The sequence below is a fragment of the Saccopteryx bilineata genome, chromosome 9, assembly GCF_036850765.1.
Source record: "Saccopteryx bilineata isolate mSacBil1 chromosome 9, mSacBil1_pri_phased_curated, whole genome shotgun sequence".
In the NCBI taxonomy this organism is placed as follows: domain Eukaryota; kingdom Metazoa; phylum Chordata; class Mammalia; order Chiroptera; family Emballonuridae; genus Saccopteryx; species Saccopteryx bilineata.
The window spans coordinates 19,855,430-20,098,613 of record NC_089498.1 but is presented as its reverse complement, the minus strand read 5'-3'; the positions used below and the strand labels follow the sequence as shown (position 1 = coordinate 20,098,613).

The 243,184-nt window shown below is 40.2% G+C and overlaps 3 protein-coding genes across 10 annotated transcripts; 2 read left to right on the top strand and 1 right to left on the bottom strand.

The window, feature by feature from the left end:
* Positions 1-3,205: 3,205 nt before the first annotated feature.
* On the top strand, positions 3,206-13,088 carry NOB1 (NIN1 (RPN12) binding protein 1 homolog). The gene is made up of 9 exons (XM_066243727.1): positions 3,206-3,356; positions 3,460-3,592; positions 4,808-4,938; positions 6,817-6,888; positions 7,092-7,226; positions 7,318-7,500; positions 8,439-8,536; positions 9,519-9,663; positions 12,496-13,088. Exons 1-9 carry the CDS (start codon positions 3,294-3,296, stop codon positions 12,763-12,765), a joined length of 1,230 nt encoding a protein of 409 aa, XP_066099824.1. The 5' UTR covers positions 3,206-3,293; the 3' UTR covers positions 12,766-13,088.
* Positions 13,089-35,726: 22,638 nt separating this feature from the next.
* NQO1 (NAD(P)H quinone dehydrogenase 1) lies at positions 35,727-48,104 on the top strand. 2 transcript variants are annotated; one of them, XM_066242234.1, is made up of 6 exons: positions 35,727-35,817; positions 40,292-40,456; positions 40,567-40,697; positions 43,544-43,657; positions 45,933-46,034; positions 46,910-48,104. In XM_066242234.1, exons 1-6 carry the CDS (start codon positions 35,814-35,816, stop codon positions 47,213-47,215), a joined length of 822 nt encoding a protein of 273 aa, XP_066098331.1. In that variant the 5' UTR covers positions 35,727-35,813; the 3' UTR covers positions 47,216-48,104. The 2 variants fall into 2 exon arrangements, with proteins under 2 accessions (XP_066098331.1, XP_066098330.1); XM_066242233.1 differs by lacking the exon at positions 35,727-35,817 and adding an exon at positions 35,897-36,156.
* A 5,104-nt stretch (positions 48,105-53,208) lies between these two features.
* NFAT5 (nuclear factor of activated T cells 5) lies at positions 53,209-178,416 on the bottom strand. Of its 7 annotated transcripts, none has more exons than XM_066243992.1 (16): positions 177,653-178,416; positions 175,892-175,945; positions 122,584-122,709; positions 105,984-106,542; positions 100,538-100,730; positions 98,398-98,588; positions 96,144-96,316; positions 79,019-79,153; positions 78,841-78,893; positions 74,641-74,773; positions 69,467-69,550; positions 66,068-66,216; positions 63,494-65,341; positions 62,842-63,451; positions 61,957-62,200; positions 53,209-61,500 (listed from the first exon to the last, which is right to left on the bottom strand). In XM_066243992.1, exons 1-15 carry the CDS (start codon positions 178,173-178,175, stop codon positions 61,965-61,967), a joined length of 5,067 nt encoding a protein of 1,688 aa, XP_066100089.1. In that variant the 5' UTR covers positions 178,176-178,416; the 3' UTR covers positions 53,209-61,500; positions 61,957-61,964. The 7 variants fall into 7 exon arrangements, with proteins under 7 accessions (XP_066100089.1, XP_066100092.1, XP_066100087.1 ...); XM_066243995.1 differs by lacking the exon at positions 177,653-178,416 and adding exons at positions 106,995-107,056; positions 176,429-176,473 and having other exon boundaries at positions 62,842-65,341; XM_066243990.1 differs by having other exon boundaries at positions 62,842-65,341.
* Between the last annotated feature and the right edge of the window lie 64,768 nt (positions 178,417-243,184).

The window sequence follows — 243,184 nt, the reverse complement described above, 5'->3', positions numbered from 1 at the left end:
CCAGTCACCCTGTGCTACCACAAGCACTACCCTAGATTCCCTGCACACCCCCTTGGACTTTTATACCTTGATGCCTTTGCCCTGGCTCCAAAGTCATAAACTGTGAAGGTGTCCCTAATCACTACACAAAATATCACTTTGTTTAATGCCATTATATCACCCAACCCGTGGTAATATAAATTAGCTGTCAAGACAAACTTGTTTAAAAAATGGAAGTCCTTGTAAGGCTTTAGGGACCTTAAAGACTAATGTTAGAGGGAAACAAAAGAGATTAAAATACTATAAAAATAATAAAATATACAAAGTGTCAAGAATCCTTTTAGGTATACCTCATTTCATTGTACTGCACTTGCTACAAATTGAAGGCAAGACCCTCCACCAGCAAAAAGAATATAACACTTTACTGCCCTGGCTGGTTTGCTCAGCAGTAGAGCATCGGCCTAGTGTGTGCAAGTCCCAGGTTCGATTCCCAGTTAGGGCACACAGGAGAGGCGCCCATCTGCTTCTCCACTCTTACCCTTCTCCTTCCTCTATCTGTCTTCCCCTCCCGCAGCCAAGGCTCCATTGGAGAAAAGTTGACCCGGGTGCTGAGGATGGCTCCATGGCCTCTGCCTTAGGCTCTAGAATGGCTCCAGCCGCAATAGAGCAACACCCCCTGGTGGGCAGAGCATCGCCCCCTGATGGGCATGCCGAGTGGATCCCTGGATCCCGGGCGGGTGCATGCAGGAGTCTGTCTGACTGTCTCCCCGCTTCTAACTTCAAGAAAATACAAAAAAATGGAAGAAAAAAAAAAAAGAATATCACACTTTACTGACCCGCAATATCTCCAAGGTATTAATAAATATTCTTAATGTTTACTAGAAGATAGATGTCTGGGAGCCTCACCATTCTTTTCCTGTTTCCCTAATCAGTGGTTCTGAAGTGTGTCCTCCAGGTCAGCAGGTTAGCAGCATCAGCATCACCTGGAACTTATTAGAAATTCAAAATATAAGGCTCTGCTCAGTCCTACTGAATCAGAAACTGAGGGTGAGCACCATCAGTCGGTGTTTGCAGGTTCTCCAGGTGATTCTGATGCCCACTGAAGCTTGGGAGCCGCTGACCTAGATCACTTTTCTTCACTGTAGGGTTCACAGAATTCTCTGCCAGTTTCAATAAACCTCTCTTGTGATGGAGTCAAGTTCCAGTCTTCCTTATTAGGCAACAGGAGCAATTGAAGGAGAAATTAAAAACAGGAATACTAGCATTGAGTGGATTACACTTTCTAGGCATGAGGTAAGAGTTGATTAGATAATAGAAATGAATGTATGGGGAAACCAGGCACCACAAACATTTCAGAAGAGACATCAATAAGATTTAACAAGAGGAACACCCCAAGGGGGTGTTCAGGAAATCTAGGGTAAAGGTGGAAATAAAGATGTCTCAAAGATTGTGTCCTTGAATGCCTTTGTTGGTAATGCCTTTAGTAAAAATTAAAACTAAAAAAGTGTGGGAAGTTTAAGCTGGAGTGGGAGAGAGAATTACTTCAGTCGAACCTGCCTCCTGAGGGAAAATGCCCACAATTTTCTGATATACGCACCCAGAAGGCTATGCTGGGGAATAAACACTTAACCATTTGGGAGGCATTCCTATGATGGGATAGCTGAAGCCTTAAGGTTAGATAGTATTGCTGAAGAAGAGGACTTAGAGAGACAAAGGGGTCAAGACAGTTCTGTGGAGGGTGTCCTGTTTGCAAGGCATAAAAAGAGAGTCCAGTGAGGAAAGGCGAGAAGCCATTAGGGAGGCAGGGGGCCAGGTGAAGTATTATTAAAGTCAGGGAAGAAGAGAGAGCCCAGAAAAAGGAGCTCATCAGCAGTGGCAAATTCTGCAGAGAAACTGAGAAGACCAGAAATAAAAACAAAAATTTTGATGATGAATTCAAAAATTAGAAAAAGGTTTCAGTCAGGCTATTACAGGCAGGTAGGGCAGGAACCAGCCAGTGGTTCTGGAGGTTGAAGAGCCCAAGGGGTAAGAAAAGTTGAGACAGACTCTGGCAAAAAAAAAAAAAAAGATTTGGGTAATTGCTAAAGGACACTGAAGGGGTTTTGGAAGTAGGATGCATAAATTATAGTCAAAAGGTAAGATTGGAGTGAAGACTTGAAAAACAAGGTTTGGAGCCTGACCAGGTAGGTGGTGGTGCAGTGGTAGAGCGTCGACCTGGGATGCAGAGAGCCCAGGTTCGAAGGTGTGGAATAACCCAACATCACTGAAGACTGGTGACTGAAAACTCAAGTAACATTCAGCCAAAATTCACCAGCATGAATTTGTAGTAGGCCAGATCTCAGAATGATGGAATCGCAGATTTGAAAGGGAATTCGGAAATCAGCTCACACCCCTTCAGTTCAATTCAGCAATAAACTATTTGCTAGTATATAATGTGCCCTGCTTAGGGAAGTGAGGCAAGGATATTAGGTAAATAAGACATAGACCCTTGGCCCCAAGTCAGTTAAAGTGAAGTGGAGAAACGTAAGCAGCAGTCACTATAGCACAGCGATTCTCAACAGGTGTTTAAAACAGGCAATACCTGACTATGTAGTCAGGGGCACTGACCTCTTCTTTCCCCTTAGGTTGTGAAATAAAAGAAATAACAACAACCAACACAACAACAACATTTTGAAAATCAAAATGACACCTATTTTTTTGGCTTCAAGCTTAGTTGGTTAGTGTCCTCCAGATATGCCAGGGTTGCAGTTGGATCCCAGGTCAGGGCATATACAAGAATTAACGAATAAATGGACCAACAAGTTGGTGTTCCTATCTCTCTCTGTGTCTTCCTTTTTTTCTCTCTAAAAATTAATAAATAAAATGTAAAAATGCTAAATTTAAAAAAGTGGTTTGGTTTGACTAGTCATGATAGCTTAGTTGTCTTGAGTAAAATATCACCTTGACAGTAAAATAATATCTATATTATAGACTTGTGATCATTAACTTAGGTTATCTGTATTGATTGACTTTTAACAATGAGAATATACGTAGATTTTACACTTAAAAGTAAAAAAAAAAAAAAAGCTGTAAGTTCTAAACGCTGAAGCACATTTCTTCAGGTAGTCACTCCTCCCAAGGTTTGACTCCGCCCACAGCCCCTGGTTGGCTGCCAGCGCAGCGCGCGTGCGCCCAGGTAGCTCCAGCCGGGAGATGCGGGCGCCGCCGCCAGGAGGTGCCGCTAAATTGCGACTGCTCCTCGGGATTCCCAGGGGCCTGAGGAGGAGTGGGACGTAGGGGCGGGCGCAAGCGCACTGTGGGCTTGCTGGGCCAAAATGGCGCCCGTGGAGCACGTTGTGGCGGATGCCGGGGCTTTCCTGCGAAATGCGGCTCTGCAGGTACGGGGAGCTCGGGTGGCGAGGAGCAGAGTCAGGGTTGGCGGCCCCTGCAGGAGCGCGGGAGTCCGTTTGGATGTGATGAGCTGGGCCGGTCTCTCTGCAGGACATCGGGAGGAACATCTACACCATCCGGGCTGTGGTCAACGAGATTCGAGACAAGGCCACGCGCAGGCGACTCGCCGTCCTGCCCTACGAGCTGCGTTTCAAGGAGCCCTTTCCGGAATACGTGCGGCTGGGTGAGTGCCTCTGCCCGGTGTTGATGGCCTGGCTGGGTCCCAGGGTGCAGATGGGACCTGCTCGGGTACGAATTGGGGTCTGGCAACTTTATCAGCCATTGATGTAGAAGCTTCACATTCTAAGGAGATCGTGGTGGAGAAGAAGCTACTTGAGTCAGGAGTCAGCCGGGCTTTGCCGGTTACTAGCTATATACCCACTCTGACTCTTGAAGCTTGATTGCCTCATCTGTAAAATGGGGAGTAATAACGGCACCTACACCTCAGAGGTTGCTGGGAGCATTGAATGAGAACTTGGTCACTCAGCATGGGGTCTAGCGTTTTGCAGGCATTCAATAAATTTGTTTGGATTAAAAATAGAAGAGCCCAGATTTCCTACTCTGGCCCACTTTTCAGTAGATGAGAGTGATAACTGTTTTCCCCTAATTGTTTTTGGATAATGGAGGCCAGCCTCAAATCAGAAAAAAGAGATGGCTTTCAGCTTTGCCTTAGTCTTGAAAGAAAACTAAACAGTTATCACTTGGCTTGGGAGCCGCATTGGTCTTTTCTTAGGGTAAGGGTGATGATGCTCAGGAAAGGTCCTAGGTGATTGGAAGTATTTTTAGGATTTAGAGGCTGATAGTGGAGATGATGTTCACTACAGTATTAGTTTGTGACTTCTGTAGCTTTTCTTCACCAACTTACAGTGAGATCTTTCACAAGTTACTTAATCTTTCTGAGGAAATTCTAATAGTACTTAATAGGATTTGGTTGAAGGATGAAATGAAAAACCTTTAACAGTGCCTGGTACATAGTAAGTGCCCCCCCAAATTGCTGTTAGTTAATAACTGCTTTTGAGGAAATGTGAGCAGTGAGTCTGGTCACTGTTCCATGTAGCAGCAGTGTAGTGCAAGACCCCTTTCTGTTACTGTGTCGGGATTTTTATTGTACATGTTTATTGTTGCTTTCTCAGGAAAATAACAAGAGTAGCAGCTGGATGTTAATGCTTCCTGCTCCTCCCCCTTTCTCTCTCTATCTCCCTCCCTCTCACTCTTTCTCCCCCTCTGCCCTCTCTAAAATGAATAAATTTTTAAAAAAGAAAAAGATGATGAAATAAATGATAATGTTAAGAGGTTTTTCCTGGCCTATTGATCTTAAGTTCTTTTCACTTTCATTGTGGTTATCTAAGGTCATAAGATTTTTTTACTCTAAATGAAGCTGAGCATCTTTTGTTTACAGTGACTGAGTTTTCAAAGAAAACTGGAGACTACCCCAGCCTCTCTGCCACAGACATCCAAGTACTGGCACTTACCTACCAGCTGGAAGCAGAGTTTGTTGGGGTGTCACACTTAAAACAAGAACCAGAAAAGGTAAATCGGGAGAATTGTTGGTTTCATTTCACTTTTTATTATGGAGAGTATCAGATGTACAAGAATAGAGGGAATGGTATAATGGACTCAGGGTTGTCTTCATTCTGCTTCCACAGTTAACTCATGATCTGTTTTCATCTCTTTTGACCTGTAGCCCTTCTGAACTTAGACATCAGATTTTACTGATGTTTCTTGGTGTGTCTCTCTCTTTTTTTTTTTTTTTTGTATTTTTCTGAAGCTGGAAACAGGGAGGCAGTCAGACAGACTCCTGCATGCACCCAACCGGGATCCACCAGGGGGCGATGCTCTGTTGCAACAAGAGCCATTCTAGCGCCTGAGGCAGAGGCCGTAGAGCCATCCTCAGCACCCGGGCCAACTTTGCTCCAATGGAGCCTTGGCTGCGGGAGGGGAAGAGAGAGACAGAGAGGAAGGAGAGGGGGAGGGGTGGAGAAGCAGATGGCCGCTTCTCCTGTGCGCCCTGGCCAGGAATCGAACCTGGGACTCTCGCACGCCAGGCCGACGCTCTACCACTGAGCTAACCGGCCAGGGCCGGTGTGTCTCTTTTGAAAAGTAATCACAAGACAATTATTATGTGTGTACGATACTAATTCCCTAATATTGTCAACCAGGTAGTTAATGTTCATGTTTACCAGTTTTATAAATTTTAAAAGTAGGTTGTTTGGCTCAGGATCCAAATAAGGGTCATGCATTGCAATCAGCATGTCAATCTTTTGATCTGTAGGTTCTTGGGAAGTTTGGTTTAAATTTGAAAAATTCAGAAAGAATAAAAATCGACATTTTTTTTTAACTAGAATTTTTTCCAGAAGCAGAAACTTGCCTCCCCCCGCCCCACATATCTTAAGAATTCTGGGTTCTTGTTGTGCTTTTAGGGACTTGCCCGTGTTGTCTAGATAAAAGAAACTAATGACTTGTGCCTGGGCCCCAATGGCTGTTTCAAGACCAGAGGATTTTGGAAACCAAATAATTAACCTTATAATAATTAATTTCAAAAGTGTTGACAGAATTGCTTGATCTCCTCTGCTGTAGATCATCAAAACCATGGTGACTCACATTCCTATACATGTTAGAACTGCCCTCAAATTGTTTACAACTAGGTTTAGAGTCCTTCAATCCAGAAAATGTAAAACTGATGCCTAAGATACAGACTTCTGCATGTCACTGGAATGTTTTGGGGGGATGGGGTGAATGAAAGAGTTGTGTTGACTCTGTGACTGGTAGCATCCACCAATTCCTAAATCTTAGACATTGCCTTTTCCTACAGCCTTTTGGGCAGGAGTTAGGTATTTTGTATCAGAAGCTTTAAATTAACCTGTCTTTTCACTAAGAGCGATCCACTCTTAGGCATTTATTCTAAGAATATAACCAAAGCTACTTCCAGGTTTCTAGATGATGTGTTCAATACAGCCTTATGTATAAGGACAGAAAAAGAAATGTCCCAAAGTGTTTATTTGGTAGAGGAATCACTTAATTCTTCATATAGTCATGTACTGCGTAATGGCGTTTCAGTCAATAACAGACCACGTGTGCGACAGTATATGTATATCAGATATATGGCCCAGGTATATATATGGCCCAGGTGTGGAATATGCTAGACTGTCCAGGTTTATGTAAGTGTATTCCATGATGTTACCATAACAATGAAACTGCCTAATGACACATTTTCCAGAACATATCCCTGTCTTTAAAAGGCACATGACTGTAAATATTTATATTTCCCAGTTTTTTAAACATGGAATATCTTTTACTTCAATAAACACAGGAAAATAACTGTTTTCTTTTTAAATTACTCTTCCATGTTGCATTTTCAAACTGTGTTTCTTTGCTTAGAGCCATCACATTTTTCTTTTCTTTTTAAAGGTTGAAGTGAGCTCATCGATCCAGCACCCCGAAACTCCCCTACGCATTTCTGGTTTCCATCTGCCCTCAAAGGTAATTCCTTGGACAAGTCATGGTCATCATACCTTTTCTGCTACGAGTCATAGCTCCACAAATTGACTGTTTACAATGAACCAGATTTACCTGGATTACTAATCTCATAGTTTGTCCAGCCTTGTCTAAACTGACTGGTATGTCATATATATCATTTTGTCTATAACCCTTTTAATGTTCAGGTTTTTAAATTATACTTTTAGCATCAGCCTAAACCCCTACAAGAAATGGTAGAACATGAACACGCAGCCGGCGAGCCTGAGGACTTAGAATTCAGTTCCTTCATGTTCTGGAGAAACCCTTTGCCTAATATTGATCATGACCTGCAGGAGCTACTGGTAAGGCCCTGACTTACTGTCTCCTCCTGGTGACACAATTCCCCCTGCTGTCCCCGTGGGCTGCAAGATCCTGAATTCTATTATGTTGCAGCTGAACGAAGGTGAGGACGTTCAGAGTGAGGAGGAGAAGGAAGAGAACGGATTGGAAGATAGTGATGACGAGGGCGGGTGGATAACCCCCAGCAACATCCAGCAGATCCAGCGGAGTTTTGAGCAGTGCTCCATCCTGAAGGACGTGCGGGTCGGCTGTGTGACCACGGACTTCGCCATGCAGGTGGGTACGGTGGGCATCAGCTAGCCCTGGGCTCCGTGTCATGCCTGTCGTGGGCAGCAGTCCTTCAGAGGTTTGGGGGTGTGTACAGAGCTAGTGCGTAATGGTTCTAGAAAGTTTGCCTGTGCTCCTTGGTTTGCTCGGAGGCCAGAGAATCCTAATATAGGACACACTGTATATTGGATATTAAATTTTTTTTTTTTTTCTTGTTGCATTTTTCTGAAGCTGGAAACAGGGAGAGACAGTCAGACAGACTCCCGCATGCGCCCGACCGGGATCCACCCGGCACACCCACCAGGGGCGATGCTCTGCCCATCCTGGGCGTCGCCATGTTGCAACCAGAGCCACTCTAGCGCCTGGGGCAGAGGCCACAGAGCCATCCCCAGCGCCCGGGCCATCTTTGCTCCAATGGAGCCTTGGCTGCGGGAGGGGAAGAGAGAGACAGAGAGGAAGGCGCGGCGGAGGGATGGAGAAGCAAATGGGCGCTTCTCCTGTGTGCCCTGGCCGGGAATCGAACCCGGGTCCTCCGCACGCTAGGCCGACGCTCTACCGCTGAGCCAACCGGCCAGGGCGGATATTAAATTTTTAATGTGTACTGTTCATAATCTGTTGGTACTTTTCTCAGTGTGTGTGATGTTATTTGCTCAGTTAAGTACTAAGAGAATGTAGAGAGGGCTCTGACAAAATCAATGTCTCTGTCAAGAGAGATTGCTAGGGAGGGGCCATGGCGAAACGAGAGTACAGCCCCCCAGCACTTGAGAGAAATCTGGGTCCTTGTCCTACTTGCGTGTCAGGAGAGGCATCCTGAGCTGACTTTTCCTTCGCAGAAGCCCTGTAGGAGCCCACCCAGGGATTGTAACGGTCCTTTCACTGATTATACAGATGATAAGGAAGGTGGAGCTGAGCTCCGAGTCAGTGCGGCTCTAACTTGTTGGTTGCAGAATGTCCTGCTTCAGCTGGGGCTGCACGTGCTGGCGGTGAACGGCATGCTGATCCGCGAGGCCCGGAGCTACATCCTGCGCTGCCACGGCTGTTTCCGGTACGGAGCTGGGAAGGGCGCCCAGGGCCCCCGCTGCGCTCCTCTCTTCCACCCCCTTGCCAACTTCCTGAAGGGGAGCCTTGCCTTGCATACGTCATCCCATTGGGGCACCAAAACCCCTGGGACAGACGGCCAGTGACCCTGCACACACCTGAGAAATTGAGGGAAGTGCTTTCCATCCTTACCTCAGTGGCAGAGAATGTAGGGTGTGGGTTCTGGAGCAAAGAGCCCTCATTGATGAGAAGGACAGAAGTGTCTATGGAGTGGTGCCTGGGGTTTGCTTTGAAATAATACACAGTGGGAGGTCCACCGTTAGGGCTGCAGTGGACAGGAAAGGGCGAGGCCTTGGGGTACGGTCCGTCCTCGGCACACATGCCTGTTCAACCATAGCAGCTTTTATGGTGTCTCCTCTATAATCCGTTAATATATTCTGGGCAGCTCCAGAACCAGCTCCTGGCCGATGCCCAGGCTTACATTGGGACACAATATTTAGAGCCATAATAATATGCCCCTAGAGAGAGTGCGGTGATAGTGAGAGCATTGGTTCTGGAGCCAGACTCCCTGGGTTTCCATCTGCCCTCAGAACCCGTGTCACCTTGAACATACTACCTTACCTTGCCTCAGTTTCCCCATCTGTAAACTGAAGGTAGTAGCAACCCCATAGGATCGTTCTGATGTGAAACTTGTGAACTAAGGCTGACAGTCAGGTGAGGGTTCGCTGTTAACGTAGCAGTGTGCTGTTTTCATGTTGACATACTCACACCTGTGTTGTTTCCTGTTGGCTTCTGAGAAACACAGCTACGGTTTGTTTATGTCGTCAGCATGAGGCCAGGTGGCCTTGGTCTGTGACGGGTGCAATGTGCTTTAGACTTGCCCCAGTTCTTGTTCCCTCCGTCTCTGAGTCCTGGAGTCACCTTGTGCTCTGGGGACAGGGTTTGCTGCCAGTGGCTCCAGTGCAGCACGTCTCCTTTTCTGTCTCCAGGACAACATCAGATGTGAGCCGACTGTTCTGTCCACACTGTGGAAACAAGACCCTGAAGAAAGTGTCTGTGACCGTGGGCGACGACGGAACCCTGCATATGCACTTTTCCCGCAACCCCAAGGTGCTGAACCCTCGCGGCCTCCGGGTGAGTGGCCGTCTCTCTCCTCTGAGCAGGGCCAACATCGAAATAAACGGAGGACTACAATTCTTGTAGTTTCTACAAGATGCTTAATGAAAGCCTGTGATGTAGGTACCAAGACAGATGGGGGAAGTGCACACCAGAGCCTCCACGTGAGGGTTTTGAGGAGTTTGCAGTTTAATGAGAAACAACCAGTAATTCCAGGCAGTAATGATAAGGAACTAATGCATGTGGGGTCGCAGAGCGAAGTCATTTACAGTGTGGTTAGGTTTATGCAAGTGTTTGAGGGTGGACAGAATTTCCAGAAGCTTCGTGAACCCAGGAGGAAGAGGCGTTTGATGCTCAGCACAAAGGAAGTCCTGGCGGTACAGCCTGGTGGGCTTGTCCTGAGGAGTCGGGGAGAAGGGCTGCGCACCTACTGCGAGAGCGCAGCCCACCCTGCTGAGCTCGCCGAGTGTGGTGACTGCTCATGCGCGAAGAATATTTTTAACTTTCTATTTTGAAATAAGTTTAGCTGTATTCAAAAGTTACAAAAATAGTACAAATAATTCCCATCTACCCTTCCCTTAGATTTCCCCATGTTAATCTTCTACCCTACTTATCATTTTATACAGTGGGCACCCCCTTATCCGCAGTTTTGCTTGCTGCAGATTCTCTTACCCACTGTCCACTGTAGTCTGAAAATAGGACGTGGAAATTCCAGAAATAAACACCGTTCTGAGCAGAATAATGAAATCTCGCACTGTATATGCTCCGCACCCGTTAGTCACTTCGCCAGCTCGCTTATCAGCTCAGCTGTGGTGTTCAGGGAACATACGGGTACCTAACACTGCCCACCTTGCCAGTGTCATTCTGCTCACATGTGCCTTGTTCCGCCTCACGTCGTCACAAGAAGACAGTGTATTGTTGTAGTTGTTCTATATTATTATTGGTTAATGTTAATCTCTAATAACTTAATCTTAGGTGTGTATGTGTTTGTGGGAAAAACAGTATAAATAGGGTTTGGTACTATCGTAGTTTCAGACATCTCGTAGGGGTCTTGGAATGTATCCCCCATGGATAGGAGGGGACTCTGTGTGGGTATGTTTTTCCTAAATCATCTGAGAATAAATTTTGCGTGATGATCCTTTGCCCCTAGATACTTTGGGCAATTTCCTGAAACAAGGACATTGTCTTACATAACCATTGTATAATTATCAAAATCAAGAAAGTTAACATTGCTACAATGCCACCATCTAATTCTCTGGTCTGTATTTAAACTTTATCATAAATTTCCCTTATAGCAAAAGAACGGGGTGGAGGTTGGTCCAGGATCCAATCTAGAATTACACATTGCTTTTATTTGTCATGACCCCTTTAGTCTCTTTTTATTGATTGATTGATTCCTAGTTGATTGATTTTATTGAGAGAGGAAGGGAGAGACAGGAACATCGATCTGTTCCTGTATATGCCCTGACCAGGGATCAAACCAGCAACTTCTCTGCTTTAGAACAAAGCTCTAACCAACTTAGCTATACAGCCAGGGCTCTTTAGTCTCTTAAATTGAAGTGGTTTCTCAAATCTTTGTTCTACACGACCTTGACATTTTTGAAGAGTACAGGCGAGTAATTTTGTAGAATGTCCCTTACCTTGGGTTTGTCTGGTGTTTGTTCCTGGTTAGATTTAGGCCATGACTTTTTGGCAGTAACACCAGAGTGATGTGTCCCTCTCAGTGCATAGAGTGTCAGAAGGTAAATGGCAATCAGTTGTCCAGTTTACTGGTAATAGTAGTTAGCAGGTTTCTTAGGTAACCACAATATAATTTTCAAAACCAAGACATTAACATTGCCGTGATATTCCTGTCTAGTCCATTGGGACTAGATTCAAACCTTGCCACAGATTTCCTGTAAAGTTATTTTTTGTGATAAGTAACTTATGGAAAGATATTCCGATACTGTATAAAAACTGTTTCTCATCAAACTTTAACTCATGGTTCTAGTTACGTGAATCAGGTTTTACAGTGATGGTCGCCAAATGGTGATTTTCTAATTCCATCATTTTTTCTGTATGTGTTACTTGGCATTCTTCTGTAACAAGTATTTTCCTGTTAATGTATTTATTTATAGGAGTGTGGTCTTGTGGATTTTTTAGTCTCTGGTCTGTGATCCCTTACCGTCATTATTTATTTAGATGCTCAGACTGTTCATGGAGGCCCTCAGGCTGACTTCTGCATCCTTTTGATGTGTCCCGATTATTTGAACACTTTCTTTCTGGCCCAGCAAAATGTTCTGACGCTTCTCACACTGCTCCTGCCCCTGCTCTGGAACCAGCCATTTTTCTGAGCGGCTCTGTGTCGTCTTTATGGAGAATGGGTTTTAGAAGCAAAGATCTGGGCATTGTTTGTGCTCACTGTCCTAGAGTGTCACTGATTCTCAGCCCATGGTGGACAGAAGTGGCAAATGTGTACATGTGTATATAAATACACACGTTTTAAAATTGAGCTTATAACAGCAATTTCAGCTCACTACCAGTTCATTCTAGCCCCCTCTCATCATACTCATGATTCCCTTATTAACACCATTTCCCCTAATAATTTGCCCAACACTACAATATGTTAGCACTTCAGAACTGCTTACATACACCACTATGGAAATGGTACTTGCTTACTAGAGTTCTGTGTTTATATATATAATTTTCTCTAGTCAAAAGGCTGTGTTGGGTTTGTCATCTGAGCTGAGGAGAGGATCCATGGGAAGGTGCATGTCATGTGCCCAGCGCAGGGTAGGCGGTTGATGTCATCCGCCTGCACCCAGAGCTGTGAGGTCAGTTTCTAATGGCCTTTCTCCGTCTTATCTGCAGTATTCACTTCCCACTCCCAAAGGGGGCAAATACGCCGTCAACCCTCATCTGACTGAGGACCAGCGCTTCCCCCAGCTGCGGCTCTCCCGCAAGGCCCGGCAGAAGACGGACGTGTTTGCCCCTGACTACATAGCTGGGGTGTCTCCCTTTGCAGAGAATGACATCTCCAGCCGGTCCGCTACCTTGCAGGTCCGAGACAACGCTTTGGGAGCCGGGAGGAGACGGTTAAATCCCAATGCTTCCAGAAAGAAGTTCGTGAAGAAAAGGTGAAGTGCAAGTTCCATAGCCAAGCTGGAAGCTGCTGCAGCTGCCAAGTTCTGGTGTCGCCTTTCCCCAGCTGTGCGGGCTCCAGAACCGTCTGGGTGGAAAGAACGGGCCCGGTTTCCACATGCTCCGTGACTCCTGTGGAGGGCTGGTTGGGTTGCGGTGGAACTTGGTAATGGGCTGGCCGTGAGCACCCAGAGAGTGGGGGCTCCTGCCTTGCTGAGGGGGTTGATGAAAACGAGAACTGTGCCCCAGAGCCATTCTTCAACCCTGTGAGAAGGGAACTTCCAAGTGATAATATTTTTCTAATAAATGTGGTTGCAAGCTTCTGTGCATTTTTCATTAAATAGGCCAGATCTTTTCTTTTTCTTAGGTCGTTTGAAGGCTAACACTTAAGGTATGCACAAGGGTCAAGCATTTAGATTTATGTTTTTTGTGAGGAAATGTACTGTTACAGTAAAACTAAGTGATACTATTTTCTGTCTCAAAACATTCTGGTCATTCAGGAAAGTTCACTTTACTATTCTGAACTCCCATAGAGCCTTTCACCAAGATTCACCCATTGCCTAATCACAGTGGATATAGCGATGACCTGGAACACTGAGGACCCCAGTTTGAAACCCCGAGGTCACCAGCTTGAGTGTGGGGTCACTGGCTTGGCCTGAGCCCATCCTCCCTCCCCATGAAGGCACATGTAAGAAGCAATCAGTGAACAACTAAAGCGACTCAACTACAAGTTGATGCTTCTCATCTCATCCCTCTCCCATTCCTTCCTTTCTCCAAAAAAAAAGATTCTTAACATTTCTCCTCATTTCCTTATATTTCCATGCACACAAGTACTCAAAGTATGTCCTAGGAAACGGACGTTCTTTTATGTAACCACAGTACAATGATCAAATGAAATTTGATACATTATTATCTAATGGATCCCAATACTGTCTTCAATGCATTTCTCCCCAATTCTAAAGTTTCTCTGCCTTTTTGTGAAAAATTCTTAGTCTTTTGTGAAAATGGCATTTTTAAAAGGTACAAGCTAGGTTTTTTAAAATGTCCCACCTTTTGGGTTTGACAGATTGTTTCCTCAATTAGATTGAGGTAGTCACTTTGGGCAGGAATGCTCCATGCGTAATTAGGTCCTCAGCGCAGCACTAATGAGGTTAACTTCAGTTACTGGGTAAACGAACCTCCAGGGTCCCAAGATTGCTCCTTCATGTGGACAAGACGTACACAAAGTACTATCTTCAGAAGTTCCTTAGGTTTTTTTTTCCGTATGGTAATCTTATCTGGTATATAGTTAATTTTTTTAGTTCAAATTCAATTTAAGGTATTTATTTTTTTTTAATCTAAAATAAAAAAGAAAAGCCAGACCTGTGGTGGCACAGTGGCTAAATTAGCCTTGACCTGGAACGCTGAGGTTGCTGGTTTTAAACCCTGGGCTTGCCTGGTCAAGGCACATATGGGAGTTGATGCTTCCAGCTCCTCCCACTCTCTCACTCTTCTCTGTCTTTAAAAATGAAAATTACAGGCCTGACCTGTGGTGGCACAGTGGATAAAGCATCAACCTGGAAATGCTGAGGTCGCTGGTTCGAAACCCTGGGCTTGCCTGGTCAAGGCACATATGGGAGTTGATTCTTCCGGCTCCTCCCCCCCTTCTCTCTCTCTGTCTTTCTCTCTCGGTCTCTCTCTCTCCACTCTAAAAATGAATAAATAAAAAAATGAAAAAAAAATTGTTAAAAATGAATAGTACAAATAAAAAAATGAATAGTACAAATCTTAAAAGTATTTCTTGTCCTTTTTTTTTTTTTTTTTTTTTTATTTTTCTGAAGCTGGAAACGGGGAGAGACAGTCAGACAGACTCCCGCATGCGCCCGACCAGGATCCACCCAGCATGCCCACCAGGGGCGACGCTCTGCCCACCAGGGGGCGATGCTCTGCCCCTCCGGGGCGTCGCTCTGCCGCGACCAGAGCCACTCTAGCGCCTGGGGCAGAGGCCAAGGAGCCATCCCCAGCACCCGGGCCATCTTTGCTCAGTGGAGCCTTGGCTGCAGGAGGGGAAGAGAGAGACAGAGAGGAAGGAGGGGGGGGTGGAGAAGCAAATGGGTGCTTCTCCTATGTGCCCTGACCGGGAATTGAACCTGGGTCCCCCTCACGCCAGGCCGACGCTCTACCACTGAGCCAACCGGCCAGGGCCTCTTGTCCTATTTTTTTTTTCTTTTTTTTTTATTTATTTATTCATTTTAGAGAGGAGAGAGAGAGAGAGGAGAGAGAGAGAGGAGAGAGAGACAGGGGGGAGGAGCTGGAAGCATCAACTCCCATATGTGCCTGACCAGGCAAGCCCAGGGTTTTGAACCTGCAACCTCAGCATTTCCAGGTCGACGCTTTATCCACTGCGCCACCACAGGTCAGGCCTCTTGTCCTATTTTTTAAATATGAAAACATACAGTTCCAAATGTCATGGATAGCCTGTGTGGCAGACTTGAAATGGAGGAGTGGGAGCTACATTTATCAGCACTCATTCACCCAGATGTCTGGTGGTTAACAAGTGGCCACAGGCTGAGACCGCAGCAGCAGCTGTCAGCTGGAACACCACAAGTTAAGGCTCTTCCTATAGTTTGGGCTTCTTCACAACCTGGTTGCTGGATTTCAAGGTCAAACATCCTGAGTGAGATCTAAGCAGACTCCTGTCATTTCCTATGACCAGGGGTTGGAGGTCATGCAGCATCACTTCTGCTGCATTCTGTGGGCAGAAGCAGTTACAAAATCCTGTCCGCATTAAAGGGAAGGGGAATTTGATTACACATTTTAAAAGATTTACTGATTGATTTTAGAGAGGAAGGGAGAGAGACGGGATTGAACCCACAACTTCTGCATATCAGGACAACACTAACCAACTGAGGTATGCAGCTAGGGTTTCATACTTTTTTTTTTTTGACAGGGACAAACAAGAAGGGAGAGAGATAAGAAGCATCAGTTCTTCATTGCGACACCTTAGTTGTTCATTGATTGCTTTCTCATATGTGTCTTGACTGGAGGCTACAGCAGAGTGAGTGACCCTTTGCTCAAGCCAGTGACCTTGGACTTCAAGCCAGCAACCTTTGGGCTCAAGCCAAAGATCATGGGGTCATGTCTATGATCCCACACTCAAGCCAGCGACCCCACGCTCAAGCTGGTGAGCCTGTCTGTGCTCAAGCCGGTGACCTCAGGTTTTTGAACCTGGGTCCTCTACGTCCCAGTCTGATGGTCTATCCACTGCACCACCACCTGGTCAGGCTCCACACTTTTTTTTTTATAATGGAAAGTTTATTTAGAAAGTCGCAAATGTAAAAGAAATGGGCTCAAGAAAAAAGTTATAGAAGCCAAAGAAGGATCCTTGGAGCTTAGGAGAAAGAGAAACATGCCTGGGGGCGGGGGAAGAAGGGAAAAAGGGAAAGGCCCTGGTTTCTCCTGGGACGGAAAAGGCTTGATTCCACATTTTGATGTAAGGTGTATCAAGGTTTTAGAAAAGCAGGTGCAATTGAAAATGCTGCTGTGTCGCCCCCTGGTGGGCATAGCATCGCCCCTGGTGGGCGTGCCGGGTGGATCCCGGTCGGGCGCATGCGGGAGTCTGTCTGACTGTCTCTCCCTGTTTCCAGCTTCAGAAAAAAAAAAATACAAAAAAAAACTAAAAAAAAAAAAAGAAAAAAGAAAAGAAAATGCTGCTGTGGCAATTTTTGGAAAAGACAATAAGCTACGCAGCCCACCTTTCACTATTAGAATGTCAGCATCTTGGGGACAGGGCTCTATTTTGTTCACTGATCTATCTTCACCATATAGAACAGTGCCTGGAACATGAGAGGTGCTCAATAAATATTTGTTGTTGCATCTATTTGGCATTTAATCTTAACTTTTAAAAAGGTAATATGTATAGCCTGACCAGGCAGTGGCACAGTGGATAGAGCGTCAGACTGGGACGTGGAGGACCCAGGTTTGAGACCCTAAGGCCGCCAGCTTGAGCGCAGGCTCATCTGGTTTGGGCAAAGCTCACCAGCTTGAGCCCAAGGTCACTGGCTCGAGCAAGGGGTTGCTCAGTCTGCTGTAGCCCACTGGTCAAGGCACATATGAGAAAGCAATCAATGAACAACTAAGGAACCGCAACAAAAGATTGATGCTTCTCATCTCTCTCCCTTCCTGTCTGTCTGTCCCTATCCCTTTCTCTGACTATAAGAAAGAAAAAAATAAAAAGGTAATATGTATTGATAGATATATGAAATTCCAACTGTCCTTTTGTGGTTCCACCTGGCTGCCTGAACTCACCCTTACTTACTGGATAATCGCCCCTGAGGCAGAAAAGCTCCAGAAAGCTGATCAACCGCCCAAGGAAGAGCATTCCAGAAAGCTGAACCCTAAAACCGTAAAAGGAAACATACCAGAACTTTTGATTCAGTACCCCCTCAGGCTCTCCCAAACGCTATAAAATTTGCCCCTAGTCTGTAACCAGTGCCCTTCTCCCTGGAGAAGTGCCCAGCAGGGTTCCTTTCTTCCTTTCAATAAAGCCTGTTACTCTGGTCTTTTCAGACTCCCATGGATTCCAACATTTGGTGCCAAAACCCAGGACAGGGTACTAACTGCCTGAACGATCCCTCTTTGCCATCCAAACGTACAACCAGGGAAGAAATAGGCAGCAGCAGCTCGTCCCGGGCTTACTCCCTGATTCTGTTTGGACGTGTAATTGTAGGTTGATTGGCCAGCAGTCTAACCCTGTCCTGAACCCCTGCTGATCGGAAGGTAAGGAGTTTCTCCCTTCCCTCTCTTGGTTGGCTTTAATTCGACCCATAAGTCCCTAATCCATCATCGGATGGCTTTCTCTGGTCAGCCTCACATTTTGAGGGGTTTGCCATTTTTCTGTCTCAGGGACAGCACATTCCAAAAGTCTAAGCACTTAGCCAAATTCCTCCACATTCTCTTTGAGCTCCTTCTTAGGTGACAACCCCTAAGCAGGACGATTCCACATTCCCAGGAGAGCTTTCTCCTTTGAGATTGTGATTGGAGGTGGGGACGCCCTCTCTAGATCACTAATCTCCACACTGGGCTCTTCGGAGTCAAAGCCGTCTGACCAAACCCTGTTGGGCTGTCTTCTACTCATGTTCTTTTGCCATGCTGCCTGGCCACAATATAAACTAGACAATGACTGCCATTGGCCTGAAAACGGGACATTTGATTACAATATTCTCAGAGACCTTGACAACTTTTGCCACCAGACTGGGAAAGCTTCTGAAATTCCTTACGTGCAGGCTTTCTTCTCCCATCGCTCCTGTCCTTAATCTCTATGCCACTTGTTCTATACACAGGCCATTTTTTTGGCCAAAGAAACCTTACCTAAAACCTCCGCTCCCAATCTCTCCTCCACAGATGCCCAACTCTCTTCCCCTCCTGCCTGACCTCGGGGGGTACCCCTCTCTCAGGACCCCTCTCTGGTCCCTCTGCAAATCTCTTCCACTTGAGTTTCCTCCCTCTAGAAAGCCCCTCCCCTCTCTTCACTGAATCCTCTTTTTCATTCGCCTGCAAATACCATTCTCTCTTTCTCCTCCCCTGCTGAAAAAAGGGACAGCTATGCCCTTCTCCCCCTCGTCCTTTCCTCTCTCTTCAGAGCTCCAAATCTTTTTGACTCCTTTGACCACGTGGCACCACCACTAGCATCTCAACCTCCTCCTCCTCCTGCAGATTCTGACCCTCCTTCTTTCCATCCAGCTGTTCACAGTGTCCATCCGTCTGCTTTCTCTCTTCCTCCCCTCTCTTCCTCCCTGCCAGCTCGAAAAGCTTAAAAAAGCAGAGTGAGCTATGTGAGTGAATAATTTGTTTTGTCTCTTTGTTTGTCAGAAAATACCTCTAGTATAATTTTAATTGAAACAAGTAAAGCGCGCTCATTTAAATTTCTTAATTTATAGTTTATATGTAAAATCTTTGTTTAATTAGTAACTGTCTGTTTTTAAGGCCTTAAACCAATCATTTCCGCCTCTTAAATCAAGGCTTACTCATCCCCACAGACTCTCCCTGCAATATCCCCACCCTTCCTGTTCAAAAACCTTCAGAGGCTTATCATCTTGTACAAGACTTACACCTAATCAATGAGGCAGTAATTCCCCTCCATCCAGTAGTCTCTAATCTCTACAAGTTACTGTCACACATTCCCTCAAACACCACTCATTTCAGGGTCCTAGACCTCAAGAATGCCTTCTTTATCATTCCTCCCAGGGGTCCCCAAAATTTTTACCCAGGGGGCCAGTTCACTGTCCCTCAGACCATTGGAGGGCTGCCACATACAGTGCTCCTCTCACTGACCACCAATGAAAGAGGTGCCCCTTCCGGAAGTGCGGCAGGGGTCGGATAAATGGCTTCAAGGGGCCGCATGCAGCCCGCAGGCTGTAGTTTGGGGACACCTGCTCTACACCCTGACTTTTACTTTCTGTTTGCCTTTACCCAGACACTAATGCAGCCCAGCAACTTATGTGGACTGTCTTACCCCAGGGGATCAAAAACAGCCCACACCTGTTTGGGCAGGCACTAGCTCAGGATTTAGCGGCATGCAATCTCAAAACTAGTACTCTCTTACAATATGTAGATAACCTACTCCTCTGCAGCCCCTCTCTGCCTGCCTCAAGGAGACACACCACCACCCTTCTTAACTTCCTCACCATGAAGAGATATCGTGTCTTCTCTGCTAAGGCTCAACTTCACTCTTAGTCCATAGTCTATCTGGGCATCACCTTAATCCCCACCACCTGAAGTCTCACCCTAAATTGATCTCAGACCCTCCACAGTCTCCAACCACCTACCACCGCAGATCAAATCTTTTCTTTCCTCAGTCTAATAGGCTTCTTTAAATGCTGGATTCCACCTGACCTGTGGTGACGCAGTGGCTAAAGCGTCGACCTGGAAATGCTGAAGTCGCCGGTTCGAAACCCTGGGCTTGCCTGGTCAAGGCACATATGGGAGTTAATGCTTCCAGCTCCTCCCCCCTTCTCTCTCTCTCTCTCTCTCTCTCTGTCTCTCCCTCTCCTTTCTCAAATGAATAAATAAAAATAAATAAATAAATAAACACTGGATTCCTAATTTTGCTCTCTTAGTCAAAACCCCTCAGTGAGATCTTTTGAGCATGGAGGTGTTTCTGCAGCTAAATCCCCCTCCTTCCGCTCATTGTCAAATCAGTGACCAAGGCCACAAACCAGGATATGCTGCTATTCTGAGTGTGTCCAGGTGTACACAACCCCATGCTAGCAAATACCTGCAGCAACCCCTATATCTAACACTCCCTCCTGCAGCTCGGGGCTGACCCACTTGGCTGGTCTCAACCCGCTTGCACCCAGGCACTTTTAAAATCAATTTTCCTTTTGGAACACACAAACCGCATGTTTTCAGTTTTGGCCTGCAGTTTCTGCCTTTCGGTTCCAAGAAGCATATCACATAAAGAGCTTCCAGAGGCTTGGGGAAAAAATAACCCCAAAAGTGAAGAAAAAAATTCTCCAAGTTCAACACAAGGCCAGAATAGTTCATATGCCCACTGAGCAGAGTAAAAAACTTAATTCATAGTGTTGGGCAGATAAAATATATTATGCTCACTTTGTAAAGATGGCGCTGCCCACGTGGAAGCCCATCGCCCAGGTGATATTAATGTGTGTTGGGGGCGGGCTGTGGGCAGGCAGGATCCTTGTAGTCTGGGGCTTAGTTTTAGGACTAAGCCTTTCCCACCCTTTTTGATGTGGGGTGGTACAATCCCATCATGCCTCAGATAAGTGACTTTGTATTAGCGACTTCCCTATTTTGTATATTGGATTAGAGGTTTTAATTTCTGCACTATAAAGTGGGGCACACCAGTAGCTTGCTCTCTCAGTTCCTGAGAATAGCATTAGAGGAGAGAGCAGAGAGAGGCCACGTGGAGGAGGCCAGGAGAAGCAGCCAAGATGGCCGAGTGTTGAGTGAGAAGCCAGTTTGTGTAGAGAGAAGGAAGGACATGGGGAACAGAGGTGAATAAGTCTGGCGAGCTAGAAACCTTTGATTCTAGGAAATTCGGATAAGTCAGTAGCTTTGTGAGCACTGAATGAGTGGGTTTTGGAGCCCAGTGTGTTTTACCTGTCCTCCAGGTACAAGCTAGGGTTAAAGATAATGGCCCACCTGCCTGACCTGTGGTGGCACAGTGGATAAAGCGTCGACCTGGAATGCTGAAATTGCCATTTTGAAACCCTGGGCTTGCCTGGTCAAGGCACATATGGAAGTTGATGCTTCCTGCTCCCCTCCTTCTCTCTCTCTCTCTCTCTCTCTCTCTCTCTCTCTCACTCTCTCTCTCTCTTCTCTAAAATGAATAAATAAAATCTTTAAAAAAAAAAAAAATGATGGCCCACCAGTTTTTGGCTCTGTTGTTTCTTTACTGACTGTCCGAATCCAATGCGAACCTGCATGGGCCAGGCGGCTGTGATGGTGGCTATGGATACTGGCTTTACACACAGGCATATGGCAAATACTCAGGAATGGGAAACAATTATCTCTAGACAAACGATTGCTCTAGTCCTGCCCAACAAAGCAAACTTCAAAGGTATCCTGCTCAAAGTTCAATGGCCAGAACTAATCTTGTGGCCCCACCCAACCACATGGGACCAAGATATGCAATGCCAATGTTTGCAAGATGGGGTGCTAGAAATACTTGGCAATCAGCATCAGTGACAACCACAACCTTCAAGATGCAAACGTGTGGCTTTGAAACAGACTTGTGAGCAGAAAACATTATGATAAAGGGGGCTATAAACACATACATACAAACAGTTAATTCAGCTCTTTCAGTCATGAGGATGAGAAGTATTAAAAGCTTAAGAACTTCCGAAAGATTGCTTTCTTTCACCTGTTTATAGTTTCTACTGTGCAGAAGGGAAGGGGGCTGTCTCCTTGTCCCCTAAAGGGCTCCTTTGTACTGATTAGGAATGAACTAAGGCAAACATCATTCAGATCTAATGCTGGAAGGATAAGAGCCCTCAAAGTAAAGAGAATCAAAAGAAAACCTCATTAAGAGCCTGACCAGGCAGTAGCGCAGTGGATAGAGTGTCGGACTGGGATGCAGAGGACCCAGGTTTGAGACCCCGAGGTCGCCAGCTTGAGCACAGGCTCATCTGGTTTGAGCAAAAGCTTACCAGCTTGGACCCAAGGTCACTGGCTCAAGCAAGGGGTTACTCGGTCTGCTGAAGGCCAACAGTCAAGGCACATATGAGAAAGCAATCAATGAACAACTAAGGTGTCGCAATGCACAACAAAAAACTAATGATTGATGCTTCTCATCTCTCCATTTCTGTCTGTCTGTCCCTGTCTATCCCTCTCTCTGTCTCTGTAAAAAAATAAACAAACAAACAACAAACCTCATTAAGAAAATTAGAAGAGGCTCTGGCCGGTTGACTCAGTGGTAGAGCATCAGCCTGGTGTGCGGATGTCCTGGGTTCAATTCCTGGTCAGGGAACACAGGAGAAGTGCCCATCTGCTTCTCCACCCCTCCCCCTCTTCCTCCTCTCTCTCTTTCTTTCTCTCTCTTCCTCTCCCACAGCCGTGGCTGGTTTAGTTTGAGCTCATCGGCCTGGGGCGGGGTGGGGGGGCGCTGAGGATGGCTCTGTGGAGCCTCTGCCTCAGCTGCTAAAAATAGCTCAGATGCGAGCATGGCCCCAGAAGGGCAGAGCATCGTCCCCAAATGGGGGTTGCCAGGTGGATCCTGGTTGGGTGCATGCAGGAGTCTGTCTCTCAATTTCCCTTCTTCTCACTTGGAAAATAAAATAATAATAATAATAATAATAAGAAGAAGAAGAAGATGAGAAGGATAAAGTGGCCTCTAGAGCTGATCCCAGAAACAAGAAATCAGAAACTCCCTGATTGTGGCCACATCAGCCAGGTGACAGCCACACACGAGACCAATAAACCCACACATTCCCAAGTCCATTCACTTAATTGTATTCTTCCAGACGATCCATCTATTTCGTTTACATGCAAAGGTAATAGTGCAATATTATTGACATTTTCAAAACACTCCCATGGAAGCCATACCACAGTAATTCACAGCCAAGCAGCATATGCAGTACATATGGACAGAAAGAAATCTTGAAAAGTGGAAATGTTGAACTTTTGTCTATATCACTGTGTGTTCATGTATTTGGAGGTAAATACTCATAAACGAAACCCCTTTGTATAATTAATACAAAGAGGTGACTATAATTCTGTGACCCACTATCGAGGAAGGGTGGTGCATATTTACTAACAGCTGATTAGATCTCTTCATCAGATTGTTTAATGGCTGATTAGATTAATTATCTTCAAATGAGAACTGGGTGTTGTTTACCTTTTCACACCTTTTGTGAAGCTCAGGACCTGGATATTCAAAGGTGTTTAAGAAACACAGGCCCTGCCCTGGCCAGTTGGCTCAGCAGTAGAGCGTTGGCCTGGCGTGCAGAGGTCCCGGTTCGATTCCCGGCCAGGGCACACAGGAGAAGTGCCCATCTGCTTCTCCACCCCTCCCCCTCTCCTTCCTCTCTGTCTCTCTCTTCCCCTCCCACAGCCAAGGCTCCATTGGAGCAAAGATGGCCCGGGCGCTGGGGATGGCTCCTTGGCCTCTGCCCAGGCGCTAGAGTGGCTCTGGTCGCTACAGAGCGACGCCCTGGAGGGGCAAAGCATCGCCCCCTGGTGGGCAGAGCGTCGCCCCCTGGTGGGAGTGCCAGGTAGATCCCGGTCGGGCACATGCAGGAGTCTGTCTGACTGTCTCTCCCTGTTTCCAGCTTCAGGAAAAAAAAAATTAAAAAAAATATATATATATAGAACATTGTCCTGATGCCCAGAGGTTACAGGTTCGATCCCAGGTCAGGACACATGCAGAAACTGTTTCTTTCTCTGTCTCTCTCCTTTCCTTTCTCTCAAAAAGTCAATAACAAATTTTTAAAAAGAAATAAATGTTTGAGGAATTGAATGCATGACTCAGACCAGTTTGGAGAAAACAATCAAGAGGCAGGAAATGCTTTTTCCCTACTTTTCTTATAGCTTGCTCTAGGAAGTTACAAACTGAGTTCTCCTCCCTGAAGGTGTTCGTGCAAAAGCTGAAGAATTACTAGTGGGATGAAGAGGCTCAGGCATTGAAAGTGCGGCTCTCTAATTCTTTAAATTCTGTGCTCTGACACCAAAACTCAAGTTGGCAATATCAGATAAAATGTCTTCTCAACAAATGCATGCCATTTTTTTTTTTAATTTTTTTTTTTATTATTTTTTTATTTTTAGAGAGGATAGAGAGACAGAGAGAAGGGGGAGGAGCTGGAAGCATCAACTCCCATATGTGCCTTGACCAGGCAGGGCTTTGAACCAGCAACCTCAGCGTTTCCAGGTTGACGCTTTACCCACTGCGCCACCACAGGTCAGGCTATTTTAAGAGAAATTGCAGTTTAACTGCATTGGTTTAAGCCCAATAAAGGATAAGCTACTTAACACATGACGTAACAGGACAAACTTCCAGAACACAGAGGAAGGCAGGAAGGCAGGAAGTCCAACGCGACGGCATGTGCTCTGTGCAGTGGTGATTGTGGTAGTGGGACAAGAGGGCAGCACAGGAGAGGAATCATTTCTCCCCTAATCCCATGGACCTGTTCTCTCCAAGGACATGTGACTGGTTGCCACGGGACCCAAAGAGGACAACAGATGCCCAGGTCCACAGACAGGCCTGAGTGTGGCTCTGAGTTCTGGTAGTAAGTCTGTCATCCACAGCTCGGAGAAAAGCAAGAGTGCTCTGGGGATTTTGTGTGCAGAAAGCCACCACCCACGTGGACACAGTTCCTTAGCAGGTGACTAATGAGGCTGTTTGTGTTCTTTCGTCAGGAGTCGGGGGACTCCTGAGGATTCTCCTACCCTTGCTTTTTGTTTCTCGATAATAAATGCTACCAACAGAGCTTCCTACAGCTCCATGGTGCTGGCCTGTTCCCTGGGGACTAGAAGGAGGCTTTGAGGACATTGTTTTCAGTTGACACATGTTGGGCAAACCAGTGTGTTAGGTTTGCTCGCGCATGAGCACGGGGTAGCACCATGTGTTCATAGTCTATGGAAGGCTGTGTGCAGGTGCTTGCCCTCAGAGTAGCAGATTATGGATTGCCAGCTTTCGCTGGGAGGGGCCATTGTTTGCTATTGTTTGACGGAGAAGGGTTTTTTCCCCCCAGTCTGTTTTGACTTGTGAGTCCAGAGAGAGAGGGGGAAGCAGTTTTGCCCTGCCTGCTTGCTCCTCCCGTCTGCTGTTGTGAGACTCTAATAAATAGAATGGCCCACCATCCCCGCCTCCACAGTTCCTTTGCTGTCTGCCCAAATTCAATGTGAATCTACATAGCCCAGGCTACTGGCCTGACAACACACAATGCCTGGGACATATTTACTCCAGAGACAGAGACCTGCTCAGATAAGACCCTGGGAATTGGAACATCTTAAACTGATAGCAAATTAAACCCTGGAGGGACCTTTAAGACAACACTGCCCAAACCCAGATTCCCCCCCCCCAAAAGCTGGAAATGGGGAGGCAGTCAGACAGATTCCTGCATGCACCCAACCAGGATCCACCTGGCATGCCCACCAGGGGGCGTCACTCTGTTGCATCCAGAGCCATTCTAGCACCTGAGGCAGAGGCCACAGAGCCATCCTCAGCGCCCAGGCCATCTTTGCTCCAATGGAGCCTCGGCTGCGAGAGGGGAAGAGAGAGACAGAGAGGAAGGAGAGGGGGAGGGGTGGAGAAGCAGATGGGCACTTCTCCTGTGTGCCCTGGCCGGGAATCAAACTCGGGACTCCTGCATGCCAGGCCAATGCTCTATCACTGAGCCAACCAGCCAGGGCCCAAACCCAGATGATTTTTTAAAATTTATTTATTCATTTTAGAGAGGAGAGAGAGAGACAGAGAGGGAGAGAGAGGAGAGAGAGACAGAGAGAGAGAAGGGGGGAGGAGCTGGAAGCATCAACTCCCATATGTTCCTTGACCAGGCAAGCCCAGGGTTTTGAACCGGCGACCTCAGCATTTCCAGGTCGACACTTTATCCACTGCGCCACCACAGGTCAGGCCCCAAACCCAGATTTTTAAAGATGAGGCAACTGCCTGACCAGGCGGTGGTGCAGTGGATAAAGCATTGGACTGGGAAACTGGGAGACTGGGGCAAGGAGGACCCAGGTTCGAGACCCCGAGGTCGCCAGCTTGAGCACGGGTTCATCTGGTTTGAGCAAAAAGCTCACCAGCTTGTACCCAAGGTTGCTGGCTTGAGCAAGGGGTCACTCAGTCTGCTGTAGCCCCATGGTCAAGGCACATATGAGAAATCAATCAATGAACAACTAAGGAACTGCAACAAACAATTGATGTTTCTTATCTCTCTCCCTTCCTGTCTGTCTGTCCCTATCTGTCACCAATAAATAAATAAATTAATTAATTAGTTAATAAATATGAGACAACCAAGGCTCAGAAAGAAGGTCATAAGCAGCTGAACTGGAGCTAGACTCAAGAATTCTGAGATCAAGTGATGTCTGCAAACTGGCTCCGGGGTTCAAGGGCCCGAGTTCGAATTCTGGACTACACCATAGACTAGCTACACAGCCACAGACAAGTCGAATCACCACTTGTTGCGTCAGTTCCCTTCTCTGTAAAATGGTAATTTTATTCCTTACCTCACATTGTACTCAAAAACTACTTCAAAATGGATCAAAAACCAAAATATAAGAGCTAAAACTATGAAACTCTTAGGAAAAATCATAGGTATAAATCTTCATGACCTTGGATTAGGCAATGATTGCTTAGCTATGACACCAAAGCACAAGCAATGAAAAAAAGTTTGACAAGTTAGACTTACTAAAAAATGTAAATCTACATGATTCCAAAGGCACCATTAAGAAAGTAAAAAGACAATCCAAAAAAAAAGATAAAAAGAAAAAAAAAGACAATCCAAAGAATGGGAGAAGATATTTGTAAATCATATATATAGTAGTAACTTCTATGAAGAATTCTTCTGCCCTGGCTGGATAGCTCGGTTGGTTAGTGTCATCCCGAAGCACAGAGGTTACTGGTTCAATCCCCGGTCAGGGCAGATACAAGAACAGGTCAATGTTCCTGTCTTTCTCTCTCACCCCTTTCCTCTCTCTCTAAAATCAATAAATATAACAAATAAATAAGTAAAGAACTCTTACAACTCAATGATAAAAAGACAACCCAATTTTAAAATGTTCAAAGTATTTAAATAAACATTTCTCCAAAGAAATATATAAATAGCTAACAATGACATGAAGAGATGTTCAGTATCACTAGTCATTAGGAAATGCAACTCAAAACCACAATGAAATACCACTTTGTACACATAGAAAAAGGCCGTAATAAAGAAGGCAGACAATAAAAAGTGTTGGTGAGGAGAAATTAAAAGCTTTGCCCTAAACCCTGGCTAGTTGGCTCAGTGGTAGATCATTGGCCCAGCATGTGGAAGTTCTAGGTTTGATTCCCAACCTAGGCACACAGGAGAAGTACCCATCTGCTTTCTCCACCCTTCCCCCTCTCCTTTCTCTCTAGCTCTCTTTTCCCCATGCAGCCAAGGCTCCATGGGAGCAAAGTTGGCCCCAGCGGTGAGGATGGCTCCATGGCCTCAGGCGCTAGAATTGCTCCAACCGCAACAGAGCAACGGGAGCAATGGCCCAGATGGGCAAAGCATTACCCCCTAGTGGGCATGCCAGGTGGATCCTGATTGGGCGCATGCAGGAGTCTGTCTCTGTCTCCCTGCTTCTCACTTCAGAAAATACAAAGTAAAAAAAAATAAAGCTTTGCCCTGGTCAGATAGCTCAGTTGGTTAGAGTGTCGTCCCAATACACAAAGGTTGGGGCTCAATCCTGGTAGGGCACATATAATAACAAATAGATGTCCCTCCCTTCCTCTCTCTCCCTAAATCAATAAGTAAAAATCAAAATATATGTGTGTGTGTGTGTGTGTGTATAAAATACTGAATTATCTATTTAACCAAAGTGATAGTAGAAGATGTTAAAGGCAAATACAGAAAGTTACATAGTTGTGAAGAAAACTTAGGTCTTTTAGTATTGAGAAGACTGGGTTTTCTTAGGTAATCAAAGTCCAGATAAAGACAAAGTGCACAGTAAATTATTTTGGTAAGACAAAATATTTGCTGTCCAGGCAGATTACTTAAAAAGTTAGGTGATAGGGCTCTGGCCAGTTAGTGCAGTCAGTTAGAGCACTGTCCCGTAATACCAAGGTTGTGGGTTCGGTCCCTGGTCAGAGCACAAATGGGAAGTGAACAGGGAATGCACAACTAAGTGGAACAACAATGAATGCTTCTCTCTCTCTCTCTCTCTCTCTCTCTCTTTCTCCCTCTCTCCTTCCTTCCTCTTTCTGTCTCTTTACAATCAATCAATAACAGAAAAACATGGGGGGAAAAAGGTTAGGCGATAGACAACCACATCATAGTTACAACTAAACTACAGAACCACCATCATTCAGAACCGCCTGAAATCCAGCCGAATGGAATACCTACAAGTAGGGGTTTGAAGAAGCCACACTGAGGCTGGTAGAAGGGCTGGAAATGTGGAATGGGCCCATCCCATACCATGCACAGCAAATAAAAATCAGGAGGGATCTGCTACAGAGGTTGCCCCTGAAGAATGAGGGGTGTCAGCTCTACACCAGGTCCCACGACCCAGTATCCCAGTGCCAGGTAGAAAAGTCCCCATAACTTCTGGCTGTGCAGCCCAGCGGGGACTGTAGCTAAGTGAGACAGCAGGCTGCTGGCGTCCCAGGCAGTTCGTCCTGAAGGGCCTGTGCACAGACTGACTCAGACTCACCCCCACTGAGCTTCAGCACTGGGGCAGCAGCTCCAAAAGCACCAGGGACATACGGGGAGGCAATGAGTTCTCTGGCATCAGAGTGAGAGTTGGAGGGGCAGCTTTCTCCCAGCAGACATGCTGGCAGAGGCCATTGTTCCTTTGCTGAGCATGCGCCCCATAGAACCAGCAGGTAGGCACCGCATCAACCTGGCTACCACTGTTTACCTCACCTTGGTGATTCCCTGAGATCCAGCCACACCCAACTTGTGGGCCCATCTAAGCTTTTTTCAGTGGCTTTTCCATACAAATGGCCTGTTCCAGCCTATGCTTCAGACTTGCCTAAAATCTCTCAAACAAGCAGCACTGGCCTCAGCATGCCCTGTAATGCTCTCTAAAAGGCCCCAAGCCCAGCACAAGAGCAGCAGGCCTTGGTCTGCAGCTTGGCCTTGCCTTGGCACCCAGCCCAGCACAAGTAGCAGCCATCTGCAGATTGCTCTGTAGCTCATGCCAGGTGGCCCTGTGCAGAACACAGATGGCAGCTGACCTTGGCCTGCACCTCCTGGGAGGTCCCAGAGCCAGCACATCCAGTGGACAGCTTCAGACTGCATCGAAGCACCACCCAACCACCTCCGCAAGTGACAGACTCAAGGGGAAGACTCAGTGGGCACCAGAGCTCCGGGCAGGCCCCCGCTCAGCTGATCCTCCATGGTGGTTGGCGGTCACAGCCAGTCCTTGCAGCTGATCAGCCTCAGGGTAAACCCCTCCCACTAAAGTACCAACAGCAATCAGGGCTCAACTATAATAGGAGGGTACACACAGGCCAAACAGGGGGCACACCTTTAGTGTCCGGCTTGGGTGCCTGGGGAAGCCGTGCCTCTGGACCCTACAGAATACCATAAGGCCCTCGTATCTTTAACCGTGGGAATTTTAAGTTTGTGTTATTCACAGACAGATTGTTCTTACTCTGACGCTTTTACAAAAGTGAGATTCATGCAGGCCCTGGTGGGATAGCTCAGTTGGTTAGGGAGTGGTCCCAACATGCCAAGGCTGCAGGGCTGAACCCCCATCAGGGCACGAACAAGAATCTACAAATGCCAGCATCAATGAGTGCAGCAATGAATCAGTGCCTCTCTCTCTCAAAACTCATACATAAATTCTAATAAAAAAATAAAATAAAAAAGTGAGATCCACGGAAAGGACCCTATCAGGTACTCTTGACCACAAACACCTCTGTCAAATTACAAGGTGTCGGACCTTGGCTACATATTTACAACTGAAGATGGCCCCACCTGGCATCCGGTCCTGTACAAACACTGGAGACCTCAAAACCTGGTCGACTAGGAAGAGAAGTAGCCAATATCAAAGTAGGCTGCTTCTTCCTAAGATGACAATCGAGAGCATATCTTTCCATTCCTCCTTCCCTATTTTCCTAATTCTTTAATCACGAAGGTCTTTATGATGTTTTTATTTGTTTGTTTTTCGGTCCAATGCTTTGCCTTGCTCTGGCCCAGAAAGATAGTGCCATTGTTCATAAGTCTTAGGCCATTGGAAAGTGTGGCAATCCAGTCCCCATGCAACTGTTGGATCCATACCCCAGTGTTGATGATCCTATAGGCCATCACAAACTTCTCCCTGATTTTCACTGCCTCAGTTTCTCTGAAAAAGACTCAGCCCCCTCTGTCAGACCCCTTGACGGTGGGAGTCCGTTTCTGACTCTGGAAGACAACCCTAAACCTGGGAACCTTGTGCCCAGGCTCTGTACAAAGAAAGGGACACATGCAAGGGTAACCATAATAAAACTGTGCATGGTCTACAGATCCTTAAACTACACTGGCTGTCACCTTTCCAGTTGTGAGTCACAGACTCGGATGGGAATGACCAGGATCCCTGGCTAAGAGTAAGTGCAGATGAAGCTGTGATCAGGAACATGTCCTTAATACCTGAAAATACTGCAGAATCTGATGCAAAGCAATGGCTGCCCCACAAAATCCCCAGATTCCCTGGCCAAAGTTGTTCTTTATTTAAAAGAATTTTTTTATTGATTAATTTTAGAGAGGAAGAGGGAAGAGAGAGAGAGAGACATTGACTTGCTGTTCCACCCATCCATACATTCACTGGATAATTCTTGCACATACCCTGACTGGTGAATCGGACCCGCAACCTTGGTGCATCAGGATGACCAACTAAGGTCCCTATCCAGGGCCCAAAGCTTTTTTTTTCTTTTTTCTTTTTTTTACAGAGACAGAGTCAGAGAGAGGGATAGACAGGGACAGACAGACAGGAATGAAGAGATGAGAAGCATCAATCATTACTTTCTCGTTGCGCATTGCGACACCTTAGTTGTTCTTTGATTGCTTTCTCATATGTGCCTTGACCGCGGGCCTTCAGCAGATCGAGTAACCCAGGGGTCTCAAACTCAACTCAGCATGTGGGCTGCAGAGCAAGATCACAGCCTTTAGGTGGGCGCACTAGGTCTACAAAAGGCAACTGTTACGCAACACTTTTCAGTGTCACAAAACGACCAGAAATTGTAGTTCGCATCACAACTGCTGTTAACTAAGCTAATATCTAGCTAGGATGCTAGAGAAATGAAAAATACAAGTAGGCCCCTAGGCTTACTTAATTTTATCCAAAATATTTTGAACTTCGTGGATTAGTCTGCGGGCCGCACAAAATTGTTCGGCCGGCCGCATGCGGCCCACGGGCCGCGAGTTTGAGACCCCTGGTAACCCCTTGCTGGAGCCAGTGACCTTGGGTCCAAGTTGGTGGGCTTTTGCTCAAACCAGATGAGCCCGCGCTCAAGCTGGCAACCTCAGGGTCTCGAACCTGGGTCCTTCCATATGCCAGTCTGAGGCTCTATCCACCACACCACCGCCTGGTCAGGCCTAAAGTTGTTCTTGATACTAGGAGAGCACTTAATTATCTTTTAGCTAGGCAAAGAGGTGTTTGTGCTATGGCCAACATCACCTGCTGCACTTGGACGGACTCTTCAGGGGAGGTTGCCTCCCAACTACAGATCACTGATGAAGCCAGCTGGTGTTAAAACAGTGACACCTTTTTATTTTTATTTTATTTTTTTATTTATTCATTTTGTGCTATGGCCAACATCACCTGCTGCACTTGGACGGACTCTTCTGGGGAGGTTGCCTCCCAACTACAGATCACTGATGAAGCCAGCTGGTGTTAAAACAGTGATACCTTTTTATTTTTATTTTATTTTTTTTATTTATTCATTTTAGAGAGGAGAGGGAGGGAGGGGGAGAGAGAGAGAGAGAGAGAGAGGAGAGACAGAGAGAGAGAAGGGGGGGAGGAGCTGGAAGCATCAACTCCCATATGTGTTTTGACCAGGCAAGCCCAGGGTTTCGAATCGGCAACCTCAGCATTTCCAGGTCGACGCTTTATCCACTGTGCCACCACAGGTCAGGTTAACAGTGACACCTTTGATGGAGCCTTTGAGTTATTTGATTTTGATTACTTTGGGGTCTTGAGGACCATAGCTCCAAAATGCATTCCAGACATTAGAATTAATTACCCTGCTTTTAATAATCATAGTAGTTTCCCTGGTGTGCTGTATTCTCTCAAAAGTCTTCTTTTTTTCTTTTTTTTTTCTTTTTTTTTTGTATTTTTCCAAAGTGAGAAGCAGGGAGTGGCAGACAGACAGACTCCCACATGCGCTGGACCGGGATCCACCTGGCATGCTCACCAGGGGGTGATGTTGAGCCCATCTGGGTCATTGCTCCATTGCAACCGGAGCCATTCTAGTGCCTGAGGCAGAGGCCATGGAGCCATCCTCAGCACCGTGGCCAACTTTGCTCCCATTGAGCCTGGGCTGTGGGAGGGGAAGAGAGAGACAGAGAGGAAGGAGAGGGGGAGGGGTGGAGAAGCAGATGGGCGCTTCTCCTGTGTGCTCTGGCTGGGAATCAAACCTGGGACTTCCACACACCGGGCCAACGCTCTACCGTTGAGCCAACTGGCCAGGGCCTCTCAAAAGTTTTAAATGTGTGTTTGTAACTATTATCCACCAAGCAGATAGATGATCTCCCCAAGACTAGAATATCGGAATAGAGCAAGGAGAATGACTTAAAGCATGTGAACCCAATGTTGTGACTTGTATAAATACCACAGAGAGATTCAGCAAAAACTGAGAATTATAGAACTTAGCTAGAAGTAGTGTTAAAGCTTTCAATAATAAAAAAAAAAGGTTTTAAAATCAAATTTATTGAGGTGACACTGGTTAATAAAATTATATAGGTTTCAGGTGTACAATTCTATAATACATCATCTGTATACTGCATTGTGTGTTCACCACCCCAAGTCAAGTCTCCTTCCGTCACCATCTGTCTCCCCTCTACCCTCCTCTACGTTGATCACAGCTCTCAGGCTGAGTCTGATCAAAAGGGGGGAATTGTTAAAAACAAAACAACACTCCCAAACTAGAGTGCTTGTGCTAAGTTCCACATTACCAAAGAATTAATGACAGTTTAGGCTTTCTTGAATCAGTGAATCAAGTTTTGCCTGGCTCTAACTGGGTAGCTCAGTTGCATAGCGTACCATCCTGATACACCAAGGGCACACATAACAGTCAACCAAGGAATGCATAAATAAATAGAAAACAAATTGATGTTTCTCCCCTCCACCCTCTTGAGGAAGGGTGGGAGGGAGAAATTTTGTTTGTTTGTTTTTAGAGAGAGAGAAGGGGGGGGAGCAGGAAGCATCAACTCCAATGTGTGCCTTAACCAGGCAAGCCTAGGACCCCCAACCAGCGACCTCAGCATTCCAGGTCGATGTCCCATCCACTGCGCCACCACAGGTCAGGCGGGGAGGGAGAATTACTTGGCTAGCACTAGTTATGCTACCAGAAAGGGGGACTGGCCCTTTGAGTCGGCCTAGGCCCAGTCAGTACCATGTGGGTTCTTGACTTTGTGCAGGAAAAATGTCACAAGTCCAGGTGATTTTTTTTTTTTTTTGGTATTTTTCAAAAGTGAGAAGGGGTGGGGGGCAGAGGCAGACAGACAGACTCCCGCATGCACCTGACCAGGATCCACCTGGCGGCGATGCTTGGCCCCTCTGGGGCGTTGTTCTACCCCTCTGGGGCAATGCTCCATTGCGGCTAGAGCCATTCTAGCACTCGAGCCAACTTTGCTCCAATGGAGCCTTGGCTGCAGGAGGGGAAGAGAGAGGCAGAGAGGAAGGAGAGGGGGAGGGGTGGAGAAGCAGATGGGTGCTTCTCCTGTGTGCCCCGGCTGGGAATCAAACCCAGGACTTCCACACGTTGGGCCAATGTTCTACCACTGAGCCAACTGGCCAGGGCTACAAGTCCAGGTGATTTTGCGAGTATGTTTACTAAAGCTGGGGACAGTGAAACGAGTAAGGAGTTAGGGTAGAAGCAACAGGAGAGCCTAGGCAATGCTCTGCTTTGGCTCCCTAGAAATGTTATAGGAAAGCAGTGAACCAAGGCACAGCTGCTTTGGCTCATTGGGAAGTCAGAGAAAAGGGGGCCTGGGAGACAGGTTTGGGGGTCAGCCTGGGACAAGCTGTCACTGCCCACTGCTCCCTGGTTGTAAGAGGGGACCCTTAGAGTTTAGCAAGTAAAAAGTTCATGCTTGAGGAGGGGCATGGATGTGCTCTAGAGTCAATTCCTCTCTGGTCAGGAAGGAAAGGTATAAACCACTTGTTCTCAATTGTCCTTGGTTGGGGAGGATAAGGTCTTGTCATCTAGTAGCTGGCTGTAAACTGGTCAGATTGTTTGGCCTTGTTTCATCATCTTGTCTCTCTCCTCATTCCACTCACCCAGGAATTTGCGTAGCTTCTCACTGTTCTGCCTCAGTTATGTAACCTGCCTGGTAGACCCCCGCTATCCCCTAAAGGACAACAACTTTGCAATTACCAGCTGGCCTATTTTCTTTTCTTTTCTTTTAACAGAGACAGAGAGAGAGTCAGAGAGAGGGATAGACAGGAACGGAGAGATGAGAAGCATCAATCATTAGTTTTTCGTTGCGCATTGCAACACCTTAGTTGTTCATTGATTGCTTTCTCATATGTGCCTTGACCGCAGGTCTTCAGCAGACTGAGTAACCCCTTGCTCAAGCCAGCGACATTGGGTCCAAGCTGGTGAGCTTTTGCTCAAACCAGATGAGCCCGTACTCAAGCTGGCGACCTCGGGGTCTCGAACCTAGGTCCTCGGCATCCCAGTCTGATGCTCTATCCACTGCGCCAACGCCTGGTCAGGCACCAGCTGGCTTTTTTGTGGTGTAGAACATCCTTGTTCCCGCTCCCTTCCGCCTATAAAAGTCTCTTTGTACAGCTCCTGTGAACTTCTTTCTGTCCACCAGCCTGGATGCTGCCTGATTCATGAATTGTTGTGTAAAGCCAAGATCTTTAAAAGGTACTCAGTTGAATTTTGTTTTGTTTTAACAAAATAAAGAATCTGTATTAACTAATTTCTTCTTTTGCTTTAGATTCACCATAGCTTGACTTGGCACTGTTAACCAATCCTGTCTTTTTAACTTTTGCTGGAAAAAGTAATGATGTACAAAATACACAGATTGATTTTTAAAAACACTGTATTAAAGAGTTATTTTTATCTTGACCACTTAAGTCTTCTCACACTTCCTTAAATTGTGACCCCAAAGTACCTCACCCTAAGGACACTGTGCACCTCTCGCCTGTCTTCTCTCTGAAATTTAGCTACTATTGGTAGCTTTTCTGGTGCCTACACTGTGACGTTCTATTTCTTTTTTCCTTTACATTTACAGTATCTCTCCTCTCTTCCACAGGGTGAAGATTTTACAGTGATTTTTACTTTGTTGAGATCTTTTTACTCTCTTCTTTTCGGTTGCCCTAAGTAGGACTTTGTGTAAAGCCACTGAACTTCTACGTCTTGGCCATCCTGTAAATGCTCCTCTCTTACAGCTAGTCTTGGTGGGGGGTAAAACCAATTCTCGCCTCTTTTCACCCCCTCCGCCGCCTCCCTCTCAAGAATCTAAACCTCACAAAGGAAGAAAAAACTCTTTTACCGGGAGCAAGTATCCCAGCCCGGCTCAGGCTTACACGCCTTAGCACTCAATACCTAAATTCCGAATCACAGTGACTCAGCGAGTCTAAAACTAAAAGGAACGCAATCTTCTGCACCTCCCTTTTCTGTCCCCGTGCCCAGAGTGCGCAGAGGCAATTTCCCCGAGCCCAAGACACGCAGAGGCAATTTCCCCGGCCTGAAGGACAAAGACCATAGCTAGATGGGCATGCCTCCCACCCCCACCCAACCCATGAGGTCCCTCTCACCGCCTCCCACACCCCAGCACCCTTCTCCTACGTCCCAGGGTCCCTACTCCATGCCCCAGACCCCCACCCTTAATTCCGGGACCGCAGCCACGCAAGCTCCGCCCCACGCCCCAGGGCCCGGGTGGCCTGCCCCGCCTTTGCTGGATCCCGGGCTCCAGTCGGCGGGGGCTGGGCTAGGTCTGATATAAAGTAGCCTTAGCTCCGGGAGTAGCACCCGCAAGCCTGCCAAAATCTTACCCCCGCATCGGCCGGCAACCACCAGCTCAGCCAATTACCGCAACGCCAGAGCCATGGCTGGTGAGTGCCCATGAAGGACGCAGACCCCATCCCTCCTTCCTCTGCAGGAGACGCAGGGGCTCGGCCCTGAGTTTTCTTTCTTGACTTAAAACTGGGAGAGTGAAGGCGTTAGGATTCCGGGTTGAGCCCTGACCAGGCGCCGGAAGAGGGGAGCTCCTGTTTCTATCCTTCCCCCATAAATTCGGGTGGGCTGTGAGAAGAGACGACCTTTTTAGTGAGGTCTAAAAGTGAACCAGTGCAGGGAGAGAGACGCGTTAACAAAGATGGACTCAGCTGTGTTAGGTATGGTCCCTTCTGTTGGACAGGAGAATGGCGTGCAAGACTAGCAGAAATGCATCCCTAAACTACAGATGCTGATAATAATTCCATTTGCCCTTCAAGACTCGGCTCTAACAGCAGCTTCTGAAGGCCCTTCCTAATCCGTAGACAGTTTAACTCTGTGCAACTGTGTCACTTGCCTCCCCTGTCAGGTTAATTCCATTGGTTATTTGTCTATGTATCACCTCTCTTTGGGTAAATTATGAGAACATCTAACTTGTCACATACCGTATTTCCCCATGTATAAGACGAACCTTTAAAAAAAATTGGGGTCTAAAAACTGAGTGCGGCTTATACAGTGGTTGTAGATTTTTTTTACTTGCATTTCCCGCTTTTTCACGCTTGTTTTTGCACTCTTTGTTTAAGACGGTGATTCGTCATCAGACACAGATGAGGACAAGCTAATGGACGGGAGTTTTGACAGTGATGAGGAGTTGTATGAATTTTACAATGAATAAAACTTGAGTTTAATAACTTTATGTAATACTTTTTTTTTTTCAAATTTCGGGCCCCAAAATTAAGGCGCGTCTTTTTCATGAGAGCGTCTTATACATGGGGAAATACGGAAGGTAAGTGGCAGACAGGGAAACTGAACCCTCCAAGTCCCAAAACTCAGGTTTATCTAGGAAAAACGGCCCAGAAACAGATACTTGGAGTATTTAGTTGGGCTACAAATCTGATTGACTCTTTACCTCTGGTATATAAGCATAACTGTCAGCTCATTATAAATGAATGCTCTGCTAATTGCCGCCCTACTCATAACCTTTGACCATTTTTATATTGGGTTGTTTTTAGGACTCTACCTATTTCCAGGTACTAAATTTTATTGGTTATATTTCTTGCACATATGTTCTTCCTGTTTGTGTGTCGTCTTTTGTTGTTGTTGAAGGTAATAATCATGCCTATAGCTAATAGTGAGCTCCTTGAAAGCAAGGCGTATACCCTGACTTTCCTATTTTCTGAGAAGCAACTTTATGTTTTACTACTTAGAAAACGCTTGTTACTATGGATAAGAAGTAAATAACGTATACATTAACAAGTAAGCCAAGAAAATAAAAATCGATAAAGCATATTCAGTCAACATTGACATGACTCAGGTCGAGGTAGATAAAGAAATGCGTGTCAGAGCGTAATGTACTCACTCTTCTAGTGCTGTTCAGTCCCTGAGTTGAAAGAAAGGGGGTGGAAATTTGTCAAGGCAGCTTCAGGGGTTCCTTTCCATTATCCCAGGACGTCCGGAAACAGATAAATCACTTGCATAGCATTTAAATCCTTATCAAATTTATGGCATTATAGAGTCAGAAATGCCAGGGCCACGCTTGGAGATCTTTTTTGGTGTGGTACACCTGGCTGAATTTAACCTAATAGGGACTGCCTATGACAGGTGTGGTTCATAATAAAAGCCGGCAGAGAACTGAAGGCTTACCTGTGCCTTTCTAGTTAACATTTTCTTCCAACAAGACAAAAAAGTGGCAGGTGCTTTCTCTCCCAGCCCCACCCACAGTTGCCCCTGTTAAGCATTAGCGAGGTATGAAAAAGTGGCACCAGTGACAGAGAAATGGTGGTGAGCTTCCTGTTCCTGGTACTCCTCCCCACTCGACATTCATTGTTGCATGGATTTATCTGTCTCTATCTACACTCTGAAATTATTCTAGCTTCTCCACTTACTATGTAAATTCAGGTAGGAACTTGCTTAATTTTCCTGTGCCTGCTTTCTCATCCATAATATTGGGATACTATTTGTATCCACCTTGTAGGTTTACCATGACAATGGAAAAAGAATGCAAAGCACTGAGAGCAGTGCCTAGCACAGAACAAGCTGCTGTTAATTGCTGTTATTGCAAAAGTAAAGTATGCTTATTCTAACAATTTCATTAATACAGAGACTGGCCAAGGAAAAGTTCATCTTTGCCCTCGGCCCCTACCCCCTTGCCATCTCTTACTTATCTAAGAAAACGGTTAATACAATAGTTACATATTATCACTCCACATCTTTTGTCCCTCATACCAATATAACTGCAAATCTACCTACCTACATGTAGCTTCCTTCTTTGTTTTCTATAAAAAATGGATTCACATTCACTTCATTTTATCAGTTAATATGTCATGGATCGCTTTCTGGGTCACTGGATATAGTTAACTCATTCTTGTTAACAACATAATATAGTATGTGTATACGATAATTTATTCAAATGCCCCCCAAAATAGACAATTGGGTTATTTCTGATTTTTGCTAATGAAAAGAAGAGTACAGTACATATTCTTGCCCCTCTGTCCTCAGGGTGTCAGTTTGTAAAACAGATTCTCTGAGATTGGACAGCTAGATCAAAGATTTATATGCCTTTAAAATTTTAAGAGATTCAGCCTGATTTACTTTCCCTAAAGGCTGAGGCAATTTATATTCCCACTGGCAATGTGCCGGTTTCCTGCAATCTTTTATAGCCCTCAGTGGTGCTTCTCCTAAATTGTTTTGCAAATCCTGTAGGTAAATGATATCTCATTTTACTTTGCTTTTCCTGGACACCTTTGCATTTATTTATTGTCATTTGTATTTCCTCCTTTGTGAAGAGTGTATTCATATGCTTGCCTTATTTTTCTTTCTTTTTCTTAAAATTTAAAACATTTTCTTTTCGATTGATTTTAGAGAGAGAGAGAGAGAAAGAGAACCATAGATTTGTTGTTACGCTTATTTGTGCATTCACTAGTTGACTCTTGTATGTGCCCTGAGCAGGGATTGAACCCACAACCTTGGCGTATCAGGATGATGCTCTAACCAATTGAGCAACCTGTCCAGGGCAACTTATATATCTATTGCATCATCTGTCTTCTAATTATTTGTAGGCATTATTTCGGATTTTAACTTTGTGATTAAGAGTTGAGGATATTTTCTTCTAGTTGATTGTCTTTCGACTCTGTTGATGGTACCTTTCAGTAAACACAATTGTTTTTATTTTTATGTAACTTTATCCTGAGGTTATACAAATTCTCCCTTTCCTCCTAGACTATTCTTATGGTTTTATTTTTTAAAAACTTAGATCTTTAATCTGCCAATAAGTTACTTCTATACGTGATGTTAGAAGGACAGTTTGAAACAAAAACTTTTATTGAGTAAACAGACGTACTGAAAAGTGCACAAGTTCTAATTAAATTTTCACAAATGGAACACACACGTGTGTGATCATAAGAAGTAGAACATTGGCAGCACCCCAAAAGCCCCTTCTGTGTCCTTCCAGTCATTACATCTGGCAAGGGTAATCGCTACACTGACTTCTAACACCTTTTACAGTATTAGTTTTCTAAGGGGATAATTCTATTTTCATATAGAATGGGAAGAAAACAGCACCAGAAAGAGAAAATGGTTCTCTTTCTCTCTCTCTCTCTCTCTCTCTAAAATCAATCAATAAAGAAAACGTTTTAAATTTTAAGAAAAAGAAAGAAAAATAAGGCAAGCATATGAATACACTCTTCACAAAGGAGGAAATACAAATGACAATAAATAAATGCAAAGGTGCCCAGGAAAAGCAAAGTAAAATGAGATATCATTTTCCTACAGGATTTGGTAAATGGTAAGTAAGTATGCCTACTACACCATTGATTACAATAGCTGCTGTTTTCTCACCGAGTTAAAATGTCTCTTTTAATTGTTGGTATTTTCAAGGAGGAAATCTATTTCTGATGCAGTGGATGGACTGGCTGCATAACCTAATGTCTAACAAAGTCGCCTCTTCCCTTAGGGATCCGGGCTCAGCTCCCTGGAGCTCAGGCTTTGCTGGTTGGTAACTGCTGTTTTCCATATGCCTTGTGTGTATCTAAATAGGCAAAAAAGCCCTGATCGTACTGGCTCACTCTGAGAGGACGTCCTTCAACTATGCCATGAAGGAGGCTGCTGTAGAGGCTTTGAAGAAGAAAGGATGGGAGGTCACTGTGTCGGACCTGTATGCCATGAACTTCAATCCTGTCATCTCTAGAAAGGACATCACAGGTAGGAGCGGCTCCCCCCTTTGATAAAGGTCTTTGTGGAACTTCTCGCCTGGGGGTTCTCTGGTCCTGCCTTGGCCCCAGGGCCTCTGCCTCTCCTTTTCCTCTCTGCAGGTAAACTGAAGGACCCTGAGAACTTTCAGTATCCTGCTGAGTCTGTTCTAGCTTATAAAGAAGGCCGTCTGAGCCCAGATATTGTGGCTGAACAAAAGAAGCTGGAAGCTGCAGACCTTGTGATTTTTCAGGTGTGGTAGGACATCAGAAGGGGAGTTGGATGGGACACTTGAATTCTTATTGTCCTAGACCTGCCACCTAATTAGCCATGTGGTCTTAAAGTCACTTACCCCCTTTACTGCATTCTCTGTAAAGGTAATTACTTCAAACGCAGCACTATTGGTGAATGGGGCTGTATTACTCTTTGAAAATATGAATGTAACTGCAAAGGTGACATGTTAGTCTTTTTTTTGACATGTTAGTCTTAAGCTCCCCCCCCAGTATGTTTAATCTTTTTTTCAATTAGTGATTCTTTTTTATTTTTTAATTTTTCAATTACAGTTGACATTTAATATTATATTAGTTTCAGGTGTACAGCATAGTGGTTAGACAAATTTATATAACTTAACAAAGTAATTCTCCTTAATAAGTCTAGTACCCACCTGGCACCATACATGTTATTACAATGTGATTGACTGTATTCCCTATGCTGTACTTTATATCCCTGTGACTATTCTGTAACTGCCAGTTGTTATACTTCTTTAATCCCTTTTTCACTCAGCTCCCCAACCCCCTGCCCCTCCGACAATCATCCATCTGTTCTATTTATGAGTCTGTTTCTATTTTGTTCTTTAGAGTCCACATATAAGTAAAACCATTTGACATGTCTTTCTCTGATTTATTTCACTTAGCATAATACCCTCTAGGTCCATCCATGTCACAGATTTTATTTTATTTTTTATGGCCAAGCAATATTCCATTGTATAATGTGTACCGTATCTTCTTTCTCCATTCGTCTGTTGATGGACACTTAGGTTCCTTTCACTTTTTAGCTATTGTAAATAATGCTGCAATGACTCACCTGTGGTGGCACAGTGGATAAAGCATCGACCTGGAATGCTGAGGTTGCTGGTTTGAAACCCTGGGCTTGCCTGGTCAAGGCACATATGGGAGTTGATGCTTCCTGCTCCCCCCTTTCTTTCTCTCTCTCCTCTCTAAAAAATGAATAAATACAATGAAAAATAATAATGCTGCAATGAACCAATCAGTGATTCTTCATAGAATCTCTCAACAAAGCCTGCAATTCTCTCCTTCTCTTTGTAAGAATCCTGACTAATTTGTGGATTCATGAGATCGACTTCTCTGCTATTGGAGCTTCCCAGTTCATACGCATTGTCCTGTTTAATGTGTTTCAGCAGCAAGGCGTAGCCCTTCTTCTGGAAGCCACCTCACTATTTAGCAGTCAGTACTGGCAGTGTATGCTTCTTATGAATTATCTTTTCTTGAAAATGCCTGAATGCACTCCATGATTTTGCTTCTACCAATTCCAACTCTTTTTGATCTTCAACATGGAACATAGATGACATTGGAAATGTCACAAGAAGGGTGATACTGGTTATGGTGTTTGCAATCTTTCAGTCATCTACAAAGAACCCAACCTTTGAAGTCTTATTCTAGCCCAGGTCTGTTGCTATGAATCAAAGACACACACCATCAGCCACAAAGGATGCCTTCTTGGTCCAGGCTGTCCGCCTCTTATCCGGGTGCAGCCAAAGCAGCAACATCAAGTCTGCATCTCAGAATCAGCATATTTTAGAATTGGAAAGGACATGAATGGCCTTTAAATTTAGCTTCTTTACTAGCAGTACAACTTGTATGGGTTATCACTGCAAAATATCAACATACTGAAGGGCACTGTAAACATGGGAGCTTTGTATATTAATTACAAGTTTCCCAACAGATGACAGGAAACGTCTTGTTCTAGAAAAAAATCGGTGTACTATGTATGACAGTCTTTCCACATGGAAATAAAGTATCCTGGGAAGGAGTGCTTTAATTCATACCAAGGTGCCACATGGGCTGGCCCCTGCTCTGGTTACTTACTTCTCCAAAAACAACTTGAGAAAGAGAGAGTAATCTCTTAATATTTTGTAAGCCAACCAATTCTGTTCTCAACTCTGACTGTAGAACATTTACAAGGAAGCACATCTGCTAAACACCTGACCAATTCTTCCAAAACACTGCAGATCTCACCCCTCACAATGGGAGAGTCATAAATGTGAGAATGGGAGGAGCCACTCGAGACCACTCAAGCCCCTCTTTTTACGGATGAAGCAAATGAAACAAGGTCTGGGGCTTGGATGGCAAAGGTCAGGCATCAAGTTAGTGACAGATCCAGGGCAGGAACACAACTCTCTTTCGGTCTGTGTTCTTTCTGTTCTAAAACCCTACTTCCTTAGCCCTGTTTCTGTTGGTTGGCAACCCTTCAACGGGAGAGCTGTTGAGTCCTACAAAGTCCTCTGTGTCCTAGTTTTTTTCTTCTGGGCTTGTTCCAGTTGCCGTTGCCTTTAAATCATGAGTCAAGAAGAGACACTGGTCTAGTTCTTGTCCTGCTTTTATCAGGATGAAAGGCCGGCCCAGCAACTTTCTCATGAGAATGCCCTGATAAACCTTGGTCGCTTGTTCGCATACTGGAGTGGTTCTGTTTATTCTGATAGAATTTTATGTCCATGGGCACAAACTACATGTTTCATAGTTTTGACTCCACGCCTACGTTAAAGCAAGCTCTTGAGAAAATATTGATTTAGGCATCACACAGCAAAGCAAACTTTGTCTGCAGTCCTTGCTGTCTAAACCTCATTGTCAAATGTATTTCATAGACACAAACCTTATTTGTATGTGGCCTTCAGACCCACCCAATATTTGTAACTGTAGGTAGAAACAGGAGTGTCAAGTTGACTGACCAAGGATGATAAATGACAAGGACCTGAAGAAAGGTTCGCCCCTCAGTGAGGTCATGGGTGGCAGCCAGGGATCCTGAGCCTTCTTCTGTGTAGGGGGTGCTTGCAACCTGACCTCTTTATTGTTCGTCTCACAGTTCCCACTGCAGTGGTTTGGAGTCCCTGCCATCCTGAAAGGCTGGTTTGAGCGCGTGCTTGTGGGGGAGTTTGCTTACACGTATGCTGCCATGTATGACAAGGGACCTTTCAAGGTAGGTGAATGGTTCTATTTTTTCTAACAGCTGGATGCTGGGTAATTTGATCCTGAGGCAGAGTTTTGAGCACAATTACATACTTAGATCAGGCTCCAGGTGTCTTTGGAAGAGATGCATATTCAAGTTGTAATATTAGATATTTTGCCATGATGTTTAGGACTTTTTAAAAATACCCCAGGAAAAAAGAGGTAAGGGATTAGATAGAACAGAATGGCAAACCACTGAGAGTTGAAGCTGGGTGGTAGCTGCAGTTGACGCTTGAACTGCATGGGTCCACTTACCTGCAGATCTTTTTTACTAAAGACTATAAATGTATTTTCTCTTCCTTATGTTTTCTTAATAACATTTTATTTTCTCTGGCTTACTTTACTGCAAGAATACAGTATTAATACATATAACATACAAAATGTGTGTTAATTGACTGCATTTGTTGGTAAGGCTTCCGGTCAACAGTGGGCTATTTTGGGGAGTCAAAATAGTATGTAGATTTTTTTTTTCTTTCTGAAGCTGGAAACGGGGAGAGACAGTCAAGACAGACTCCTGCATGCGCCTGACCGGGATCCACCCGGCACACCCACCAGGGGGCGACGCTCTGCCCCTCCGGGGCATCGCTCTGTTGCTGACCAGAGCCACTCTAGCGCCTGGGGCAGAGGCCAAGGAGCCATCCCCAGCACCCGGGACATCTTTGATCCAATGGAGCCTTGGCTGTGGGAGGGGAAGAGAGACAGAGAGGAAGGAGAGGGGGAGGGGTGGAGAAGCAGATGGGCGCTTCTCCTCTGTGCTCTGGCTGGGAATCGAACCTGGGACTTCTGCACGCCAGGCTGACGCTCTACCACTGAGCCAACCGGCCAGGGCCAGTATGTAGATTTTTGACTGTGTGTGGGGTGGCAACCCCTAACCTCTGCATTGTCCATGGGTCAAATGTACTATGTTCTTTATGTCTGTAATTTTCCATAGTAAAAATAGTCTGTCTTCATTTTTCAGAAACCCACATACTACACAAGAATCATTTTGAAACCTTCTAGATCACATGCCTAGACACATGCTTAACACTGTGGGGGACAATAAAACAATAAACCAATAACTCCTAGGCACCAGCAGTCAACGATGATTTTGTGTTTCCATGACAACCTTCACATATTTGCCACACCCAGGAGTGTGGAATCCTCAGCTGGCCCCTGCTCCCTCTGTGGTACCATCTTCCAGGCTGGTCCTTTCAGAGTCATACCATGTGGCTCAGAGGAACCAGCGTGTGTAACATCCGCAGCAGATGGGTGGACTTGTGCGTTCTTTCCCCTGAGCTTGTTTCATCGACTCCCTGCCACCAAGATGTCAGGGCAGTGACTTTTCTTTCTCTCTCTTCCTTGATTTTAATTTATTGTGTTTACATAGATTCAAGTTTCCTACCAAGTACATCCCCCTACCCCTGTGTTCCCTTCAACCTCTCCCTTGTCCCCCTCCCCCCACACACTCCCTCCTTCCCTCTAATATTGGCTTTCCTGTTCTCTATCTATAATGCTGTTATGTATATATAATTTCACCAATCTCTTTCCCTTCTCTGATCTCAACCTCTCATCCTCTTTCCCTTTATCCACTTTCCCTCTGGTCCCTTTGATCCCGCCTCTGTCTCTATTCCATTTCTCAGTTCCCATTGTTCATTGGATTCCTCAAATGAGCGAGGTCATATGATACTTTTTCTTCTCTGCTTGGCTTATTTCATTAGCATAATAGTTTCCAGGTCCATCCATGTTTTCACAAAAGGTAAGATTTCCTTCTTTTTCATGGCTGCATAGTATTCCATTGTGTATATGCACCACAGCTTTTTAATCCACTCGTCCACTGACAGACACTTGGGCTGTTTCTAGATCTTGGCTATTGTAAACAATGCTGCCATAAACATGGGGGTGCATTTCTTCTTTTGAATCAGTGATTTGGTATTCTTAGGATATATTCCTAAAAGTAGGATGGCTGGGTCAAAAGCTTGTTCCATTTTTAATTTTTTGAGGAATCTCCATACTGTTTTCTACCATGGCTGCACCAGTCTGCATTCCCACCAGCAGTGCAGAAGGGTTCCCTTTTCTCCACATCCTTGCCAGCACTTACTCTGTGTTGTTTTGTTAATGAGCACTATTCTGACTGGTGTGAGGTGATATCTCATTGTGGTTTTAACTTGCATTTCTTTAATGATTAGTGATGTTGAACATTTTTTCATTTGCCTATTGGCCATCTGTATGCCCTCTTTGGAGAAGTGGCAGTGACTTTTCTTTTACAGAATAAGAAGACTTTGCTTTCCATCACCACGGGTGGCAGCGATTCCATGTACTCTCTAAAGGGTATCCACGGGGATATGAACATCCTTCTCTGGCCAATTCAGGTACCTAATTTCCAGTGAACCTTCAGGGGGATTAATTAATCAAGCTTTCTGTGGGGTCCATATCCTCAAGATAACTGAAAACAGACCTGAGGTGAAAGCACAGTAATGATAGAGAACTACAGGAGCTTCCTTTGAAGACTCACCTGCTTTCCTAGGCCCCTGTGCTTACAGGGTAACCTGTGTGTGTGTCCACACACCACTTTCCTAACCAAGGACTAGTGCAGATCACCCCTAGGAGTGTACAGCCATGTGGTCTGATTCTCTCCAGATGACTGGCATCTCCTTTCTCCAAGTTGCTGCTACAGTCTATTAGAGCCCCCCCCCACATTTAAGAAATGCTTTGGTTCAGCTAATAAAACTGAAGTCTGAAGTATGCTTTTTGGTGGTCACTGGACTCTCAAGATAATCTCTTGTAGGGAAGAGGGTGAGAGAAGAGCAAATGAGGTGGCCACCTATCAGACTGGAGAATTAATATTACTATTGGAGACTGTGTGGTGAGGACCCTTTATAAAGTCTTGTCCACTTCTGTGGAGAGGCAGGGAAGAACACAGCTACACACCTTGGCGAGTGTTAGCTGCTAAGCAGCTGTAACTCTCCCTTATGGAAAAGAGCTCCTGGCTTTTTGGCAGAGGATCCTGGGCTGGCAATTTCAAGGTTTTATTCATATAAAGAGCACAGCTGAACAGGCTAACATCCGTAACAGGTCGGAAGAGAGATCAGGTGAGAGTACAGCTCTGAACTGATTCTCCAGGGTGCCTCAGGCCTCCACGTGAGAGTGTTATTGGGAAGTCCAGATTCACCTTTGTGGTTTGTACACGGTACGGGCTGTTGGTGGTTTGTATTGTGACTCACCTTTGTGCTTTGTGTGTCCCCAGAGCGGCACTCTGCATTTCTGCGGCTTCCAGGTCTTAGAACCTCAACTGACATATAGCATTGGTCACACTCCCGCGGATGTCAGAATTCAGATCCTGGAAGGATGGAAGAAACGCCTGGAGAATATCTGGGATGAGACTCCACTGTACTTTGCTCCAAGTATTTTCTTTGACCTAAACTTCCAGGCAGGATTCTTAATGAAAAAGGAAGTCCAGGAAGAGCAGAAAAACAAGAAATGTGGCCTTTCTGTGGGCCATCACTTGGGCAAGTCTATTCCGACTGATAACCAGATCAAAGCCAGAAAATAAGAGTCACAAGGTTTGACTTCCTTCTACCACATAGCCAAATATAGGTTTCTTTTTCAAGCTTCCTTGACTTTAGTTTTTAAGATTTGCGTTTTTTTTTTTTTTTTTCCATGAGGAATGAGTATGAGAGAGAATAGACAATTGATTTTTTTGGATTGTTTTATGAAACATAACAGATTCTTCCAGTTGCTATCATGGCAAAATCTGATTAGGCTCAGGAGGCTATTGAAGATTTAAAGCAGAGCAAGAGCCTGACCAGGCGGTGGTGCAGTGGATAGAGTATCGGACTGGTATGCAGAGGACCCAGGTTCGAAACCCCAAGCTTGCTGGCTTGAGCGCAGGGTCACTAACTGGAGCATGGAATCATAGCCATGACCCATGGTCGCTGGCTTGAGCAAGGGGTCACTTGCTCTGCTGTAGCCCCCAGACAAGGCACATATGAGAAAGTAATCAATGTAACAGCTAAGGTGCTGCAATGAAGAATTGATGCTTCTTGTCTCTCTACCTTCCTGCCTGCTTGTCCCTGTCTGTCTCTGTCCTTGCTAAAAAAAAAAAAAAAATGCAGAGCAAGGAAAGATGCCAGACAATATAAGGTCCTGTATACAAGTGAATCCCCTTTAAGGGATAAATTTTTAGGGCCAAATCTGGCTAGAAAGCATCCAACTCTTCAATGATCTATTTTTCTTTTAATTCCCTCTCTGTGGTTTACAGCCAAAAGGAATTGCCCAGAGAAAGCAATGACTGAAGCTTGTTTGTGATATATATTGGTTTTAACTACTACGTAGTGATTGATATACCTAATATGAGTGTTTCTCTTCTTTAAATTTTGTTGTTTGTATACAGTACACAGATACCCTTGAAATGAAAAACTAATAAATCTTCTTTACCTAAATGTTCTAGTTTAGTGTCTGCAGAAATAAAACATATCTATATACTACAATTTGCTACAGTGAATGAATTCAAGAAAGGAAACAGTACCCTCGTTTTTAAAAACAGCCTTCTAAATCACTGCTTTATTTTATATATCTGGAAGGGTTTTTCCTGTATCATTGCTAAATTGATGACTTTCCTTTTAAAGATGTATTTTGGTCCCATGACTTTTGGGATATAGTTGTAAGCCCCGAGTTTCATTTACTTTGGTGAACAATTTTGGCACATATTCTAACTTCACATTTAAGTTGTTTAGAGCAGCGCTACACAGTTGGTATAATACAAGTAGACTATGATGAAAGACTGCCCTCTTGTGGTGCACTGGAAGAAAGAAAATGCAACAAATGATGCAAAACAAGGTTGCCTGAAACTGGGACTAGCTTTGTACCTGCCAAGGAAATGATGGCGTCAGGCCTGAGAACCTCATTTACCACATGCCTTGAGGCACTGGTTGTTTTTTCCTTTTATAACATCCACAATGACAGATGTTTCAGTTTGAAAATATCTTCTTTTGCCTTCATCCTCACTGCAATTTTATATAAATTTCTAAAAGTTCTAAATAAAATAAAATCCATTTCTACAAAACAAACCCACACTCTTTAGTTTCAGTGGACCTAGAGATCAAGGCATTCAGGCAAAAGTGGAATGTACTGGGGAAGAGGGGGTGAGAGGACTCAGTAATAAATTATGGCCAGAAGCCTATAAAGTAAGGTGCCTTGAGAGTTTGCCCAACAGGGCTGCTTCATACTGGACGATAATGAAACCGATTAAGATCCTTTCAGGGAATTTAAAGGACATTTAAAGAGATCCAGGAAAAAGTGATGTAGAAATCAAGAAAAACAATTCAGTAAACAAATGCCAAGAGGCAGTATTCTGATTTTCCCAATGGAGTTTGCATTCTAGTGAAGAACAACAGGTGAACTAATATGTCAAGTGGTGATAAATGCTAGGAAGAAAGAAGAGACGGTTTAGCAATGGGATACTGGATGATCAAGGAAGACCTCTCCATCTGCACAAAGACCTGATTAAGTAAGAGCGTGAGACATGTGATCACTGAAGCAAAAGCACTGCACGCAGGAGGGAGTGCAGACCCCGAGGCAGGAGCATGCTTAGTCTGTTTGAGGAGGAGAAGGGAAGTTACTAAAGTGGGGAGAGGAGGAGAAGGCTAGGTCGACACACAGCTGGGGTCAGGCCACAGAGTGCCTTGCTAGCATTGTAAGAAGATAGCAAGTCAGTGAAGGGTTTTGAGCTGAGGTGTAACATCTGATTTAGCTTGAATTTTGGCTCTTCTGTGTGGAATCAAGTACTGTGTAAGGTGTAATGATGGAAGCGGGGAGATTGTTGGAAAGCTGTTGTCAGTTTACTTATGTTTTGGGACCTATTTGGGATCTATTGCTGATAGCAATAGATGTGTTGGGAAGTGGTTGGATTCTGGATATAGTTCAAATTGGGAGTAACATGATTTAATGACGGATTGGATCTAGGTCAGATAAAAAAACAAACCTTAAAGATTTTTTAGCTAAAGCAATGAATGGAAAGGATGGAGAGTTCACCTGCTAACTTGAGGAAGAAGCTGGAAAGAGTATTGGGGGCAGGAAAGCAGGGTGGGAAGGGTAGAATCAAAACCTGACTTCAGGCATGTGATATTTGAGATATCTATCAAGACAGCCAAGTGAAGCCCTGGCTGTATAGCTTGGTTGGTTAGAGCACTGAGCTGAAGTGCAGAGGTTGCCAGTTTGATTCTGTCTGAGCAAATGTCTCCCCCCCCCTTCTCTCTCTCTCTAAAATCCATAAAATAAACATAAAAAAAAGACAGTCAAGTGAAGCTATCATGTAGGCAGTTGGATAATAGGAACCTAGAGTTAAGGGAGAAAGTATGGCTAAGGATATACATTTGGGAATCTTCAACATCTGGGTAATACAGAAAGCAATGAGACTGGATGAGATCACCTAGGAACTGAGTTATGATAGAGAAGCTGATGATTGACATCTAGGGCTCACCAATGTTTGGAGGTCAAGATGAGAATGAAAAGGAGTGGCTCATGAAGCAGGAGAACTGAGTATGGTGTCCTGAAAGCCAAGGGAAGAACGAGTTTCCAGAAGGGAGTGATCAAGTGTGTCAAATACTGCTGCTAAGCCAAGTGAGACAGGCTTGAGAAACTGACCTTTGGATATGGCCATGTGGCGGCCATCGGTGGTTTTGACAAGAATCAGTTCAGTAGAGGGTTGTGATGAAAGCCTGACTGGGATGGGTTCCAGAATACAAGGAGAGGAAGTGGAAAATGTGTAGGGGGATGTATGGTTAAAGGAAGTTATTTGATTTTTTAAGAGATGAGGGACATTTATATGCCACTGGGAATGACTGAGAGAAAAGGTTTTGATGTTGGAGAAAGGGGACAATTAAAGGAACATATCTTTGAACAAGCAAAAGGATATAAGATTCAGTGCACAAGAGACAGAAGAGCAGAGTAATAACAGGATGAGTACACTAGGCATTTATGTGGGCTAGGAACACTAAGTAATTTTACATAGATTAATTTATTCTTGCAACAACTCTTAAGAGAAGGGTCCTTTTTTTTGTGTGTGGCAGAGGCAGAGAGAGCCAGAGAGGGACAGACAGACAGGGAGAGTGATGAGAAACATCAATTCTTCATTGCAGCACCTTAGTTGTTCATTGATTGCTTTCTCATATGTGCCTTGACCAGGGAGCTAAAGCAGACCAAGTGATCCCTTGCTCAAGCCAGTGACCCTGGGCTCAAGCTGGTGAGCCTTGCTCAAACCTGATGAGCCCACGCTCAAGCTGGTGACCTTGGGGTCTCGAACCTGGGTCCTCCGCGTCCCAGTCCGACGCTCTATCCACTGCGCCACCGCCTGGTCAGGCAGAAGGGTCCTATTTTTGTTTCCATTTTATAGATAAGGAAATTGAGGAATGGAGAGGTTAAAAAGCATGTGTTAGAGCCAAAACTCCACCCAGAAGCCAAATTCAAGAGCCTATGCTTTTAAATACTGTATGTGCCCCAGTAGAAGCAGGGACAATAACACCATAAAAGAGAGCACAGGGTAGCAATTGATAGCTCTTCCTGAGAGCAAGACCATTAAGTATTACTGTTGAGAAGCTGTAGCTACTTTTATACTCTAAGAGTGCCTGTTGTGTCCTGAGTAGGGACAAATGATGTTACAGTTCTTAGAGGTCTGAATATATAGCTGCTGAGAATTGGCTCCTTACAAGAGCAGTACTCTTACCAGCCTGGAGTAAAGCGGGACAATTAGTTCCCTTGCTGTGGACTCTATAACATGAGTTACATAACCCAGGATTGCATCTGCTTCTCTGTGGCCATTTGTAGTCTCATCTTCAGATCAGTCCTCTGCCTACATTTGCTGTTTTATTGGATCAAAGTATTTTGAATATTTATAGTTATTAAATTTCACTTGGTTATCACTCCTTTCCAGTGCTGTTAAGTCAATAAATGCTAAAAGACTTTTAAACTTACTTTAAACAATCGCAGCATTGAACTATATATATAATTAGATATTAACATATTTAATTAATTTAATCCTACTAAAGTGACAACTCATTTAGATCCATCTGGATATGTTAAAAAGTCAGTCACTTTCACAGAATCAACAGATGTCGTCTATATTTGATAAGAATATGTCTAAAGCAGTACTTCTAAAACATCAGTGTTTTACAAATCGTGTTCATGATATCCATGTATTATCTGTATTAGTATAGGTTTAATATTTTTCTTTAATTTGACTCACATCTCCCCATAATCTAGTAGGTGGACACATTATATTTTTCCTTTCTTTTCTTTTTTGAGAGGTAGGCAGGGAGAGACAGGAACATTGAGCTGCTCCTCTGTGTGCCCTGACTGGGAATCGAAATGACAACCTCTGTGCTTTGGGATGATGCTTCAACCAACTGAGCTATCTGGCCAGGGCACATATTTTTTCTAATGCACATTAAAACACATATATTATGTTTAAGAATAATGTTTCCAGGCCCTGGCTGGTTAGCTCAGTGGTAGAGCATCGGCCTGGCGTGCAGAAGTCCCGGGTTCGATTCCTGGCCAGGGCACATAGGAGAAGCGCCCATTTGCTTCTTCCCCCCTCCCCCCCTCCTTCCTCTGTCTCTCTCTTCCTCTCCTGCAGCCGAGGCTCCATTGGAGCAAAGATGGCCCGGGCGCTGGGGATGGCTGCTTGGCCTCTGGCCCAGGCGCTAGAGTGGCTCTGGTCCCAACAGAGCCACGCCCTGGAGGGGCAGAGCATCGCCCCCTGGTGGGCGTGCCGGGTGGATCCCAGTCAGGCGCATGCGGGAGTCTGTCTGACTGTCTCCCGGTTTCCAACTTCAGAAAAATAATAAAAAAAAAAGAATAATGTTTCCCACCTGTCACCTGAAATCATTTTGAGTACCACTAGTGATACATTGTTACATGTTACACTCTGGTAAACACTAACCTACATATGTAGGAAATAACTGCGGAAAGAATAAAAGGAGATTGCTTCTGGATATGGGACTGAGGGCTAGGCAGCTTTGGTGTTCATCGAGAGCACCTCCATGCTACTCGATTTACCACCATGTATATGTATTATTTTACTAGCATGGAACATTTAAACTAAGTAAAACTACCTGACCTGTGGTGGCACAGTGGGATAAAGCATAGATTTGGAACACTGAGGTTGCCGGTTCGAAACCCCAGGCTTACCTGGTCAAGACACATATGGGAGTTGATCCTTCCTGCTCCTCCCCCTTCTCTTTCTCTCTCTCTCTCTCTCTCTCCCTCTTTCCCTCTCTGAAAACTGAATAAAGTCATTAAAAAAATAAAAAAATAAAAATAAATAAACTAAGTAAAACTAACAAAAATTCCATGACACTAAGCACTTGTACACTGGCACAAATAATAATAATAGTAGGCACAAAGTAACTACTTGAAAATATTTATTTCATACCTTTTCCTAAAGATTTTATCATTTCAGCCACATAATCATGATGCTCAAAACTGACATTCATGGATATGAATTTGTCCACCAAGTTTGAGGAAAAAAGACAGTTATCCACTGCAAAATGAAAACTTTCAATGTTTTATTTTTTACTGCAGCTGTTTACAGAAATATAGTTGCGAGTATACAAATGTTCCAATAGAAGCAAAATATCTTTTTAATATTTAACAAGTTATCACAGATAGCTAAAAACATAGATGCAAATGAAAACTCCCCCAGAGAACAAACGGAAAATATCTGGTGTCAGTGCTCTGCAACCCCAACTATGAAAGCCATATACACAAAAATATAACCCTTAGTCTTGTGGGACAATGAAAGAAGGCAGGTCAGTGGTTGATCAGTGTGCTCAAAGCAATTAAAATAAAATTTAAATGGCAGAATGGTAGGTAAACCACTTGAGAACAGGTTAATGAAATACTTGTAATATATTTATTTAAAAGGCTAAGAAAAAGTTGTCAAAAAATTAGCAACTACTTGGAGCTTATCAATTAGAAGTAAGGGAACAAGGTGAGAAGATACATTCAATAGATGCAAAGAAATTGGCTGAATGTCATTGGAATCAGTTTGTAGCCCCTAAAGTCATAAAAGTCATAAACACTTCAGTGCAGGACACCTTAGTCTGATTCCAAACCCACTCTCAAATATCTGAGATGGGGTGTGTGTGCGCATGTGTGTTGTCCTGAGGTTCATTAGCTAAAATAATAAGTGATCCCTAGGAATTATTCACACTAGGCAAATTACTTCTGGGAGGTGATTTGGGGCTTAAACATGGGGTTTTTATAGGAGACCTTACAAGTTGAAGTCAAATACACTGTGGTAGAAAGCTTTGGGTACAGGAATATATTAAGCATCAGGTGGGGGAGAGATGAAAGGGAACAAGGAAGGAGGAATGTAGCTAGAGCATCTCCCAACAGTCTGCCTATGGTTTTGCCAGCACCATAATTTGTAGAGTAAGCCACTTACATTTCCACTGCTGGTATTAGGCAGTGGTGATTTTTATGGAGTATATAATAATTTTTACTTTGAAATGTGCATCTTTCTTTCATGAATTAATTAACTGGTGATTTGTAAACAGTGGGAGAAATATTAGAACAATTATGATGGCATTAAATTAGGGAGATTAAAATGAATGGATAAATCTACTTGTCTTGTGGTTAGTTTATATATATTTACCATGATGCATATACATTGACAAGGGAGAAATGCCCAAATTATACAATGCATTATCTTAATATTTATTTTAGTAAATAACTCTTGTCTAAAGCATAAGTTCCAAGGATAGTTATATCTATATTGCAGCAGTTCTCCTACAAAGCAAGGTACTTTTAAAGAAGTTTCATGTATTAAAAAAAGAAATTAAATAAGGTGCTTTGTTGATCTGGCCAGCCATCTGGTTTAGTATCTCAGATATAAATATAAATAGAGGAATGCCAATTTTGTTTCTGAGTGTTGGCCTAGCCAGACCAAACTGCAGTCTGCTGGTAAAGTTAAGAGGCAATGAAAAAAGTTTGTATTATCACTGCCCACAGTGTACCCATTTTATGAATAAACAGGAGAATTTAGCACCTGTCAATTATATTAGCTACTTAAATGTCATAACAAAAGAAATACAGGACATTGCACCTATATCTTTAAATCAAACACTTAATGTAAACTTTTTAGTAAGTGGTAGGAATATGCCAAACTAAGTTAACTAAATTATCAATAACTAGAGTAACAGTATATATACATAAATATAGGCAGTACTGAGAATAAATTATCATTGCCGATAAAGAATTATGAATAACCAGGTTAAGCTGGATTTACAAAAGAACAATGATAATATATGAGTGCATAAAAACCCCAGCTTTCTATATCTTACTGTAAATAGTCTGTAACGGGTTCTCAAACCACACATGCATCAGTCACCTGGAAGGCGATAAAACAGACTGCTGAGCCCTACTCCAGAATTTCTGATTCAGTGCATCTGGGATAGGCCCCAAGAATTTGCATTTCTAACTAGTTCCCAGGTGATACTGATTTGGCGGTAAGCTAAGAACCACTGGTTTACATATACTGTATATGTAGAAAACTATATATTATACTGTTATTATGTACATGACACAAAATATATAGGAAGAGGGCAGATTTTAACGAACTCTCATACATATAGATGAGCAAACTGAACACTTTAATATTTCTAAAATGATTTCCTGAAGTATAAGCATTTCCCCATATAGTATATTACACTTCAAAGTACATCCTAAATCCTACTATAGTCATTTTAGAAAATATTCACATAACACTTGTACCAAGCTGCTATCCAAAATAAAAAGGGACATAAAGCCCTGGCCGGTTGGCTCAGCGGTAGAGCGTCGGCCTAGCGTGCGGAGGACCCGGGTTCGATTCCCGGCCAGGGCACACAGGAGAAGCGCCCATTTGCTTCTCCACCCCTCCGCCGCGCTTTCCTCTCTGTCTCTCTCTTCCCCTCCCGCAGCTAAGGCTCCATTGGAGCAAAGATGGCCCGGGCGCTGGGGGTGGCTCTGTGGCCTCTGCCTCAGGCGCTAGAGTGGCTCTGGTCGCAATATGGCGACGCCCAGGATGGGCAGAGCATCGCCCCCTGGTGGGCAGAGCATCGCCCCTGGTGGGCGTGCCGGGTGGATCCCGGTCGGGCGCATGCGGGAGTCTGTCTGACTGTCTCTCCCTGTTTCCAGCTTCAGAAAAATGGAAGAAAAAAAAAAAAAAAAAAAAAGGGGACATAAATATTCTGAAGAGTTAAGATGTATTCATTAAGAAGGAATCATGACTACACAGTATTTTTTTACTTCTCTGGAATGATGAAAGTGCATAATATCAACAGGGTATTAGAATAATGCATAAATGTTTGCAGTCTTCGGTGTTACCAACAACCACAGAGATATTCACAAGTGGGAAAGCAGCTCACCCTAAAGCTACTACTATTCTGACCTGCTCCTAATGGCTCCTTCTTTGAGCACCACAACTGTGTTAAGGAGTGGGAACACAGGCAAAATTAACAAAACTCAGAGGGACACTCCATTCAACTGTATCTACTTGAAAGGAATTCTCTTAGTTCTGGAGGGACTCAGATTAACTTAATTTCCTTTAACACTATTTTTCATAGGTAGATTACTGAGGTTCTGATGGGCAAGAAGTGCACTATAATTCATTGGCTCCGTCTAGTTAGAAAAACTGACATTATCAGGTTTTACTTAAAACTCTGTGTTAGTGATTCATTTTCATTCATCTAATTAAGATCATGGAAGATGCTTTAAACACTTCCTTCCAGAAATTTAACTACACACATTTGTGTGCATGGAGTCACAGGTAGTAAAATTTTCACTAGCATTCAGGAAAGACCTATCATTAGTTGGTTGAGATGAAGACAAATTTAGTTAATAAGTATAATTCTGTAATCTTTACTTACCTTCCCTCAAAGGAACAATTCTGGTTATGTATCTTTTCTGTTACTCTTTTGCCAAAAAGAGTTAGGTAGTTAGTTGTTTCTTGTGATGATTAAGAAATGGAGCTATAAAACCTTCCACTTTGTACAACCCCTTGGAGTGCCCATCTAGTTGCTAGATGGGGTGCTGCCTGATTCATGAATTGCTTAATAAAGTCAATTAGATATTCAAAAATAAAAGAAATGGAGAAATGAATGACTAAATGGAAAAGTTGAAAGTTGGGACCTATTAAAATAATTTGTGTTTTTTTGGCAATAGCAAAAATGGAAGTTACAAAATAAAGGGCACTATCATGGTAAAAGGCACTTTTCCATTTAATCTAGATATAAAATATTAATTTAAAATTTTTGCTAAAAGAGAAATTAGAGTAAAAATAGAATTAATAAGTGAGGCTACAATGGCATGAAAATCAATGGGAATTAAAGAAGTAATCAGAGGACTCAGAAAATTCACAAATGACATTATATGTAATAGTTTTGCATTTAACACATTATGAATTATCTCCACAATTCAGCTCTAGTGATACAAATAAGCAAAGGAGAAAACCTCTTTTTATACGTGTTATGAGACTTTACTAAACCATGTACTAGGGCATATACTCTGAGTTATTCTAATAAAGCTGCTGAACTATTTTCAGTCTCTCTCATTAAGTCCTTCCATGTAACCAAAGGCACACTGACACACACGGTTGTCTTGGTTAGGGATGAAGTCTGTGGTCAGAAAGCTGAGAGTGAAGTTAACAGGTCTTACATAATTTTCAATTAATTTCAAAACTCAACTAAGAAACAGTTATCTCAACAGAAAATTTTACCAGAAAGATGAAAAATTCTCAAGTTACTCCTACTCAATATTTATAAACCATGTTGAATTTGAAACTTTGATTATTAATGCATTTAATTCTGTTCTTTAATTACTCATGCATCTAAACAAATTTTACTTTTCTAAAACAAGCATCTATCATAGATTAAATACTCAAAAGGAATTACATATTCTCTTAATCCTAGAGAGACTCAGACATCATTTCTTTCTCATTTTCCTGGGCACTATTTCCCCTAGGCAAATTAAATGCACTATAATGAAATTCCCAACTATAGCACATAGTATTACACAAAAAGGGAGGAAGGGAGAGAAAAAGACAGAGAAAGGGAGGAAGGGAGAGAGGGAGGGAGAGAAGGAGGGAGGAAGGGAAAGGAAGGAAAGGAACGAAGGTCGCTCATTAATAATGCTTCTATAATAAATAAAGCCTCTAAAAACCTGTTCTAGGGAGGCTGCTGACAACAGATATGCACTGACCAAATAACAACATGATATTCTAATTACAAAGGTAACATGATAAAGCTCAGAAGCAAAATATTACTTCTAATTATATTCTCCCATGTTGGTGTGGATATTTAATGGAATGACAATAGGAATAAAACACACACAAACACTCACACAGACACAGAGATAAGCTCCAAGCATTAATGTGAGTTGCTAAAAGCAAGAACAATTGAATGTAACAATATAAAGGAATAACATGTAGTTCATAACTTATTTAGGTCCTTCTGCCATAAATTAATAAATTGTTCCCGAGGCCTTTGCTGGCTCACGGAATCTCTCCTATATGTAACTGTAACTTGTAACAGTAATCTGGAAACTGCATTATTAGCACAAGTATCAACCACTGACCACTAAACTAGCTCTTTAATAAGAAGGCAAATATTTTTTGTAACCAAATTGTATATTCAGAATGCTGTATTTAACATTAGCCTTTAGGGGTGAGGAACATTTAACAATGTTAAAAAAAATAACAGTATCATTATTGAATAAGAATATGGTAGCATAGCACAGCCCTTGTATAAATAACCACAAAATTTATGAAAATAAAAATTGGGTTTTCTGCCTCCATCCAATCAAACCATTACAGTTCAGGTATATGTTCTGTTCTAAACTTAGATATTATAAAACAGAAAATTGGTCCCTGGTGACTTGGCATTGGCAATCAGCATTTCACAATGATAAACCTCTTGCTAAATGACAGAAGTCAGCACATGGCCAGTCTTCTGGCCACCACGTTATTCAGAGAGCGATGCTAACATTCTGATTAGAACCTGGTGAACAAGCAGACTTCCCGAGTTTCCTGGATAATCTTTTAGAAAAAATTTCAGAAAACTCAGGAATAAACTTATAGTATTTTATTTCTGCTACTTTTGTTTATACCTGCCAAGTAAGCTTTCTGCCATGTGTCAACCCTCTGTAGTTTGAGTTTTACATTTTAAAACTGAAGCACTGGATTGTGTGGCTGGTCTTTCTCATAACCTGAACTATACTGGGTAATTTTTCCTGATAGGGGTCGGGAGAGAAGAGATATAGTGAGGAAAATGCTTTCAGCTCAGAGAATTTATAAAGTAGCTCTGGATATTACAAGAAGGGGAAAATGTTATTAAAATTACAAACTTTTTTAGTGTCTTTATAAATAAAAGGTATAGAACACAGAAAGCCAATTAATAATAACAATAAAATATTAAATATAGTGAGCAAAGACTGAATGGCTCATTCTCGTGAAACACCACTGACACAACTGCCTACATGGGTTTCCTTGCATTAACATTTTGCTGAGTGAAAGGTCCAGCAAACACACAGTAAGCTGCCTTTAGCCCACTAAGCACATCAAGGAACTGCCTGATGGAATGGCCACAATGAACAGGTCATTTGTTTCAAAAGATACTTAAATACTCAATAAAGACATAACAAACCCCCCCTCACTGTTATCAGATGCCACGTTGTGGTAGAACATCAGACAAACTCACAAATTTACCACAAAAATGTGTGGCAAAAAAAAGAATAGTTTATATATATGTATATATATAAATTTCTATATTTATGCCAATGTACTCACTCAGTACAAATAGCAAAATAGTATACCATTTCCTAAATACAAAATATAGCTTTCCAAAAAAATGAAACACACATTAGATATAAACCATCCAAAACTTGAACGATTGAAACTGTATTCAAAATTAAATGACCCAGAGTAGGTCTCTTTCTGAAAAGTTCCCTTCATATCGGCAAGAAGCCTGTACTACTGAAAACGTAATTCAATGCCTCTCAATCAGAGAGAGAATGAAAGAAAGGTTGGGGGTGGAGGGTAGAATATATGAGGAGAAAGAAAAAACAAATTAGAAGAAGAGCACATTCAAAGAACCAAAGATCATCACAAAAAGGGGGGAGGGGGAACCTGGCTGTATAAACAAAAACAAGACCACGATTCTACTAAGTTCAATTACATGTATAGGGTAGAAAAAATAAAAAACAAACAGAAAAGTAGCCTTTAACAAACAATTAGCAGGCTATTTTTTGTATACTTAAAAAAAAAAAAAAGAAATAGACAAGAATACCAAAACATCTTATCTACATATAGAAGCCACAGACAATTTGGCCTTAAACTGTATTAATAGCTTTCTACATGCCAAAAGAAAATAAGGTACAGCACATGTCCAGACAACAGGTTGTAGTGAGAAGCAGGCATCCCATGGGTGGTGAGAACACCCAAAACTGTATAACTAAAGCTACAACTGCAAGTTCTGGAGTGTGTTATTTTGCTCTCTATAGATATAACACATAATTCTTCATTTTAAGTCAATGACATGACCCTGTAAAGCCTAAGGCTTGTGGGAACCATCAGAGAAGCGACCACTTCAAACTGTAAAGCACTGAGGTGACAAGTGAATTTCACTCACTGCAGCTCAGGGAGAAGTGATGTATTCAAGAAATTTTACTTTGCCTGTTTTCAAATTAAAATTTACACTGGTTTTGATTAGGGAAGAAAATTTTGAAGACTTCAGAACAGCACCGTTCATGGGGAAAATGCATTGATTCTAGCTTCTTAGGAATCAGCTCTCCTCATTCCTGAAAAGGTACCCCCACCTGTGCTGCAGGAGTTGCTGGGTTACCCCAGATTAAAGTGGCCTTTTCCTTTAAGTTGCTACAGGGTTACAAAGCTAGGAATATATTACCAACTGTCTAAAATAAAGTGAGAAAGAGGGGAATAATATAGATGAATATAAAGAGGGAACAAGCAGCACAAGACTGGGTTAAGAAGACTCAAACTGCTGTGTCAGTTTAAACTACTGCAGGAGGAGATCTGGACATAATTTACCATATTACTCCCTCATTTTTAATAGAGCAAGATAATTATTTTTCTATGCAGTTATGGCTGAAGCCCTTACCAGAAACACAGAGATCTAACAATAATCTGAAAGATAAAAGCAATAGCATTCCAGCTGTTCCCAGTTGTGTGTTGTCTGCCTTTGTGATGAAGAAGCCTCCTAGCTGTGTAGAGCTCTTAATACAGCTTATTTGTAGAATGTCACCTCTCCAACTTTTCTATAGAAACGGAAAAAGAATTCCTTCACTTTGGCCAATAGCTGTGCTTTTTAAATTGAAAATAAAAATCACAGCCTTAAGTTATTATCTGAATTTTCCTTTTTCAAAAGCTCTTACTTGACTAAAACAATGCAGGAAAGAAAATAATGAAAAAGTAAAGTAAACATGACAATATGAATTATTTTCTAATAGCAATAATAACTGAGCAATCCAGCTTTCAAATTTAAACTGTACTTTTAAAGAAAAAGTGCCTAGTAAAATAGCAACGATTAATTCTGTCAGCTGGAACCTCAGATGAGTCTCAGTCATCACTGTTATTAGGAATATTAAAAATGAAGACATTAACAATGGTGGCTAATCACTGCAATAGGCAGCATAGGTGTGCTCTTTTGCAGCCAGAGTAAAATCTATCCATTTACTCAATCACAGTTTTTCATATTTCATTTTGTTTTTAAAGTAACAGTTCAACAATCCGCATGGAATCACAAGATCTCAGGACATCTTGGAATCAGGATTTTCTTCATGGAATTTCTAAAAAAAGAAGACGTTTAATATAATTCACTCGGTAGAGAAAGCATTTATAAATTCCTGTTACCCTGAGTGATCCCAAAGTATTTACAGTACTATAAATGATACTTGATCATTATTTTTATACTTCCACAGAGTATTCTGACTCAATATTTCTTTCTTGAGGAAGGGAGAAATGAGACATAATTATTTTCAATATATAATACACACATTGGATTTCCTGTCATTCCAAAGCAAAGAAGTTTAGAGCCAGAAGGAATGCCCAGTATTAACATGACCATAAGCTATTACTCATCAAGTAACTTATTCAGAGTAATAAAAGTACCATCTTGTGAGAACACTACATTTTGAAAGAAAGATTAGAGTCTGAGCAGTGCTATTACTTAACCCAGATCTGCTAAGAATAATAAAATTAATAGATGCTTTTCAATAAGAAGGAAGCCAAAATGCAATACTTACATATCCAGTTAAAAGGAGCCAGTCAAGTTGTTCCCTTGGTTTTGCAACGAAACAAGCAAATCAATCTTCTCAATGTTCTGATTGGTGTTTATAGAGGATGCCAGTGGAGAATTCTCTGGCATTTGCTGAGAAAGAAGTGTTGTCACAGGTGGCTGGCCCTCGTTTTGTGGTTGGCCTGGCTGACTTATGGCCATCAACTGTTCTGGCAATGCAGCTGGTCCAGAAGTTAAAAGCTGATTACAGTCTGCAGAGACATTTAAAATAGAGAAGCTACCTGATTAGTTACTTTCTGTTAAAATTCATAAGAAGATAAGTATTAGTTGCTGAAGGTAAGTCATTATTATTTTCACCTACCACAGAACTAAAAGTGAGGCACCCGACAGTCCCCCAAAAAGGTTTTCACCAAAAAGTACTGGTTGGTATTCATTTTTGGTTTGCTCTAGGCAGTATATAAATACAGTTTTGTCTAATTATCATCTTGAATCCTATATAATTTCCTTGGTATGTAAACATTAAAGATGGGTTTCTATCTTCTTGGAAATTACTTAATTTAATTGGCTGAGATTTTCTGTCACTCTGCATTTTCCTTTCAGGTTCATAGCTCAAAGTAGCAAACATATATACATTTACATACACTACCACACTTAATCTTCCCAATAGCCTTGTCAGGTATGTAATATTACCACCACTTTAGATGTGAAAACTTAGATTCATGCCAGTCAAATAACTTGTCTAAGATCTCACAGCCTATATGTGGTATAGCTGGAACTTGAACTCAGTCCCAACCACAGTCTATTTTCTTGAAACCACTGTGCTTTCTAATCATCATCTAGCCATTTAAACCATTAGCATTTAAGAAATGAGAAATTAGAAAGAATGTCTTACTATTTTGAATGCCAAATAAGAACATTCCTGAAGTCTGCTGAGACGAGCCAGGGGAATTCTGTAGTTGGTTCATTGTGCCTCCTGTAGTGTTGTGAAATAAAGTAGCCTGTGGCTGAGGTGAAGAGGTGGCTCCTTGGATTCCAGGCATGCTGTTCTGAGGGGAGTAAAGGGGAGACTGTTGCATGTCTTGTTGGCTTATACTGGTCTGCAACGCAGACATGGATGCTGGAGAGAGGAAGAGAGTTACTTGCTGCTCTTGAGAACTGGGTGACCCCTGGACCAACTGAATCTGAGGAGAGCTATGGAACAAGGAGGTCTGTGGTGATTCGGACTGGGTAGGACCTGGGTTCTGAAGTGAAGAAACTGTGGCCTGGTTCTGAAATTGCATGGGCTGCTGCTCTTGATTCATTGGGGTCATGTTATTTTGTTGGTGAAAAATGGACTGGTTCTGTTGCTCTTGATTAGCCATTGGATTTTGACTTGGGTTGAATATCATGTTTGGTGGAGGCTGCTTTGGAGATGCCATTGTAGCCATGGTATTCTGATTACTGAATAAAATGCTCTGCTGTTGTTGCTGCTGCTGCTGCTGCTGCTGTTGTTGCTGCTGCTGCTGTTGCTGCTCCTGGGATGGAGAGTTACTCTGGATGGCAACTATTGAATGCTGCGACTGGAAGATTGTCCCTTGTTGGTTTTGAGGCATTGGATTAGGAGGAAGGGAGCCCAGGGACACCTGAGGCTGAAATAAACCTTGCTGGGAGGGTTGTGGCTGCTCTTGGGAAAGCATAGAGGTCTGAATGTGTGACATTGGAGGTTGCTGTTGGAAAGCAGCTTGCTGTTCAGTGTTTGATGTTGACTGAAGTGGAGAAATTGAGTTCTGAGCTGCAAAAAATGAAATCTGTTCTTCTTGGGCTACTGAGTTAGTTTGCAGATTATTCATTGGACTCTGGGAAAGAAATATGTTGGCTGACTGCTGGTCCTGAGGAACTGAAGAGCCCTGCAGCACAGCCATGGTACTCTGAGAGTGAAACATGGGAGGCTGCATCTGTTCATTGGAGGCTGTAGAAGTCTGACTGTGGACAATAGGACTTGGACTGTGAAAAATAGAACCTTGAGTTTCCTGGGAAAGGTTCTGAGCATCAGCAATAGGATTTTGATGAAAGAGTTGAGCCTGTGAATGAGAAGGCTGCTGCAAAAAATTCCCAGACTGGAGTGACATCATCTCACTACCTTGCTGGAATAAACCATTACCTTGTGGCTGGGTACCACTATTTTGAACACTCATCATACTTTTCGTAGATGAAAAAAGGTTAACCTGAGGTTGATTGTCCCCACTATGTTGCATTTGGACCATGGTCTGAAAGACACTGTTCTGAATCTGTTTTGCTTGTGCGCCTGTTTCTTCTCCATCTCCTGAACTTGATGTCTGAAACATGGTAGTGCCAGGGGTTGCAACCTGCTGGGTGGTGGTTGTAGTAGTTTCATTTCCAGAAACTGCAGGAGGAGAAGAAAACAATTCACATTGCATCTGCATGTCCTCGTTGGTAGATAATGTACTCATCATGTGAGATGTCTGCTGATAAACTGGAGACTGCTGAAGGTTTCCATTTGCTGTAGCGGTTGAAGGAAACAGCTCTGACTGAATCTGGGCAGCCGCCTGGCAGATACTCTGTTGCATCTCCATCACCATTGCAGCAGATGATTCCATCACCTGCTGTTGCTGTTGCTGCTGTTGTTGATTAGATAATGTATTTTCAGTCTGTGGATGAACACTTTCAGCTCTTCCAGGTATTAAATTATCTGGTCTGGTATGGACTGATGGCTCTGTTGAGGAAAACATTCCAGGGCTTACACTATTTTGAATCTGACTCACTTGTTGAAAAATGTCTGCACTAAGCTGTTCTTGAACGTTTTCACTACCATCTGGAGTAGAAAATAAAACTGAAGATAACTGTTGCTGTGCCTCTAAAACTTGTTGGACCAAGTCAACATTCCCACTGCTGCCACTAGCAGTAGAGCCAGCGAAACTTCCTGCTTGCAACTGCTGAATCGTGCTCTGCAGCTGACTCACACTGCTGGCTGATGGGAAAATATTTGATGACATCTGCTGCTGTAAAGTCTGTGCTTGTTCCTGTAGTGGTGACTGCTGCTGCTGCTGTGATGCCTCAGTCAGGTGTGACAAACTCACCACAGTGCCGTCTGACTGCAACATCTCTCTAGACGGAGTGTCCCTTGTCTGGAACGGTGCAGCCTGCTGCAGCAGTGCATCACTGCTAGGCAGCTGACTGGAAGCAGAAACTGCTGGAAAGGTGCCAGGCTGTGAAATGTCCTGTGTTTGGATAGTTGTTAGGGTCTCTGGGTTGTATGCCTTGGGCTGAATCTGCTGCTGCTTTTCATTTTCAGAGGGTAAGTGGGAAGATGATGATGATGCAAAAGATCCATTTCCTGCTATGTTAGAGATATTTTCTAATGTTTGTTGAGTTGATCCAACTGTCTTTGTAGTCTAAAAAAGAAAAATCCCCAAATAATATGTATTTTAAAATATTAAACGAGCTCATGAGATACTTCAAAAATTAATACTATTCAAAAAACATGCATATGCATGCTTTTCATTTCCTACTCTATATTATTATTATTTGGAAAACAGGTTTAAGACTATGATTCTCGGTGATAACATGTCTGATTGTCAAAAGAATATTTTTAAAATACATATTAAAGGCAAAGATAGTCAACCAAGGAAGTAAAAGAATAGTCAGCTATTGATATGCTTAGGACAGTATGACTATTAATTCTATGGTTCATGAATTAATAGCAAGTTAAAAAAATCTCCATTCTGTGATTTATGGTAACATTATAGGGGAAAACAAGTGAAAAAGGGAAAGGAAGTTATAGGAAAAGAGTCAGAAAGAAAAGGAAATAAAAATGTTTCTAATTTTGAAAATGCTAAACCAGTACTATCTATACCCTCCATCCTATAGGTCAAGCTAACGTATTAATTCCTCCCTTGTCAAAAATTACTGGAAGTCACTCTGCAGGCTATTTTATTGGACTATAACAGCATTTACTCTGAAAAGCAAAATTCATTAAGTGCATCCAAAGAGAAACAAACGTGAAAGAAACAGAAAAAGTGAAAAGCATAAACAGGAGAAAAATATCAAGCCACTTAAAATATAAAAGGCAATTTTCATATTTGAGGTTAAGACATGGGACACTAATCAATGTGGCTTACCTTAAAAATAGGGGAAGGTCTTTTTTCTGCGGTTACCTCCATTGGTGTAACATCTTCACTCTTAATCATACTACTTGATATGAGTGGAGGGATCAGAGCGTTAGGAAGGATATTTACCTTATCTAAGTTACATCCAGTAGTTTTCATTGCTGCACACATACAAGAAAAAAGAAGTTCAAAATCATTAAAGTCGTCAACTATTACATTCTACAGTGTGATGACTATTAGCCCTGATGTAAATGTCTATTTTTTGTTGTTGTTTTTTTTACAGGGACAGAGAGAGAGTCAGAGAGAGGGATAGATAGGGACAGACAGGAACAAAGAGAGATGAGAAGCATCAATTCTTCATTGAGGCACCTTAGTTATTCACTGATTGCTTCCTCATATGGGCCTTCAGCAGACTGAGGAACTCCTTGCTCGAGCCAGTGACCTTGGGTCCAAGCTGGTGAGCTTTGCTCAAACCAGATGAGCCCGCGCTCAAGTTGGTGACCTTGGGGTCTTGAACCTGGGTCTTCTGCATCCCAGTCCAACGCTCTATCCACTGCGCCACCACCTGGTCAGGCTAAATGTCTATTTTTTGATGTTATGTAGCATAAGATACAAAACTGGTATATCAAAATGTGCCCTCCCTTTTTGAAGCAGCATTGGCTTGAGGACTCCTGGTATGAGCCTGAGACTGTGGGTTAAATATCAATGAGCCTAAGCAATTCTGTTATCAAGCTATACCTCCCAGGACACTTCTAAGGGGCCTTGAATTTCACTCCTCAACATAATCAAGATATACTATAGGATACAATTTGGAAATCTCCATGAGCTTAAAGCTACTCAATTACAATTCATTTTAGCATATGGCTGCCTGACAGTATAAAATCAAAACACTTTAAAGATCACAGGACTAATATCATATTTATAAAAATAAATGAAGCTCTGGCCGGATAGCTCAGTTGGTTAGAGCATCATCCTGAAGCACAGAGATTGCCGGTTTGATCCCGGCACATACAGGAATAGTTCAATGTTTCTCTCTCTCTTTCTTTTCCTCTCTTGCTAAAATAATTTTTTAAAAAAGTTAAAAAAATAAAACTTTTAAATTGATAAGATAGCTGAATACTCAATTTTATATCTTCATAATATTTTTATCATAATTTCAGTTGTTTTGTTACTAAAAATTAAACATAGTATTTAAAACCATTCAATCTTCAATTCATAATCTTGTATGAAAAAGTTTACATTGAATTAGTGTTCTAAATCAGCCAATACTTTATGAAGGGAGCATCAATGAATTTAATAAAAAATATAAAAGAATAAAGTTGAAAAAGAAAGACCAAAATTTTCTGGACTATCTTTAATGATTAATTAATTATGGTATTATTTATCTAATGAACATGGCTTAAATTATTTTTGCTTAGAGGTGTTACTTTATACACCGAAGCTTACCTTATACTTTTTTTTTATAGAGACAGAGAGAGAGACAGAGAGAGGGATAGATAGAAACAGACAGACAGACAGGAATGAGGAGATGAGAAGCATCAATCATCAGTTTTTCGTTGTGACACCTTAGTTGTTTATTGATTGCTTTCTCATATGTGCCTTGACTGCAGGCCTTCAGCAGACCGAGTGAACCCTTGCTCAAGCCAGCGACCTTGGGTCCAAGCTGGTGAGCTTTGCTCAAACCAGGTGAGCCCGCACTCAAGCTGGCAACCTCGGGGTCTCGAACCTGGTCCTCCATATCCCAGTCCGACGCTCTATCCACTGTGCCACCACCTGGTCAGGCTACCCTATACTTTTTAATCCTAGCTATGACTTTGGACAAATTATTTAACCTCTCTGGAAAATTGGTTTTCTCATATGAAATGAGATTAAATTACCTACCTCATAGTTTGGAAGATTAAATAAAATAATGCCAATAAGAGTGTGGCATATTGCCTAGCACTTCTTATTATGTCCAACATACATCAGCTATGGTTATCCATAGCACAGATTTATAAATTTTCTTGTAGCTGAATCAGATAATCTTGTCAGTTTACTAACCAGTATGTAATTTCTCACTAATCTGCTCTGGAAAGTGTTCATGGTCAGAAATTATAATGGCAAGCTATTAATATATTGAACACATTATGCATGTGAATGCTAAATTTTACTACTGACAGTAGAAAAAAAGTCACTGTATTTGATAAAACATATTATTCCCCTTAAAAATGTATTTTTAATTGATTTTGAAAGAGAGACAAAGAGAGGGAGAGAAAGAGAGCAACATCAATTTGTTGTTCCACTTACTTATGTATTCATTGGTTGACTCTTGTACGTGCCCTGACTGGGGATCAAACCTGCAATGTTGGTGTATTGAGATGACACCAACTGAACTACCCAGTCAGGGCCAAAAATGTAAGGCTTTTTAAGTTTTTTTTATTTTTCCAGAGTTAGAAGCCGGGAAGCAGTCAGACAGACTCCCGCATGAGGCTGACTGGGATCCACCCAGCATGTCCACCAGGGGGCGTTGCTTTCTTGTAGCCAGAGCCATTCTAGCGCCTGAGGCAGAGGCCATGGAGCCATCCTCAGCACCTGGGTCAACTTTGCTCCAATGGAGCCTTGGCTGTGGGAGGGGAAGAAAGAGATAGCGAGGAAGGAGAGGGGGAAGGGTGGAGAAGCAGATGAGCACTTCTACTGTGTGCTCTGGCGGGGAATCAAACCCGGGACTTCCAAACGCCGGGCCGATGCTCAACTGCTGAGCCAACTAGCCAGGGCCAAAATGTAAGTATTTTTAATTTTATAATTTAATTTGATTTAACTCATGAATTTCATGTTCGAATATTAATGTAAAAGCTAGAATTATAGGACTAAATCAATGGCCATTATGTAATTGGCACAAAAGTATCATTGAGTATCATAGTTGATTAGAAATCTGCTAAGAAAAGAAATCTACTACATTATAACATCCTGATCTTCATTGCCTCCTGGGATTGGCAGAGGAGTAAGATAAAGATGTCAGAAGAAAGAACCTAAAGCAACTTTTTCAAATGCTGGTAATTCATAATTTGTTCTCTTCAGTCTTAATGTCAAGTACTAATCATATCAGAAGCAAAAAGCTTTATAGACTATTTTTGATGTATATTACTGTGCTTTATATATAGTTTTAAGATTTTTAATATTAGAGAATTGAAAAAAAAAACAAAAACTCCTTCACTCCAACATGTTAAAAAAAGTTTATACAGGGAATGAAGGGAAATATCAAGTTGGGAAACAAGTCTCTGCATTCAGTAAAGCTAAACAAATGTTTACTTTACATTATGGAAGACACCCGGTTAAGTGTTCCAAATATTAAGAGAAAACAAACAGTAAAATTTGATAGAGAAAAATACAGGATCACCCATTCATAATTTTTTAGAAGAATCAAATTGGTACCTTTCATGGCTTCTTCAAAAGAGCAAGGTCTTGCTGGACTAGATATTTCCTTCTTCACATTAACATTCAAAGTACCAGCTGCTGCTATTAAAAAAAAAAAGTATTTAAACTTTTTCATCTTAGCAAAATGTGTATTTTTAAATTTCTTAATTTGAGTAGTGAGATTTTTTCATGCTCGCTGACCCCCGGGAGTAATTTTTTTTTTCCAAAAATGAAATTAGTTCCAGTTACAGTATTTTTTTTTTGTTTTTATTTTTTGTGACAGAGAGACGGAGAGAGGGGCAGGTAGGGACAGACAGGAAGGGAGAGAGATGAGAAGCATCAATTCTTTGTTGTGGCATCTTAGTTGTTCATTGATTGCTTTCTAATATGTGCCTTGACCTGAGGGGAGGGGGCTACAGCAGAGCAAGTGACCCCTTGCTCAAGCCAGCAACCTTGGGCTCAAGCTGGTGAGCCTTGCTCAAACCAGATGAGCCTGCACACAAGCTGGTGACCTCTGGGTTTTGAACCTGGGTCCTCCGTGTCCCAGTCCAATGCTCTATCCACTGCGCCACCGCCTGGTCAGGCCCAGTTACAGTTTTATTAACTTAAAATCATGTTTGTTTGATAACCAATTTATGAAAACAAGAAGATCATACATTTGCCTGTTTTTAATGTTGCCTTACACATTTAAAAAATAAATTGACTGTACTCTGGATAGTCAGGAGGCACAAAGATGTACATGAATGTTTGTACTACTCGAAGGGTTAATGGACTGTTTTCTCACAAAAAAATATCATTAAATTATTTGTCTAGCAGGAATTCTAAGTTGGGTTGAGTTTTTGTAATTACCAGTCTATGCTCTAAAATTCACCAATCTCCAATTGGGCAGAAGCATATGCTTATTTATCAAAACAAAAACAACAGCAACTTAAAACAATCCTTCTTCTTGTGGAGATTACAGGAGGGAGATGGGTACGGGAGGTGAAAGAGGGTAAAAGGGGAACAGATGGTGAAGCCTTGGCTTGGGGAGATGAACATACAATGCAATATACAGATACATTTCCACTTTTTAAAATATTTTATTTTTTTAAGACTTTATCCATTTTAGAGGAGAAAGAAAGAAAAAGAAGTGGGGGGAGGAGCAGGAAGCATCAACTCTCATATATGTCTTGAGCAACTCCAGGGTTTCAAACTGGCTACCTCAGCATTCCAGGTCAACACTTTATCCACTGCACCACCATAGGTCAGGCCATTTTTACTTTAAAAAAAATTGTTATTTATCAATTTTAGCAAGAGAAAGAGAGAGACAGAAACATAGATCTGTTCCTGTATGTATCCTGACCAGGGATAGAGCCAGCAACCTCTGCACTTTGGGACAATGCTCTAACCCAGTGGTCCCCAACCTCTTTTGGGCCATGGACCGGTTTAATGTCAGAAAATATTTTCATGGACCGGCCTTTAGGGTGGGACGGATAAATGTATCACGTGACTGAGACAAGCATCAAGAGTGAGTCTTAGATGGATGTAACAGAGGGAATCTGGTCATTTAAAAAAAATAAAATATCGTTCAGACTTAAATATAAATAAAATAGAAATAATGTAAGTTATTTATTCTTTCTCTGCGGACCAGTACCAAATGGCCCACGGACCTGTATGGGTCCACGGCCCAGGGGTTGGGGACCACTGCTCTAACCAACTGAGCTATTCAGTGAGGGTGATAAATTTCTACTTTTATATGAGGTTTTAGTCATTTTACTTTAGAGCAACAGAAAAATTGGGTTTTATATCCCACATTTCTTAAAAGAAATCACTGCTGGAGAGTCACTGCAAAAAATACCTAATATGATTTCTGTGTCTTAATAGGTTAAAGAAAAAAAATAAAATAAAGGTGCTCTAATGATAAGCTAAGCTTCAATGACTGGCAATGAAACAAAGGTTTTATGACTGCAAAGTATCTAAATGCCTGAGAGTAGGCACATGCGATGTATTTTTGGCAGTAAAGAGCCAGAGGACTTGCCTGACCAGGCGGTGGCACAGTGGATAGTGTGTCAGAGTGGGACATCAGAGGACCCAGGTTTGAAACCCCGAGGTCGCCGGCTTGAGTGTGGGCTCATTCGATTTGAGCATGGGCTCACCAGCTTGAGCATAGGGTTGCTGGCTTGAACATGGGATTATAGACATGACCCAAAGGTTGCTGACTTGAAGCCCAAGGTCGCCGGCTTGAGCAAGAGGTCACTCGCTCTGCTGTAGCCACCTGGTCAAGGCATATATGAGAAAGCAATCAATGAACAACTAAGGTGCTGCAACAAAGATTTGATCCTTCTCATCTCTCTCCTTTCCTGTCTGTCCCTCTCTCTTTCACACACACACACACAAAAAGAGCTGTAGAGGGGCTTGTGACTGCCAGACTGTACAGACTCAGTTTATGTTCACCTGAGCCCTTGCCCCAATTCTACTTTTAGATCATATACCTGTGATTCCAAAATTCTCTGCACAACTACTCTATGTGTGCAGTCTAGATTTACAGCATGGACAGAGCTTGGAAGCACTGGTCAGTGTACCAAGGCCCTCCAGGTATACGATAGAGCCCAGAGTGGGAAAAGGAGCAGGGCAGGAGAGGGGCCCTCTTTCTTCATGCTGCCATGCTCCAGGCTGGAACTCTAAACAGTCTGGAGATCTAAATTCATATCTGGTCTCCCAGGCTGTTATGAAGTTATCTTTATCAAATTAAGAGGACAGGATATATTTTATTTAATTATTTGTTAGTTTTATGTATAACTTTTAAATATTTAGACAAATGGTATAAAGGTTGCCATTTCTACTCTGACTTGCAAATATTGCTGTTACCAATGTTCATCATTGAATATTTAAATGCTTAACATTTAGATGAATCACAATAACAACTAGTTTATTATCATAATGAGACAGTACAAATTTCTATAACCAAGTTTTCTCGAAATTAATTATATTCTCTCTCTCATGTACAACTGAAAATGAAATACTAAAAAGTGACAGCATGGGAAGGTAGAAACTGAATATTAGATCTCAATATAAAGTCTGCATGCTATATATTTATTCAATTAAGAGCTTCTGAGAGTGAATGCTATCTATGATAAAATATGAGGAAGGAACACAACAGAATAAACATATATTAATAAAAGCCTAAACGTGATCAAATCTAGCCAATTAGTATAGGCTTTAAAGCAAAAGACTTATAAGCTGTTTTACTTAGCAATTTATCAAAGGAAATTTTCTAATAGTTAACATATCACTAAGAAATAAGGATTTTTAGTGCTGATGCTAAGCACCTCAAAGTCCTGAAGTTCTTTACAATTAATAAACCAACAAAACCTCAGATTTTCAGGATAGCAGAAACTTTAAAAGCTATTCCCTGACATACACATACACTTACTTCCCTGCTCCCGTCCTACACAAAACAGAAACTCCTTAGGAAAAAAGTTTTTTTGTGGTTAATTATGCCATCTTTCTCCCCTCACAAGCAAGCTCCTCCTTGTACAAAATATTCAATGTCAGTATTTAGTAGCTAGCAGTTACTAAATACTTTAACTACCATTAGTTTTATTTATTTATTTATTTTTGTATTTTTTCTGAAGTTGGAAAAGGGGAGGCAGTCAGACTCCCGCATGCGCCTGACCAGGATCCACCCGGCATGCCCACCAGGGGGTGATGCTCTGCCCATCTGGGGCATCGTTGTGTTGCAACCAGAGCCATTCTAGCGCCTGAGGCAGAGGCCACAGAGCCATCCTCAGTGCCCGGGCCAACTTTGCTCCAATGGAGCCTTGGCTGTGGGAGGGGAAGAGAGAGACAGAGAGGAAGGAGAGGGGGAGGGGTGGAGAAGCAGATGGGCTTCTCCTGTGTGCCCTGGCCAGGAATCGAACCTGGGACTCCTGCACGCCAGGCCAATGCTCTACCACTGAGTCAACCGGCCAGGGCCACTACCATTAGTTTTAAATCAAACTTTCTTGGATTTTTGAGGTCTTCCTAGAGAGAAAACAATAAAATATTTGGTCTTTGAATATAAGCCAATTTTCTTGGCCTTATTTTTGTGGATGCCAGTAAATTATTTCTAAACTTGTCCTTTTCTGTCTGAAATGTCTAGCTGTGATCTCTTATTGTGAGACAAATAATTAGAGGATTTCATTAGTTCTGTACTGTGCATACTTTTGTAGCAACATAAAAGAACCAGTGTTGTGAAATTCAGACATGATTTAAAAGAAAAGGAAACGGAAACATTAAGGGATAGAAAGGAATTTATCAAGACTAGTTATAACTGTCCTGACTACTGTTTCCATTCCTTTCTGTTGCCAGAGTATTCTTTCCCTGACACCTTTTTTCACCTTGTACCTCACTGAATTCTGAACTATTTGGAAATAACAGATACAGAATCAATAAATTTACAGATACAGAACTGCTAATCCTGAAAATACCTGAACCTGAAATGAACTGCACCGATGGTAAGCCAGGCGGAAATCAAGTCTAGGTCAATGCAACATGTGAAGAGCTTCCATTTCCAAAATGTTCTCCCTACTTCTGCCAGGAAAAGGCTTCTCTTCTTCAGGTAACTAAACGAATGCAGGCAAACAGCTCATACTTCTTACCCAGAAGATCTAAAGATCTTCTAGACTTTTAACATTTCTGTTGCTCTTATTGCTCTGGTTTCTAAAGCATCTATTTTGCCTAATTTATTAAAATATTTCTTCACCAGCAGTCTTTGATATTTTTAATTACACAGATTAGAAAATGTTACAGGCATAGGACTGTATTTGTGATTTTTGTCTCTCACCTCTCCTAAAATGCATCCTGCAAGCCAGCTAGACTATTAGCAGTTTCCCAAAGTTGTCACTTTCACTTTTCTTCACATTAGAGGTGCTCAATGAATGGAAATTCTTACTAAAGAGTAACCTGTATGATAACTCTGGAGAGTCTGATTTCGGAGCATTCCTAGCTTTTCTTTTATTATTTGAGCATAAGGCTGAAATGGTACCCTTAAACAAAGAGTAAAAGCAGTATTGGTGGCCATCTTCTTAGAAAATAATGCTAGCTCCAAAAAATTCTAGTATCAACTCCTGTTAGTATAGAATTTTTCTTTTTAGTTGGCCGGTCTTCTTCATTTCTTTACAAAGTATTAGAAACTAATTCATTTTAGTTCAGAATTTTTTATTTTGACATACCTGGGTCTGGAGTGTAAGTGAATGGCTGAACATCATGAGATCTTCCAGCATTGGTCACTACATATATTCCCACTGATACTGGCCTAGTTATATGTTGGTCATGATATGGGGGAACTTTCACAATGAGATGATTCTAGTTGAAAGAAAATTGCAAGAGTCAGAAAAGAAGCAATAATTAAATCAAAATTTTGAAATAAAAATTATATTTAAGTACATTTCCTATTAGTTATAAAGTTTAAAAATATGACTAGAAAAAAATGTATTTTAAGTTCAGGTTTACAGGCATCAGGATATTAATTTTAAAACTTCTTTTTAAGATAAAATCCAAATATTTTACCATGGTTTACAAGGTTCCTGCTCTGACAACTTTATCTCACTCCCATTCTCCCCAGATTATTTATACCCTAGCCTTGATGACCGATGAATGTCTCAATCCATTCTTTTAGCACACTGAATTCCTCTTTATCCAGAGCCTTTATAACCTGCTGCTCTCTCCCACTGGAAGAGTCTTCCTTTACCTCTTCAAATGGCTAGTTCCTTACCCATTCTCAGGTCTTATTCAAATGTTATCTCCTCTAAGAAGCCTTCTCTGTCCTTCTAAAAGTAGCACTCCTCCCCATTCTCATCACATAATCTTGTTTTTATTTCTACAACAGCACTTATCACCACCTGAAATTACTATGACTATTTGCTTATTTTCTTGTCTCTCTCCAACCTTAAGAATATAAGTTCAATAGGAAACTGGGATGTTTTGTTCCTCACTCTATCTATCCTGTTAACAAAAATACACATAAATATATTTATTGAATAAAAGAATGAATAAATTTTGAGGGGAAAAAATGTGCCCACCAAGCACAAGTTCTGTACAATATTAATTGAGATGTACGTACTTTACAAGGCAGTTCACTACTTCCTAATCACTTAATTCTCATTTAGCCAAACTGGGTTCAGTTTACCCAAACCAGCACTTATTTAAGGGTACTATATCTTCTTGGAAGATACTGTGAACCACATCAGACTCATTCTCTTCTTCCCTGGTACACTATAGTATTGGGAAGGACCATCAGGGGATGGTAATTATGTTTTTGTCTGAGGATATGACACGCAGGAGGCCAATGATGACAATTGAGGGTAAAATGAATTTGATGACATTTTTTACTTAGACTATAGTTAGCTGACTCAGTTGAATAGAACATGTGACAAACAAGGCCAAGGTCAAGGTTTTAATTTCTGAGCACTTAATTTATATCTAAGATTTTTCTTAAAACACAAAGGAATAAAAATAATACACAAAGGAATTACAAACTTTTTGATAAATTGGATATTGATTCTCAATTTCTTTACTTCTTCTATCTCTGTTTGCTTTCATGTGCTCTTTTCTATTCCTATCAGCATTTTATGCTAAATTTTAGGCTTTGAGTATTTTACACATCAGTATGTTCCTGCTCCTCTGTTCTCTGTGATCTACATCTAAACATACTACTGTTCTAAGACAGGGTTGTCCACTCTCTCCACTCTTATTTAATGTGGTACTAGAGGTTCTAGCCAGAGCAATCAGACAAGACAAAGAAATAAAAGGCATCCATATCGGAAAAGAAGAAGTAAAGGTATCACTTTTTGCAGATGATATGATCCTATACATCGAAAACCCCAAAGAATCCACAAAAAGACTACTAGAAACAATAAGCCAATACAGTAAGGTCGCAGGATACAAAATTAACATACAGAAGTCAATAGCCTTTCTATATGCCAACAATGAAACAATTGAGAACGAACTCAAAAGAATAATCTCCTTCACGACTGCAACAAAAAAAATAAAATACTTAGGAATAAACATAACAAAGAATGTAAAGGACTTATATAATGAAAACTATAAACCATTGTTAAGGGAAATCGAAAAAGATATAATGAGATGGAAGAATATACCTTGTTCTTGGCTAGGAAGAATAAATATAATCAAGATGGCTATATTACCCAAAGCAATATACAAATTTAATGCAATTCCCATCAAACTTCCAATGACGTTTTTTAAAGAAATAGAGCAAAAAATCATCAGATTTATATGGAACTATAAAAAACCCCGAATAGCCAAAGCAATCCTAAAGAAAAAGAATGAAGCTGGGGGCATTACAATACCTGACTTCAAACTATTTTATAGGGCCACGACAATCAAAACAGCATGGTATTGGCAGAAAAATAGACACTCAGACCAATGGAACAGAATAGAAAGTCCAGAAATAAAACCACATATATATAGTCAAATAATTTTTGATAAAGGGGCCAACAACACACAACGGAGAAAAGAAAGCCTCTTCAATAAATGGTCCTGGGAAAACTGGAAAGCCACATGCAAAAGAATGAAACTGGACTATAGTCTCTCCCCCTGTATAAAAATTAACTCAAAATAGATCAAAGATCTAAACATAAGACCTGAAACAATTAAGTACATAGAAGAAGACATAGGTACTCAACTCATGGACCTGGGTTTTAAAGAGCATTTTATGAATTTGACTCCACAGGCAAGAGAAGTGAAGGCAAAAATTAATGAATGGGACTACATCAGACTAAGAAGTTTTTGCTCAGCAAGAGAAACTGATAACAAAATAAACAGAAAGCCAACTAAATGGGAAATGATATTTTCAAACAACAGCTCAGATAAGGGCCTAATATCCAAAATAGACAAAGAATTCATAAAACTCAACAACAAACAAACAAACAATCCAATAAAAAAATGGGAAGAGGATATGAATAGACACTTCTCCCAGGAAGAAATACAAATGGCCAACAGATATATGAAAAGATGCTCATCTTCTTTAGCTATTAGAGAAATGCAAATCAAAACGGCAATGAGATACCACCTCACACCTGTTCGATTAGCTATTATTAGCAAGACAGGTAATAGCAAATGTTGGAGAGGCTGTGGAGAAAAAGGAACCCTCATACACTGTTGGTGGGAATGTAAAGTAGTACAACCATTATGGAAGAAAGTATGGTGGTTCCTCAAAAAACTGAAAATAGAACTACCTTATGACCCAGCAATCCCTCTACTGGGTATATATCCCAAAAACTCAGAAACATTGATACGTAAAGACACATGCAGCCCCATGTTTATTGCAACATTGTTCACAGTGGCCAGGACATGGAAACAACCAAAAAGCCCATCAATAGATGACTGGATAAAGAAGATGTGGCACATATACACTATGGAATACTACTCAGCCATAAGAAATGATGACATCGGAACATTTACAGCAAAATGGTGGGATCTTGATAACATGATTCGAAGCGAAATAAGTAAATCAGAAAAAACCAGGAACTGCATTATTCCATACGTAGGTGGGACATAAAAGTGAAACTAAGAGACATTGATAAGAGTGTGGTGGTTACAGGGGGGAGGGGGAAAGGGAGAGGGAAAGGGGGTGGGGGGGCACAAAGAAAACAAGATAGAAGGTGAGAGAGGACAATCTGACTTTGGGTGGTGGGTATGCAACATAATTGAACGACAAGAAAACCTGGACTTGTTATCTTTGAATATATGTATCCTGATTTATTGATGTCACCCCATTAAAAAAATAAAATTATTAAAAATAAATAAATAAATAAACATACTACTGTTCTGTATATCTTCTATCTGATTTATATATAAATTTGTCCTTTACTTCTGCTAGTCTTAACATCTGAATTTGCTTCTATTTGATCTACATACTAATTCTTAAGTCAGTTTTTTATTCTTGCTTTAAAGCTCTTTTTCTTCGTTATCTAAGAAACAATACCTAGCGAAGGCCTACAAATAAACTCTTTTAATGTAACAAATCATGCTTCTAAATGCAAAAAGGTAACTAACAAACATAAAACAACAAAACAACCGGCACATAGCAGGTAATAAATAAATTTTCCTTTTATTTGACCAATAGTAGGTTAAGGTAATCCAAATCCCTAGCGCAAGTAAGTATTAGGAAAGAAATGTTTCATTAATTAGCAATACCAATTTGCTAGGGCTCTTAAACTTTTAAAAATAGAGGGAACTGTATCACTCCTAGCATTAGTTGAATAGTTCAATTTCAGTTAAAAAAAACTCAAGAAAGAAACTACATAATTTATATCTATCCCACATAAAAAACAATCTGTTGATTCAGGGAAATTCAAGACAAAACTCAATTTCTCAGCAAATAAACAATCAAAATATAAAAAGACGTATACCTGATGAAATAGTTCCATGTCAATTTCAGCTTCTGACTTCCAAGAGTTTTCATCTGATTGAAATAAAAACAGTGACTTATTAAAATTCTGAAAGGTTTTTACTTTGTTGCTATGATTATTATCTTTATAACAAAGCGAAACATGCAATAATCTCTGTACCAGTATTGTGTCTACTTACCAGAAACATTTTCTTGGAAAATCACTTTAGTTCCTTTCAGAAAGTTCTTGCCAATTAAAAATACTTCTTCCTCTCCTTTCACTGAACAGCTATGCAAGCTTTTCTTCAAGATTTCTGGCACTCCTGCCGGCTGAGCTGTGGAATACATAAGCATCCTATAAAAAGAACTACCAACCAACACTTACATCTTATCTAAAACCAAACCTCAATTATCTAGTTCTGTAAGTTGTCTTTGTTGACCTGTAAATTTGACGTCCTTAATTTTACAACTTAACTTTTACCCCAACAGAGAACAGAATAAACAGAAAAGTCCATATTAATTTTTAATAACACTTGTAAGATTTTATAGAAATGGATTGATATCTAAAATGAGGTTTTACTTTATGTCATCTTTTTTTTTCTCATAACAGGAATAAAAAAGGTTTTAAAATATAAACTTGGTCAGCCTCGCCTGTGGTGGCGCAGTGGACAAAGTGCCAACCTGGAATGCGGAAGTCACCAGTTTGAAACCTGGGCTTGCCTGGTCAAGGCATTTATGACAAGCAACCAATGAACAGTTAGAGTGAAGCAACTACTTCTCCACCACCCTATCCCCTCCCACTCTTCTCTTTGAAAAAAATCAATAAAATCTTTTAAAAAAATACACCTGACCAGGCAGTGACGCAGTGGATAGAACATTGGCCTGGAACGATAAGGACCCAGGTTCAAAATCCTGAGGTAGCCAGCTTGAGCATGGGCTCAGAACATAGATTTGACCCATAGATGCTGGCTTGAAGCCCAAGGTCGCTGGCTTGAGCAAGGGTCTGGCTTGGCTGGAGCCCCATGGTCAAGGCACATATGAGAAAGCAATCAATGAACAACTAAGGTGCTGCAACTACAAATTGATGTTTCACCTCTCTCTCCTTTCCTGTCTGTCTCTCCATCTCTCTCTCTCTCAAAAGAAAAAAAAAAAGAACTCAGTCATGTTTTTGTCTTAATAGTATTTTTTACAACTTCAATTTTAAAACATGCTTGTAATATAATATACAAATGATGTATTATATGTAGAATTATACACCTGAAACCAGTATATTTTTATTAACCAATGTCACCCCAATAAATTCTATAAAAAATTAAAAAGAAATAAAAATAAAAACAGACTTGTCTCAGAATTCTAATCTTAAAATATCAGCTATGCTATGCCATTACAATACTTCTGAGGCAATGAGTGCCTCTGGGTGGTACTGGGGCTCCTTTAAGGATCTAGACTCGGAGTCAGAAGAGGATCCATACTAAAAGAGTGCCTGATCAGACTGCATCCAATTCAGAATAATTCTACCAGGAAATTTCCCTGAACTGAGATACCCTGAAGTTAAATAAGAAAATGCACTTGATTTTCTATTACAAACTAACAAACAAAGAGGTTGACAAACACTGAAGAGACAGATCTAATGAACAAATTGCAATAAGCTTACCAACCTACTTATGCCAAAATTTCCTTAAGAAAATTTAGTAGGTATTGCCTGACCAGGCAGTGGCACAGTGGATAGAGCGTCGGACTGGGATGTGGAGGACTCAGGTTCAAGACCCCAAGGTCACCAGCTTGAGCGCAAGCTCATCTGGTTTGAGCAAGGCTCATCAGCTTGAGCCCAAGGTCGCTGGCTCAAGCACAGGGTCACTCGGTCTGCTGTAGCCCCCCCCCCCCCATCAAGGCACATGAGAAATCAATCAATGAACAACTAAGGAACTGTAACGAAGAATTGATGTTTCTCATCTCTCTTCCCTTCCTGTCTGTCTGTCTCTATCTCTGATTCTCTCTGTCTCTGCCACAAAAAAAAGAAAAAAAAAAGAAAATTTAGTAGGTATTGCTTAGCAAATCAGGTTTCGAAGTCAAGGAAATCAGGGAAATACTGGGTAAAAACAGCTAAATGAACAAAAAGATTTCTCTAAGAATTTCATATTTTGATGTTCATTAAATATCCAAGAAGTAGGTATAGTATACAGTGTCCCCAACATATGTGACTCCAGCAACATTCTTCCTTATTGACACCTAAGGACTAGTTTTCTACCAGAATACTTTTGGAAATACTGGCATATGTAAGTAAATACCTTTTAACTTCTCAAATATCTGTTCCCCTTAAGGTTAAAGCACTTTGACATAGCCAGTTACATGATTTTCAATTAAATTTATTGGAGTTAAGGTATAGTGGTTAAAGAAATTAAACTATTTGTTGTTTTAGTAAACCCTTACTACAAGGGTAAATTTATATATGGATTATATAACATATCAACTTCTATTTTATTTAAAAAATTAGGCCCTGGCCAGTGGCTCAGTGGATAGGGCAATGGCTACTGTATGGACATCCAGGTTCAATTCTCAGGGCACATAGGAGAAGCAACCATTTGCTTCTCTCCCCTTCCCGCTCCACCTTCTCTCCCTCTTTACCTTCCACAGCCAGTGGCTCGATCTTTCTGGGCATGGCCCAGGCCCTGAGGATAGGCTGGTTGGTCTGAGCACATCCACCTCAGGCACTAAAAATAGCTCGGTACTCAAGTATCGACCCTAGTCAGGGTTGCCGGGTGGATCCCAGTCGGGGTGCAAGCAGGAGTTTGCCTCACTATCTTCCCTCCTCTCATCTAAAAAAAAATTTATTTTTATATTGATTTTAGAGAGAAAGAGGAAGAAGAAAGAGACAGAAAGAGACACATTGATTTGTTATTCCACTTATGTGTTCTGACCAGGGAATTGAACCCACAACCTTATTATATGGGGATGATGCTCTAACCAAGTGATTTACCCAGCTAGGGCACTCATCAATTTCTAAATTAATGAGACATTAATTTAGTTTAAGTGTTTTCTTCTTACTTACATATTTAATAATTAATTTTATCTTTACAAGAATATAATGTGGGAAGGTTTTACTGTGAAAATATTCACTGCCTCTCTTGCTGAAGTGGAAAGGCTGTAATTCTTGCTCCATTCACATCAGGATTAACCACATGACTTGTCTGAATAACGAAATGAGAATTGAAGTAATGTGCCCATTCCAAACAAAAATTTTAAGAGTTTCACATGGTTCAACCATCTACTTTTCCTCCATTACAAAAACAGCAATATCCCAGATAAGGGCAGCTTCTTCAGCCTAGATCCCAAAGTGAACAGAGTGGACCTGCTTTCAGAATGCAGCAAATGTTATTATAAAGTGAGGGAGAAGTAAAACTGTTGTTTTAAACCACTGAGATTTTTTTGATTGCTTGTTACTACAGCATCATTTAGCTTCACTTATTGATACAAACAAGTAAGTAGCTGATCTGTATTAAATATTTAAGTGGCAAATAACATTTTCAGCAATGTCAGAGTTTAAAAAAATTGTGAATATATATATACATAGGCATTGTCAAGAACCTACAGGGTTAATGTATGAACAGAATGGAAACAATCATTAGTCAGACAATAGCAATTACATAACCTTTCTAAACAAAAAAATTAACTAATTTTTAACTTTTTAGAATAACACTGGAACTAAATATCTGTTTTTAAGGAACACTCAAAATATGGTAAATCTTTTTTTACTAGCAAACAATAAGAGGTGTAAAATTATATGAATATACTATATTAACAAAATGAATGGAAAGTCTATAACCTTTCCCCCATTTTCAAATATTATGTGGAAATTCCACTTCACTGATGATTATCAAAAAATTTTTTCCTATCTCATATTTTCCTTTTCTGTATTAAAGACCTAAGAGAGCAAAATAAGGCCCCTCTGAAGAAACAATGTACATTTATCTCCTATATATTAATATTTACATTATACAAAGAACTAGTCTATTACTACTAAAAACAATTCAGCTCTAAACTTTTGCCCTTAAAAGGTCTTTTCTATTAAAAAAATTAATGGTTATCTAACAGGACAGAATTCATACTAAATAGGACTAAAATCAATATTATTTCAGTATTCACCGTTTAGTTTTATCTTTAAGTAATTAGTAAGCTGACTCTTGAAAGTGATCACACTACTTAAAAAGTTACAACACAAAGACATTAGACACCTTTCTGGTATTATAAAAACAGTGCTAGTTTGTAGGTGTTTTCAAATTGTGGTCTTCAAAACAAAGCTGAAAATATTAACAAATATTTGTACATTGAAAAACAAAGCAAATATTAAACCTGTCAAAAGAATTAGTAAAGCTTTTTAATGTTTGTGAAGAGAAGAAAAGTTTACTCAATGCATTTTTTCCTTCAAGTTGTGAGATAGACATAAAAGAAGTAGAAACATTAAATTCAGTCATATTTACTGCAATAAGCATTAAAAGATAAAATCTAAAAAAAAAAGATAAAATTTAATATTCATCATTGAAGAAAGCTATGGTTAATTTTGCTGTATTAAAAAACTACTACAGGGCCCTGGCTGGTTTGCTCAGTGGTAGAGTGTCAGCCCGGCATATGGATATCCCGGGTTTGATCCCTGGCCAGGGCACACAGGAGAAGTGCCCATCTGCTTCTCCACCCTTCCCCCTCTCCTTTCTCTCCGTCTCTCTCTTCCCTTCCCGCAGCCTAGGTTCCATAGGAGCAAAGTTGTCCCAGGCGCTGAGAACGGCTCCATGGCCTCCGCCTCAGATGCTAGAATGGCTCCAGTTGCAATGGACCAATGCCTAGATGGGCAGAGCATCGCCCCCTGGTGGGCATGCTGGGTGGATCCTGATCAGGTGCACGCAGGAGTCTTTCTGTTTGCCTCCTCGCTTCTCAATTCAGAAAAATACAAAATAAAAAACAACAACAAAAAACAAACTACTACAGTCTTCAAGCAATGGAAACAAAAAGAAATAAACAAATGGGACACTACATCAACCTAAAAAGTTTCTGCACAGTAAAGTAAATCATCAAGAAAATGAAGACAACCTACTAAATAGAAGAATATTTGCCAATGATATATCTAATAAGTTAATATCCAAAGTTTATATAGAATTCATACAAGTCAACATAAAAAAACAACAATCCAATTAAAAAGTGGACAGAGTAGGCCCTGGCCGGTTGGCTCAGCAGTACAGTGTCGGCTCAGCGTGTGGAAAGTACTGGGTTCAATTCCCAGTCAGGACACATAGGAGATGTGCCCATCTGCTTCTCCATCCTTTCCCCCTCCTTCCTCTCTGTCTCTCTCTTCCACTCCCTCAGCCGAGGCTCCATTGGAGCAAAGTTGGCCTGGGCGCTGAGGATGGCTCCATGCCCTCCACCTCAGGCGCTAGAATGGCTCCAGCTGCAACAGAGCAACACCCAGATGGGCAGAGCATCACCCCCTGTTGGGCATGCCGGGTGGCCCGGTCAGACGTATGCAGGAGTCAGTCTGACTGCCTCTCCGCTTCTAGCTTTGGAGAAATAAAAGAATAAAATAAAATAAAAAATAAAGAAAAGTGGGCAGAGGATCTGAACAGACACTTCTTCAAAGAATACATACAGATGGCCAATACACATATGAAAAGATAATCAATGTCACTAATCATTAGAGAAATGCAAATTAAAACTACAATAAGATATCACATCACACCTGTCAGAATGGCTATCATCAATAAATCAAGAAATAACAAGTGCTGGTGAGAATATGGAGAAAAGGGAAGCCTCATGCACTGTTGGTGGGAATGCAGATTGGTGCAGCCACTATGGAAAACAGTATAAAGATTCCTTGAAAAAATTAAAAGTGAAACAACCTTATGATTCAGCAATTCTACTTCTTGGTATATATACAAAGAAACTCAAAACACTAATTAAAAGCACATATGGCCTGACCAGGCAGTGGTGCAGTGTATAGAGCGTCGGACTGGGATGCCGAGGACCCAGGTTCAAGACCCCAAGGTCGCCAGCTTGAGCGCGGGCTCATCTGGTTTGAGCAAAAGCTCATTAGCTTGGACCCAAGGTCACTGGCTCGAGCAAGGGGTTACTGGGTCTGCTGAAGGCCCGTGGTCAAGGCACATACGAGAAAGCAATCAATGAACAACTAAGGTGTTGCAATGAAAAACTGTCTGTCCCTATCTATCCCTTTCTCTGACCCTGTCTCTGTAAAAAAAAAAAAAAAAAGAAAAGAAAAAGAACATATGCAATGCTATGTTCACTGCAGCATTATTTACAATAAGCAAGGTATAGAAGCAACCAAAGTGCACATCAATAGATGAGTAGATAAAAAAGTGGTGGGGCCTGGACTGGTGGCTCAGTGGATAGAGCATCAGTCTGGCCTATGGACATCCCAGGTTCGATTCCCAATCAGGGCACACAAGAGAAGCAACAATCTGCTTCTGTCCTCCACTCTCTCCCCTCTTGCAGCCAGTGGCTCGATTTGTTCAAGCATGGCCCCAGGCACTAAGGAGAGCTCGGCTGGTCTGAGCATGGCAGCCTCAGGTGCTAAAAATTGCTCAGTACTTGCATTGGCCCAGACAAGGTTGCCAGGTGGATCCTGGTTGGGACACATGTGGGAGTCTGCCTATCTCCCCACCTCTAACCTAAAAAAAAAAAAGTGGCGGTACACATACACACACTTACTCAGCCATAAAAAAGAAGTCCGTCAGAGAAAGACAAATACCATGCGATTTTACTCACATGTGAAATCTAAACAACAAAATAAATGAATAAACAAAATTGAAACTGACTTATAGATGCAAAGAACAAACTGATGACTGCCAAAAGGGAGGGAGTTTAGGAAGCTGGGTGAAAAAGGTGAAGGGATTAAGAGGTACAAATTTGTAGTTACAAAATAGTTATAGGCATGTAAAGTATAACGTGGGGAATATAGTCAATAATATTGTAATAACTATGTATGGTGCCAAGAGGCTATTGGCAATATCAGAAGTAGCACTATGTGAATTGTATGACTGTCTCTGACCTGACCACTGCGCTACATACCTGAAACTAATAAAAAAATGATACTGAACATAAACTGTAACAAAAAAAATTACTACAGGAGGGTGAGTACCAAAAAAGTATAAAAATATAAAGATGCCTGTGCTCAAGCCGGTGACCTCGGGGTTTTGAACCTGGGTCCTCCACATCCCAGTCCGATGCTCTACCCACTGCACAATTCCCTGGTCAGGCTGAAGATTCATATTCTTAATTTGATATAGTATAGTAAATAATACAAACAATTATCAAAACAAAATACAGCCTGACCTGTGGTGGCACAGTGGATAAAGCGTTGACCTGGAAATGCTGAGGTCGCTGGTTTGAAACCCTGGGCTTGCCTGGTCAAGGCACATATGGGAGTTGATGCTTCCAGCTCCTCCCCCTGTCTCTCTCTCCTCTCTCTCCTCTCTCTCTCTCTCTCTCTCTCTCTCTCCCCCCCCTCCTCTCTAAAATGAATAAATAAAAAAAAATTTAAAAAAACAAAAAAAAAAAAACCACAAAATACATACATAACTTTATTGTCTGGAGAAACCTAAAGATGTCAAGAACGTAAATAGGGATGATTCTTCCATCCTCTTTAAAATAAACAAAAAAAACAGACAATGACCACTATTAAACCAACAAGCAGAAGCAGGAGGTCACAAGGCACAACGTATATTCTGGCATTAGGTCATTTTTCCATTGAGTGTCTCTAGATGAACTATCAAGTATCTGTTTCCTCCCCTCCCTTCCACCTCTATCACCTTTTGGCCCCTCTTTCTTTTCTACCTCCCTCTCAGCTTCCTGTTTCCTTCTACCTCCCATTCCAATTCTAACCTTTCCTACTAACCTATTTCCTTTTCACTGCTCATTCTACTACAACTGCTCAAACTGGCCAAAATGGTTATATTTATGGAAATAAACACAAATCAGAAACCTAAAATGGAACAGACATTTAAAAAATTTTTCTTGAAATAAAAGTATTTTGGGGGATTCTTTGTTTCACTATGTATTATATACAGTGTGTCTGTAAAGTCATGGTGCATTTTTGACCGGTCACAGGAAAGCAACAAAAGAAGATAGAAATGTGAAATCTGCACCAAATAAAAAGAAAACTCTCCCAGTTTCATACCTATTCAGTGCAGTTCAATGTGGGCTCATGCACAGATTTTTTAGGGCTCCTTAGGTAGCTATCCCGTATAGCCTCTACAGACTCATCACTGACTGATGGCCTACCAGAACAAGGTTTCTCCACCAAACTGTCAGTTTCCTTCAACTGCTTATCCTGAGTGATGTTATTCCTATGTGGTGGCGCTTCATTATAAATGCGCCAATATTCACGTTGCATTTTGGTCACAGATTCGAATTTAGCGAGCCACAGAACACACTGAACTTTCCTCTGTATCATCCGCATCTTGACTGGCATGGCCATGGGCTGCTCCGCTATATACAGTGTTATGTCATCATCTGCACATGCGCACATGCTGCCACATCATCCTACAGAAACTAGGAGGGTTCTCCTTTTATTTCACATTTCTATCATCTTTTGTTGCTTTCCTATGACTGGTCAAAACTGCACCATTACTTTACGAACACACTGTATGTATATGTTTCCCTTTTCTCTTCCCTCACATACTCTACTCCAAAGCCTAAGTTCAAACCTCAGACTCCCTAAAGTGGTCAAGATCAAAATCAAATTCCTTTTTTTCCTATTGAGAGAGAAGCATCAACTTGTTGTTTCACTTACTTGTTCCATTTAGTTGTGTACTTACTGATTGCTTCTTGTATGTGCTCTGACTAGTGGTTGATGTTTTATCCACTGAGCCATTCAACGAGGGCCAAATTCCAATTCTTTAGCCCAACGCACAAGTCTCTTTATGAAAGAGCTCCCGCCTGGCTCTACTAGACTCAAATCTTACCACCTGTTCACTGATATCTTTTTGTTCCAATCACATCAAACTCTTTTTAATTCCCTTAAAAGAGACATATTCTTTCATTGAGTATATTTATATACTGTTTCTTCTACCCAGAATGGCCTTCATCTAAATCCCACCCTGCTGGGGTAACCTCTATTTATCTGTTAGGACATAGGACAAATCTTACCACCTCCAAGCAGTCAGAATTAAATGTTCTTCTTTTCTACATCTCCACTGTACCTTAGCCATGCCTTATTACCATTTTATAATATAGTAGGGAGTTTGTTTTTACCCTAGCCTGCTAGACTTGTATGCTCTGTAAGCTTTCATGTCTTTTCTTTCAGAGTTGGGCACCTTGTAACCATCCATTAAGTTAACTATGGAGCTTTCCCAAAAGATTCTTAAGACTTACTTTTTTTTTTTTTTAAACTTTCTTTTCTTTTCTTTTTTAAATTTTATTTATTTATTTATTTTTTACAGAGACAGAGTGAATCAGAGAGAGGGATAGACAGGGACAGACAGACAGGAATGGAGAGAGATGAGAAGCATCAATCATTAGTTTTTCATTGCGCGTTGCAACACCTAGTTGTTCATTGATTGCTTTCTTATACGTGCCTTGACCTTGGGCCTTCAGCAGACCGAGTAACCCCTTGCTGGAGCCAGCGACCTTGGGTTCAAGCTGGTGGGCTTTTGCTCAAACCAGATGAGCCCGCACTCAAGCTGGCGACCTCGGGGTCTCGAACCTGGGTCTTCTGCATCTCAGTCCGATGCTCTATCCACTGCGCCACCGCCTGGTCAGGCTTAAGACCTACTTTTGGAGATTAAGTGGCATGTCCTTTTTTTTTTTTTTTTTTAACTTTTTTAAAAAAAAGATTTTATTTATTTATTTTAGAGAAGCGGGGAGAGTGGGAGGGGAGGAGCAGGAAGCTTCAACTCCCATATGTGCCTTGACTGGGCAAGCCCAGGGTTTCGAACCGGCGACCTCAGTGTTCCAGGTCAACGCTTTATCCACTGCGCCACCACAGGTCAGGCCTTTTTTTTTTTTTAATGCTATAAGAGGGTCTTTAAAATATAACCAGGATTGAGAAGTATCACATTTATACTGAATAAATAAATGACTGATTGAATGTCAACAAGGCACTATTTTGTTAGAACACTATACTGTTTCTATGAACTAAACCAGGGGTCCCCAAACTTTTTACACAGGGGGCCAGTTCACTGTCCCTCAGACCATTGGAGGACCGGACTATAAAAAAAATTATGAACAAATAAATCCCTATGCACACTGCACATATCTTATTTTAAAGTAAAAAAACAAAACGGGAACAAATACAATATTTAAAATAAATAACCAGTAAATTTAAATCAACAAACTGACCAGTATTTCAATAGGAACTATGGGCCTGCTTTAGGCTAATGAGATGGTCAATGTGCTCCTCTCACTGACCACCAATGAAAGAGGTGCCCCTTCCGGAAGTATGGCGGGGGCTGGATAAATGGCCTCAGCGGGCCGTAGCTTAGGGACCCCTGAACTAAACTGTATCCTCAACAGCACACCTAATTAAAAAGCGGTCACCCGAACAATTTTACTGCCTGCCAAAATTTGCTGACTGATCCCACAAATATGAAATATTTTAGTAATATACCACATTGTTTTTAAAAGTAGGTCAAATAAAATTTTTGAGGAACAGAGACAACATGGTCAAATGAAACTGATCAAAAGAACTCAGTTCCTTTCAATATTTTCTGAAAAGTGATGTTAAGACAGGGAGAGAAGGATAAAAAAATAATGGTTAAAGAAAACTTTTCTATGAATCATAAGATGGATTTCAGAAAAATGTCAAAAAATGAACTACTATATGATCCAGCAATTCTACTCCAAGGGGTATATATCCAAGAGAATTAAAAACATAGGTTCACACAAAAACTTGTACACATATGTTCACAGCAGCATAATAGCCAAAAAGTGGGGAAAAAAATATCAAGCACTTAATGAATAAACAAAATGTGGTAACAAAATGTGGTATACTAAACAATGGAATACCACACAGCTATAAAAATGAAGTACTGATATGTTATACAATGTTGATGGATCTTGAAATATCAGACAAAATGGCCACATATTGTATGATTTCATTTATATGAAATGTTCAGAATAGTCAAAACTATAGAGAGAAATTAGTATAGTGGTTGCCAAGAACTGGGGTGACAGAATGGAGATTGACAGCTAATAGGTACAGGGTTTCTTTTTGAGGTGGTGATAAAAACATTCTAAAATTACTATAGATAATAGTGGTGGTTACACAACTTAGTGAATATAATAAAAACCACATAATTTTATACTTTAAAAGGCTGAATTATATGGCATGTGAATTATAACTCAGTAAACTATTATCAAAGAAAAATGAAATTTCTATGAGACAGCATGAAACTCATTGCATATAAATTTAAAATAATCAATTAAATGTCTATATGCCAATACCCTGCTAATGAATTATAAATTATAAACTATACAATCTAAAAAGTATATCTACTATTATGTTATAGCTGATCAAAATAAAATCCTACGTTCTGTAGAAGATACTACCTTCAAACAATGGGCAAATAAAATCAGATGTCTCTTTCATCTGCCATAACCTATCTTGAACAAACAAGATTTCTTCTTCCCTTTCTTGTTTTATAAAAAGTGAAACTAATGATTTCTATTCTATTAACAATACAAAGTTATTGTCAGGATAAAATGAGATAATGTAGTATAATTATAGTAGGAAACTCCATTAGAGCAATGGCCGCTAGGGAGAAATGATGTAACTACATAGTAAGAAGTTAGAAGCTGGGCTTGGTCATGATTAGCCCAGTCCTCTTTCCTCCTTCTTCTGCATCTGCCTACCTGCAGAAAGCATAGGTTTTAGACTGTTGGCTGCAAATACTGAGGACTGCTCTGACTAGGTGGATGGCTTTATGAAGAAGCCAGTCTTTTTTTCTGTCAGTTTTATCAGTAGTAAAAAGTTGGTCTTTTCCTCTCAATTATACTAACTCCTATGTGTCTAACTCCAATTACAAAGGGAACATTTATTAACTTCTTAAGACCTCAATATACATGAAAGTACTTTACAAAACATAGATACAATACAGAGATTAGGTATTACTGTGGAAATATTAGTTAATATTCTTTCCTGCTCATCTATGTTTAACATTTAAGCACAAATAATTAAAAATAACAAATTTAAATATTTCATTTTGTTGCTAAACTATAAAGAAAGATTGTCTGGGCAACCTACATACCTTTGGGTAGTATATTTAATGAAAACCTCGATTGGTCAAATAAAATTACATTTTGAACACAGAATTATGACATTCATTAAATAGAATGGTAGATTTTTTAAAAATCAAATCAGCCTGACCAGGTGGTGGCACAGTGGATAGAGCATCAGACTGGGATGCGGAGGACCCAGGTTCGAGACCCCGAGGTTGCCAACTTGAGCGCGGGCTTATCTGGTTTGAGCCAAGGTCACTGGCTCAAGCAAGGGGTTACTTGGTCTGCTGAAGGCCTGTGGTCAAGGCACATATGAGAAAGCAGTCAATGAACAACTAAGGTGTTGCAACACGCAATGAAAAACTAATAATTGGTGCTTCTCATCTCTCCGTTCCTGTCTGTCTGTCCCTATTTATCCCTCTCTCTGACTCTCCCTCTGTCTCTGTAAAACAAACAAAAAATCAAATCATTAACCCATTAGGAGGAGTATAAAGATCAAAAGGTTTAGACTTCTGCCTAAACGATTAGATCAATTGATATTCATAGAAATTATATTTTAAGAGTTATACAATGTTTGAAGAAAAAAATCAGTCTTCATGAAATTTCATGAAAATAGAGAAAGCAGGAAATATGACAGCTCTTTATCACGCAAACTTATTTGAAGATTATTATTCTAATACTTCCTCTTCTAAAAGAGACATGGGAAGTATACTGCAAAAGGTACTCCTTTCTATAAAAGAAAATACTGCCCATGTTTACCTAATTCAGTTTCTCTAAGTCAACTAAAGGTACAAAAATATATATCCTACAAAATAAATGACATCTATGAAAGGAAATGGAAGGAATAATGTCAGTATTCAAGTAAAATCCTCTAATATAAATTTACATCTACTTTCAGCCCTGGCTGGGTGCTCAGTTGGTTAGAGTGTCATTCCAAAATGCCAAGGTTGTGGGTTTGATGGATCACCTTGTGAGGGCACATACAAGAATCAACCCACGATGGCAGAAATAGGTGGAACAACATATTGATATTTCTCTGTCTTTCTGTCTCGGTTTCTATCCCTTCCTCTTTTATATAAATAAATATTTTAGATCCACTTTATAAGGTCAAAAAAATCTAAATTACACAACATAAATATCTCAGGTAGAAGAAACAGTTCTCTAAACAGAATTTTATACTATAACTATAGTCCTAACCATCCAGAGGCTCTGACTACAATGAAATTAATTGTTCAAACTTGGTATTTCAGCACTGCAATTTAAGTGATCGTGGTGGCAAAATGTCATAGTGGTTAAAAAAAAAGCACAAGCTTAGAATTCTCATCTTACTATTCACTAAGCATGTGATCTTGAGGAAGTAATTTAATCTAAGTCTCAGCTTCATCACCTGTGGAATGGAATCCATACATCATGTGATGACGAGGGTTAAGTGATATAATGTCTGTAAAGTGGTTCAGAAAATCCCCAGCATATAGTCAAAGTTCAAATCTTGATAATTTTTATTATTAGCTGGATATACCTTCCACTGTATGCTGTTGCTTCTTAATGCTTTCCCATCCACCTCAGACACAACCTCCAAAGGAGATAGAGATACTGTATTTTTCGCTCCATAAGACACATTTTTCCCCCAAAAGTGGAGGGGAAAATGCTGTGTGTCTTATGGAGTGAAAAATACGGTATTTTATTAAATAGTTTAACACACCATTTGGTTCAGAATATTTTTTATTTTTCCTTCTTAAAACTCTAGGTGTGTCTTATGGAGCAAAAAATGTACTTATTTTTGACAATGTGGACATATATTATCTTAATGGTGATAATTAACAAATGATAATAATTAAAGATAAAAATTTTCAGAAAATCATGTTTTCTATTTCTTTCATATTTTCTACCACCTTTAGTTGGATATATTTATACTTAATAACCCCTTAATGAATAGAAAATGAAGAAATCAGCCCTGGCCGGTTGGCTCAGCGGTAGAGCGTCGGCCTGGCGTGCGGGGGACTCGGGTTCGATTCCCGGCCAGGGTACATAGGAGAAGCGCCCATTTGCTTCTCCACCCCCCTCCTCCTTCCTCTCTGTCTCTCTCTTCCCCTCCTGCAGCCAAGGCTCCATTGGAGCAAAGATGGCCCGGGCGCTGGGGATGGCTCCTTGGCCTCTGCCCTCGGCGCTAGAGTGGCTCTGGTCGCTGCAGAGCATTGCCCCCTGGTGGGCAGAGCGTTGCCCCTGGTGGGCGTGCCGGGTGGATCCCGGTCGGGCGCATGCGGGAGTCTGTCTGACTGTCTCTCCCCGTTTCCAGCATCAAAAAATAAAATAAAATAAAAAATAAAAAAAAAATAAAAAAAGAAAATGAAGAAATCAATGAACAAACTAATGAAAAAAGGAATAAACAAATAAAGTTGGCAACCATTTCCTAGTTCCTGCTAAAGCAATATGGTCTGAATTATCCAGCACCTATTGGATCTGCCCTTCAGAGAGTGTAGCTATGGTCATACTCAAATTATTAGATCATGTGAGAATTGTATGTGTCCTGCTAAAATTGGAACTCCATCCTAAGAAAATTCAAGTTGGGACATCTTGTGGATTACAGTAAACTCACAATTAAAGTATCCCAATTAGAAAAACTTTAGAACTCAATAAACCATCTATAGATTATTTATTCTGTCCCTACATGAATGTGGTAGAATGAACATGGAACCTATGATTTTAATTTTTTGTATTTTTTTTGTATTTTTCTGAAGCTGGAAACGGGGAGAGACAGTCAGACAGACTCCCGCATGCGCCCGACCAGGATCCACCCAGCACGCCCACCAGGGGCGACGCTCTGCCCACCAGGGGGCGATGCTCTGCCCCTCCGGGGTGTCGCTCTGCCGAGACCAGAGCCACTCTAGTGCCTGGGGCAGAGGCCAAGGAGCCATCCCCAGCGCCCGGGCCATCTTTGCTCCAATGGAGCCTTGGCTGCGGGAGGGGAAGAGAGAGACAGAGAGGAAGGAGGGGGGGGGGGGTGGAGAAGCAAATGGGCGCTTCTCCTATGTGCCCTGGCCGGGAATCGAACCCGGGGCCCCCACACGCCAGGCCGACGCTCTACCGCTGAGCCAACCCGCCAGGGCCGGAACCTATGATTTTTTAAAAGCAGCCTATTTATAATTGAACATCACCCAAAAATAACGCTATGAAATACTAATATTAAAACAAGTTTTGCTTGAACCCAAGGTCGCTGACTCCAGCAAGGGGTTGCTCGGTCTGCTGAAGGCCCGCGGTCAAGACACATATGAGAAACCAATCAATGAACAACTAAGGTGTTACAACGCGCAACAAAAAACTAATGATTGATGCTTCTTATCTCTCTCCGTCCATGTCTATCCCTCTCTCTGACTCACTGTCTCTAAATAAATAAATAAATAAAAAAAATTAAAAACAAAACAAAACAAAAAAAACAAGTTTTTCATAATAATGAAAAATAGAGAAATCCATTGGAGCTCTCTTAAGGTCAGAAAGATATTTTAGTACTTTCTGTATAAAATTAGGGTGTTTGCTAAGCTAAAGTATGGCTACAATAATTTCTGAGATGAACTGAAAGAAAAAACAAGATTTATAAAGGATAAATAATTCAACAAAACTAAGCTACAATGAAATAACAAAGGCTCTGTAACTGTTCTAAGGGGTAACAGAAAGGTCATAATACCCATAACAACCCAATAGAAAATTCAACTGAATGGAGTAGGTTTCCTCTGTTCTTTTGAATTCAGGTATAAATTACAAAGAAAAAATGCCAAAGAAAATTATACTAGATGAAAATCTTGAGTGTTATGTAAAGAAAAAAATTTCTTATTTTTATTTGTAATACTATTCATTAGAGGGAAACCAGAATATATGGTGAGCTGCATTCAACACGATTGAATTTAAATACACAAACATGATTTGCTTTCTATGCCAAGGATAGTAAAATAAGAATTGTTCTTCCCATTTCCCAACACTATGCTATAATATTCTAATTTTATTTGTGTGTGTGATGAGACAGAGAGAGACAGAGAGAGGGACAGATAGGGAGAGAGATGAGAAGCATCAATTCTTTGTTGTGGCACTTTAGTTGTTCATTGATTGCTTTTTCATATGTGCCTTGACTGGAGGGCTACAGTAGACATAGGGACCCCTTATTCAAGCCGGTGACCTCGGGGTTTTGAAGCTGGGTCCTCCATGCCCTAGTCCGACACTCTATCCACTGCATCATCATCTGGTCAGGCATACAATATTCTAATTTGTAATCAGAACTCCAAGTACTGTATATTTACAAAGTTCTGCTTATCTTACTGTTTCTTTTCTTTCTTTTTGTTTAATTTTTTAAAAATTTATTATTATTATTACTTTGTATTTTTCTGAAGGAAGAAGAGGGGAGGCAGAGAGACTTCTGCATGCTCTGGACCAGGATCCACCGGGCATGCCCACTGGGGGGCGTTGCTCCATTGTAACTGAAATCATTCTAGTGCCTGAGGCAGAGGCCATGGAGCCATCCTCAGCACCCAGGTCAACTTTGCTCCAATGGAGCCTTGGCTGTGGGAAGCATGAATGCATAGTTGCTTTTTGCATGTGCCTTGACCTGGCAAGCCAGGGTTTCAAACCAGCAACTTCAGGGCTCCAGGTGGATGCTTTATCTGTGCCACTACAGGTCAGGCACATATATCTTTTAACTACTGTTTCATCTTTTCCTTCTTTTTCTTTTCTTTTGAAATTAAATTTAATGGGGTGACATTGATCAATATAACTTCTATTTCTTATGTTCACAACACAAAACACAGGATCACAGCAATTTATCACACAATGAAGATGCTGGGAAAATCCTTTGGCTTTGCAATTTACTTCTGGTAAACTATTCAAATGACTTCTTAAATAAGTATAGGATAAGAAAACTACAAAATGGTACACATTTTTTGAATTTTATTCAAAATCACTCAAACTAGAAAAATCTGACTATAGCTTTTAATGTTTTAAATTTTGCATGATCAAATGGTGGATATGTGAAACATCTGAAATTTAGAGATGTCTGAAAGAGTAATAGAAAAAGAAGAAAAATAGTCCACATATTTACTATCTCCATATTTTCTTACTTACTACATAAAATCGGAGAAGAGGGTGTTTGCAGTGTCAAAGTAGAGCCATCTTTCCTTGTGATGTTAACTCGAAAAACCAATCTGGCACGAGTGCTTTTTTTCTTGGAACCAGCAATTCCTATTCTGGCTTCAACGTCAGCATTTCTCAATTTCAATATCCCTACGCAGTCCACCCTAAACACAAAAAAAAATGCATTAAAAGATATTTTTCTGTTGCATATAAACTATAATATTCTTAATAAAACCAGTTTCTTTTTTATAGTTACATCTTTATTAATTTTTGAATATGTAATATAATTATAAGGTTCTAATTTCTAACAGCATAAGGGTAAATTCTGAATATTACTAATTCCTAACTTTGTCAGCTTTTCATTTTTAATGGAAAAAACAGTAGAAAAGTAAAATCACTATTTTAAATTCTGAACATAAGTAATGATTTACAAAAGATATTTTCACTGGGGTTGTTTGTTTTAAAATTTAGCCTCTTTCTTTTGGCAGCTAATTCTGATATAAAAATAGAAGAAATGGTTTTACTTTTAAAAATATTACAAACTGTCTACAAAAGAATGGGACACTATATGTGATATAGGCCTGATCCAGATTCGAAACCCCAAAATTGCTGGCCTGAGCACAGGCTCATCTGGTTTGAGCAAGGCTCACCAGCTTGGGCCCAGGGTCGCTGGTTTGAGCAAGGGGTCACTCGGTCTGCTGTAGTCCCCTGGTCAAGGCACATATGAGAAAGCAATCAATGAACAACTAAAATGACACAACAAAGAATCAATGCTTCTCATCTCTCTCCCTTCCTGTCTGTCCCTATCTGTACCTCTCTCTGTCTCTGTCACACAAAAAAACAACAAAAAACCATGTGATATAGGATAATATTCAATGTTATAGGAAAATGTTAATGATAATTGAAAAGTAGGTTACAAAACAGTAGGTACAATATTATCTCAATTTGATCAGAAAAACGAATGGAAAGATAAATATCAAAATAGTGGTTATTTCTGGGAAGTTGGCTTTTGAGGGGTATGGTTTTAGTCTTTTATGATTATTATTTTTTAATTACAGTACTCTGTATTTTCAACTTATAATAATTAGGTACTATATATTTATAATCAATTATACCTTCCCTTTCTTCTACTATATACATTTTTATAATTTTCAAAAATTTAAAAATAAATCTTTACTATTAAAAACTTTTTCTTTTCCAATTAACCTCTTAATCTATACAAAATGGCTTTCAAAAGGTAACTGAAAACGAACTAGATAAAAATCTTTAGTTATCCAATACAAATAATTACAACACAGGTCTACTCCATATCAAGATATTTGCCGCTATTATGTTTCAACTTTAGGATTAAAGGTTCTTAACAAAAGACTTAAGGAAAAAATTTTTTAATTTAAATCATTAACATTTCTAATATTTTTCAGGCAATTAAAATGCTTAAGATGAAAAATATATAGTCCTAGGACATAATTCTTTCGTAATATAGGAAAGTAAGAACAGAAGGTAAATTTAGACTAGCAATATGCTTTTTCACATCAAGATGGGTCAGGTCACTCTAAATGGTTTCTGTTAAACAGTTTCTAATACAAACACTAAGAAAACAGAATTTAGGAAAGCAAATCAGTTTGTAATTTAAAAAAAAATTAATATATTTGATTTTAGTGAGAGAGGAAGGAAGAGATGAGAGAAAGGGGGTTAGGGGGAAAGGGGAGGGGGGAAGGGCAGGAAGAGGGGGGAGGGGAAGAGGGAAAGGGGAAGAGGAAAAAGGGAGAAAAGAGGGTGAGAGAGAGAAACATGTGCCCTGACCTGAGATCAAAACCACAGACTTCACAATTTGGGACAATGCTAAGAAACCAAACAATGTGGCCAGGGTTGTAATTTTTATTTTTAATGTTAATATTACTAATCCCAACAAATAAGTCTGTATTATTTTTTTAAAAAGGCAGCATTCCACCTGGCTTTTATTTCCCTGCCTTTCACCACAGGATTTATCTAGCACACAGTGAAAGAATTAATTTAACCCATTATCATTCTGCAATAATCTATTTTTTAATTTGTAATATTTAAAACACTGAAAATCTTTTCTACATTAAAAACTAAATAATGTTCCTTCCATATAATATAATATATATAGTAATATATAATATACTGCTCATAAAACTTAGGGGATATTTCAAAATGAATATGAAGCTATAAAATATCTCCTATATATATATATAATATGAAAACATTTTTACTAAGTACTTACGCTAGTGTCATGTTGTTGCTTGGCTCAAGGCCAACTTCTATAACAGTAGTGCCTTCAATGTCTACTTCTTTGCAGGGGGTTGTATTTCGCCCAGTTACCCTGCAGGCCTGATAAAATCCATGTGGTTTCACTCGCCCAGAGTCGTTACCCACAAACACTTGCAACACTACTGGCTCATTATGGCCTTCCAGCTGGAGCAAGATAACATGGAGCATAAAACACTAATTAGTCTTTCAAATAATCTAATTGTAAAATCAAACATTTAATGCCAAGCCTTATATTTAAAAGTAGATTACAATAAAAAATAATTTAAATACTCAAGAAAAACAGAGGTAAAATATTTTTATAAGGGACAGTTGGCTAAATTACTGCAGAAAATCCTAAGTTTAAATTCTGTAATAATCAAATTTTAATACAATTTTAGATTTTTAATGATAAATTATTTTTAATTAATATGTACAAGCAGATGAGAATGAATCAACAGTGCTTTCGGTACTTATAAATTTATGGTCTGCCAAAAAAGCATGTAGATAACTCAGGATTCACCACCACCACTAATGAAAAATTCACTGAACCATGTCAGTGACATCATTATCATCATTAAATGAAAGTACATACACTAAATTTTCACTCTTTTACAGCTCTTTGAATAGAAAAGTGCTATATAAAAAATAAAAAAAATGGAGTTCATTTTCATAGACTAGATGCATACATATATTATGAAATCCTGGACCAAAACAATATGGTCTGAAAAACTGCTAGATTGAACTAGAGTCTATATGGGTCATTATAGGTCTCTAGCAAGCCTTCATAAATTAAATTATAACTTGTATGCTAAAGATTAAATAAATAAATATTTAAAACAGCATTTGGGAACAAATGTTTCCAATGCAGACTCTTGAAGGTATATAGTTAACCACTGAAGCTGCTAATACAGAATGCAGAAAATCACAAAATACCGGTAACTTGTACAATGTATACCAAAGTGCTTGAAAACTCATACATCTTTTCTATCCCAGTATGGGTGTATATCTGTGAAATGATATCATAATAAGGCAAATAAGCAATCTACTCAGCCAGTCAGCAGAACCTAGAACAGTGTCTGGCACACAGAAGTATACAATATTTATTGAATGAAGAAGAAACATTTAAGGTCAGTCAATTCACTCCCTCTCACAGTTAGGTAATACCTAACAATACTTCTGACCAGACAAGTACTTATAAAAAGCAAAACTTAAAGTCAGAGCAATCAGGTTAAAAATCTTGGCCAAACTACTAAAATGTCTAGTTAGACAAATATTTACAAAAAGCATAACTTAAATTTCTTACTTGCCTGTTACTTCTGAGCTTAGGAGACTGAGGATTAGTTGATTTGGTGAACAGTAGAGGGGTAGAATGATATTGTACATATGACTACTAATCACCCTTACAAATGGTCACGAGTAAATTTTCTGATCTTAGGTTTTTACCATTATTTCACTCAAGTATAAAACAAAAGGCAGTCCAACTAAATATTGTTCAACTAACACACTTACACAAACTGTACTTATCGAGAATCTACCACGTGACAAGTCAAAATCCCTCCACTTGGTATTTTGCAAGGGGTTGGAACATTTTGTTAAGTATCTTCCACCCATTTTTTTTAGTTTATCTTCAAAGAGAAATAGTGTTTGTAACAAGGTATACTAGGTGCTAAAGTTTAAGCCCTCCTTTTTTCTTTAGCTAAGTTCTAAAAAGATGATGACTCAGTTGATATCCTAGTTCTTAAACTGAAAATTTATGTTACCTATCAATCCATCCTTTTCTCAGTTGAACAGACCTGATTACATCAGCCATTTCAAAAACCTTATTATCTAAGTCCATAATAATTTCTGAAATATTTCTTTGAATTCACTTTAAAATTTCTTCTTAAATATCAAGTTTGGGAAGACTCCTATATAGTTGCTATTGACATCAAATATGATATAAGGGGAAGATAATTCCTGATTTCCAGATATTTTTCTTATCAGAATACATTCTCAATATATAGCTAGCAAGTCTACCTTTCTATTTCGGGCAGCTTCTCTTGGTTAAAAACAAAATAATGACTAAGTAAAAAACTGGAGAGAATTCTTCTTATATTGCTAATAAAAGGAAGTACCTTTACTGTAGGAAACCCTTGCTGTGTTCTATCCTTCACTGAGCCACGGCTCCCCTCAGTCAGGTAGCGAGCTCTGTGCTGGGTCTCAGGTTGGATAACGATCTTCAGCTCCTTTCCCTCACTTTTAACAGGATACTGTCCACACAACATAGGGCTTTTCTTTATTCCAGTTCCTTTTTGGTTTTCCAATGTCCTGAGAAGTCAAAGCACAACATGGAAAAAGCATTAAAAAGGGGTTTGTTTTTTAATAAAAAGCATCTAAGATAAAGGAGGAAATAGAATAGGAACTAACAGTAAAAACAAAGGATTATCTAACTGACAAAGTGCAGCCTAAGGGAGGATACATTCCTTAACAAAGTTTATTTTAAATTTTTGTAATAAAATTTAATGAATGATGCAAAAATATAAGAAAGTCAGACAGGAAAGACAAAGAATGCATATGTGATAGAAGGAAGAATGCAATACACTGGGAATAACAGGAAAGAATATAGCTAATGGCACTTACAACCTTTCATATTGTACTTCAGTCAAAATAAAAATTTTAAATTACATATATATGTGTTATATAAACCAGAAGATTAACTACCATTATTTTCTAATCAGACTTGCAAAGCAAAAAAATAAAAAAAGTAGGGGTAGCAATAAAGAAATAAAGGGTTTTAAAACAAAACAAAACACAACCAAGGTAAATGTAGAATAATGTTTTGGATATCTTTCTCAGGACACTTTTAAGTGAGAAAATTATGATAAAAAAATCAGTGACTCAATTTTTACAGGGAATTAGTTTTACTCTAAATAATCTTTTTTTCAGAGCATTTTTATTTGTGATTAAATAATTAAAGCTCTTACATATAAAAATTTTATAATCTGGCCTTTATAGATAGGCAATCTAACTTATTTTTAAAAATTGTGTTTCTAACATTTATTTTATCATTAATTTTCTGTATGTAATATAGACAAAAAAATATTTCAGATGGTGGTTAGGACTTCAGGTAAATACAATTAATCTGAAGCATGGAAAATATGTGATAAAAATAAATAGAAAACAATACTGTTAGCTTTAAAATAGGATAAAATTATCCATATACATTATAAAATGGAATCAGGGCCTGTAGACTTTCTATATGACTCTCTCATTCCTAAGTTTACACTCACATTAACAATACAGGAGTCAAGAGCTTGACTGTGGACAAAATTTCCTCCAAAACCAAACAGGCCCAGGAAGGAATATTATGACTTCAAACATAGAAGAGCAGTGGTGGCTAAGCAGCCTTGAAACTGGCTCTAATGTTTACCAATCCACCTCTAACAAAGTTGTTGCCTCAAATGATCAATAACAAAAATAGTCTTTTTTCCACTAAGAGTACAATCCATGGTGAAGAAAGGGACAGAAGAATGGAGGAAAGAAGGGATACAAAGGAATGTAGTAAGACTAACTGGGTAAGAGGAAGAGTTTTGAGGGGGAGTAGTGTTCAGTCATCTTCAAATTTCTGAACCTTGAACAATTCCTTAAAGAGCAGATGCTGAAAAAAAAATGTGTTGATGAAGGCAAATAGGAAGAAGAAAGAAATCAAGAAAGGAAGGCAGAGGAAAAGAGGAGCTTCTATAGTAGTAAGATGAGAAAGACTGGATCATAACTGACTAAAGTATGTCAGTAAGTTTGACATAATTAATTTAAAAATTACCTGAATAAGTCATTTAAAAGGCTCTGGAAGAATAAATTCTATGAACAAAAGTATTAAGGTGAAGCTGGAACAATGGGCAACAGATTCTATTTTTCTTTTCATCATTCTGAGTAGAAATGTAAACATTTGCTCTGAATATAATGTGTAGTCCCTTACACATGAAATTCTATAACAATATTCTGTTTTTTGCTCATTTTAAAATAAAAGCAAGAAATTCACTTAAAAACATCTTCCAAATATGCACTGAAAGGAACTAAAAGGAAATTCACAATATGCTAATAGCAGTTGTACTGAGCGACTAGATTATGGGTTATTTATTTTCTTCTATTTCTGCATTTTTTCAAATATTTGTAATTAATATGTATTAATTTTACAAGAGAAAAGGGAATACTTAAGTTTGAAATATAAGGAAAACATAGCATATCAATTAATTTGTCAAGATAGTTTTTCTTGATAAAAAAATACAGTTTTTAATATTTACTTATGCTAGCGAAGCTAATATTTATGAGATCAGTTGATAATGAGTTTTACTATTTCAGTAAAACAAAATATTTCATTTTGAATGAAAACTGTTGAGTTGACAAAGTATACACATTGTAGCTTAAAAAATAGCACATGTAATTAAACAATTTATGAAATGATACATTAAAAAGACCTTAAAATTATCTTTATTCTCTAGGTTTAAATGTAAAAATGGAATACATATATATATTTAGATCTCTAGACACATAAAACTACTGAAATATCAACTAATTTTTAGTTATTTAAGTTACTAATTTTTAAGGTAATTTAAAACGGGTAGCAAAAAAGAAATAAAGGGTCTTAAAACAAAACATAACATAGGTAAATGTAGAATAATGTTTTGGATATCTTTCTCAGGACACCTTTAAGTAAGAAAATTATAAAAAGATGACAGCTTAAGAAAAACAAGAAGATAGCAGTTTAATTGTATGGATTTTACTTCTAAACAAAATCTAAAAAGAAAATCCACTCTTTTGGCACAGTCTATTCAGAAGTCTTAAAATGCCATTCTAATTCCTTTGTATTGCACATCCTTCTGGTTGTCTATGTAACAAAAAATAATTTTCACTACAAATGCCTAAAATAATTTTCACATCCAGATAACATTTTATCTTAATTTCTAGCACTACCTGGAAGACACATAGGGCTACAGATTCTCAGGACATTTAGTTTAAGAATTTAAGAATGATATGGCTAGGATTGTATAAATACTGAGTAGTTTTTTTAAGAAAATGATATTCTTTTTTAATAAACTCTTTTATATAACATTTACAACAAAAATGCTATTTCCATCTTGAAGATCAATAAATTGTACACAACATATTTGAGAGTACCTTTTCTGAAAGTTAGCATTAGACAGATTGTAAGTTTATGGCACATTAGATTTAAGGCTTCATACCTTATCTCTCAAAACACTTCTAAATATTTTTCATGTTTCTAACATTTCTTGTTGAAGAATTTAGGACTCTAACTTGAGAGCCTCTTAATAATTGTCTTCAAAGGCCTATTTTCCTATATATTTACTTATGGTTTTATCCTTTCCTTGATATAGTTTTAAAAATTCAAAACTTAAACTTTTTCCATCATTTCCATGTGCTAGAGTCAAATATTTTTCATTACCTAAGAAGCTGGACATTTCTTCTCCTGCTTGATGAGTTTCTGTTCCATGAATTATTTCATGAGAGATTTTTTTCTTGACAAATGTTATTATATTTTCCCTGGGTAACCTCAAATCATTTCTAAGATATATCTAGCATACAAAAGCAGAAGCAGAACAGATGTAGGTCAAGATATCTCTTTATTTTTTCAAGATCTAATTGTCTTTATTAAGCATTTCATGAATGGGGCAGCATCCATTCTAGCTACTAGAAGGGATGCTCTAACATACTGCTTTAATTGCAACTACAAACCATGTATGTTGTAATTAATATGTATTAATTTGCTTTTCCTTTGAAATGTAACATTTATTTCAGTATAAAAATAAAAGTCTCAGCCCTGGCCTGTTGTCTCAGTGGATACAGCATCAGCCTGGTGTGTGGGTCCTGGGTTCAATCCCAGTTAGGGCACACATGGGAAGCAACCATCTGCTTCTATTCCCCTCCCTCTCCTTCTTCCCTCTCTCTTCCCCTCTCACAGCTAGTGGCTCAATTGGTTCGAGCGTTGGACCCAGACAGGAGTTGCTGGGTGGATCCCGGGGGGGGGGGCACATGCAGGAGTCTATCTATCTCCACTCCTCTCACTTGAAAATAAAAGGAAAAAATATCTTTTCTGGAACTTAAAAAAATCTTTCTCCATTAAAGCCCAAATTAACACATATCTGTATTTAATGATAAATGTACATGAGCCTTTTAATTCTGTGCTACTATGTTTCAGAGCATTATTGTATATAGGTCACAGCATAAATATGTTCTAGAATGCTTAAATATGTTAATGGCAACATTTAAGAAAGACTATATACCTTGTTTTCTTTTAGAAAATTTTCTAATCTGGACTTTGTAAAATAAAAAGCAGTTAAATGTATATTTTCACTTAACTGTATCACCCTAAAGGAGTTTTAAATAAGAGTGGAGAATAAAGTAACACAGAGTAATTATTAATTAAATGGTTGGTATTACTTTAAAAATATACTGAGAGAATTAAGGATAAGTTTAATATACAATAAAAATACTCTCTATACTACTCAATTAGATTTTTAACTTGAGATATCAATGATGTTGTCAAGTAATAAACCAATCAAAAGCTTCTCTATCAGTTTAGATTTTTAACTTAAAAGATATCAATAATGTCATCAAGTAGTAAACCAATCAAAAGCTTCTCTATCAGTTTTTGTGACAACCTGAAATTGTAGATTCTGGGGCAAATGAAAGATCCCCCAAAATATCTCTTAAATCCAGTGTGTTAAATTTTACCCAATTATGTTGAATATACTATAGGAAACTCTAATTAAAAAGTCTAGCAATTAATAATTACAAGTACTAAAAGAATTAAAAAGTTAAAAAGAAATCAGTATTCTGTACTATATAGCAGTGAATATTATGTAATATAGTTATAGAAATATACTTAGTGAATGTTGTGAACTGGCATAAATGAATAAAAACTCAAACATGTACTATGATCCTGTTCTATCATTCTTCAAATACATAACCCAGGATCACAGAAAATTAATGTTTATGCAGTTTTTCAAAATCCCAAATCAGCACAATGTATCAAAAAAGTTTAAAATAAATACATAAACCTAATAATGAAAATTAAGCCATCACCTTACTTTTTTCCTATTTCTATGAAACGCAAGAAAAATAGTCTAAAATCTTCACAAGAAAAGAAATAGATTGAGCCACATAGAGAGACAATGTGAAAGAAAATACAAACTAGCCCTTCGTGAATGTTTTGAGTTGTTTTAGCTACAGCCATTAATGAGTTTTTTATGAATAAATATATTCTTAAATTCTTTTAAAATATAAATCTATTTGAAATTTAAATTATTTCAAAACAGATTATTTTATTTTATACTACTTAATCATGCCCATAAGATACCTATTGCTAATATCTACTGATATTTTATTTTTTTCTCTAGTGAAACTTGCTAATTTTAAGTTAAAGTTTTCAGGTATTTCAATGACAAAATTAGTATCTCTGCTTTATATGCAAACTGGAGCTGAGGAATTTAGAAAAGTGGGGAATGATTTTTTTGTTTGTTTTGCATAATGGTGATAGAGCTTAAAAAAAATGTGAATACCAACCCATTTCCTGCTTTTGAGTTGCCTTTGTTGTCCGTGGTAAGCTGAGAAAGCACATAGTGAGGTGCTTTGGCACTGTCGGCATCAAATATATCCATATTAGATTCTTCACAATCTCGTCGTTTGACCCCCGGCCTCTGCTTTGGATTTCGTTTTCGTGATTTACGAGGTACCTCAGTGTTATCATTGTAGGAACTGGTGCTCATGTTACTGAAGTTGGAGGGGGAATCCTCCATCCACATACTGCAGCTCTGCTCAGATTCCAATCCACACCCCTCATCCTGGCAGGACATCCGACTGTTATCCAGCAAGTCCTCAGGTGGTGGTGAGATGTACAAGACTGTGTGCCTCTTCGGTGTTGATGGATGCTGCTGAACTGTGTTACTCGTTAACTGCTTTTCACTTACCCCTCTGTTACTTACCCCCAAGGCTGAGGAGCAGCTCTCCACTTGCATAGCCTTGCTGTCGGTGACTGAGGTAGAATAAATGGTAGGGCTGGAAGAGGTGGTAAAGGAGCTGCAAGCACCGCCCATGGAGGAAGAGGAGGGAGCTGAAGAAGCATCTGCAGTGTACAATTTAAGAGTAAATACACTATACATGTTTTCACCTATGCTGGCTAGCAGTCCCATTGAAAATGTGATTTGTAAACTGATTGTTTTTCCCCAAAATGAATAGTTGGAATTTGGTTAAGTTTTGTAATATAAATGCTTCAAGCAATACAAGGCCTAAGAAATGCATTTTTTTAAAATGCCCAAATGGCATTAATATACTTGTGCTATCATTGATAGATTTTTTTAAAAATCTAATTTAATGTTTTAAGCTGTAAAGCAAGAATAAAGCTTTTATTGCCTCAGCTGGATGTTCTGTTGAATTTTAATAATTTAAAATAATAAAGAAAACCCCAATATAAAACATATGCTTGCGGTCCACATTCAATGCCAATTAAGTAATTTATTATAGAATTTGAAAAGTGGGACTGTGCTTAGCCACAAAATATTAAAATAAGTTTCTAACCTATGAAGCAGAGAACTACAGGTCATTTTTAATGCAGACACTCCCTGCTTCAGAGGCAAATCCTGGAATAAAAATATGAGAAAATAAATGAGAAAAGAGCTGCTGATTATTCCAGATACCAATTATAAAATGAGAAATAAAGAGAAAAAAATATATAATCAACTGAATTGGAGGCAAAATGAAACTGGTACCATCACTATGATCTAGAAGAATAAAAGTGCAAAGGGTTTGATTTGGAACATGCTGGGCTGAAGAAGATAAGCTAGTTAACCACTGAGGGTCTCCAGAAGTTGGAAGTGGCAGTCAAGACCATAATTTCTAAAATAAACAAATCCATCCTAAATGGCAGAATGAAAGCAAAATGTGGACTGATTATTGGATGAATTTCTCATACAAAGTACTTGATTACACAGTAAGCAACTGGTTACTACAGTCCATTTCCTCTCTCTTTAAACGGCCTGATTGATTTAAACTATTAAAGTAATTTTCTAATATGAGTAATAGTAAATTTTATTGGCTGGAATCTAACAACAAAGAATTAAGTGAGAAAAATCTCTGGAGATCACCAGAACTGGTTTCTATAAAAAGTTTTTTTATAAAACAATTTATCTATTATGCTTAGCAAAAAAAAGATTTAAGTAGATCTTTATAAAATGTGTGACAACTGGGAGAACAGCTCATTGAAAAATACTACTACTTTAAATTCTTAACAGCATAACTTCAGAGGCATACTTATAATGTTAAAGTTGGACGTTGTCAGTCCTAAAATTTTACAAATACCATTTTATCTTGTAGAAGATATAGAAAAATTTATAATCACACATACAAAAATAGGCAATGTGTCAAACATGTCAAATAAATAAATCTAAAATTAATTTTTAACTACAGCGAATTATGCCACTGTTTTAAAGTGGTATGATTAATCTTAAATTTGTGATATACAGGCCCTGGCCAGTTGGCTCAATGGATAGAGCGTTGGCCTGGCATATGGACATCCCAGGTTCCATTCTCGGTGAGAGCACATATCTGGATGGAGAAAAAGCCTTTTGCTTCTCTCTCCCACTCTCTCCCCACTTCTCCACTTCCTCTTCCCACAGCCAGTGCCTGGTTGGAGCATGTGCCCAGCCACTGAGGTTAAGCTCGGTTGGTCTGAGCATCAGCCTCAGGCACTGAGGATAGCTCCATTGATTTGAGTACCAGCCGCAGGAGGGGGCCTGGTGGATCCCAGCTGGAGCACAAGTGGGAGTCTGTTTCCCTATTTCCCCTCCTCTTACTTAAAAAAAAATTGTGATATACAGCTATTGGAATTGTAACATTCTTATCAATTATGATATAAAGAGTTAAATGTAAGAATGCTAATGTTTAGATAATTGAAAGCCAAGTGCCAAAGATCTATTTTTAAAGTAAAAACATATACCAAAACACTTAAATCAATCGAAAGAACTAAGTTCACACATAATTTTTCATTACTTTTGAAGCTAAAGAGCATAGTAATTAATATTAGCATCAATAATGTGATCTATATAATGCCACATGGAGAGATTATTCCCAACTACCATAAGTCAAAGAACCTAGAGCAATTAGATGATACCAGTTCCATTTTCCAGTTTGTATTCTTGTCAAATTCAGTAGCTGAAATTGGAAAATTCAGTCACTTTAAACTGCATTCCAATTTAAAGAAAAATTTATCAATTTTGTATCATGCATTAATGCAATGTTTTTTTAGTAAATAAATATTTTAAAAGATTTGTAAAAACTATAAAATCTAGATGCTAATGTCAGTGACAGTTTAGGAGCTGATTTGTAGCCACTTTGGGTTTAAATAATTTTTTTCCTTGTTTTTTGAAAAAGACAAAAGAATTCATTTTAGAAAAAATAGAAAAGGTATTATGTTTAACATTCCTCCATCTGTTCCAACTATTGGCAAAAATGAAACTAAATTTGTATGTGTTATGAGCCTGTGTTCTTCATTTTCAGAAAAATACAAGTATGCAGCATGCAATATTTGCAGTGGAACACACAAAGCATGCAGCATGAATGTTGCGAACTTGTATTTCTATAAACAGCTTTCTCCCAACCACGCTTTTTGAATCTAAGTACCATGCACATGAAGATGCAGAATATGAACATCGCAGGGATCCCTGTCCTTGACAGATGGAAAGTACAGGTGAAAAGCAATTATGAACTCAAAAGCAAGTTATGTGGTGTTTATAAATTTAATCTGCAAGATATAACCTAGCATTGCTCTTTTAGGTATGCTATATGAGTTTATCTTGCAAATCTTAACAAAACAATCATGGTTATAAAACCCAATTGATACAATCATACATAAATGTCTGTTCCAGGACAGGTATGCCAAACTGTGATCTCATACCCTACATAAATTAAAATATTCTATATATTTTCCTTGGACACCTAACACACAATTTTTATATTTTACCTGTAGTTTCCTGGATAAAGTTATTAAATAAAAAAGTTCATTAGCACAGAACTATAAAACTGAAAACATAAATTTTGTCAGAAGACAGCAATAGCAAACATCCTCTAACTTAAAAATAGTGTGACTTTCTAAAAAGCCTACCTCAGTTTAACCCTAAATTACAAAGATTCTATGCATGTTAAGACTTCAACAAATAAGACAATTTTTTTTTAATATTTTATTTATTGATCTTTTTTTTTTTTTAGAGAGAGAGGAGTGAGAGAGAGAGAGAAGGGGGAGGAGCAGGAAGCATCAACTCCCATATGTGCCTTGACCAGGCAAGCCCAAGGTTTCGAACCGGCGACCTCAGTGTTTCAGGTCGACGCTTTATCCCACTGCGCTACCACAGGTCAGGCATAAGACAATTTTTAAAACTAGAAAACTCTTTACCACAATATCATTGTTGCTCTGATGATGATTATATTAGTATATAAAATCTTTCACATAAAAATGTTACATTCTGGTTAGCAAGACATCACCTAAGTGCCAGGTGAGGTGGCGGAGGATAAAAACTATGAGCCCCTTGAGAGCATATACAGTCATCTTCCTCATCTTAGACCCTCCTAACACCTGACATAGTGCCTTGTATGTTATTTGTAATTAACTTATGGGAAGCCAATATTTGATATGGGTGCTAAGTTATATTAAATTTAAATTGGCAAATAAATGTACCAATGTGTTCATAATGGACACATTAGGTTTATTTTTTTAAAAAGATTTACTAATCAAATTACTTAGACTATATATTATTATAATAGCATTATCTGGAAATAGGGAAAGGTTTAGGAGTAACTTAGGAGTTTAAAGATAACTGCTATTTCTACAAAAAGTGCTCTAATAAGTTTCTTTCTTGAAACTATAAGTTACATACTTGAGCACTAATCAATAAATTTACCAAGAATAAAATATCTTTATTATTCTCTACAAAAATTAAATGCATAAAATTATATCAAGAACATATTCGATTTTTAAATACTAGTTTGTCGTATCTAAGTATTCCCAGAAAAGTACTAAAAAACATTCCTGGAAATATTATAAATGTATTTAAGGTCACTATATCATTAAATATCAAGAAACAACTTAGCTGACATTCTATATAACAAAAATGCTAATGTGCATTTACATATCCTCACCTACATATGCTTTATTTGTTAAGTTCTTAAACAAAATATGCTAACTACCTCTACTCACTTATTTTGAATTTGAGCCTCCATTTTTATCTATTAGAAATGTAGAGACTATGTTTAATTGCTGCATATTAAAATACAAGAACTACCCCATAAAAATGTTTTAGTAGCTGCTTTTATTTTCTCAATGAGCATAGTTGTAATGTATTTTATAATTTTATAATTTTATTTGTTCTTTAAATTCCTTACCAATCCTTCATAAAGATGGAAGTTTTTCTTAAATATTTTCTTGAACTTATTCTTTCACCTAAGTAATATGTGAACAAATTTTTGATGTTTTAAATGAAATTATTTCCCCAAACTAAAGGGAAAACGAATAGACCATTTCTATAATTTACTAATGTAAATTTATAATCTCAAAAGAATAGACTAATTCTAAAATTCATAAATAAAGGGAAATGTCATATTTATAGTTTTTAATAATTAATTTCATTATTAAGAACAGCCAATTACTAGCTAAAAAGCCAGTAATAATGGTGAACTTAATTTAGATATACGGCTTCTTTTAAGATGGTATTATTATGTTTATTATGAATATTCAAAGTAGTTGGGATAAAAAGAATGACAGATAATATCTACATGGATAAACCAGGATTTGCAAGTACTATTAATTTCATTAGAATAATGAAAATGAATTTTTAAATGGTACCACATATGAAAACCCATATAGATTTTATATTCTCCTTACTTAAACTATAGTATTTTTAAAATGAAGAACTATTAGTTCTAGATTTGTGAACTAGAAGTTATTTTAATTACTCTATCATTTTAGTGTTAAAATACCATAAAAGATCATACTTTATATGGAGCTAACCAAACCTTTTTATAGAAAGCTTTAAAATTAGAAACATTCTTTAAAGTCCTCAGAAGAAGCAAATACCTTTTACTGACTTAAACTATATGACAGAAATTACATTTAACTAAGCTTCCAAGATAAAATGTGTTCCCATTTAAATAAACACATATATTTTATAGCTTTTCAACATTGGTACAAAAATCAGTTGAGTTTCCTGAGAAAGCCATTAAAACAAAAGCCATAAAATTTTGCAATGTGCTAAGTGAACCAATAGTGGAACGGAAAAGGAGCAAACTACAAACTGCTCAGAAAATGATCATAAAAAAACAAATAGGATGTTTACAAACAATTTCTGGTCTAAAACTGTTCAACCGTAGTTATTGTTTTTAAGTATTTCATTTTTCTTATTGGTAACAATAACTTCAAATCTAAATATCTTGTCTGATAAAAGTCACTGGATACAGGATATGTTTTCACATCAAAGAAGAAAGATATTGAGAGAAAAAAATTATAAGGCCAACATTCATGTTGCCAAGGGATTGAAAATCTAGGACACACAAAGTGGCTGCAAACCTGCTTTGACAACACCTTACATGCCAACCTTCATTTTCTACTTTTCTTCTTTTTCTTACAGAATTAATGTAAAGTTTAAAACTTTACCAAAAGTTTTAGTTTCAATCAGTATCAATCCACTATTTTAAAGTAAAAAGTAAATAAATAAATAAGGGAAGGAAAGAAGGAAGAAAGAAGGAAAGAAAGAAAGAAAAAGAAAAAAAGACTTATGAAGAAGTCTGAAAACCGACCCTGGGTGAGATTGGATGGGTTAAGTGTCTCTGGCACTATTTGTCTTCACTATTGACAGACACTGTCACACAACCCACCACACGATGCCTGTCTCTGAATGGCGAAGCTAGAATGCAAGTTAAGTGTATTAATAGAAAAAACAACTAGCATCCCAGCATATAAAATAAGCAATCCAGATTATTTTATTAAAAAAAACAAAACCCCCAAAAAACAAAAATTGCAGGGTTGATCAATTTATTTATATGTTTAAAACAGTTTCAACTTCCCATTTGTACTTTTCCCACCCAACATACTTTTACATGCTACAATAAGCAATGTTTTAAAACAAATGTTAAAAAATTAAACTATTCATACCCAAATAAATGCAAATGGGGAAATTTCTTATCCAAAATATTTGTAACCTCATATTCACCAAACTGTTCTTCTGTTTACTAATGCAATCTAATCCATAAACCAGAATGTTCTCTCACACAGGTGTTTTGAGGCTGTACCCTTATCCAGATTCCCTTAAAGAATGGAAGGAGATACACTCAAACAGTACAAAATATTTATATTTTAGCAGCAAAAGAATCTTTTCATTTCTCAGACCAACATCCACATACCTCCTCATCTCCCCTCAAAAAATTTACCAGTTTACACTTTCAAAATAGATATGCAGTACTGTACATATCTAATTTAAAAGTTTGTTACTGATTTATTGGAGACCATCTTTTTCTTCCCCAGTCCATCAAATTGCCAGTCAGGGTTTTAATACTACCCAATAATTACTCTCCCATTTTTAAGCTAAATTCTCCTAACAAAATTACTTTTAGTTTGTCAATGTGCTATTAAATATATTCACAGAATATATGAAAGAATGTTTCCTGAAAAATGCTTACAAAATTTAGAACAATATTTTAAATATATCATTTGTTCTATTCAACCCTAAGTATAAAAGTACAATGTAAAATATATACTAGGTACACATTACAGAATATGGTTTTTAAATCCCCTCCTACTAGAAAAAGAAGATGCTTTCTATCATCTAGTGATTTAATTGCTACAGGGTAACATCAGTACAGACACCACTGGGTGAAAAGACTAACGCCTAGAAAGACTACTCTACCTCAAATAATTTAAACACAAAAGATCAGTGGAGAATCTGTGAACAGTTTTAAATGCTATTCTATAGAGGCAGATAATATAATAATGTGCTTATTCATTCAGAAACTGAATAAATCACAATATTTATAAATTTATGTAAATAATTATACTAGCTGATAACTAAATTTATTATACTGTTAAAGACCCCAGGAAGTACAAGTTTTATCTATCTATCTATCTATCTATCTATCTATCTATCTATTTATTTTTAATTGTATTTTACCGAAGTTAGAAGCGGGGAGGCAATCAGACTCTCACATGCGCCTGACCAGGATCCACCGGGCATGCCCAACAGGGGGTGATGCTCTTCTCATCTGGCTGGAGCCATTCTAGCACCTGAGGTGGAGGCCATGGAGCCGTCCTCAGCACCCAGGCCAATTTTGCTCCAATGGAGCCTTGGCTGCGGGAGGGGAAGAGAGAGAAAGGAAGGAGAGAGGGAAGGGTGGAGAAGCAGATGGGTGCTTCTCCTGTGTGCCCTGACCGGGAATCGAACCTGGGATTTCCACACGCTGGGCCAATGCTCTACCATTGAGCCAACCAGCCAGGGCCACAAGTTGTTTTTAAAAAGGACAATTTTTGTACCACTTGAAAGGTAATGTTACTTTAAGACAAAACAAAGATTATCACTATATTAATAACTTAAAGAAAAACTGGAGAGAAAAAGTTCTGAGGGATGCTATTTGAAGATCACTTCAATGCTTTATCATATATTTTAAAAGTTTATAAATAATAAAGGTATTCCTGCCAACACTAGTTCTTTTTGTATTTTCCTGTAAGTGAGAATCAGGTCCTGCATGTGCCCCAGCTGGGATCGACCCAGCAATCTCTCTATGGGGTGATGCTCTGCCCATCTGAAGCTTGCTCTGTTGCTCAGCAACCAAGCTACTTTAGTGCCTAAGGTGAGGTCATGGAGCTATCCTCAGTGCCTGGGGCCAACTTGATATACCTGAGTCAGTGGGAGGAGAAGAGAGAGATACGGAGAGAGAAAGGAGAAGGGAAAGAGTGGAGAAACAGATGGTCACTTCTTCTGTGTGCCCTGACCAAGAATCGAACCCGGGACATCCCACACTCCAGGCCAACACTCTACTGTTGAGCCAACCAGCCAGGGCCTTGCCAACACTAGTTCAATGCCTTCACACTTCTTTTTTTAGAGGTGACCAAAAAGGAAAAGAAAATAGTATCTGTATTATTAAAATCTTCTAATTTCATTAACCAATCAAGTTTTACATCTGGGTCTGGATTAGAGTATATGTTAAATACAATTACAGACAAAATAAATTGTCTAGGCAAAAAAATAGAAGTCATAAATTGCTCTACCAGAAGTTCTGATAACTGATCATGCAAATTTATCATTTCATTACAAAAAAAAAAGTGGGAAGAAAATTCTAGGAAGAACTCATAGTCAACTTTATAGAATCATCCCTTTGGGAATTGTCTGTTCTATGAGTCAGCCTCTATCAATGTTCCTTTACATACAAGGGTTCCCATTGAGAGAGTGTCAATGTAAAAGAGTAAGTCACAAAATAAATATCAAGGTCCCTGTGTGTAGCTATATCTTAACTGATATGCAAAACTTCAAAATAAGATAAAAAAAAAAGATTGGGTGAGAATGGTCAGAAAGAAGCAAAATAAGGTTAAAAAACTTATTTTTATAAAAATAAGATCTATTTTTTTAAATGTTATTAACAAATGAAAGGAGAAACATATAGGAGGAAAGCTAATATTTAATGAATAATAGCTAATTGTCAGGTAATATTAAGTATTTTATATATTCATGTTTATAGTAACGTTAAGGAAAAGTTGATATTGTCTAGTTACAGGAGTAGTATTATTAGAAATTTATTTAACTTCTATAAGATTGTCTATGTGATAGAAATGCTATGATAGCAATCAGATTCAAAGTAGGTCTTTATAATTCCAAAGCTCATGCTAATTTTATTATATTTCATCTGTTTAAAAAATAAATAGAAATAAAAATAAATAAATAAATAAATAAATAGAAATAAAACTATAATATATGTGAATGTATGTTTGAGCTACATTGTGGCCATATGGGCCTGGCATGTTGCAGTGGTTCCTCATTCATTTTCTTTTCCTTTTTAAAATTTTCCTGTTGATTTTTGAGAGAAAGAGGAAGGGGGGGGAGCATAAACTCGCCTTTCTACTTAGTTAGGCAATCACCACTCATAGGTGCTCTAAAGATCAACCCACTACCTTGGTGTGCAAGAATGATGCTTTATCAACTGAGCCACCTAGCCAGGGCTCTCATTCATTTTCTAATTTAATTAATTGACAATAGCTTGTTGTAAAGGAGTGAAATGGGAAGAATAAATTTTATGTCAATGAGCTAAATAAATACTGCCAATGAATACATACTTGTATTTATGGGTAAAAAGTTAATGTATCCTTACTTATGCAAAAAAAAAATTCACCTAGTATCTAACATATGCTATATGCCATATCTTTCTTACTGGGCATTTTGACTATTTTAATCAGCTGCCACTTCATATTTATTAAATTATGAAATATTTAAAACTAAACACCAATATACCCTCTGTTCATATTTAACAAATACTAACATTTTACTATGCATGGCTTTATTTTTATGAGAAAAAAATGTCACAGAAATAGGTAAAGTCTTTTGTATCCCACTCTAATGTATTCTCACTCCTGTCCCAGCTCGAGTGTTATTTATACAACTTTATTAGTCTTATTTATACAACTAATTGTTATAAAACAGTTATGGCAGGCAGCGATTTTCAACTAGAGGGCTGCAAGAATTTTTAAAACATGGAATACCTATTTATTCAGGGCAACTGATATCTGTTCCCTTAGATTGTCAAATAAAAAATGACAACAGCCAACACAACAATAGTTCTCTGGTGTAAATGTCCTATCTTGAATTATAAATATATAGGTCATATACTAGAGTTGCATGTTATTGGGCATGCTACATAATAAAATTCCTTGTGATTGGTTAATTCTTGGAACCAGAAATCCTTATATACAAATACAGGCACCTGATTTAAAAATTTTTTGTTGTTATTGAATTTACTAGGGTGAGATCAGTTAACCTGACACCTGATTTTTTAAAAGTCACTTTGGAGCAAAAGGGATAATTATTACTATTATTTTTTTCTGTAAATCAGTTAAAATTATATCTTTTTTTGTCTAATCGGCAAAAATACGTTTTTTGGCTTGCTGTAACTTTTTTTTTTTTTTTTGTATTTTTCTGAAGCTGGAAAGCTGGAAACGGGGAGAGACAGTCAGACAGACTCCCGCATGCGCCCGACCGGGATCCACCCGGCACGCCCACCAGGGGCGACGCTCTGCCCACCAGGGGGCGATGCTCTGCCCCTCCGGGGCTTCGCTCTGCCACGACCAGAGCCACTCCAGCACCTGGGGCAGAGGCCAAGGAGCCATCCCCAGCGCCCAGGCCATCTTTGCTCCAATGGAGCCTTGGCTGCGGGAGGGGAAGAGAGAGACAGAGAGGAAGGAGGGGGGGGGGGGGTGGAGAAGCAAATGGGCGCTTCTCCTATGTGCCCTGGCCGGGAATCGAACCTGGGTCCCCCGCACGCCAGGCCACCGCTCTACCGCTGAGCCAACCGGCCAGGGCTTGCTGTAACATTTTAGTAATCAATTTATGTGTGCCATGAGATGAAAAAGGTTGAAAATCGCTGAGTTATGGCAATACTTTCTTATGATATTATCAATCTTATTGATGATATAAAAAAAGTCCACATGTGTGCATTATGCAAAATTGTACAAAACACATAAAAATATAAATTGTGTCCATTTACATATGTATTTGGCCTATGAATGGTAGAGAATCTGTAAACTTTTAAAATGCTATTCTATAGACTCAGGTAATACAAAAATGTGCTTATTCTATCAGAAACTGAAGAAATCACTATATTTATAAAAGTGATTAAAAATTGAGAATAAAAAGGGAAAATTTAAGGAATAAATCAGTAACAGGCCACATGTACTTTTTGTCAATTAAAATTTATAATATGGATAGCCTTCCAAATTGGTAGTTGTTTCTGAATTAACTATTATGGCCCAAGTTTGCTTATGCTTTTCACTCTAATAAGGAATATGTTAGCATGAATAAGTACCTTCTGTATGTATATACGCATGCTTATGTATGTATTTAGATTTACTATGTAATTTCAGCAAAAGACAGAAGAATGAGGACCCTGGCTGGGTAGCTCAGTTGATTGGAATGTCATTTTGACATGCCCAGGTTGTGGATTCGATTCCCAGTCAGGGTATATACAAGAGACAATCAATGATGACACGAATGACTGGAACAATGAACCATAAAACTTTTAAATCTAATAGCACCATGTTTGTAATTAGGGTCTGCCTCTCTTCTGGAAATGGTCTAGTTTTCTAGGAAAAGTAGAAATAGCCATATAGAATAACCAAGATCAACTTACATTTTAGCTCACAACATCAATACACAGTTTACATAGGTGAATTACCTTTCCTGTCAAAAGGTTTTGGATGTAATCTTAGGAATAGTATACAACATAAATGGGGCAAGATTCTGAAATATGTTAATCTAGTTAACCCAGAAGAAGAATCAAAGGCAAATTTATTCCTCAAATTTAATCAACTCAAGAAAACCTAAATTACATCACTGAAAATACTTTTTCTTTTTTAGATTTTATTGATTCATTTTTAGAGAGAAAGGAGAGAGGAGAGAGAGAGAGGAGGGGGAGAGGAGCAGAAAGCATCAACTCCCATATGTGCCTTGACCTGGCAAGCCCAGGGTTTTGAACTGGCAAACTCAGCATTTCAGGTTGACGCTTTATCCACTGCGCCACCACAGGTCAGGCTTGACAATAATATATACTTACTAACACTAGTGTATTTAAGCTATAATAAATTCAATGGGCTATGTAATTCTGTTGCTGTGACTCACTTCTATTAAAAATTGCTATTCTTCTAGAAATCATATTACCATTTTGTAACTTGCAGAGAAAAAGGAGTATAGCTTCTTCAACTCAATATCCTACACAGTGCCTTTCAGGATCTTGTGTTTCCTTAACTGAAGTGAGAGTACACAATGCTAAATTCCCTAAAGAACAATGGCAAGGAGAAAAGAACTTAGACCCCAGTAAGAAGAAAGAGAGCTATACTATGGTTGGAAGGATTGATATATGATGATATGCAAACTGCCTGGTATAATTCCTATCACACAGTAAGAACTCAAAAATGACAACTTATATTTTCTTCAACTCAATTTTTATACAGTTTTGTTGTTATGGATGGTTTAGAAATTCCTAATGTTTTAATTTAAGTGATTAAGATGTCTGAAATGAATAAAAGCATAGCTGTTCTTTGATTACAGAACATTAATTTAGTTCTTTAGTGTGTTTTCCTACAGTGTAAATAACACTCAATTAAGTTCTTTCGGTATAGAAAATACCTGTTAGGGAGTGGAGATTTATTAATTGCTGTGTCATAGAATTCAAACACTATTTAATAATTTTCTTCTAACACAAAAGTTTGTTATATGATTCACTTCATGTAAAGTTAATTTAAACTAAATGATTAAAAATCTCATTAGTGAAAATAATCAACAGAGATTTGTATTGTACATGCTTTATGATTATATATACCTATCCATGTTAAAAACTGCTACAAAGTATTAGTGCACTGAGAATACATTACTTCTAAAAAAATTACTGAAAGTAAAATGACAACTTTATGGAAATAAAAAAAGAATGACTAGTTATTCTTAAGATTCGCTAGCTGAATTATAAAATGTATGCTTTAATTCACTGTCTACTCAAAACGCAAAATAAAACATTTTAAAGAAACTATCACCTTAGCAAAATCATATTGATATAAAATAATGCTTAGAACAAAAAAACAATTTGATTTCTTGAAATGATCAAAGTTTTTGTCTACTGTTAGACTTCCTATTTTATACAAATTAAATAAATCTAAGAATAAAAATTATAAATACATAAGTAGACTTAAAATACGTTTAATTAGTATGTGTACTATATCTCAATAAAGCTGTTATTTAAGAAAAATAACTGCCATGTCTCTTTTCAAAAACCCCAAATTCTGGTATAACTGTTTTATTTCTCCTAAATACTTACAATTTATTTCTTTATAACATATTATAGAAATCAAACACAAAAAAGAATCCTTTCACAATTTATATTCCTTCTCGATCAACTCCTTATTTTTCCAAGAAACAGCATCAATTAATTTTGATAACTTTTTGTATTAAGAAAATGGCCTCTCCCTTAACTACTGAGAAGCTACAATAATTCTCTCCAGAAAGTCTTTATTTCTAAAACTTTTATTCATTCACATATTGATTTTCAAACTCTTAACTACCTTTTCAGTGGGACAAAAACAGAGGTCTTTAGAAAATGGGTTTGGGGTATAAATTTCAGACTGGTGATTCTCAACTATACCTCACTGATTTTGACCCTTGACCCCATGGAGCAGGGAGAAGTTGTGCAGAAGAATTAAGTCCTCTTTCCCCCACCCTCAACCCTGGGACTTAGCAGATAAAACGATATTACTGCTGGGAGTATGTAAAAGTGAAAATAGTGTAGAGGCAGAAAAAGATTTGAGAGATACTTTTTTAGCCAGTATTCTGGATTGTGGATTAGCAGCACCATGTTTACTCATTCCCTCAGTGATATGTAAAGGGAAAAGATATAGTTTGGTGAATCTGAGAAAACCATTTAAAATAATTAAATAATAAAAATTTACATAAACACCTACATGCCCAGCCTCTAAATTTTAAAATTTAAATTGATTTAGAACTTGTGAAACACAAACCTTTATGGCAGAACTAGAAGTCTGTTCCCACCAGGCCCTCATAACTGATAGCAGCCAATCCGGCTCCTTCAAAACTCTGAAGAATTAACTACATCAAGAGTCATCATTTTTATGCATTTCATACTTAAACAGTAAATGCTATAAATTAAAAAAAAAAAAACCTCACAGAAGTCTAAATTAATGTGCCTTTCCCAAGAAATCTAGCATTCTGGCCAGGAAACACTGAGTAACTGGTAATTTACTTTAAATCTGTCTCTTTGACAGCTATGTCACTAAGGACATGAATAGGTCAAATTTTAAAAAAAGCAATTCTAATGATATATACTAATTGATCTCCCTATAATAATTATTTTGTAATTTAAACTCCCTTACCTACAATGTTATATGACAAAGATACTATTTTACCAATAAGACATTTGAATTCTAGAATAAGACTATGCTGGTTACTAAAACTAAATTTATGTTTAAAAAATTACAAATGACTTGGTTTTAGAGCACAGAAACTTTTTGTGTATGAATATAAGAAAACTGTCAAGGTTATCTCCTTACTCTCTTTACCATCATAACAAAGTCAGTAACTTCTCAATCTAATAATTTATTACTTGAGAATATTTCCTGGATTCTCATATTTTCAAGATTTGTCAACTAATAGCATTTTATCTAATTTATCTGGAGAGGATGTTTTCAAATATATGGAGAGAGGGACAGAGGGAGGAAGAGAGGATCAACATTCCATTAGTGACCCAAATTCAAGAACTTCCAATATTTATATATAAAAAAACTTCTGAAATTCAGTTTGGTATTATGTAAAAGGAAATGTGTTCTTTCCCCAAACTTAGCTAACATTTTTCCAGCTTTTAAAAAGACTGGATCTACTGTCAACAGATGTTAAAAAGCACAGAAGAAACAGACTTTTAGTTCTATACAGATTCAACATGTCTTTAAAAAACAACCTCAAAAGATAAAAAAGAAATCAGTTAGTCAATTTCTACCTGTGGATTTAAAGTGAAATATTTCATTAAAAAGCTTTTTTTCTTATTTCATTGTTTGATATACATTTTAAATGAGATTAAAACTTTAAATTCCATAAAAAATATTCAGGGGCATTTTAGAACCCAGTGGCTATAAAGTAAAACAAGGTCATCTTACTAATTTCATTATAAAAAGTTCACAATTAAATCCACAGGCTCTGTTAGAAAATGTCTGGCAACACATGAACAGTGAGAAGGGCTGATAAGTTCTTTTGCCATGTTTCAAGTTTTCCTGCCCTCAACTAGAAAGGTAGAAAACTGCACTATACAGCTCAGGGGAAAGATTGGTACACAAGGTTAATGGTACGTAGGTTAACACATACAAGAAAATATTTGAAGTTCTACTATAGTACCAATATCCTCATTTAAATCACAACTTTCCACTTCACTGTTCTTTTGAAACTAAAATAATTCACTGAAAACAATATTCTCATGGACTCAGTATCATTTGAAAAAGTGAGAGGAATTATATTAGACAAGAAATCTCTCATTAGTAGGACAAATAAAATTTCAGAGTATATAATTTTTTTCCTTTTTAAAAGCAAACACAAACAGCAATCTATAAACCCAACTAAAAGAAAAACACAGTTGGGCAATCCAATATTTTTGAAAGCATTCTTATTAATTTATCACAAATCAAGACTTTTTTCTGTTAATTTGTCTATCAATCTTTTCTAATTTAATCAAAATTTGAATCAATTTTATAGTTAAAATTATATAAGTATAAAGTGTATGATTTGAGAGTTGAGTAAAAATAAGCTTGACAAATTTTAAACATTAATTTGCATACTGTTAAAATGATATAAAAATGTCTTTATATAAGTATTACATTCAAATCTTCCATTACTTTCAACTGAATTTAAAATAAGTATAAAGTCACATGTTTTTAAATGTAGGGAAAACACGCTACAAACAGAAAAGAGACTTGATTGCTTGAGTCCTTTTTCGGATTATACAAACTAAAATATTTTTTCCTTTTTTTAAAGAAAAATTTAAAAAATTGTTAGATATAATTTTCTATCCATGGCTTGCTTAGTATTTACTCTTCTTACATGCAATCAACAAAAGAGCTTTAAACTGATTCCCATAGTTTAAAATAAGATCTATTCTAAGAGATGGCACTAATAGATGTGCCAATATGAAATTTTAAGAAATAATAATTATATCGATAAAATTATATTAGTTTTTTTTTTTATTTTAAAAATATGTATTTTAAATTCTCCTAAAACAAAATCTCAAATCACACTCTTTTTGATATGAACTTTACCAGCACTGTTCATGTTGGCCAGATAATACCCTAGTTTTCTTTAATAAAGTAAAATGAAATGCATACCAGCAGCAACTACAGCTGGAGGAGGCGAGCCTGCCTCACCACCACTTGTCTGACTCATTGATGCTACAGATGTTTCTCTAGATGGAGGTAACTGTAACTCCTTTGGGAGAAGATCATAGACAGATTCTGTGGGGGGAAAGAGGAAACATTTTAAAAAGAGTGTAAGTCACTAACCTACTACATGAGCACAAATATGTCTTTTTAACTCATGAGAACTATATTATTCATACATAATCACACACATATAAGTCCATAAAATTATTGTTATAAAAGATTAGTAGCAAGTATTTTTCTTTTATTATACAATACTATTGAATAGAAGAATACGTTTTACATTAGTTCTGTCCCTGTTTTCTTCTGGGCTTTATCCCTTATGCTTAACATGGTCTCCAGAAAAAGTTATTGAAATTTAAAACTGGATAAAACTAGACAGAAGAATGTCAAATAACCCAAGATGTTCCAATATCTTCCTGTATAATGAGTATAACTTACCATCCTTCACATATTGAAATAGCAAATTAGATAGTATATCAGCTTAAAACTGCTTTCTCCAATTAGACAATTATTCTATTTCTACTCTTTTACACATCACCTTTTAGCAAATATTTAAATTTGTTATCATAATGCATTTTCCCCTCCTAACAAAGTTAAAAAATAAATGTCATGGCTCAGGCCTGACCTGTGGTGGCGCAGTGGATAAAGCATAGACCTGGAACGCTGAGGTCGCTGGTTCGAAGCCTTGCACTTGCCTGGTCAAGGCATATGGGAGTTGATTCTTCCTGCTCCCCCCCCCCCCACGTTCTCTCTCTCTCCTCTCTAAAATGAATAAATAAAAAGAAGAAAACTAAATGTCATGGCTCAGAGTACTCCTTACCATGACATGGTAAGAGTACTCTGAACCATGAGAAATCACCAACTCTAGAAAGGTACAATTATGGGATACACTTAAATCAGAAAGAATTATTGCCTATATTAGATTATGATTAAATTTATATTCCTGATTAAAGAATACTATTTCTGGCCCAGGCTTGGTAGCTCAGTTGGTTAGAGCGCTGTCCCATACACGAAGGTTGCAGGTTTGATTAAATGTAATTTATAATATTCTAATTATGTATCGATAAAATTAAATTTATATCTAATGTTTAAAAATTATTTTATAGTTATTATTATATGGTTTTGGACAGAAATAGTTCTCAACATATCTTCTAAAGATAGTAGAATCAATGTTGGAGGAACTTCAAAAGACTAATTAGAATCATATGCCCAGTTTCCAAAGAACCAAGGCACAGAGTTTAAGGGACTTGCGTAATATTCCAAGGAAACCCAATATTTCAACAATTAAAGAAGATTATTAATTATTTCTATGAGTGATTAAAATACTGCAGGTAGCCATATAAGATATTTCACATTTGGTAACAAACAAGACTTTTAGTTAACTGATTACTAAATTTATAAATACTTTGGACTGTCCCAGTTAACTATTAAAGTATGTATATTAACTTTGATGTGGATTGGAATAAGAAAAAATGTTGTGAAGGAAAGCTAAAATTAGAAGTTCTATTAAATGATTTTCATTCACAAAAATGAATCAACTTAAAAGTTCCTTCTTAAAAACCCTATTTCAAGTATTTAATACTTGAAATGTATATCCTCAAAGCATTTGGCAAATTCAGTATCTGTCTGACTACAATATGTCCTGACTGAAAGTTTTCATCTGGTAAAAATGTTGCTAAAAGCCTTAAGGTAAATTACTTCCATCTTTCAAATAACATAAGGAGAATCTAATTAAAACAGAAATGCCATGTCATCAAATACTGATTTTAATATAATTATTTTTCCCAATCCATGCTGAAAACAAGAATTTTGATACATAAAAGAGAAACACACTCAAGTCATTTTTCCCTAAATGAATAAAAAGGAAATATGAAAATAAAAATTAGCTGAGATTAAAAGAGAATGAATGCATTTATATCAAGGGAAGAAAAAGTTAACCTAGTAATAGCGCCATCACTAACAGTGTTTCACTGGTTGGAACTATTTCTCTACTTCTCTAATTGTAACAATAAATAAATCAAAATAAAACAAACCCTTGTGGACTGAAACACTTTACCCTTCCCAAAGAAGGGATATGAAGTTGAGTCTAATATTAGAGATATAAAAGCAATGTTAATAAGAATACACTGGAAAGTCACTAAATACAGAACTTATTATATTTCAGCCCTTTCCATAGCCTGCCCCCTAAATAAATGAAGTAACAAGAAAGGTCATGTGGAAGGTGTAGAATACATGAATTCATTTATTCATCAAAGGTATTTTATGATTAACTGACTCAATGTTTGGAAATTAAAGAAATCGTTTTATCATATCGATTCAAAGGAAGCAGCAGTTAATAGAGTCATTACCATCACAGGTTCTCACTTCAGACAAAACTGGGTTCGATCTGCTACTTTAAACAACCTAAGACTTTAAATCCTCATCCTACTCTCCTTTTCCTCCATTATCTCCAAGCTATTCCCCCTAAGCTGTAACTATATAATTCAACCATATACACTAACCTTTCTCTAAATCTGCTTCCCTTAAGATTAAAGGAATATATATACAGTATTACGCTGTTAATACTATTGTCATTTAGTCTTAAATCCAATTCCAATTAAACACTTTCGACGTCTCCATTAGACAATGAAAAGAACTCCTGAACAATAGTCATAAATAGATATAGATTCTATTTGTGAAAAGTTAAATTATGAAGGCCAAGCTACAAATAAATCTAATTCACTTTTTAAGGCTCTTCTACTAGAGGATCAGGAAAATTCTATGGGTATACTTATCCTAAATTTAGTAAAATGTCTGATGAAAAGCTTTTAAAGTTATTAGAACAAGATGAAGAAATGCAGACTCAATAAAATAGAAGACTCTAACTAAACAACAGCACCCAAAATGTACATGTTCAACCTGGAGGGAAGTGGTTACTATATTGACAACTTGAATAAAAGTATGGAATGTGTGAATGACACAGGCTTAGGAAGGATACGTTGTATGTCATAATCATCACAAATCATGAAAGCTTAGAATATTTATTAGTCAAAGAAAGTGATATTTAGCCTGACCAGGTGGTGGCACAGTGGATAGAGCATCGGACTGGGATGCGTAAGACCCAGGTTCGAGACCCCAGGGTCACCAGCTTGAGCACGGGCTCATCTGGTTTGAGCAAAAGCTCACCAGCTTGAGCCCAACATCGCTGGCTCAAGCAAGGGGTTACTTGGTCTGCTGAAGGCCCGAGGTCAAGGCACATTTAAAAAAAAAAAAGTGATATTTAATAAGGGTTAATGTAACAGCTGGTAAAAATTGCTCTTGTGCAAGGTACTTATTAAACACAATCACTCTCTTTTTAAAATTTAGAAATGATTTTACTTTTGTTTTCTAAGAAATTCTGTCATCAATCTGCCAGGATTGAGTAACCATTGTTTTGTTTTGTTTGTTTGTTTTTCAAATAATTTGTGCAATAATGTTTAATCATCTTACCTAATGGTTCATTATGAATTTTAGTTGGCCAAAATACCAATACAACTGCTTAAGTATTCATGTAGTAGAATTAGGGCAAGTGTGTAAAAATAAATAACCCTGTTAACATAAATTATCAACAGAAGTATATGATAAAAGAAAAAAAAGGGGAACAAGTTCAGAAGAGCAAAAATTTGTCTAGTATAGAACCCAGGGCAATTAGAGGAAAGGAAGAAATGAAGGAATGAAATAATTTTCAGATGTTAAAAGCAAACTAATGCTTCCCAATGTTGGGTGGGAAGGTGAATAGTGTAAAAATGGACTGACTGGCTGGCTTATTTGCTTGGTCATCAGTAAACTCTACTTGACCTATTTATGTCAGTGATTACTTCTAGGTCAATTTGGTCCTTTATTCTTCAACACTGGCGATGAGGGGAGGGGGTAAAAATCTCACTATACTGCATCAAACTCAAAATCAAGAGGTATCCTATCCTGAGGGCATAAGGGAATGAATGAGAAGGGAAACACTGGTAATTTATTAGTGCAGATTTCCCCCCCTTTCTGATTTGGGAATGCTGTTCCCTAAATGCTTGTCACCTAAATCTCTACTGCTTCATTCTACATGTTGCTTAGTTCCAGGAAAAGATGAAAAGACTACAAACCCCTATATTCACTCACTTTCTAAGAATCCAGGGAAATAAAACAAAGAACACAGCCTAGAAAAGCATGCTTTTCTTGTTCTCTCAACAAAGTAACAACATTAATAATACAGTAACTACAGCTATCATTTACTGAGCATTAGGGGTGGGGGACAGGCACTATGCCAAGCTCATTATATATATATTCTGACTTAATTTCAAAACAATCCTGTGAGGTAGGTTTTACCAATAAAGAATTTGAGATTCAAGTAATAGTAAAAAATGAAAAACGTGATAAAACAAAAGAAGGGAATGATAAAGTTTAGGGCAGTGGTTTCTTTTAGATGGGGAGACAGAACAAAAGAGGAGTAGAAATAAGTCGGGCTGATAGTGAGCTCATGGATATTCTTTTTACTAAAGTATCTAATATAATCATTAAATTAAATTAAAATTCTGCATAGTGCATAGCCTCACAGAGTTACTATAAGGCTTAAATAATATGATCTATTAAAAAGAATTCTGCAAACTATTTATTTTCTTTTTGGAATTTTTATCCCCACCTCACTATTATTGACCTGATAGTGTTCAATGTTCAATCGCTTTAGGGTCAGAAAGTAAAGACCAAAACTGTCAGAGAATCCACCTACCTTGTGACTTCCCAGAAGACTTTTTATTTACTTTCAGATAAGAAAACAAAAGTTGGATACAACTAATTCTACAAACTTAACTCTATGCAGAGATGAACAACAAAAGGGGGGGAGCTCTTACATAAGATGTTTCTGTTCAATTGTTAATTAAGCATCTAAATGAAAATATTGGTGGTCATGATACTTTGTGTTGACAATGCTTAAAAATTTAACAAAAAGTGAATTAATGCTCAGCAGATATTAGTTATTAAAATAAGGAATGCTTCCTGATATAAGATGCAAACACTATATAATGCTGAAAAACCCATTTATAAATGTTTGTATCTTGTTTTAAAAATGAGATTTCACTTTTCTCCCTTTAAATACAAAACTACTTTACTTTAGCACCTGAAAGAGTTAAAAAAGAAAAAAAAGCAAACTTTCAAAAAGTCATTGCAAAGGGTTTGGGAACTAATTAATTGCCTTACTCTTGCATCTCTCTATTAACCCTCTCTCTCAATACACTGGTGAATCTGAAGGCTGTGGTTTCACATTGGACATTCTAAAACAAAATGTCTGGCACCTCCACTGTGCCAACATAGTTCTGCATTGAAGAGAGACAGTATTCATTCTGTTAAAAACACTTCAGGCTTGACAGTCATCATACTTGGCATCTCCACTGGAAAAATGTACTGGCTGCAGGTCTACTGGATATTTGGTTTCTAAAAGGTTATGAAGTCCAAAAATAACTGGTAGGTGATGCTCTGTTTTAACAAATTTTTGTAAGTTTAAGTCAATTTTCTACTTTGCTGTCACACATTTACTTAATCATATCACTTTTTCCTGAATGTATTTCATTAATGTTTTTCTAAAACAATCTAGTGCTCTAAAGTAATTATAAATAATACAGCAGCATAAATTATATTAACTTGGGGAATAAGAGAACTTGAGCTTCACGATCGTTTTAATATAGCACATCATATATTTTTTTCTAGTAGGTTTTACTTTTCACTTAAAAACCCTGGCCGGTTGGCTCAGTGGTAGAGCGTCGGCCTGGCGTGTGTGGGACCCAGGTTTGATTCCCGGTCAGGGCACAGAGGAGAAGCGCCCATCTGCTTCTCCACCTCTCCCCCTCTCCTTCCTCTCTGTCTCTCTCTTCCCCTCCCGTAGCGAGGCTCCATTGGAGCAAAGATGGCCAGGGCGTTGGGGATGGCTCCTTGGCCTCTGCCCCAGGCGCTAGAGTGACTCTGGTCGCGACAGAGCGACGCCCTGGAGGGGCAGAGCATCACCCCCTGGTGGGCAGAGCGTCGCCCCTTGGTGGGTGTGCCGGGTGGATCCCGGTCGGGCGCATGTGGGAGTCTGTCTGACTGTCTATCCCCGTTTCCAGCTTCAGAAAAATACAAAAAAAACAAAAAACAAAAAACTTCACAATTACTTTATTTTTTTATTTAGAAATTAAATTTAGTGGGGTAACATTGACCAATAAAAGGACATAAGTTTCAGGTGAACATCTCTATAGCATTTGAACTGTTGATTGGTTTGTGTGCCTATCACCCAAAATCAAATCATTTTTCTGTCACCATATATTTGTCCCTCTTTATAGTCCTCCCCCACAATTATTTTCTTTTTATTTATTTTGTTTGTTTGTTTGTTTTAGTGAGGGGAGAAAGAGAATGGAGGAAGGAGCAGGAAACCAAGAAGCATCAACTCCCATATGTGCCTTGACCAGGCAAGGCTAGGGTTTTGAACTGGCTACCTCAGCATTCCAGGTTGACGCTTTATCCACTGTGTCATGCCACAATTATTTTCTAAGTAACTTCTTTCCATTTATGAATTACAGAACTGAGTATACTATTGAACTAACCATTTTGATTATCTACAGTCTTAATTTATTTATATTATCTGAAGAAATTACTTAAGGATGTTCCAAAAGGAGAAAGACGTTCAAAGTCATATCTATGACAAACTACTGAGTAAAATATTTATGGCTTATTTATAATCTTCAAAGATCTTACAATAATACTTTTACAATAGAGCTGTGAGAACTGTAGAGTTCAGAGTCTATGAAGGGTGAAGAAGACCCAGGGCTGAGTGTCAGAAGCCTAGTGGAATGAGGAGGGTATTAAGTGGCATGAAGAATGAGATATTTATATGGTTTCAAAGTATATCTGCACAAATACTTACTAATTACAAAGGAGAAATAGGGAGAAGTATGACAGACACCACCTTCATCAATTGATCAAAGTGAATATCATCAGTAATGACAAAAACTAAAATTGCATGCCACCTAAGAGGATGCAGTAAGAATACATTATTTCTGTGATGTTCTTGTCATAGATGCATAATTTGAATGTAATCAATCATGAGGAAGCAAACAATCCCAAATCAAAAAACATTCCACAAAATATCTGACTTCTAATTTTCAAAAGCACCAGAACCATGAAAGTCCAGGAAAGACCAAGGAACTATTTCAAATGGAAAGAAACTGCCCTGGCCGGTTGGCTCAGCAGTAGAGCGTCGGCCTAGCGTGCGGAGGACCCGGGTTCGATTCCCAGCCAGGGCACACAGGAGAAGCGCCCATTTGCTTCTCCACCCCTCCGCCGTGCTTTCCTCTCTGTCTCTCTCTTCCCCTCCTGCAGCCAAGACTCCATTGGAGCAAAGATGGCCCGGGCGCTGGGGATGGCTCTGTGGCCTCTGCCTCAGGTGCTAGAGTGGCTCTGGTCGCAACATGGCGACCCCCAGGATGGGCAGAGCATCGCTCCCTGGTGGGCAGAGCGTCGCCCCATGGTGGGCGTGCTGGGTGGATCCCGGTCGGGCGCATGCGGGAGTCTGTCTGACTGTCTCTCCCTGTTTCCAGCTTCAGAAAAAATGAAAAAAACCAAAAAACAAAAAACAAAAAAACAAAAAAAAAAGAAAGAAACTAGTAAGACATGACAACTAAATGGACATGTAATTCTAAAACAGATCCTTAATGCTATACTGGATATTAATGGGACAATTGAAGAAAACTAAATGGAACCTGAGGATTAGATTTAAAAAAATTCGTTGATCTTATTTTTTTAATTTTGGTGGTTATATTGTGATTATGTTGGACAATATCCTTGTTTGCTAGAAATACGTACTAAGTATTCAGAGGCAATGGGGCATGATGTCAGTAATTTCCTCTAAAATAATTTAGGAAATCTTTGCACTGTACTTAACAACTATTTTATAAGTTTGAGATTGTTTCAAAAGTACATAGAGGCACATGTGCATATTTCACCAAAAATGTAATAATTACCATATAATACCAAAATTCATCTCTGTAACTAGCAGTTTTACTTCTTTAAATCACAATTTCCAAAGAAATGAACATATCAGGGGAAACAAGTGTATTGCATGTCTTCATATTTGGATATCTGGCCATCCAAAAATGATCTACATTGTCCTCCCTCTCATTTTTGCTACTATCTCTGTCTAAAATCAATGAAATAAACAAAACCAGATATTCTGGGAGTGCAGTGAGAATAGTAAATAAAATATGAATTTAAACATGTTTAGGAAACTGATGGAGAGAGGCCTAGCAACTGATGATGCTGGGCATGCAGGCTGCTTTATTATTGTGTTGCATACAAAAATCTGCCCTGGAACTGGGAATGTAATTAATTTATTTCAAGTATTGCTTGCTTTTAAACACAGAAATGGAAAAAATAAAACTATTTCTCCTCATGACCTCACCATCCAAAAATAAATATTAAAACACTTGTATATTTGTCTCCATTCTATATTTTTCTAGGCATATTTGTTTGTTTTTTTAATTTTTTAGCGGGAGGAGGGGAGGCAGAGAGACAGACTCCCACATGTGCCAGGAGGGTGATCTACCCAGCAAGAACACTAGAGGGCGATGCTCTGCCCATCTGGGGCGGTTGCTTTGTTGCTCAGCAACAGAGCCTTTTTTTTCCTTCTTTTTTAAGTGGCTGAGGTGGAGGCCATAGAGACATTCTCAGCACCCTAGGCCAACTCACTCAAACCAATTGAGCCATGGTTGTGGGAGGAGGAGAGAGAGAGAGAGAGAGAGAGAGAGAGAGAGAGAAAAAGGGGGGGGAGGGGTAAAGAAGCAGATGGTCACTTCTCCTATGTGCCCAGACCAAGAATCAAACCCGAGACATCCACACACAGGGCAACATTCTACCACTGAGCCAACTGGCCAGGGCCTTCTTATGTAGATTTTAAAACTTGAATGAATAGTAATGCACATAAACAATATCAAAATTTTCATTGAAAGGATTAATAACATTAACTTTTCATATGTACTGCATCTTTGACATCCTCATATTGCTGTGTCACCTTTATGACTATTTTCTGTCATTCCAATTAGTTGAAAATTCTTCAAGGGCAGAAACTATGTCATGTCTTCTTTGAATGATTAAAGTTTAGCAATACCTTACCCTTACAACAGGCACTCAATGTTTGCTAATTGAGATTATCAAATACTAAGGAAAGCTACTGGGTAATAGTTCTAAGCTGTGAATTAAGCTTCAGGAAATTTTCTAATTTTCGTATTATTTCAGAAACACTAGGAAGTAATAAATAATATCAGTGATAAGGAGACAACATTGTACCTGCTATAAAATGAAGCACAGTTCAATAACTATCCTCATTCATTTATTCATGTATTTATTCACTTAATATATACTGACCATCTGATGTATGCCAAGCATTGTGCTAGGTCATGGGAATATATCAGCAACAAAGCAGACAAAAGTCTGAGTAATGCCCTCCCATTTAATGATCTTAAATTATGGTGACTGAGTGCTTACTAAAGAGAGAAGGAGACTCCAGTGTCCTACAATTTTCTACCTTTACTATAAACTCACATTTAATTGTAGTCACTAAAATAAGTTCATTTCTGAAATATAAGCAGTAGAAAATTCTCAACATAAAATTATTTTAAACCTTTACAATACACATTTAATATAATAAATATACACTTGCAATTTAGCTGAATGTTTACAAAACCACTACTGAATAGAGCTGTTCCACTGCTTAACAGTTAACTATATTATATAACCATATACTTAAGTCATTTCTTTTTATAAAATAACTATGAAAAGAAATAGAATACTTTTATGTAAATAGGATATTATTTTATGCATGTTAATTTTTATTTTGAAAAGATAGTTAATAACTAATGATTTGTTCATTCATTCATTAAGCACATATTAACATATCCATTATGTGCCAAGCACAATAATATGGTAAAAAATAAAAAATAGATGAGTTCTTAAATTCAGTGTTATTTCTAATTTTATAGACCACACATACAAGATAGTTCCGGAATTTATTCTCTAAAAGGAGAAAAATCTTTGTCATGACTAATTCATTTTGTGTGCATAGGTGCAGACAATGAAATAACCTGCCTCTCTCTTTCCAAACAGCTTACAGGTTAGTGAGGTTGACTGAAAATACCTAAATAATCACTGGAATCAGCACCAAGATATAATGTGCAAAAAAAGGAGAGAATATAAAAAGGGCAAGATAAAAATTGTGTGAATGGAATGAATGTAGTTTTATGAGATTAGTCTAAAATCCAGGTAAGCAGCACAGAATTTTAGAGGTAGAAGTGGTGAAAGTATTCAGCATGACACTCAGTTTTATAGAGAATAAAATTATACACCTGACCAGGCACTGGCGCAATGGAAAGAGTGTTGGACTGGGATGTAGAAGACCCAGGTTTGAAACCCCGAGGTTGCCAGCTTGAGTGTGGGCTCATCAGCTTGAGGGCGGGGTCACTGGCTTGAGCCTGGGATCATAGACATGACCCCAGAGTCGCAGGCTTGAGCCCAAAGTCACTGGCTTGAGCAAGGGTCACTCACTCTGCTGTAGCCCCCGAGTCAAGGCACATATGAGAAAGCAATCACTGAACAACTAAGGTGCCGCAACAAAGAATTGATGCTTCTCATCTCTCTCCCTTCCTGTCTGTCTGTCCTTATCTGCCCTTCTCTCTCTCTCTCTCTCTCTCTCTCTCTCTGTCTCCATCTGTCTCTGTCACAAAAAAAAGTATTGCTAATTATTATTATTATTTTTTCCTGTATTTTTCTGAAGCTGGAAACCGGGGAGAGACAGTCAGACTCCCGCATGCGCCCGACCGGGATCCACCCGGCACGCCCACCAGGGGCGACGCTCTGCCCACCAGGGGGCGATGCTCTGCCCCTCTGGGGCACCACCGCGACCAGAGCCACTCTAGCGCCTGGGGCAGAGGCCAACCGGCCAGGGCCGCTAATTATTTTTTGATGAACAATAGAAAAATACAGCACCAAAGAGCTAAACTGTCCTCTGCCAATTACCTAATTTTTTAAAACTTGAAGAAAAAGCAATTATATTTACAAACTGAACAGAAGAAATTAATGTTGTTTATCTTTCCTGACTAACAAGACAGGTGTTAGCCTGGCCTGTGGTGATGCAGTGGATAAAACATCGACCTGGAATGCTGAGGTTGCCTGTTCGAAACCCTGGGCTTGCCTAGTCAAGTCACATATGGGAAGCAACCACTATGAGTTGATGTTTCCCTCTCTTCCACCCCTTCTTTCTCTCTCTTTCTCCTCACTCTAAAAATCAATAAAATATAAAAAAATAAAATGGCAATTGCCATTTCACATAGCAGTAGATAATTTTGGCTATGTGACACTTAGACTTGATACATATAGACTTGAATAATATCTAAAATAATGAAACAAATTAGCACAGTTCTTGTTATTTTGAGCCTGAGAGAAATGATCCGGAATTACCTCTTATGGGCAAAACCGATGACTGTCAATGAGTAAAATTCATATCCACTGATGGAATATGGTGGTCCCTCCAGATCACCCTCTGGCTATTCAATTATACAAATAATGTCTGTTATATGAAACTTTAATATTTTGAAAAAAGAGAATATTTGATTGTGATATATTAACAAGGTGTTACTTTAATGATCAATAAGATCACTCTTTTTATTAATTTTGATAATGATTTTCAGCTGTTATCTTACAATAGCAAATGAAAGGGTAGTTTATGCAATTCTTTGTGCCATGATGTGGTCCATAAACAGGTAAATTCAAGAATTATCTCTAGAAAATTTAAAATTGTTCTAAAAATAGGCCCTGGCCGGTTGGCTCAGCGGTAGAGCGTCGGCCTAGCGTGCGGAGGACCCGGGTTCGATTCCTGGCCAGGGCACATAGGAGAAGCGCCCATTTGCTTCTCCACCCCTCCGCCGCGCCTTCCTCTCTGTCTCTCTCTTCCCCTCCCGCAGCCAAGGCTCCATTGGAGCAAAGATGGCCCGGGCGCTGGGGATGGCTCTGTGGCCTCTGCCCAAGGCGCTAGAGTGGTTCTGGTCGCAACATGGCGACACCCAGGAGGGTCGCAACATGGCGACGCCCAGGATGGACAGCGCATCGCCCCCTGGTGGGCAGAGCGTCGCCCCCTGGTGGGCGTGCCGGGTGGATCCCGGTTGGGTGCATGCGGGAGTCTGTCTGACTGTCTCTCCCTGTTTCCAGCTTCAGAAAAAAAAAAAAAAATTGTTCTAAAAATAAATTATATCTGATAATATTATATACAATTTAGGGTTTCTAAAGTACTTTTTAAAAAAATTTTTTTTAATTCATTTTAGAGAGGAGAGGGAGAGAGAGACAGAGAGAGGAGAGACAGAGAGAGGAGAGACAGAGAGAGAGAAGGGGGAGGAACTGGAAGCATCAACTCCCATATGTGCCTTGAGCAGGCAAGCCCAGGATTTTGAACCGGCGACCTCAGCACTCCAGGTCGACACTTTATCCCACTGCGCCACCACAGGGCAGGCTCTAAAGTACTTTAATATTTATAATCATGGTATTGATGAATGTAAAAAGTGCTTTGACTATAAAGTACAAATAGATGAAAATGGGTAGTTATTACTAATCTTATAGGTCATAGTTTCAGAACAGATATATCTTTAGTGTTTAACTTTTATTAAAGCCTAACATATACATAAAGTATACATATCTTAAGTTTGACAAATTTCAAAAGTGAACACACACATCACTACTACCTAGCTGATTAGGCATCTTTCTTCATGCTTCCTCCCAGATGCCACCTTAGCATCACAGCCTGGAAATGTTTTCCAGGGAGTGGACACTTGTAAGGCTCATTTCATTTGTTTCTTTTTTTCTTCAAGGCTCTTTTTCCTTCATTACCTGATGCTAAATGTAAAAGAGAACCATTGTTTCATATATTTTATCTGGCATTTTAGATGTTTTAGGCAGGGGGGTACTCTGTCCTGTTACTCTACTTTGGCTAAAAGCAGAAATTATTCTATTGTAATTTTTAATCTGTATCAATATGATCTTTTTTTAACAGAGACAGAGAGAGAGAGTCAGAGAGAGGGACAGGCAGGAACAAAGAGAGATGAGAAGCATCAATCATCAGTTTTTCGTTGAGATACCTTAGTTGTTCATTGATTGCTTTCTCCTATGTGCCTTGACCATGGGCCTTTAGCAGACCGAGTCCCCTTGCTCAAGCCAGTGACTTTGGGTCCAAGCTGGTGAGCTTTTCTCAAACCAGATGAGCCCATGCTCAAACTGGCTACCTCGAGATCTCGAACCTGGGTCCTCCGCATCCCAGTTTGACGCTCTATCCACTGCACCACCACCCAGTCAGGCTCAATATGATCTTTAATCAGAGAGGATAAAGAACTAATATAACTATGTTCTACTTCACAACCTTCAGTAGATTTGAAGATTTTCAGGTTACCTAAATATTTGATAAATATTGTATGTGCCATATGTAACAAAACACTGAGTTAAGTCTTTTGAAGTTTAAGAAAATGAGTCTTAATCTTGTAAAAGTACAAAAATAATATGTACACAAAGGTACATACAGGCCTGACCTGTGGTGGCGCAGTGGATAAAGCGTCGACCTGGAAATGCTGAGGTCGCCGGTTCGAAACTCTGGGCTTGCCTGGTCAAGGCACATATGGGAGTTGATGCTTCCTGCTCCTCTTCCACTTCTCTCTCTCTCTCTTTCTCTTTCTCTCTCTCTCTCTCTCTCCCCCTCTCTCTCTCCTTTCTAAAATGAATAAATAAAAAATTTAGAAAAAAAAAAAAAGGTACATACAAGTGTACACTTTGTATTCTAGACACAAAGGAAGATGTAAACTAAAGACATAATAGTCTGTACCCTCAAAAAAACTGAAAATCTAGTTAGAATAGGAAAATCTATATTAAACATTTAGAGAATAAGAATAGGTAATGCATTTTATTGACAGTGATTATAATTAAAGATCAGAGACAGGAGGTTAACATCTTAAATAATCAATAAAAGTCTTTGAATCTTTTGAGTCAATTCTAGTAATATAACCAGTATAAATCTATCAAACACCAGTCTGCAGCAATAAGCATTTATCATAGACTCAGATATCTAATAAAATCTAGTTATGACTGTTGCAGCAAGAATGGAAACTAGACTATTAACTGTACAATTGTATCAGTATACCTATAAAATAACGCTAATTAAATATTTGTTCAATGACTATTTACATGAGTGCCTATTTTATGACCCTGCAGGTTTACCCCTCCCAATTATCTTTCCCTCCACACTCTCAAGGATAACAATGACTTTCAATTCTTCAGCCATGTACTTGCTCCCTTACCTTTGTTTCTTTGGAAATGCTATGGTTTCTACCTGAAACACTGACCTCCCCACAGCCCCTTTCAAGTTTTACTTCTTCCCAGGAAACCTTCCCTGACTACTCCAGTCTTAATTATCCCTGCTACGTATTTCCTCTACCAGAGTACTTGTCACACATAGTTCCACAATTGCCAGTTTATTTAGCTGTATTTCCTATTAGACTACATACAGCATGAAGATGGTGGCTGTGTCATCCTCATTCTCTGTATCTCCTCAGTAACAGCACAGTGCCTAGCATAAACAGATATTTGTTTAATGAATACACGAATGAAAAACAAAACAGAACTTGTGGGAATGTGTAAGACGGCTGACAGACTGTATAAAGAATGAAGTGACAGAAGAGTCAGAATGAGTAAAGAAGTCAGGAAAGAAGCTAGAGAAGAGTCAGAAGAGATAGCCTGTTCAGTACAAAAGGAGAAGTCATGAGAGTGGACCACCAAAAATAAAAATGTCTAATTTAGTTCAAATAAGAAAAAACTTGAAAGAATGCATTTATTTGATATGGCAAAAGGTACTTCTTGATGCCTCTGCCAAAGAAGTATCAATGGAGTGATGGGGACAGAGCCAGAGGCACAAAACTGAAAACCAAATAGAAGTGAGAAAGTAAATGCAGTATAAGCAGAAATATAGGCCAGTGTTTTTCAACCAGTGTGCTGCAGCACACTGGTATGCCGTGAGACATGGTCAGGTGTGCCATGGGGAAATTAAACATGGGTCCCCAAACTACGGCCCGCGGAGGCTATTTATCCTGCCCGCCGCCAGCCGCCTCCATCCGAACATAAACATTCCCCTCACAATCCAGCTATCAGCGACAGGAAGAGTGGAGGCACAGGGAATGCTCACTGACCAATCACCTTCTAGGATTCATCCCGACCACTAGCGATGAACCAATAGTAGGCCACCTCTCATCCACACCCAGGAAGATCCCCGCTCGGGCTGCCGCACACTTGTCATTGTGTGGCCGCAGCGAGTAGTTGGAGCTGCTACTCCTCCCCATGGTCCCGATTTCTAATCCTGGTCAGGACTGGAGGTAAATGTTGCCACCAGTAGATGAAGCCTCAGCCTCAGCTGGTTATGTCTATCCTGATGATGTATATAGATATTTGACCCTTTTCTTTTTAAAAGAGGCCCTCCCACAGAGGGTGATATACAATGCATCACAATGCATCACAATGTTATCTATATGGCCTCCTGAAGGGTCATCTTCTTAAAGAGCTCAGTCTATATACACCATCAAAACAGACAGAACCAAGGCCCCTGCACCCAGCTGACCATGGGATTTGAATCCACAACCTCAGGGAGAACTCTAGTATTTATCAGAATCCTTACCTAGAAAGCAAACTTCTCAATCTGACAGTAGAGATGCTCTGAGGACTTATGATGTTACACAAGTACCCAACATTTTCTAAAATTGATTTTGTCCAGTCTCTATATAGAGAGAGTATTTGCCAAATTGATTTGAACCCACAACCTTGATGAAAGCTCCAGTATCTATTAGTGCTCCCGTTTTCAACCACATATCTATGTGAGCTGAGCTTCTCAAGCTTGACTGCGATAAAAACTAAAAACAGAGAGAGACAGAACTGTTGAGGAAGAGCTTCGTGTGTGTCTTTCTACCATTCCTGCCAGGATATCCCTTTTGTGTTCATCGAAACAGGCCCAGGTTTCACACTAAGTGAGTATAAATACATTTAGACACTATATTATTAACTATATGTATAATATGTACTGTGTTAGAGTGTCATTTTGGTAGGTGGTGTGCCCCAGGATTTTGTAAATGTAAAAAATGTGCCGCAGCTCAAAAAAGGTTGAAAATCACTGATGTAGGCTACTATATCACAAAATCCTTCCAAAGAAGAAACAGATACTTAAGAAGATAGGTACAAATACAAATTTTACTTTACTGTGTAGAAGAAGAAATTGTGTATGCTTGACAGAATAAGAAAAATATCCAGTAATGAAAAAAAATTGGAAAATCCAAGAGAGAACATACAGAACAGATTTAATTAAGAAAACACCATCAAATTTGGCAATTGTAAAATCACAACTGAACTTGCTATAGAATGCCTGCATAATAAAGGGTTAAGGAACAATTGGATGGTGAAAAAGTTGGATTAGTATAGCACCAAATGTAATACAGTAGTTTTCTATGGCATTGTTATAGGATTATACCATACCACACCATACCACACACACCATACATACCATACCATACCATACAATAAGGAATTTATTTTCTTTTTAGGTATAATTTCTTTTGAAATGATATCACATGCAAATTTATCTCCATAAAAATTGTAGCTAAACACAGTTTGACAACTGCTGCTATAAGGAAACAAAACTATGAAAAATAATAACGAAAAAGGAGAGTTAGAAAATATTTAAGCAAGGTAAAGTACAATACATCACAGAATCAAGTCCAAGAGGTTGAGGGTGGCTTAGAAAAAGACTGGGCATTTCTGCCACTGACATGAGAGAAATAGAAAATGAGAAGACATAAACAAATTTTTGAGATGAAGAGGTAAAAAACTGAAGCCATTGAGTGAGATGGCTTCAAAGTGCTCTAGATGAAAATTCAATTATTTCTATTTGCCTGTGACTGTGCTCTAGAAGCAGATAATAAGAGGCATGGAAGAAACTCTTCTATACCTACTAATGTTTAAAGGGTAAATTAAATCATACAGAAGAATAAAGAAATTAGGCTAAGATAAAAGTTCTAATATTAGGTGACAATATTATTAATCAGAAGTATCATACTTCAATTCTCATTTGGCTTGATCAGATAATCAAAATAACGAGGTACTATATATATAGCAGATGATTCATTGGTATTTCAAATATTTTTTTTTTAATTTTTATTTTATTCATTTTAGAGAGGAGAGAGAGAGGGAGAGAGAGACAGAGAGAGAGAGAGAGATAGGGGGGAGGAGCTGGAAGCATCATCTCCCATATATGCCTTGACCAGGCAAGCCCAGGGTTTCGAACCGGCGACCTCAGCATTTCCAGGTCGACGCTTTATCCACTGTGCCACCACAGATCAGGCCGGTATTTCAAATATTATTGTGACCTTTTTGGTATAAAAGGGGATAAGGGAGGAAGAAAAGAGCCACAAGGTTCCTTAGAAATATCTACAATCACTGTACAACAGTATGATTCTTTTGTCAGGGTACCAATACTGTTTATAATAAATAAGAGATAGGTAGCATGTCATAATAAAAGAGCAAAGGTAGTGAGAACTGGTCTTTCATTATAATTCTATCATTTATTTTCTATCTGCCTTTGGGCAAGTTACTTAGCACACTAAACTTTCCTTTGTTGTCTCATTTATAACATGGCAGTTATAGCTATCTACTTTGTAGAGTTGTGAGTGCTAGCAATAAAAAAAAATATATATATATATAATACACCTAGAATACACTGTCCAGAATAGTGTAGGTATACACTATGATTATTATGCTGATGAATAAGTCATTCAAAATTAATTTATTGAGAGCCAAGGATACAAAATTAAGTAACACAAAAATGGCTCTGTCCTTAAGAGCATTTCTGTAATGATAAACAGAAAAACAAGAAAATAATTTTTAAAAATTCAAAGTAGGATGAATGCTATGAAAAAATACAGGAATTTGTAATAAAGAATAATGTGGAAACTACTTAAAGAGAAGATAGTTGAGGAAAGCCTCTCTGAGAGGCTCCTAAGGATAAGAAAGAACAGCAACTCAAAGAATAGAGAAAGAAGCAAGACACTGTGAAGCAACAGCATGTGCAAAAGTCCTTAGGCAAAAAAAAGACAGCATATTTGAGTAACAGTGTAGCTAAAATACAATACTCAAGGGGATTCCCCTTGCTAATATGAGATAAGGTTAGGGGGAAGAGAACAGATCATTCAGGGCCTTGGCACCTTTAATAAGGTTAAGATAGTGTTTATTGAATAGATGGACAGATGAATAAATGCATGAAACAGTTCATACAAACGGACTCAGAAAAGGACTATCTAATGATGTGGCCAGCACCTTTAAAAAACAAAAGTAAGGCCCTGGTCGGTTGGCTCAGCGGTAGAGCGTCGGCCTGGCGTGCGGGGGACCCAGGTTCGATTCCCGGCCAGGGCACATAGGAGAAGTGCCCATTTGCTTCTCCACCCCCCCCTCCTTCCTCTGTCTCTCTCTTCCCCTCCCGCAGCCAAGGCTCCATTGGAGCAAAGATGGCCTGGGCGCCGGGGATGGCTCCTTGGCCTCTGCCCCAGGCGCTAGAGTGACTCTGGTTGCAGCAGAGCGACGCCCCGGAGGGGCAGAGCATCGCCCCCTGGTGGGCAGAGCATTGCCCCTGGTGGGCGTGCCGGGTGGATTCCGGTCGGGCGCATGCGGGATTCTGACTGTCTCTCCCCATTTCCAGCTTCAGAAAAATACAAAAAAACAAAACAAAACAAAACAAAAAAACCCCACAAAAGTAATAAGCCCTGGCCAGTTGGTTCAGTGGTAGCGTGTCGGCCTGGTGTGCAGGAGTCCCGGATTCGATTCCTGGCCAGGGCACACAGGAGAAGCGCCCATCTGCTTCTCCACCCCTCCCCCTCTCCTTCCTCTCTGTCTCTCTCTTCCCCTCCTGCAGCCAAGACTCCATTGGAGCAAAGTTGGCCCGGGCGCTGAGGATGGCTCTGTGGCCTCTGCCTCAGGCACTAGAATGGCTCTGGTTGCAACAGAGCAACGCCACAGATGGGTAGAGCATCACCCCCTGGTGGGCATGCCGGGTGGATCCCGGTCGGGCACATGCAGGAGTCTGTCTTACTGCCTCCTTGTTTCCAACTTCAGAAAAATACAAAAAAAAAAAAAAAAAGTAATAAACTCTACTTATTCAAATTAGTTCACTTTTTAAGGAAGAGGAAAAAATACCATAATGTTTATTGTTCTGGGAAGACTAAAAATATAGATGATAGATGTGAAGGTAAACAAGAGCTAAACACATTAACAACACAGGTGTGAAGCTGTTTCCCCAACTTAAAATGTTCCAAAAACTTACATGTAAATTAGTTATAATCTGTGACTGTCTCTACCATAAACCTATAAATTCTGTTACAAATGGAGTCACATCTGCTTAAAACCACATGCATTCACTAAGGGGTTACTAGAATCACTGAATTATAGATATATTAATTGGAGCTACTAATAAAAATAAAAGTCCTAATTGCTGCCCTCAAAAAGAACAAGCAATGAGAAGATGAGATATTCAAGTAATAAGATATTCCATGAGCATTATTTCTTTTACTCCAAAGGCAATCAAGTGACTACCTCATGCCCATTTTAAGATGACTCTCATTTCACTTCAAAATACACAGCTTTTCTTTCTCTAGGTACAGAAGTGTTTTGTTTGAAATAGAAACAGACTTCTAGATAGAGAACAAATTGACAGCTGTCAGAGGAGAGGGGGTTGTGGGACTGGATGAAAAAGGTGAAGGGATTAAGTGAAGAAAAACCCTCATAAACACAGACAACAATATGATTACCAGAAGGGAAGGGGAAGGGGAAGGGAAAAGGGGTGGGGGGAATAGAAGAGGGTAAAGGAGGCATAGATGGTGATAGAAGGAGACTTGACTTGGGGTGGTGAGCACATAACACAATATAGAGATGATATATAAAACTGTACACCTGACACCTATATAAGTAAGTTCATTAACCAATGTCACCCTGATGAATTCAATTAAAAAAAGAATACAAACATTTGTTTTATCCTAATAGCTATTTTCAGGAAACTTGCATCAGGGAACAATCAAACCAATGGCTTACTGTGCAAGGACTGAAAATATTATATGTTTAAGATAAATTTAAGGAAGCAAAAATATTCTTATTTATATCTAATCAGTACAACAAAAAATGACTATGATGTTATAAACTAGACTCAAGACTTGTTAATTTCATTAAGATAAAAAATTTGTATAATAAAGATATTCAAATGAACAGGAAAAGAAAAAAATAGAATTGTTTGCCCTGAGCAGTGTTCTAAAATGTTTTGAATTAAATGTCAACATTTAACAATAGGATTTTACATAAAAATCCAAATTTAAGGCTTCTTTTGATGAATCACAAGATCTGGCAACATTAAGAATATATTCCCACAAGGAAAACTGAAGCTGCCTCTTCTAGTGTGCTTTCTATTGCAATAGTTCCTACAAGTACCATTCAGCCAATTTTCACTGATTTACATTATACTGAATCCTTGTAGGCATCTGAGTTTCCAATTTCTATACTTGGAGTTGCAAGATTGAGCTCTTTTGTTTGAAATGGGAGGGGGGCAAAAGGAAAGATAAGTCTCATAAAAAAAAACTTTGCAACAGCTTAAAGAAAAAGTAGACAGTGGTCTTAATTTTCTTGATGATAAAAGATCATAACTTTCTTGATCCCTCTCCAAAGGCAGAGGAAAAAAACTACACAATAGTCAAGGGCTAGTAAGTACCTAATCTTCCAGAAGGTGAAATATTTAGTACAAAATCACTTCCTATTTTTAAAAAGATATAGATTGGCTCTGGCCAGATAGTTCAGTTGGTTATAGTACCGTCCCAAAACACAAAGGTTGCTGGTTCAATCCCCAGTCAGGGCACATACAGAAACAGATAGATGCTCTTGTCTCACTCTCTCTCACTCTTGCTCTCTCCCTTCCTCTAATATCAATAAATATTTTTAAAAATTAAATTTAAAAGGTATAGACTGGCCTGACCAGGCGGTGGCATAGTGGATAGAGTGTCAGCCTGGGATTCTGAGGACCCAAGTTCAAAACCCTAAGATCGCCAGCTTGAATGGGGGTTCATCTGGCTTGAGCAGGGTTGAGCATGGGGTCACCAGCTTGAGTGTAGTTTTACCAGCTAGAGAGTGAGGTTGCCAGTTTGACTGTGGGATCACAACATGACTCCATGGTCATTGGCTTGAAGCCCAAGGTCAATGTCTTGAGCAAGGGGTTACGTGCTCTTCCAGAGCAGCCTAATCAAGGCACATAAGAGAAAGCAATCAATGAACAACTAAGGTGCCGCAACAAAAAACTGATGCTTCTCGTCTCTCTTTCTGTCTGTCCCTCTCATTCATGCGCTCTCTCTTAAAAAAAAAAAAAAGACTATCACAGACCTTGAAAATCTGACTATTAAAGAGTTTGCTTATTCTATTTCCTTATGTTTTAGATATAGAAACTATCTCTGTGTAAAGGCAGAGATTAAGAATTTGCCCAAAAGAAAAAAGAGAAAAACCAATTGCCTCAAATCAGATATTTGACAGCAAAATCAGAATTGGAAATCAGTTTCTCAAAAACCAATGCTCAGTTTAATATTTACCAAGCATCTAATATGTGTAAGGATCCATGCAAGATGATACAGATACAAATGTATATTCTTTACAATACAGTGCTTTTCCATTTTATTTTTTAAGATTTTTACAGAATTTTAAAGAATACAATAAAGGCACTTTAGAAACTCACTTCTTATACCCAAAAAAACTGAAAGCTGATATTCAGATACATGTACATGCATGTTCATAGCATGTGACTAGCAGCACTCTTCAGAATAGTTAAAAGGTGGAAATAATCCAAATATCCACCAGAAAATAAATGGATAAGCAAATTGTGGCATCCATACAATTGAACAGTATTCACCCATAAGAAGGAATGAAATAATAACATGCTAAAGGTAGATAAATCTTTAAAACATTATGCTAAGTGAAAGAAGCTGGAAACAAAAGATCAAATACTCTATGATATCATTATATAAAATATCCAGAAAAGGTAAATCCATAAAGATAGAACACAGATTAGTGGTTTCCAATGGCTGGAGGGGGGGGGGAGATGGGGAGCAACTTTAATAGGGACAAGGTTTCCTTTTGGAGTGATGTTTTTGAACTCCATAGGGTAGAGGTGGTAGTTACATATAACACTGTGAACTGTTCACTATATAGTCGTTAATTTATGTGAATTTCACCACAATAAGAAAAATTTTAAGAACAATTCCTTGTTTGACTAACAGGTAGATGATGCCACCTAATTCAAAATTATTGTCCTTCCTTTAAAAAAAAAAATTTAACCTGCGGTAGTAGATATTTTATATATAAATTATCCCAGCATATCTCACACAACAATAAGGAGAGAAAAATTTATCATGGGGGGGGGCTAAGGGAGGTGGTCTGGTATCAAATTGAGTAGTATCTGAATCCCAGTTTCACTGCTTGCCACTTACTCCTGGACAAGTTACTTTTAGTCCGTTTTCCTCTATAAAATAGGTGTCATGAAAAAAAAGGAACCCTCATTCACTGTTGGTGGGACTGTAAAGTAGTACAACCATTATGGAGGAAAGTATGGTGGTTCCTCAAAAAACTGCAAATAGAACTACCTTATGACCCAGCAATCCCTCTACTGGGTATATACCCCAAAACCTCAGAAACATTGATACGTGAAGACACATGTAGCCCCATGTTCATTGCAGCACTGTTCACAGTGGCCAAGACATGGAAACAACCAAAAAGCCCTTCAATAGAAGACTGGATAAAGAAGATGTGGCACATATACACTATGGAATACTACTCAGCCATAAGAAATGATGACATCAGATCATTTACAGCAAAATGGTGGGATCTTGATAACATTATAAGGAGTGAAATAAGTAAATCAGAAAAAAACAAGAACTACATGATTCCATACATTGGTGGAACATAAAAATGAGACTAACAGACATGGACAAGAGTGTGGTGGTTACCAAGGGTGGGGGGGGAGGGAGGACATGGGAGGGAGGGAGAGAGAGAGTTAGGGGGAGGGGGAGGGGCACAGAGAACTAGATAGAGGGTGACGGAGGACAATCTGACTTTGGGCGAGGGGTTTGCAACATAATTTGATGACAAAATAACCTAGACATGTTTTCTTTGAATATATGTACCCTGATTTATTAATGTCATCCCATTACCATTAATAAAAATTTATTTAAAAAAAAAATAAACTTCATAGGATTTTTATCAGGATTAACTGTGATAATCCAAGAATCCAACGGCCTATAGGCCTTTAGAAAGAAAAAAAACACAAATTTTAGCTATTGTTAATTATATAATTGTCATTAATATAATATAGCCAATATCATTAATTAATATTAATGCCATTAGAAATTTGTAATTGGTTGGTTTCTTCACCAAGAGCTGGTTGTATACAAGTACATTGTTCAAATCTTAATAAGTTCTTTTATTTACAATATAGAGAAGAAATGAAAATCTAAAAATTACACACATCATAGAATTGTACTTTTAGAGAGAAATACATTCTAAGTTCTGCAATGCATGATATAAATTTTAAAAACCTGAAGAGGACTTAGAGGGTTGCAATAAATATAAACACTGAAAATTAAAATATGTAAGGAAAAATCAAAAGATGGAATCATAAAAGTTTCAAAAGTTAGAATGATCCGTAGAATGTACACCCTTTTAAAATGCACACGGAACATTTGTACTGGAAGTCCTAGCCACAGCAATCATAAAGTGTCTGAGCTTTAAGAAAAAGAAATAAAAGAAATCCAAATTGAAAAGGAAGAAGTAAAAATGTAATTTTTTGCCAGTGGCATGATATTGTATATAGAGAACCCTACAGATTCCATGGAAAAAACTAGGAGAACTGAGAAATGAATTCAGTCAAGTAGCAAGACACAAAATAAATATTCAGAAATTAGCTGCATTTTTGTACACTAGTAATGAACTATCAGAAAGGGAAACTAAAAAAACAACCCATTTATAATTGCATAAAAAAATAAAATACTTAGGAATAAATTTAACCAGGCTGTAAAAGATCTGTACTAAAAAAATTATAAGACATAGAAGAAAAAAACTGAATTAAGATATAAATAAATGGAAGCATATACCATATTCATGAATAGGAAGAATTAACATCATTAAAATGTCCATACTACTCAAAGGAATCTATAGATTTAACACAATTCCTTTCAAGATATCAATGGAATATTTCACAGATCTAAAATATACCAAACATTTACATGAAATCACAAAAGACCCTGAATAGCCATAGCAATCCCGAGAAAGAAAAAACAAAATTCGAGGGCTTACGCTACCTGATATTAAACTATACTACAAGGCCTAATAATCAAAACAGCATGGTACTCACATAAAAACAGAAATAAATCAATGCAACAGAATAGAGAGCCCAGAAATAAACCCATACTTTTATGGTCAATTAATAGTTGACAAAAAAGGTAAGAACTTACAGTGGGGTAAAGACAGTCTATTCAGTAAATGGTGTTGGAAAAATTAGACAGGTATGTGCTAAACAATGAATCTAGACCACCTTCTTACACCATACACAAGAATAAACTTGACATGAATTAAAGACTTAAATTGTCAGACATGAAACCATAAAATTCCTGGAAGAAAACAGGCAGTAAAATCTTAGACATTTTTCACAGCAATATTTTTTTCTGATATATCTCCTTGGCCAACAGAAACAAAAAATAAACACATCAAACTAAAAAGTTTTGCACAGCAAAAGAAACCATCAACAAAATTTTTTAAAAAATACATTGAATGGGAGAACATATTCATTAATGATACATCTAATAAGGGGTTAATATCCACAATTTATAAAACTCAACACCAAAAAAAGAAACAACCCAATTAAAAAATGAACAAAGGTCATTGTGCTATGTGACAACACAGTGAAAAGACAGCCATCAGTGAACCAAAAAGCAAACCCTCATCAGATACGAAATGTGCTGTTGCCTTGATCTTGGCCTTTCCAGCCTCCAGAAATGTGAGAAATAAAAATGTTTGTTATTTATAAGCCAAAGGGGTGGGGTGGGGCAAAGGACCTGAATACACACTTCTTCAAAAAGGACATACAGATGGCCAATACACATATGAAAAGATGCTCAACATCACTAATCATAAGAAAAATGCAAATTAAAACCCCAGTGAGATATCACCTCACACTTGTCAGAATGATTATCATCAATAAATCAACAAACAAAATGTGTTAGCAGACGTGAAAAAAAGGGAACCCTTGTGCACTGTTGGTGAGAATGCAGATTGGTGCAGCCACTGTGGAAAACAGCATGGAGGTACCTCAAAAAATTAAAAATAGAATTGCCTTATGATCCAACAATTCCACTCTGGGTATATATCTGAAGAAACTCAAAATATTAATTCAAAAGAATATACTATGTATCATTATGTTCATGTAGTGTTATTCCTTTTTTTTAAGATTTTATTTATTGATTTTACAAAGAGGGGGGGAGTGAGAAGTGTCAACTCATACTTGCTTCACTTTAGTTGTTCATTGTTTGCTTGTCATATGTGCCTTGACCAGGCAAGCCCAGGGTTTTGAACCAGTGACCTCGGCATCCCAGGTCGATGCTCTATCCACTGCACCAACACAGGCCAGGCACTGTTATTTCAATAACCAAGTTATGGAAGCAACCCAAGTGCCCATCAACGGGCAAGTGGATACAAATGTTGTGATACATATGCACAGTGAAATATTACTTGCCCATAAAAAGGAACAAAATCTTATCATTTACAACAGCATGGATGGACCTAGAGGGTATTATGCTAAGTAAAATAAATCAGTCAGTGAAAGACAAATACCATATGATTTCACTTATATGTAGAATCTAAAGAATAATATAAAGCCAAAACAGATTCACAGATACAGAGAGACTGATGGTTGACAGAGGGGAGGGGCTAGATGAAAAAGGTAAAGGGAGGCCCTGGCCGACTGGCTTAGTGGTAGAGTGATGGCCTGGCATGTGGATGTTCTGGGTTCAATTCCTGGTCAGGGCACACAGGAGAAGTGACCATCTGCTTCTCTACCCCTCACTTGCTTCTTTCTTTCCTCCCCTACTACAGTCATGGCTCGATTGGAGCAGGTTGGTTCCCGGTGCTGAGGATGCCTCCATGTCCTCCGCCTCAGGGGCTATGAGAGCTCAGTTGCTGAGCAGCAGAGCAACGCCCTAGATGGACAGAGCATTGCCTTCTAGTGTGCCTGCCAGGTGGATCCTGGTAGTGGGAGTCTGTCTCTGCCTCCCCTACTCTCACTGAATAATAATTAAAAAAAAGAAATAAAAAGGTAAAGGGATTGAGAGGACTGGTAGTTACAAAACAGTCATGGGAGGCCCTGGCCAGTTGGCACAGTGATAGAGCGTTGGCCTGGCATGCAGGAGTCCCGAGTTCGATTCCCGGCCAGGGCACACAGGAGAAGCGCCCATCTGCTTCTCCACCCCTCCCCCTCTCCTTCCTCTCTGTCTCTCTCTTCCCCTCCTGCAGCCAGGGCTCCACTGGAGCAAAGTTGGCCCGGGCGCTGAGGATGGCTCCATGGCCTCTGCCTCAGGCACTAGAATGGCTCTGGTTGCAGCAGAGCAACGCCCCAGATGGGCAGAGCATCGCCCCCTGGTGGGCATGCAGGGTGGATCCCGGTCGGGCTCATGCGGGAGTCTGTCTGACTGCCTCCCCGTTTCCAGCTTTGGAAAAATACAAAAAAAAACAAAAAACAAAACAGTCATGGGAATATAAAGTACAGCATAGAAAATATAGTCAATAATATGATAACTATGTATGGTGCCAGGTGGGTGCTATAAAGATCAGGGGAAACACTCTGGTAAATGTATGACTGTCTAAGCAATATGCTGTATACCTGAAACTAATACAAAATAATATTAAATGTAAACTATAATTGAAAAAATTTAAAATTAAAAATGTATGTACATGTGTATACACACATAGAAATCTGTCAAAGAATAATCACTAACATATTAAAAATGGTCCTATATAGATATAGCAGGCTTTCTCACATGATTTGTCTGTTTTATACTTTTCCATATTTTTAAAATTCAAGTTATATATATATACACAAGACATATACAGTAAATTTAACATAAGGCAGCATTAGCAGAGAAAAGAAGTATAATATGAAAAAGAAACAGACCAATAGAGGGTAACTTCAAACAAAAAATGAGTTTGTTTCTTTACTGTGCCATTTTTCTATCATATTCACCCTGTTATTCATGCCCAATCTTCAATGACCCTAACCACTCATCTTCCAATTTCCTAAACCAATGCTTCTAAGTTTTGTTAGTTTGTTTGTCTTTTTCTATTACTTTTTTTATTTGGTATTAGTTTCAGGTGTACAGTATAGTGGTTAGACAAACACATACCTTACAAAGTGTTCCCCCCCAATATTTCCAGTACCTACCTCAAATTATACATAGCATTGCTTCTAAATTTTGATGGAGAAAAACACACAGGTAAGTACCACTACAAATTCATGATCTTCCTCAGAGTAGCTCAAGGAATCCCTAACTCCTCACAATGATTCTCTTAAAGACAAAGACACTACCCTATATCTATCCTTCTTGGTAAATGACTGTTTATTTCTCTAAAGAGAACACAGGCTACAGGACATAAATTTCTCATACTTCCTTTCCCAGATACAAATTATCCTTACCTGTCTCTTAAGGCTCAAGAAACAACCCTGTGTATGAGATACCCTTTCCTTCCTTGCTCCTCCAAAACTTTCTTTCCTGTCCTTTATCTTCTACTCCTTCACTTCATAAGACTGCTATTCCTACTGTATCTTTCTAGCTTCCACCTTCCGTTCCCTTCACAACCTCACTTAGAACAGAAGTTGTCTTTGCTAAAAGCCTCCACTTCCTCTATTCCCATTTATTACTCAACCAACGCCTACTTGGCTTCAGTTCTACTAGTGTATTAAATTTCTCTGTTACCAATAAACTCCTAATTGACTTACTTGCAACTTCTGACACTAGTGACTACTGGTTTCTGGAAACTACTTTTTCTGTTTTTTTCTTCCCGCGTTGACTCCTCTTTAGTCTACTCCTTTTTGCATGCCCCTTAAATATTTTGGTTTTTGACCCAGGGAAACTAATTTCTTTCTCATTCTTCTCTTAATTTTTAATTTCAACTTCAACCAGAACTCCAATGACATCCATAAGTTGATGACAATCAATATTTGCTTCTAGTTCCAGATTTATAAATACTTATTCAATATCTCCATTTGGATACTTACATAACATTTCATCCTTAATATATCCAAAACCAGTTTCTTGATTTAATTCCCCCTCACCTACTAACTCATCAGAGTCTTTGCCATCTCATTAAATGAGAACTTCATTCTTCCAGTCACTCAATTTAAAAATTTTGGTATCCTTTTTCACTCAACTTTGTCTCTGACACTCCACATTCAATCCATAAGCAAATCCTGTCTGCTCTTCTCACAACATATCCAGAATTCCACTACTTTTTGCTTTCTCCACTACTACCATCCTGGTCTGTGTCAGCTGAACTAATACAATCCGTCTCTTAACTGATTCACTATTTTATTCTTATGGTTTATTTTCTACGCTATAACCAGAATAATTCATTTTTGTGTGTGGCAGAGACAAAGAGAGTCTGAGAGAGGGACAGATAAGGAACAGACAGACAGGAAGAGAAAGAGATGAGAAACATCAATTCTTTGTTGTGGCTCCTTAGTTGTTCATTGATTGATTTCTCATATGTGACGGGGGGGGGGGGGGGGGAGGGCCTACAGCAGTCCGAGTGACCCCTTGCTCGAGCCAGTGACCTTGGGCTCAAGCTGGTGAGCCTTGCTCAAACCAGATAAGCCTGCGCTCAAGCTGGTGACCTCGGGGTCTCGAACCTGGGTCCTCCACATCCCAGTCCGACATTCTGTCCACTGCGCTACCGCCTGGTCAGGCTGAATAATCCATTTAAAATAAAATTCAGATGCCATCACTCCCGAGCTCCCATCTCAAAGTAAAACCCAAAATCCTAGCATAAGCAACCTAACATTTCTTTCACTTTATCTACTATAATTCTCCTTACCAACCCTGCTCTAGCCACACTGGCCTCTTTGTTGTTTCTTGAACATGCCAAGCACTTTCCCTACTCAGATCCTCTGTACAGTCTTGCCATTACCAAATTCCAGAACATTTTTATAACTGCCCTCCTAAAAAACCCATACCCATTAGGAGTCATTCCCTACTCCCTCATTCCATGAGTCCCTGGCAACTAATTTACTATGTCTCTATGGATTAACTATTTTCACCCTCTGACATTTGATAATTATTTGTTTGTCTGTTTCCAACCATCAAAATATGATATAAACTCGTGAGGGCAAGAACTTTATTTTCTTTACTTCTGTTTCCCTAGGATCTAGATTAGTGCTTGGTACATAGCAGATGCTTACTATGTCACAAGCATCTTCATTTCAATATATCCAAAACTGAACTCATTATCTTCTGCTGCTTATTTTTAGCATGAAATAATTATTTTAAAGTAGCACTTACAAAACTATGTTGAAATCATGTGTCTGTCTGCCCTCTTAACAAGGCTGAGCCTCTTTATACTTTAAGCATTGAGCACAAAATATATTGAATAAATGAATAAATGGTCTTCTTCCCAAGCGTCTTAATATTCATTAGTTTTTTGTTTTGTTTTGTTTTTGTGACCAAGACAGAGAGAGAGAGGAACAGTTAAAGACAGACAGTCACGAAGGGAGAGAGATGAGAAACATCAATACTTCATTGCAGCACTTTAGTTGTTCAGTGATTGATTTATCTTATGTGCCTTGACCGGGGGGGTACAGCAGAGCAAGTGACCCCTTGCTCAAGCCAGAGACCTTGGGCTAAAGCCAGCGACCTTTGGGCTCGAGCTAATGACCATGGGGTCATGTCTATGATCCTACACTCAAGCCAGCGACCCTGCACTCAAGCCTGTGAACCCACAGCTCAAGCCGATGACCTCAGGGTTTCTGGGTTCTTTGTGTCCCAGTCCGACACTCTGTCCACTGCGCCACCACCTGGTCTGGCAATATTCATTGTATTAATGACTTAAATTTATGCTTAAAAATAAAGTTAACAACTAAATACCATTATAGCAACAAATCATAACTTCCACCCCTCCCCATGCCTACTTTCTCCGTAGTTTTTTCCTAACACTTTCTTCACTAGTCAACAGAGGTGAATGTCTAGCAAGGGTAAGCCTCACTTATCTATTCTCTATTAACTTTAGGTTCAAGACCTAGTTTAGAATACCTTGGAAGATTAACCTAGACATATCATAGTAGTTTCCCCACCGCGAGGGCTAGAAATGGTAGCAAAAGAATAAAAATAGCCAAAGCTGATCCCCAAGGTTTATTATGGTGAACAGCACAGTTACCTGTTTTCAACTATTAGCATCATATACCCTTTACTGTATTAAGAAAACAGACATATAATAACTGTATAAAGTACTTGTTAACTATAATATTTCTACCACATTTATTCAGCTTTTTGTAATACCTGATGTTTCTCTTCTTTGCTACTTCTAATTCAGGCTCTTATATCCCTGATGCTACTAATTTGGGCTCCTTTCACATCCAGCCCTGGTATGGTTTACTGCATCTTTCAAAGTTATACCTTTTCCCTCCCTTACCTTCCACATTTTCTAGCTTTATGATCCAGCCACAGTGAATTTTTTTCAATTCTCCAACATACTAATAAGCTCTTGCTCACCTCCAAATCTTCCAACATAGTATTTTCCCCTCTACCTGGAACATTCTTCCTCCAATATAGCCCCTTCATCTTTACTTGACTAATTTTTATGATTTCAGGACTCTGTTTAGATGTCACCTTCCATCAAAAGCCCTCTGATTGATTTCCTGGCACATAGGCACCTTCCCATTCCCACCTCAACAATCGGTACTTCCCTTGTCAGAGCACTTAGCATGATCTTTTTAATTGATTAATTACTAGTCTGTCTCAAGTAGAAGGTAAGCTTAGTCAGGATATGAATCACATTTTTGCCTTTATTCATTTTATCTGTAGTCAGTCAGTAAATAAATGATCTTGGTAAAGGTTTTAAAAAACAAAGAAATGATCAGAAGATAGAATATGTACTCTGAAAAAAAATAAACTAGCTCTTCAACTGATTAACAATGCCAGCTTAGGAAGTCTCTTAACCTTTTAGGGGTTTGATTTTATTATCTATAAGATGGGGATGACAACTATACCTCCTAGGTGTCAAAAAGATTAAATGAAATAATATATATCAAAGTAATCTACAAGATAGTGCAAGTATAACATAACACTATTGTAAGCCACTTGCCCACTCTCCTGTGATATAAATAATCCTATTTGTTGTTTATCATAACATGTAAAGTCAGTCTATTAATGTTATTAAAATTAATTTTCTCAAAACAAAACAAAATTTGGAATACATACCACAAGTAGAATAGTTCTAATTCTACCTCTTGGCAATTTCAGCTAATATGTAGTAGATTTTCCTGAACCTCTGAAAGTAGCCAAGTGCTAACAGGTTAATGAACAACTAGGAAGACAGATAAATTCAGCCCATTAACAACTACAGCTGAAAATAGCATCTGGGGGAAAATGTTAATATGAAAACAAGTTACAATACAAGTTTTTATATTTAAAAAATTCTGATAAGCTTATATTCTTTTTTTTTTCTTTTTTTTGTATTTTTCTGAAGCTGGAAACAGGGAGGCAGTCAGACAGACTCCTGCATGCGCCTGACTGGGATCCACCCGGCACGCCCACCAGGGGGCGATGCTCTGCCCACCAGGGGGCGTCGCTCTGTTGCAACCAGAGCCATTCTAGCGCCTGAGGCAGAGGCCAGTACAAAAATGGCACAGTTTTTATAGTTTTTTTTATAATAATAAACTCAAAAATTCAATTTACCATTTTTGTCCTTTAATTTGCTTCCTTTTCTTCATCTTATTCTATACACCCACCAGTTTTAGAATTACAAACTTTTCATCAGTATTTTTAAAATTACTTTGTTAAAAATGTAACTGTGCTACAATACTAGAGGTGAACTAAAGTTATTCCAATAGCAAATGCCATTTCAACTTCCTTCTTAGATGTTTTACATTAATATCTTCTAGAAAGATACAGGAACTCAGTAAAAGTCACATTTTTTATCTTGACTGGTTAAAATAAAATTATGCTTGCCTGACCAGGCGGTGGATAGAGCGTCGGACTGGGATGCGAAGACCCAGGTTCAAGACCCCGAGGTCGCTAGCTTGAGCGTGGGATCATCTGGTTTGAGCAAAAATTCACCAGCTTGGACCCAAGGTCGCTGGCTCAAGCAAGGGGTTACTCGGTCTGCTGAAGGCCTGAGGTCAAGGCACGTATGAGAAAGCAATCAATGAACAACTAAGCTGTCACAATGCGCAATGAAAAACTAATGATTGGTGCTTCTCATCTCTCCGTTCATGTCTGTCTGTCCCTGTCTATCCCTCACTCTGACTCTCTCTCTGTCTCTGTAAAAAATAAAAATAAAAAATAAAATAAAATTCTGCTTGCCTGACCAGGCAGTAGCACAGTGGATCGAGCGTTGGACTGGGATGCAGAGGACCCAGGTTTGAGACCCCGAGGTCGCCAGCTTGAACACGGGCTCATCTGGTTTGAGCAAAGCTCACCAGCTTGGACCCGAGGTCACTGGCTCGAGCAAGGGGTTACTTGGTCTGCTGTAGCCCCATGGTCAAGGCACATGTGAGAAAGCAATCAATGAACAACTAAGGTGTCACAACAAAAAACTAATGACTGATGCTTCTCATCTCTCTTCGTTCCTATCTGTCCATATCTAACCCTCTTTCTGACTCTCTGTCTCTGTAAAAAAAATAAAATAAAATAAAAAAATAAAAGTATCCAATGGCATTTTAAAATAAAATTCTGCTTAAGATTTTGTTAATTCATTTATTCATATTTAGTAAGAATATATACATATCTAGAATACTAAAGACACATTGGAAACCTAAAACTAGATTATTCATTTTTTTGGTACTAGGAAAAAATACATAGTTAAACCTGGTATTTTCATGAGTCTTCAAAAAAGATAATAGCCCTGGTCAAAAAGCTCAGTTGGTTAAGAGTGGCATCCCAACATGCAGAGGATGCCAGTTCAATCCCAGGATAGAGCACACATGCAGAAACAGATGGATATTTCTGTCTTTTTCTCTCCCTTCCTCTCTCTATAAAATTAACAAGTAAATTTAAAAAAACAAAAGAAAAGCCCTTGCCAGGTAGCTCAGTTGGTTAGACTAGAGCATCATCCTAATAGCCAAGGTTGTGGGCTCAAACCCTGGTCAGGGCACATATAAGAAGCAACCAATGAATGCACAACTAAGTGGAACAAATCAATATTCCTCTCTCTCTCTGCTTCCCCTTCCTTTCTCTCTCTAAAATCAATAAATAAATTTAAAAAGAATAAAAGTAAAGAAAGACAAAGATCTACTTGGATCATAGAAAACAACATATTGTTGAATGAAGAAGGCTATAAACAGTATAAAATTATGTAAAAATAATTCCATTTATGTAGAATGCATAGAAATATAATAACAGTTATCTTTGAGAGATGAGACTTTTTGTGATTTTTATTTTATTCTTTATTTTTAATATCATTTATAGTTTTTATAGTAAAAAATAAAACTAAGTTATGCTTAATTTATTAACCTAAAGTGATATTAAAAATATAATGAGCCTGACCAGGCGGTGGTACAGTGGATAGAGCGCTGAACTGGGATGTGGAGGACCAAGGTTCGAGACCCTGAGGTCGCCAGTTTGAGCGCAGGCTCATCTGGTTTGAGCAAAAGTTCACCAGCTTGGACCCAAGGTTGCTGGCTTGAGCAGGGGTTATTCGGTCTGCTGTAGACCCACGGTCAAGGCACATATGAGAAAGCAATCAATGAACAACTAAGGTGTTGAAGCAAAAAACTAATGATTGATGCTTCTCATCTCTCTCCATTCCTGTCTGTCTGTCCCTATATATCCCTCTCTCTGATGGTCTCTCTGTCTCTGAAAAAAAAAATAATAATAATAAAAAATATATATATAGTATATATATATATAAATGAGAAAAAGCAGGTTACAATATTCACAGTATAATCCTTTTTTAGAAAAAATTAAAAAATATAAAATGTCCATACATACACAGAATAGACAAAGTACAGAATGATATACTGTATGTTAAAATGTGAACATGGCTATCTCTGAGTGGCAGGATTACATATTATTTTCCTCTTCTACTTTATATGCTTTATGTTTTTCACAATGCCACTCTGTGATAAGCTTAAAAGAATAATTTTACTATGCCTGAAAAGAAATAAGCTTTCAATTTTGGAAAAAAATTTATTAAAAATATCTGAGGCTGCCTAACCTGCAGTAGCACAGTGGGTAAAGTGTCGACCTGGAATGCTGAGGTCGCCAGTTTGAAACCATGGGCTTGCCTGGTTAAGGCACATATGAGATTGATGCTTTCTGCTCCTCCCCTCCTTTTCTGTCTCCTCTCTCTAAAATGAATAAAATCTAAAAAAAATTAAAAATAAAATCTACCTTCAACATCAAAGTTTTAAAATAAATAAATAAATAAATAAATAAATAAATAAATAAATAAATAAATAAAATATCTGAGGTTCTGGCTGGTGGCTCAGTGGATAGACCTTTGGCGTGGTGTATGGACATCCCAGGTTTAATTCCACTCAGGGCACAAAGGAGAAGAAACCATCTGCTTCTCCTCCCATTCCTTTCCCCCTTCTCTTCCTCTACTCTACTACAGCCAGTGGTTTGACTGGTTTGAGCATGGCCCTGGGTGCTGAGGATAGCTTTGTGGGTCCAAGCATTAGCCTCAGGCACTAAAATTAGCACTGGGCTGGAACATCAGCCCAAGATGGAGTTTGCCAGGTGGATCCCAGTGAGGGGGACATGCAGGAGTCTGTCTCACTATCTCCCCTCCTCTCACCTAAAAACAAACAAACAAACATATCTGAAACATCCAAAAAGAATGATTTGTCTGAAAAAAATAATTCTTTCCTTCAAAATCACATATTCAATTTTTTTCTAAAATATCAAGAGCAAATTGGCAATTTACATTCAAATGTTTACAATAATGAAAACATTATTTCATATAAACTTCATAATAACCCTGTTAAAAAATAAATCAGAATAAACGGACAAAACAAATACAACTAGCAAAACGTAAAACTTATGTTTAAATATGTTTCCTGACTACAAATTCTGTACTTTCCCCCCCTACCACACAGGTACCTCTAGATGAACTGAACTGCAAATAAGATACAACAGAAAGCAATTTTTTCATGGTGGCCAGCCTGGAATCAACTATCAAAAGCTTTTCCCCGGCCCTGGCCGGTTGGCTCAGCGGTAGAGCGTCGGCCTGGCGTGCGGGGGACCCAGGTTCGATTCCAGGCCAGGGCACATAGGAGAAACACCCATTTGCTTCTCCACCCCCACCCCCTCCTTCCTCTCTGTCTCTCTCTTCCCCTCCTGCAGCCAAGGCTCCATTGGAGCAAAGATGGCCCGGGCGCTGGGGATGGCTCCTTGGCCTCTGCCCCAGGCGCTAGAGTGGCTCTGGTCGCGGCAGAGCAACGCCCCAGAGGGGTAGAGCATCGCCCCCTGGTGGGCAGAGCGTTGCCCCTGGTGGGCGTGCCGGGTCGGGCGCATGCGGGAGTCTGTCTGACTGTCTTTCCCCGTTTCCAGCTTCAGAAAAATACAAAAAAAAAAAAAAAAAAAAAAAAAGAGATGGCAGACAGCATTAGTACATCTTATAGTAGCACAAATTCTTGTTTTTAAACTCAGAGAAACTTTGGGGCTGTTATTATTCCTACAGATAAATCAAGAAACCACTAAAAGTAAAATGACCACACAGAATGCCATAACGACTAATACTGATGTTTATTCTGCTTTATTTAAAATGTGGTTTTCCGCCTGACCTGTGGTGGCGCAGTGGATAAAGCATCGACCTGGAAATGCTGAGGTCTCTGGTTCAAAACCCTGGGCTTGCCTGGTCAAGGCACATATGGGAGTTGATGCTTCCAGCTCTTCCCCCCTTCTTTCTGTCTCTCTCTCTCCTTTCTCTGTCTCTCTCCTCTCTAAAAATGAATAAATAAAATAAAAAATAAAAAAATAAAAAAATTAAAATGTGGTTTTCCCTACTTTTTCTTTGGCACTAGAAGAAAAGTATATTTTTTACAATTAAAAAAAAAATTGTAGAAACTACTGTATTTTCCCATGTATAAGATGCACATTTTTTCAAAAAATTTGGGGTTTAAAAACTGGGTTGCATCTTATACAGTGGTTGCAGATTTTTTAACTTGCATTTCCTACTTCTTCACACTTGTTTTTATGCTCATTGTTGAAGACAGTGATTCGTCATCAGACACAGATGCTAATGAATGGGAGTTGGTTTTTTTTTAAAGATTTTATTTATTTATTCATTTTTAGAGAGGGGGGGGGGAGAGAGAGAGAGAGAGAGAGAGAGAGAGAGAGAGAGAGAGAAAGGAGGAGCAGGAAGCATCAACTCCCGTATGTGCCTTGACCAGGCAAGCCCAGGGTTTTGAACCAGCGACCTCAGCATTCCAGGTCGATGCTTTATCCAACTGCACCACCACAGGTCAGGCATGGATGGGAGTTTTGACAGTGATGAGTTGTTTGAATTTTATGATGAATAAAACTTGAGTTTAATGACTTCATGTAATTTTTTTTTTTTCAAATTTTGGGCCCCAAAATTAAGCTGCATCTTATACATGGGAGTATCTTATACATGGGAGCGTCTTATACATGAGGAAATATGGTAGTTTATGGTAGGCACCATTCTAAGCACTTATATTAATAATTCTCAGAACCCTATTATGTAAAATGTATTACCAACAGCACTTTATAGATGAGGAAACAGAGGTATGGAGAGGTCTATTAACTTTTCCAAGCTGTTACACAGCTAGTGAACAATATAACCAGAACCTGAACCCAGGTAGTCTTGCTACAAGGCCTTATGAAGTGGGACATTATATGTTCTTATACAGTTGAATATTAGACCTTATAATTGGATTCGCTGTAAACAGAGACTAGGGTCCTACAACATAACTTCTTAGTGACCCTATTTCAATAGAGAAATTGAGTGAGGTAATAGCAATTTTAGAAAACAACTTACCTTTCAGACAAGAGATACTTAATGCCTTTTTACCCATGGCCCAAAGTTAGCCATATAAAAAATGTTTAGCAAAACTAAAAAATAATTATGTGGAACAAACTTTCCTATCCTGTCAGGCTAAGGGGGGAAAAAGCCAGAAAAAAATATAATGCACAACCTGAAGTTTATAGAACATTAAAATTAAAATATGATTTTGTCTAAACCACTTTAGAATTTATTTTCTCCTTACAGTCTTTTTTTTAATGTTTATTTTATTGATTTTAGAGAGAGAGGAAGAGAGAGAGGAAGAGGGAGAGGAAGAGGGAGAGGAAGAGGGAAAGGAAGAGGGAGAGAGAAAGTGAAAGAGACAGGAACACTGATCTATTCCTATATGTGCCCTAACTGGGGATCAAACTGGCAACCTCTGAGCTTGGAACGATGCTCTCACCCACCGAGCTATCTGCCAGGGCATCCTTATAATCTTCTAACCTGACACAAAGTGACTGTCAATGACTATTATCCAATATTTACAAATTGAAATTCAACTGAGTTTTATTTTAACGGTATAAAAAGAAAAGTACTGGTTTTGTATTGTGAAACACCCTTCTCTGAAAAATCCTGAACTCTGACTAACAGTTCTGTTAATAAATGCTCAAACCTAAAATTATGAGGAAACCACTGTTGTATACACCATAGCCCAACTGCCTAAAACAATATTTATCAATTTATTGGTTCATTCCAAATACTCGTGTTTGGTTACTTGATACTAAGCATTCATTAAAAACTCTACTGAGAAGTCCTACAAGTGCCAAACCAAAGTAAATAGCTCTTTAGATAACGTGGGGTGACAGTCATCTATGATGTTAGACAATATACAGTGAAGGGATAATGAAATACAAAGGAACAAAATATCATGAAAAATAAGTTCCTGCTCCCGACTTAAAAAAAAAAAAAAAAGACCTGTTTTAATTAATGGGTTTGGAATTCAAAAGCCTTACCCTGAAGGAAGCAAAGGGGTGATCTGAATCATGCTGTCAGACTCTATAATCTAAAGTTTCTATTCAATCTTAAATACCAAAATTATTATTTTACTTTGTCTATTCATAGCTGTTTTAACTAATGAAACCTTTTTTACTCTTATCTTTTATCAATTTTTTTTTTTTTCTGAAGCTAGAAACGGGGATAGACAGACTCCCACATGCGCCCGACCAGGATCCACACGGCACGCCCACCAGGGGGGCAACGCTCTGCCCACCAGGGGGCGATGCTCTGCCCCTCCGGGGCGTCGCTCTGCGGCGACCAGAGCCACTTTAGCGCCTGGGGCAGAGGCCAAGGAGCCATCCCCAGCGCCCGGGCCATCTTTGCTCCAATGGAACCTCGCTGCGGGAGGGGAAGAGAGAGACAGAGAGGAAGGAGAGGGGGAGGGGTGGAGAAGCAGATGGGCACTTCTCCTGTGTGCCCTGGCCGGGAATCGAACCCAGGACTTCTGCACGCCACGCCGACGCTCTATCACTGAGCCAACCGGCCAGGGCTATCAAATTTTATTCTTTGAATTTCTGACTTGAAGTTGAATCTACCTTTAGGGATTTTAGTAATCCAAATGAGTGCTCATCTGTCATATAGCGTAGCACATATCCACATTGGAATTACTAAAATGGTCCTTTACTCACAGGACCCACCAGTTGGTCCCTTTCTGAAGAGCTATGTTTACTACAATCCACACAATGTGCAATTAATAGAGAAGCAGTTGAACAGAATCCCACTATAAAAAGGAAGTAGAAGATAGAGAGGTCCAACACACTAAGACGGACTCTCCAATGCTCTGGTCTATCGTTCCAGAAGTGGAGAGCGGTGAAAATTAAAACAGTTCTTTTTTTTTGTATTTTTCCGAAGCTGGAAACGGGGAGACAGTCAGACAGACTCCCGCATGCGCCCGACCGGGATCCACCCGGCAGACCCACCAGGGGGCGATGCTCTGCCCATCCTGGGCCTCGCTCTGTCGCGACCAGAGCCACTCTAGCGCCTGGGGCAGAGGCCAAGGAGCCATCCCCAGCGCCCGGGCCATCTTTTTGCTCCAATGGAGCCTCGCTGCGGGAGGGGAAGAGAGAGACAGAGAGGAAGGAGAGGGGGAGGGGTGGAGAAGCAGATGGGCGCCTCTCCTGTGTGTCCTGGCCGGGAATCGAACCCGGGACTTCCACACGCCAGGCCGACGCTCTACCACTGAGCCAACAGCCCAGGGCCTAAAATAGTTCTTAATGGAAGAAGTCCTAAAACCTTTTTTCCACCAATCTGGTATTTCCAACTGCATAGGGTTCTCTTTTCTGAGCAATGTAATAGGGTCCAACCTGAAAATGATTTTTTCCAAAAGAATTTCTCGCCTGACCTGTGGTGGCACAGTGGATAAAGCGTCGACCTGAAAATGCTGAGGTCACCATTTCGAAACCCTGGGCTTGCCTGGTCAAGGAACACATGGGAGTTGATGCTTCCAGCTCCTCCCCCACCTCTCTCTCTGTCTCTCCTCTCTCTCTCTCTCTCTCTCTCTCCTAAAATGAATAAATAAAATAAAAAAATTAAAAAAAAATTCTCATAATTCATTTTTCTGTTTCATTTTCCTCATACAATAATTTCACTTCTAAATCTATTTGATCTGGGAGATTCCAAAATATAATTTGCTTCTATGTTTGGTTGACAGTTGATGTTTCTAAACTGGCCTAGCAAATTGAAGAAATATATACGATACTTTCTGGTACAGATGTATAAGAGAACAAAACACAACTAAATTTAAGGGAAAATTCATTTTTGGATTTACACACAAATAAGCTAACAAGTATGGTGAGAACACAATTGCTCAATGGCTATCTTTCAGCTCTAGGTTACCTTTCTATTTTTAGAATTAGCCACCATCTCCCTTCTGAAGCTTGCCACCTCAAACAGTTCATTATAATTTCACCAAATGAGTACAAGCAACCCTGATTACAGACCTAATCTTAAGTATTCTTAGGAGTAAATTGGTTTCTATAATTAGGGGCAATACCAAGCTTATAGACCAGTCAGGGTATCCATCAGGAAATTATAACTTGGTAAAAGCACTAGTTGTTTTACAAAAATTACTGTAAATTACCAGTGTGCTAATTTATAACTAAAACATTATTTATTCATAAAATTTACTTGTGAACAGATTAATATGCACAAGTATTAATATGCAATTGGTAAATTGTTAATTTACCAAAAAATATATGAGATTAATAAAAATAATTGAGATTAATTTTACAAAATTGAATTACATTCATATTCTCTCATTTATTCTCAGATAAACTTAAAACTTGAGATATGGCAGTAATTTAGCAAAACACCCTTTTATATAGAAAGTATTCTAGTAGCTGAAAACCATAATAAACCAAATTAAAGATAAATAAATTAAGTACTTTAATGTTCACATTAAACAAATACTAACCTATCCAACAATGTCTCTTACTCAGGCCTTGTAATGAATACACTTATACCTATATTTAATTTAGTAGTTATCCAGGGTCCTCATTAACCTCTACTAATGTCTAATTAACAATATAAATACAAAGAGAATACTTTTTTGAGACTTAGTAGGTTTATAGTTTCTATAGCTACAGAAGTCTGTTTCACTTCACTAATGCAGCTTTTCTTCCTCCTGGCTCACTGCCACAATTCTGTGACATTTATCAGAAAACTGCAATCCTCTTCCTACTATTAAATACTATAAACATTTGCTTTCCAGAAATCAACAAAATGAATCAAGCATGCATATTAATAGTCAAAAATTTTCCAATCTAAATGAGGTTAATGTGTCTACTTCATGAATTTTTCACACAGTCATCAGTAGCCTAGTCTGGCTCATCGAAAATTTGTTTTGATTGCCTGACCAGGCGGTGGCATAGAGCATCAGACTGGGATGCGGAGGACCCAGGTGGAGACCCCGAGGTCGCCAGCTTGAGCGCAGGCTCATCTGGTGGGGTTACTCAGTCTGCTGTAGCCCCCCACCACCATCAAGGCACATATGAGAAAGCAATCAACGAACAACTAAGGTGTCGCAACAAAAAACTAATGATTGATGCTTCTCATTTCTCTCCGTTCCTGTCTGTCCCTATCTATCCCTCTCTCTGACTCTCTTTGTCTCTGTAAAAAAAAAAATTGTTTTGATTATCCAAGATGTTGCACACTCAGGCTCTGGCCGGTTGGCTCAGTGGTAGAGCGTCAGCCTGGTGTGCAGGAGTCCCGGGTTCGATTCCCGGCCAGGACACACAGGAGAAGCGCCCATCTGATTCTCCACCCCTCCCCCTCTCCTTCTCTGTCTCTCTCTTCCCCTCCCACAGCCAAGGCTCCACTGGAGCAAAGTTTGCCCGGGAGCTGAGGATGGCTCTGTGGCCTCTGTCTCAGGCGCTAGAATGGCTCTGATTGCAACAGAGCGACGCCCCAGATGGGCAGAGCATTGCCCCCTGGTGGGCATGCTGGGTGGATCCCGGTTGGGCCCATGTGGGAGTCTGTTTGACTGCCTCCCGTTTCCAGCTTCGGAAAAATACAAAAAAAAAAAAGATGTTGCACACTCAGTCATGTTTAAAACTAAAGTCATCCCATTTACATTTAAAACTAAAGATTTTGAGTTCTCCCCATAAACGACTAACATAAAACAACTAAAATATACTGTTAAGCAGGAAAACGAAAATAGTCTTTTCATGTGTCAACACACAATTATGTCTCATTAATTTTCCAAAATAGTATATCTTAGACCAGGGGTCCCCAAACGTTTTACACAGGGGGCCAGTTCATTGTCCTTCAGACCGTTGGAGGGCTGGACTATAAAAAAACTATGAACAAATCCCTATGCACACTGCACATATTTTATTTTAAAGTAAAAAAACAAAATGGGAACAAATACAATATTTAAAATAAAGAACAAGTAAGTTTAAATCAACAAACTGACCAGTATTTTAATGGGAACTATGGGCCTGCTTTTGGCTAATGAGATGGTCAATGTCCGGTTCCATATTTGTCACTGGTAGCCGTAACAAGTGATATGATGCGCTTCTGGTGTGTGCCGCGTCACTGAAAGCAGTACTGTACTACCAATGAAAGAGGTGCCCTTCCGGAAGTGCAGTGGGGACCGGATAAATGGCCTCAGGGGGCCACATGAGGCCCGCTGGCTGTAGTTTGGGGACCCCTGTCTTAGACTCTTAAAATGGTTTATTTTCATTCACAATGTTGTGCAACCATCATCACTATCCAGAACTTCATCTAAAACAAACTCTGTACCCATTAAACAAGCACTCCCCATTGCCCTCTCCCCATTTTCCCTGGTGACCAATATTCTACTTTCTGTCTCTATTCTAAATACCTCAAGGAATCAGACTAATACAGTACTTGCTCTTTTGTGTCTGGCTTATTTCATTTAGCATATGTTTTCAAGGTTCATTCATGTTGTAAGATGTATCAAAATTTCATTCATTTTTAAGGGAGAGTAATATTAGTATATACCCCATTTTATTTATACATTCATCCGTTGCTACACACTTAGCTTAAGAATATTCAGAGTTGTGCAACAATCACAATAATGAATTTTACAATCTTTTTATCACTCCCTCAAAAACCCGAAATCTTTTAACTATCATCTTTCTACTCACAACCCTCAACCTACCCCTAGAAACCACTAATCTACTTTCTGCTTCTAAGGATTTGTCTACTTTGTATATTTCATATAAATGGAACCATATAATAAGTGGTATTTTTTGGGTTTTGGGGTTTTTTTTCTATTTTTCTGAAGGGAGGCAGAGAGACGGACTCCCACATGTGCCCGATCAGGATCCACCCAGCATGCCCAGTAGGGTGCAACGCTCTGCACATCTGGGGCATTGCTTCATTGCAACTGGAGCCATTCTAGCACTTGAAACAGAGGCCATGGAGCTGTCCTCAGTGCCCCGGCCAACTTTGCTCTAATGGAGCCTTGGCTGCGGGAGGGGAAGAGAGAGATAGAAAGTTGACAGGGAAGAGGGTAGAAGCAGATAGGCGCTTCTCCTGTGTGCTCTGGCAGGGAATTGAACCTGGGACTTCAACATGCCACACCAAGGCTCTACTGCTGAGCCAACCAGCCAGGCGACAAGATTGGTGGTCTTTTTTGATTGGCTTCTTTCACTTTGCATGTTTTCAAGGTTCATCCATGTTGTAGAATGTATTGGTAATTCATTCCTTTTTATGGCCAAATATTCTTCTATTAAATGAATATATCATATAAGGAATAAGTCAGACAAAAATAAACACTACATGATCCCACTTATGTATGTAATCTAAAACACCAAAAAACAAAGAACTGAACTCATAGATACAAGGAACAAACTGGTGGTTGGCAGAAGCATAGGAAGAGTGAAGGGGCAGGGGCAAGGGAAGGTGGGCAAAATGGATGAAGGTGATCAATGGTACAAACTTCCTATAAATAAGTTCTAGGAATTCAATGTTACAGCATGGTGACTATGGTTATCAATACTGTATTGTATATTTGAAAATTGCTAAGAGAGCATATGTTAAAAGTTCTTACCACAAGAAAAAATATTGTAACTATGTTTGGTGATGAATATTACTCAAGTTATTGAGGTAATCATGCTCAATATATACTTATAGCAAATCATTATGTTATATACCTAAAGCTAATAAAATGTTAATAGGTCAATTATATCTCAAAAATGTTTTAATTAAGAAAAAAGAATGTCCTAGGTAAAATGACCAAAAACCCTTAAACAAACAAACAAAAACCTCAATTCTTCTAAATTTTAAAATGTCATAATTCAAAGACTAATTCCTAGCAGAAAAAAATGTTTAAGTATTTTTAACTCTTAACACAATTACTCCAAAAGTAGTGAAATAGTACAAGCTTTGTAGTCCCAAATTAGTGTTTTAGATGCTCCTAGGATGCTGCAGACATTAAAAGCTGAAAAATGTCCATGCAGTGTTTCTGCACATGAAATAGATACAGATATTTGAAAATCTATCTCCAAATAATATTGCTAAGTCCTACTTCCCACTGACTTATGTTTTGAAAGTAAAGCTTGTTCCTGGAATGACAGTTAAAACTTACAAAATTAATATAATAGTTGTTGTGGGTGGGGGTTTGACAGGAGTGATCCTCACATGTACCCACACATGTACCCTACTTTACTCTCCTAAAGTCTGAGTGAGAAAAAGTATGTCTAGTAAAAGACTTGAGATAATATTGAGTAATTTAAATCTATTTCCAGTTTCACAATCATATTAATTGATTATTCTGTGGGGCACAGACTTTTGAAAACCCTTTTTAAATTAAAAACCAGCCCTGGCCGGTGGCTCAGTGGATAGAGCATCAGCCCAGTTATGGACATCCTGGGTTCGATTCCCAGTCAGGGCACACAGGAGAAGCGACCATCTGTTTCTTCCCCCTTCTCTCCCTTTTACCCTCTCGCAGCCAGTGGCTTGGTTTGTCTGAGCATCAGCCTCAGGCGCTGAGGATAGCTCAGTTGATTACAGCATTGGCACCAGAAGGGGTTGCTGGGTGGATCCTGGTCAGGGTGCATGCGGGAGTCTGCCTCACTATCTTTCCTCCTCTCACCTAAAAAACAAAAATTAAAACCCAACTCCCTTGCCCCTCAAAATTCTTCCAAACATAGAGGGAAGAAAGTCTAGTTGGGAAAAACTATATTTTCTGACAAAGGTACCAGACATTTTTTTAATGCTATAAAATTAAGGTCACATCTCTAGCTTTCTCATTTATCCATGGTGGTCCTATCATTTATTAATTTAACTAATCATCCAAGATTCTTTCGTTTCAGTCTGTAATATGTAAAAGTTCCCTTAAGATAAGAAAGAATAATAAACTGTCATATAATTGAAAATATTTTTGAGCAAGTATTTGTTTCAGCATTTTATAGATATTTTTCACATTAAAATTTCAGAAAAATCCTATGACATAGTATCAGTATTCCTACTCCATAAATGAGCAAACTGAAGTAGAGGGATTCACTAATTTTCCCAAGGTCACGTAACTAGTGAAGGAAGCTGGGATTTGAAACCTGACAATTTTATCCCAGAATTTTGAACTCATCTTCTTTTTTACAGTACAAACATTTTATAATTGGCATATACATTTTGCCCCAATAAGTTTATATCACTGTTCAGATGGTATAAAAGAGTACTTTGTATAGAATTCTTTAGATAAACAACTTCCATAAAGTAATGACAGAAATTCTGTAAGTCACACATAAAAAACAGTAAAGAATATGATCCTTTTGGGGATATTTTAACATTCAAAATGAGCAAATCATTGCCAGGTTTTGATGGATGTCTTAAGATTTAGCTGAAGCACACTGCTAGTTGAACCATCTCTGTCTAGACTGATGATGGTAGTCAAAAGTGAAAAAAAATAGGGCAAGGATAAGCAAGTCTTTACTCAAGGAGAATTATTTTAGAAATGGGGATGTCACAGGGCTCTTGATTTCAACACAAATACTATTTATTTTAAAATGTCTTACAAAAATTGCTGTAAGTAGATTTTTTAAACTAAAGCTCAATTTAATCAACTTAGCTCACTATTAGAAATTATTGTTTCTGTCTCACCTTCAAAAGCAAGTACCAATGTACTAAAAGATTAACCATAATATTTCTGAATGGGAAACACACAATAAATATTCATGGCTTGCCAGCAGTAATAATCACCACCTATTTATCAAGTACATACAGTATTCCTCCCTCATCCAGTGAGGTATGTTTCAAGATCCCCAGTGGATGCCTGAAACCTGAGATAGTATCAAACCCTATATACACTATGTTTTTCCCTACACACTCATACCTATGATTAAGTTCAATTTATGAATTAGGCACAGTTAAAAGATAACAACTAAAAATAAAATATAAAAATTGTAACAATATATTGTAATAAAAATTATGTGGACATAGTCTCCCTCAAAATATCTTTTGTATTGTTTCCTTTTGAAATTTTCCTTTTTTTATTCAATGAGAGGAAGGGGAGGCAGAGACAGACTCCTACACATGCCCCAACCAGGATCCACCCAGCAAGCCCACTAGGGGGCGATGCTCTGCCCCTCTGGGGCGTTGTGCTGTTGCTCAGCAACTGAGCTCTTCTTAGTCTCTGAGGCAGAGGCCAAGGAGCCATCCTCAGCACCCTCAGGATGAACTCACCGCAGTCGAGCAATAGCTGCAGGAGGGGAATAGCGAGAGAGACAGAGACAAACAGAGGTGAGAGGGGGAGAGCAATGGCTGCAGGAGGGGAATAGAGAGAGAGACAGAGACAAACAGAGGTGAGAGGGGGAGGAGTATAGAAGCAGATGATCTTTTCTCCTGTGTGCCCTGACTGAAAGTCGAACCCAGGACATTCACATGCCAGGCCCATGCTCTACCACTGAGCAAATTGGCCAGAGCTGGAATTTTCCATTTAATATTTTCACACTGTGGCTGACTACAGGTAACTAAACCAAAGAAAGTGAAACCGTGGATAAGGGGGAACTACTGTTTTAACAATAAAAAGAAAAAAATCTACTTTTCAATAGTTATGATTAATAAAAGAAACTGAAAAATCACATCTTCAGTTCAAATAATCAAAAATATAGATCCTTTATCACAACATCAGGTTTTATTTCTATTTGGAAACTGAAATCATTATCTGTAGCTAATCCATAAAAAAAAACACTTCTATCTTTTCATTCAAGTATATGTTTATAATTAGTATATTATACCTTGTTATGTCTGTTATAAGCTTGATTTTTATTAAAACAGAAAATAAGGGACAAATTTCTTTTATGTAAACTGAAATAAAATCTTAGCAACAAGAAAAGACAAGTATAATTAGCAACATTTTATTGAAGAATGCCTTTTACCTCTCTAAAGCTAATAGAACTATTCTCTGTCACTATATAATCAGTCCCAACTGGTGTCTCAGATTAATTTGATCTTTTCTTTTTTCTAATTACCTGTCAATTCTTAACAGAAAACAATCTAAGTTAACTTTTTCTAATAAAAGTAGCTTTTTATACAGGGTGAAGCGAAACATGGAGTTTATTCTTTTATTATTATTAACTATTGTATTATTTTCCATATGAACAAATATAAACCTACTTTTTTCCCACCCTGTATATTATATCGATTATAATAATGTTTTTCTGTACTACTATTTTCAAGTTTTAAGACTCCTGGAATAATAACAGTATAGTCAAAGGTCAATTAAGAGCAGGACAAGATTCACCTGATTAAATATGAATTTCTACACCTTTACTGTAATAAACAATAGAATTCTAGGATTGAAAACAAAAATCATGAAAGCAGAGTTTAGGAAGAGAAACAAAACAAATGGTAGAAAATCAGAGAAATGAATCTTAGAAGCAAGAAGTTGGGATGATCTAGTATAACTTTTGTCATATGTTTAAACTTCATTTCCATAATGATATTTTTAGATTATTAGGTATGGATCAATAGAGATTAATAGATACTAATCAACAGATTAATAAATACTAAACTAGAAAATAATTGAACGAATTATTTTTAATGTTAAATATATATTTTCAAAAAATCCTTTCCAATAAGATATCTTCATATATTTCATCATGTTAAGAGTTAATGGCCTAACTACCTTACTAACACAGACCCTAGGAAGAAAACTAAATCAGGCCTAATGACATTTCAAAAATATTCCATTGTCAGTAAGACCCTGCTACTATTAGGATTTCCATTTGTTAACTATAAAGTATAATTATGCATGTAACCATATCAAATAGATTAGCAGTTTAAAAAAAATAGTAGTTTAGTCTGACCAGGCGGTGGCGCAGTGGATAGAGCGTCGGACTGGGATGTGGAGGACCCAGGTTCGAGACCCTGAGGTCACCAGCTTGAGCAAGGGCTTATCTGGTTTGAGCAAAAGCTCATCAGCTTGGACCCAAGGTTGCTGGCTCAAGCAAGGGGTTACTCGGTCTGCTGAAGGCCCGTGGTCAAGGCACAATGGGAAAGCAATCAATGAACAACTAAGGTGTCGCAACGAAAAACTGATTGATGCTTCTCATCTCTCTCCATTCCTGTCTGTCTGTCCCTATCTAGCCCTCTCTCTGTCCCTGTAAAAACAAAAAAAACAAACAAAAAGTAGTTTATTTTCCCCTAACTCAACTGTACTATTTCGTATTTTCTCTTTAAAAGATCCCTATCTTAAGTGTTTCATTCATACCAGAATGCATATTGGTGTTTAGTTAATTAACCAGTTCTTCAATTTGATCCATCATATAATCAAATTCATGCTATCAAAAGCATTAAAAAATTTAATCTATTTCTTATCACTCAATTTTTCCAATTTGCTTTTTTCTTTTTTATCTGATTTTCTACAATCTTATCTTACATCTCTAATCTTATAGAATTACGTCTTAGTTAATCTTTCTCTTTTTTTGTGACAAGACAGAAGGAGAGAGGTACAGACAGACCGGAAGGGAGAGAGATGAAAAACATGAATTCTTCCTTGCAGCACCATAGTTGTTCATTGACTGCTTTCTCATATGTGCCTTGACCCGGGGCTACAGCAGACTGAGTGACCCCTTGATCGAGCCAGAGACTTTGGGCTCAAGCTGGCGACCTCAGGGTCTCGAACCTGGGTCCTACACATCCCAATCCAATGCTCTATCCACTGCGCCACTGCCTGGTCAGGCTGTCTTAGTTAATTTTATTTGCATACTTCCACTTAGTTTAATTTTTAATGTCATTTTTTATATGGCAAACAATATATGCCATAACAAATATTTTTCAATACAAAAGTGTAAGAAATTGTACTCTTTTCTCTGTAGTTAAACTTTGTCTTGAGACTCCTAGCCTTCAAATATGAATACCCTAATTGTAAACTTTTTTTTTTTTTTGTATTTTTCCGAAGCTGGAAACGGGGAGGCAGTCAGACAGACTCCCGCATGCCCACCAGGGGGCGATGCTCTACCCATCTTGGGGCGTCGCTCTGCCACAATCAGAGCCATTCTAGCGCCTGAGGCAGAGGCCACAGAACCATCCTCAGCGACCAGGCAAACTTTGTTCCAGTGGAGCCTCGGCTGCGGGAGGGGAAGAGAGAGACAGAGAGGAAGGAGAGGGGGAGGGATGGAGAAGCAGATGGGTGCTTCTCCTGTGTGTCCTGGCCGGGAATCGAACCCGGGACTCCTGCACACCAGGCCGACGCTCTACCACTGAGCCAACCGGCCAGGGCCCATTTTATTTTTTTTAAATACATACAAACTATCTACTTTAAAGGTAGGGAAAATGCAAAAATAGAATCATAAAGTTAAAAACTTGTGGCATATACTTTTGTCCAAGTTTTTTTTTTGCATGTAACTTTTAAAATAATTGCAACAGTATCTTATTTACTTATTTTATTAAAAGTTTTGTGTAAGTCTGACCTGTGGTGGTACAGTGGATAAAGCATCTACCTGGAAAGCTAGGTAGCTGGTTCAAACCCCTGAGCTTGCCTGGTCAAGGCACATACAGGAAGCGACTACTATGAGTAGATGCTTCCCACTACTCTCCCCCTGCTTTTGCCATTCTCTCCAAAAATCAATAAATAAAATCTTTTTTAAAAAAGCTTTATGGGCCCTGGCCGGTTGGCTCAGCGGTAGAGCGTCGGCCTAGCGTGCGGAGGACCCGGGTTCGATTCCCGGCCAGGGCACACAGGAGAAGCGCCCATTTGCTTCTCCACCCCTCCGCCGCGCTTTCCTCTCTGTCTCTCTCTTCCCCTCCCGCAGCCAAGGCTCCATTGGAGCAAAGATGGCCCGGGCGCTGGGGATGGCTCTGTGGCCTCTGCCTCAGGCGCTAGAGTGGCTCTGGTCACAACATGGCGACGCCCAGGATGGGCAGAGCATCGCCCCCTGGTGGGCGTGCTGGGTGGATCCCGGTTGGGTGCATGCGGGAGTCTGTCTGACTGTCTCTCCCTGTTTCCAGCTTCAAAAAAATGAAAAAAAAAAAAAAAAGCTTTATGTTCAATTATGACCATATATGATTGCATTAAATAGCTAGACCCTTGGCCCTGGCCAGGTAGGCCAGGTACACCAAGGTTGCAGATTCGATGCCTGGTCAGGGCACATACAAGAAGGGGTGGGGAGGCAAAGGAGGGTATAGGGGGAATAAATGGTGATAAAGACTTGACTTGCAGGGGGTGAACACACAGTACAGTGAATAGAAATGTGTTGTAGAATTGGGCACCCAAAACCTGTATAATTATGTTAACCAGTGTCATCCCAATAAATTCAATCAACAAAAGAAATCAACCAATGAATGCATAAATAAGGAAACAGCAAATCGATGTTTCTCTCTTCTCTCCTCCCTCTCTCTCTCTCTCTTTCTCTCTCAAATAAATAAACCTTTCTTTTCCCAATGTCTGGCAATCACCACATTAAATTTTAAAAAGCTGTAGAAGAACTATATATGGTGACCGTATTAACTAGACATTGTGGTGATCATTTCCCAATACATACAAATATCGAATCATTACATTGTACACCTTGACCAAATATAATGTTATATGTCAACTATACCTCAATTTAAAAAAAAACTAATTTCCGCCTGACCCAAGGTGGCGCAGTGGGTAAAGCGTAGACCTGGAATGTTTTTTTATTTTTTTTATTTTTTTATTTATTCATTTTAGAGAGACAGAGGAGAGAGAGACAGGGGGGCGGAGCTAGAAGCATCAACTCCCACATGTGCCTTGACCAGGCAAGCCCAGGGCCTCGAACCGGAGACCTCAGCATTTCCAGGTAGACCTGGAATGTTGAGGTCACAGGTTCAAAACCCTGGGCTTGCCTGGTCAAGGCACATATGGGAATTGATGCTTCCTGCTCCCTCTCCCCCCTTCTCTCTCTCTCTCTCTCCTCTCTAAAATGAACAAATTAAAATTTTTAAAAAAAACAACTAATTTCTTATCTTAAAAAAGGTAGTAGCAGGAAGGACCAGCATTGATATGCAGGATAAATGCAAATTTAATTAAATGGTAAAGAAATTTTAAATCTATTTTTTAAATCTTAACATCCAATTGCAGGTTTTTCAACCTTATTTCCCTAAAGAACTTAAATTTAGAAAAAAAGAATGCACTATATAAATAGTGTTTAAATTTTTTAAGTTAGCTAACATTTATTGAGCACTTATTGTGTGCTGGGTTAAATGTTCTACCTACTTTAAATACTTTCATTACAGAAGCAAACAACTTTCTTATGACAGTTGGCATCAAAGATATAAAAGGACATGACATACTTGATATTTACACATTTCACATATCATCTTATGCATTTTACATATCATTTGTAAAAGAGTAGTCTTATTTTAAATATTTGAGTATCCTTTCGACCAGAATGAAAAATTAATAAAAGTATTTAGGCACAAACACGTAAATATACATAATAAATGGTGGTCTGCACTTACATCAACTGGTTAAAAATATTTGCTTAAATAATTAACACTCAATTTTTTTCATTTTTCTCCTGCCTAATAATCTCTAATTATGGCAGTCTCTGCTTTGTTGCTCACAGATATGGCTTTGTACACACATATATGACAAAGTCACAAATTGAACAATATGAATGAAAAACAGAAATCTGCTTCACTAAGAAACACTTCTAATAATCCCTCATCTGAGATTAAAGTTGATTTTCATACTAATATATATCTATGAGCTTCTTGTAAGTATCAATATAATCACTAATTTGAGAACCTTTTATATGCTCTAAATTACAGCTAAAACAATTCAGCTGATACTAAAAGAAAAAAACATTATCACACACTATAGTAGGCATTTTTACACACATTAGCTCACTAAATTTAAATGACAATATACAACATTATAAAAAGAAAAAGTTTAGAAAGAGAAAATCACTTGCCAAGGTCACAGAGCTAATAAAGTAGCTAAACTGGTATTCAAATTTAAGATCAATTACAAAACCCACTATTCCAGACTATCATATAGAAAGCAAATGCCTACACTCAAGTCAAACTTAAATATTTAGTTTTTAAGTGAACCACAAAATATTTAAGCCCCACCCCACAGGGGGCACTGGTTACTGGTTTTAACAGTGGCGGCTTCGATTTGGAGAAAAGCACCAACTAAAATCACAAAACGCTTTGTTTCTGCTGTGTGACTCCCCCCACCCCAAGTCTCTTAATTTCAGCCTCAGGTTACTCATCTTTACAATGGGGAAATGAATATCCTTGCTATCCAATTCTAAGATTATAAGATTCAAATATAATATATGGGAAATCACTTCAAAAACATAAAAAGCAACATAAATATAGAGCCTTTTTGTCTTCAAATGCTAAAAACAACACAAAGTTTTCTGAAGTGTCAATTTTTTAAATTATTCTACACATTCTATTAATATTTCCAGAACTTTCTAAAACCCTTTTTTCTAAGCACAGTTCAATCATCTCTATTACTTGTCTTTCCTCATCTTTAAAAACAATGCAATAGTGATGAAATCAATGCTTTTGTAATAAATATCATTTTGAAATGCTTAGCATATAAAAGTTGTGAATTTTCAAACTAAATATGTGTTTGATGTCACTCTTTTAGTTATATTCATGCTCTTGTTTGAGCCTTTTCATATTCAGCTTGTTTGTAAAAAGCTATTTATTAAAATCTGGAATTCTAAGGTAGAACACCCAAAACATAATTTTTAATGATGGGGGGGGGTGTCCAGGCTTCTCAAAGTAGATACATTAGCTAACAAGCACATCAAAACACAGCAACAAAATCCACTGAAACATTCAGCTGCTCTAAAAGAAGGATCAGGCTCTTTATGAGACAACTACATTGTATGAGTCTGCAAAGTTTGACACTTTCTCATTTAAACTCCATTTCAGAGAAAGCCTTTGCATACTCACACAATATGCTTTAAAATGGCACTCTGCTGACCTTCCAATAGTCCAGCTCTATGAAAATTCTGTGATGGGTGTAACTTCAGAGAATCTGAAAAACACAAAAAGCATTAAGTACTTTTTATGCTGAATTACTATAAAAAATAGCCAAGGATAGCATACATCTCTTATATAACGGCCATGTATTTTTAAGAGCTAAAGCTCATATTTGTGAATATATTCTCTGTGAAAGACGGCTGAATTGCCTCTGCGATGGTCTCTATGCTAAACACAGATTTTCATAAAGCATTTATTTCATGGAAAATTATCTGATTATTATTGCACAGTGTTAATGTCTTGACTATTTTTAGCACCCAATTGTACCACATTTGCCCTCCTCTAAGACTCTTCTTCTTTTGATAACGTCTTCTGACAAAGCTACAACATTTTCAAACCACTTCAGGTAACGTTGCCCAAAACACATCTTACAGGATGGAGACTGCCAACTCAAGTCATCAGAGCAACAGACAATGGCTACAGTTACTAAGTAGGACTCTGTGTACAAACTCAGTCGTCAGTCTATAAAGTCCAGTACCTTCTGGATTAAAGCATCCCCGATTCACTTAAAAACAATTTCAACGGGAAGCTGAAGTCCCCCTGTCTGGATCGGGTGAAATCAGCGGATGGATATAACAAACCAAAAACTGAAGAAACGCTGACTTTCTCAGGAAGGAGGTTCATAATGGCACACAATTTTTTATAATGTGGTGAAATCAATACTTAATAACCCAGTTCTGTCTTTTGCCCCCTCCCAGTGGTTTAAAAAGTGCTGAAGAGCGCAGAGGGAGCGTTTTGGTTTGATGCCCCTTGCACAGAACCTGTTCTAACACATTCTTGTGGTGTCCAGCATAGGAATTTAACCCCAGTCAAGTATTAATGTTTTAGATTCTGGGAACCCCCTTCAGGCTTTATCCAAAAGAGTTGTTACATGGGAATCTCTGTCCAATGCCCCCCCCCCCTTCCTGCACCGAGCCCTTGAACGGCAACGAAATAGAAAATGCTCAAAGGACAGCGTCGGTGCCTGCGCCGGCCACCCGTGGGACAGGAGGGGAATAAAACTAATACGGAGAGAGCACCCCTATCTTTATAAGAGGCAGGGAGAAGTAAGGAATGAGAATACCACAGAGGGAGAAAGAGAGGAAAGACAGAAAATGCGGGCCCCTTCCAGCAATAAGATGACGAGGAAAGGCAGAACGCGCCAGGTCGAGGGGGGCCGTCCCGACCGGGGGAGGGAGTGGACTAGGCCGGAGGGAGAGGGGGGTAAAACCACGACGCACAAACAACCTGAAAGGGGAGAAAATGGTGACCCGGCGCCCACACCCGGCTCCAGGCCACGCCGCCTGCTCGGGGGCAAGTTTGCTGGGGAGGATGGTCCCGGGGAGAGGAGTGGCGGCCCCGGCGTGGGGCCCAGTCCGGGGCGATCCCCGCGCGGGGGAGGCCGGTGCTGGCCGCTCCAGGAGTGCGGCGGGGCCGGAGGGCAGAGGGACGCTCAGACCGACCGGTGCCGCAGAGACCTGGGCGCCGACGGCAGCATTTGGGCCCCGAGCGCCTGCGGCTCGGCGGGGGAGGGGCCGCCACTCCTCCCCGGCCGCGTCCACCATCACCGAGCCCCATCGGACTCTCCCCGCACCCCCCGCCCGCCCGGGACAGGCCCTCCCGGCTCGGGCTCGGCCGTCCCGCCGGCCGGGAACCCCCCTGGCTCCCCGGGGCCCGGCCTCCTGCCCCCAGGCCCCTGCCCCTGCCCCCCAGCCTGACTCACCTCGCGAGTACAGGGACTTGGGCGATTCTAGGTCTAGGTCCGCGCTGAGCAATGAGATGAAGTCCGAGGGCATCGCAGCTCGACCCAGCCCGGCCCGAGGGCAGCGGGAGGGGGGGAGCGGCGGTGGCGGCGGCACCTCCTCTCCGGGACCGCGGGCACCGAACCGGGGGCGACGACGGAGGGCGGCTGCCGCTGCCGCCTCCTTGAGGGCAGTGACTTCCACCGGGCCGAGACCGAGAAAACAGCGGCGGCGTGAAGGAGAAACTCCACAGGGACTAAATCCCTGCGAGCCAGGAGCGGGGTTCAGGGCAGGGAGAGGGAGGGGAAGAGCCAAAAGGTCCGTTTCGTGCTTCTCCTCAGAGAAAACTGACGGTCTCCGCTGCCGCCGCCGCCGCCACAGCCACTGACAGGAATCTGAGCTCCGCCCCCCACGGGGCACTGCGCAGGCGCGGAGGGGGCGCCCCGAAAAGGGAAGAGCCGCGGCGGCCCCCGGAGGGCGGGAAGATGCGACGTGGAACAGCATCAACAAGGGCTTCGCTTCCTGCCGTCGCAGCCCGGGCTGCTGTTCCCCTGCCGGGAGTAGGTCCCGCCAGCTGGGAGAGAGGGAGGATGGGAGGTATCCACGCCTGGGGTCCCCGAAAAGGGATAGGTATTTGCAATGACCTGGTGGCAGCGAGCCAGAGGCGGCCGGCACAACGCCGAGCAGAGCGTTAGAAACAGTCCTGGGGAGCCTAGGTGTATGCGCTAAGAGGGAAAGGACCCCAGAGCCGGCGCGACGGGGGTGGGGGGGCAGGTGGCTTGGGGTCTCGCAGGGGATTGGAGTTTCGTCGCTTGGACAGTCAACAGCCCTTTGGGGTTTTTCATTGCATTGTCTAAATTGAATTGGCCAAAGGATTGTCAAACTCATTTCTTAATTAGGAAATGGCAGTCCATATTCTAAAAACCTCGAGTTATTGGTTGTTTTTAATTAGAATATCTTCTCCCCTTTCCTTACCCTTCCCCCACCCCACTCAGCCCAACGTCTTGATGAAATAAAAAAAAAAAATCTTTCAGATTGTGCTAGTGTGGCCCTGTTTATTCGGAGTGGGAGATAGAAGACAATTTAAAAATGGGATTATATAAATCCACCTGGCTGTTCTAGAGGAAAAAGAGGGGAAAAAACGAATATAAGCACCACTCTTCCAAGCAGTTTTTCATTTTTTACCTTTGGACTAGGCAAAGATGGACGAAGAGCACATTTAATTGAGTTTTTGCTATTCTGTTCATGGGACCAAAAGTTTCCATTGCAAATACTGAAAATCCTCACCTACACCACAGACCGTTTCCTGAGTCTAATAGACTTCTGAGAAATTTTTAATCACACTATTAAGATACCAACTGGAGAGCAGGGTATGCATTTGGGAAATAATTTTAACTTTGTGTAGAATATTGATGCCAGTAGCCATCTGGGCAAAGTTTTTAAGATATTTGAGTTGATCTTGTTATTTTATCTACAAGTATAGTTACAAATCTTAAAAAATAGTCTGCGTGAGGTGTGTGTGTGTATGTGTATGTGTGTGTGTGTGTAGAGAAAGAGAGACAGAGATGGTGATAGAGAGAGCCTTTTCCCCAGGAGTTCAGGAGGTTCATCTGGACTTGGAGCGCTGGGGATGGGGAAGAAACTCAGCAAAGAAGGTCCCAGTGCAGATGTCTCTGGGGTGAGATCCTTTGTAAAGCTTTACCTACAGACCTAGAATTTAAACTTGTGTCATCACAGTCTACCTATCTTTCTATCTGAACATCTGATTCAAGTTGCCCAATTCTCTTTACTGCATTCTGTGTTGTCATTAACCAACCCTGTCAACATTTTCTTTCTGTCAGAGGTAAGAAAGCTTTTCAGAGCCACCCCAAGATGGCAAAACAGAACGGGAAGCTACCTTCAAATATCCATCCCCAGGGTATATATATGCTGTTGTAATAAATCCCAAGGGAAGTATTTTTATAACTGGTCGGAGATCCACTCGTTTAAGAGAGGAAGATTTAAACCCCACGTTGCCCAACAGGCCAAGACCTAGTCCGAGGCTTTTGAATCTGAGTTGGTATAAACACCCATTGGAGACCTACCCCCCCCCACTAGCTAACACATAATGCCAGAAGAGGAAATTACAAGGCAGAACCCCAGTACTCAGGAAAGTTGGGTGAATCACTCTGAGCATATCCCTTTTCCCCAGACCTATGTAATCATTCAACAAACTTAGGGTATAGGAAATCCCCAGATACTGTCTTGACCCTAATTAAGAAATTACAAATCGGCAAGGCCTCTTCCTCTTTTTGTTTCCTAATACAAATGTTTTATTGTATATGTTAATCAGATTTCCCCTCATTAGCTAAAAGCAAAGTGAAGAGGGAGCTCCCAAAGTGTGACTTGACCTGGACTGAATTCTCCTACACTGTGATTCTTTGGGCTCAGGCCACACCCTATCAGGCCCTGCAACAAGCAGTGATTATACCTAAATGGATATATTAAAATTCAGTGGCTCCCCCTTTTCATGTCCTCTTAAAGAGACATATTTTTTGAAAAACTGCTTTAATGGATAGTTTTCATGGCTATGTTTACAACAACATATAGACCTAGATTTTCATTTTGTCCCTAAAATTTCAGTGACTAAAAACACAAATTAGTATACAGTATTTGCTCAGCTCTGATGGCAAAATATGATATGACCTATGTGATATTCAGGGTTATCAAAAATAACTCTCTGATCATTGTATCTTTAGTAAATTACATTCTGCCCCTAGTACCAATGTTATTTCCCTCTATAGTCAATGTCTCAGTTGCTTCCCCTTTTATTTAATATTTGAAATAGTCTCATGTTGTTTTTTAAAATTCACCCCATCATATACCTTCAGAAAACTACTTCTGTGCCCAATAAAAAGTAACACTTTAAGCCGTAAGTTTGGAAGATTCCTCTCATTGGAAATTACAATAGGATTATGGAACAAAACGTAAAGCAAACCTAGTACTTTGTAGAATTCCTTCATATCGTATCACATTGCCAATCATATCACATTCCTTTAGTTACTCTTTTAAAATTTCACAAGAATTCAGATTCAACTACAATGTGTATATTACACAATAGATTGGCAGTTTTTATATTGGTGGTGTGCTCTTTAACCCCTCCTGGACCTGTTTAGGCACCTAGTGAGTTGTGTTGTTAGATCTATTCCAAATTAAAGAGGTTCAAATATCAACCACTGAAAAGGAATTAGTCAACTCATACAGAATAAAGGAATGTGTTGTCACAAGATCTATAGAATCTTTGTCATTGTAATACTGTTAAGGCTATTAAAATAATTTTAGTCTTACATATATCTAAAGAACCTGCTAAACAAACAAAATCTGAAAGGAAAATTTCCAGAGAGATTCAAGTCATGGCCAAAAAAAACCTTTAGACCCAAATTATCTTTGTCCCACCTTGGGAACGCTCAATAATAATGGAGAATTGATAGCGGTGGGAAATAGTGATGGAATTTGTGCTGAAATCGTAACCAAAGTCTACATTGATTATTTGTCAGTGTTTATCCTTAGAACATGTTCTAGCAAATATTTCTGAGGGAGAAATTAGTTTTAATAGTTTTGCCATCAGGTTTAGAACATTCTCACTCCGTATGTTTTTCAAAGTGTCTAAATCTAATAATCAGTCATCTCAATCATTTTGATGAAGTTCTCCTGTACTTGATTAGTTGGTATGAGTCAGAGTTCTCATTGGAAGTATTCTAAAGACTACTTCTCACTCTCAATATCTAGAATAATAGCAAGTCCTGGGACAGGGAGCAATCAGCTTGAATCTGGAGGACTTATTGAGCAGTGAGAAAAGGGGTAAATGCCAGAGAAACTCCGACAGTAGATTAGAGAGGAGAAATTGTAATGGGAAAATAGAAACTCCTGAGCCCATTAAACCAAGAAAGGAAGGAAGATGTGTCTAGGTCATCATCCCAACAGAAGTCAGTTTAGACTTATGTAAACTGCACACAAGTCCTTATTCCGACTGGCCTTGATACTGCTGCCTTAGGTTTGTACCATGTTCTTTCCACATCCCATCATAATAATTATTGAGTCTAGAAGCCCCACCTCAGCTGTGATAATAGCTTGACCAAGAATATGAATGAGAAATTCTTTTACAATTTCTTATTACCCTCTCTCTTAATTCAGGGAATTTTTTAACCTGAGGTCTATGGGTTTCTCCCAGGCATCTGTGATCTCCCTAAACATGTATACAAAATTTTGCAAGCTTCCACATACATGCATCTTTTTCTTTGGAATGAAAGTCTAACTTTCATAAGATTTCTGGGGAAAAATATTCCTAACCAAATCCATTCTTTCTTCTTTCCACAAATTGGCTTCAGGAACTATGGTAGGTGCAGGAAATACGAAAAATTTTGCAAAGATGAATAAAAGAAGTCAACTCTCAGCCTGACAGGGAAGGTGACTTGTAAGCAAACACATTATGACAGGTGCTATGCTAGAGTTCTGTATAGGTATCTAGAAGTAAATTATCCTCTTGCTTTCTTAGTGAGCTGATAGAGGCAAAGAGGAAGGAATGCCATTCAACACACATCACTCTTGTCCTGGCCAGCTAGCTTAGTTGGTTAGAGCATCATCCTGATACAACAAAGTTTCAGGTTCGATCCCTGGTCAGGGCACGTACAAGAATCAGCCAGTGGGTGCATGAATACCTGGAACAACAAATTGAAGTTTCTCTCTTTCTCCTTTCCCCTCTCTCTCAAATCAATAAATTAAAAACACACACACATCACTCTTTTTTTCTCCACCCATTGTCCCCACAGCTGACATTTCTTCACTGCAACCCCGATGTCCACAGTGATTAAAACAGGCTAGACAGTTGCAGGGCCAAGTTCTGACATACAAATGTTTACATTGTGATGCATCACAGCTATTATGTGTTGATACAATTATCCCAAGAAATACCTGAGCTTCATTGGACTTTGTCAGTGGGTGGTCAAAGAAACATTGTGTCCTTTTCCTGGCTTTGCTGAGAATTATAACTAAATACTTAGGTTAAGGATGCAATGATAAAATAGTTGAACTGGTCATCCACAACTAAGCCCCAGAATTGGAAGGCTAAGTTGAAGTTATTGGGTAAACTAAACCTACTTTAAAAATAACATAGTCCATTTGAAAGGCATTAGTTTTGACTGAATAAGGAAATGTGGACTGCTCCAAACAGGGAAGAGGCATGCAAGAGATCCTCACAGGTATTAGAATCTAGTTATAAAATATAAGGTTTAGGGATAATGTTCATTTATTTACTCAGTTTCTGTACCTGCAAAAATTCTACTTCTATCAAGGTCTAGTATGGATATTACTTCATCTGTGAATTAATCTTGAACCTTTCCAAGCAATGGTAATTGTTTGCTGCTCTGGGTTTCCATAGCATTTTGTCCAAACCATTGGTAGAGCAATCGTCACAGTGAATTGCAGTTCCTGGTTTCTCTCTAGCATATTGTAAACACTTGGTTGTACAGCCTCTGAGAAAGCCAAATAAATAAAACACACCCTTGCCTTAAATAATTTCTTATTATTGTGAGGACATCACTTTAGCGCCCAGACAGAATGAAATAAGCTCCCTAAAGCCATTTGTTGATATTTTAACAGGAATTTGATACTAGGTATAGAGACTAATATAACAAAATAAGAAACTGGAAAGGTAGGTAAAGGACAAGGTGAAAGGACTCAAACATTGTCCTAAGGATGTTGTTCTTTATCCTATAGGCACTGGGGAGTCATTGAAGGTGACCTGCCCAGAGATGTGTTTTTAAGACAGTAACTGAGGCAAGAGCATGGACAGTGAACTGGCAGCTGAAAGCCTGGGAAGAGGCCATGAACAGGAGAGCTTAGAAAAAAAATGGAAAGAAAGAGCTGTATATGTAAGACATTGAGGGAGTAGAGTCAAAAGAACTCAGAGCCCTGGCCGGTAGGCTCAGCGGTAGAGCGTCGGCCTGGCGTGCTGGGGACCCGGGTTCGATTCCCGGCCAGGGCACATAGGAGAAGCGCCCATTTGCTTCTCCACTCCCCCCCCCCCCCGCTCCCCTCCTTCCTCTCTGTCTCTCTCTTCCCCTCCCGCAGCCAAGGCTCCATTGGAGCAAAAGATGGCCCGGGTGCTGGGGATGGCTCCTTGGCCTCTGCCCCAGGCGCTACAGTGGCTCTGGTCGAGGCAGAGCGACGTCCTGGAGGGGCAGAGCATCGCCCTCTGGTGGGCAGAGCGTCGCTCCTGGTGGGTGTGCCTGGTGGATCCCGGTCGGGCGCATGTGGGAGTCTGTCTGACTGTCTCTCCCCGTTTCCAGCTTCAGAAAAAAACAAACAAACAAAAAAACAAACAAACTCAGAAACTGCTTAAATGTTGAAAATGAGGGAGAGGGAAAAGTGAGAATATTCAAGAAAAGGAGATGGTAGGACAAAGGTTAGAAACATCCACCAACGGTTCTTCATCCTCGGAGTCCAAAGGCTTAACCTACCACTGTCATGAGTCACCTAAGAACTTCATACTTTATACTGTGTTACCTAGAACAGCAAAACAACAACAACAAAAACACACAAAAAGCCTCTAACCAGAAAAGATATTGGCCTAGATTTACATTTTTACCAGTAGGAAATCCAAAAAAACATAACTTTCTGAAACTCAGTAAAAGAGTAAATTGATAAGAAATGAATCTAGATGAGCACGCATTTCTAGTTGTCACTCCAAACTTGAACATGAAGGGGTAAAGCCTAATAATGTTCACTTTATAGTAACTAAATGTGGAAGAATGTCAAGAATGCTAACAGCCAACAATTCTTCACAAAAGCAGACATAATGGTCTTTAAAGAGGTTCGATTTTTGAACCTTCCATTCAAGAAAGACTTAGGTAATAATAATAGACCTAAGGTTTACTCTCTCAGGCCTGGACCAAGACCAAAGCATTTAAAAACCAGGTACAAAACAGGCTGAGGGAACGCTGAACTCAGCCCTGACCGCCTACACTGGAGTTACAAGGAACAAGTAGATCATCTGCCCTTTGTAATTATTAAGTAAATACCTTTTTGGGGTGCAAGCCTATGGAGAGTTGCTCCAGCAGGTTTCTCTCCAGAGGGAACGAGAAAAATATAATCCATATCACTGCTCATGAGCAGTAATACCCCAAACCCCAAATCTGACCTGCACTTCAGTATTGGGGGCTATCTTTAGACATGGCGCCCGGTGAGTTCCAATTTCTTCTAGATCCACCTTGTACTTTCTCTACAGTACTTACATACCTCACTGGTCTAAAGCAACCAAAGCAGCATGTAATCATTCACGTGATCCCAGGAAATATTTGATAGGTATTTTTCATGAATGTCCCATATACTTATTTATGTTAGGTCTATCAGAGGTTATTGGGTAAAGTAGAACCTGAACTGACTTGGAACCAGGAGTCCTAAATTCTAGTTCAAGGATGTCCAATTTTGGAACACCCAGGAGGCAGTCATACTTCTCCTGAGCAGCATGACTTCCCTCCAGGGAGGGGTTCCTGCTTTCCCTCTGGATTTAATCTTGGGAGGGGCGAGACTGGAGCTGTTAGCACCACCTCGCTGCAAAGAGAAAAGGGTCTGTCTGATGTGCAGGGAGCAAAGGAAACATTGCCTAGAGATGGGGAGAGAGAAAAACCAGAACCTGAAAAAAAAATCATTTGAGTCTCTGGAGGAAGCCACGCCTCACTTCAATTATCCAAACTGATAGATTCCTTTTTTTTTTTTTCCTTAAGAGGTTTGGAATTGGGTTTTCTGTCATTGCAAAGTGAGAAAGTCTTAATTTGATACAATCTGCCCAGGTTTATGGAACTTTCTTGGGCCTCTGTCTCCTCTCTGTGAAATAAGTGGGTTAGATTATTTATCAGACAGCCATTGTGTTTGGCTGCTAGTAACAAACACCAGTGGTTTAGAGGTTTCATTTTTCTCATGCGAGAAGTCTAGATTAGGCAATCCAGGACAAATCTGCCCTCCCATGATGCCATCAGGCATGCAGGGTTTCCCCCCTGCCAGCTTTCCAAGTGGCCCTGTTCTCATGCTTACAAGACGACTGTCACCTCGAGGCATCCTGTCTGCATTCTAGGCACAAGGAGGAAGGAAGGCTAAAGGGCCTAAGGGACAACTCTGGTCCCTAGAAGACCTGCAAGATAGCTTCTACTAATATCTCATTGGCCAGGACTGTGTCACATGGTCTCTTCTTCTGAAAGGAAGCTTGGGAAATGTGTGGGTGTTTTTTGGATGAGTACACTGATGCTCTGATCACAATTTGGGGTCAGTTGGCAAGGAAGAGGGGAAGAACAGATGTTAGGTGGACAATTCTAGTATTTGCCACAAACTGCATAATAGCAAAGGTAACCTCTCTCTCTGAAGTTCTATAATTCTAACCTTTTTTCTATCTCGTTTTAGCGAATCCTTTCTTAATGGAAGAGAGCTAAAAACTTTGGGGAAAATGAGTGCATTTTTCATATCTCAAATTTTGTAGAAACAGAGGTACATCTCATATAAAAGGACAGTCAGTAGATGTAAGATACCAGCTTATTAGTCAAAGGCTCTTTATTATTTCTTCCCTGAAACTTAAGCTTTTTCATTCCAATTCTTACTAATCACAGCTGTTCTGATCGCTTCGTAGTGGAACTAAGTTATCTGGCTTTCCTTCTGGTTTCCAGTCCATTTCAAATGATTTCATAGCCTCATCTTTTATCTCACCAAGTGAATTATAAACTTGTAAAGAGCAGAGCCCACCACTTAGCACAATGCTGGATTTGGAGTGAGCAATCGATAATGGTTGAGTGAAGAATGAATAAATGAATGAATAATTGAAATCTGAAGGTCTATTTCTTTTCTCTCCTTGGAACTCTGCCTTCAATGCATGCTTGTTAACTTACTGCATCTCAGACTCATTACCAAGGCAATCTGTGTCGTAGGAAGCCAGCCTTTGACAGCCTTTTCTTTTCCACCTTTAAATCCTCCCCACCATTGTCCATTGAGCTCAGCCTCAGGAGTCAGCACCCTGACCACCTCCTTTCATAGAGCTGTTTCACCTGAGCCCCTTCCCATTTTAACAGAGTAAAGGTTTTATTTTCAGGAAATTTTTCTTATGTCTCAATTAAATTTTGTACATGCCAGTTCCTCTTCCTTTGCTCTCTACTTTGAAAGAACGCAGCAGGTAATATGTTTACTAATGCTTTAAAAAGGCTTGAGTGGGTTTTGTTTTGTTATTTTAACAAAAAATAAGTGATGTGGAGGTTTTATACTGAAAAAGCAAAATGCGTTCATTGTACAAATGAAAAAATAAGAACTGAAAATATAAAAATGAAGTTAATAAATAACAATTATTTTAAAACTCATAAACCTCCACATAGAGAAAACCATTTATTGTATATCATTCTGGAATCTGTCTATGTATGTTTGCATTACAAGTACAAAAATTGGATACATTATGTACATTGTTATCCTGCATTCTTGATGCAACTGTGAACATCAGTAAATATTGTTAATAATGTGTGATGACAGAGGGGTAATTCATTACATAATATGTCTTAATTTATTAGCCAATCCCCTACTTTTGGCATTTCATTTATTTCCTATTTTGAAACCTTTGTAAATACTACCAGCACGAACATCCTTTGTAGCTAATCTGTGTTTTCAGCCTTTAAAAAAATTATTTCCTTTGGATACAGCCCTTAGTAACTTTTACTTTGCTGAGTAGTAAGGAGAAACAATGTTTGTAATGGAAGAGAGTGAAGCAAGTCCATAGTAGCTCTTTACCATTACTTTGGGACCTAAAATGTGTTTGGCTGGCAGGTTCCATAGCTTACTCAGCATAACATAATGCAATGATTTAAAAATATATTCCCGTGGCACAACACCTGGAAATCTGAGCCTTCTGTAGAACACTGTAGAAATACTAATGAGAACTTACAATCACAAAACATATAACTTCATGCTACATCAGATACTATCCTGTATTCCAGCATCTAATCAGACTAGTAGGAGGTATCCATTTCAGAAAAATACATCAGAGAACAATTTATAATTGAGAAAGTTTGGCCCATTAATGAATTATTTTTTTACTCTAAACTGGAAAAAGGCTAGCATTCTCTGCACTCAGAGTAGGGCAGGTGGAAAAAGCAGAATATTTTGTTCTGAGTCTCTACTCTTAATAACTCTGAAACCTCAGTCTCCTCCTCTGCAAAATGGGTTTATAACAGCACTTTTGTCATTCACAGAGCTATCGGGAGAAAATAATATTGTAACACAAACATTACCAGTAATTGTTGTAGTTGGTAGAGTGTCATCCCATGCTTTTTTTTTTTTTTGTATTTTTACAACATGTATGTATTTCACTGTTTGAATTTGCAGTTTCCTAATTACTAGCAAGTTTGAACATCTTTTCAGATATTTATTGACAAATTAAATTCTTCTGGTTGTTTTCTTTGCCCATTTTTTCATTTGAGTTGTCTTGTTAAACATATTTAATATATTCTGGATACAAATCCGATGTTGGTTGTATGTGTTACAACTAAGAGATCTACAGTATTATTATTATGTGCATTTTAAATATAAAAAACATAAGGCTCAAAGGGGTCAGGTACATGGCTCAAGGCCACATAAGTAGTTGGAATTGGAAGCAAAGCAAGCAAACTGTGTGTAGAGGGACATGGGAGGAGGTACGTGTGTCAGACAGAGTTCTCAATATTCACATCATCATCCAGTCTCATTTAATCATCACATCTGCTCTATAAGGTTGGTACTATTGCTGTTCCCATTTTACAGATGAAGGAACTGAGGTTTTGTTCTATCACATTCGGGATTCTCATTCCTCAAGAGGAATGTTAAGATGCAAGACAGTCAGTATAGTATCAGTATCAGGATATCAGAACATATATGCCACCATACATAAAAAACAACTATAAATAAGAATAATTTTTTTAAAACCACTCATCTATATTGTTTTATATGTATATATCTATACACACAGGTATATCTGTGTATTTTTTTTTAATGAACTAAAAGGGAAAATTTCAATCTATGTTAGGGAATGGTGGTTAAATCAGCATTTAGTTTTATCTTCAATATCTATTTTTTTAATGTTTATTTTATTGATTTTTAAAGAAAGAAAGGGAGAAACAGGAACATCAATCTGTTCCTGTCTGTGCTTTGATCAGGGATCGAACCGGCAACCTCTGTGCTTTGAGACGATGCTCTAACCAACCAGGCTATGTGGCCAGGGTGAATATTTATTGCTTTTTAGAGAGAGAGAGAGAAGCGAAGGAGGAGAAGGGGGGAGAGGGAGAAAAAGAGGAAAAGAAAGAGAGAGAGAGAGAAACATCAATTTGTTGTTCCACTTATTTATGCCGTCATTAATTGATTCTTGTATGTGCCCTAACAGGGGATCAAACCTGCAACCTCAGCATGTTGAGATGACGCTCTAACCAACTGAGCAACCTGGCCAGGGCCTCTTTTTTTAAAAAAAATAAAGAATAAAACAAAACAAAGGTTATTAGCAAATATTACAAAATGTTAATTTTTCATTTAATTGTGGGAATATGGGTGTGGGTTTTGTGTTGTTGTTTGTACTTTCCTATATTTTTTTAAACTTCTCAAAATGTAAAAGAATTTTATTTAAAAAATGGGAAGGGAACTACACCAAAATAGTAATAGCGATCATCCTTTTATTCTTCCTTCTGCTTTTCTATAATTTCCAAAGCTTTTGTAATAAGCAAATCTATAAAGGGAGGGAAACCACCAAATTGTTTTGTCTTGTCCTAAAGTTTTGTTTTTAGCAAACTTAATCCTAATATCGGGAGGTAGTTAATATCAGTATAGAATCAACACTGAGCTATCTTAGGCATTTTTACATACATTTTTTTTTTAGATATTTTTATTTATTCATTTTAGAGAGAGGAGGCAGAGAGAGAGAGGGAAAGGGGGAGGAGCAGAAAGCATCAATGCCCATATGTGCCTTGACTAGGCAAGCCCAGGGTCCTGAACTGGTGACCTCAGCATTTCAGGTCAATGCTTTACCCGCTGTGCCAACACAGGTCAGGCTTTACATACATTCTTATTAATATACTCCCTAGTACGGAGTATCTACAACTAAAACAGGTGATGGAAAAGCCCATAATATTGTCCTAACACGATTCCCCACTCAGATAAGTAAGTAAGCTAAAATCCTCTCATGAGTTTGGAATCATACGGAAATGAGTCATGGACATGATGTCGAAGTCTATTGTATGTTTCATTTCTAAGGGATAGGCTATGTATTTGCCTAAGTGTGGGCATATTCAGATATACTGAATTATGTTTACTACTCAGATATAATAGACACATTCAAAGTTAGTAGAAATGAGATATTTCCTGGGATTAGCGAGGGTTCCCCTTACAATCTACTCTATCATTCACTGCATGCATATTAACAGTTGGGTAACAGCAGGTGTGAGTGGGTAAAATGACTCTAAATCACCATCACATGGGGGAAGTTAGAAAAATTGTGTGCAGCATGGAAACCTTTTTTACTTTTGTAGCTATCTGAGAAGCAAAGCTTGAGTTTCCAAGACTAGTGACAGATTTATTTTAATGTAATTGAATAATTGGAGTTTTCCACTGTCAGAAACTTTTATCCACTTCATTACTTAGAAGATTAAAAGAAAATTTGATCTGGTGTTTTATGGCACGTTCTCTTCCCAGGGACCCAGGAGAGGGAAGAACTGGGAACACATGACCCTGGATATTCCCGGTTTCCACTACAACTGACTGTGTACCGTATACACCAGATCACTGCCAAAAGTTTTAAGTCTGCCTCTCACCTCTATTATCTCAGATGATTGAGTTTTAGAGCTGGGGGTGGAAACCTTAGAAGTCACTGAATCTCTCTAATGTTCCAGGAAAATAAATTAGGGCATGATTTTGGCAGGAACTGATGAAATTAAAATTATATATACACTATGACCCAGCAATTCAACTTTTTTTTTTTCTTTTTTTGTATTTTTCTGAAGCTGGAAACGGGGAGAGACAGACAGACTCCCACATGCGCCTGACCGGGATCCACCCGGCACGCCCACCAGGGGGCGATGCTCTGCCCCTACGGGGCGTTGCTCTGTTGCGACCAGAGCCACTCTAATGCCTGGGGCAGAGGCCAAGGAGCCATCCCCAGCGCCCAGGCCATCTTTTGCTCCAATGGAGCCCCGGCTGCAGGAGGGGAAGAGAGAGACAGAGAGGAAGGAGAGGGGGAGGGGTGGAGAAGCAGATGGGCGCTTCTCCTGTGTGCCCTGGCCGGGAATTGAACCCGGGACTTCTGCACGCCAGGCCGACGCTCTACCACTGAGCCAACCGGCCAGGGCCAGCAATTCAACTTTTGAGAGGTATCAAGGAGAAGCCTAAAGAGACAGACACTCAAAGATGTTCATTGTCGCATTGTTTATGAGGATAAAAGAAAGAAGACAATCACAATATCCATCAGTAGGAGAATGGCTAATGAAACATAAAATATCCATACCATGAAGTGCTACTGAGCTAGATCTAAGTGGATAAATGTTAAAAACAGAACGAATCAAAGAAACGAGTTGCAGAAACCTCTGAAAAATATATTTACATAAAAATTCATACAACAATACTATTCTCACCTGAGTACAATATATAGATATATAATACCGAATATAAAAATCTTCTAAACTATCTAGACTTATGCTGTCCAATACAGTAGTGACTATGTTTCAAGTGTTCCGTAGTCACATATGGCTAGTGACTGCTGTATTGGACTGCATAGAAATATAACATTTCCGTAATTGCAGAAAGTTCTATTGGACAATGTTGGTCTAAAAAAATACACACCAAATTCATAAGATCACATACTTGGCCTGACCAGGCGGTGGTGCAGTGGATAGGGCGTCGGACTGGGATGCAGAAGACCCAGGTTTGAGACCCCGAGGTCGTCAGCTTGAGCACAGGCTCATCTGGTTTGAGCAAAAGCTCACCAGTTTGGACCCAAGGTTGCTGGCTCGAGCAAGGGGTTACTCGGTCTGCTGAAGGCCCGCGGTCAAGGCACATATGAGAAAGCAATCAGTGAACAACTAAGATGTTTCAACGCGCAATGAAAAACTAATGATTGGCGCCTGACCTGTGGTGGCACAGTGGATAAAGCGTCGACCTGGAAATGCTGAGGTCGCAGGTTCGAAACCCTGGGCTTGCCTGGTCAAGGCACATATGGGAGTTGATGCTTCCAGCTCCTCCCCCTCCTTATCTCTCTTTGTCTCTTCTCTCTCTCTCTCTCCTCTCTAAAATGAATAAATAAAAATAAATTAAATAAATTAAAAAAAAAGAAAAACTAATGATTGATGCTTCTCATCTCTTCGTTCCTGTCTGTCTGTCCCTGTCTACACATAGCTGGGTAGGAGTAAAACCAAAACTGGTGTCAGGAGACTACTACTGAGGTGTTCCTGGCAATGAGGACCCATTAGGGTTATTCATGGATGGATGGATGAAAGGATTCATTCATTTATAATTATTTATTGACTACATGTTAAGCCCTGGGTTCAGCCCTCTGAAAACAAAGTTCAATCTGATGTCAACCCAGCCCAAGAGGAGACTAGACAGGTGTAAACATGGACCGAATGCCTTTCTGTGGCAAACTCTATGTGAGGCTTGGGGTCAGTGATGAGCAAAACTAAGTCCCTACCTTCTTAGATCTTGCACATTCCACAGCAGGGTTTCTCTCTTGACGTCATAAACATTCTGATGGGTGATTCTTTGATGTGAGAGCTGTCATGTGGACTGTAGGATGTTTAGCAGCACTCCTGAGCTCTACTCACTAAGTACCACTAACACCCACTCCCCAGAGTAACAAACAAAAATGTCATCAGACATTACCAAATGTCCCCTGGGGGGACAAAATCGCTTCCATTGAGAACTATAGGGAGAGGAAAAACATTAATAAAATTTTAACAAATTACTTAAACAATGACAAGTGTGTGACTGCCATGATGGCATTGTGTGGGATGCTTTAAAAGCCTGTACCAGGAGCGTGACCTAATCTTTAAGGCAGGGTCCCCAAACTTTTTACACAGGGGGCCAGTTCATTGTCCCTCAAACCATTGGGCTGGACTATAAAAAAAACTATGAACAAATCCCTATGCACACTGCACATATCTTATTTTAAAGTAAAAAAACAAAACAGGAACAAATACAATATTTAAAATAAAGAACAAGTAAATTTAAATCAACAAACTGACCAGTATTTCAATGGGAACTATGCTCCTCTCACTGACCACCAATAAAAGAGGTGCCCCTTCCGGAAGTGTGGTGGGGGCCGGATAAATGGCCTCAGGGAGCCGCATGTGGCCTGCGGGCCGTAGTTTGGGGACCCCTGCTTTAAGGGGTGGATGAGGAATGCTTCCCTGAGGATGGGACAATATTGTCTACTCCTTCAGCTGAACTTGGAAAGAACTTGCCTGCATGTACACAATTCTGAATAAATAAGTCCATGCCAATGGTCTGAGGAAGTCAGAGGTGAGAGTATAGAGATACTAGGTTTCTCTAGTAGGCTGGATTTTGATGCCTAGGGAGTATCCATTTCAGATCCAACTATCTAAAGCTCGCTCAGCTGGCACAGCTTGGGCAGGCTGCCATGAATATGAGACTAAACCAGCAAGTAAAAAATGGAGACCCTCTACAGGTCCTGCCCTCCTCATCAGAGAGCTGGAGGGTCATAAATAACAAATCAAATAAAGTAGCAGGATTTACTATGTGTCTCATTTCTCTAAGAATATGGACAAATTCTCCACGAGACTTCACAACAAAAACAAATACTAGTAGAGAGAAATGGAAAAGACTTGTTAGATCCCCAAATCTGTCCATCCTGGTAACCACAGGATAGGGAGTCCCCAGTCGGAAGACAGGATCAGATCTTTGTCCGTTTCCTTAACTGGGCCAAAAGGGACTCCTAGACTAAGGCTTATTTTAGTATTTTGAGAGCTGTTTCTTAAAAGTGCTTTTGTATCCTACTTTAACTTCCTTCCATTTCCCCCCTGAAAAGCAGTGGTTCTGTCATTTAGTTTATAGATGACAAAACTATGGCCTGTGGTGGTGCAGTGGATAGAGTGTCAACCCGGAATGCTGAGGTTGCCAGTTCAAAACCCTGGGCTTGCTTGGTCAAGGTACATATGACAAGCAATCAATGAACAACTAAACCAAAGCAACTATGAGTTCATACTTCTCATTCCACCCTGCCCCCCCCACCTCCTCTCTAAAATCAATCAATAAGATGAAAAACAACAACAACAACTAAGGCCCAAAGAGGGGAAGCATCTGTCTCTTTACGGCAGAGTCATTCTCAAACCTCTTAACCTCCTTTGTCACCTCCTATTGGGAACAAAGAAATATATATATTTACATATATTATTTTATTGTATATACATATCAAACTCAAAAGTGATACATCTAAATACAATATGGGGGTAAGAGATTGGAACAGAAAAAGGACATTAGTGGAAAAGTCCAACATTGCATGGATATGTAAGATGTCAACAATGGGGGAAAGTGGGTAAGGAATATAACGAATCTCTGTATTATTTTCGCATGCCTCTGTAAATCTGAAATAATTCCACAATAATATTATTTTTTTAAATGTAACAAAGATGCAATAAAACAAGCCCAAACAGGCCCTGGCCAGTTGGCTCAGCGGTAGAGCGTCGGCCTGGCGTGCAGGGGACCCAGGTTCGATTCCCGGCCAGGGCACATAGGAGAAGCGCCCATTTGCTTCTCCACCCCCTCCCCCTCCTTCCTCTCTGTCTCTCTCTTCCCCTCCCACAGCCAAGGCTCCATTGGAGCAAAGATGGCCCGGGCGCTGGGGATGGCTCCTTGGCCTCTGCCCCAGGCGCTAGAGTGGCTCTGGTCGTGGCAGAGCGACACCCCAGAGGGGCAGAGCATCGCCCCCTGGTGGGCAGAGCATTGCCCCTGGTGGGCATGCTGGGTGGATCCCGGGCGGGCGCATGCGGGAGTCTGTCTGACTGTCTCTCCCCATTTCCAGCTTCAGAAAAATACAAAAAAACCACAAAAAACAAAAACAAAAAAACAAGCCCAAACAAAACAGAAATGCTTAAAGAAACACAACAATAAATGGAACCTTGTAATTCTTCCCTGAAATTTTAACCACTTTTAATATATCAATGTGCCTCTTTCCAGCCATTTTCTTTCATGTTTATGCAGACATACACATACAGTTTTAAATATTCTATCCATTTAACCCATCAAACAATCCTATGAAATTGGCATTACGATCAAATGAGGAAACTGAGAGGTTAAGTAATTGGCTCAGAATCACAACTAAAAAATGTCTGAAACTATATTCAAAGTAGACGCTACCTAAGTCCAAACTCCATGCTGTTACCAGGGTCCACAAGGCTATGCCCTCCCTGCACAAGGGTGCTTAGCTCAGAGGGTGAATGGGGATCTACTCTCCAAGTTCTGTGCACTGGCCAGGGCTCATCTGCCTTGAGGTGGGGGCCTCTTCTGTTCAGCACACAGGCTCCACACAGACTAACACCAGCCTTCCTCTTGCCCTCTCTTCTATGCCAAGAGAATGGTCATGCTGGCCATGGCCACAATTCTTGTAGAAAACAGTGATTGGGATTTTGGATGTGTTTTACATTGCCGGTGGTGAAGGATAGGAAGAGGGGTGTATTCTGTAAATAGGAAACACAGGTGTGTGGAATTTCATATGTTATAGCAGGGGTAGTCAACCTTTTTATACCTACCGCCCACTTTTGTATCTCTGTTAGTAGTAAAATTTTCTAACTGCGACCGGTTCCACAGTAATAGTGATTTATAAAGTAGGGAAGTAACTTAACTTTATTAAATTTATAAAGCAGAGTTACAGCCAGTTAAAGCATATAATAATAATTATTTACCAAGTACTTTATGTCGGATTTTCGCTAAGTTTGGCAGAATAAATCTTTATAAAACAACTTACTATAGTTAAATCTATCTTTTTTTTATTATTATTCATTTTTAGAGAGGAGAGAGAGAGACAGAGAGGGAGAGAGAGGAGAGACAGAGAGAGAGAAGGGGGGAGGAGCTGGAAGCATCAACTCCCATATGTGCCTTGACCAGACAAGCCCAGGGTTTCAAACCGGCGACCTCAGCATTTCCAGGTCGACGCTTTATCCACTGCGCCACCACAGGTCATAAATCTATCTTTTTATTTATACTTTGGTTGCTCCACTACCGCCCATCATGAAAGCTGGAATGCCCACTAGTGGGCAGTAGGGACCAGGTTGACTACCACTGTGTTATAGCAAGCCCATGTTCTACAGATAATGGGCACATATTTTGGGTCCTATGATGGTAAACTATAACAGAGGATTCAAAACACAAAATATGTTCAGCTTTCTTCCCCAATGCAATGTGCTCTACTTGCCAGGAATGGAATTTTCACACATTCAAGGTCAAAGTGAAATTTCTGGGAGGGATTTCAGTGAATCACAAAGCCAGTCACCATGTGCAGGGGCTCTGAATAGGAGGAAATCAGAATAACAATATGCTAAGTTTTCAATTCCAGCATGTGGGCAGTTCAAGATCCTGAACTCTCTGTGGCCTCTCAATAGAAAAATCACCTTTGGTTACATCAGCAGAGAGGCCTTCTAAATAATTCACAGTTGCCCCTTAGACAGGAGGACACTGCACAGAGCCTTCGCCCTGTGCCAAGCTCAGCATTTAGCACTTTAAAAACAACAACAACGGCCTGACCAGGTGGTGGCGCAGTGGATAGAGCGTCGGACTGGGATGCGGAAGGACCCAGGTTCGAGACCCCGAGGTCGCCAGCTTGAGCACGGGCTCATCTGGCTTGAGCAAAAAAGCTCACCAGCTTGGACCCAAGGTCTCTGGCTCCGGCAAGGGGTTACTCGGTCTGCTGAAGGCCCGCGGTCAAGGCACATATGAGAAAGCAATCAATGAACAACTAAGAAGTCACAACGCACAACGAGAAACTAATGATTGATGCTTCTCATCTCTCTCTGTTCCTGTCTGTCTGTCCCTGTCTATCTCTGCCTATGTAAAAAAAAAAAAAAAAAAAAACAACGTATTTTTTAATTGATTGATTTAAGAGAGAGAGAAGGGAGAGAAAGAGAAGAGGGGAGAGAGAAATATCAATCTGGCTGTTCCACATATTTCTGTATTCTTTGGGTGATTCTTGTATGTGCCTTCACCAGGGATCAGACCTGCAAACTTGGTGAATTGGGATAACATTACAGCCAACTGAGCAACCCAGCCAAGCTCAGCATTTAGCATTTTATATGTCTCACTTAATCCTCCCATCTCTCTGTGAGGGATGTACTACTAAGGTGACCAATCGTCCTCCTTTAGGGAGGACAGTCCTTTTTAAGTTCCATCCTCCTTTGAAAAGTGTCCTCCTACATGTCGTCCTTTTTGATATTGGAAGATTAATCTGTAAATGTCCATATTCGATCAATGCAGAGTCAATCCATCGTGTGTGATGTGATGTATTTGTATCTAAATTAGTACTTTTTCTTACAATTATTATTAAAAATTAATAGGCATGTAAATATAATTACAATATAAAATGTTACAAATGTTTTTATTATGCATTTATCATATTATAGTGTACTATTGTTGCAATGAATAAAATGTTTCTTTTATTTACAATATTGTTTTCTTCAATTTAATTTTGTCCTAGTTTACATTGCAAAAAAGTTGGTCACCTAAGTACTATTATCATCCCCATTTTACAGGCAAGGAAACCGAGGCCAAAAGAGGAGGAGGTGACTCACCTAAATGTCACCTGAGCAGCAGAGAAAGGATTCTAACCCAGGTGCGTTGACTCAAAAGCAGGTGTTTGTCGAAATGTTTCAAAGTAACTCTACCAACAAACTATAACACACAAAACAGTATACAGATGATGTGTTGTAGACTTGTGCACCTGAAACCTGTATAGTTTTGTTAGCCAGTCACCCTGATAAATTTAATAAAAAGGAAAAAAAAACACCAATTTCTTAATTTCTTAAAAAAAATAAATCACTTTTACAGCATATGCTATCCCCACACTGTGGTTTATATTCAGAGACCAGATGGTAACATAAAACCAGTCTTTTCCAGCACTCACACAAGTTCCGGTCACACCTTTCTACACTCAGAGACAATCTAAATGCATTTGCTGTGGCACCCACGGAACAGGTGTCACAGTTGAGCCTGGTCTAACATGTTCACCTTGCATCTGACTTGCCCTAATGTTTGCCCCATCCAATCATGATATTAACATTACACTTACATAATTTTTTCTTCAACATTTTATTATGAAAACTTTCAAACATATAGACAAGTTGAACAAATGTCACAGGGACACTCATATGCCCGCCACCTAAATTCTATCATTAACATTTTACTATACTTTCAACTTTTGTTTTCAATAGGTGTCAGAACTTTGCATGTATTATCTCAATCCATGAAAAACTCTTTAAATGACTCCCACTTTAACACAGTGAAGCTCAGAATTGGACTGACAGATAATGAGTTTGTCTACAAATCACTACTCAAGTTATATTCACAAAGAGGGAGGCCAATTTGTGCTAATTTTAATGGAATTTTATCAGTTCAGTTAATGATGGACATTTGTTTTCTAAATCGGAGAAGTGGTTTCCAGGTGTGAAATTCAGCAAAAGAGTCTATGTGTTTAGCAGGAAAGGATTTGTTCTTTTGGATTCCATAGATGGAGATGGAGTATCAATTTTCTTTATTTAAAAATAAAATAAGTGTACAGCAGGGATTTATACACAGAGATGTTCACTGCAGTGTTATTTAAACTGAGAAAAATTGGAAAAGACCTAAATCTCCCAAATTAGAAAAACAGTTGATTATAATACTGTATGCTGAAAAGATGGCACATGATGCAAATGCTAAAAATTATCTTTCCTTTGCTTCATAGAAATATTTGTCAATCTAGCATAGGACACATGCGTCCAATCCAAATGTAAAGTGATAGTCAGGGATGGAAATGCTAAGATTGCATATCATTCTCTTTGGCATAGAAAAAAGACAGGTTGAATATCAGAATTGGAAAGGTCCAGAACGGCAGAGGACAAGGGTCCTTACAGGGCACTGTCATCTGGGAGATGTATTGGGTGCATCTAGCTTAGCCTTGAAAACTCTAGTATAAAATACAACGAAAAAAGCGCCCATTTCCTGCACTGTGCACGCACTTATGGAGTGCTTATGAGATGCAGATACTGGCGGATCACTGGTAGAGAGAAAAGGTTCCTGTCTTTGTGAGGATGACAGTCTACATAGAGTAATTGTCATACCTTGTGTTGAGTAACATCAAATGACTTGTGTGACTGGTTTAGGAAAGACCCCCTTCATCTGATAATGCTTAGAGCAATGGTTCTCAACCAGGGATGATATTTCCTACCCCCATCCCTGGGGACATTTGGCAATATCTGTAAAGTCACGACGGGGGCAGGGAGAATGCTACTAGCATCTAGTGAGCAGAGGTCAGGGATGCTGCTAAACAACCTATAATGCACAAAACAGCCTCCCTCTTAAGTAAAGGATTATCTAGGTCAAATGCCAAGAGTGCTGAGGTTGAGAAACTCTGACTTAGATTCTCAGGATTCTTTCTTGAAAGTTCAAGTGAAGGAGAAATCTAGGGGGAAAGATGCCCCATAAGAAGATGGCAGCCCTGGGGGCATGGGTGTACAGGATGGACCTGGGTGATTAAGGGAGTTGTCAGTTAGGCAAACCTATGGGTAGAGACAGCCCCAGTTTACTGGGAGTCCTACTCCAAAAGTTAATTTGTAAATTGCTTCTTTGGCGTAGCTTAGATCCCTGCCTCCTCCCTCCAGGAGACCATATGGTGACAATGAAAGTCTCTGGAGATCAAATGAGAAGATCTGGGTTGGATCCCAACATTACAATAATGAAAATCACTTTACTTTTCTAAGCCTCCGTTTCCACTTTTGAGAAACGGGGATGGAAATGCGCCCTCCCCCGCTGCTGAGAGGAGAACAGGTGTTTGGACACACCTGGCTCTCTGCAGAGGCTCGAAGGTGACACTGTCATTATTCTTGTTGTCTGTTTGTTGATAATGTATCATTAAGTGAAAAGAGGGCTTATATAATAGAACAGAGTGTAAGTGTCCAATTTTTATGTAATATGACTATCCACTGAGAAAATAGACTAGATGTAATTATATTAAATGGCTAAGACAAATTGTCCCTGAGAAGAAACAAAATGGAAGCAAATATATCACCTTTGGAATTAGACAGTAGATACCTGTTACTTAAACTCTTCAAAGTTATTTTTTCAAAGGTAGTTTAGGATCTGAGGAAATACTTTTTTAAGATGCAATTTAAGCAATAGCTAAAGCAAAATAGATATTGTATAGAGCTGTGCTGCCCAATATAGTAGCCACCAGCCAGTCCCATGTGGCTAGTGAATGTCTGAAATGTGGTTAGTCTGAATTGAGATGTTATAGTATAGAAAAAAATTCAAAGACTGAAAAAGGGTGCAAAATATTTCATTAATAATTTTTATACTGTTCCATGATGAAATGACAATATTTTAAATCTACAGGGTTAAATAAAATGTATTATTAAAATTATTTCACCTGTTTTCATTTTTCTTTAATGAGGCTCCCAAAACATTTAAAATAACCTATGTTGCTCACATTTGTGGTTGATATATTTCTTTTGAATAGTGCTGATACAAACAATATAACTGTTGTATTGACTATTTATTATTTTTTTTAATGCAGAGAAAAAAATAGAATGGAATAATCCCAAACTCAGCAGCATGAATAAATCTAAATGATGAGATTATGGATCTTTTTTTTTTTTCTGTGTTTTCCAAATGTTCTGTGGAGTGTAGCTATCCCTGTGATAATCTGGAAAAGGGACAAAATGAGTCTAGAATCTGTCCTGTATTCCAGGGTAAAATCTGTCCTCTCTTAAAATGATTACATCATATGGGGACAGTTATTTTAGAAAAATGACTTTGCAGCTCGCTGACCTTTCCTTTGGTCTGGGGTAGGAAAGGGAAGATCTGACATGCTGCTCGCATCTTCCCGGGGCCTTCCCCACTACAGGAGACAGAGAACAGCTCCAGGGATGCTCAGAACATCCCTGGGCAAGGAAATGAGTCACCCAGTGAGTCAGCCCCACTGCCCTGCTTTCATTCTTGGTATTGTTCCACCTCACTGCTTCTCTGTCTGTCACCCTTTCCCCATGAACCATGCGTGTGGCCTCGAGATGGCCCTGGCAGATCTGGCCGAGAAGAGGTCCTGGGTGCTGAGCACCTAGGGTCCTTCATTCATGGCTACCACGTGGTCTCCTTTCGCCCTCATGGCTACCTATTCAACACAGGGGTTATTAGCATTTCCATTTTGAAAATGGGGGAACTGAGTCACAGAGGATTTAGATACGTGGTCATGGGCTCACAGCTAGGAAGAGGCTGGGGTGAAATTCAAGTTCAGGTCTGACTACAAAGACTGTACTTCCCAACATGGCAGGACCCCACCATTCTGTCTTTCCTAGGGCTCCTACCTCAGTTTACCCCCATCACAACACCAAGAAGTGATCAATTTGTGTCTTTCCATTGCACGCTATTTCAGGTCCCCTGACCACAATGGCCCAGGCACCTGAACTGCAGGTGGCCTGCATTCCCTCTTCCAAAAGATGCCTGGGAAAAAGTCTAAGAGTCTGAGAACATTTACACGTTAGGCCTGTCATCCTCCTGCAGGGAGCGTCTGCGGATGAAACCCTACTCAATTGTGGGGTGAGAGACTAGCAGGAATTTCTGGCATTGGGAGAGCCACGTGAGGGAGCAAGAGGGTGTTCTAGGTTCTGCTCCCTCCTGGGAACAGGAGCCCTTCTACTCAGGGAGCCAGCTCCCGCCCTCAGTCTATCAGCGGGGTGGGTGGGGCCAAGGTCTCGGAAGCAGACGCTCATGTGATGTGGCTGCCACGGAATGCCACCCCCTCACAGATTCCTCCAGTCCAGAGGCATGCCTAGGGATTAAGCATTTCCCTTTCTCTTAAACCGTTTTCATTTTTTTGCTGCTTTAATGTTTTATAGATTATGCATTCACACGATTCAAAAAGTATATACATATGAATATAAAACCCTATACATTATATCATTTTAAAGCATGTGAATGTATTACGCACACACAGAACTTATATTGAAGACTTTCTCCCATCTGGTCCCCCACCTGTCCAGTTTCTACCCCACCCCCTCGGTCACTGCAGTTATTAGTTTCTTGTGTATCTTTTCAGATTTTTTTTATACATATACAAATAAGTACGAATACACAGACATACACACCACTACCCTTCTTTTTCTACAAAAGTGGCAGGCACTTTTTACAAAAGTAAAAATGCTGGAGGGAATACACGTTGGTGAAAAGTTAGGGGTCTGTAGCTATTTTCTTCCTGGGGGCACTACTGTAGGCCCTTTCCCTTTGTTTTCAGCTTTTAAAGTCAGGTTTAATGAGGCATAACTTATATACATACAGGAAAAGTTGCCCTTCTTACTGGCCAGTTCTTCGAGTTTTGACAAATGCCACTACCACAGCCTACATACAGACCAAGTTCCATCACCCCCCAAAAAATTTTCTTCATGCCCCTTTGCAGTCATCCACTACCCCCTCGCCACCTCACCTACACTTCCATCTTCAGCCCCTGGCAACCACTGATATGTTCTCTGTGCTTATCGTTTTGCCTTTCCCGGGATGTCATGTCAGTGGAATCACACAGCATGTAATCTTCTGTGTCTGCCTTCTTCCACTTAGCAGAAGGCATTGGAGCTGCATCCCTGTCGTGTGTTTCAGTAGTCTATTCCTTGTTTTTGGTGAGTTGTATTCCACTATGCCACCACTTTTTCATTCATTCATAGCTGAAGGACATTTGGGTTGTTCGCAGTTTGGGCAATTATGACTAGAATTGCTATAAACATTTGCATACTTTTGTGTAAACATGCATTTTCATTTCTCCTGGGTGATTACATCGGAGTGGAATGGCTGGGTCATATGGAGAGTGTGTATCATCTTGGCTTTTTTTTTTTAAAGATTTTATATTTATTTATTTAGATTTTATTTATTCATTTTTAGAGAAAAAGGGAAGGGGGAGAGAAGCAGGAAGCATCAACTCCCATACCAGGAAAGCCCAGGGTTTTGAATCAGCAACCTCAGTGTTCTAGGTCGATGGTTTATGCACTGTGCCATCACAGGTCAGATCGTATCATCTTGGTTTTTTTGTTTTGTTTTGTTTTTTTTGTTTTTTGTGGCAGAGACAGAGAGTCAGAGAGAGGGACAGACAGGGACAGACAGACAGGAAGGGAGAGAGATGAGAAACATCAATTCTTCGTTGTGGCTCCTTTTTAGTTGTTCATTGATTGATTTCCCATATGTGCCTTGACCGCGGGCCTTCAGCAGACTGAGTAACCCCTTGCTTGAACCAGTGACCTTGGGTCCAAGCTGGTGAGCCTTGCTCAAACCAGATAAGCCTGCGCTCAAGCTGGTGACCTCAGGGTCTCAAACCTGGGTCCTCCACATCCCAGTTCGACGCTCTATCCACTGCGCCACCACCTGGTCAGGCCATATCATCTTGTTTTTAATCCTTCCAATAGCCCTGTGCCCTGCTCTTGTTAGCTTTATGCTCAGAGGAGAAATCTGAGGTCCAGAGAGGCTGAGTAGCCTGTCTCACCCATTACCCATTAGATAAGTGGCAGAGTGGGATTTGAACTCAAATCTGACAGAAAAAAAACCTCTCTGGTAACCAAGATGTAATTTTGTCTTTCTGCCATTCTGTTAAAATGGGTCACAGACACCTAAGGTATAAGGGCTAAAGGTATTAATAAAACACAATCCTCACTTTCTTTCTAATTTTGGCTCCCTTACAAATATTCAGACTTCGGGTTGAGAGGAAATCCTAGTGGGGCCCCTCTAGGCTGGTAGTATGCTCTAGTGCCTCGAGAATACAGCTTTCCCAAAGGGAATGATTCCTAATGTTTATGAGTGGGTATGGAATGTGCTCTTAAAAGTTTATAGTTCACTTAACATGCATCATCTCATGGGAGAACGATTTTGCAAGGGGGCGGACCTGTCTCTCCCTGTCACCCACCCACAGAACCACTGACACCTGAGGAGCATCGTGCAGACGGAAGCTATTTGTGACCCTTATTATTTCACTCTATTCTGAGCCGTGTGCCCCTCCCTTTTCGCAATGACAACCTGGCAATTTCAAACGCCCTCCTGGCACGCCTGGATTGGCAGGGTGGTGGCCTGGAAAGGGCACAGGCCTGGGACTCCGGTCCTTCCCCTGGGAGATTGTTGGGCATTAGGAGCGCTATAGGAGTGTCCAGCATGGGGTCTGGCACCTAGGAGGCAGGTAGCAAATATTGGTGCCCTTTCTTTTCCCTAACAGAGCAGACAGGTACCAAGCCAGCAGACAAGACCCTGGAGGAAAGCCTTTGCCACCAGTGTCTTGTGCACTTCAAAGCACACAGCTTCCCACTCTGCACCTCCACTCTCCACATTCCTGAAAGTGGACCAGGTCCAAGTTCACTATATGGAATGTAATTATAAATGTAGCCTTTCTTGCAGCCTAAAAAAGAGGGATTAAGGGGAAAACTCCTTAATCTCCTAGCTGCCCAGAGGGCCCTGTCCCCTTCAAAAAGAGATGAAATTTGCCCTGGCCAGATAGCTCAGTCGGTTAGAGCATTATCCCAGCATACAAAGGTTGCTGGTTGGAGGCCTGAAACTTACTGATCACATGAAACCAGGCCCACAGGGGGAGCTAAGGGAATCACTGGGTCGTGGGATAAACAGATTCTCTGCCTTGTACTCATTGGAGGAGCTTATATTATAACGTGCAAATAACAACGGCATGTGCCTCTTCGAGACATGGGGATGGGAATCTGGAGGACATGTGTACCTCGCTTAGCTACCTCACTGGATTGTATGAGGTGCCATGAGATAATGTGTGTGACCTGAGCTCTGTGTGTGGCCTACACATAGGCGGACCCATTGTCCTGGTTTGCACTGAAAGTTCCACAGCCCAGGAAACCCCTAGTTCTAGGCAAACCAGGACAGCTGGTCATACTACCTACACACCCATTTCTTAAAATGAAACTCGTAGCCAATGTTCAAATTTAGAAGTTCACATTAAACATTCCAAATGTCCAGAACCTCTTAAAAACTACAGGATCTGGCAACTCTGCGCCCACATTTGCACATGGAAGCTGTGAGTTGGGGCTGAGTGGTAGCAGCTTCCCTTCGATGGACCAAGCACTGTCCCACAGTCCCCATCACACTCTCTTGTATGACACCGACCCATCCACTTCACTCATCACTGCCTCCCTGGCCCCAGTGGCAATGCAACCCTTGGTATAAATGTAACCTCTGAAGGGTTTAAAAATTCAAGAGATAAAACTTTAAAAAGTTACCCCTAAGTTGTTCCTTTTCAAATGGTGCCAGGTCGGCACACTTGGTGTCTACAAAGCACCATCAGTTTTCTCTCTGGTGTTTTTTTTTAAAAAAAAACAAAGTAACAAACTATAACAATCTACGTGGTTTGCTATAAAACTTAAAGTATTGTCATGTTCTAATGTAAAAAGGAAATACAAACCCAAATGTTTCCCTCCTGAATTGACCCTCAAGCACAAATTCTAGTTGCAAGTAGCAGGAATAAAATCTAGAGCAGTTGGCCTGACCTGTGGTGGCGCAGTGGATAAAGCGTCGACCTGGAAATGCTGAGGTCGCGGGTTCGAAACACTGGGCTTGCTTGGTCAAGGCACATATGGGAGTTGATGCTTCCTGCTCCTCCCCCTGTTCTCTCTCTTTCCTTTTTTTCTCTCTCTCTCCAATAAAAATGGATAAATAAAATCTTTTTAAAAATCTAGAGCAGTTTTAGAAGGAAGAGAGGAGAGAAAGAGAGAAGGTGAGAGGGAGAGAGCTATTGATTTAATGGCTTCTATAACTAACTGTAGAACAGAGGGAGTGGATGCCTGGATCCAGGGTTAACAGGATTCAGACCCGGTCTCCATCCCAGTAGGACTCTTCTCCAGCTTCTCTCTACAAATGAGCTTCATGCTCTCAGGCCAGATTCTGCACATGGTGGAGGAGGAAAGGGGCAAAGGCAGCTCTGGGCTTCCATTGTTACTATTTAAATCCCCAAAGAGGGAAAAAGGATGGGTGGTGAGCGGTGGTGGTAATCTCTTTTCCACCAGTTGGAAGATTCAGTTAGAAAAAAACCTTAGGGAAGAATTCTTTGGTTTAGTTTCAATGGCGGCTTCTGGACCAATCAAGGGGATCTGTTCCCAGAAAAAGAAAGGGATGGGTGTTAGGCAAACCCAAATCACAGCTGCTGACAGGTTGCTCTCTGAGGGTCTAAATCAGTGGTCCCAACCCCCGGGTCGCGGATCGGTACCAGTCCTTGGGCCATTTGGTACCGGTCCTCAGAGAAAGAATAAATAACTTACATTATTTCCGTTTTATTTATATTTAAGTCTGAATGATGTTTTATTTTTTAAAAATGACCAGATTCCCTCTGTTACATCCGTCTAAGACTCACTCTTGACGCTTGTCTTGGTCACGTGATACATTTATCCCTCCCACCCTAAAGGCCGGTCCGTGAAAATATTTTCTGACATTAAACCGGTCCGTGGCCCAAAAAAGGTTTGGGACCACTGGTCTAAATGATCTCCAGGGCTCTCCAGGTTGGGAAGTTCATCACTGCAGTCTAGTTTTTTTGTTACCAATTATAGTAATCATAATTGCTTACTATGTGCCCAGAACTGTTTTAATTGCTTTGCATATGTTATCTCATTTAATCTTATCACTGACCCTCTAAAAGAATTTTTTACTATTCCTGTCTTACAAATGAGGAAACTGAGACACAAAGTAGCAAAGCAGTTAAGCAATTAGCCCGAGTGGCAGACCTGGGCTGTGAACCCAGGTGATGTGCCCAGACATCATATCCCAGTTGTATCGCTGCTGCCTATCTGGAGAAAGCTACATGCTGTAGTCCTTGCCGCCACCCCCCCCCCCCATCAGCAAAGTTACCCATGCTCAACTGTGGTCCGAAAATATGAAATGGAAAATTTCAGAAATAAACTATTTATAAGTTTTAAACTACGTACTGTTCTAAGTAGCATGATGAAATCTCATGCCATCCCGCTCTGTTTGGCCGGGGACGTGAATCATCACTTTGTCTCGTGTTCCGCGCTGTAGATGTTACCCACCCGTTAGTCAGTAGCTGACAGATTGACTATCATGGTGTCTCAGTGCTTGTGTTCAAGTCACCCTTATTTCACTTAATAATGGCCCCAAAGTGCGAGGGTAGTGATGCTGGCAATTCAGAAATACTAAAGAGAATGTGTCAAGTGTATGTACGTATCAGAAAAAAGCATAGTATATATGGGGTCCAGTATTCTCTGTATAGTTTCAGGCCTTCAATGGATATGGGGTGACTACTGTACTAGACTAGACGAGATTTGTCACAAAAGCCTGTGTGCTGGCGGTGTTCAAAGGTGTGACCACTAATGGTGTGGCTTTCCGTGTGTGAGTGTGGGTGAAGGACGGGGTGAAAGGTCCCCCGGATTCCTGCCATGCCTGCTGCCCGCGCTGGGGAAGCCGACTTTGATCTGCCGCCGAGACAGTGGGCACAGCGCTCCTATCTGTTCATCTCGCCCGCAGCCTGGCGGCTCGGCCCAGACTCTCCTGCGGCTGCCTTTCTGTTTCTCAACAAATCTGCCTCCAGTGACCCAAGCCCTGCACTAGGAGTCAAAAATCATATTTCAATTTTTTGTTTGTTTCTTTTGTGTTCCTGGCTCTGTTCCTAACAGAATACAAATAGCAGTATGCTTAATGTTCATCCAGGTTTTAGGGATATTCAACTCAGTCCAACAAATGTGTAGTGAATTTCTACTCCGAGCACGACTGTGAGGCCAGGGTTATGGCAAGGAATGAGAAATAGATTCTGCCCTAAAAACATTTAGGCTACATTTTTTCTTTATCCTTATCTCTAAACTGCTCCATTCTGGATTAGGCAAAAGCTTGCTTTCTGGAAGGTCTGGGTCACTTTAGTTTCTCAACTTTGTCAATTCCTCCTCTGGGCCAGCCTAATTGCTCTTAAATGCTGTTTTCATCCATAGCTGGGATATCTTCTTCTTCTTTTTTTGCCCCTATGGCAAAATCAGAACTTTAAATCAAGTCTTGCTTATGTCAGTGCCCTTCTTCCTTCACCATCCCTACAAGATGAACTGATTTGTGCCCTGCACTGTCACCCTGTAGGAGTCAGGCTTGTCTGTAATGCTTCTACGTCCATACCACTTCTTTGGAATTCTTTGCAGTTCTCGGTAGGTTCACGCAGCCATGTGGTGGTCTCCCAACCACAGCTGATTAGTTCCGGGTGATCACCTGACCCTGAGGTAAGCCATTCAGAGACTGAGCTGAGCCCATCAGTTTCTGTTTCCCTGATATTCTGACCTGAAACCTCAAAGAGTCAATGAGGACTGCTGGCCCTGGAGAGGGAGGGTACCGTGGTATTACGGTGTCAAGCTGGTACCCACTAAAATCCCAGTAAGCGAGGGAAGGGCACATACCCAGAGAGAGGCAGCAGTGAGGGTCCGTCCATGAGGCATTGCTGGGGAAGAGGCAGGGGGGAGACCAGATCGACTGACCAGGTAAGCCTCCTTGTCCCTCCTTTGAACTCTGCTTCCAAGCCTTGGATGTCTGGGATACCCTTCAATAGATGCTCAATCTTTCTGAGCCATTGACATGGCTCAGTCTCTTGCCAGTCAACAAACTGTGACTGGAGCATCAAAATATTTCATCTGGCCTGACCAGGCGGTGGCGCAGTGCATAGAGCCTCGAACTGGGATGCAGAGGACCCAGGTTCAAGACCCCGAGGTCACCAGCTTAAGTGCGGGCTCATCTGGTTTGAGCAAAAGCTCATCAGCTTGAACCCAAGGTCGCTAGCTCAAGCAAGGGGTTACTCGGTCTGCTGAAGCCCCACAGTCAAGGCACATATAAGAAAGCAATCAATGAACAACTAAGGTGTCGCAACAAAAAACTAATGATTGATGCTTCTCATCTCTCTCCGTTCCTGTCTATCTATCACTCTCTCTGACTCTCTTTGTCTCTGTAAAAAAATAAAAATAAATAAGAATAAATAAATAAATTTCATCTGTAGCATCATCATCATGGTTTACAAGAAGATGCAGGTATTCTGCCTATCCTTTGACAGGTGGTGATCTCTTTTTTACTCGTTTTTCTATCTCCACCACTTTACCCTGCCTGTGCCTCTCCTGGCCCATGCGCAGTAAGAGCTTGAGGAAGGCAGGAAGGAATGTTCATCTCTACACGTTCATCTGCCTGGCTTTCCGGCCTTTCCCCATCTGGCTCCGTATCTAACCTCATTTCCCACTACTCTTCACTACACACCCTGCACTGTGGTTAAACCAGTCTCACCAAGGCATCCGGCTCAGTTCTCTGGGCCTTCCCTCGTGCTGGAATGCCCTCCTCCCTCTTCTTCACCTATTTATCCTTCTAACATCAGCCCCCTCCTTCCTCATTCATTCCTCAAATATTCACTGAATGCCCGCTCTGTGTCAGGCATTATGCTAAGTGCTGGACTACCGCACAGAACAAAGCAGATAGGCTTTCTGTCGCCATGCTGCTTATTGTTTTATGAACTTTCTCCACGAAGCCTTGTCCAAGAGCCCCCACCCCCAGCTCCCACTCACCTCTCTCCTCTCCTACCTCTTATAAGATGAATTTTTAGTATCCCACACCATATTCCCCTGAGTCTGTTTTGCCCACCAAGCCTCTTCCTGCTAACTGGCTTTTCTGTGCCTGGAGAACTGGAGCCTGAATTTTGCCCTTTTTCTATTTATATTTATGTGGCTCAGCACTGGGGACATAGTGGGCACCTAAAAAATAATTCTTCACTGCCTGCCTGCTTGATTGAAAGTGTCTCCTGCCCTCTTGGCCTGGAAAAAGGAAGGACAGAGAGGTATTTGTCTGTCTTTGCAATCCCAGGAATAAACATCAGCCCGGGTTTCAGCTGATCCCAATAACCCTGGCCATAAAGCACCATCTAAATCCAGGGTAGAGATGAACAAATAGAGGTTTTATTTGTTCTGTTTAGCGCCGGGCGCTCTGGGGGAGGGCTTCACAGACCTCCTCGCCACAAACCCACGCTAACAAACAAGACACCACTTCTCTGGCGGCCTACTGTACAGCGTCCTTTTACCTTCGAGTCGACTCCCTTGTCCCCAGCTCTTCTGAAAGACACCTTTCAGCTCTGCGTCTTGACTGGGTGGGAGGGAAGAAAAATAGGAGCACTAGATTTCATTCTCTCTCCAGACATAAGCAGAGGTGGTTCACCCCAGACCGAGTCCAGCAAGCCCTCACCACAGAATTTCCCTGCATGAAGAAAGTGCCTTTTTGAAATACAAAGTTACTCTTTCAACTCAGAAGGGAAAAAATAATCCACCAACCAACCCCCAAAACCTGCACCTGGCCAAAATCTTGAGGTGAAGGGCAGGATTGAAGTGAATCACTTCTCTTTGCGCTGCCTGCATCAGCGACAGGCGGCGGGCGGCAGGCGGCGGGGAGCTGCTTGGTCCCCAGCAGAGGCCCCACACCACATTTGTGTATTTCTGATTCCCTTTCTGTCTGTAAGCAGGGCCATCTTAAAATAATGCAAGATAGGAATTAGGTTCAACCCAAGGTTGAATCCAGGGACTGATAGTTCTGAGAAAGAAGGTGTTGTACCCTCTTGAGTCAAAATCATGATCAAGTAGCTCCATCCCTTGTCCCTCGTTTGCGGCGCTCCACAATTCCTCTGACATGAAGTGTTAGCTCGTTGGTATCCAAAGCTCTACATACTAATAACACCTAGCACTTTCTGAGCAAAGTCTTCCTTCCTAAGTGCCCACCCCTGGCTAAACTCTGTATGGTCAGCCAGCCCTCCATATCTATGGAGTCCCCCTCCACAGGTTCAACCAACCACAGATTGAAAGTATAGTTAGGCCCTGGCCGGTTGGCTCAGCGGTAGAGCGTCGGCCTGGCGTGCGGGGGACCTGGGTTCGATTCCCAGCCAGGGCACATAGGAGAAGCGCCCATTTGCTTCTCCACCCCCACCCCCTCCTTCCTCTCTGTCTCTCTCTTCCCCTCCCGCAGCCAAGGCTCCATTGGAGCAAAGATGGCCCGGGCTCTGGGGATGGCTCCTTGGCCTCTGCCCCAGGCGCTAGAGTGGCTCTGGTCTGGCAGAGCGATGCCCTGGAGGGGCAGAGCATCGCCCCCTGGTGGGCAGAGCCGTCACCCCTGGTGGGCATGCTGGGTGGATCCCGGTCGGGCGCATGCGGGAATCTGTCTGACTGTCTCTCCCCATTTCCAGCTTCAGAAAAATACAAAAAAAAAAAAAGAAAGTATAGTTAAAAAAAAATTGTTATATCGTTGCTGACACGTACTATGTAGTCAGGCCTAAGAAGGTTGTGTCAGTATTGAAATGTACTGACTTTATCCCCTTGTCATTATTCCTTAAGCGATACAGTATAACAACTACTTACATAGCATTTACATTGTATGAAATGTATAATTTAGAGAAAGTATATAAAGGATGTGAATGGGTTACAGGCCAACACTGCGCCATTTATAGAAGGACTTGAGCATCCAGGGAATTTGGTGTCTGAGGGGACTCCTGGAACCAATCTCCTTTGGATACTGAAGGACACCTGTATTTTGTCAGATCATTACAAACAAACAACCCTATGAGGTAGATACAATGGTTATTTCTCTTTTGCAGATATAAACACTGAGACCCAGAGAAGTTAGGTGGCTTGTTCATAGCTAGTAAGTGGCTGAGCCATGACCTGGACCTAAACCAACTGACTTCAAATCCACGCTCTTCATCACTATGCTGATGGTTCTCTCTTTCTTCTTACCCTTGCAAGGCCTTTCCATTCCCCAAAGGCTGAAGTAAATCCTGTGTCCTCGCAGATATCTCTTGCCTTCCCTGAACTTATTTCCTCTTATCTGTTAGCACCTCTCAGGCCATTCTGAAATAATCACTCATCTGTGCAACAAATATTGAATGAACAGCTACATATGCCAGGCACTGTTCTAGGAGACTCAGCAGTGAACAAAACAGATAAAAATCCCTGTCCTCATGGGTTTGACAGTCTAGTGGAGGAACACAGAGATGAAAGAATACAAATACACAGAAATATATGTATATTTGATGGCAATAAGTGCTAAAGAGAGAAATAGGCAGAGAAAGGAAATGGAGACTGTGTGAGAAAATGTACAATTTTAGGCAGGGTGGCCAGGACAGGTCTTATGGATATACTAGACCTAAAATCTAATAGACATGAGAATGGGCCATGTAGGGGGAAGGGCATTTGAAATAGAGGGAAGGGTAGGGGCAAAGGCATAGAGGCAGGAGCATGCCTGGTGTGTTCAAGGAGAGGCAAGGAGGCCAGTGCAGCTGGAGCAGAACCATCAGGGATAGAGCAGTGGGAAATGAGGTGAGACAGGTGCAGAAGGGAAGCCAGACTGTGTGGAGCCTCACAAGCCATTGTGAAGAGGGTGGCGTTCATTCTCAATGACATGGGAAGCTACTGGAGGGTTTTGAGCAGACGAGCATGCAGACGTGAATTTTAATTGTACCACTCTGTTGTATTGAGAGCAGGCTGACAGGGGACAAGGTTGGGAATCTACTGATAATCAAAGTGAGAAATGATGGCAGCTTGGATGGAGGGAGTGAAGACAGTGAGAGCTGTCAGATTCTGGATGTATTTTGAAGTCCCCACAGGATTTCCTGACAGATTGGAGGTGGGAGGTGAGAGAAAGAGAGGAGTTTGGAATGACACTCAAGTTTTTGGCCCAAGCATCTAGAAGAACAGAGTTACCATTTACTGAGATAACTGTGGGAGGAACAGGTTTGGAAGAAGGATATTGGGAGCTCAGTACTGGGTATGAAAAATCTGAGATGCCTATTAAAGATCTAGGTGATTAGGTGGTTAAATAAACAGTTCTGGAGTTCAGGGGAGAGATCTGGCTGGAAACACGAATGTGGAAGCCATTAGGGTGTGGGTGGTATTTTTTAAGCCACAAAATTGAGTGAAGTCACCTAGGGAGAGAAAGTAGCTAAAGAGTCAGGGTCCAAGGACCATGCCCTGGGGCACTCCGACACTTAAAGGTCAAAGTGATGAAGAGGAACCAGCAGGAGAAGACCAAGAAGGGACAGGGATTCAGAAGCATCCCTGAAGACAGCTGCATGAAGAGGGGAAGAACAACTGTGTCAGATGCTCCTCATTGGACAAGTAACAAGAGGCCTGAAAATGGACCCGCCAGAGAAAAAGAAGAAATGCTTCATTGAATAGTTTTCTTGTTTCCTTTGATGTGTGTTGGTCTAGACTTCTCAACCAATTGCAAGGTTGGGAAGAGTAAGATTGTGTGTCTCATTAGTCTTCTGTACCCTACTCGCCACCTCCACCATGACCCTCCTCCTTTCTCCAGTATCAGCAACCATCATCCTAACCACCTCCCACCGACTTTGCAGGGGTTTGGGGGTCGACTTACCAGCCAAGGGAGCCTTGGGACTCTGCTGAAGCCCTAGAACAATCGTTCAGGTAAGTCATTGCTTCCCAGATTTATTTATTTTATTTTATTTTATTTTATTTTTTTTACAGACACAGAGAGTGAGTCAGAGAGAGGGATAGACAGGGACAGACAGACAGGAACGGAGAGAGATGAGAAGCATCAGAGAAGCATCAATCATTAGTTTTTCATTGCGTGTTGCAACACCTTAGTTGTTCATTGATTGCTTTCTCATATGTGCCTTGACCGCGGGCCTTCAGCAGACCGAGTAACCCCTTGCTGGAGCCAGCGACCTTGGGTTCAAACTGGTGAGCTTTTGCTCAAACCAGATGAGCCCGTGCTCAAGCTGGCGACCTCGGGGTCTCGAACCTGGGTCCTCTGCATCCCAGTCCGACGCTCTATCCACTGCGCCACTGCCTGGTCAGGCTGCTTCCCAGATTTAGCAAAGGTCTGCCACTACTTTAAAAGGAAGAGGATAGCTGGTTGGCTCAGTGGTAGAGAGTCAGCCTGGTATGTGGATGTCCCAGGTTTGCTTCCCAATCAGGGCACACAGGAGAAGCGACCATCTGCTTTTCTACTCCTTCCCTTCCTCTCCCTCCCTCTCTCTCTCTTTTTCTCTCCCACAGCCATGGCTGTATTGGTTTGAGCAAGTTGGCCCCAAGCACTGAGGATGGCTCTGTGGAACCTCTGTCTCAGGTGATGAAAATAGCTCAGTTGCCAGCAATGGCCCTAGATGGGTAGAGCATTGCCAGTAGGGGGGCTTGCTGGGTGGATCCTGGTGGGGCACATTCAGGAGTCTGTCTCTTTGTCTCCCCTTCTCTCACTTAAAAAAAAAATACCTGCAGCACCCTGGCCAGGTAGTTTAGTTGGTTAGAGCGCCATCCTGATGTTGAGGTTGCTGGTTTCATCGCTGGTCAGGGCACATTCAAGAATCAACGAATGACGGCATGAGTAAGTGAAACAAGTTGATGTTCCTCTGTCTTTGTCTCTCTCCCTTGCTCTCTCTCTAAAAGTCCATAAATATGAATAATAATAAAATCAACCAATATATGCATAAATAAGTGGAACAACAATTGATATTTTTCTCTTCTCTCTTCCTCTTTTGCTTAAAAATTTTTTTTGAAATGCTTACAGCAATTTTTTTGTTGTCAGAAAGCAAAGGAATTTATCTTGAGGCTACATGGCTCCTTGGTTTAGATAAAGTCAAGCAGGAGTCCTTTCCAGTAGGATCCATCCCGGAGCCTAGACAAGGGTAGGGATTGAGAACTAAATTCCTCTGCACTGAGCTTCCCTGGCAGTTGAGGGAGACAGGCATGTCAGAGCCTGGGAACTGAGAGAAATGAAATGGGAGAAAGATGGCTGGCAAAGAATTCCCAGGGGTGGGGCTGGGCTGAGGAACCTGTTTTAAGAGCAGAGAGGTCTAACATTAATTTTTTTTTAGAGCTTTTACAATGGAAATAATAAGAGATAGAGAGATAAATGTGCCCCACAAAAAAATGTGCCGGATTTTCACAAACCGAACACTCCCATATCACCAACACTCACTCAACTCAAGTACCCCAGGAGCCCTCTGCCTGTTCCCTTCCGATCATGACTCCACACACAAGCACTCACTATCCTGACTTTGAACAGCAGGGACTAGTTTTGCCTGTTTTTGTACATCATATAAATGGGCCATGGCTTTTAGATTGACTTCTTTCATTCAGCATTGGATTTGTGAGGTTCATACGGTCATATATCTTTCATTCTCACTGCTATAGACTATTGCATTATTTGATTATAGCAATTGATTTATCCTTTCTACTGTTGATGGACACAGACATTGTATCCATTTTGGAGCCATTACAATTAGTGCTGCTGCAAACATATTTGGGCATGTGTCATGCTTACTTTTTTCTCTAATATTTGATTTTGAAAATTTTCAAACATAAAAAATTGAAATAATTGTACAGTTGTCTCTTAGCATCTGCAGGACATTGGTTCCAATACCTCTACAGATACCAAAATCTGTAGACACTCAAGTCCCTTAGAGAAAAAGATATAGTATTTGCATGTAACCTACACATATCCTCCCATATAATTTAAATCAGGCATCCCCAAACTATGGCCCGTGGGCCGCATGTGGCCACCTGAAACCATTTATACAGCTCCCGCCGCACTTCCGGAAAGGGGCACCTCTTTCACTGGTGGTCAGTGAGAGGAGCACTGTATGTGGTGGCCCCCCAATGGTCAGAGGGACAGTGAACTGGCCCCCTGTGTAAAAAGTTTGGGGACCCCTGATTTAAATCATTTCTAGATTACTTATAATTCCTAATTCATTGTAAGTGCTATGAAAATAGTTGTTGTACTCTATTGTTTAGGGAATAATGACAAGAAAAAGGCCTGCACATGTTTAGTAAGATGCAGCTATCATAGGCCTAACTACATAGTACGCATCAATAACAACAGAACTATTTTTCCCTCGAATATATTTAATCTACAGTTAATTGAATCTGCAGATGCTGAACCCATGAATACAGAAGGCTGATTGTATAGTACACATCTATATATGAACCATTTATATACTAGATTTTTTTTAGAGAGAGAAGAACAGAGAGGAACAGAGATGAGAAGCATCAATTTTTTGTTGCAGCGCCTTAGTTGTTCTTTGATTGTGTTTTCATATGAGCTTTAACCAGGGGGCTCTAGCTGAACCAGTGACCCCTTGCTTAAGCCAGCAACCTTTGGGCTCAAGTCAGCAACCATGGGGTCATGTCTTTGATCCTGCGCTCAAGCTGGTGAGCCCGCGCTCAAGCCGGCAATCTTGGGATTCTGAACCGGAGTCCTCTGTATTCTAGGCCAGTGCTCTATCTACTGTGCCAACCCCTGGTCAGGCATTTACCGTATATACTAAATTAACATTGTATTTACTTCATTATTTATCTATGCCTCTACCCATTCATAAACCCATCCTTTGTCCTCTTTTGTATGCTTTTCAAAGTAAGGTGCACACGGCAGTACATTTTACTCCAAAACATTTCAATATACATATCATTGACAAAAGTTTAATATTTATTCATAACTTTTTCTTTGAGGGAAAACTGACACAAAGTGAAAGGCATGCATTAATAGTATCGTTCAATGAGTTTGAGACATGCGTACATCCATGTAACCCAAAACCCTGTCAAAATAGAAAACATTGCCTGACCAGGCGGTGGTGCAGTGTATACAGCGTCGGACTGGGATGCGGAAGGACCCAGGTTCGAGACCCTGAGGTCGCCGGCTTGAGCACAGGCTCATCTGGCTTGAGCAAAAAGCTCACTAGCTTGGACCCAAGGTCACTGGCTCGAGCAAGGGGTTACTCAGTCTGCTGAAGGCCTGCGGTCAAGGCACATATGAGAAAGCAATCAATGAACAACTAAGGTGTCACAATGAAAAGCTGATCATTGATGAAAAAAAAAAATAAAACATTATTATCATTCAGAAAGTTCCCTTGTGCCCCTTCCCAGTTAATTTCCCCCCATGACCATTGTGTTCTCATGTTCTCATCATGGTATAGTTGTTTCTGCTTTAGAACTTCATATAATGCAATCATAGAGTGTGTGCTCTTTTGTCTGAGGATTCTTTCATTCAGCATAATGTTTTCAAAATTCATTTACAATGTTGCATGAATAACGAGTTTGTTCCTTTTCATTGCATAAATATACCACAATTTGTTTTTCCATCCTCCTGTTGACTGACATCTGGGATGTTTCCAGTTTGAGTCTTTATAAAGAAAAATGCTACTACCATTCTCATACTAGTCTTTTGTGGACTTATGCTTTTATTTCTCTTGGGTAAATACCTATAACCAAAATTACTGGGTTATAAGGGTATGATTAGTTTCATACAAAACTGCCAGACCTTAATTTCAAAGTGGTTGTATGATTTTACACTCTCATCAACAAGATAGAAAAATTAATATTGTTCAAGAGCCTTGCCAACATTTGGTGTTGTCTTTTTAATTTAAGCTATTCTGGTAAGGTGGTACCTCATTGTGGTTTTAATCTGCGTGTCTCTGATAACTCACAATATTGAGCAGGTTTTCAAATGTTTGTGGGGCATTCATCCATCTTCTTGGATGTATCTGCTCAAATTTTTTCCATTTTATTTTGGTTTATCTTTTTTGCTCTTGAATTATAGGAGTTCTTTCTAAGTCCCAAATACCAACCCTTTGTCAGATAAATGCTTTCTTTATTAAAAAAAAATGTCTGCCAGTCTATGGCCTGCCTATTCCTTTTCTTCAATGTCTGAAAAGAAGTTTTGCTTATCACAAAGCCATGAAGATACTCTCTTAGGTTTTCTTATAAAAGTTTTATAGTTTTAGTTTCTACATTTAGGTCTATGATCCATCTCAAATAGATTTTTATTTATAGTAGAAGGTAAATATTGAGGTTCTTTTTCTTCTCTCTCTTTTTCTTTCCACAGGAATAGCCAGTTGTTTCAGTATCAGTTATTCAAAAGACTTTCCTTTCCCTCTTAGATTGCTTTGGTACCTTTGTCAAAAATTAAATGAAGGCCCTGGCCGGTTGGCTCAGCGGTAGAGCGTTGGCCTAGCGTGCGGAGGACCCGGGTTCGATTCCCGGCCAGGGCACATAGGAGAAGCGCCCATTTGCTTCTCCACCCCTCCGCCGAGCCTTCCTCTCTGTCTCTCTCTTCCCCTCCCGCAGCCAAGGCTCCATTGGAGCAAAGATGGCCCGGGCGCTGGGGATGGCTCTGTGGCCTCTGCCCCAGGCGCTAGAGTGGCTCTGGTCGCAACATGGCGACGCCCAGGAGGGTCGCAACATGGCGACGCCCAGGATGGGCAGAGCATCGCCCCCTGGTGGGCAGAGCGTCGCCCCCTGGTGGGCGTGCCGGGTGGATCCCGGTCGGGCGCATGCGGGAGTCTGTCTGACTGTCTCTCCCTGTTTCCAGCTTCAGAAAAATGCAAAAAAAAAATTAAAAAAAATAAATAAATAAATTAAATGACCATATGTACACATTTCTGAATGCTTTATTCTCTTTTATTAACCAATTTGTTGATCCTTATGATAGAATCACATTGTCTTAATTACTGTAGTTCTACAGTAAGTCTTGAAGTCAGGTTGTATGAGTCCTTCTCATTTCCTTCTCCTCTTCCTTTCTTTTCCTCTTCTTTTCTTTCAGGATTGTTTGAATATTCTAGATCCATGATGGCGAACCTTTTTATAAAAACCACCCACTTTTGCAGTGCTGATCAACCTGGTCCCTCTTGTCTACTAGTGGGCATTTCCGCTTTCATGGTGGGCGGTAGCAGAGCAAACAAATGGTGCCGCGATTCGCCCACCATGAAAGCTGGAATGCCTGCTAGTGGGCGGGAGGGACCAGGTTGACCAGCACTGCAAAAGTGGGCGGTTTTTATAAAAAGGTTTGCCATCATGGTTCTAGATCCTCCATATAAATTTTAGAATCAGCTTGACTGCTGGGATTATGAAGGAGCTTTTGTTGAATCTATGTATCAATATGGGTTGAATTGACATCTTAAAAATACTGAGTCTTGTAATCCATGACATAGTGTCTATCTCCCCATCTATTAGGTCTTCCAGAATGTCTCTCAGTAATGATTTATAGTTATCAACGCACAGGACTTGTCTTTTATTAAATTTATCCCTAAACATTTTGAGTTTTTTATACTTTTGTCATTGATATTGGTTTTCCAAATTTCATTTATTCATTGTTTCCTGCCTGTCTATAAAAATAAAACTGATTTAAAAAATTTTTTTATTGATTGATTTGAGGGAGAGTGAGAGAAAGAAACAGGCACATCAATGTGCTCCTGTGTGTGCCCTGACTGAGGATCAGACCAGCAACCTCTGTGCTTCAGGACAATGCTCTAACCAACCGAGCTCTCCAGCCAGGGCAAAATACAACTGATTTTGCCCTGGCCGGTTGGCTCAGCGGTAGAGCGTCGGCCTAGCGTGTGGTGGACCCGGGTTCGATTCCCGGCCAGGGCACACAGGAGAAGCGCCCATTTGCTTCTCCACCCCTCCGCCGCGCTTTCCTCTCTGTCTCTCTCTTCCCCTCCCGCAGCCAAGGCTCCATTGGAGCAAAGATGGCCCGGGCGCTGGGGATGGCTCTGTGGCCTCTGCCCCAGGCGCTAGAGTGGCTCTGGTCGCAACATGGCGACGCCCAGGATGGGCAGAGCATCGCCCCCTGCTGGGCAGAGCGTCGCCCCCTGGTGGGCGTGCCGGGTGGATCCCGGTCGGGCGCATGCGGGAGTCTGTCTGACTGTCTCTCCCCGTTTCCAGCTTCAGAAAAATGAAAGAAAAAAAAAAAAAAAAAAAGATAAAATACAACTGATTTTTAAAATAACAACCCTGTGCTCTGTGAAGCTGCTAATTTCATTCATTAGTTCTGGAGATTCCTTAGTATTTTTATCATGTCATCTGCAAATAGAAGTTTTACTTTTTTCTTTCTAGTTTTTATCTCTTGTCTTATTGTATTGTCTAGGATCTCCAATACAATGTTGAGTATCAAAGGTGAGAGGAGATGTACTTGCCTTGTTCCCAGTCTTAGGTGGGAAGCATTCTATTTTTCACTATTACATATGATGTTATCTCATGCCTCAGCTGGTGGTGCAGTGGATCGAAGGTCCTCCTGAAGCTCCAATGTTGTGGGCTTGAAGGGTATCAGCTCCACCCCAAGGTTGCTGGTTGGAGCCCCAGTCAGGGCACATGTAAGAAGCAATCAATGGGTACACAACTAAGTGGAACAATAAATTAATGCTTCTCTCTCAAAAAAGAAAGAGAGAAAGAAAGAAAAAAGAAGTGCTCTCTAGATTTTTCATGGCTATCTCTTTTCAGATTGAGGGAGTTCTTTTCTAGTCCTAATTTGCTGAGAGTGTTAATCATGTATAGATGTTGAAATTTTTTGTCAAAATTTTTTTTTACTTAACATGATTTTATTTTTCTATGAATTACACTGACTTTCAAATGTTAGACCAGCCTTGCATTCCTGAGATAAAACCCATAGGTTATGATGTATTATCCTTTTTATATATTGCCAGATTTTATTTGCTAATATTTTTTTATAGATTTTGCATCTATGATCATGAATGATACTGGTTTGTAATTTACTTCTTTCCTTCCCTTCTCTCCTCCTCTCCTTTTCTCTTTCTTCTTTTGTTTCTAATGTCTTTTCAAGTTTTGGTCTCAGGGTTACACTGGCCTCACAAAACAAATTGGAAAGCATTCCTTTTTTCTCTATTTTCTAAAAGAGTTTTTGTAACATTAGTAATATTTTTTTCTTAAATGTTTGATAGAATTCACTAGTAAACCATCTGGGCCTGGAGTTTCCTTTGCAGGCAGGTTTTTGATCATGAATTCAATTTATTTATTAGCTAAAGGGACATTCAGATTTTTTTTAATCTTATTTCAGTTTTGGTAAGATGTAATTTTCAAGTAATTTGTCCATTTCATCTACCTTGTCTAATTTATTGGCGTAAAACTATTTATGACATTCTCTCATTAGCCTTTGAATGTCATTAGTCTCTGTAATGATAGCCCCTCTTTCATTCCTGATATTGTTGTTTTGTCTTATTTTATTTGGGGGGTAAGGTGGTTGGTCTAGCTAGGAGTTAATCCATTTTGATCTTTTCAAGTAACCAACTTTTTGGCTTTGTTGAATTTATTGTTGATCTGCCTTCTATTTCATAATTTCTGTCCTTTTATCACTTCTTTCCTATCATTTATTTTAGGCTTACTTTGCTCTTTTTCTAGCTTTTGAAAGTGAAAGCTTAGTCTTTCTTTTCTTTTTTCTTCTTCTAATATTAGGTTTTAAAGCTATAAATAAATTCTAAGCATTGCTTTGTTTCATCTTACAAAGTTTGTTATGTTTTATTTTTATAATCATTCAGTTCCAAATATTTATTAATATTTTCAGTGATTTCTTAGACTATTATTTAGAATCCTGTTGCTTAATTTTCAAGTATTTGGGTTTTTCTAATGTTATTGTTACTGATTTATAATTTAATTCCATCACAATCAGATATTTTCTTATGATTTTAGCCCTTTTAAATTTATCAAGTCTTTTTTTAAATATTCATTTCTTATCATAGTTTTTTTTCTTTTTTTAAAATATTTTATTTATTGATTTTTAGAGAGAGAGAGAGAGAGAGAAGGGGGAGAAGCAGGAAGCATCAACTCCCATATGTGCCTTGACCAGGCAAGCCCAGGGTTTCGAACTGGCAAACTCAGTGTTCCAGGTTATCCCACTGCGCCACCACAGGTCAGGCCTTATCGAGTCTTTTTATGGCACTGCATATCTTAGTGAATATATCAGGGGCACTTGAACTTGAAAATAATGTGCATTCTGTTAGGTGCATTGTTATATAAATATCAATTAGAGCAAGGTGGGTGATACTGTTGGTTAAACCTTCTATGTCTTTACTTTACTTTTTTTTTTGTCTAGTTGCTTTATAATTGCATGAGGCATATTAAAATAGCCAATCATGATAGTGGACTTGTGTATTTCTTGCTTGAATTCTGTCAGTTTTTCCTTTATGTATTTTGAAACATTGTTATGCATGATTATTATACCTTCCTGATAATATTTATTATTATAAAATTTTTCTTTTTCTTTTTGATAATTATCTCCTTCTTGAAGTCTACTTCTTTTGATATTAATTTAACCAGTTCAGCTTTTTTTTTTTTTTTTTTACAGAGGCAGAGATAGACAGGGACAGACAGACAGGAACGGAGAGAGATGAGAAGCATCAATCATCAGTTTCTCGTTGCGCGTTGTGACTTCTTAGTTGTTCATTGATTGCTTTCTCACATGTGCCTTGACCGCGGGCCTTCAGCAGACCGAGTAACCCCCTGCTGGAGCCAGCGACCTTGGGTCTAAGCTGGTGAGCTCTTTGCTCAAGCCAGATGAGCCCGCGCTCAAGCTGGCGACCTCGGGGTCTCGAACCTGGGTCCTTCCGCATCCCAGTCCAACAATCTATCCACTGCGCCACCACCTGGTCAGGCCATTTCAGCTTTCTTATGCTTACTGTTTACATGATACATCTTTTCTACTCATTTCCCGTCAACTTCTCTTGTCTCTCATAGACTGAGAATAGTTGGTTCATGCTGTTTCATCCATTCTGACAATTTCTATCTTTTAATTCAAGTGTTCTAGACTATTAACTTGTTTTATAGAATGAATTAATTTATTGATAAATGAAAGCATAAACAGACCAGCTAATCCCTAATCCACAAGTTACTAGATTACCTTTCATTAAACAATCTAAATTAAGTAACATATAACAGAGGTCTAACAAATATTTGTTGAGCAAATGAATAAATGGATAAATGCAGACAAATCTCTCATGAACTCCCAAATCTCAGAACTGTAATTTTCCAATTTGAAACCTGACAAGTTTTTTCACAAGATGATCAGAGAAATTATTAATTCAATAGACATTTGATTTGCAGGATTAAATTCATATTTCTTTTACTTCCCACAAGAAATTTAAAATATTTCTGGTTATACCATTAACTTTTCATGTTATTGATATGGCTGAATGTAAAGCTACATGTTTTACTGTTTATTCTATACGTTTTGTTCTCTTCTGTCTCTCCTCTCTTGCCTTCTTTTGGATTAACTGAATATTTTTAGAAATCTGCTTTTATTTATCTGCCAATTTTTTGTTATATTTCTTTGCATTCTTATTTAGATTTTATTTACTAATTTTAGAAAAGAGAGAAAGGGGGTGTGGGGCAGAGCAGGAAGCATCACAGTAGTCAGTTGTGCCTTGAGTGGGCAAGCCTGGGGTTTTGAACCAGCAACCTCAGAATTCCAGGTCAACGCTTTATCCCCTGTGCTACCACAGGTCAGGCAACTTGTATTTTTTAAAATGTATATAATTTACTGTAGATATTATTATCCATATCTTTAACATTTCAGTCTACTTAGAATATATGTCACACAAAATATGTATTGTGTTACATCTACATACTTTACAAACCTCACAGTAAAATGTAAATAATTTTGCTTTAAACATTCATAAGTATAGTAAAGAAATTAAGAGGAAAACATTTCTTTATTATTTCTGGTGCTCTTCATTTTTCCTAAAGATACAAGTTTCTCTCTAGTATCACTTCCTTTCACCCTTAAAAAACTTTCCGCCTGACCAGGCGGTGGTGCAGTGGATAGAGCGTGGGACTGGGATGCGGAAGACCCAGGTTTGAGACCCTGAGGTCACCAGCTTGAGCATGGGCTTATCTGGTTTGAGCAAAAGCTCACCAGCTTGGACCCAAGGTCGCTGACTCAAGCAAGGGGTTACTTGGTCTGCTGAAGATCATGGTCAAGGCACATATGAGAAAGCAATCAATGAACTAAGGTGTCGCAATGCACAACGAAAAACTAGTAATTGATGCTTCTCAACTCTCTCTGTTCCTGTCTGTCTGTCCCTGTATATCCCTCTCTCTGACTCTCTCTCTGTCTCTGTAACGAAAAAAAGAAACAAAAAGAAAAACCTTTCCATTTTCTTTTTTCTTTTTTTTTCTTTTTGAGAGAGAGAGAGAGAAGGGGGGAGGAGCAGGGAGAGCAGGGAGCATCAACTCCCATATGTGCCTTGACCAGGGAAGCCCAGGGTTTTGAACCCACAACCTCAGCATTTCTGGTCAACGCTTTATCCACTGCACCACCACAGGCCTGGCCCATTTGCATTTCTTATAGTGCAGACCTGCTGAGATGAATTCTCTTTGGTTTGATTTTCCCAAAATGTCTTCATATAATTTTAAATTGTTTCTTGTCCTCCCACGCTGTAGTGTCTGTCCTTCCCCACTTGCCACAAACCTTCAGGAAAAGTCTGCTACACAAAAAACCTTGTTACTGGAGGCCGGGGAGCCGGGGCAGCCTGGAGACAGAAGCAGCTGCTTGGTGCAGAAAGCAGGAGCCCAGAGCGGACCACAGCTGCAGTGGCGGGAAGGCCAGCAGGGAGCCTTTGGGGACATTCTGGTTACACAAAAGTGAAGTGTAATTCAATTTGATAAATATTATTATGTATACTTTCCATCTTTTGGGCCTCCATCAGGACTTTCGGAAATCTGATTTTTTCACTTGGGGAATATGAAGAGGTTGCAGAAAGATCCCATCCCCGTGGCTCTGTGGGTCAGCTGACTCCATGCCAGCACCTGGGAGAGCAGCTCACCAGCTGGCTCTGTCCCCAAGGTCAAGTAAATGGGCCCAAACAGAAGAAGCTGGGAAAAGCTCCCTCGCTCCATCAGTATACCAGCGAAGAACCTCTCCTGACGCACGCGGGTTGCTCAGCTCACCAGAGCCGGACGCGTGGGAGTGGGTGCGGAGGGAGCTTCCTTCAGCTCTCCCTGGGAAAAAGATTCCTGCCCATCTGCAGGGCCAGGGTGAGGCAAGAGAGGCACTCGTCTCAAATGCAAAATTGAAGAGGGTGCCCCACACTCAGCAATCAAGATAAATAACATTTCACTGCAACATTTTTCTTAAAAAAAAAAAATCAACGCAAAGTATCTTCAATGAACAAAGTATCAAATTTTAAAATAAGGCAAAACCTGACTCCTGACTCACAACATGCCACCTCCTGATCCGAGCCCTTCTGGGCCCCGCCTTTATTTGAAATGTTGATGTTTTGTTCCTCACGGAGTATTTGCATTAATTTTGATTTTTTACAAAAAATGTTGCATTAAAAGGCATTTATCTGGATTACCATGGTTTTGGGTACTTTCCTAAATTTTGCACCTGCTTTGCCCTAGTACCAGCCCTGAACATCAGTAAAAAAAACTCTTTAAAAAGCTTCCTTGCCTGACCTGTGGTGGTGCAGTGGATAAAGTGTCGACCTGGAATGCTGAGGTCGCCGGTTCAAAACCCTGGGCTTGCTTGGTCAAGGCACATATGGGAGTTGATGCTTCCAGTTCCTCCCCCCTCTCTCTCTCTCTCTCTCTCTCTCTTTCATTTTCTCTCCTCTCTAAAAATTAATAAAAGAAAATTTTTTTTAAAGAATTAAAAAAATAAAAGCTTCCTTGCGCCTGACCAGGCGGTGGCGCAGTGGGTAGAGCGTTGGACTGGGATGCAGAGGTCCCAGGGTCGAGACCCAGAGGTCGACAGCTTGAGCGTGGGCTCATCTGGTTTGAGCAAAAGCCCACCAGCTTGAACCCAAGGTCGCTGGCTCCAGCAAGGGGTTACTCGGTCTGCTGAAGGCCGGCGGTCAAGGCACATATGAGAAGGCAATCAATGAACAACTAAGGTGTTGCAACGCGCAATGAAAAACTAATGATTGATGCTTCTCATCTCTCTCCGTTCCTGTCTGTCTGTCCCTGTCTATCCCTCTCTCTGACTCACTCTCTCTGTAAAAAAAAAAAAAAAAAAAAAAAAAAAAAAGCTTCCTTGCCACCACCGCATCCCACACCAAAAGAAATCCTCAGCACAGTTTGATGATGGCAAGTCACCTCTTCATGCATGAAACTGAGAAGCTCACCAGTGACTAATAACAGCCAAATGAGGGACTTGGCGAAGTTCTTGGCATAGTTCACTTAGCAGTTTTACAAATGGAAATTCTAACAGACTTCTGGATCTCAGAGTAAAAATTCATCAGTTCAAATGATCCTAAATTTCCTCCTCTGAACATGAGACACTAAGAAATGAGGCTGAAAAATATACCAGTTTGAGGATATTTTATTATAGTTGCTATAATGCACATTAATGTATTTGTTATGTAGGCAAGGTGTCAATTGGATGGCATAATTAAATCTCAGAATCTGATACTATGAGTATAGTGGGCATGGGCATCAGTCATAACAAGATTTAATTCCTTTTATTGAATCCCATTGTGTACGTCGGTAGAGGCAACGTGGACTAACAGTGAGAACTCTAAACTGAGAATCCCAGACATATGTATGACCCACATCAATTTGAACAAGTCACTTAATGTCCTTGGGTCTCACTTATCTCATCTGTAAAATGGGACTACAATTCACCTTAAAAACCATGTCATTAAAAAAAAAGAAAACCACCTTAATTTCTCCCTCTTTTATTTTATACTAAATAATTACAGACCATCTTGATTATCCTTGACCTCTAAAATAATAAAAACTAATTTTGAAAAATAAACAAAATTTCTAAAGAACATTTTGAAAAGGGAGATAAGCATAAACAGAGCCAGATTTTGTTTTTATTTTATTTTATTTTTTTAAGGCAGAGATAGACAGGGACAGACAGACAGGAACGGAGAGAGATGAGAAGCATCAATCATCAGTTTCTCGTTGCGCGCTGCGACTTCCTAGTTGTTCATTGATTGCTTTCTCATACGTGCCTTGACCGTGGGCCTTTAGCAGACCAAGCAACCCCTTGCTGGAGCCCAGCGACCTTGGGTCCAAGCCGGTGAGCTTTTTGCTCAAACCAGATGAGCCCGCGCTCAAGCTGACGACCTTGGGGTCTCGAACCAGGATCCTTCCGCATCCCAGTCCGACGCTCTATCCACTGCGCCACCGCCTGGTCAGGCCAGATTTTATTTTTAAACAGTAATTACAGGGCCTGACCTGTGGTGGCGCAGTGGATAAAGCGTCAACCTGAAAATGCTGAGGTTGCTGGTTCAAAACCCTGGGCTTGCCTGGTCAAGGCACATATGGGAGTTGATGCTTCCTGTTCTTCCACCCTTCTCTCTCTCTCTCTCTCTCTCTCTCTCTCTCTCTCTCTCTCTCTCTCTCCTTTCTCTATAATGAATAAATAAAATCTTTAAAAAAACTAAAAAAAAAAGCCAACAGTAATTACAGGAGCTCTCCCTCTCAGCAGCTGACACCTGTCCCGCCCACCTCTCCGCCCCACCCCTCTGCAGGCTCCCCCCAGGCTTGATATCTGTGCCTCTCTCCCTCCTAAACTCCACGGGCCCTTCTTTCACTTCTGTAGCTTGTTTCCTGAGCCTATAGACCCAGCTGGCTCACTTCTACTACCTCTGTAACTTTCTAAATAAAACCTTTCTCCTATAATTGAAAAAAAATAAAATAAAAATGACTATAAAACTTCGTGGCACCCAGCATATTGGTATTGGAGATAGTGACCACTTTTAATCTGTAATTTCTGAGAATTCAGAGTAGATGCTCTGGGATAAAACACCAGTGATCTGGGTTGATAAAAAAAATCTGGTTTGGCCTGACCTGTGGTGGCGCAGTGGGATAAAGCGTCGACCTGGAATACTGAGGTCACCGGTTCGAAATCCTGGGCTTGCCTGGTCAAGGCACATATGGGAGTTGATGCTTCCTGCTCCTCCCCCTTCTCTCTCTCTCTCTCTCTCTTTCTCTCTCTCTAAAAATCAATAAATAAAATATTTTTTAAAAAAAAGAAAAGTTGTTTAAAAAAAAAAAAATCTGGTTTAACATCTAGGCTCCAGCTCCAGCAGGCAGAGGAGGAAGACTGCTCTGGACAATGGCTGACCCTCATTCTCACAGGGTGGAAACATCACATTCTCACTGGGACTTTAGGAAATCAGGTTCTGCTATTAATGTCTTCCCCCAAATCTAATCTTGTCAGGATTACAATTCGTGATTCTGATCACACAGCATTTGGTAGGTTAGAACTATTCTTTAATTATTTTAGATCAGCCCCTGTGCGCCTCACTTTCAATGCCAGCAAGTCTTTGCACCTTGTAGCCAAGGAAGTCTCTTAAGGCCTTCTCCAAGCCCCCAGCAAAAAAAGACATTAATGTCTTAATCCAAAAGAATAGGAACTAAACCCCTATGAGGTCCCCAGGATAGCTGTCTCTTTATAATATATATATATATATAGATATATAGATATAGATATAGATATAGATATAGATATATTTATTTATTTATTTATTTATTTATTTATTTATTTATTTATTTTTGGTATTTTTCTGAAGCTGGAAACGGGGAGAGACAGTCAGACAGACTCCCGCATGTGCCTGACCGGGATCCACCTGGCACGCCCACCAGGGGCGATGCTCTGCCCACCAGGGGGCGATGCTCTGCCCCTCCGGGGCGTCGTTCTGCCACGACCAGAGCCACTCTAGCGCCTGGGGCAGAGGCCAAGGAGCCATCCCCAGCGCCCAGGCCATCTTTGCTCCAATGGAGCCTTGGCTGCGGGAGGGGAAGAGAGAGACAGAGAGGAAGGAGGGGGGGTAGAGAAGCAAATGGGTGCTTCTCCTATGTGCCCTGGCCGGGAATCGAACCCGGGTCCCCCACACGCCAGGCCAACGCTCTACCGCTGAGCCAACTGGCCAGGGCTATAATATTTTTTGTGTGTGTGTTTGTGTGTGTGTGTGACAGAGAGAGAGAGAGAGAGAGAGAGAGAGAGAGATGGAGGGACAGACAGATAGGAAGGGAGAGATGAGAAGCATCAATTCTTCCTTGCGGCTCTTTGTTGCAGCTCCTTAGTTGTTCATTGATTGCTTTCTCATATGTGCCTTGATGGTGTGGGGGTGGCTACAGCAGAGCAAGTGACCCCTTGCTCAAGCCAGCAACCTTGGGCTCATGCCAGCGACCTTGGGCTTCAAGCCAGTGACCATGGGATTATGTCTATGATCCCATCCTCAAGCCAGCGACCCCTCACTTACGCTGCTGAGCCCACGCTGAAGCCAGATGAGCCCGTGCTCAAGCCAGTGACCTCAAGGTTTCAAACCTGGGTCCTTTTGAGTCCCAGTCTGATGCACCACTGCCAGGTCAGGCTCTTTATAATTTTTTATAGCAGCTTTATTGAGATATAATTCACATGCCATACAATTTACCCATTTAAAGTGTACAATTCAATGGCACTTAATATATTCACAGTATTGTGCCACCATCACCACAATCCATTTTAGAACATTTTCATCACTATACTTTCAAAAAGGAACCCTGTACCCATTAGCATTCACCCCTCATTCTCCCATGCTCTGCAACTCTAGGCAACCACAAATCAACTTTCTATTTGCCTATTATGAATATGTCATGTAAATGAATCACACATCATGTGGCCTTTTGGATCTGACTTCTTGCACTTAGCCTAATAATTTCAAGGTTCATCCATATTGCAGCAGGTATCAGAACTTCAGTTTCTTCCTATGACTGAAAAACATACTATTGTATGGATAGACCACATTTCATTTATCCATTCATCAGTTGGTAGACATTCTGGTTGTTTCCACTTTGTGACTATTGTGAATAATGCTGCAATGAACATGGTATACACATTGTTTAGATATATGCTATCAATTCCTTGGGGATATATTGAGCAATGGAATTGCTGGGTCATATGCCTCTTTATATTTTTCAATGGAATAATATATCAGTTATCTCGTCTTGCATAGAAAAGTACCCCAAAGCTTGATGGCTTAAAATAATAATCGCTTATTATCTCTCTCAGTTTACGTGGGTCAGGAATTTGGAAGCACTATGAATGGAAAGTAGCCTCCAGGTCTCTCTCTCATGAGGTTGCCATCAGATGCTGGTCAACGTAACAGCCACCTGAAGGCTTGGCTGGAGCTAGAAAGACTCATTTCTAAGATGGCTCACTGATAGCTGGCAAGTCAGTGCTGGCTCTTGGCTGGGGGCCTCAGTTCTCCACATGGACATCCCACAGGGATGTCTGAGTGTCCTCAGAGTAGTTGGCTTCTTCTTAAAAAAGCCAGCCAAGAGACCAAGATAATGGGAGCTGCATTATCTTTTATGACTTAGCCTCAGAAGTCAGACACTATCACGTTCACCATATTCTATTGTTCACCTAGGCCAGCCCTGATTTGGTAGGAGGAGGCTAACGGTTGGGCGGGGCAGGGGATACTAGGGGAGGAGGTTGGCAAGGTTGGAGGCCATCTTGGAGACTGGCTCCCATGAATAGGTTGACTTCAAAGCTTTCTTCTCTGTTGTTCCTGTGGAGATGATCCAAATTTATAGACCCTGGGCAGGAGGTCAAAAATACATGTCAAAGTTTGGAGGAACCTGGCAACACTGATTCCCTCCCTCCCTCGGTGGATGCAACAACCTAAACTGGAGGTTCCTAGCTCTCCTGCTGGGGAATTCGAGAAGGAAAAGAACCTTAGTGAACCACTTAATAGAAATAAGTAACAGAGGTCCAAGCCAGCTCCTGTCCTTGGAAAAATGCCCCCGGTATTCACCCCTAGTGGAGCCAACCTTTTGTCTCTTCATTTACATCAGCAAAACCTTTCTGGAATGTCACTCAGGTTATTTAATCTAGTCATTAATCCACTTTCTCTCCTGGCAAATCAGCAAGTACTTGTTACACATCTACTGTGGACCCAAGAACTAATCTCAGGAACATTTGAGACTGGCATAGATGGGTAAGCCAAAAATGCCCAGGCATGACCAAAATAGATTATTGTCAAACCCACCTGTTTTGAGGCTTCAAAGGCAAGGAACTGAAAAGAAATTTTTTTTTTGAGTTAGCATTTAAAGAAGTGACAGCCATGAAAATGCTTTCAGATTTATGTTCATTTAGAAAACTCCTGAGGACACGAAAGACAAAGATTAAGGAATAATTCTAGATTAAAGAAGTCTAAAGACACTTGACAACATGTTGTGCTCATCTTGGATTAGATTCCAGATTGGGGGGGGCAGCTATAAAATACGTTACTGAAAACTGGTGAAACTGAAATATGAACTGTAGATTATAGTACTGGATTGATGTTAACTTTTCTGAATTTTACAATTGTATTGTGCTATATAGTCAAACATATTTGCTCTTAGACTATACACACAGTTTGACCTGTGGTGGCACAGTGGATAATGCATTGACCTGGAATGCTGAGGTCACCAGTTCAAAACTCCGTATGTCTTGCCTGGTCAAGACACATACGAGAAGCAACTACTACAAGTTGATGCTTCCTGTCCCTCCCCTCCCTCATTACTCTTTCTCCTTTCTCTGAAATCAATAAATAAAATCTTAAAAATAAAAAAAGAAAATATATTCTGAAGTATTAAGGGGTAAATGTGCTACAACTTACTTTCAAGCAGTTCAGATATGTGTATGTGCATATATATACACAGATATGTGTACACACACACACATATATACATATACAGGGTGAGGAAAGAGGAGGTTTATAGTTGCAATAAAAATAACACAATAATAAATAATAATATAAGAATAAATGGTTTCATATACTCACAGCTATAAGCCTCCTTTCGCTCTGCCCTGTGCACATATATACATACACAGGGAGAGAATAAATACAGCAAAACGGGAACAGTGAATCTGGCTGAAGGGCATATTGAAATTTCTTAATACTATGTTTGCAACTTTTCTGTAAATTTGAAATTATTTCCAAGCAAAAGTTAAAAAACTAAAAAGACAGGGAAACTCCTGAGGGTCTTCACAGAACAGACTGTGACATCATTGCTCCTTCACGGAATATGAACCAGTAAAGGGAAGGAATCGAGGTCAGACGGGTGCTGGTGACCCACATGAGCAAGCTGACACTGTGTCCAAGGTGCTAAAGGTGACAACTGTTTGAGTTGACACCATCTCCTGGCCGCTATTAGGAACACCAACATTCCTGAATCTTTGTACTGTCCCTGGGAGCCCCCCTTAGTCAGCCACTGAAAACAGCACTCTCGCCTTACTCTCTACCCTGCCCTCTGGTCTGGGGGCCACCTCAGTGGCTCTTCCCTGAGTTCCTAGGCAGGGCAGTGGCACTGTTTGCCCTCTTGCTCCCCAAGATTGAGTGCATCCTTCTGCTGAATCGAGCCCTGGGCCTGAAGGCAGGAACCTGCCCTGCTCTGTCCAGATCAGAGGCAGCCCGGCCAGAAAGCAATGGTACAAAATCCCCCAAGTTTCTAAGGACATCTTGGAGCCACAGAATCAGCCAAATGCCTTTAAACTGGCCTAGAGTGAGAAATGCCATCCCCATGACACTGCTCATTCCCAGGCGAGGCGCACGTGCTGATTCCGATCCCACGTCGCTGGGGAAGGTGGCTCGGGGCTCTGCTGACTTAGAAGAAGCAGATGCAGCCAAGGCCCCAGGGCTGCCCAAGTTAAACACATTGGCCCTCCAGTCTTCAGAACTCACTCAATAGGAACTCTACAAAATAGTTTCAGTGCCAGCCAAGCCTGGGTATCATCATCTGCCTGCCAGAGCCAACGCACTGACTTCCAATTAGCAGTGAGGGGAAGTGGAAAGGCCACCAGCCCCGTGGGCTTCAAAGAGGAGGAGGTCAGGGAGATCCCTAACAAGAGAATCAATCACAGAGTCCTGGATGAGAACAGCAGGAGGAGAAGGCCTTTCTAGTTCCCATGAAAGCAGTGACTAGTCTGTGATGGCCCCAGGCAAGCCCATGGCCCCGGTGGCCTCCTGCTGAGCACAAAGACCTTTCTCCTCCAGCTCCAAGGACTCTCTGATGTGTATGTGGTGAAGATCAGCCTCCTGCTGTTGCCATTCACATGGTCTCTGTGATTACCTGAGGCCAGGCAAGTGAATCACAAACCCAGCACATAGCAAGTTCCTAAGAATAGCAAACACTTCATCACAATTACCAACTGCCAGGCACTGTCCTAGGTACCTTACAGATAACAACTGTAACCGCCCCCGCCCCCCCCGCCGCCATTAACCCTATGAGTATGGTACTATTTTTATCTCCATTTGGAAGATGCAAAAACTGAGGCACAGAGAGGTAAAGTAGCATGCCTACCAACCTAGTAAATAATGAAGCCAGGATTTGAACCTCAGTGTCTGGCCTGAGTCTGTATTTTTAACCACTTCCTTATTAGAGGCCTCCTCATTTATTCTATGTGCTGTTCCTAAAACACTCATAAATGAGGAAATAAACTCACTTCAAAAATCATGTAGACAGGAAGAGATGGATAAGGGGGTCTGCAAAGCAAGTTGATAGATGACAGGAAAAAGGAGTCTCGCGATTACCTAGTGTACTTGTAACCGGTACCATCTCATTCATTCACTAATTCACCTGTCCATTCATCCTCTCCCATTTAGAATTCAGGGCCTTCTAGGTGTCAGAGGTGGAGGAAACGAGAGGAGCACAATTTAGTTAATAAAATAAATCCTGAGCACACAAACAGTGAAATAATCAGAGAAGGAAGATTTTTGGCCACGCAAGGGGTGCTGACCCCAGGACCAGGGTGAGATCTAGAAAGGAAATTTAGGTCTGTGGAGGAGCACGGCTCCACGAAGCATTCCCCGACCACCATTCCACACCACAGGTCGGGGGGCCTTTTTCACTCCACCCACATTTACTCCACACAGAGCATCCTTATTTTAGCATTTCCCACACTGGGTTGACATTTTCTATTTTGCTTTTGTGCCTGCTATGAACTTCTGTATCCCCAGCGTTAGATAGGCATGGACTCAGTGTTTGTTGAATGTTCTGAACAAAAAGTAGGATCTGAGGGGAAAACTAAAAGCACAGGTGTGCTGAGGGGGAATGGGTAGGCTAGCTGCCCTGAGCAGGTGGATTAGAGCCGGGCTTCTGAGATTACATGATGCATCAGAATACCTAGGGATCTTGTGAAAATGCAAGCCCTGATTCAGTAGGTGTGGGTGTGACCTGAAATTCTTCATATCCAGCAAGCCTGCTGGTGATGCTCCTGGTCCCTGGACTCCATTTTGAGTAGCAAGGCCCTCTTTGACCCCTGGCCCTTCCTAGCCCCAAGAGAACCTCTCATGTCACCTTCGCCACTGATCCCATTTCCCCTCCCCTTTCCAACCTCAGGCTGGAATACAGCATTCTACCCAATCCATGCACTTCCCACAAAGTATGGCCTGCTAGTCCCAAAGGAGGTGGGTGAGCGGGCTCCTGTGGTCAAGGACATCTCCCAGATCACAGCTCACGTCTCCTGAAACTCAGGACCTCAGCCCACTTTAGCATCTTTGAGGCTCCAAGAAGTCCTGTCATGACAAAGCTTTGCTCAGGAGCAGAAGGGATGGCTGAGATGGTGGAGCTTTTAATGTCCCCATAGTCCTCATCAACACCATCCCTCGCTACTCAGATCCAAGTAAAGCCCTAGTGTTTGCTACATATCACTGGTTTCCCATCATCCGGATTGCTGGCCCACATGGAAACTCCAGAGCCACCACTGGAAACAGGCCAGGTTTGTCGTCACTGGGGAAGGGCGGAGGTCAACATTCCCCAGTCATGCATGCCCTTTTCCTTTTCTTCCTTTTTTCCTTTCTTCCTTCCTTCCTTCCTTCCTTCCTTCCTTCCTTCCTTCCTTCCTTCCTTCCTTCCTTCCTTCCTTCCTTTCTTTTCTTTCTCTCTTTCTTCTTTCTTTCTTTTCTTCCTTCCTTCCTTTCCCTTCCTTTTCTTTCTTTTTCTATCTCTCTCCTTTTTGTATTTTTTTCCAAAGTTAGAAACAGGAAAGCAGATAGACAGACTCCCGCATGTGCCCAATCAGGATCCACCCAGCATGCCCACCAGAGGGTGTTGCTCTGCCCATCTGGGGTGTTGCTCTGCTGTGGCCGGAGTCATTCTAGCACCTGAGGCGGAGGCCACAGAGCCGTCCTCAGTGCCTGGGCCAACTTTGCTCCAATGGAGCCTTGGCTGTGGGAGGGGAAGAGAGAGATAGAAAGGAAGGAAAGGGGAAAGGAGGAGAAGCAGATGGGCGCTTCTGTGTTCCCTGACCGGGAACCGAACCTGGGACTTCCACATGCCGAGCCGACATTCTACTGCTGAACCAACTGGCCAGGGCCCCTACTTATTTTTTAATTTTTATTTTTTATAAGAGATGGTTTACGGTATTTAGAAAGTGACAGAGGTAGAAGAAATGGGCTTTAGGAAACAAGTTACAGAGGCAAAAGAAGGGGCGCTTAGGAGAAGCCGCTCTTTTCTAACTCTACAGGACCCTGATTCCTCGTCTCCTTTGCCTCTCTCCTTAAAGGATCGGAGGCCTTTGTTTAGGCTGCAGTGTTCATGACTGGAGCCTGTCTGTCACCTCTGAAGGTTTAGTCTCGGTTTGGTCCTCCACCTCCATTCCAGACCCATGTTATCTTTGTTCCTGGGAGGCTGACCCCTGAGGATCACATGGCCAGGCTCTTCACCCTCTGGCTTCCGGCTGGGGTCGGGTTTGGCCAATGGGGACCCGGCCAGGAGATGTGAGGGAGCTAGGAGATAGTTCATCCCCTGCAGCTTCTGCCCATGTGGCAGTGGCTGCACCTCTACAGCCTCTGTGCCCCTCAGGGAGGCCCTGCCAGTTCCACTCTCCCTGGGCTCCCTGCAGCCCTTCCACCCTCCAGTGCGCTATCAGCTGTCTGCTGTCCCAGCCCCAGGTACCTCCCCACCCTCCCTCTTCCCTGTAGGTCAGGGGTCCCCAAACTGCGGCCCCCTGAGGCCATTTATCCGGCCCCTGCCGCACTTCTGGAAGGGGCACCTCTTTCATTGGTGGTCAGTGAGAGGAGCATAGTTCCCATTTAAATACTGGTCAGTTTGTTGATTTAAATTTACTTGTTCTGTATTTTAAATATTGTATTTGTTCTCATTATGTTTTTTTTTTTACTTTAAAATAAGATATGTGCAGTGTGCATAGGGATTTGTTCATAGTTCATAGTTTTTTTTATAGTCCGGCCCTCCAATGGTCTGAGGGACAGTGAACTGGCCCCCTGTGTAAAAAGTTTGGGGACCCCTGCTGTAGGTAGTCCTGTCACTAACTGCCTTATTTCATTTTTCAGTTAAACCCTTTTGAGTGTCCTTCTGTCCCTTGCCAGGACTCTGATACAGAATGTTACATTTTTATTAGGTTCAAGGTCCCAATTTGGTTTAAGTCAAAGCGGTGACGCTCTAATCGTGGACATTGGGGCTAGAGGGAGTCCAGAGAGAGGAGGTACTTTTGAAGTGGAATGTGTGCCAGTGATTCACAGGACCTTGAAATCCAACTACATCGAGGCCCGGAAGTTAGCTGCTCAATAATTCATTCTGTGCAGCAGCCACGGACTAAGAAGCTGCCGTGTTCCAGACACAGTGCTCAGGATCACGGGGAACTGAGGACGACAAAGACCAGGCCCCATGTCCCAGAACCTCACACACAGGGACACTCAGGGCAGGATGAAAGCTCTGGAATGGAATTGAATGTGACAGACAGCCAAGCAGGGCAGAGACACTGAGATAAGAGCCTAATCAGAGTTCAGACAGAGAACAGTGGCAGAGCAGCAGACGGAGGTTTTGTTCCAAAGCTGGAGACCTGGGAGGACCTCACAAGGCGGAGGAGCAGGTCATACAGGACCTTGGCGGAGGAGGGAGGGAGTGCTGAGAGGCAGGCCCCTCAGCAGCCTGGGCCCAGAAGCAGAGCAGGCCTGCTCCTGCAGCTCCCTGGGGGAAGCGGCCTGGCCATGCAGGCAGTTTCATTCGCTCCACCCCGGGGCTCTTACTAAACATCTACTTTCCTCCCACAGCTCCCACTGATTGATCGAGTGCTTGCCCTTGGCACGTAGTGCACTCATCCAATCCTCCCAACCGCCCTTCTGGGTGTCTGGGTGGATGGTAATCACCCCATTTTACAGTTAAGGAAACTGAGGCTCAGTCCAAGTGACTGGCTCCCAATTTTATAAATAGACACTGAAGGAAGCAGGATTTGAATCCAGAGTGCCTGGCTCTGAAATGCACACTCTCAACCACTGGACTATGTGCCTTCATTCCTAACTCTTTGAGGAAGAGCAGCAGCTACAACCAGCCCTGGTGGTGCTAAGCCAGGGGTCAGGAACCTATGGCTCGCGAGTCAGATGTGGCTCTTTTGATGGCTGCATCTGGCTTGCAGACAAATCTTTAATAATAAAAATAATAATAACGTTAAAAATATAAAACATTCTCATGTATTACAATCCATTCATTTCCTACCACTCATGTTCATGGTTGCGGGTGGCTGGAGCCAATCCCAGCTGTCGTCCGGGACAACACCAAATTTTTATTGGATAATGCCTAACGTACATGGGTCGTTGTATGGCTCTCACGGAATTACATTTTAAAATATGTGGCGTTCATGGCTCTCTCACTCAAAAAGTTTCCCGACCCCTGTGCTAAGCACTTACAGTAGTATGGTGTATCTAATTTAGTCTTCACAGCTCCCCCGTGAGGTAGGCCCTGGTATTACCTGCCAACTTTACTGAAGAAGCTCACTCCAAGAGGTTACATCATTCCCTCAAGGGCCCACTGCCAGGTCATGGGGAAAACAGGGTTTGAACCCAGTTGACCAACTCAGAGTTCATGCCCCCAGACATGACATTCCTTGGGGGTAAGACTTAGGTTTTGGTTTTCTTAAAAATAGACTCTATGTTGTAAAATGGTTTTAGATTTACAGAAAAATTGTGAAGATAATAGAGTTTTCTAATTGCTCTGGCTAAGACATCCAACACTATGTTGAATAAAAAGTAGAAAGAGTGACTATCCTTATTTTATTCCTGATCTTAGATGAGAGGCTTTTAGCTTTTCACCACTGAGTAAAATGTTAGCTGTAAACTTGTCATATATGGTCTTTATTATGTTGAGATATGTTCCTTCTATACCCACTTTGTTGAGAGTTTTTTCTTTTTTTAAAATCATAAATGGATGTCAAATCTTGTCAAATGCTTTTTCTGCATATATTGGGATGATCATACAACTTAGCTTTGTTGATGTGGTAGATAAATTAGTTGGACTGTATATGTTCAGCCATCCTTGCATCCCTGGAATAAATCCCATTTGATCATGACGGATGATCCCTTCAATGTATTGTTGATTTTAGTTTGTTAATATTTTGTTTGCTAATATCTATGTTCACCAGGGATACTGACTTGTAATTTGTTTTCCTTGTGGCGTCCTTGCCTGGTTTTGGTATTAGGGTAATGCTGGCCTTGTAAAATGAGTTTGGAAATGTTCCCTCCTCTTCTATTTTTTGGAAGAGTTTGAGAAGGATTGGTATTAATTCTTCTTTGAATGTTTGGAAGAATTCACCAGTGAAGCCATCTGGTCCTGGAGTTTTGTTTGTTTGGAGGTTTTTGATTACTGCTTCAACCTCCTTACTAGTAATCAGTCTGTTCAGATTTTCTATTTCTTTATGAATACGGAAAGACAAATAATATACGATCTCACTCATAAGTGGAATCTAAAAAAAGAAACAAACAAAAGCCAAACTCATCGATACAGAGGAAAGATTGGTGCTCGCTAGAAGTGGATGGTGGGTAAAATGGACAACGCTGGCCAAAGGTACAACAACAAAATACAGAGTTTCCATATACCCCAAACCCCTTTTCCCCTATGTTTAACATCTGGTATTAGTGTGGTACATTTGTTACAATTAGTGTATGTTAATGCTCCAGTGTTGACATGTCATTATTAAATAGTCCATCATTTATTCAGACATCCTTAGTTTACCTAATGTCCTTTTTGTGTTCCAGAATCCTGTCCGGGACACTGCATTGCATGTAGTCATCATGTCTCCTTAGATTTCTCTGACTGTGACAGTTTCTCAGACTTTCCTTCCTTTTGATGATCTTGAAAGTTTTTTTAAATTATGGTAAAATATGCATAACAAAATTCACCATCTTAATCATTTTCAAGTCAGTAGTGCCCGAAGTACACTCACATAGATTGTGCAACAGATCTCCAGAACATTTTCATCTTGCAAAACTGAAACTCTGCACTCATGAGGCAACTCCACTTATACCCTCTCCCCAGCCCCTGGTAGCCACCATTCTACTTTCTGTTTCTAGGAATTTGACTACTTCAGATAGCTTTCAAAGGTGGAAATAGAAAAAAAATATATATCTAGGTGGAGTCATACAGTTTTTGACTTTCTGTGACTATCTTATTTCAGTTAATATAACATGCTCAAGTTTTACCTATGTATATTGTTTGTATATTCCACATTTTGTTTATCCATTCATCCACTGACGGACACTTGGGTTCCTTCCACCTTTTGGCTATTGTGAACATAAGTGTACAAATGCCTCTTCGAAACTCTGCTTTTAGTTCTTTTGGGTATATGCCCAGAAATGGAATTGCTGGGTCATATGGTAAGTAAGAACTGCCATACTGTTTTCCATAGAAGCTATACCATTTTTTATTTCCACCAACAGTGCACAAGGGTTCCAACTTCGCCACATCCTTGTCAACATTTGTAATTAAAAAAAAAAAAAGTAACCAACCTAATAGGTATGCTGTTATATCTCACTGTGGTTTTGATCTGTATTTCCCTGATGGTTAGTGATGTTATTTTTCCATATGCTTTACTGGCCAACCACAGGTTTTCTTTGGAAAAAAATCTCTATTCAGGTTTTTTGTCTACATTTTAATCAGGTTTTTGTTGTTGAGCCATAAGAATTCTTTTTTTTTAAAGACTTTATTTATTTATTTTTACAGGGAGAGGAGAAAGAAGGAGGGTCACGGGGAGTGAGAAGTTTCAACTCATAGTTGCTTCATTTTAGTTGCTCATTGCTTGTCCTATGTGGCTTGACTGGGCTAGCCCATGACTTCGAGCCTGCAACCTCAGCGTTCCAGGTCAATGCTTTATCCACTGCACCACCACAAGCCAGGCAAGAGTTCTTTATATATTTTATGTATTAAGCCCTTATCAGATATATGATTTACTCATATTCTCCCCCATTCTGTAGGTTGCCTTTTTATTCTGTTTTGGCTTTTTTTGTTTTGTTTTTAGTGAGAGAGATAGAGAGAGGGACAGACAAGGACAGACAGGCAGGAAAGGAGAGAGATGAGAAGCATCAATTCTTCATTGCAGCACCTTAGTTGTTCATTGATTGCTTTCTCATATGTGTCTTGACTGGGGTGCTACAGCAGACCGAGTGACCCCTTGCTCAAGCTAGCAATGTTGGGCTTCAAGCCAATGATCTTTGGGCTCAAGCCAGTGACCATGGGGTCATGACTATGAAATTACACTCAAGCCAGCAATCCCGTGCTCAAGCTGGTGAGCCTGTGCTCAAACTGGCGACCTTGGGGTTTTGAACCTGGGTCCTCTGCGTCCCAGGACAGTGTTCTATCCACTGCACCACTGCCTAGTCAGACTTCACTCTGTTGATTGTGCCCATTGATGCACAACCTTGACTGTTTTGAGGACTGATCAGATACTCTGCATGATGCCCTCTACTGAAATTTGTCTGTTTTTCTCATGATGAGACTGAACTTGTGGGTTGTGAGGAGAAAGACTGCATAATTCAAGTGCCATTTTCATCATATCACATTAAAGATACATACTATGGATATGATTTATGACTGTTGATGTTGATCTTAATCCTCTGGCTGAAGTGGTACCAGATTTCCCCACCACAGAGCTGCTTTTTCTCTCCCCTCCACCCCCTGCTCATCTTTTCCATATTGTACTCTTTGGAAAGAAGTCATCATGTACAACCTTTGTGGTTTCTCCACACTATCTTGGCCTTTATAAATAGTCCCTTTATTAGACTCTCCTCAAATTATCTGCTGGGTCCCAAGCTATAATATCGACAGATAACAGGTTTGATTTTTTAAAAAGTTTTTTGTTAAAATGTTTATTTGATTGATTTTAGAGAGAGAGGAAGGGAGAAAGAGAAACAGGAACACAGATCTGCTCCTGCATGTGCCCTGACCAGGGATCAAACCAGCAACCTCTGCATTTTGGGACGATGCTCTGACCAACCAAGCCATCCAGCCAGGACAAAAATTTTTCATTGTAGAACATTTCAAACATTTACAAAGTAAAGAGAATAACGTACCCATCTCTCATTTTCAACAATGATGAACATTCTGCCATTCCTGTTTCATCTATACCTATATCTCCCTCCCTCTCCTAATCTATGTCATTACTGTTTTCTCATAGCCCCCCTTTCTTTAGGTAAAAGTTGCACATATTACAACGTGCAGACCTTAGGCTACACAATTTTAACAAGCAGGTACAGCTGAGTAACCCAGAGCCCTTCACAATTTAGAGCCAATCGCAGCGCCATTTGGTTGCTCTGCTGCCGCCCACCATGAAAGCTGGAACGCCCACTAGTGGGCGGGAGGGACCAGGTTGACCAGCACTGCAAAAGTAGGCGGTTTTTATAAAAAGGTTCGCTGGCATGGATTTAGAGCTTGTCCCGCTCCCACTATCCTCCGTCCCTTCTCATCTGGTACCCCCTCCCACCTACCCAGAGACAACATCTCCTGATTTTTTTCACCTTAGGTTAATTTTGCCTGCTCTAAAACTTCATATAAATGGAATCGCACACTCGGCACTCTTTATTTTCTGACTTCTTTTATTGAATACAATGTATTTTAGGTTCACCCACGCTGTTGTGCATATTCGTATTTCACCATGACTTTTTATTGCTGAGTGGTATTCCATTGAATGCATATGCCACGACTTGTTTATCTGTCCTCCTGCTGATGGGCATTTGGGTTGTTACCGGTTGAGACTCATGTGACTAAAGCTGCTGTGAACATTTTCATACAAGTTTAATCTTTTTGTGGGTGCTATGTTCTCATTCCTCTTGGGTAAATACCTTTCTGTACCTTACTGTATCCACCAATGTGTGTAGAACCTAGTTGGTACTCAAAATAAAATGTGATTAAATGAATTGAGTCACGGAACTAAGAGCTGTGAGGTGGCGATAATCATCTCACATAATAACGTTCCTACTGAACATGAACACCAACGGCAAAGGGCGAATAAAAAGAAAGGACAGCTAAGGTAGCAACTTAAGAATTTCCACAGAGAACAGTCTTTGAAGGACAGCCAAACCATGGGGACAACCAGGAGACTTCCTCCTACAAGGGACAGAGACTTCTCTCCCACCTGCTGGCTGGACAGGGAGTCCTAGAGGGTGTCCCTGCCAGAGTGACAACTGAGGGCAATTTGGGGGAAGCAGGCCCAGCTAGAGCAAAGGTCATGATGCCCACAGTTTGTTAGTGAGATTTTTTGCGATGTTTTGTTATCTCTTTGAGAAGCATTAATACCCTTAGTTTTTTCTAAGTCCACTCCGGAACTGCCACACTGAGAGAGACTTCGGCCTGGCCAGGGATAATCCAAAACAGGAGACAATCCAGCAATCTTTTCTCCTTGGCTTCCGAAGATGTTTGTGTGGAGTTGGGAAATCTGGGTTTCTGCCATTAACTAGCCATGTGTGCCTTTGTCTCCAAAGGTCCTTCCAGCTTTGAAATATTATGACCTAGTAACTATACTGCTGTTTTCAATAAATTGTTTTTTTCATATTACAACAGTGTATGTGCTCACTATAGAAAGTTAGAATATATAAACAAAGGAGCAGAAGAAAATATAAAATCACCCGTAATTTCACCACCCAGTGCTGTTAATCACTCATTCATTTGACAAATATTTGTGGAGCGCCTGCCGTGTCCTGAGCACTTTGCAATATATCTTTTCAGGCTATTTATTTTTATGTGTTAATGAAATCATCCCGCTTTGTAACCTGGCTTTCACTTAAGAGACAGCTGTGAACACAGTCCCATGTCAGTAAGCATTTTCCGACAGCATTCCAGTTTTTTCAGCTAACAGACATTCTCCGAGCTGGATTCTGAGCAAAGTCATCGCCATTTCTTTAGGATAATTCCTAGAAGGAAATTTCCTAGACTAATTTTGGTAATCATGATTATGAGGCTTTTGAAAAGCCATGCCCAAATGCCTTTTGCTACATCCTTCCGCTCACATGTATGCGCTGAAAAGGGGCCAGAGCTACCCTGTCCCTTACGGCAGGTCCCAGACACTAGCAGCTGTGTATTTTTCAGTTAAAATGAATCAAAGTAAAAGAAACAATTCAGGTCCTCAATTGCACAAGCCACTTTTCAAGCACTCACTGTGCATCTGTAGACAGTGGTTACCATAATAACATAGAAATTATATTTCTGGCCTGACCAGGCGGTGGCGCAGTGGATAGAGCATTGGACTGGGATGTGGAGGACCCAGGTTCGAGACCTTGAGGTCGCCAGCTTGAGCTCAGGCTCATCTGGTTTGAGCAAGGC

Coding starts and splice junctions, on each gene's coding strand:
- NOB1 (XM_066243727.1), top strand. CDS start 3,294: ATGGCGCCCGTGGAGCACGTTGTGGCGGATGCCGGGGCTTTCCTGCGA. Junction 6,889..7,091: donor GTTTCCATCTGCCCTCAAAG/GTAATTCCTTGG, acceptor TTATACTTTTAG/CATCAGCCTAAACCCCTACA. Junction 8,537..9,518: donor CGCTGCCACGGCTGTTTCCG/GTACGGAGCTGG, acceptor TTCTGTCTCCAG/GACAACATCAGATGTGAGCC.
- NQO1 (XM_066242233.1), top strand. Junction 40,698..43,543: donor CAGACCTTGTGATTTTTCAG/GTGTGGTAGGAC, acceptor TTCGTCTCACAG/TTCCCACTGCAGTGGTTTGG. Junction 46,035..46,909: donor TCCTTCTCTGGCCAATTCAG/GTACCTAATTTC, acceptor GTGTGTCCCCAG/AGCGGCACTCTGCATTTCTG.
- NFAT5 (XM_066243990.1), bottom strand. CDS start 178,175: ATGCTGTTCCACGTCGCATCTTCCCGCCCTCCGGGGGCCGCCGCGGCT. Junction 100,731..105,983: donor AACTCAAAAGCAGGAAATGG/GTTGGTATTCAC, acceptor TTGACTTCTCAG/GACATTGGAAAACCAAAAAG. Junction 96,317..98,397: donor AGCAACAACATGACACTAGC/GTAAGTACTTAG, acceptor TTTTGTGTTTAG/GGTGGACTGCGTAGGGATAT.